Source organism: Lepidochelys olivacea (assembly GCF_965140295.1).
Source record: "Lepidochelys olivacea isolate rLepOli2 genome assembly, chromosome: 11".
Classification (NCBI taxonomy): Eukaryota; Metazoa; Chordata; order Testudines; family Cheloniidae; genus Lepidochelys; species Lepidochelys olivacea.
The window spans coordinates 2542279-2768486 of NC_140421.1; the positions used below are offsets into that span (position 1 = coordinate 2542279).

The 226208-nt window shown below is 57.5% G+C and overlaps 8 protein-coding genes across 16 annotated transcripts; 5 read left to right on the forward strand and 3 right to left on the reverse strand.

Moving 5' to 3' along the window:
* Nucleotides 1-18174: 18174 nt before the first annotated feature.
* Nucleotides 18175-23724, reverse strand: GPBAR1 (G protein-coupled bile acid receptor 1). Its single transcript, XM_084642961.1, has 2 exons — nt 21284-23724; nt 18175-18386 (listed from the first exon to the last, which is right to left on the reverse strand). The coding sequence occupies exon 1, from the start codon at nt 22942-22944 to the stop codon at nt 21910-21912; it is 1035 nt and encodes a 344-aa protein (XP_084499087.1). The 5' UTR covers nt 22945-23724; the 3' UTR covers nt 18175-18386; nt 21284-21909.
* A 9135-nt stretch (nt 23725-32859) lies between these two features.
* AAMP (angio associated migratory cell protein) lies at nt 32860-41726 on the reverse strand. Its single transcript, XM_084642960.1, has 11 exons — nt 41542-41726; nt 39544-39699; nt 38640-38759; nt 38146-38285; nt 36825-36969; nt 36400-36483; nt 35776-35891; nt 35039-35133; nt 34380-34470; nt 33677-33831; nt 32860-33217 (listed from the first exon to the last, which is right to left on the reverse strand). The coding sequence occupies exons 1-11, from the start codon at nt 41639-41641 to the stop codon at nt 33142-33144; spliced, it is 1278 nt and encodes a 425-aa protein (XP_084499086.1). The 5' UTR covers nt 41642-41726; the 3' UTR covers nt 32860-33141.
* Nucleotides 41727-41976: 250 nt separating this feature from the next.
* PNKD (PNKD metallo-beta-lactamase domain containing) lies at nt 41977-46552 on the forward strand. Its single transcript, XM_084644158.1, has 3 exons — nt 41977-42085; nt 44584-44794; nt 45448-46552. Exons 1-3 carry the CDS (start codon nt 42052-42054, stop codon nt 45629-45631), a joined length of 429 nt encoding a protein of 142 aa, XP_084500284.1. The 5' UTR covers nt 41977-42051; the 3' UTR covers nt 45632-46552.
* On the reverse strand, nt 46539-74254 carry TMBIM1 (transmembrane BAX inhibitor motif containing 1). Its single transcript, XM_084644155.1, has 12 exons — nt 74125-74254; nt 55100-55367; nt 53977-54071; nt 53264-53328; nt 52594-52647; nt 51860-51910; nt 51409-51448; nt 50983-51020; nt 50411-50498; nt 49919-50014; nt 48885-48938; nt 46539-48721 (listed from the first exon to the last, which is right to left on the reverse strand). The coding sequence occupies exons 2-12, from the start codon at nt 55329-55331 to the stop codon at nt 48578-48580; spliced, it is 957 nt and encodes a 318-aa protein (XP_084500281.1). The 5' UTR covers nt 55332-55367; nt 74125-74254; the 3' UTR covers nt 46539-48577.
* Nucleotides 74255-93229: 18975 nt separating this feature from the next.
* LOC311528755 (protein lifeguard 3-like) lies at nt 93230-109666 on the forward strand. Its single transcript, XM_084644156.1, has 12 exons — nt 93230-93465; nt 95386-95653; nt 97861-97952; nt 98616-98680; nt 99302-99355; nt 100039-100089; nt 100508-100547; nt 100938-100975; nt 103506-103593; nt 105204-105299; nt 106142-106195; nt 106359-109666. The coding sequence occupies exons 2-12, from the start codon at nt 95422-95424 to the stop codon at nt 106500-106502; spliced, it is 954 nt and encodes a 317-aa protein (XP_084500282.1). The 5' UTR covers nt 93230-93465; nt 95386-95421; the 3' UTR covers nt 106503-109666.
* A 9015-nt stretch (nt 109667-118681) lies between these two features.
* On the forward strand, nt 118682-153291 carry LOC311528753 (putative hydrolase PNKD). The gene is made up of 9 exons (XM_084644154.1): nt 118682-118860; nt 135165-135280; nt 135848-135960; nt 140599-140657; nt 144897-144989; nt 145414-145577; nt 146457-146543; nt 148198-148313; nt 149380-153291. Exons 1-9 carry the CDS (start codon nt 118691-118693, stop codon nt 149551-149553), a joined length of 1092 nt encoding a protein of 363 aa, XP_084500280.1. The 5' UTR covers nt 118682-118690; the 3' UTR covers nt 149554-153291.
* Nucleotides 153292-162364: 9073 nt separating this feature from the next.
* On the forward strand, nt 162365-173928 carry CATIP (ciliogenesis associated TTC17 interacting protein). Of its 6 annotated transcripts, none has more exons than XM_084642964.1 (10): nt 162365-162385; nt 162910-163062; nt 167179-167379; nt 168335-168390; nt 169240-169326; nt 170033-170200; nt 171192-171316; nt 172325-172401; nt 173111-173199; nt 173669-173928. In XM_084642964.1, exons 2-10 carry the CDS (start codon nt 162981-162983, stop codon nt 173879-173881), a joined length of 1098 nt encoding a protein of 365 aa, XP_084499090.1. In that variant the 5' UTR covers nt 162365-162385; nt 162910-162980; the 3' UTR covers nt 173882-173928. The 6 variants fall into 6 exon arrangements, with proteins under 6 accessions (XP_084499090.1, XP_084499088.1, XP_084499089.1 ...); XM_084642962.1 differs by lacking the exon at nt 162365-162385 and adding an exon at nt 162391-162515; XM_084642963.1 differs by lacking the exon at nt 162365-162385 and adding an exon at nt 162391-162455.
* A 1901-nt stretch (nt 173929-175829) lies between these two features.
* Nucleotides 175830-209855, forward strand: SLC11A1 (solute carrier family 11 member 1). 4 transcript variants are annotated; one of them, XM_084642652.1, is made up of 16 exons: nt 175830-176035; nt 180556-180779; nt 190363-190490; nt 196032-196154; nt 197328-197447; nt 198755-198861; nt 199770-199840; nt 201814-201881; nt 203031-203186; nt 203724-203882; nt 204514-204603; nt 205093-205212; nt 207451-207600; nt 207748-207821; nt 208327-208480; nt 209147-209855. In XM_084642652.1, exons 2-16 carry the CDS (start codon nt 180770-180772, stop codon nt 209258-209260), a joined length of 1644 nt encoding a protein of 547 aa, XP_084498778.1. In that variant the 5' UTR covers nt 175830-176035; nt 180556-180769; the 3' UTR covers nt 209261-209855. The 4 variants fall into 4 exon arrangements, 3 of the variants coding, with proteins under 3 accessions (XP_084498778.1, XP_084498779.1, XP_084498777.1); XM_084642653.1 differs by lacking the exon at nt 175830-176035 and adding an exon at nt 179532-179546; XR_014713502.1 differs by lacking the exons at nt 175830-176035; nt 180556-180779 and adding an exon at nt 183604-183730 and having other exon boundaries at nt 204534-204603.
* Nucleotides 209856-226208: the final 16353 nt, after the last annotated feature.

Genomic DNA, 226208 nt, shown 5'->3' on the forward strand with positions numbered 1-226208 from the left:
TGTTCCTTCCTAAGTGGAGTATTTTGCATTTGTCCTTATTGAATTTCATCCTATTTACTTCAGCCCATTTCTCCAGTTTGTCCAGATCATTTTGAATTGTAATCCTATCCTTCAAAGCACTTGCAACCCCTCCCTGCTTGGTATCATCCACAAACTTTATAAGTGTACTCTCTATGCCATTATCTAAATCGTTGATGACGATATTGAACAAAACCAGCCCCAGAACCGATTCATGCAGGACCCACTCATGATGCCCTTCCAGCATGACTGTGAACCACTGATAACTGCTCTCTGGGAACGATTTTTCCACCAGCTGTGCACCCACCTTACAGCAGTTCCATCTAGGTTGCATTTCCCTAGTTTGTTTATGAGAAGGTCATGCAAGACAGTATCAAAAGCCTTACTAAAGTCAAGATATACCACGTCTACCACTTCCCCTCATCCACAAGGCTTGTTACCCTGTCAAAGCAAGCTCTCAGGTTGGTTTGAGACCATTTGTTCTTGACAAATCCATGCTGACTGTTACTTATCACCTCATCTTCTAGATGTTTTCAAATTGATTGCTGAATTATTTGCTCCATTATCTTGCCGGGTACAGAAGTTAAGCTGACTGGTCTGTAATTCCCCTGGTTGTCCTTATTTTTCTTTTTATAGATGGGCACTAGATTTGCCCTTTTCCAGTATTCTGGAGTCTCTCCCGTCTTCCATTACTTTTCAAAGATAATTGCTAATGGCTCGGATATCTCCTTAGTCAGCTCCTTGAGTATTCTAGGATACATTTCGTCAGGCCCTGGTGATTTGAAGACATCTAAATTGGCTAAGTAATTTTTGACTTGTTCTTTCCCTATTTTAGACTCTGATCCTACATCATTTTCACTGGCATTCACTATGTTAGACATGCAATCGCCATCAACCTTCTTGGTGAAAACCGAAACACAGAAGTCATTAAGCACCTCTGCCATTTCCACATTTTCTGTTATTGTCTTTCCCCTCTCCTACCCTGACCTTGGTCTTCCTCTTGCTTCTAATGTATTTGTAGAATATTTTCTTGTTACCCTTTATGTCTCTAGCTAGTTTGATCTCGTTTTGTGCCTTGGCCTTTCTAATTTTGTCCCTACATACTTGTGTTATTTGTTTATATCCATCCTTTGTAATTTGACCGAGTTTCCACTTTTTGAAGGACTCTTGTTTGAGTTTTAGATCATTGAAGATCTTCTGGTGAAGCCAGGGTGGTCCCTGGCCAGACTTCCTGTCTTTCCTACGCAGTGGGATAGTTTGCTCTTGCACCCATAATAATGTCTTTTTGAAAAACTGCCAAGTGTCTTCAGTTGTTTTTCTCTTAGACTTGCTTCCCATAGGATCTTACCTACCAGCTCCCTGAGTTTGCTAGTCTGCCTGCTTGAAATCCATTGTCTGTGTTGTGCTGTTCTCCCTCCTACCACTCCTTAGAATCGTGAACGTGACCATTTCGTGATCACTTTCACCCAAGCTGCCTTCCACTTTCAAAATCTCAACCAGTTCCTCCCTATTTGTCAAAATCAAATCTAGACCAGCCTCCCCCCTTTCTCCACCTTTTTTACTCCTTCACAGAACACAAGAACCAGGAGTCACCCAATGAAATTAACAGGCACCAGGTTTAAAACAAACCAAAGGAAGTATTTCTTCACAAAACACATAGTCAACCTGTGGAACACATTGCCAGGGGATGTTGTGAAAGCCAAAACTATAACTAGATAACTTCCTGGAGGACAGGTCCATCAATGGCTATTAGCCAGGATGGTCAGGGATGCAACCCCATGCTCTGAGTGTCCCTAGTCTGTGCCTGCCAGATGCTGGGAGTGGACGACGGGAGGGATCACTCATTAATTGCCCTGTTCTGTTCATTCCCTCTGAAGCACTTGGCATTGGCCACTGTTGGAAGACAGGATACTGGGCTGGATGGACCTTTGGTCTGACCCAGTCTGGCTGTTCTTATGTTCTAAGATGGGGGCTGGGTACCAAATTGGGAAAGTTCTGGATGTTGGAGCTTGTTGGGTGTTGGAATAACGGGGAGAGAGGGAAGTTTGAAGTGGGGGCTTGGAAATGGTGTCCTAAGCGTGCCCCCCCCCCATCTCCTCTGTTGGAAAGACAAAGTGCTGTTATCTTCTCCAACCTTCACGCGTGAGGTTCTCCAGCCTCCTTAGCAGGACAACAAGGTCCATTATGGCTCGGGCCAGGTCCCAGCTGATGGATGCTAGAGGCAGGGGCTGCATGCTGGATGTTCTCTGATCCCCCCCCCCCCCCATGCGTCAGGGCTCGTTGCATGGCTGCTCTGCAGGAGAAAATGGCTGCTTTCACCACGTGAGAATGAAGCCTGAGCCCTGGACAGTGAGCTGGAACCACCGAATTAAGAATTTAAATATTAAGAGGCACAAATGTAGCTGAAGCAAAGGCGGTAAAGGATCAGTGACGGGGCGGGATAGATGGGCCTTGCGTGGGGGGCCGATCAGGAGCGGGCTGTGGCTGGGCTCTGGACGATGTCAAAGAGACAGGATTTACTCTGCTGTAATCAGCCTCATTTATTATAGGAAAGGGTTCGTCCGCCAGCCCCCGGCTCTGTCTGACAGCAGCTCCCCGCAGCGTCCCACCCACCCCTGGGCCATGCGGAGTCCTGGCGCAGCTGATGCTTTTCAGAAACAAACGGGACAATTCCTTGCCCTTTAAAGGCAGTTTGTTGCTTGTGGAGAGATACGGGTGATTCGTCCCCTGTGGGGTGGGGGCAGGATGTCATCAGGCCTACGGCCAAAATGCGGAAAAAGGAGACTATCCTTCACGCGCTGACGGGCAGGAGGAAGCCAAGCCGTGCTTGGTATCTAGTGCGTATCCTCAGCCCTGGCACATGCTAGGAGACCAGGCCCGGAATAGAACCCAGGTGTCCTGACCACAACGTCCCCTCCCGTAATGCCAGACGGAGCCGGGGAATCCGATCCTTCCGAACGCCCCCCCTCCCAAAAGCCCTCTGTTGGCCAAGAGCCCAAGCTGTGACTAGGTCCTGGAGAGCAACCCCCCTTGCCCCCCCATCCCCTCCCTCTTTCTGGTGGGAGACCCCCCCCCTCCCCTGCCACCAGCCACCCCAACCCCTGTGCTCAGCACGCGGGTAATGAGACGAGCGAGACAGCAGATCCTGGTTTGCAGCAGACCCCTGCATCTGGGTCTCAGCCCCTAGGCCCTCCCTTCTCTGACCCTTCCCCACCAGCCTCAGCGCCCGATAACCCCAGTGAGGTGACTCGCTCCCAGTTATTGGGCTCACGGTGGAGCGGCGTCAACCTGAGTTTGTCCATCTCCCCCACCCATCGGCTTCGGCTTGCAGCAGCCCTGAAAGCAGCGCACAGGGGCCACCCCGAACCTGTGTGCCCATAGACACTGCTCTCAGCAGCCGGGACAGACCCCCCGGGCTTCCAGAACTCACGCCTGGAGCTCCAGAGCTGAGAGCGAGCATCCCCTGGCTTGCCGAGGTAGTAGAGCTTTTATACGCCACGGGTCTTGGCCACAAGGTGGCGATGTCAGCGCATGCACACTTAGCCAGGCACTTTACAACCAGGAGCGGGTTTACCCCGCAACAGACCGTGCTGTGGCAGGGGGCCCCCAACGACAGGGCCCCCAAACAAAGGCGTGGGAACTGTGGGTGCAGGAGGTGCTGCAGCACCCCCCCACACGTTTTATGAGGGGCTCCGCTGCCCCCCCGCGCCCACAGCCCCGGCTGCCCCCCCGCGCCCAGAGTCCCAGGTGCCGCCCCGCGCCCAGAGCCCCGGCTGCCCCCCCGCGCCCAGAGTCCCGGCTGCCGCCCCGCGCCCACAGCCGCGGCTGCCCCCCCCGCGCCCAGAGCCCCGGCTGCCCCCCCGCGCCCAGAGTCCCGGCTGCCCCCCCGCGCCCAGAGCCCCGGCCGCCGCCCCGCGCCCAGAGCCCCGGCTGCCCCCCCGCGCCCACAGCCTCGGCTGCCCCCCCGCGCCCAGAGCCCCGGCTGCCCCCCCGCGCCCACAGTCCCGGGTGCCCCCCCGCGCCCACAGTCCCGGCTGCCGCCCCGCCCCCAGAGCCCCGGCTGCCCCCCCGCGCCCACAGTCCCGGCTGCCGCCCCGCGCCCACAGTCCCGGCTGCCGCCCAGAGCCCCGGCTGCCCCCCCCGCGCCCACAGTCCCGGCTGCCGCCCCGCGCCCACAGCCCCGGCTGCCCCCCCGGGCCCAGAGCCCCGGCTGCCGCCCCCCCGCGCCCACAGCCCCGGCTGCCGCCCCCCCGCGCCCACAGCCCCGGCTGCCCCCCCGCCCCCAGAGTCCCAGGTGCCGCCCCGCGACCAGAGCCCCGGCTGCCCCCCCGCGCCTAGAGTCCCGGCTGCCCCCCCGCGCCCAGAGTCCCGGCTGCCCCCCCGCGCCCAGAGCCCCGGCTGCCGCCCCACGCCCACAGTCCCGGCTGCCCCCCCGCGCCCAGAGCCCCGGCTGCCCCCCCGCGCCCAGAGCCCCGGCTGCCCCCCCGCGCCCACAGCCCCGGCTGCCGCCCCGCACCCAGAGTCCCGGGTGCCCCCCCGCGCCCACAGTCCCGGCTGCCGCCCCCCCGCGCCCACAGTCCCGGCTGCCGCCCCGCACCCAGAGTCCCGGGTGCCCCCCCCGCGCCCAGAGCCCCGGCTGCCCCCCCGCGCCCACAGCCCCGGCTGCCGCCCCCCCGCGCCCACAGCCCCGGCTGCCCCCCCGCGCCCAAAGACCCGGCTGCCTCCCCGCGCCCAGAGTCCCAGGTGCCGCCCCGCGACCAGAGCCCCGGCTGCCCCCCCGCGCCTAGAGTCCCGGGTGCCCCCCCGCGCCGAGAGTCCCGGCTGCCCCCCCGCGCCCAGAGCCCCGGCTGCCGCCCCGCGCCCACAGTCCCGGCTGCCCCCCCGCGCCCAGAGCCCCGGCTCCCCCCCCGCGCCCAGAGTCCCGGCTGCCCCCCCGCGCCCAGAGCCCCGGCTGCCGCCCCGCGCCCACAGCCCCGGCTGCCCCCCCGCGCCCAGAGCCCCGGCTGCCCCCCCGCGCCCACAGCCCCGGCTGCCGCCCCGCACCCAGAGTCCCGGGTGCCCCCCCCGCGCCCACAGTCCCGGCTGCCGCCCCGCACCCAGAGTCCCGGGTGCCCCCCCCGCGCCCAGAGCCCCGGCTGCCCCCCCGCGCCCACAGCCCCGGCTGCCCCCCCGCGCCCACAGTCCCGGCTGCCGCCCCGCGCCCACAGTCCCAGCTGCCGCCCCGCGCCCAGAGCCCCGGCTGCCCCCCCGCGCCCAGAGCCCCGGCTGCCCCCCCCGCGCCCAAAGACCCGGCTGCCCCCCCGCGCCCAGAGCCCCGGCTGCCGCCCCGCGCCCAGAGCCCCGGCTGCCCCCCCGCGCCCAGAGCCCCGGCTGCCCCCCCCGCGCCCACAGCCCCGGCTGCCCCCCCGCGCCCAGAGCTCCGCGCCCAGAGTCCCGGCTGCCCCCCCGCGCCCAGAGCCCCGGCTGCCCCCCCGCGCCCACAGTCCCGGCTGCCCCCCCACGCCCACAGACCCGGCTGCCCCCCCGCGCCCAGAGCCCCGGGTGCCCCCCCCGCGCCCACAGCCCTGGCTGCCCCCCCGCCCCCAGAGTCCCGGCTGCCGCCCCCCCGCCCCCAGAGTCCCGGCTGCCGCCCCCCCGCGCCCAGAGTCCCGGCTGCCCCCCCGCGCCCAGAGCCCCGGCTGCCCCCCCGCGCCCAGAACCCCGGCTGCCCCCCCGCGCCCAGAGCCCCGGCTGCCCCCCCCGCGCCCACAGCCCCGGCTGCCGCCCCGCGCCCACAGCCCCGGCTGCTGCCCCCCCGCGCCCACAGTCCCGGGTGCCGCCCCGCGCCCAGAGCCCCGGCTGCCGCCCCGCGCCCACAGTCCCGGCTGCCGCCCCGCGCCCACAGTCCCGGCTGCCGCCCCGCGCCCAGAGCCCCGGCTGCCCCCCCGCGCCCAGAGTCCCGGGTGCCGCCCCGCGCCCAGAGCCCCGGCTGCCGCCCCGCGCCCAGAGCCCCGGCTGCCCCCCCCGCGCCCAAAGACCCGGCTGCCCCCCCGCGCCCAGAGCCCCGGCTGCCGCCCCGCGCCCAGAGCCCCGGCTGCCCCCCCGCGCCCAGAGCCCCGGGTGCCGCCCCGCGCCCAGAGCCCCGGCTGCCCCCCCGCGCCCAGAGCCCCGGCTGCCCCCCCCCGCGCCCAAAGACCCGGCTGCCCCCCCGCGCCCAGAGCCCCGGCTGCCCCCCCGCGCCCAGAGCCCCGGCTGCCCCCCCGCGCCCACAGCCCCGGCTGCCCCCCCCGCGCCCACAGCCCCGGCTGCCCCCCCGCGCCCAGAGCTCCGCGCCCAGAGTCCCGGCTGCCCCCCCGCGCCCAGAGCCCCGGCTGCCCCCCCGCGCCCAGAGTCCCGGCTGCCCCCCCGCGCCCAGAGCCCCGGCTGCCCCCCCGCGCCCACAGACCCGGCTGCCCCCCCGCGCCCAGAGCCCCGGGTGCCCCCCCCGCGCCCACAGCCCTGGCTGCCCCCCCGCCCCCAGAGCCCCAGGTGCCGCCCCGCGCCCAGAGCCCCGGCTGCCCCCCCGCCCCCAGAGTCCCGGCTGCCGCCCCCCCGCGCCCAGAGTCCCGGCTGCCCCCCCGCGCCCAGAGCCCCGGCTGCCCCCCCGCGCCCAGAACCCCGGCTGCCCCCCCGCGCCCAGAGCCCCGGCTGCCCCCCCCGCGCCCACAGCCCCGGCTGCCGCCCCGCGCCCACAGCCCCGGCTGCTGCCCCCCCGCGCCCACAGTCCCGGGTGCCGCCCCGCGCCCAGAGCCCCGGCTGCCCCCCCGCGCCCAGAGTCCCGGGTGCCGCCCCGCGCCCAGAGCCCCGGCTGCCGCCCCGCGCCCAGAGCCCCGGCTGCCCCCCCCCGCGCCCAAAGACCCGGCTGCCCCCCCGCGCCCACAGTCCCGGCTGCCGCCCCGCGCCCACAGTCCCGGCTGCCGCCCCGCGCCCAGAGCCCCGGCTGCCCCCCCGCGCCCACAGTCCCGGCTGCTGCCCCCCCGCGCCCACAGCCCCGGCTGCCGCCCCCCCGCGCCCACAGCCCCGGCTGCCCCCCCCGCGCCCACAGCCCCGGCTGCCCCCCCGCGCCCAGAGCTCCGCGCCCAGAGTCCCGGCTGCCCCCCCGCGCCCAGAGCCCCGGCTGCCCCCCCGCGCCCAGAGTCCCGGCTGCCCCCCCGCGCCCAGAGCCCCGGCTGCCCCCCCGCGCCCACAGACCCGGCTGCCCCCCCGCGCCCAGAGCCCCGGGTGCCCCCCCCGCGCCCACAGCCCTGGCTGCCCCCCCGCCCCCAGAGCCCCAGGTGCCGCCCCGCGCCCAGAGCCCCGGCTGCCCCCCCGCCCCCAGAGTCCCGGCTGCCGCCCCCCCGCGCCCAGAGTCCCGGCTGCCCCCCCGCGCCCAGAGCCCCGGCTGCCCCCCCGCGCCCAGAACCCCGGCTGCCCCCCCGCGCCCAGAGCCCCGGCTGCCCCCCCCGCGCCCACAGCCCCGGCTGCCGCCCCGCGCCCACAGCCCCGGCTGCTGCCCCCCCGCGCCCACAGTCCCGGGTGCCGCCCCGCGCCCAGAGCCCCGGCTGCCCCCCCGCGCCCAGAGTCCCGGGTGCCGCCCCGCGCCCAGAGCCCCGGCTGCCGCCCCGCGCCCAGAGCCCCGGCTGCCCCCCCCCGCGCCCAAAGACCCGGCTGCCCCCCCGCGCCCAGAGCCCCGGCTGCCGCCCCGCGCCCAGAGCCCCGGCTGCCCCCCCGCGCCCACAGCCCCGGCTGCCCCCCCCGCGCCCACAGCCCCGGCTGCCCCCCCGCGCCCAGAGCCCCGGCTGCCCCCCCGCGCCCAGAGTCCCGGCTGCCCCCCCGCGCCCAGAGCCCCGGCTGCCCCCCCGCGCCCACAGACCCGGCTGCCCCCCCGCGCCCAGAGCCCCGGGTGCCCCCCCCGCGCCCACAGCCCTGGCTGCCCCCCCGCGCCCACAGTCCCGGGTGCCGCCCCCGCGCCCAGAGCCCCGGCTGCCGCCCCGCGCCCACAGTCCCGGCTGCCGCCCCGCGCCCACAGTCCCGGGTGCCGCCCCGCGCCCAGAGCCCCGGCTGCCCCCCCGCGCCCAGAGTCCCGGGTGCCGCCCCGCGCCCAGAGCCCCGGCTGCCGCCCCGCGCCCACAGTCCCGGCTGCCCCCCCGCGCCCAGAGTCCCGGGTGCCGCCCCGCGCCCAGAGCCCCGGCTGCCGCCCCGCGCCCAAAGCCCCGGCTGCCCCCCCCGCGCCCAAAGACCCGGCTGCCCCCCGCGCCCACAGCCCCGGCTGCCGCCCCGCGCCCACAGTCCCGGCTGCCGCCCCGCGCCCAGAGTCCTGGCTGCCGCCCCGCGCCTAGAGTCCCGGCTGCCCCCCCCGCGCCCAAAGACCCGGCTGCCCCCCCGCGCCCAAAGACCCGGCTGCCCCCCCGCGCCCACAGTCCCGGCTGCTGCCCCCCCGCGCCCACAGCCCCGGCTGCCGCCCCCCCGCGCCCACAGTCCCGGCTGCCGCCCCGCGCCCAGAGCCCTGGCTGCCGCCCCGCGCCCACAGTCCCGGCTGCCGCCCCGCGCCCAAAGCCCCGGCTGCCCCTCCGCGCCCACAGTCCCGGCTGCCGCCCCGCGCCCAGAGCCCTGGCTGCCGCCCCGCGCCCACAGTCCCGGCTGTCCCCCGCGCCCAGAGTCCCGGCTGCCCCCCCGCGCCCAGAGTCCCGGCTGCCGCCCCGCGCCTAGAGTCCCGGGTGCCCCCCCGCGCCCAGAGCCCCGGCTGCCCCCCCGCGCCCACAGTCTCGGCTGCCGCCCTGCGCCCAGAATCCCGGCTGCCCCCCCGCGCCCACAGTCCCGGCTGCCCCCCCACGCCCACAGCCCCGGCTGCCGCCCCCCCGCGCCCACAGTCCCGGCTGCCGCCCCGCGCCCAAAGCCCTGGCTGCCCCCCCACGCCCACAGCCCCGGCTGCCGCCCCGCACCATTGTGACGTTACTGACATAACCTGTGACCGTATAGATCATTGCAACCACTGTTATATTTTCACAGCAAATATCGTAGAAAGGTTGTTGTTGTGTGAGGTGTCTATAAAAAGGTTATGGTTTGCTGGTTGTGATTATGCTATTTGCATGTGTGTATCATTTTTGTAGTTGAAGTTATGAATATTGGCTGTGGACTTGTATCTCAATGTGTTTTGATTCTAAGTAGCCTCAGTGACGCCTTTGGTCAACTTCTCGAGAAAGGACGAGTCTCAGTAAGTGCCCAATCAAGATACACTTAACTGACAATGAACTTTGGGAGATGCCAGTCCACACCTGAGCTTTCCTGGGAACATTCAGACTAACATGTAAATACTGGCGTTGGCCTGTAAAGACCAGCGTCATGCATGGACATGTGACTTGCCCATGTGACTCCAGACTCCATCTTGCTGCTGTGATCTGCCACAGGGCAGAGGATATAAAAGGCCCTGGAAACCCCTCCATTTTGTCTTCAATCCTGCTTCATACCTCTGGAGAGACTTGGCTACAAACTGAAGCTCTGAACAAAGGACTGAAGGACCCATCCCAGCTGGGGATGTTCTCCAGAGACTTGACTTGAACCTGCCGTTTATTCCATCCCTGCTGCAAGCCTGAACCAAGAACTTTGCCAATTACTGGGTGTCATTGATTCCATTTCACCAATTCTAGCTCTCATCTGTATTTCTTTCTTTGAATGAATAAACCTTTAGATTTTAGATGCTAAAGGATTGGCAACAGCGTGATTTGTGGGTAAGAGCTGACTTGTACATTGACCTGGGTCTGGGGCTTGGTCCTTTGGGATCGAGGGAACCTTTGTTCTTTTACTGGGGTATCGGTTTTCACAACCATCTGTCACCATAACCAGTGGCGCTGGTGGGGATACTGGGAAACTGGAGTTGCTTGTGTGACTTGTGGTTAGCCAGTGGGGTAAAACCAAAGTCCTCTCTGTCTGGCTGGTTGGATGTGCCTTAGAAGTGGAGAAACCCCAGCCTTGGGCTGTAACTGCCCTGCTCTATGCAATTTGTCCTGAACTGATACTCTCAGAAGTGTCCCACCAAAGCCAGCATCGTTACAGCCACTTACGTGGCTGCCAGCCCACGGCCCACACCCAGGTCTGGACCCCTTCTGGGCTGGGAAAGGAACACCTCCAGAGGGTCCCACGGGGAGATCCTGAGGACGGCTGCATGGCAGTGGGGGGGTCGGGGTGCAGGAGACCCTTTGATGGACGGCTAAGAAAGGAACCACCACCCTGCCTGGACGAGGACGCAGACTCCAGCGGGTGGGTTCGAGGCGCCCATCACAGACAGCGAGTAACTCACACCGGCTAACTAACAGCCGCCTGGACTGCTGCGTCCTTTCTCCGCGGGGGCCCTTTGCGGCTGATCTCCCTCGGCCCTCGCAACACAGGGCATTTTCCATGGGAACGCGCCCTGTGAAAGGCCGCTCGCGCCTCATCGGCTTTGCCTCCGCTGTCAGGATCAGCTGGCAAGCGCAACTGGGACAAATGCCCAGTTTGCCAAAAAAGTGGGGTGCAGAGGAACAGCCGGGGGTGCGTGTGTGGAATCGGCGACGTCAGCCATGCCTGTGGATGGGGTCAGGGCTCAGGTCAGCCCCTGTGGGTGAGGCGAGGGAGGGCTCGGGCTAGCCCCACACGATGTCGCCCTATTCAAAAGCCACCTCTGACCCACAGCTGGCTGGCATCTGACCGGGCGTGTTTAATGGAAGGAGAGCCAGTCTTGCTGAGCTGACCCCCCCCCCCACGCCAGTGTAATGGCCTGGTCCATTGATACAACCCCAGCAGCGTGTTCAGCGCTGTCCGAATGTCCGGGGAGACCCGGAGCCTGGGCTGGACGATGCAGCCTGGACACACAGCCAGACAAAGTCTGGGTGGGCCTGCACTGGGGGGGCGGGCAGAGATGGGCTGCTGGTGTTACAACCTCCACCTTCTGTGGATCTCAGGGGGTCGAGTGCATCAGAGACTGGCCCCTCCACCACCACCCAGCAGCTGCTTTCCCAAAGCTCCCGCAGCAACCCCCTCTGCTCCGCGGGGAGCCTGGTGCTGGGCAGGCATGGGGAGAAAAGGCCGAGGGCACGGTAGCAGCCCCTGGGGGTTTATGGGAGTTCCCACCAGAACTATGGGGTTTTGCCAGGGGTTTATGGGAGTTTGATCTCTACTCCCCCAGTCCCACTGGGCTGTCGGAGGAACTGTGGCGAGGCTCCCAGAAGTGAGCACAGCTGCAGGTCGTGTGGACGCAGGGCAAAGCTGCGACTGACGCAGCCTGGCGTGCGCAGGGGGAGTTTATGCCAGTGCAGTCGCATCGGTTCAATTAGCGGCGGTCCAATCCCCTGGCCCAGACGCAGCTCCAGAGAGCAGCTGGGGGTCCCCCGCCCGGACAGGCACGCAAAGCACGTCTCTCAGCAGAGAGGACAAGGCCGTGCTGTGCAAGCTGCAGGGACCCACAAACCCAGGAACAGTCGGCATCCCTGGTGCTTGTAAAAGCTGAGGGGGGCTGTTAGGGGGCTTATTCCTTCACCCACTTACTTCCCTGGTCCTTCTCGCATGAACAGAGAGCAACAATCCCCCAAGTCCAAAGGTGCAAACAATTCGATGTTTTTTGGGGTGAACTTCCAGCAAACATGATTCCAGTTTCCTTCCTTAGTGTCCCCCTTCCCAGCTCTGACACCACAGAGCCTTACCTGTGTCCCTGTTCCCATTCCTACCCTTAGCCAAACATGATTCCAACTTCCTTACTCCCATTCCCTGTTCCCATCTCCCCCTTTAGCAAAACATGATTCCAATTTCCTTACTCCCATTCCCTGTTCCCATTTCCCCCTTTAGCAAAACATGATTCCAATTTCCTTACTCCCATTCCCTGTTCCCATCTCCCCCTTTAGCAAAACATGATTCCAATTTTCCCACCCCCATTCGCTGTTCCCATCTCCCCTCCCACTCCCCCTTCCTGATTGACTGCAGACTATATAGTAAAACTTGAGTTCTGCTTAGCTATACCTTAACCAACCATTTTCCTGAAATTTAACTAACCAATCCTAACATGATTATTTAACCAATTATATCCCACCACCTTAATTAGTTTACACCCAGCAAAATTAATTATACAGCAGACAGGAACAATCCCAGAACCAGACAGAGATTATACAGACAAACAATGGGGAAATGGGGACTACAATGACAGAACAACACAGAAATGAGGATTTCACATCCCAGCTATTGATAAGTGAGTTCTTGCCAGACAGGATGCTATCCATCCAAGTTTCCTTTTACATCTTCTAGGCACTTCCCTTTCTCTGGAGGTGATGGGCATTATCAGGACAGGATTGTATCCTAGCAGCCCAATAGCACCTTCTTTCAATGTGACTAGTTTGGAATGGGAGGAGGTGACCGGTCACTTCCCAGCTTAGGGCTGCCTCTGCTGCGTAGCCAAAGGCCTTAGCCTAAGCACAGGGCCTCAGACTGTCGCAGTGAGAGAAGGCCCTTACACCGGCAGACAGTGATTTTGATTCTTTCTTTTATACCTCTAGAACTAGCCAAGTGATAAGAATAGACCTAAATTCTTAAAGTACAGGCCTATCTATATCTATATCTATATCCTAACAGGTGCGAAGCGCTGGGCACACAGGATCTGAAGCCAAGTCGGGGAGAGAGCGCTTTACCGTTAATCTTTATACAGAGAGTCCAAAATTACTCTGCGTCCAGCAAAAGTATTTAAACAGCGCATTTCTGGAGCAAGTCAGAATGGATGATAGCGGGTCTGTGCTCCCCAGCACGGGACACAAGAGTGGCTTGGGGGGGGATGTCAAGCCCCAGGGCAGCCACTAGAAACACCGTTTAAACTGCAGCACGTTGTAATTGACCTTTGCTTTGACACGTGCTGGTGGCATTGCATTAGGGCAGTGCCTGAGATCCCAGCCGCCTGCGTGGGGCGCTGTACACACACGCGGTGAGAGACAGGCCCTTTCCCACAGTGACAATCTACACAGACAATATCACGGGCCCGACTGTTCCCTGCACCCCAGTTCAGGCCTGTCAAAGTCAGCTGGTCCCTGTCACCATTACGGTGTGTGTTGGGGGTTAGTAGCTGCTCAGCATTTTGTGAGCCAGGCTGTGGGAGACACTATTAAATAGCGTGACAGGCTTTGAATCTGAAGTGGAGTGACTCCAGATTTACACCAGTGGCTGAGAGCAGCATCTGGCCCACATTTAATATAAAATGGTCAGGTTAAACAAGACACAAGTGAGGCTAATCTGCCATGTGCACCCTTCCCCCTGCTGCACCAAGAGTTAGCCAAACACACATGGCCGCTTTGAACCCAAGCTGAGCGTCCCGTTTCGCTCCAGCTGGCTCTTCTCCATGCCATGTAAAAGGCGAATCCTTTTTCTAAGGGTCTTGCTCTCAAGAGCTTATACAGGGGTTCTATAGCAGGGAACGTGAACCCAGCCTCGTGGCTCAATGCTATGGTGATGGGCATCAGCATAAGAGGCGAGATCAACCCAGGAATGGCATTTTATTAAAACAGGCTTTAAATGCTTCAGGTTGGCTTTGAATGTGCAACTGGACCTTGCCCAGCCGAGCAAGGTCTCTCCCCACGTCGTGCCGGGAATACGAAAGTGGCCCAGTCTCCTCCAGGCGGTGCTGTGCTCTGCCGAAGAGAATAGGCCAAGAGCCTAGATGCCACCCAAGCGAGTGGCATTACGCCAGGGTGGATTTGGCCTGGTGTTTGGGACTATAGCTCCCTGCCCTTCTGTGGGACACACGCACAAGGAGGCTGAAGGGCAGAGCTAATCAGCTTGCAAGCTTGCTGCAGAGGTGGGCCCTTCCAGGCGTTCATTAAGATGCCCCTCACTGCTACGCTGGGGAGGTGGCTTCATGAGCCAGCAGTGTGCCCTTGTTGCCAAGAAGACCAATGGCATTTTGGGATGTATAAGTAGGGGCATAGCGAGCAGATCGAGGGACGTGATCGTTCCCCTCTATTCGACATTGGTGAGGCCTCATCTGGAGTACTGTGTCCAGTTTTGGGCCCCACACTTCAAGAAGGATGTGGATAAATTGGAGAGAGTCCAGCGAAGGGCAACAAAAATGATTAGGGGTCTGGAACACATGAGTTATGAGGAGAGGCTGAGGGAGCTGGGATTGTTTAGCCTGCAGAAGAGAAGAATGAGGGGGGATTTGATAGCTGCTTTCAACTACCTGAAAGGGGGTTCCAAAGAGGATGGCTCTAGACTGTTCTCAATGGTAGCAGATGACAGAACGAGGAGTAATGGTCTCAAGTTGCAGTGGGGGAGGTTTGGATTGGATATTAGGAAAAACTTTTTCACTAAGAGGGTGGTGAAACACTGGAATGCGTTACCTAGGGAGGTGGTAGAATCTCCTTCCTTAGAGGTTTTTAAGGTCAGGCTTGACAAAGCCCTGGCTGGGATGATTTAACTGGGAATTGGTCCTGCTTTGAGCAGGGGGTTGGACTAGATGACCTTCTGGGGTCCCTTCCAACCCTGAGATTCTATGATTCTATGATTCTATGCTAGGGGTCAACTTTAAAGCAACTCGGTGTGTGACTTGCAAGCACCTGGTGGCTAGGTTTTTTTCCGGTTGCTCCCTGGAGGGGATCACTTCCAGCCAATCTCAAAGGGACGAGTGCATCAGAAAAGCCAGTCAGGCTGCAAGCGAGAGAGAGAGAGGGATCCATGTGCTTAGAGACATGGTGAAAGGTACATTGCTTGAGTCAGTTAAAACTAGACTGGAGAACTCATTGCAGGATCACTCCTGTCCCAGCTCCTGCACAGGGGAGAGCTAGGACCTGGTAAGTCATTTCCATCTATGTCTGTGCCTCTCCGGGGAAGGCTAGAAATCCTGCGCTCTTAGGAGATGGAAGAGGCTCTCGTCATCAGATGCATGGTGCCACCAGCCAGAAACATTAGAAACTCATGAGACAGGCCCCAAAAAAATCGCCGGCATGTCATACAAATCATGAGATTTGAAGAGCTACACGTTGAGTTCCTTTCTTTGCCTCCTGGCTTTTGAGCCCTCAGGTCACACACTCAGGTTTTGCTCTGCAGCCAGGAGAGCTAGACCCGGTTTTTTTTTTACAGACAGCGGAGATTCTCCCCTAATCACATGACTCCAGATGCTGGGGCTTTAAGTAAAACATCCAGTACCGTGCGATTCTTGCTAAAATCACCAGAGTCGGAAACGTGGCATGTGATTGTCCAAGATCGCACCCAGGGTTTGGGCCTGTGTGACACCGACTGATTCACTGCGGGAAAATCATCCATTTCACCTGCCTGTTCGTCTGGCTAAGAGGGGTAGTGGCTTTATAACAATGTGTTTAGTGCTTAGACGTTATGAAATGCTTGTGAGCCGCTGCCTGCATTAATCTTACTTGTAATAGCATTAGCACGTGCTCTAAAGTAACATTTACATTTTTGCTTTCTAACTATAAAAAAAGTTCGCTGTGGCTCTGTCAGGAGGAAACATCTCCTGCCCATCAAGAAGGGCTCTCAGAGCTCAAAGGGGCTTTGCGTTAATTGGCTACATGGAAAAGGGCTTGGCCCATCAGCTCGAATTCTGGAAGAAGGAACAAAAAACAGGTTTCATCTGTTTGGTCTCTCACGGGGCTCCAGCTACGAAAGAAACGCAGAGATCCCCAGGCTCTACCTGGGTTAGCCCTAAAAGGCATTCAGAGCTGACAGATTACAACAACTCAGTCACCTTTTAAAACCATGGACTGTAACTCATTTGTGTATCTATGTTTACCTGCTTTAACCTTGGAATAACTCACTCATTTCTTTTCGTAGTTAATAAATCCTTCGTTAGCTTGCTATAGGATTGGCGACAAGTGCTGTCTTTGGTGTGAGATCTAAGGTGCAAACTGACCTGGGGTAAGTGACAGGTCTCTTGGGACTGGGTGTAACCTGAATATTTTGTGATCTTTGGTGTATAGCAACCAGCTATCACTCAGTCCAGCTTGCCTGGGTGGCTAGATAGACTGGAGTGCCCAGCGTGGCTGTCTGTGACTCCATCGTGAGACCGGTAGAGTGGTTTAACAGTTCACACTTGTGAGTGGGTTGGTGAAATCTAATGATAGAATGTACCACCAGGTCGGGGTCTCTGCCCTGCTTCTTGCCAGTCGGCCTGGAAGTTGGCACTCACAGCCGTGAGCCGCTCCATTTCCCTTCTGCCCAGTGGAAACCAGTCCAACACAAGCTCTTGGCCTTGTCAGTAACGCCTCGGGAATGAAAACTGACACAGGTCAGCCCAGCTTCCGGAAATAGTCTTAATCTCCAGTTCATTCTTCTCTTCTCAAAAGCAGTCATGAGCCCCTGGCCTTCGGGGCCCACCCATTCCTCCCCATCCAAACTGAGGTTAGCAGTCCCTCCTCCGGAGCGGTCTCTCCATTCCCCTGCACCTTCCCTAGGAACAAGCCTTTTAGTTCTCTCCTTTTTGGGTGCTTTCAAATTACCCACTCCCTCCCTGGGAGCTACCTTTTCATGACCTCTCCTCGCTCGCGGCCCTTCCCTGGCCCTTTCCCCTCCCTCTCCCTCCCTGGGGAGCCCCATCTGGACTGATCCTGCAGCCTTCTTATAGGGTTCAGATGCCCCACTACCAAATGGCAATAAGCCCCCGCCCACGGTACCCCAGGCGGAGTTGCTAGGGCCGTCATGGGGCCAGTGAGGGCTTGATTCTTGTGGCGGGTCACTGGCCCCATGACAGTGATGCTTCAGGAAGATTCCGCTCCCCGCCCCGGGAGTCCAGCAGAGGCCAGACCGGACGTCTCCAGGCACTGTCCTCCCCTCCTCACGCCCTTGCTGATTCACATGCTGCTGAGATTCTCCCGGAGCGCCCCCAGCAGGGAAGCAGAAGTGAGGTGCAGCTGCAGATCCTCTTTCTGGTTGCAAGATGAGACTCGAGGGACGGCCTGAGCTTTCCAGGTCAACTCAGTTTGTCACCAGCCAAAGCAAAAGGCCATCAGCTCAGGAAATGAAATCGGGGGCCTCTTTTCATTTCCCCTGTGAATGGGAGCAAGAACCCTGCTGTGCGTCTCTCTCTCTCTGCTGCCTTTCAGCCTGAGAGATCTCCAAGCACTTCCCAAGCTAGACACGCAGGGATTGCGTTATCACTGGAATTGGTACCGGGGTAATTACCCATTGGAACAACTCACCTGGATCCTTCATCTCTGGAAGTCACGACTGGATGCTCTAACCCAAACAGAAGTGATGGGGATGATGCAGGAATCACTGGCCTGGTCATATTAGATTATCAGAAAAGTCCCTTCGGGCCTTCAAACCCATGAATTTTTACCTGGAGCATCTCCCATCCAAGTGCCAGCCACTCGAGACGGCTTAGCTTGGGAGCTCACAGGTAGCAGGGCCAGGCTGCAGGTATATGACCAGGGACATCCTTCAAACCACATTAACACCTTCACCTGCCCAACAGCCACCCAGAGAGCAGATCGTTTGGGCTACGGCATGGGGACTGGGTCTACACCTGAGAGGAGGGGAAGGTGTCCGGCCTATATTAACTCTGTGGCAGCCAAATTTACAGCCAAATGAGAAGACAAGGAAATAGCTAGGTAGCAACACAAATGCAAAGCGGCTGAGTGGTTGTTTGGCTCCTGGACTTTGGTTCCGAGGTTTGGGTGTGTTCGGGTCCCGTTTGATTTGCCCTGGTTCTGTACTGTGGGCTCCTGGGCCGGAGGAAACAGCCAGTGTACAGATGTAACCAAGGGCAAACGGTGAAGGTGTCTGGCCACATTCTGCTCTCGCTGTCAATGCAGAAGATCCAGTGTAATGCCATTGAAACCGCGGTCCACCTTCCCCATAGCTGCCCCTCCCTGGGCCAGGGCTGCCCCATGAGAGTTGCTCCTATTCCCTATAGGTCCAGGACAGTCACCCGGGGGGGATCTAGTGTCTTGCCCATCTCCAGCAGCACTGGTTGCTCCCTTCTGGGTGCAGTCTCCTTCACGCTCGCCCTGGTGCCCTCGCTATTTATTTTAGCTCAGTTCAGGCCCAGGTTCAGTTGCATTCAGAGTGTTCGGGTCCGGTTCCAGTTCAAGCCACCAAAAGACAATAACGGCTCAGCTCAGATCTCAATCTTAGTGGACGCAAACTCCAAAAAGAGAGTTGAAACGTAAAACGGAAACTCTTCTGATTGTTTGACCACTAATTTATTTGTTAATTTTAATTTCACATGAGTTTTCCTAGGGTTTTTTTGGCCTGTCGAACAAACAGTCGATTTTTTATGAACACTTTGAGCGAAATCAAGTACCAGCTTCTGATACCTGCACTGGCGTATTGGACCCCAGTGGTGAAGAGACACTGCAGTTTGGGGCATGGGCGTGAGACGCTGCCCCAGGGGTTGGGGATGGGCAGAAGGAGACCTGTTGGAGGAGAAGAAGGATTTGCGAACCGTTACTTTTCCCCTGCGTTTGAAGAGTTATTGCTAAGGGACAATCCCACCTCTTCTTCCCCCAGGGTGGAGTCTCAGAAAGTGGGCCGCTAGCTCTGGGCCCCCGGCTGCATCCCTCTCCCTCCCTGCTCTTGGGGGTGGGCCTCCTTCTCATCTCAGCCCATGCTCATCAGCCTGGGCCAGGCCTTTCTGGCCGCACTCACAGGCCTCTTGCGTTGGCTCGTTTACTAACGAGCGTACGATCCCAGCCGCATTTTGAAAAGTGAGCTCAAAAAATGCTGGTCCTTTCTGTTAGCCGGTAACCCACCTTTCTGGGGCGTGCGGCCGGCAGGACAAAATTCTGGGTCTGGTTGGGTTCTGGTTCAAGTAGAAACACTGGTTCAAACTGGTTCTCCTGCTCTGGTTCAACTCCCTGCTAACAGGGAGGGGAGTGAAGCCCAGCAGCAGAGTTCGCGGGCTGCGGGCGAGCCAGGAAAGGCGCACCCAGGGCTATGCAAATCCCGAGGGGGCGCATGCGAACAGGCGTCATGCAAACAGACCCACCCGGGCTGGGGCGGTGACAATGATGGTGTCTTTTATTACTGCTTCAAGCCAGAGGGCGCGGCAGCAGCCCCAGGCCCAGAGCCACTGCAGCCGGGTGAAGCCGCTGACAGGGACAAGGCCCGGGGGCGAGGCCCGTTGCTGGTGCGAAGGCGTGTCTCTCCAACGGAGCCAGCTCCCTATGCAAATCCCTGGGCTGGCCGATTTGCTTAGCTAAGAGGTGGGTGATATGGAAAACAGGACACGGCCCCGAGATGGCATAGATAGGGGAAGGGATACCACAGGTACAAGGCCCAGGGGGGCGAGATATGAGCCCCAGCATGGAATGGGGGTATTGCAGGGACCAGGACCCAGGGAAGATTCAGGGCACCAGGAGCTGGAAGGAAATGAGAGCACTATGGGCATCGGGGCCCCGTGGGGGAAAGGGGACCCCACCATCGGGGGAGAATAGGGGTGCTGCAGGCTGGCACCTGGTCACAGGCAGGGGGGCATGCAGGCAGGCAACAGAACCCCCAGGAAATGTATAAAGGAGCATCCCCTGTCCATCCCTCGCACACGCACAGAAGGGGGCAGCCTGTCTCAGACAGTCTTCGCCCTGGCCAGCTTCGGGGGGGCTCCACAGGGGAACCCTCCCCCCGCCTCTTGTGCAATGTGCTGGTTTCTAATGACGCGCTGAGACTCGGCGATCAAACCAGCGGCTGCTATGGAGCAGGTCCCCAGAGACCTGCCTGGGATGGATCCGTCAGGGCCGGTCTCGCTCCGCCCCGGCATCTAGAGGGGCCTTCCCTGGCTGGTCTCCATCCCACGCCAGCCTGGCCTGGGTGGTGGGGGCACCGTGGGGCGGCCGCAGAGTGGGGTGGGGGCCTGGAGTGGAATATCTGCGGGGGGAGGCTGGGGATCAGGATTGGGGGACGTTGGTGGAGCCGTTTGGAGAGACCTGTTCCTGGATGCCCCTGCCCTGGTCCTCGCTCTGGTTCCCTTCCCTCAGCACTAACTGCCCCTGGCCATAAAAGGGGACGGGCTGGTCTCCCCGTGGCGTGTCCCAGCCCCCTCAAGGTCCTTCCCCCAGCTCCTGGCCAGGGCTGGATCCGGGCCCGGAGGGTGGTGGGACACAGCAGGACAGAGCAGGTCCTTCCGGCCCTCAGCCCTGGCTCGCCCCCCACACTGCCATCCCCAGGAATCGCCCGCTAAACAGGGAGGGAGCCCAGGGACAAGGCCCAGGAGCCGGCTGGTGGGGCAGGCCCAGCCGGGATGGAAATTCCCCATGAGGCCTGGAAAAAGGCTCACGGATAAAAATAAACAGTCGCAAAGCAGAAGGCCCTGGGAAGCAGCTGGGCTGTGGGATAAACCGTGGGTGGGAGCGCGCTGCAGAGAGGGACCCAGCGGCCAAGGAGGCGGGAACCTGACTCTCCCTTCCAGGAGAGCCGGGATCCCGGGCTCAGCCGACTCCCTCCCCCGTTCAGCGGGGCTCCCACCGCTGCCAACCAGTGACGCACAAGCCGTATGAGGAACCGGGCCGCAGGCCCTGGATGAACAGGGCCCAGCAGCAAATGCATTAGCCCGAGGCGGGAGGCTCGGAGGTCTGGTGGCAGACTGGGCTTTACGAGCCAGGGCCGAGGTTAAAATGGGGAATCTCCTTTCAACACCAGGGGCTGCGGCAGAGATGGTGCCAGGGCCTGGGCGAAGGCACTGGGCTGAGTCCAGGACCCGGGTTGGGCGGCTTAGTGTGCCCGGAACCGAACATCCCAGGCGCAGGGACCCCGCCGCGCGGGATACCCCTTCCCTGCTCCGTGGCCTGACGCTTGTGCCTCTCAGCGGGAGAGGCGGTCCGAGGAGCGGGGCGTGGACCGTGCGTGGAGTGGCTTGGCGCTCTCAGAGCCAGGCTGAAGGGCACCCAGACCTGAGACGGCCCTGGGCACTGCCGTACAGGGGGCGAAGGTGCCTGAATCCCATAGGCTCCTCTCCCCACCAATGAACCTCTCCAGCCAGTCACTTTTGGTCTCCGCCAACACGGCTCGCTGCCTGGGGGCTGCGGTTTTTACCCACATGGAGACCCAGCAGCAGCTCGGCCTAGCAGGGGACAGGAAGGAAAAGTGACTGCTAACAGAGCTCTGCCTTGAAGTGATATAAGCCCTTGAAGCTCCTGTCTCTGAGCCCACGGGGGTGCCGGGCCCTAGTCCCATTTGGGACCCAAGCAGCAGTAACCCCACTGTTTCAGGGGTGCTATCGTCTAATTGCACTTGGGGGGCAGGGAGTTGTGCCAGGGAGGGTACTGGGGCCCCAGGAATTCCTAGCCCCACTGGCCTAACTCCGAGCGTTAATACAAACCTCGCCCTGTAGCCTGTCCCGACGGGGCGCAGCGACTCACATATTCACTGCGGGGTTAACGTCAACAAAGGAGCTGAGAATTCAGGTGGGTCCGATCCGGAGAGGTCAGGGCACCTGCTAGACCCTGGCAGGATCGGGGCCCACATCAGCCCAGAAACTCAGGTCTTACCCCCAGGGAACAAATATAATTGATGAGTATCGTCGTGGGATGGAAGCACACCAGATGGAAGCCACCCCAGCCAGTGAGGTTGCAGGAGGGAGGATCGTTTAGCGAGGAACCAGCCACTCAGAAGCCGAGATCATTCTCGGAATCGACGAGATGCTTTGAAAAACTAACGTACCAAAATCTGACTGGCCGGGGCATGAGACCCAAGCTTATTCTTTAGGCCAACCAAAGTGCAGAAAACAGCAATGACCAGCCCAGCATCCGTGTGTGGGCCGGGGAGGATGAGGTTACCTGCCTGCCTCGGTCATTAAAATATAACGGCCCAGTAAATCATTGGATCCCTCTGAAAGGTCCACGCTGACCCTTTAGCTGCTGCATCCCCAGCAAGTCCCAGACGTGCCTTGTTGTGGCAAGAGGCCACGATCGCAGGTTTGGTGTCTCCATCGCAGGGGCCAGGGCATCAGCTGGGAGCTGGAGCCCCGCCTTCTGCCTGAAGGCAAGAGGCCCCGCTCTGTGACGTCCCACCCTGCTGGCGCCCGGCCTCCCCTCGCTCGCAGCACCGCGCCCTGCAGCCAGCGCAGCCCTTGGCCACCACCTCCCTCCAGAACTGGGTGTACTGGCGGTTGCAGAAGCCCAGAGTGATGGGTACCGCGGCGGCGCTGCTGCTCCCCACGCAGGTGAGGATGAGGAGCGTGTACTTGCCGATGAAGCTGCGGTTCTGGATGGCCAGCGCCGAGACGTGCAGGCCGGCCACGTAGGGCACCCAGCACACCAGGAAGATCAGGGAGAGGCTGGCGATGCACTTGGCATGCCTCACCTCCAGATGCTGCTCCAGCTCCGAGGGGCCCTGGCCTTGGTTCACGGAGCGCAGCACCTTCTTGATCTCCTGCAGCTGGTGCCTGGCCGCCCGCAGCACCTGGATGGACATGAAGGCCATGGCCAGGATGGAGGGGATGAGGAAGCCGTAGATCTCCAGGTAGAGGTAGGCAGTGGGGAAGACCTGGTGGTAGGAGCAGTTGGAGCTGGGTCCCCAGTGGTTCCACCCCAGCACTGGCAGGCAGGCAAAGAGTAGAGGCAGCACCCAGGTCAGCAGCAGGCAGAGGGGCACCCAGCGGTGCACCCAAAAGCAATGGAAGTGCAGCGGGTAGCTGATGCATAAGTACTTCTCGTAGTGCACCACCAGCAGGTTGGCCAGCAAGGCGAGGAAGAGGAAGTTGGGGGCCACGTGGACGAAGAAGCAGATGTGGTATCCCCGGCTATCCTCGAACTGCATCTGAGGGATGAAGGGCAGGGCCGCCCCGGCCAGGAGATCAGCCGACAGCAGGCTGAGAAAGAACCAGCTGGCGGGGCCGTGCAGCTTCCGGTTGCAGAGGATCCCGAGGATGATGAAGAGGTTGGCCAGGATGATGAAGAGCGAGAGTGGGCCCGAGAGCCAGAAGATGAAGCGCATCGGGGAGCTCCCCTGCGCCCCGGCGTGCCCGGAGGAGTTCTCCATCCTCTCGCTCAGCGCTGGCGGCAGGTCGGAACGGGGTCAGCCAGTGCAGCGTGACACGAGCCGGGCGACACTGCAGACGGGGGCGCGGGGCTCATCCTCCTCTCTCCCCCGGGACAGGCCACAGCCTCCTGCCGGGAAAGAGACCATATTGCAGCGTTATTCTCTGCCTAGACCGCTGGGACAGTGACACGCCCTAGACTGCTCGAGAAGCTAACCGGCTCATGAATAAGCAAGACCATTTCCTGTCTAAGCAGCACGAGCCTGCAGCGATGATGACATCGGGCCCAGATGGCGTAAGATCTCCCCAGCCTCCCTGTCCTTTGGAGACCGCCCCCCCGGATACACAAACAGGAGACCATCACCTCGCTGCCTCCAAGGAACTTACAAAGGTCAGGCCCGATCAAAATTTGGCCAGAGCCCCCAAGGACAACCCAGGATGCTGGGTGGGGGGGAGTCTGGAGGGTACTCAGCAGGGGCATTCGCTCTTCAGAGTCAGTGCTGAGCCCCACATCACAGGATAGGGCTAGGGGGCTGCACTGGAGGGAGCGGGGTGGCCCACCCAGCGGGGGGGGGGCCCTGCACTGGAGGGAGCGGGGTGGCCCACCCAGCCGGGGGGGCGCTGCGCTGGAGGGAGTTGGGTGGCCCACCCAGCCGGAGGCGTTGTGCCAAGTTTTTTTTTTAAACTCAGGCCTAAAACCAAGTGACTGATATGCTCGCTCATGGCTGTGAAAGATCCCTTGACACTTTGAGCAAGAGTCTAAGCTACTGCACAGGGTGCCCCCTTCAAAGAGAAGACAAAGCAGCAACATATACAAAAAAGGCCTTTAACCCCCCCCCCCCCGATTTAAATTAATTGCCGAGCAAAAAGGCTGCGTATGTGAGAAAATGAATAACGAGCTGTCGATAGCTCTAAATAGCTAGAGATGTAATTCTTGGGTTTTTTTATTTATTTAAAGAGCAACGTCTACAAAAATCACCTGTCCACAGAGCCGGGCAATTCTGACACAGCAAACAAAAACGAATAATCCATAATATCATCGCAAGAGATTCAGTCACAGTTCCATGACTGCGGCCCAAGAGAGATTTGATTTAATTCCTGCCCATATTCAGCTATTGGTCAATAAATAAATTGATCGTTGCGAACGTCCAACTCTTCAGAACCACAAAGTCAAACAGGCAGGAGGAAGGACTCTTTGTTCTAAATCTCTGTTGAAATCATGTGTCTGCACCGCAGGGAGGTCACTCTTGGCAGCAGATCTCTACCTAACCGACCAGCATGGTTAGATTGTGAAAGTCTCTCTCTGCTGTGTTATGAAAAGCAACACGTTAAAAATGGTTTGGGATTAGGGATTAGGTATTTGGCTGGCTAATAAAGCCACCAGAGCTCCTGTTCTCGTGAACGATCGTCTCAAAATACAGTGCTACGATCTAACGCCTCCCCTTCCATATGTGTTGTCTGCTAGTGCCAGTGGCTCTGGGACATTTTTAGTAGTGGGGGTACTGAAAGCCAGCCCCGTTACCCCCCCCCCCCCGCCCAGAGGTGGGGCGCAGGGCTGTGTCTCCAGGAGGGGGGCACCCAGAAAGGGGTAAGGGAGCTGAGACCACAGCTGGGGGTGGATGTGGGGCCAGGAGCGGAGTCCCAGGCGGGGGCCGGCAACCGGGACCCCACGTGCGGGGCCAAGAGCAGAGCCCCGTCCATGGGGCCAGGTGCGGAGCCCCAGGCGTGGAGCCCTGGGAACAGGGCCCCCACTGAGCAGGGGGCCGGGCATGGGGCCCTGGGCACAGGGCCAGCAGCCAGGGCCCCAGGAGCAGAGGCCCGGGAGCGGAGTTGGGGCAGGCGCGGGGCCCTAGGCCAGCAGCTGGGACCGGAGCCCCAGGTGAGGTGAGGGGTTGGGGAGCAGAGTGCGGGTGGAGGGCCGGGAGCAGGGCATAGGCACAGGAATCACCCCCAAGTTTTATGCACAGAGCTAGCAGCTGGGGAGTGGGACCCCTGGGGGTGCTGAAGCACCCCCTGCACCCCTACTTCCCACGTCTCTGGCTAGTGCTTTATTGCAATTCAGTCCTCTTCAGATCGATTGCTCCTTGGGCCTCGCTGTAGTTACGCTTCAGGTTGGTAGAAGCGATGAGAATCTGAGTGTGTTGATGTTCCAGGTCGCTACCCTCACTTGCACAGAATGTCTGGGGTGAGGAGGAGACAATTGGTAGGTCACCTTGGACTAGGGACTGGCTTGCCATGCCTCAGTTTCCCCACCTGTAATAATCTGGGCAAGAGGCTTTCCGATGTGGGGGCAAAAGGTGCTATCTGCAGGGTCATGATGTGCAGCAGGGCAGAGGTTAACAGTGTTAGGATATAGATATTCAGGCCTGTCTGTAAAGGCCTATACTCTAAGAATTTAGATGTATTCTTATCACTTAGCTAGTTCTAGAAGTACAAAAGAGAGACTCAAAATCACTGTCTGACTGTATAAGGCCTTTTCTCCCTGTGACAGGCTGAGGCCCTGTTCTTAGGCTGAGATCTTTGGCTAAGCAGCGGGGGCAGCCATTAGCTGGGAAGCGACCGGTCACCTCCTCCCATTCCAAACTAGTCACATTGAAATAAGGCAACCTGGGGCTGTTCGAAAGGTGATCTGATCTATCACCTCCAGAGAACAGGAAGAGCCTAGAGGATGTAAAAGGAAGTTTAGTTTGATAGTTTTCTGTTCAGTAAGAACTCACTTATCAATAGACACAGCTGGGAAACCCTTATGTCTTTATAGACGTAGTTGTGAAATCCTCATTTCTGTATTGTTTCGTCATTATAGTTCCCATTTTGCTTCCCCCAGGAGATCCACCAGAGCGCAGGGACTCCTTGCTGAGACTGCCAGAATGGGGACCAATCCCTGCCCAAGGCAATGCCCCTTCCCGCACCCGCCCTGCTGGGAAAGGTAGGGGGACTGCCTGGGGACCAGCGCAGTTAAACTGATGGGAAGCCCCAGATGGAGGACACTTCGAGCACCCAGCAACGGAGGCATCAAGGCCCGAGTTCCATTCACAGCCCATTGAGTTAACCCACCGGCAGCTGCCACCCGGCTCATTTACAAAGAGCCAGAGAATCATAAAACGCTTTCCGCCGGGGAAACATGCTTTGCCTTCGGGGCAAGCGCGGCAGGCGGTTGCCGGAGCAATAACAGCCACGGGGATGCGCCTTTAATGGACCCATAAAGAGCCCCTGGGAAGGAGCAGGCTTGTTAGGGAGTCAGCAGATTGCCCACGCCGGGAGCCAATTACATCATTACAGCTAGATAATGACCGGCAGGAGCCTTTGATCAAGCCAGACCGCCCCAGCTCAGAGCAGGACACAGCGGAACAAGCTGATCAGCTTTTATTTCATTAAAATGTTGTTTTCTGTTTTGAAGAGGATTCATCTCAGGGGAAATGCGTGGCCAGCAGGGCAATGGCTTCTGCTCAGCCAGGCTAAAGCATGGAACCGGAACTCAGGAGATCTTGCATCCCTGCTTGGCTCTGGATGGGAGAGCTGAGTTTTATTCCAAGTTCTGCCAGTGACCCTCCCAAGTCATTGTGCCTCAGTTTCCCCATCTGCAAAATGGAGTTAATGCCAGTGGCCCACTTGGGTGGAAAGTGCTTGAAAATCAAATGTGCAGGAGGTAAGGGCGGCGTGTGACAAGGCACTGATAGGTTTTAGTACATGAACAAATTGGTTACTACAAACTGGGCTGAGACCTGCTAACTCGTTTCATATGATCCAGGCAGCAGGGAGTAACCAGTTCTGTTAGCACCCCGGGGTTACGATTTAAACCAGCGATGATGAAAGGGTCAGAGTGTCTCTCTTCTTGTAGCATGCAACTCCTAACTCAGGGCCTGCTTCCAACCTGTGCTGTAGAGGTGAAATGTTTTTATATCCCCTTCCTAGCCCCTATGAGCTTGACCCACAGAAACCTGAGAGCAGGAGTAGGACCTTCCAGATGGCAGAATCTTGGCTCAGAGGCAGTGACAGGGAACCATCTCCTCTCTCCCCCAAAAGAAATATTTCGGATGTTCTGGGAGCTGCTTCTTCTAGGGCAGTGGTTTTCAAGCTGTGGTCCAGGGACGCCTGGGGGGGGGGGGGCTGCAGACTATGTCTAAGATTTCCAAAGGGGTCTGGCATCTCTATTCCAAAAATTTTAAGGTTGAAAGCCACTGTTCTAGGGCCCCTTTCTACCAATCACCAGAAAATTCTTACAGTTCTTTTTACACCCACGAACCCTCCAAATGGGACCTTGAGGGACAGTAATTTTGGTTGTACAGAAGAACCTCATGGTGGGAAGTGGAGGTAAGGCCCAGAGTATAATAAAACACACGTTTTATTGTCTCAGAAAACATCCAGTCAATGTACAGCGACAGTCAAAAAAGGGAACAGAATGCTGGAAATCATTAAGAAAGGGACAGAAAATATCATGTTGCCTCTATATAAATCCATGGTACGCCCACATCTTGAGTACTGTGTACAAATGTGGTCGCCCCATCTCAAAAAAAAAAAAATATTGGAATTGGAAAAGGTTCAGAAAAGGGCAACAAAAATTATTAGGGGTATGGAACAGCTTCCATATGAGGAGAGATTAATAAGACTGGGACTTTTCAGCTTGGAAAAGAGATGACTAAGGGGGGATATGATTGAGGTCTATAAAAGTAGGACTGGTGCAGAGAAAGTAGATTTGAGAAGTAGTTAACAACACTTCCTTAACACAAGAACTAGAGGTCACCAGATAGGCAGCAGGTTTAAAACAAATAAAAGGAAGTATTTCTCCACACAACGCACAGTCAGTCTGTGGAATCAGAAAATATCAGGGTTGGAAGGGACCTCAGAAGGTATCTAGTCCAACCCCCTGCTCAAAGCAGGACCAACCCCAACTAAATCATCCGAGCCAGGGCTTTGTCAAGCCTGACCTTGAAAACTTCTAAGGAAGGAGATTCCACCATCTCCCTAGGTAACCCATTCCAGTGTTTCACCTCCCTCCTAGTGAAAAAGTTTTTCCTAATATCCAACCTAAACCTCCCCCACTGCAACTTGAGACCATTGCTCCTCGTTCTGTCATCTGCCACCACTGAGAACAGTCTAGAGCCATCCTCTTTGGAACCCCCTTTCAGGTAGTTGAAAGCAGCTATCAAATCCTCCCTTATTCTTCTCTTCCGAAGACTAAACATCCCCAGTTCCCTCAGCCTCTCCTCATAAGTCATGTGCTCCAGCCCCCCAATCATTTTTGTTGCCCTCCGCTGGATGTTTTCCAATTTTTCCACATCCTTCTTGTAGCGTGGGGCCCAAAACTGGACACAGTACTCCAGATGAGGCCTCACCAATGTCGAATAGAGGGGAACGATCACGTCCCTCGATCTGCTGGCAATGCCCCTACTTATATACCTCCAAATGCCATTGTTCTTCTTGGCAACAAGGGCACACTCTTGACTCCTTGCCAGAGGATGTTGTGAAGGCCAAGACCATAACAGGGTTCAAAAAAGAACTAGATAAATTCATGGAGGATAGATCCAACTATGGCTATTAGCCAGGATGGGCAGGGATGGTGTAACAGAATCATAGACTCTCAGGGTTGGAAGGGACCTCAGGAGGTATCTAGTCCAACCCCCTGCTCAAAGCAGGACCAATCCCCAACTAAATCATCCCAGCCAGGGCTTTGTCAAGCCTGACCTTAAAAACCTCTAAGGGAGGAGATTCCACCGCCTCCCTAGATAACCCATTCCAGTGCTTCACCACCCTCCTACTGTCCCTAGCCTCTGTTTGCCCGAAGCTGGGAATGGGCGACAGAGGATGGATCACTGGATGATTCCCTGTTCTGTTCACTCCCTCTGGGGCACCTGGCCCTGGCCACTGTTGGAAGCCAGGATCCTGGGCTAGACGGACTTTTGGTCGGAGCCAGTAGGGCCATTCTTATATACCACCAGTCATCCAACATCCTTCACAGCCTTTATTGGTATGGTGGTTGCTTCACCTAGCCCCGAGATCCAGGCACCTCTGGGGTGGAATGCAGCAGCTATTTCACAGCACCCAGCAACGCTGTAAGCCAGTTTGGGCAGGAAGCGATAAAGCATTCAGTATCTAAATTCAACAGGAAAAGAGGGAGAAGCAGCAAGTGAATTCCTTCCTGGTGGGAATGTGGCCAGAGCAGTGGGAGAACTCTTCTGAAAAGTGCCAGCCAATCTTTGTCAAGCACAGCTGCTTAGGAGAGTGGGGTTTTCACCTCACTGCTCAAATCAGCAGCCCTGGGGTTAGCTGAAACCATTTTAAACAGACTGAAACTGATGCTCTCCAGAGGAGTAAAAGTTTTAACGTTATCGGTTTTAAATCTAGTTCATTCCGCTAAACAGGTCGTTTCCTGGCCCCACTCCTGTGGTATCTGACCCCCTCGCACTCCTTCCTGCGGTGACTCTCAACCTTTCCGGACAACTGGTCCCCTTTCAGGAGGCTGATTTGTCTTGCGTCCCCTAAGTTTCACCTCACTTAAAAACTACTTGCTTACAAAATCAGACATAAAAATACAGAAGTGTCATGGCACACCATGACTGAAAGACTACCGACTTGCTCATTTTTACCATATAATTATAAAATAAATCCATTGGAATATAAACATTGTACTGACATGTCAGAGTCCGGTGTATAGAGCAGTGTAAACAAGTCATTGTCTGTATGACATTTTAGTTTGTCCCGACTTCGCTAGTGCTTTTTATGTAGCCTGTTGTAAAACTAGGCAACTACCTAGTAAGTGGACGTACCCCCGGAAGCCCTCCGCGTACCCCCATGGGTCCACATACCCCTGGTTTAGGACCACTGCTTTAATGAACTTACCCTCCCAACAGCCATAGGAAACAGAAGTGCCATTTTCCCCATTCTGCAGCTGAGGTGTAGAAACACTAAGAGACTGGCCCAAGGCCACCCAGGAAGGCTGTAGCGGAGCAGGAAACTGACCTCGGGTTTCCAAGTCCCAGTCTCGCACCCAAGAAATACAAACATGGATCCGTCTAAAGAGAAACCTTCACCACTGAGACTTGAAACTGAAAATGCATTATCTAGTGAATTACAGAGCTGTCTCTTGTTGCGTCTCGGCAGCGCCAGGCACAACGGGGCCCTGATCTCAGCTACAAGTCATCTCCTCTTGCCATAAACAGCCAACCCCACGTAACAGCTGCCCTGAATAAAGACCCAGAGCAAGGGTCTTTCCTTATGGGCCAAAGCAGCTCCATTCCTCCCATATCACTCTAGCTAGAAGAAAAACAAGCAAACTCACACCTGGCCGTGCTCGCTGCAGACCAACGCGGGATCCCGGACTCGCAAGGAGAGTAACTGCTCTGCTGCCAATGCAATCACCTCCTCTGGCATTTGGCAGGTTGTGCCCTTTCCCTCCTGCAGCCCACGCACTGTGGAAAGGGCAGCCCTGCTGGCCACAGCATGAGTGCAGAGAAGGCACTGGAGTGTGATGGCAACAGACAGTCTTCAGCCACTCCCCTACTGGGGAAGGGCCAGGGGAGCCAATAGGTCTTTCCCATCTTTAGCTGGGCTGGTTCTTCTCCTTCTCCCAGGTTGAGCAGCCCCCCCATCTCCAAATCCCTGGCAGCAGGCCTGGGAAAAAAAAGGGGGGGCACGATTCCACTAGTAAATGCACACACAGGGAAGCATTGCCAAGTTCTCTGCTGAGCTCTGGCTTTCCCCAGGACTCTTTCCTTGGGGAGTCTGGTGTCTTAACGGGGCGAGACCAGCCAGGAGGGCATCCCGCTGCATTCTGCAGGTGTCCACGGCTGTGCCAGGGGATCCAGAGATTGCAAGCTGCCCTGGAGCACAGCCTGCCCTTCCCCACCACACTCCTTCCTTCCTGCCTGGGCTGAGATAAGTTTGCCTCAGCGTACAACGGAAATGTGCACAAGCGCATTAACAGAACCGGGCTTCGTCCACCCCACCCCCTGGCACCGTGGCCCCCCTCCAGAGACCGGAGCTGCATAAAGGAGAGAGGGTAGGTTAAAAGCATGTAGGATAAATTAAGAAAATGCAACGGGCCAGGGGCAACAAGGCAGCATCAGCTTGTGTTTTGATAACATCTCTCTTCAGGAGATCCCAAAGCGCTTTAGACAGCAGTTAGTTAAGCCCCACCACCCTGTGTATTATCCCCCTTTTATATATGGGGAAACTGAGCCACGGGGAGGTGGGGGGGAGTGAGTCACTCCAGAAGTCATTGGCAGAGCTGGGAACAGAACCCAGGGATCTAGGTGTCTCGGCCGCCCCAACTGGCAGGTCTCTGAAGGGGAGGCGGCAGACATAGGACAGAAGGAAACTGCAAAGAACCTGGCCAGATCAGGGGCCCAGGGGCTGCAGGAAGCGAGGGGGAACAGAGCCCTCATGAGCGTAAAGCCCTGATGCCAAGACCCTCCCAATTCCCCAGAACCAGCTTCTCGGGCTGGGCCACGGTCGCAAGGAGCCTGCTATCCACCCCTCCCCACACAGCCTCCAGGGGAACAGGCACCATCTGCCCTCTCTGACTCCTGCATGGAGCGGGCTAGCAAGGACATTGGCGATGCTTGCCCTCCTTCTGGGACAATGGGGGGGAATCATGTCCCTTCCAGGGTGGGGAGGAAAAGCCACCACAATGGCTGGGCCATGCGGCCCCTTCTCCATCATCTCCCCCTCTCCCCAGCAGATCAGCCACCCTCCAGGCACAACCCCCAGCCCTGGCTGGGACAAGGGATCCTCCCTCCCCGTGTTTGGTTTGGGTTCGTGAGTCCCTGCTGCCCCCGAGAGAAGCAGTGGCCAAAAGACAACTCCCTCCCGCCCCCCGCCATGCTGGGTGTGACCCTCAGCCAGCTCCATCTGTGCCCCCTTGGACCTGGCCCTGCCATCCCTCTGGCCACACAGTAGGAAGAACGGACTAGCGGCCAAGGAGCCTGCCTGGAACTCCAGACAGCTGGATTCAATTCCCCTCTGCTCAGGTGACACTGGCCATGTGACTTGATCGCCATGCATCAGTTCCCCTCTGTCCAGTGGGGACAGCCCTGCCCTGTCTCACGGGAGAAGGGGGATAAATACGTTAGCAATTGTGCAGCGGGCAGGGTAGGCGGTCACGGGACCCCAGAGACGCACCTTGGACCCAGATACAGCAGGAGGGTTTCGGGGAGCCCTTTGGGGGCTGGCGCAGCTCTCCGGAGGCCCACAAAGGTTTCTCTTTGCTACCTTAGGGGCTTTATTCTGATGCTCCCCTGCAGCAGGCCTGAGATTTGAACGCTGGGGCTGGGATCGCTCGGAGGGGGCACCTGAGACTCTGGAACCCCCTTCCTCCATGAGGCAGGGAGATCCCCAATCGGCTGCCTTTCAGCGCATGGCCAGCAGCATGGCCGAGATCCCAGGGCAGCCTCATCTGCACCCAGGTGAGCAGAGCCTGGCATTACAGCCTGCCCAGAGAAGCTGGCTGCCTGCCCTGACACATGCTACCATCTGACGGGCCCAAACCGGGTCCAGCATGGCAGCGGTCAGGAAGACACGGCAGGGAGACAGCGGTTGGCACACAAGAGAGGCAGCCCTATGGGGCCCCAGAGAGAACTGCTGGGACACAGAGCCTTTGGAGGGGAGAGAAGGCAGAAGAGTCCCACAGTGAAGACAATTTAGGGGAATCAGTTCCCCATGGGGCACCCCCATAACCCCTCACTCCCGCATCTCATCAGCACTTCCCAGGAGCATCCACATGCAAGGAGAAGGCGGGCAGATCAGTTTCTCATTTCACCCCAGCTGCCCGCTCCCTGCAACCCCCTAGGATCTGCCAGTATCAGCACCCAACACCCCCCCCCGTCCCACCCCGGGGCTAGATCCCAAAAAAGGATCTGGTGCAACAGGCAGGAGCTGCTCTGATGCCCTGGCCGACGTGGGAGACGTCGGAACAGACAGGATCCAGTACGTGAAATAATTTATATAATTAAAACATTTCATAGAAAACCCTGGGATTAGCCCTAAAACTAAACAAGGGGGGAGATGGCCAAGCGATAGCTATGAATCACTTTATGCGAAAAGGATCAGGGGTCCCCTGTGCAGTACAAGCCAACCTCCCACCCCCCTCGAGTTCCAGCCGTGGATTGCTCTGCCTCACTTTGCTGGTGGGTTTAGTCCCCCCCCATCCCACAATGCACTGCTCTCGGCTCCCACAGTGCTCCGCTCCCTTCCAGGCGCCGACGCTAACGATCCGGGCGCTGCACGCAGAACACTTTGGCTTGGTGATCCCCGGACGTTGTCACCACTATGGACGCGTCCCTGGGAAAGAGACGGGAGATCGGATTAGAGAGGCTCGGGGGACAAAGGGCAGAGCCCCCCAGCCGCCGCCCACACTCCTTGGGTCTGGAAAGAGAAGGGGACAGAGAGACAGGCTAGTCCAGTCTAGCCTTTGCTTCCCTCGGCTCCGCCAGTGCCCCTCAAGAGGCAGAGACCTGCTCTCAGCCCGGCCTAACAAAGCACCCTTCTTAATGCAACACAGACCCCGAGTCTGATCACATCCGGCGCCACCATTCTCGAGCCGGCTGGGGCAGGACAGCTCACGATTTCTGAGCGCAAAGCTCGCAGGCTTTAACGTATGTAGGAGCCAATCCCCGCCCTCCCCCAGCACACGCCAGCCCTGTGTCCACAGCCAGCCTAACGGGCAGACTGAGTGGGGGCCGTGCCCGCTGCAGCACGAAGGCAGACATACCACAGGCAGAGCCCGCCACAGCCACTCACTTGTTGACGGCGAAGTCCAGGATTTCAGCCGAATGGCCCCGATACTCGCTGATCAACTTCCCGGAGCGAGCATCCCACAAGCGCACGGCACCATCCAGGCTGCAGGTGTAGACCACAGCCGCGCCGTCCTCCCACAGCAGCTGCACGATCCCCGACTGCGGGCACGGAAGTCAGCGAGGGCACCAGCAGGCCGCACTCCAACCCCACCGGACAAGGGCACAGGGGCTGGCTCGCCCAGTCTGGCGGCAGACGTGGGAGCTCCACCCCACAAGGGATGTGGTGCCTGGCACTGCCTTAGGGGCGGGCAAGGGCTGCTGTCTTGACATGCTACAGGGACGTTAGGATCACTGGTCAGAGCCCACAAACCCTGCTTTTCTGGCTGGGGGCTGGGACCCAACCCAAGGCTAGGCCCAAGCCAAGGGGGCTCAGTGATGGTCCCTGGACAGAGACGGCAGCAGTGTCTAGAGGTTAGTGACAGCCGTGAGAGAATGAAGATTTATAGGGGATCAGCCAGGAGCCATGCTAGGAGCTGCCAGCCCCTGCCCTGGGCCACGGGGCAGCCCCAGGCCTGCTAACTGGGAGGAGAGCATGCCCCCCCAGCAGTTCTGAGTGATCCCAGAGCCCTCTGGGGCAGCCCGAGGTCTCCAGGGGCCACAGCTCAGGGCATCACCCCCAGAGCGCCAACTAGTGCCCGGTCCCTTACCTCGTGCTGACACCTCTGCCTCAGGCTTTGCGTGGAGATGTCGTAAATGGCCAAGGTCCCGTCCAGGTAGCCCACGGCTGCCAGCGGCATCCTGCCCCGGGGAAAGAGGGAGAGCGTGAGAGGCGGGGCATGGTGGCCTGCCGACCTCCCAAGCAGCACCTCTTCGCCAGCGGGAGACAGAAGGAAGTGAAAGGAGGGAGGGAGGGACGGACTGGTTTACCTGCCAGACCCCCTCTTAGGAGCAAAGGGGGGGTGGATTTCGAAGGAAACGCCCCCCATGCCTTGCTGGCCGAGCAGCCTGGGTGGAGGAACGAGGCTTGTTCAGTCAGTCCCCGGCAAAACAGATAAATGGGACTCCTTGGATTTGTTACCAATAGGGATGATGGGGTGGGGGAGGGGGAACCCAGGTTAGGGTCCTCTAAAGAGAGGGGAGGAGAACGGCATCCTGGCCTCCCCAGGACGTGAATGCCAAGCAACATGGCAGCACCGGGACCACCCCCATGCCAAATCAGCACCCCCCCCACACACCCACCCTCCCTCCCTCTCTTGATGCAGCTTCTGGGGTCGCCTCTGCCCATGGCCCTTCCCCAGCGTCCAGGCCCAGCCCCGGAAGGATGAGCCGGGAGGGTCAGCCTTTCGCCCACCCAGCCCGTACTCACACATTGCAGAAGCCCAGGGACTCGACCGAGTTGGATTCGGCCTCCCCCGCCGGGGACTTTGAGGCTGCACTTTCCATCTTAAACACACAGACCACCTGGGCAGAGAGGAGACACTCCCCCATCAGAGCCAGTGGGGAGTGGGGCCTGGGAGCCAATCCAGCGTCCCGTCTCTCCCCACACCTGGAGATTGCTGAGCCTGCTACAGCCTCAGCCAAGCCCATTACTCTGCAGACACCACCCCTGCCCCAGAGTGGGGGCCCTGCAAATACAGACCAGGCCACTCCCCTTCCCCAATAAGCAAGGGGGGTACCCATCGGCACCCAGAGACAAGAACCCAACTGGGCCAGGAGGGCAAGTGATCCCACCCTGCCACCTCCAGCCACCGGCATCCCTGAACTCCAGTAACCCAACTCTGGACAGCGAGGGCAGTGCGGTGCCTTGGCCTAGAGCCCTCTCTGCTGGCAGATCAACACCACTGCAGGTCCTCCCCAGAGCAGGCGGCCACAGAGATCAATGAGCGACAAGCCTGAGCGAGGCCAGGCTGGGCCAGAGCAGCTCACTCTCCCAGAGCTGCAGGGCCGCCAGGAGAGGAGACTCGATTGGGGCAGGGAAGTCAAAGGAGGTTGTTAACCCAGCCCCTTCCCTAGCTTCAGCCTTCGAGCAGCAAACCTCCCAGGCTTGCCCGCTCAGGGCCCCGGGTGCCGCCACCCAGCCCCAGGGCAGTGCGAGGGCCTCACCTTGCCGGTGGCTGAGTTCACCAGCTTGGCGTGACAATCCACGGACCCAGTCATGACCAGGCTGCCATCTTTATTGCTGGTCACGCACGTCAAGGGGCCCTGATGCCCGTCCTGACCTGAGGAAAGTTCACAGCCAACGGGAGGTCAGACGCTTTGACCGTGTTCCAGTCCTGCCTGGGAGACCTCAGAGCCCAACCCAGAGCAGCTGCCCCACCAGTTCATGCCAGTTCTGCTGATGCCCCTCAATCCTGACCAACGGCCTCCCCGCGCCCTGCTGCAAGGAGCCGTGCCCCCTCCTGCCAGCATGCAGGTCTGCCAACTCCCCTCAGCTGAGGTAGCCAACGCGCCAGGTTCTGCAGAGACCAGCCACAGACTAGACTCTGGTGCATCGGAACCGCTCTCCCTGTATGGACGGACTCCCCCAGTCTCTGAGGAGAGAGCCCCACGGCCCTCTGACGGGCATAACGAGAGTCCACGGAAAGGGGCTGGTGGACCCAGCCACCCCCCTACCCCGCCCCGTGTTCCTTTGGTGCAGACCCTTGTAAAACAGAGGAAATCCAGTGCAACGCCAGCACCCTGCCCTTCCTAGCTACCAACGGACACGGGGAATGAACCCTTCCATACCTTTAAGAACGTGGAGGGAACTTCCCTGCTTCAGGTCCCAGATCCGCACAGTCCCATCCTCATAGCCAACCACCGCTCTCTTCCCTGGACGGAGAGATGGACAACAGCCGCTTGTTAGACCCTCTCCCTCTCCCCCGACCCTGTCCCCACCCTATCCTTCCCCCTCCCAGGCTGCCCCCTGCATGCCAAGGGACAGAGGCCTGGGGGAAAAATCCTTGCAGGGCTCGGTGACTCCTGCCCTGACAGGGCGCCTCCTGCCTGCTGGCTGAGGGACCGACGGAGAAGACACATGGCTCCCAATCGGATTAGTTGGGGGAGTGCCCACAGAGAGTCAGTGGCTATGTCGTAACGACTGGCAGGGCTGCACCACGGCCTAGTTTCCATGCCCAGCTTCCCCAAATCCCTTCCCTGCCCTCTCCTCTCACCGTCAGGAAGGACCCTGCCGCAAGTGGCCGGGCAGCTCGGCCCCTGGAAGGTCTTGCACTCGCCGCTGGGGATCTTCCACATCCAGGAGTTCCCATCAGCTGTGCCCGCCAGCAGGACATGGGCCTGAGGGTGCCACTCCATCCACTGGGGAAAGAGGGAGACAGAGGGGGGAGGATGCTGAAGAGCAGAGAACAGTCGGGCCTGGGGGGAGCCAGACGTTACAGGCCTGGCTCAGCCCAAGAGGATCCACAAGCGGGGCCCACAGAAGGGAATCCAGGCTGGGCACTTGGCTCCCTCTAGAGCTGGCTCCATACCACCTCCTCTGCTGGCGGGCACACGATCAGGGAGATGTGTGCAGTCACCCCCAGGTACGCTGCCCCAGCATCCATAGACGCAAGCGGTTCAAAGCCAAACTTTGAAAAGCACAGGACTTCTCTCCAGGCTCTCTCTGACTGGGTGACCTTACACAAGTCACTGCCCCTCCGTGACTCAGTTTCCCCCGTTGTACACGCACTTTCAGCTTTTTGGAGGAACTACACAATACACAGCGAGTTGAAAGCATCCAGCTCCCTACCTAAAGGGACATGATCAAATCAGAAGCGGCATTCAGGATACAACCGTCCTCACCAGCATCAGTTACGCCAGGTAACTAGAAATGGTTTCAAAATCCAGTTCGCTTCTCCCCACTGAACTGGGCCTGGTCTACGCTACAGAATTTTCCTGGTAAAATCTGCCTAATTTCAGCACATCTTCACAAGTCCACACAATGCTTTGATTCCTGTTGGTAACACCCAGACTTCCCCTTGGTGCAATGAAGAAGAGGGAGAAGAAACAAACAAGGGAGGACGTGTTCTCTGATCTTTTCATCGAAGGTTCACATACGGGAGGAAAGGCAGAGGGACCAGGAGCTACACAGAGAAATCCCCCATCATGCAGCTCCTGAGACAGCCAACAGATGCTACAAAACTTTCTGAAGCAAAACTCCCTGAAGCTTCCAACCCGTCAGCCACTGCACCACCCGGACCATTCTACGCTCCCAGGATCTGCCCCATACACCCCACTCCCCCGCCCCGGCCAAGAAGCCACCATCACATGCTGCATCATCCTTTCCAGTGGAAATCAGGAGATCTCTTCAGCCTAGGAGATAGGAACTAGACCTGTCAGCTTCACTTCCTGGAGAAAGTTCCCAGGCACCAGCCCGTGGCTCCTGACAATCCAGGCTGAGGTTCTAGGTGGTCTCTTAAAAAAAGAAACCTCGCCCCCTCGAGTGGGGTCTGGGCTCCAGATTCCATGAGTGACACCCCTTTCATTCCCTCTCACCTCCAAGTCGCCCACGTCGAACGACCAGATCTCTTTCTTCGTGTCCACCTGCCACACTTTGATCAGTCCACTCATGTCCCCTGTGGCCACAAACATGGAGTCGTGGCTGAAACCTGCGCAGGTGACGGAGTCCTTGTGACCTGAAGAGACGGCAATGGGGAAGCAGGGGATAGTGATTTAGCCAGCCTTGGTTAGCTGCGGTGATTAAGGCAGATAACATCAAGCCAAGCACTGAAGATTATCCACAACAGAAGGTTGGCTCCAGGCTCCAGCAGTTGCAGGCCATTAGATTTACCTGTATGGCTCATCATCCCTAAAGATCCCAGCTTTCTGTCTTTTCCATCCACCATGACAATGCAGCTCTCTCTGGGGTGAAACACGGCAGCTGTTTAACACTGCACAGTAACACCCCCAAAGGGAGCACACCACAACCACCAGGAATTGAAGCAGAACCTGCCATAGGCCAGAGAATGGTCCAACTCAGTGCACCTCACCTGAGCATTCAAACAGGCGTTCACCATCACTCAGCCGCCACACGAATGCCTTGTCGTCCTCCCCGCCTGTCACCGCCAGGGTGTTGGTCGTGGGATCGAGGCTCACGCAGAAAACGGAGGCTTCACGGGACAGAACAGTGTCAATAAATATCACCTACCGAATGAACACGGAATGCCAGCCAACTTCCCAACTCCCGCTTCGTTAGGGCTCAACCCCAGACAGGCTCGGTTGCAGATCGGGATCATTTTAAGCCCATTAACCCCCAAGACCCAGGATAGGAGCTGGTCGCTTGGGGCGTAGACAATGTTAGACAAACGTGCCATGGCTACACCAGCATCGGCCATGGCGCAAGGCAAGGGAGGGGCTGATCTAGCAGGCCAGGAAGAAGGGATACCAGGCTAGATGGTGGCTGTCTCAGGTGCTGACTGGTCGGTTTGGCTTTTGGCGAGCAGAGTGGCAGCAACTTGGTCCAGGATTGCCCCGCCCTTCATCAAGCTCCCACTTATAAGTCAGCCGGTCCCCAGCCTTGATGGAGAAGCTCCTGCTACTATGATCGGCCAGCAGCTAGTCACTAGGGAGCAATTGAAGGCTCGGACACTCCAGGGGGAAAGTCCCAGGAACATCTTGTCTGAACACACGGGCCGGCACAACCCCACTAAGGAAAGCCAGGGGCAAAGCCAGCTCTTGGAGGGAACTCAACTGACCAAGTCCTATCCCATTTTCAGCGAGGGGGTGCAGAGATCACCGCTCACCCTGGCAGGGCCGACCCACCTGGCAAGATCCCCCTGAGCCCTCGTGTAGCTGGAGCAGCTGAGTTTGGAGAAAGCTACAGTGAACATCAGGACAGGAGACAACACACATGAGGTGTCAATACAGCAGTGCCCGCCCCTACCCCCAGCTTACCCGAGTGCTCAGAGAAAGTGACCTCACTGTCATCCTGGGCCTCCATGCCATCCTCCACCCCCTCGTCTTCCTCCTCCGTCTCCCAGGCCTGCTCCTCAGCCCCTTGGATGGCCTCCTCGTCAAAATCCACATCTTCCATCTCATTGGCCAGGTCGTCTGCAGGGGAAAAGCCGGGGAATGTAAGCACCGGAGGTGGGGGGGGGGTATTCTGCCCCCCTCAGCTCACGCACATTGCTTGCAGAAAGGGCCAGATGAGACATTTCCCTGGGAGGCGGGGGGTGATGTAGGCAGAGTCCGGCTCCACCGGGCAGAGGCCTCCCTCAGTGCGCTTGCAAGCCAGTTCCACTGCCTCCCTGTTGGACAGCAGGGTTTTCAGTACCAGGCCGCACTCATTCACTGAGGTCCTCTGAACAGATCGGACGCCCAGGAGGAGTCAGGGGACCGGGCCTCGTTAATGCAACTACCGGGGCTCTCTAGGCCCTAGTCCCCCCGCTCCCCACAGCAAGCCAGTGGCCTGCATGTCATGTGCTGGTTTCAGTCCACTCGATGCAGGACAAACATCCATGCCACAAAACCCAGCATCGTCGCGGCTGGCCCCGGTTTGGCAGCTTCAGCAAAGAGACCCAGGACAGAACAGGCCCCCGGAGCCGATTTCCCCTCTGGACCCTAGGGAGAGGGCTCTCCACAGGCCATTCTGCAGGGTGTCCTGCTGCAGCGCAGGCGAGGGACAGAGGCTTCAAGCTGCTCCCGTGGGACCCTCCAGCGGCAGGAGAAGGAGCCGCTCCAGGGACGGACAGGCAGGATCCACATGGGTGGGAGAGCTAGGGGAAGGGGCCGCAATGCAGACGGGCCAGAAGCGGGTCCAAACACACACACCCCCAAGATCCTACAGCAAGACTCCCCCCCCCGGCTCCCGACTCCCCTGGGGCAGGGACCCACCTGCAGAGCCGCGGTCGCCCCGGCTCCCGACTCCCCTCGGGCAGGGACCCACCTGCCGAGCCGCCGCCGCCCCCCCGGCTCCCGACTCCCCTCGGGCAGGGACCCACCTGCCGAGCCGCCGCCGCCCCCCCCGGCTCCCAACTCCCCTGGGGCAGGGACCCACCTGCAGAGCCGCCACCGCCCCCCCGGCTCCCGACTCCCCTGGGGCAGGGACCCACCTGCCGAGCCGCCGCCGCCCCCCGGCTCCCGACTCCCCTGGGGCAGGGACCCACCTGCCGAGCCGCCGCCGCCCCCCCTGGCTCCCGACTCCCCTGGGGCAGGGACCCACCTGCCGAGCCGCCGCCCCCCCCGGCTCCCGACTCCCCTGGGGCAGGGACCCACCTGCCGAGCCGCCGCCGCCCCCCCGGCTCCCGACTCCCCTGGGGCAGGGACCCACCTGCCGAGCCGCCGCCGCCCCCCCGGCTCCCGGCTCCCCTGGGGCAGGGACCCACCTGCCGAGCCGCCGCCGCCCCCCCCCGGCTCCCGGCTCCCCTGGGGCAGGGACCCACCTGCCGAGCCGCCGCCGCCCCCCCCCGGCTCCCGGCTCCCCTGGGGCAGGGACCCACCTGCCGAGCCGCCGCCGCCCCCCCCCGGCTCCCGGCTCCCCTGGGGCAGGGACCCACCTGCCGAGCCGCCGCCGCCCCCCCCCGGCTCCCGGCTCCCCTGGGGCAGGGACCCACCTGCCGAGCCGCCGCCGCCCCCCCCCGGCTCCCGGCTCCCCTGGGGCAGGGACCCACCTGCCGAGCCGCCGCCGCCCCCCCCCGGCTCCCCTGGGGCAGGGACCCACCTGCCGAGCCGCCGCCCCCCCCGGCTCCCCTGGGGCAGGGACCCACCTGCCGAGCCGCCCCCCCCCGGCTCCCGGCTCCCCTGGGGCAGGGACCCACCTGCCGAGCCGCCGCCCCACGGCTCCCGGCTCCCCTGGGGCAGGGACCCACCTGCCGAGCCACCGCCGCCCCCCCCCCGGCTCCCGGCTCCCCTCGGGCGGCGCCGCCCCCCAGGCCCGGCCCATCCCCCGCTCACCGGGGCCGGGCGGGCCCAGCTCCACCACCTCGATGATCTCCTCGTCCCCGTGGAAGTGCACCGCGCCCGCGGCGCCGCCCTCCCCGGGGCCGGGCTCCATGCCGGGCTGGCTGCGGGCTACGGGCTGCGCTCGGCCTCGGGGCGCCCCGTCCGCCCGCGCGCCGCCAGGCCTGGCCCAGGGAGAGGGGCGGTGCCCGGCTCCGCCAATCGCCGAGCGGGGCTGGGGCGCCCGAGCCAATCGCCGCTCCCGGCGCGGTAAGCCCCGCCCGTCGGCGGGCCCCCGCCGGGCATTCTGGGAGTTGTAGTCGGCCCGGGCCGCGGCTGGGGGCCGCTGGGAGTCCCGGCTCCGCCTCGCCCTGAGCATTCTGGGAGTGGTCGTCGTCGCGCCCCAGGGCATTCTGGGGGCTGTAGTTCCTGTCCCCCCTTTCCCTCCCGCCCACGCACCGCCGCTCCCAGCGTGCACCGCGGCAGGGCGCGCTGCCTGCCGGGAGCCGAGCGTCCGCTCCCGAGATGGCGATGGCGGCGGCGGTCCGCGGGTCGTTCGGTAACTGAGCGCCCGGAGCCAGGGCCCCTCCCCCCGCTTCCCCACCCCCTCCCCCCCCGGGGCCAGGGTCCCTCCCCCGCCAGCCTGGGCCCGGCCCCTCCCCCCCGGAGCCACGGCCCCTCCCCCCCTTCTTCACCCCCTCCCCCCACAGCCTGGGCCCCGCCCCTCCCCCCCTCCACCGCCAGTCTGGGCCCGGCCCCTCCCCCCCGGAGCCAGGGCCCCTCCCCCCAGCCTGGGCCCCGCCCCGCCCCTCCCCCCCCAGCCTGGGCCCGGCCCCTCCCCCCCGGAGCCACGGCCCCTCCCCCCCTTCTTCACCCCCTCCCCCCACAGCCTGGGCCCCGCCCCTCCCCCCCTCCCCCGCCAGCCTGGGCCCGGCCCCTCCCCCCCGGAGCCAGGGCCCCTCCCCCCCGGAGCCACGGCCCCTCCCCCCCTTCTTCACCCCCTCCCCCCACAGCCTGGGCCCCGCCCCTCCCCCGCCAGCCTGGGCCCGGCCCCTCCCCCCCGGAGCCAGGGCCCCTCCCCCCCAGCCTGGGCCCCGCCCCGCCCCTCCCCCCACAGCCTGGGCCCCGCCCCTCCCCCCCTCCCCCGCCAGCCTGGGCCCGGCCCCTCCCCCCCGGAGCCAGGGCCCCTCCCCCCTGGAGCCACGGCCCCTCCCCCCCTTCTTCACCCCCTCCCCCGCCAGCCTGGGCCCCGCCCCTCCCCCGCCAGCCTGGGCCCGGCCCCTCCCCCCCGGAGCCAGGGCCCCTCCCCCCCAGCCTGGGCCCCGCCCCGCCCCTCCCCCCCAGCCTGGGCCCCGCCCCTCCCCCCTCCCCCGCCAGCCTGGGCCCGGCCCCTCCCCCCCGGAGCCAGGGCCCCTCCCCCCAGCCTGGGCCCGGCCCCTCCCCCCCGGAGCCACGGCCCCTCCCCCCCTTCTTCACCCCCTCCCCCCACAGCCTGGGCCCCGCCCCTCCCCCGCCAGCCTGGGCCCGGCCCCTCCCCCCCGGAGCCAGGGCCCCTCCCCCCCCAGCCTGGGCCCGGCCCCTCCCCCCCCAGTCTGGGCCCGGCCCCTCCCCCCCTTCTTCACCCCCTCCCCCCACAGCCTGGTCCCGGCCCCTCCCCCAGCCTGGTCCCGGCCCCTCCCCCCCGGGGCCAGGGTCCCTCCCCCCCGGAGCCACGGCCCCTCCCCCCCTTCTTCACCCCCTCCCCCCACAGCCTGGGCCCTGCCCCTCCCCCGCCAGTCTGGGCCCGGCCCCTCCCCCCCGGAGCCAGGGCCCCTCCCCCCCAGCCGGGGCCCCGCCCCTCCCCCCCAGCCTGGGCCCCGCCCCTCCCCCCACAGCCTGGGCCCGGCCCTTCCCCCCCCCCGAGCCAGGGCCCCTCCCCCCCTTCTTCACCCCCTCCCCCCACAGCCTGGGCCCCGCCCCTCCCCTCCTCCACCGCCAGTCTGGGCCCGGCCCCTCCCCCCCGGAGCCAGGGCCCCTCCCCCCCAGCCTGAGCCCCGCCCCTCCCCCCCAGCCTGGGCCCGGCCCTTCCCCCCCGGAGCCAGGGCCCCTCCCCCCCTTCTTCACCCCCTCCCCCCCCAGCTTGGTCCCTGCCCCTCCCCCCCAGCTTGGTCCCGGCCATTCCCCCCCGGAGCCAGGGCCCCCTCCCCCCACCGGCCTGGGCCTGGCCGCTCCCCCCCGCTCCCCTCCTCTCCGGAGCCTGGGCCCGGCCCCTCCCACCCAGCCTACGCCCCTTCACCCCCTTCGCCACCCCCTCCCCCGCCAGCCTGGGCCCGGCCCCGCCCTCGGCCCAGCCCAGGCTCAGCCCCTCCCCCCCCGAGCCAGGGCCCCTCCCCCACCCTCCTAGCCTGGGCCCCTTCCCCGCCTAACCCCCCTGCTCCCCAGCCAGGGCCCGGCCCCTCCCCCTGCCCGGAGCCACGGCCTGGCACTTCCCCTCCCTCCAGAGGCCCAGCCCCTCCTTTCCTCTGCCTCCCCCTGCTCGGCCCCTCCCCCAGTGCCAGGGCCCAGAACCCCCCAGTCCCAGGGCCCCCAAGGCCCCCCCCCCCGAGCCGGGGCCCAGTGCCTGGCATCCCCAGAACCCGCCCGCCGTGCGGTGCAGCACCCAGGGCTGGCAAAGCCCCCGCTGCAGTAATTGCGGGGCCCCTGGGACGGGGCGTCAGGTGGGCTCCCCGTCTAAAGCCCTATTGTAGGGGCAGCATGGGCTCACGCACCCCCTGGTTCTCGCCTTACCGCACAAGGCGAGGGGAAATTAGCGGAGGTGTTGGGATCTGAAATACCAGCCAGGCCCCTTCGTGTGTGCGCGCCCCGCCCTGCACAATGGGCCCGGATCCCGAGCTGGGGTCTCTGAGTGCAGGTGTGAGACCAATGCAAAATCAGGGTAAAACACGTGTCTGCTCTGACTGCCACAGAGATTCCCCAGCCCACCCAGGAACCCAGCCTCACACCCTCCCCGGCCAGGGACCTTTGTGGCCGATCTGAGGTCTTTAGGTGCTCTGGGTAATCTGGCTTTGTCTTTGGCAGGATTTTTCTCTGCTGCTGTGAGCCGGGCAGCATGCTTAGCTGGGACCCATAGACCCCTGGCCCGGCTCAATGTCAGACTCATCCATGGCAGCTGCCGAGCCCCCTTGGACTTAGGAGCCAGGCCAGAACCTGGCAGGCGAGTCCATGAAATCCCAGAGTATATCCCTACACGGAAAGCCAAGAACCCCATGAAGATGGTTGGTGTGGCCTGGTGAGTCTTGCAAATTGCTGATCATCCTTGTCTCACTCCAGGGTCAGGAGTGTCATCAGCATCAGCGTCCCCTGCTTAGAAATGCCCTCAGACCCGTTCTGTTGGGTGAGCGCTCTAGTCTAAGAGTGAATGCCGAGTCCAGTGCGCGCGTTGTCTGCCTGCGACCCTCTGGAGGCAGCTTGTTCAGGCCCTGGCGTACCATGGGAGTGTGTGGCATCCTCTGTGTTAGTGTAAGGAGCAGCCTGGGTACATAGAACTGGAAGGGACCTCGAGAGGTCATCTAGTCCAGTTCCCTGCACTCAAGGCAGGACTAAGTATTATCTAGACCATCCCTGACAGGTGTGTGTCTAACCTGCTCTTAAAAATCGCCAGTGATGGAGATTCCACAACCTCCCTGGGCATCTCAAAGGGGATCTGCCCCAGCCTGGAGCATGGTGGTGGCAAGGGGAGTCCGCCGAGGCATTGGCAGAGCTGTGTGAAAGGAGCCCAGGACTAGAATAACAAGGGGGGCTGCGGGTTGGGATGGAGGCGCATCCGCAGAACTGGGAGAAGCCTGGACAGTTTCTGCCCTGAGGCCGTGCAAGCCTCTCACTTTGACTTGCCCTCGGATGTTGAACGTCCTGCAGTTTAACCATAGCTCTGGTTTCCCGTAGGGCCATCGGCTTCCCCTCCGGCATTATCCTCTTTCTCCTGACCAAGCGCGAAGTGGACAAAAATCGCCTGAAGCAGCTAAAGGCTCGCCAGAAGATGAAGGCGTCCAACGTGGGGGAGTACGAGGGAGCGCGGTACAAGAGGACCTCACTGGGACCGGAGGGTGTGGCCGACCCCAAGGCCTAGTCTTGGAACACAGAGCCAAGGCAACAGAGACTTCCTTCCCGCTCAGAGCTCGGGAACTTGGAGACAAATCTGTTTGATGTTGCCGAATGAGAAACACTGTCCCAGTGATTAGTCTCAGGTGCCAACAGCCCTTCTGTTTGAGAGTCAGTCCCCTGGGGGGGTCAGGCTGTTTGCCCAAATCACTTGACCCTACTCTAATTTCTCACGTTGCCTCTGTACCTTGCACACAGCTGGTGTGGGACAGAAGTGAGATCCTAAATAAACCCTTCACCTCAGAGCAATCTGCCCCTGTGCAGCTGTAACCCCGAGGGGCACCACAGAAAGGGGAGGTTACACCAAATGTCCTTAGCCATCAGCAGTGCTGCATGGAGATCTGGCCCAGAGCTTTTCCTCACCAAGTCCGGGGAGGAGCCAGTTACCACTTCTGAAAGGCTGGTGGTGGGGGATGGTTAGAGCTGGCTCAAAGCCCTGAAGTATCCCCACAGGGGGGTGGGTAACGCTGCTGCACTGAGAATCTGGCTTGGATGGGGCGGGGAATTCAGGAGCTGCTTTAAACAGGGTCCAGCTCCATGGTTCCTGAATATTACTGCTGGGGCTGTGGGAAGTGAGACGGTGAGGCTCAGTCCTGTCCAGTTTGGGAGGTAGCTACGTTCCCTCTCCCCCAGTCCTTGACGACAGCCTCGGCTGAGATGTGGGGACTGCTTGGGCCACAGGGACTGAGCTTCCGTCTCATTTCCAGAGATGGTCTCTGCAGGGTGGGGGACATGGCAGTGGTTTTGGGGGGGTGGGGTATGCTTACTCTACCTCCAACATCCCTGGCCTGGGAGATTCAGGTCCCAGGGGTCACCTCTTTCCCCTGCACCACTGTCACTTTCACAATTGTGAATAAAAATCAAAAGATGCTGGATGCTTGAAAAAGTACACAGTGTTTCGCTTTATTGAGTGCAACTTGTCTGTGTCCTTTGGTGCGGGGAGCCACTGTTCCCACTGGCTGCAGCATTAGAATATAATACAGCTTATGCTATACGGCCATCCCCTCACGGCCCCTGCTGCATGGACTGGGGACCACTCTGACCCTGGCTAGCGGAGCGCTCCCAGGGAAGGGGTCTCCGTCTGTCCTGCACGGGGGGCCGTTGAGCCAATCCACTAACCTCTGCAGCACACCCAGCAGCCCTTTGCATAGCAAAGCTAACCCCAGCTGGCCAACGCCCCCGCCCTCAGCCAGGACAGAGCCGGGCTCTGCTCATCAGCAGCTCTGCCTCCAGGCCAGCACCCAGAACGGGCAGGTCTCCCTTCCTAGACGGGCGTAGCACAGATCTGAGGAGGGCTGCCCGTGAAAGGGGCGACTCCCGGCCATGTGCTGTGCTGACCTCAAATCATCTGCCAGGGACATCGGGATTTAAGGCACTGAGTGAACAAGGCTGGCCTAAGCCGCTAGCGTCGTGGGAGGAGCACAAAGGGTTGACGCTGGCTGCACCCCCACTTCCCCTGCCCACACCCTGCCCTTTTGGCCATTCGCCTGGGGATTCTGATCAGCTGCCCTGCTCTGAGCCTGCTCTTCCCAGGAGGCGCTGGGAGCCGGCTCTGGGTTCAGCTGCTGCCCCCCGCTTCACCAGCACTGCCCTGGGGGAGCCAGAGTGCTCCAATGCAGCGTTCTGCCCCATCCCGCCCCCCCTTACAGCACCTGTTCCAGCCTCTAGAATTAGGGGTGGTGATTTACAATGCTGCCTGCGGCCCCTTCCTGCAGCCCCAGTTCTGTTTCCTTCTGCAATAAGCGACTCTCTTACTAGAGAGTATGAGCAACATACACAGCACGGTTCTTTGCAATTCCCCTTGTGCCATTCGCCTCCCCCCGTCAAACGGTGTTATTTCAAGGCCCTTTGGCTTTCCGGCCTAGTCAAATATACAATACGGCAGCTTGATACAAAAACCTTTGCGTACCAAGGATAAAATACATTGAATTAGAAACAACAAAAATCTGGGGGCTAGCATGGGTCATGCCTCTGTACGTTTCTCCTCCCCAGCCTGGGGCTAAGTAGATTTTTCTTCTTTTTTACTTACCATAAGGCTAGCCTAAGACATGTAACTGCCCCCAAAGCACTAGTGTTAGCCCTGAAGTCTGGGCTGATCTGTATTCTGTGAAACAGACACAGGGAGGGTGAAAACCCTGCTGGAATTGAAAAGCACTGATTTATAGACGACAAGTCCCCCCTCCCCTTTAAAATCATCTCAGTGCATTGATTGCATCCCCCGCTGCTCCTCCCCACCGAAGGGCGCTCTGCAGGGCGGCGGGAACGTACACACCTTGGTTCAGAGCGGAGCGAGGACTAAGCCCCTGTCTTTCTGCTCTCCTTTGAGTGGATTCGGATTTGATGACGTGAAGGAATGTTCCTCCCGTAGGCACGTGGCAAGAGAAAGGGAGGGAGCCGAAATGGAGGGAGCCCATTGGCAAAGAACGCGGTCATGGGCCTGGGGATCCGCGCAGCCAGGCAGGGGCTGCCCTTGGATTTCTCACTTCCCAGGAAGCTATGACTAGAGGATCTGGGATCAGAACACACCTCTGCAAGAGAGGATACTACGGGGATGAACTCGGTGCATTGACACATCCCTGGGGGCAGCGTGGGGAGAGAAGAAAGACAGGAGGTCACGGGGGAGCACAGAGGGCAGTGGAACAATTAACAGGGCAGGCAGAAATCGGCTGACACTGGCTTCATTTCTGGGCACAGCCTTGTTATTCTGCAGGGCAGACGGGCCAGTCTTGCCTGCTACCCCTCTATGAGCAGCCACGCTGGGCTCCCCAGGTGAGAAGGGAAACCAGAGGCCAATGGCCTGGGAGAGACACGCAGAGGCGGGGAGCGTGAAAGGACGAGGGAAAGGAAGGTGGCAAGGTGTTCCCGGAGCACTCCTGGGCCCGGGGCAATTCCCGCCGGGAGCTCCGTGGAGGCTCTAGCTCCGGCCCACAATCTGCAGTAGGAAGATGAAGATCTGGACGATGTTCATGTAGATCTCCAGGGCTCCGTAGACGTACTCCTCGGGGCTGATCGAGTTCTTCCTGTTCCCCAGCACCAGCTGGGTGTTGTAAGCTAGGAACTGGGGAGACCGGAGACAGAGCGTTGGGTCAGCCATGCTGCTAGAGATTGTCAGCCCCATGTGTTGGAGCCAGGAGCTGCCTCCATCCTCCCCCTGCCACCTGCCCCAGGACCTTGGGAGGCTCCCAGCTCAGCAGGGACAGAGAGCGAGCAAGGTTACTCACCAGGGTAAAGACGATCGCGCCGATGGCCGCGTACAACATGTGGAGCCATACAACCTGCAAAGACAGGGGCAGCCCGGGGCGGTCAGAGGACAGAGGGCTGCAGCGGCTGCCCCGGGGCACAGACCAGAAATGCAACCCACCAGCCCAGGGCTGGAGAAAACCGATTCGGATCCCCACTGTGTATGTGTCAGGGATTGCTTTACCCGACTCGAAGATGCAGCCACCTCTGGGGAGGAGCATGACGCTCGTTGGCTGACGCCCTCACTTGGGAAGGATCTCGGTACTCTTGGGTTTGCTTTTCTTCTGAAAGAGCAGCTCCTGCAGCCCAGCTCATCCCCAACTCACGGGGAGGGGAGCGTGCCCCCAACTGCATCCCCCACACCTCACCCAGCTGCATCTGGGCTCCCCTTCGAGGTCTCCCGTCCAAGCAACCAGGCCTGATCCTGCTCGGTCAATGCCGTTTGGCACGTTGCTAGGTATATTCACACTCAAGGCAGTATATGGCTGCAGGATGGAGTGAAGGGAGATGGTCTGGTTTCAGCCACCCCCCAACGTACCATAGCTGCCTTTTAAAGTGAACCCAGGAGACCAACTTTCCCTTCTGTCAACAAAACACGCTTGGACATCCCCGGCCAAGTGCGAGCTGTTGCCAAGTGCAGTTGGCTCAGGAACAGAGGTTTGCTTTCGTGCAAGATACTGAAGTGGGGTCAGTTTGGAGGATCAAGTTACGGGAACTCCATTCCCCTCCTGCCCACCGTCCCAGGGCAGCGGCTTGCATCCGCCGAAACGATCAGGGATGAAATCACCCTGCTGCTGACATTCTGATTTGCCATAATTAGGTTTCAGAGTCAACCTCTCCGCTGTGTAAATGGGGCAGTTCACCCATGGGGGCTACTGCTTCAGGCTCTTGGCAGACTCCGGCAGGTCAGGCTTGCCGTGCTGGCAACTGCAGATACGGATGGGGCCAGCAGAGGGCAGCGCTGGTGTCACGCCCCTGCCTGTCCTCGAACCGGCCTCCCCCAGCCACTACTCACATATTTGAAGGAGAGGACGATGGCGGTGATTATTCCGGTCACCATGACGACAATCCCCAGCACACAGAACAGCCCGGTGCACGAGGTGAAATCCACCTGCCAGCAGGATGGTGACAAGTTAGAGAGGGACCCACGGACCACAGTGGGAACGCAGCCATCCCGCAGCACTGGGCTTCCCCCGCAGGAGGCAGCCTGGGTAGCGAGGGTCAGCAGCAATGGCCACTCGGCGGGAAGGGCCACCCCGAAGCGCTGGCCCTGGAGGGTCACTGACCCAGCTCCCTCCGGGCGGCCGCACGAGATCCAGGTTCGATTCCTGCTCTGTCACTCCCAGCGCTGGGTGCAGGCAGCATGGATCCCCAGGGGAAGGGGCACGATGCAGCGTCTGCCTTGTGCCCTGTCCCAGCCTATGCCGCAGGGGCCCTCAGGAGGGGAAATCCCCTGACTCCTGCCCTCCCCGCTGCCCCGGACGGCAGGGAGCCCATCGAGCCTTACCTTGGTCTGGAAGCAGAAGACGGTGACAATTATGGCCACTATAGCAGTGATTACCATGGTGATCAGGACAGCCCGGGTGCTATACACACTGCACACAAAGGGTTAAAAGCGGGGGGGGGGGCGCGTTTAAAAGCCATTCAATTATTTCCCACTTCACCCTCCGCATGCAACGGGGAGCTAAGAACCGGGGCTCGCTCCCCAGCAGTGCGATCCCGTGGGCTCGGTGTTCGGTGTGTGATCCAACCCGGCACCCATGGGCCCTATAGAAAAGCCATCACAGGCAGCCTGCAGTTCTGTGACTCGCCCCCAGGAGGCGCCTGTTTCAGTCCAGGCTCCAGGGCGACTCCTTCAACCTGAGCTAAGCCAGGAGGATCCCTGAAGTTGGAACCATGGTGGGGCTGGCTTTCCTCTCCGTCCGAGCCCACTTCCCCCGCAGGGCTAGTGACCCCGACACGGAGGCACGTGGCCCAGGGGACACGTTCTTTACCGCCTCCCCCTGCTGACGACAGGCGAACTCGGGGAAGGCAGAGGAGGGAAGGGGCTCAGAGGGGCTTTCCCCAGCTCCGCGGTACCTGGCGATGGTTCCCGTCATGAAGGCCATGGCCAGCGTCTGCAGCAAACGAAAGGAAAGGGGGCGATTAGCCGTGGAGCCAGCCGCAGCGCGGGATCAAAGCATCGTGTCGGCTTCCCAGGTCCCCGCCGAGACGTGGGGATTCACAGCAGGAGGCATGGAGGGGCACGTGGCCTGAGGGGGGTGTTTCAGGCATAGGTGTGACCCTGAGGTAGGAGGGGGCCCATGGCATCACACCCCCCCCCCATTTCTACCCCCATGCACGTGACCCCAGGCCCAATCGTAACCAGTGTTCAGCCATCAAAGCCTTCCCTTCGTTCCATCCCACTCCCCCCCAGGGCCCCCCCCACCCTGGGGCTGGGCCCCCTCCCAGGATCACTGCTCCCCCCATCCCCGCTATACAACCCAGTCCCACAGCCCCACTTACAAAGATGGCGAGCAGGATGAGGTTACAGGGGAAGCGTCTCCTGGGGGAAGTCAGGGAACACACAGGTCAGGGTGCAGGCAGTCAGAGCCCAGGGCGCTGCAGGCTGGGGTCACGCAGTGGGGGTCGGGGTTTCTGGGGTGAGCGCAGCGTGATGTCACCTGGGGCGAGGGCACCGCTTTGGCCCAATGAGACTGCAGGCCACAGGGTGTCCCCGTGAAAACCAGCCCCCGCGTCAGGGCAGGCCGCGGCCCGGATGGACGGGAATCGACCCTGGGGGGCAGCCTCGTCTCATCGCCCCTTGGGGATGGAGACAGAGCCCTTTCTGGCCTCGGCCCCCTGGCTCAGTCACTCCCCCGCGACCTGCTTCCTAGTGCCCAGGGGACTCGGAGCTGGGGCGCGGGCTCGGAGGGAGGGGCCGCCCTCTCTGATCCCCAGTGAAGGAGACACTCACCTGGGGCCCGGGCAGCAGGCCAGCACCAGGTAGCTGACCAGGAACACAGCGCTGGGGAGGGAGAGAGACAGAAGTTGGAACTCTTCCCAGCCCTGCTGCCCACCCGGAGCCGGGGCCGGTCGGAGCCGCGTGCAGGGCAGCAGAAGGGCCAAGGTTCATTTCTTATGTTTCACATCGCGCCTTGGCAGTAGGGAAGCATTACTCCCATTGCACAGAGGGGAAACTGAGGCACAGAGCTGGGAAACAGCTCCTCTGAGGTCAGATGATGGGGTAGAGCCAGTATGAGCAGACAGCTCCAACAGGCTCATGCTCCAACCATTAGACAATGCTCCCTCTGTAAACCCTAACCTTTGTGCTTTAACTGATACAGTGACATGACCAGTCATTATTGCTCGAAGAACCAGAGTTCCCACCCGAGACCAGATCTCAGCTGGAACGGGGCTGTCACAGAGTTTTATGCATGTAGTTTCCTTGTATTTTGTCTTAAAGAAAGCAAGCTGTGATTAACTGCCCCTCTCCCTCCCCGTGCCACCAGGGGCTGGAGGCGGTGCCCACACAGCGCCCTCTGCCTCTGGCGTGGGGCACCAGCGCCTCGTGGCACTCAGCAGGGAGCGCACTGACCGAGCGGTGGCGACTCTGCCAGCTCTCGCAGGGCGGCACAGGAACCCAGCCAAAGGGCAGCTGGGCCCGGGATGAGCAGGGAGGGGAGTTGGCAAGGGCAGAGTGATACTTACTAAGAGGCGTAGTACACAGCAATGTTCCTCTTCACAAAGGTGCGGACGGGGGAGCTGCGAAGAGGGAGAAGAGCGTGAGATCGGTTCCTGGCTCCACCCGTCACCACGTGGCCCCTTCCCTGCTCCCCCGGGGTCTCCACCCCCCCCCAGTGTTCACAGCGCGGGCCCCAGCGAGCAGCAGACTGACCCAAGGGAAAGCTTGGAAGTGAGATGCTCCCTGCTCGTCATCACCCCCAAGCCGTTGCCTGCCCCCCACATAGCACAGACCCGCTGTGGGGTCCCCAGCCCAGGAGCAAGGACAGGGCTTTAACCCTGCCCTGCTCTGTGCTCAGCTCCCCAGACAGACCCGCCAGGATCCATCCGGACTCCTGCCAGGGCAGGGCAGGGTCACCCCACACAGCCCATCCCACAGGGCTGTACCCAGCCTGGCTTTTAACAGCCCCAGGGTGGGGCTCCCCATCCCTTGTGAGACAGTGCTCATCTCCTCCATCCCGGAGGCAAGGCTCCTCCCTTCAGTGGGGGGACGGGGCATTGGGGGCAGTCATCTTCGTTCCTCCGGAGAGTCCTTCGTCCCAGCTCCTGGGGCCCCGTGGAGCAGGGACCAGCCCCTGGGACAGCAGCAGCTGGGGGCTGGCGGCAAGGGCAGGGCTCAGGACAAGGTGAGACTCACACGAAGGTGAACACGGCGATGATGCCCACGGTCACCAGCAGCTGGACTGAGATGATGGTGTAGACCTGAAAGAGGCAGGCACAGAGGGGTCACCCGCGGGGCACCGGCCCGGCTCCCTGCACAGACACGCCAAGGCGGCCCCGAGGCATCATTGCCCCCAGCTGCCCAGCACCCCAGGTGGGATGGAGCCGCTGGCTCTCAGTCCCGCTCCTGATGGACTCGGCGACAGGCAGGGCACCAGGGACCGGGTGGGCTGTGGAGATCGAGCCCCTCATAGCCCTAGAACTGGTCCCCCCGGGGCAGGCAGCGGGGGGAAGCTGGCCCAGCCGCTGACCCTGCTGGGGGCTCCCACCGAGGCACAGGCTCCGGGCGTCCTGTTAGCCCAGAGAGCGTGGAGGGGAGGGGCTCTGTAGCCGAGGCCACTCCAGTCCCAGCCCCCTACCCAGCCCAGGGCCGTGCCCCCAGCCCCCGCCAGCACTGGGGGGACCCTGCAGCCATGGAAGCATGACGCTGCCCCCGGCCACTGGCCTCGCCACGCGGACACACCAGCCCCTGATCCCCGGCCCCGCACTGGTACCCAGGCTCGCTCCGCCGGCCGCAGCCTGTTCCTGGGGGCCAGAATCTGGAGGGGGACACCCCCTCCCCACCCATCCCCCCGGCTCCCCCACCCTGCAGCTCCGGGGGCTGGGCAGCCCAGCTCCCTCCGGAGTTACCTTGCGGATGAAGGCGTGTCGCACTGTCTTGTCATCCATGGTGCCTGCTCTCAGCCCGTCCTCCTCCCCCGAGCCACCACTGCCATAGCTGTCTCCTGGGGGGCGGGGGGCACAACAGGGGGAGAGTCAGCACCCAAACGCTGGCACGGCTTGGGGGGCATCAGCTGACCTGGCACGTCTCCGGGGTCTGCCCTGCCCGAGTGTCCGATCTCTTCCTGGCTGCCTCTCCCCACGAGCTCGGAGGGGGCTGCCCCGTGGGATGTCCCAGCCCAACGGCCCCTCGGCACCAGCTGGGGTCTCGCTGGCAGCATGGCTGAGAGGGCCGGGCCCAGACAGGAGACGCCGGCCTGGTACCCGGCAGGGTGAGGCCGGGGGTGCATCTGGCTCGAGGCGCAGGGAAGTAACTGTCCCCCCTCTCTAGCGGCGCCGTCTCCTCCCCCCGCCCCAGGCTCGGCCCGTTGGTCAAGTGTTTCAGGGTGTCCTCCCCACCCCCATCAGACCCCACCTCCTTCTGGGTGGGACCACCAGGCCAGGCTGCCCCTGTCACAACCGGGCACTGCCCAATGGGACCGACTCTCGGGTTCTGGGGACAGAACAGACCAGCCAAGCTCAGCCCAGCTTTGACCTGATGGGACTGGGGACTGGAATATTTTGCCTCTTACCGGGACATCTCCTGTCTGTCAGGTCTGGGTGAGTGACAAATTGGAGCCGATCCATCCCAAGGGTTCGAGGAACGCCCCCGCCCCGCTCATACCAGGTCTTGCAGAGCCCGAGTCACCGTATCCATTACCCTGCCCTTCCAGAGACCCCTTCCCCTCACCCCACCATCTCCTCTGCCTTGCACTCCTCAAGTCCCACATGGGCACTGCTACCCTGATGGCACGTCTGGCCCCATCCCCGAGAGCAGAATCCAGCCCGTTGTTACTCTCTTTGCCGCGGTCCCTGGGGTGACCTGCTTCTGTGCAGAACGGGACCAAGAACAACTGGAACCAGGGGTGGACCCTTCTCGCTTTCAGCACGTTGATGGCCCAGTGGGTTTACTCTGATCTCAGGTGGTGATGGGGCCAGATGGGCCATCAGTGGGTTTCTGCACCGTGCCCCCTATTGTGAATGCTCAGCTTACCTTGGTTCATCGGGAGTGTTGACATGGGGGGTACCGGGACACCTGGGTGGGGATATCCTCCTGGCTGTGGGTAGCCCCCAGGATACCCTCCGGGCTGCGGGTAGCTCCCGGGATAGGGTGCAGGTTGCGGGTAGCCCCCGGGATAGGCTCCGGGCTGTGGGTGACCCCCAGGCTGTGGGGGGTAGAGGGGATTCTTGTCATCATAGGGCGGGGGAGCACTGGGGTACGACATGGGGACTCCCAAAGGCTCAGGCTGGCTTTCAAGCACCTGGAGACAGAGGGAGAGAAAAATCTGCCATTATTGTCTGCGCAGTTCATGGACCCTTAGCCAAAACTCACGACGCTGGGCCACAGCGGCTCTGTGCACCAGAGTCCAGCTCGGGGCAGACCCACCGGCCAGAGCCCTCGTCCCAAGATGGCCAGCGTGATATTTCTGGCTGGTCAATAAAGATTATTACTGACCTCAAAAGAGACCCAGCGCAAGGCAGATCCTGGTAACCAAAGAGTCAGTACAGTGGGTGGGTCTTAAATGCCAACAATCATCTAAGTAATTTTGGCCCCGGGGCCTCAGGCAGCGAATCGCTCTCCCCAAGTCCTTCCGGGGTCCAGATCAAGTGATCTCTCCATGCAGCACCGGGGCAGCAATTCTGTGACATCCCAGCCAGCGAGCCAGGGTTGGGAGAGACAGGGCCATGGAGCCAGCTCACAGGAACCCTGGCACCAATGGCCCCAAATCCCTTCCACTGGCTTCGTGTCACAAGAGGCCAGGAGCCCTTTAAACCCTCCTCACTGCAGCCGGACACAGACAGGAGCCTGACAACAGAGGTGGCATTTTTGACAGGGGCCCAATCCTGCTGCCATTAAAATCCAGGGGAGTCGGGCCAGAGATCAAACAGGAGCCGGATCGGGCTATGCCCTAAGCTGGAACCCCAGCTGGTACATTTCAGCACCCTCAGACAACTGCGGTGTCATTTGACTGCATTCAAGGGGAATTTCACCTGCCCAGAGATCACGCTACGGTTCTTCCTATATTTCGTCGCACTTTGTTGCAAAGGGGGTCACACCCTGACAAGAGTCAGGTCAGGCCAGAAAGAGGCAACAGCCCCTGATCAGTCACGGAGTAGCCAAATGGTTGGCCAGTGACAGAGGCTTTTGGGTCACAGATTCTGGTCACATTTGAGAGGCGGGTTCTACGTATACAGGGCTGGTAGATGATCGGTCAATTGTTACAGACTCCAGCGGGTCAATAGGTTGCTTATCTCCCATCTGCAGCACCTTCTACCGCGGGGCTTGAAACATCTGCAGCCGATGCCACTCACCATGGCAGCCTCTGTTCCTTATATACTAACCCGTTATAAGTGGAACCTGAACGGGAAGCAGGACCCAGATTCCACCCTGTGACAGTCCAGGCTTCGGACACCCCCCAGTCATCCAGTGCACAGACGCTCTAGGGACTGTCGGACAATCCGGGTGTTGGATTGTCCAGGGAGTTTGCAGTGTGAAGCCTGGACGCTGGCAGACAGGGCCCCGTGTGCGACGTCAGGGGGTCTGGGACAATCCAGCCGGTGGCTCTACAGTCATTAATTGCCCAACAAGGATCCTTGATCTGACACCATGGCACCGATCTGTGGCCGTTATGCAGGCAGCACCCCCACTGACCTCCCAACTGCAGGGTGTGTCCACGGGACGGGGACAGTCACTCTCCTCATTATTACTGATCCAGCCACTCGCGATTTGGGGGGATGTTACTTCTCCACTGTGCCCTTGTGCAAACTGCAGCCAAAGCAGCACCAGCTAGCGGGAGGTGAGTGGGATGAGTCATGGTGCCTCCAAGGAGCTGGCCTCTCTCCGGAAACTGGGAGCTCACCGAGTGGAGCAATGCAGCGCAGGGATCCCAGACTCATTTGAGGCCAGGAGTGAAAGTCTAGCCTCGACGTCAATTGCAAAACTCCCACTGACTTCAATGGAGCCAGGATGGCTCCCGGCGCACTTAGCACCATAGAAGTATGTGGCATGGTCCCTGCCCTTGAGAGCTCGGAGTCCAGGACAGGAGCTCAGTGAAGGAAGGAAGGGAGACCAAGCGAGGGAGGACACAGGGTTTAAAGGAGGCATCGTGAATAGGCAGGAACCAGCCATCCCAAGGGCACGGCCTGAGAGAAGGCACGGAGCAGGAGAAAGACACAAGGAAGCAGAAAGGGAGAGAGGCCTGTGTGTGTAACGCACAAGCTGTATCATGTGTGATCATGTGGTGCAATAGGGGCAGGGCCTGCAGAGAGGACAATGGATCTACTTCTTATGCCAACTATGAGAGCTCGCTTTTACCCCAAGTGGCAGAGAGAAAGCTTTCCAAGCAAAGGAGCAGGGTTCTAGTCCCAGCCCTGGGCGCGTGAGACTTATCTAGTCGCTGTGCCCAGACTGGTTACAAGCAGGAGGCAAGGAGAGCCCGGAGGCACAAGGGCAGGAGCAGGAATCTAATGCAGTAACAGGCTTGCGATGCATGTCCCAGTCTCGCTCTCACAAATGTAACAGATTAATTATCCCCCTGTTACCATACTCTCAGTTATACTAAGGGGAAGAGACCTGGTGCAGGCCATCGGGACTGCACCATGCTTCGTGCACAGCTTGTCATTAGAGACGGCCACCTTAGCTTCTTCCTTTGCATTCGGGGCCACGCGACACACCCAGAGCCCTCTCCCAGCAGTTGTCACACACGAGAAGCATAGAATCACAGAACTGGAAGGGATCTCGAGAGGCCGTCTAGTCCAGTCCCCTGCACTCATGGCAGGACTAAATATTATCTAGACCATCCCTGCCAGGTGTGTGTCCAACCTGCTCTTAAAAATCTCCAATGATGGAGATTCCACAACCTCCCTGGGCAATTTATTCCAGGGCTTCACCCCCCTGACAGCTAGGACGTTTTTCCTCATGTCCAACCTAAACCTCCCTGGTTGCAGTTTAAGCCCATTGCGTCTTGTCCTGTCCTCACAGGTTAAGAAGAACAATTTTTCTTCCTCCTCCTTGTAACAACCTTTTATGTACTTGAAAATTGTTCTCATGTCCCCTCTCAGTCTTCTCTTCTCCAGACTAAACAAACCCAATTTTTTCAGTCTTCCCTCCTAGGCCATGTTTTCTAGACCTTTCATCACTTTTGTTGCTCTTCTCTGGACTTTCTCCAATTTGCCCACGTCTTTCCTGAAATGTGGTGCCCAGAACTGGACACAACACTCCAGTTGGGGCCTAATCGGGGTAGAGTAGGGCAGAAGAATTACTTCTCGTGTCTTGCTTACAACACTCCTGCTAAATACAGCCCAGACTGATGTTTGCTTTTTTTGCAACAGTGTTACACAGTTGACTCATATTTAGCTCCTGATCCACTATGACCCCCAGATCCCTTTCCACAGTGCTCCTTCCTAGGCAGTCATTGCCCAGTTTGTTTGTGTGCAACGGATTGTTCCTTCCTAAGTGGAGTACTTTGCATTTGTCCTTATTGAATTTCATCCTATTGACTTCAGCCCATTTCTCCAGTTTGTCCAGATCATTCTGAATTTTAATCCTATCCTTCAAAGCATTTGCAACCCCTCCCAGCTTGGTATTGTCTGCAAACTTTATAAGTGTACTCTCCATGCCATTATCTAAATCATTGATGAAGATATTGAACAGAACTGGTCCTTGCAGGACCCCACTCATTATGCCCTTCCAGCATGACTGTGAACCACCGATAACTACTCTCTGGGCACCTAAAGACAGACCCGTCCCTCAGCAAGGAGAGCAGGTTGCCTGGTGGCCCCGAGGACTTGGAAGCCCAGGGCCTGATCCGGAGTTTCCTTTCCCCCCTTTTTACTCTGGCCCAAGCCCACCAACTTCACTGCCCTCTCTCCTGACTCAGCTGGTGCGAGAGGAGACACAGGCCCCAGGTCACGGATGAACCTGATCCAGCCTGCAGTTTAATTTTCAGGTCTGTCACAGCAGATAGTAGGGCTTTGGGGAGGCACCCAGAGTATTTAACATCTGCAAACATCTTAGGCCTCAAGGGGTCCCCTTGAAGTCCCACAGCTGCACCGGGATGGCTTGATTTTTTCCTATGTCTTACAAATCCTCCTTTGGATCCTCCACCTAATCCCATGTGCATAGAGCCTAGGACACCTGGGTTCTATTCCCAGCTCCCTCACTGGCCTGCTGGGGGATCTTGGGCCAGTCAATCCCCCTCTCTGTGCCTCAGTTCCCCCACCTGTGCAGTGGGGAGGATGACCCTTTGTAAAGCACTCTGAGGTCTACGAAGGAAAAGCGCTGTACCAGAGCTAGAGATCGTCGTCACCATCTCCAGAGGGTCCTTGGCACAAAGGGGAAGGTTTTTTGCGTGGACGGTTTCCTTGTAACACATTCCACATAAGTCTCACCTTTTTAGTTTTAAGGAGGTTAACAGTGCCCCTCCCGAAGGGCCAAGATCCTCTCCCATCCCTCCCACAATCCCATGTCTTGAATGTTCCTACCTGATGAGCTAAAAATTAGAACGCTGGTAGGAAATGGGGTGACAATTTAGCGGTTGAAGGACTGGGACTCCATCCTGGACCGGGAGCTTCCTGTGTGGCTCCTGGAGGGAGGTCAGTCTAGTGGTTAGAGCAGGAGAGTGGGTGTGAACACCCCCAGATTCTATTTGCCACTCAGTGACAGACTCGCTGCCTGATCTTGCACAAGTCACTTCCACTTCAGTTTCCCCATCTAAAGAGTGGGGATAATAATACCTCCCTGCCACGCGGTTGGGGTTAAGTAATGTTTGAGACCCGCTCCCAACCCTCAGCTGTGCAGCACGTGAGGCGAGGAAAATACCATAGCCAATTCTGGACCATCTAAGAGCGTCCACTCATATTCCCAGCAGCAGTGGCGGGGCCAGAGCTAGGGCCTTCCAGGTAGAGAAGCAGAAGTCCCTCCAACAGGAGCACAGGAGAATCCCCCTTTGCCTCGAGCAGTATAGGGTCTATGAAACAGTCTGGCAGTTCTGATTCCAGCCAGCAGAGGGTAATGCTGACTGATACCCACCGCTGGGGTGTCGTTAAGCCCATGTAAATTATCACAGTAACTCAGTTCTACTCCCACGCTTCCAGGAGGAAAGAGTGGCTCAGATTAGCTGCCTCTGACATGGAGGCAAGGGGGAGCCGGCTGCCCCAGCAGGGTGTGAGCAAACGGCAGTCTGACCTGCTCCTGTCAATGACCACATCAAACCACCACCGGTCAGAGTGAATCTGAGCCAAAGGCAGAGGCTGGGGTGAAGCTGCAGGGTAGAACCATGTGGGGTGGGGGGCTGATCATACAGGAAAGGAAGGCAGCAATCCTTCTCAGGGAGATCCTGCCAGATGTCTTGGCTTTGTTTTAGGGTCCCTGAAAGGGGCACACGCAGCAGCTAGAGAGACCTACAAACCGCTAGGCCAAGCTTTCCAGCACTAGGGCTGGTGGATTGTAGGACTGCTTGAAAGCCGCTGGGGTGATGGTGAAGGGATCAGAAGCTCATTCCAAGGGGCACAATCACCCTCCTTAGCAGGTATCAGCTGAGGCTCCCCGCTGGGGACCAGGCCCCATTAGTCACTAACCCCACCCCGTGCCTAGGGAGCAAAGAGGCTCCATAGGGTAGAATTCCCTGCAGAGTCCCAGCTCACCTCATCTGATTTGTCCCAATCAAACTCACCCACCTAGATCTAGTAGAAGCAAACGCAGGATATCCTCTTCTGGGGAGCGCTCAGCTGCAAGCATCCGGGTGATAACAGGGCAGGCTCCACCCAGCTGCTGCCGCTCTGCTCCCTGAGAGGCACAAGGTTCAGCCTGTGGTTCTCTCATTAGCCAGCCCATGATTTCTTCATATAGAGAAGCACCCGCAATCCACAGAGAAAACTGCCAGGGATTCAATAGGTGCCAAGATGTTGCAGCGATTGGGCCATATAAGTACCTAGCTAGATCCTACGCAGGAAGCTCTTCAGACCTATTCTAGGCACTTGCATTGCTTGTTTGAGCTTTTGCTCAGGTGCTGATCCTGCAAACGCTGACATGGACACTTACTTCACGCCGCTGGACTCAATGGCAGGGCAGAGAGGAGCTCTTTGCCCAGATGATCTGGCTGGGAATTGAAAAACACTCTGGAAAGGTATCAGCGGGCCTTGGCTTTTAGAAACCTAAATGCAGGGCCCAGAGGTAAAGAGAGTGTCTCTTTCAAGCTGAATCAGGCCTGCTCTCTAAAGTGGGGTGGGGTATATGTGTGTGTGGTGGGGGTGTTTGCTATGTAGGCCTGCCCTCTGTATCGTTTTGTTAATTTTATGACTGTGCAGCCAAAAATAAACTGCCCGGCTGGTGACCTGGAAACCCTGGCGTCTCGAGTCCCCGGAGGGCAGGGATGACCTACCACCACTTGCCACCCTCCTGCCTGGGACAAACTAATTGCCCCGATGCTGCCGTCAGCACGTGGTGCCCTCTCTTTACAGCACGGCGTTGGGATAACCGGGGGGCTCCGCACCCAGGGTGCAGGGCAGACCCAGGAACTTGGAGCTGGCTTGGGTGAGTTGCTGCGGAAAGGAAATAAACAGCATCCCAGCAGACAAAGGAGAGGACAGGTGGGTATGTAGGCAGCTCAGGACCTGACCCCTTCCTGGCTTTGCTCTCCAGGAAGGAGCATCGGTCACAGGGCAGGAGCTGGGATTGCTCTTTGTCCCAGGTCACCGTGACAGAGCCTGAGCACAGGTGAGGGGGTGGGGTGACAACCCAGAATGGGCAGGTTGGTTCAGCCCTTCAGGAATTAAAACACAACAAGACCTGGCGTGGTGCACGAACACAGTCAGATAATCTCATGGCCTTTTGCCTACGTCTCCACTTCCCCCTCCGCCTGGCCGGATGGCAGGCCAGCCAAAGGCCACAAGTTCCTTGTGGCAGTCCCCACCGCTTGCCTTTTGTCTCCCCTCTGTTCGGTTGGGTAAAAAGGGGAATTTGCTCTGTAACCAGAGGCCGCGCACCATGGAGCTAGGGCCATGGCCCTTACGAGGTGTGGCTTGGCTGGGCTGTGACAGGGCAGATGTGACCGCAGCCCGTCAGTGTCTGAAAGGAGCCGGTGTGCGGCAAAGGGACTAGCGCGAGCAGAACGAAATCAGGATGGAAAATCAGACTCGGGAAGAGCCAGATCCCAGGGGAAGGGCTGGGAGCCCCATGGCCTGGGACTTCTACAATGAGTCTAAAGAAAACCCTAGGAAATGTACAATCAGGAACAATCCTGTGCTGGGTGGGACCAGTCTGCGTGAGAGACCCTGTAGCAGAGGCAGATCTGATGCCTGCTCTGGGGTGTAGCCACTCAGCCGGGCTGCTTCCTCCCTAATGACTTAATAGGCCTGTTTTGCTCTTTATCATCTTTTATGCAACACGAGACCCAGGTGAAAAGGGAAAGAAACCCAGCGGTGGCCTTGGCAGACCGAACAACTCCAGAGCCGAAAGGGAAGCAAAAGATGCACAGACTTTGCCAGGCTCCACTGCTTGGGGGCTGTTGATCAGATTGTGAGAAACATCCAGGGCTCCCGGGCCATGAGACAGTTTGTGACAGAGACCCTGGGGAGCGGGGGCTGGGTTAACACACCATGCTCTGGCCTGGGAGACCTAGCAGTGGGGAGTGAAAACGGGGGAGCTGCTGGCCCACAGGCTGCAGAGAGTTGAGTCACTGGTGACCTGGGTTTGCCTTTGTCCCCCGCAAACCTGCAGCCCCCCCGTCTTTCCAATCTTAGAACCACCGTGTCATGAACTGGGGTGCTCTGGGCGAGGATCACAAAGGGACAGAGGCGTCTACGTCTGAGTTTAGGTGCTTAAGTCCCAGTTTTAGGCTCTGCTGCCATCCACAAAACTCCTGTCTAAAGCCACATGGTGCCTAAGTTTTTAGGGTAAAAGTTCCCAAGGCGTTTGAGTTTCTGCCTCCGGGCATGGGCCCTGCTGCCCCCCTCTAGGCATCTAGCCACCAGTGTCTGGCCTACACCCAGGAGCAAATCACAGGCTGGAGGAAGAGAGGTGTTTGCCCTCCTCTCTTGCATGCCGGCACAAGGGGGTGCTTGGCCCCACGTGTTCCCAGTGATGCTCACTGCTCTGGGGTTGCTCAGAAAGCTGGGTGGGGGGAGCCGGAGAATAACCTAGGCAGGGCCTGACGCTGTCTCTGGGAGGATCCACGTCCCACGTTACCAAGCACGGGTGCAACTAAACCAGCCTGACTGGTCTGGTGCCGGGGACGCCCTCTCCCCACTGCCAGCGGGCCGCACGCCTCACATGTCTGTGGCCCAATTGCCTGGCACTCCCGGGGAAACCCAGGCCCCGACCCAGCTCTCCGTGCTCCACGGCTGGAGGACTCCAGCCACGCCTCCCTCCCGGCAACTGGCCGGCCCGGGGCGCAGGTCCGGCCCTCTCTCTTGCCCGGCTAGTTCTATTCCTGGCTCCCCTTCCCTGTCAAAGGCTTCCAGGAATGTAGCTCCCAATGCGCCTCCTGGTCCTTCCCCGCCCCCTCTCCGCAACACGCACTCCGCAGGGGCAGATGCCCCGTGCAGCTGCTCCCCGCCCATCACGCCCAGCCAGCGCCCTCCCCACCAGTCCCCCGGCGGCTCTAGGGACCAGGCGTGAGCAGGCGCTGATAGAGAGGAGAGGGCTGCAGGGTGAATGTGGCAAGGCACCAAGGGCTCGGCATTCAGTGGGGCAGCCGGCAGAGACAGATTCCCCCAGCCCAGTCTTTAACTGACTCTCCCCAGGCTTTCCCCCATCCCCAGCCTCAGTGCAGGCTCCCTCCTCCCTCCCTCCCGGGCCACAGCCCCTGCAGCTCATCCCCGGCCCGGCACCCGCCTTAGGACAGTCTTAGCCACCATGGCCGGGTGGCCCTCGTTCCTGGCCTTTATCGGCGTGCTCCTTACCCCTCTCAGGCCACCCATACACTCCCCTGCCTGCCCCCCGAGTGCCCCAGACTTGCTCTGGTCCCCTGCTCTCTCTGCCCCTTCTCATTCTCCTCCTTACGGATCCTCCGGGCACCTCTGCCACCTCGGTCTCCACGTGCCCTGGCAGACTTTGCTCTTCTCCCCGGGGTCTCTGGTTTCCCCAGCCTCTTCCTGCCTTTCTCCCTCCTCCGCTCTCCCCGGCTCACCAGACTGCCCCATTCCTTTCTGACAAGAGACGATCCCATCCCCATCAGCTTCTTGTGACCTCTTCCATCACCTCATGACCAATACAGGGGCCGCACGCGGAAGAGCCCCCCGATCATGCCAGTCTAGCCAGTGCTGTCTCCTATGCCAGCTCCATGAGCGTCCAGAATAATGATCTCAGCCCCACCCTAACCTTCCAGCGGGTGCCTCCCTCTAATCCTGCCTAGGAACCTCCTATGCCTGGTGGAATAGCGCCGTGCAATCGGACTGGGCAGAGGTGCCAGCCCTGACTGCCCAGCAGGGCCTGCCTGGCACAGGAGCTGGGGGATTTGATCTCGCAACCCGCTGGCCCGGAGGAGGCTGTACCCCTACCAGGGGCAGCGACAGCCAGAGAGACAAGCCCTGAGAGCTCAGACGACTTCTTTGCCCACAGCTGGAACACATCTGTCCACCGGCAGCTCGTCGGGGGAGGACATGGATTCAGTACCTGAGCTCTCGGGTCTCTGGGCAACAGCCAGGCGTGGTGGGGCCTTCGGGAACACAAGCCGGGATCCCCCTATAACCCAGCTCTCTTCTGCCCCATCCCATCCCCCTCCCTCCCTGGCGGTCCCTAGGCGATCGCATACCGTTCCCCAGCACACGAGCCCACCCTGCCAGCCTCTGCCACCCCAGCGACCAGGATGCCTTCCCCTCCGACTGGGCTTTCCTTCTTTCACTGCCTCCCTCATCGCGCCTGCCCAGCGGCGGAGTCTCGCTCCTCAGGAGCCCGTTGCTCGGCGCGGGTTCTGCTAGGCAAGAATTGCGCCCACAGGCAAGCAGCCTCTCCTGCTCTTTACACAGCCACAAACCCCAGGGAGCACCCAGACCCGGCTGCCCCAGACCAGCACCTCCGCCCAAACCCACCAGAGCCAGCTGCACCCGCTGCAGCTTCTGTGACACAGAACACGGTGAGCACCGCTAGTGGGCTCACCAACCATTTAAAGGGGCGCTGCCCTCCGCCCCACACAACCCCGTCACAGCCCTCTGTGCCGCCCAGCTTGCCCTGCCCGCTGCTCTTGCTGAAGATTTCCCTCCTCGGCTCGCCCTCTGGCTGTGACGCAAGCTGTTGGGACGACTGTCGCTGGGCCGCATGGTCCCACCGTTACCGGGCAGCGCGGCTAACACAAGGCAGGAGTAGACAAGGAACCGGAGAGCCCCCAGCTTGAGACCGAACCTCGGGGCCACCTTCCCCCAAGCAGTCGCTGAGTGCGGGGAGCTGAAGTTAACCCCCGGCCCACCAAGGCGCAGGCAGATCTCCGCTCCCTGTCACAGCTGGGTCTGTCAGCCAGTAAAGCACCAGCCCGGGTGCCCGGTCCGGTTAATTTCCCTGGCCACGTTGCTGGGTTTCTTTGTAGCTGATTTGCACACACTGTCATGCAGTGGGCCATCAGGAAGATGCCAGCACCCTATGGGTTAATAGTTACATCCCACCCCATGGCAACCTGGAGTAATGACTTTTCTCCCTGACCAAGGGGGCTCCCCGGGGGGCCCATCTCCCACTGAGGCCATCAGCCTGCTGGGGAATGCCTCCCACGCTCAGGAGCTGGGACACTGCCAGAGCCAGGCCTGGGAGCCGTTGGGCAGGGTCAGGATCTGCCTGTGGAGGGACGGCACTTGGGTCACAGCTCAAGGCTTCCTCTTCACGCTGGCTCTTACCAGCAGCTCCTGCCCCCAGCTGCCCTTTGCCTCTACGCTGATGCCCCACTTCCTTGGTCTGATCTAGCCAGTGAAGGGCCGATCCCTGGATAACTCACCCTACTGCTTCCCCACCTCAGACCCACCTCCGCCCCTTGGGTGCTGGGCATCCCGTCCGCTGAGAACGGGAGAGTCAGGTACCGAGATGCCTTCGAGGCTCTGGTTTTGTGAGCAGCTGTGGGTCCCACCACCGTCCTCTGGAGAGTCCCTGGGTGATCTCAGGTAGAGCTGGGTGCCCCTGCATGACATGAGTTTGGTGGGTCTCAGCCCAGTGCTCAGCAGATGGGCGTCCCCACCACAAAACCCCCTGGGTCAATTGGCCTTTGCCCGGCTGCCGCAGGCCAAGGGGTGAGCGGTCATGGGGATAGAATTAGTGTCCCAAAGGGGGGGCGGGGAGGGTGTCACGGAGTCCCTGGGCGATGCTCTGGAACTGCTCCCCGTGAAGCCAGGCAGGACTCTGGGGCAGTCGCCTTTCTGTGAGCAGCCTGTCTTCAGGACACACAGCTCAAACGGCTTCCATCTTCCTGGGTCTGACCTCGGAGCATTCAGCATCCTCTGCCCCTCCGTGCACTTCCCACAGCGAGTCCGCTCAGGCGGGGCTCCTGGGGAAGCCAGAGGGTCTTGCCCCCCAACTCCGCAGTCAGACGGGACTCTCAGCCAGCCAGTAAAACAGAAGGTTTATTGGATGACAGGAACATGGTCTAAACCAGAGCTTGTAGGTGCAGAGAACAGGACCCCTCAGCTGGGTCCATTTTGGGGGGCAGTGAGCCAGACAACCATGTCTGCACTTCACTCCATGTCCCAGCCAGCCCCAAACAGAAACTCTCTCCAGCCCCTCCTCCTCTAGGCTTTGTCCCTTTCCTGGGCCAGAAGGGCACCTGATTCCTTTGTTCTCCAACCCTTTAGCTCTCACCTTGCAGGGGGGAAGGGCCCAGGCCATCGGTGGCCAGGAAACAGGGTGTTGGCCATTCTCTGTGTCCAGACCCCTGCACACACCTGCCCTCTAGGGCTCTGCAACAATCATACGCCCTTATCCCACCACCAAGATACTTAAGAACTGCATAGGGGAAACTAAGGCACCCCCACACTATTCAGAGGAAACATTAAGAACAGTCCCACTTCGTCACAGAGGGTCATTCCACATTTCCGGCGCCCCCTACACAATCTCTCAGGGCCACCTGCCTGGAAGAACAGAGCCATTCAAATAGCCCCATCCTGGCTGGCTCCGATTGCTGCCCAGATGCCAACGGTCCCAGAAAGCAGAACCCCTCCCCCTCAGCCCCCCAGGGACTCAGCCCCATCACCGCCCTGTCATGCACCTGAAGCAACAGCCTGCAATTCCGGCAGAACAGGCCCGGGGACGGGTCACGGCCCCGCTCGGTCATACGCAGCCAATGCAGGGATCCCGAGAGAACTCAGGGCAGTGCCCAGACCCAGCCCGGCCTTGGGTGCCCCCCACCCCTCTGCTCTTTGCTGCCCAGGACGGCCCACGCGGCAGTCACAAAGGGTTTATCCAGTGGCTGTCGGGTTTGGCTATTGACAGGGGCTGTAATGTTTGGGGCAGCTTGGCGGCTGACAGCAAACGGGACCGTAGCCTCAGGATGCCTTGGGCCTCCTCCGCTCCACGGGACACCCAAAGAGCCATGAGACGGCAATGGGCCCACTTCCACTTGCTGCTCTTCCTGTCTGGGGGCAGGCGGGGAGGGGAAGGGGAGTGTAAACAGCAGCAAGCCCCAGGGAGGAAGGACCCCAGCGTTCCCCCTGGGAGGGCAGCCCGCCAGCCAGGAGGAGCAAGAGCAGGTGGGCACAGGTGGCAGGAGAAGCCACAAAAGGGCCCGGCTGGGGGCAGCTCACAGCGCTGCTGCTACGGGTCCCAGTGCTGTGGGCCGTGCTCCCCGCTGTACGTTAATTCGTTGCATGGGTGGGCAGCCAGAGCACGTGACAGCCTGGGGATCCTCCTGCCTGGGCGGAGGGGGAACAAAAACCAGCCACGGCTCCGGAAAGGGGAGTGTCGGCTCCCAAGCAGAAGATCAACCAAGCCCTGCTACAACCTCGATCTCCGAGAGTCACCAGCACAGTCACGCCCCCATGCCAGGGCATCCCTGCCCCCGCCCACCCTCTCTCTGTATGCTAATCCTCTCCATGCTTCCAACGTAAGATCCCCCTTGGACAAGCCCCCTCTGTGCCTCATTTTCCCTGTCACGGCAGGGAGACAATGATCCTGCTCCCACTCGAAGGATGTTTAATTAATTAGAGGGGCCTCATCAGGTAAATGATGGAGGGGCTTGATTCTGGCAGCAATGTCATCGCTGATTCACCCCAGAGTCAAGAGATCAGAGTAGAAACAAGCGAAGGCCCCAACCTCTGTCCCTGAGAACGCCACCAGCTACGTGCAATGAACGGGCCAGAGCCTCAGCTGGCATCAATCAGCTCAGTGCCACACGGGCCCCATCCCCCCGGGACGTCCGCCACAGAGCGGGGCTGATTCCCGCCGGCTGAGCATCTGCTCCCCTGCCATCAGCCTGCCTCCTCTCCAGGGCAGCTGCATGGCTCGCTCCCTGCAGCTCCCGCTGCTTGAGTGCCCCAGTCCGCTCCTAGCGCCCGGCGGTACCGGGCCCAATCCGGCCCTGCCCCGTTATTCACCCCCTGTGCAAAGCCGCTGTCAAGCAGAGCCCTGCCCCTCCAGACTTAGCACCGGTGTCACCCGAGTTGCCAGGCAGCGGCGGGAGATTGTCGCTGGGGCATGCGTCAATCCAAACGCTTCACTGGTTCAATGGGGGAAACGCGCCTGTTAACTGGGACGAGATCAGCTGGGCCATAGCTCACACACCCCGAGGCCTAAAGTTAGTGCCTGATCCTGACAATACTTGGGCTTGGGAGTCACTTAAGAAGAGCCAGATTGGATGAGAGCCAAGGTCCCTCTCACCTGGCTCAATGACTGGTCCCAGATGCTGCACAGAAAGGTGCAAGAACCCCGCACCAGCAGATGTGGGATAATCTGCCCCTCACATTAGGCCTGTCCTGATCTCTAATGGTTGGAGGTCGGCTCAAGCCCTGAAGCAGAAGGTTTAATATCCTGCCACAATCTACGTTGGCGTTAGTTATTATAAAAGTGTCCATATAAAGGTCCAATCCCTTTTGAAAGCTTGCGAAGCATATGGCCTTAACAGCTTCCTGTGGCGGAGAGTTCCACCGGCTAATTCCACGCCGTGTGTAAAACTGTTGCCTTTTATCGGTTTTCAATTCCCTGCCTTTTAATTTCATTGCATGTCCCTGGTTCCTGTGTTATGAGACAAGGGGAACAGAAGTCGTCCCCCCCCCGCCTTTCTCAGTCACTATTGGATCGGGATTCTCCTTTCTAAGGCAACAGTCCTGGGCTTTTCAATCACTCTTCACACCCAAGTTTTTCCAGGCCGGGATCATTCTTTTCGCCATCCCCTGAGCCCCTCTCATTCTGCAGAAGCCAGTGCTGCCCACACGACCCAGGTGAGACTACAGCCTCGATTTATTCGGCATTAGAATATTCTCCATATGAGTCACCAGGCCAGTCCCTATGCAGCCTAGCAATGGGCCCTCCCGTGGAGTTCAAATGAATAACAACAATAACTATTAATAATCTACGCTCTCCATTGTAGTCTGCAGTGGGGTTGGAGCCATGTCGGTCCCAGGACCTTAGAGAGAGAGAATAAAAAATATCGCCCCACCCATCTCGCCTCTCTAATAAACTCTCCGACAGTGTCCATTTAACAGCTGGGCAGTGCTTTTAAATCCTGGCATGGCACTATCGAGAAGTGATTTTTTATTATTATTAATTTACAAACATGCAAATGGCCAGCCCAGGACAGAGCAATGGTCCAGCTAGTCCAGGATCCTGTCTCTCACAGCGGCCGGTGCCAGGTGCTTCAGAGGGAATGAACGGAACAGGGCAATTATTGAGTGATCCATCCCCTGTCATGCAGTTCCAGCTTCAGGCAGTCAGAGGTTTAGGGACACCCAGAGCATGGGGTTGTATCCCTGACCATCTTCTCTCATAGCCATTGATGGGCCTATACTCCATGAACTTATCTCATTCTTTTTCGAACCCAGTTATAGCCTTGGCCTTCACAACATCCCCTGGCAGTGAGTTCCACAGATTGACAGTGCATTGTGTGAAATACTTCCTTATGTTTGTTTTAAACCTGCTGCCCATTAATTTCATGGCATGACTCCTGGTGCTTGTGTTACGTGAAGAGGTGAATAACCTTGCCCCAGTCACGTTCTCCGCACCCGTCACGATTGTATAGACCTCCGTCACGTCCCCCCTTCGTCGTCTCTTTTCTAGGGTGAACCGTCCCAATCTCTCCTCCTAAAGAAGCTGTCACAGGGTTCTGGCCCTTAAAGTGGAGAACTCTCCCCCCACACACACACACAACCTCCCAGCTGAGACTGATCAGCTGGGGATCAGGTGAGTATAAAAGCCAGCCAGGGGGCCAGGTGTGGGGGGAGTTGCCAGGAGCAGGGGGTTTTTGTGAGGAGAAGGCTGGGAAGCAGGTGAGAACAGACTAACAGTCTCAGGCAAGTGGCTGGTAAAGTGGGAACCTGTGGGGAACGGATGGGCCCCTGCAGACACCCTGGCTTAGCTGGCGAAGGGATGATCATGCTGAACTGGTTACAAGTTGGAAGAAATAAAGCTGAAGCCCTGAAAAAAAGGGGCCTGAAACAGATGTGGGTGTGACCAGACACTGGGGCTGTAATTTCCAGCTCAGACAGACGTACCCAGGCTAGCTCTGATGGAGCTAGTGCACTAAAAACAACTGCGTAGCCATGGCAGGACGGGCTGTCTGCCCGAACACACGCCGAGGGTTTCAGCTGGGATCCGACTCGGGGCCGCTAGCTCGTCCTGCTAGCCCCAGCAGAGCTAGCGTGGGTATGTCTCCTGGAGCTGGTACTTACCCTTCCCTGGCCGGGGGAGCAGGACATAAAAGCAGCAGGAACAGCGTGCTGTAAACGTCACGTCAGTTACACAGGGTTTTCCTGCTGATGTTTAAAATTAATCCCCACTAGTAGCCCTGATAATTATTGCCGATTACTACTGACTTCCAGGTTTTACAGAGCAGAAGCCGCCCTGGATTGCGGGGTGAGTTGGAAGCGTGCAGAAATCCCATCGCTGGGCCCCTGGATCCACTCGCCCCAGGGCGGTTACACACCCAGGCTAAAAAAATAAAAACAGGGAAGGAGTGAGTCATGCCTTAGGTGGGTCTGTTCCAGCGGGGCCAAGGGCCTGCAGGAGTGCCTAATACCGCAGCGAGCGGCCTGTGATCAAGGCGCAACCCAGCTAACCTCCACATGAGCTGACCCCCCGCCCCCCACCGCCTTTCACTCACAGCAGAGTGACTCCAGAGTGACTCCATTGCACTCAGTGTTTACACACCGGCATAAGAGACAGGAGAAACAGACCCAGGAAGTAGGAGCAGCTGAAGCTAGGAGCCTACGGTCAACCGACTGCCACTCCTAACGCCTGTGTCCGGCTCTAGGGGCAATGGGTGCCCTCCCTGGGAATGCCTTGGATGAGAGGAGAGCTCACCAGGGGCACGTGCAGGAGATGGGAGACTGGGAACAAGTGCTGGGAACAGAGGAGGACATGAGTACAGGGGTGGTTGGCCTGGCCCCTTCCCCATGTGGCTGATGCTGCACCTGGGAGCAGGGAAACTTCTCTCATGGGGAAAGGAGCTGGAGCTTCCTCCAGACCAGAGGCGCCCCACCCTTCTCCCAGGCCTCTTATTCCTCTGCGCACATGCTGTGATAAGCACCCCTCAGCACCGGCGTGGGCTAAGTAATTCTCATTTAGCTATCCAGGGGAGCAGGAGAGCCCAGTGTTGGCTGCCAGGGGGCTGTGGGTCGGGAGCGAGGGGCGCTGGCAGAGCTAGGGGTGATGATGGGAGCCCAGGGCTGGGCTAGCGGGGGGCTGCGGGTCGGGAGCGAGGGGCACCGGCAGAGCTGTGGGGGGAGCCCAGGGCTGGGCTAGCGGGGGGCTGTGGGTCGGGAGCGAGGGGCGCTGGCAGAGCTAGGGGTGATGATGGGAGCCCAGGGCTGGGCTAGCAGGGGGCTGTGGGTCGGGAGCGAGGGGCGCTGGCAGAGCTAGGGGTGATGATGGGAGCCCAGGGCTGGGCTAGCGGGGGGCTGCGGGTCGGGAGCGAGGGGCACCGGCAGAGCTGTGGGGGGAGCCCAGGGCTGGGCTAGCGGGGGGCTGTGGGTCGGGAGCGAGGGGCACCGGCAGAGCTGTGGGGGGAGCCCAGGGCTGGGCTAGCGGGGGGCTGCGGGTCGGGAGCGAGGGGCACAGGCAGAGCTAGGGGTGGTGATGGGAGCCCAGGGCTGGGCTAGCGGGGGGCTGCGGGTCGGGAGCGAGGGGCACCGGCAGAGCTGTGGGGGGAGCCCAGGGCTGGGCTAGCAGGGGGCTGTGGGTCGGGAGCGAGGGGCGCTGGCAGAGCTAGGGGTGATGATGGGAGCCCAGGGCTGGGCTAGCGGGGGGCTGCGGGTCGGGAGCGAGGGGCACCGGCAGAGCTGTGGGGGGAGCCCAGGGCTGGGCTAGCGGGGGGCTGTGGGTCGGGAGCGAGGGGCGCTGGCAGAGCTAGGGGTGATGATGGGAGCCCAGGGCTGGGCTAGCAGGGGGCTGTGGGTCGGGAGCGAGGGGCGCTGGCAGAGCTAGGGGTGATGATGGGAGCCCAGGGCTGGGCTAGCGGGGGGCTGCGGGTCGGGAGCGAGGGGCACCGGCAGAGCTGTGGGGGGAGCCCAGGGCTGGGCTAGCGGGGGGCTGTGGGTCGGGAGCGAGGGGCGCTGGCAGAGCTAGGGGTGATGATGGGAGCCCAGGGCTGGGCTAGCAGGGGGCTGTGGGTCGGGAGCGAGGGGCGCTGGCAGAGCTAGGGGTGATGATGGGAGCCCAGGGCTGGGCTAGCGGGGGGCTGCGGGTCGGGAGCGAGGGGCACCGGCAGAGCTGTGGGGGGAGCCCAGGGCTGGGCTAGCAGGGGGCTGTGGGTCGGGAGCGAGGGGCGCTGGCAGAGCTAGGGGTGATGATGGGAGCCCAGGGCTGGGCTAGCGGGGGGCTGCGGGTCGGGAGCGAGGGGCACCGGCAGAGCTGTGGGGGGAGCCCAGGGCTGGGCTAGCGGGGGGCTGTGGGTCGGGAGCGAGGGGCGCTGGCAGAGCTAGGGGTGATGATGGGAGCCCAGGGCTGGGCTAGCGGGGGGCTGCGGGTCGGGAGCGAGGGGCACCGGCAGAGCTGTGGGGGGAGCCCAGGGCTGGGCTAGCGGGGGGCTGTGGGTCGGGAGCGAGGGGCGCTGGCAGAGCTAGGGGTGATGATGGGAGCCCAGGGCTGGGCTAGCAGGGGGCTGTGGGTCGGGAGCGAGGGGCGCTGGCAGAGCTAGGGGTGATGATGGGAGCCCAGGGCTGGGCTAGCGGGGGGCTGCGGGTCGGGAGCGAGGGGCACCGGCAGAGCTGTGGGGGGAGCCCAGGGCTGGGCTAGCGGGGGGCTGTGGGTCGGGAGCGAGGGGCGCTGGCAGAGCTGTATGGGGGGGCTTGCCCAGCACTTGCCTGCTCTCTGCCAGGCCGTTACATCTCACGAGCCCTAGGTCCCCCCGGCAGCACAAACGGATCCGAGCCCCTGGTGCCCACGGCCAGGGCTTTCTGGGCCCTCCCTGCTCGGCTCCCGCTGCCTGAGCCTCTGTGTCCAGGAGCCCGACCCCACCCAAAGCGAAGCACCCAGGGGCCCTGCCAGGAAGGACACCCAGCCCTTGAGTCACAGCCCCGGCCCAGGCGGGGTCTTACCCGGGCCCCGGTTCCAGCACATGGCCCGCGGGGAGCTTCCCCCACCCGAGGCACTGTCCCACCCAGCAGCGGCCCCGGGACTCCCGGGTCGCCCCCGCGGCAGGCTCCGCAGCCGCGAAAGGGAGCGAGGCGGAGCCGATCCCGAGGCCCGTGCGCCGGGGCGGATCCGGAGCGTATCCGGAGCAGGACTTGGCGAGCCCCCGTCCCGGGCGAGCCGAGCGCAGGAGGCTCCGGGCTCCCGGCTGCGCCCTGCCTCGGCCAGCGGCTGCCTCCGGACCAGCCCCCGGCTCGCCGCAAGGGGCCGGACAAGTTTCCAGCCCTCGGCCCCTGGGGCACAGCGGGGAAGCGCCAGGTCCTTACCTGGGGTCGGGGCCTCTCCGGCTGGCCTCTCTCCGCCGCCTTCCCAGCAGCGAGTTTGTTTGTCGGCTGGGCCCCGCCCTGGGCGTTCAGCCGCTCTGGGCCTCGGGTGCAACCCGAGAAGGGAGGGTCCTGGCAGGCAACTCCTCCCCCAGCCGGCCAGGAGCCCGCCGCTCTCCGGGGGGGGCGAGTGCCCAGCCCGGAGCGGGGCAGCCGGCATTGCACCTCTTCCTTCGCCCAGGGCAGGGCCAGGGAGGGCAGCAGGGCTCCGGACAAGACCCTGGCAGAAGGTGTGTCACGGAGTCCCCGGGCGATGCTCTGGAACTGCTCCCTACGAAGCCACGCAGGACTCTGGGGAAGTCTCCTCTCGGGGAGCAGCCTGTCTGCAGGACACACAGCTCCCCCGGCTTCCCCCTTCCTGGCTCTGACCTCGGAGCCTTCAGCCTCCTCTGCCCCTCCGTGCGCTTCCCACAGCCAGTCCGCCCAGGCGGGGTCCTGGGGGGCCAGAGGGTCCTGCCCCCGACTCCGCAGTCAGACGGGACTCAGCTAAACAGTAAAACAGAAGGTTTATTAGACGACAGGAACATGGTCTAACACAGAGCTTGTAGGTGCAAAGAACCGGACTCCTCAGCCGGGTCCATTTTGGGGGGCAGTGAGCCAGACAACCACGTCTGCCCTTCACTCCATATCCCCAGCCAGCCCCAAGCTGCAACTCCCTCCAGGCCCCCCCCTCCTCTGGGCTTTGTCCCTTTCCCGGGCCAGGAGGGCACCTGATTCCGTTGTTCTCCCACCCTTTAGCTCTCACCTTGCAGGGGGGGAAGGGCCCAGGCCATCAGTGGCCAGGAAACAGGGTGTCGGCCATTCTCTGTGTCCAGACCCCTGCACACACCTGCCCTCTAGGGCTCTGCAAGGATCATACACCCTTATCCCACCCCCTAGATACTTAAGAACTGCCTAGGGGAAACTGAGGCACCCCCACACTATTCAGAGGAAACATTAAGAACAGTCCCACTTTGTCACAAGGTGTCCTTGGGAGGTGGCGCTGTCTGGTGAATGCCGTACGGAGCCTCGGCTGCACGAGCCCCACGCTTCCCCAGCCCCACGCAGTCCAACCCGCCCTTTGCCCCCAGAGAAGGTAGTGCCCTGAATCGCCCTGGGTCGGTCTGACATCCGGAGCCAGGGTTGGATCCCTGCTGCATAACGGGCCCCTCCAGGGGGTGACGGGAGAAAACCCCAGCAGGGCCGAGCATGGGGGGGGCTCCAAAGCAGTCAGGGTCTGCTGCTCGAGAGGGGGCCGGCTGGGGTTGGAGGGGGGGCGGATGCTCTTCAGGACGCCTCCCCCCACCTGCACCGTCATGAGGATTCCCTGCCTTAGCTTGTGTGGCCTCTGTTACTGTAACCCACCTGCCCTCTGCCCCCAGGACTGGGCCACAAGCAGAGGCCGATGAGCCAGCGGAGGTGGGTCTCTGCGCCCCAGCAGCCAGGCTCATGCCATGCCATCCAGAGGCAGCAGGTTCAGTCCCTGCTGCTGACACCTTGGCCGGGGGCATAGCGTTGGGTTAGCAGGGCTCATTCCCACTCCATGGTAGGGCACCACCTTTGCCCCAAGGTGACAGGGAGGCCAGTGGCCCTCAAGATCAGTGTGTTTTGGGGGTTCTCCCCATGACAGGAGTAAACCTACCTCCCCCCTGTTCCTTCAGAACAATCAGGTGACATTCTGCCAGGGGACCCTGGCGAGGATTTGACACCTACCTGGGTTTCTCCGCCCACAGGATCTGGCCCTTCCTTGCTGCCCAGACAGAGGCCTGTTCTAACCCTGACGGTGCTGGCGATTGTTTTTTCCTCCTGCTGTGCCCTCCAGCTCAGGGCCGAGTGCGCAGGGGCAGAGGATGGATCTGTGGATGTTGCTCAGGTGTCTGGAGCGGACGATGCCAGAGCACGGGGCATAAGAAGGCGAAGAATCACTTTGGGCTCGCCTTCCTCTAGGGGCCCAGGCTGGCCTGGAAACTAGGTGGGGCTCAGGGGACCCTCGGAGCTGAAGCTTTGGAGGAGGCAATTTCTCTGGGGTCTGGGTGGCGGCACAGATTTACAGCCCGATCTGACTGGAGACGCCCTGCCCCTCTTTTAGGCAGGGTCAGCTGAAGACGCCAGCAAAGTGACACCGGCTGCTGCGGAATCAGCTGGCCCAGCCCAACGGAGCCAGGTCGGTCAGAGCTGGGACGGACAGCAGGGTGAAACGGAAACGGTGTGTGCGCGAAAAGCATCACCCACTCGTGGTTTGGCTCGTGGGATAAGAAACCTACTACTGCTGCTATCGGGTAGGACAGTCCCTTCCACTCAAGTGCCAGATGCCAGTGGTTTTCATAGATTCCAAGGGCAGAAGGGACCATCAGATCACAGAATCATAGACCATTGGAAGGGACCTCAGGAGGTCATCTAGTCCAACCCCCTGCTCAAAGCAGGACCGATCCCCAGTTTTTGCCCCAGATCCCTAAATGGCCCCCTCGAGGATTGACCTCACAACCCTGGGTTTAGCAGGCCAATGCTCAAACCGCTGAGCTATCCCTCCCACCCCAGATCATCTGGTCTGACTCCTGTTTATCACAGGCTGTTACATTTCACCCCGTTAGCCCTGTGCAGAGCCCAGTAACTCCTGTGTGGCTAAAGCAGGGATCTCCAACTCAAATCACCACGAGGGCCACATGAGGACTAGTGCAGTGGCCCGAGGGTCGCATCACTGACACCTTTTCATACAAAGATACAAAAGCCCCTGCATCTGCCCCTGGCCCCGCCCACACTCTACCCCTTCCGTGAGGCCCCGCCCCTGCCCTGCTGCTTCTTAAACTAGTTTTAAACACACACCGACACACCGTTTAAAAGCAGGATTTCACAAACTTACTTTCCACCACCTGATAAAGACAGGCTGGTACCTGTTTCTTCTGTTTTCCTGCCACTATTGTTGCAGACTTGGGCTAAATGAGTAAGACACATTTTAGTTAGCAACCCCTTAACTGCTTCCTTGACTATGTTTACACAAATACAAATAGGGAATGTTTAAAGACAGGGTTTTTCAAACCAGTATTAAACCCAGGCTGAGTTAAAATGGAAATTTACTTTGCCGTGGTGAATTACAGCTTGAAGTTGCTGTTTTGAAATGCCTTAAGTCTACATTTCCCAATTTCAGACGTTTGTTTTATTGAACTTGGGGTCCTGGAAAGGCATGACATACCACCGGGCAACCTTAAGTCTGTGCTAACAAAGTTCTTTGTCAGGGAATTTCCTCGTCTTTTGAACAGAAAGAGAAACCTTGTGGTAGGAGTTAGTGGTCATTTAAGCAGTTATAATTATCCTGTGTCTTGACATATGTCGTGACACAAAAAGAATCTGCTTAGCCACTACTGTATTTGGAAAACTCTGCAAGATCTGGAAGGATAAAGATTGGTAGATTACAATGGAAATCAGCCTATATGAGACAACGGTCGGGCCGCTACTGCTGTATGGGTTGGAGTGTGGCGGAGCAGCTGGGGCGAGAAATGACCCTGTTGCGAAAGATTCAAGAAAGACAACTGCAGTGGTTTGGGCATGCGCTCAGGATGGACCCAGAAAGGGTACCTTACCTGGCGATACGTACCAGAGTGCAAGGAACTAGAGGAAGGCCAAGGACGTGTTGGAGAATGACACAGAACAAAACGGTTTAAAGATGAATGATGCTGGTACAAGACAGGAGGCGATGGAAAGACCTCAGTCCACCCCCTTGTAGCTGCTGGGAGCCGAAGATGACTTATCGCATAGGTGTGCAGTTCACGTGCTTCAATGGGCAGGTGGTGATAATACCTAGCTCAGCAGATCTCAAGGAAGGAAGCATGATTATCCCCCTTGTACAGATGGGGAACCTTTTGGAATGGAGATGCCATCACTTGGCCAAGGTTAGCCGGCCTGCTGGCAGCAAACTAGGGGATAGAGCCCAAGGTTTCCGAGTTTCAGGCTATTGGTCTTTCCGCTAGGCCACATGGTTGCTATGTGATGCTGAAGTGCCCCCTCCCGCCCGCCCTGGTGATGTGTCGGGATAATGGTCGTGCTGGGAAACGGTCGCACTAGTTGCTAACAGGGCTGGTGAGAGAAATCTCAGGCATGGGCCGTGTCCCAGGAAATTGCCCGTTTTCTGACGTGGTGATCACACAGCAACTTCACGCAGGTGAGAGGAGACTGGTGCATCTCTCTCCTCCCCCACTTCCTGGCCACTAGTTTTAGCTCCTGTCAAGGTTCCTCCCCCACTCTGAACTCTAGGGTACAGATGTGGGGACCTGCATGAAAAACCTCCTAAGCTTATCTTTACCAGCTTAGGTCAAAACTTCCCCAAGGTACAAAATATTACACCCGTTATCCTTGGACTGGCCGCTACCACCACCAAACGAATACTGGTTACTGGGGAAGAGCTGTTTGGACGCGTCCTTCCCCCCAAAATACTTCCCAAAACCTTGCACCCCACTTCCTGGACAAGGTTTGGTAAAAAGCCTCACCAATTTGCCTAGGTGACTACAGACCCAGACCCTTGGATCTTAAGAACAATGAACAATCCTCCCAACACTTGCACCCCCCCTTTCCTGGGAAATGTTGGATAAAAAGCCTCACCAATTTGCATAGGTGACCACAGACCCAAACCCTTGGATCTGAGAACAATGAAAAAGCATTCAGTGTTTTACAAGAAGACTTTTAATAAAAAATAGAAGTAAATAGAAATAAAGAAATCCCCCCTGTAAAATCAGGATGGTCGATATCTTACAGGGTAATTAGATTCAAAAACATAGAGAACCCCTCTAGGCAAAACCTTAAGTTACAAAAAAGATACACAGACAGAAATAGTTATTCTATTCAGCACAATTCTTTTCTCAGCCATTTAAAGAAATCATAATCTAAACACATACCTAGCTAGATTACTTACTAAAAGTTCTAAGACTCCATTCCTGGTCTATCCCGGGTCAAGACGACTACAGACAGACCCAGACCCTTTGTTTCTCTCCCTCCTCCCAGCTTTTGAAAGTATCTTGTCTCCTCATTGGTCATTTTGGTCAGGTGCTAGCGAGGTTACCTTTAGCTTCTTAACCCTTTACAGGTGAGAGGAGCTTTCCCCTGGCCAGGAGGGATTTCAAAGGGGTTTACCCTTCCCTTTATATTTATGACACGCCCCCCAAATCTCAGCTAGGGTGAAACACTGGCTGGGATTTCTTCCTGGAGCTCTAGGAAAAACAGAGTTAATAAGACATATGCATCTCTAAATATACTACCAAGTACATAAAGACTAACAATATTTTCCACATCTCAAGGACGATTTTAACCAGTTGATTCTGGGAAACTTTCACGGGAGAGTGCATCAGCCACTTTGTTAGAAGCTCCTGAGATGTGTTGGATGTCGAAATCAAAATCTTGGAGAGCTAAACTCCACCGAAGAAGTTTTTTGTTAGTTTCTTTGACGGTGTGAAGCCACTTTAGTGCAGCATGGTCGGTTTGCAGGTGGAAACGCCGTCCCCAAACATATGGGCGTAGGTTTTCCAGAGCGTAGACAATGGTGTAACATTCTTTTTCAGTGACTGACCAGTTGCTTTCCCTCTCAGACAGTTTTTTGCTGAGAAACACTACAGGGTGGAATTCTTGATCAGGTCCTTTCTGCATTAAAACTGCTCCCACACCACGCTCGGATGCATCTGTGGTTACTAGGAACGGTTTGTCAAAGTCTGGGGCCCTTAGTACAGGGTCAGACATGAGTGTCGCTTTAAGCTTGTTAAAGGCCTTCTGACACTTTCCGGTCCACTGAACAGCATTTGGCTGTTTCTTTTTGGTTAGGTCTGTCAGTGGGGCAGCGATTTGGCTGTAGTGCGGTACAAATCATCTGTAATAACCAGCCAAGCCTAAGAAGGATTGAACCTGTTTCTTTGACTTTGGGACAGGCCACTTTTGGATAGCATCCACTTTGGCCTGTAGGGGGCTGATAGTTCCTTGACCCACCTGGTGTCCAAAGTAAGTCACTCTGTTTAGGCCTATTTGACACTTCTTAGCCTTAACAGTTAGTCCTGCCTCCCTTATGCGCTCAAGGACTTTTTGTAGATGTTCCAGGTGGTCTGCCCAGGAATCCGAAAATATGGCCACGTCGTCAAGGTAGGTGACTGCATATTCTCCTAATCCCGCTAGGAGACCATCTACAAGTCTTTGGAAAGTGGCGGGTGCATTTCGCAGCCCGAAAGGGAGCACATTAAATTCATACAGCCCGAGATGTGTGATGAAGGCTGACCTTTCCTTGGCAGATTCATCTAGCGGTACCTGCCAGTACCCCTTGGTTAAGTCCAAGGTAGAGATGAACTGGGCCCGTCCCAGTTTCTCTAATAGTTCATCTGTGCGTGGCATTGGATAGTTGTCTGGGCGAGTTACAGCATTTAGCTTACGGTAGTCCACGCAAAAACGTATTTCCCCATCTGGTTTGGGAACTAGAACCACTGGAGATGCCCGTGCACTGCCAGAGGGGCGGATTACACCCATCTGTAACATATCCTGGATCTCCCGTTCTATAGCAGTTTTAGCTTGAGGAGACACCCGGTAAGGTTGGACCCTAATTGGGTGAGCATTACCTGTGTCAATGGAGTGGTATGCCCGTTCAGTCAGTCCTGGGGTGGCTGAGAACGTTGGCGCGTAGCTAGTGCACAGCTCCTGGATCTGCTGTCGCTGCATACGCCCAAGGGTCATGGAGAGGTTCACCTCTTCCACACCACCAGCACATTTCCCTTCGTAATAGACACCTTCAGGCCACTCAGCGTCGTCTCCTCCCTGGGCTGTAAACTGACAAACCTTTAATTCTCTGGAATAAAAGGGCTTTAGAGAATTAATATGGTACACCTTAGGCTTTCGGTTGGAGGTGGGGAATGCTATGAGATAATTAACAGCTCCCAGGCGCTCCTGGACCGTGAATGGCCCTTCCCACGATGCTTCCATTTTATGGGCCTGGAGCGCCTTTAAGACCATGACCTGGTCTCCTACTTTGAAGGAATGCTCTCTGGCATGTTTATCATACCAGGCTTTTTGCTCTTTTTGAGCATCCTGTAAGTTCTCTAGCAAGGGCTAAAGAGGTTCGGAGGGTGTTTTGTAGGTTGGTTACAAAGTCCAGAATGTTAGTTCCTGGAGAAGGTGTAAATCCCTCCCATTGCTGCTTCACCAACTGCAATGGCCCCTTAACCTCACGGCCATATACAAGTTCAAATGGGGAAAACCCTAAACTGGGATGTGGTACAGCTCTGTAGGCAAAGAGCAACTGCTGCAATACTAGGTCCCAATCATTGGAGTGCTGATTTACGAATTTACGTATCATGGCCCCCAAAGTTCCATTAAACTTCTCCACCATGCCATTTGTTTGATGGTGGTAAGGAGTGGCAACCAAGTGATTTACCCCATGAGCTTCCCAAAGGTTTTTCCTAGTTCCTGCCAGGAAATTAGTCCCTGCATCTGTGAGGATGTCGGAGGGCCAACCTACCCTGGCAAAAATGTCTGCTAGTGCCTGACACACACTTTTAGCCCTGGTGTTGCTTAGAGCTACTGCTTCCGGCCATCGGGTGGCAAAATCCATGAAAGTCAGTATGTACTGCTTTCCTCTGGGTGTCTTTTTCGGAAAAGGACCCAGAATATCCACAGCTACTCGCTGAAATGGAACTTCAATGATGGGGAGTGGCTGGAGAGGGGCTTTGACCTGGTCTTGGGGTTTTCCCACTCTTTGGCACACCTCACAAAACTGGACATAGGTAGAAACATCCTTGCCCATTCCCTCCCAGTGGAATGACCCCCCCAAATGGTCTTTGGTCCTGTTCATCCCAGCATGGCCACTAGGGTGATCATGGGCTAAGCTCAAGAGCTTGGCCCGGTATTTAGTTGGAACTACCAACTGTCTCTGAGGATGCCAGTCTTCCTGGTGTCCCCCAGAAAGAGTTTCCTTGTATAAAAGTCCTCTTTCTACAACAAACCTGGATCGATTAGAAGAGCTGAGAGGCGGTGGGTTGCTCCGTGCCGCCGTCCAAGCTCTCTGGAGGCTTTCATCTGCTTCCTGTTCGGTCTGGAACTGTTCCCTTGATGCTGGGGACATCAGTTCCTCATGGGATTGTGGACCTAGGCTTGGTCCCTCTGGAAGCGATATAGGGGATGGAGCTGTTTCTGTTGACTGTGAACCGCTCTCCGCTGGTGCACTATGTTGGGATTCAGGCTCCGGCTGAGCCTCTTGTGTAGGGTTATCGGCTGCTGCCAGTTCAGGTTCAGTGGGGCCCTCTGGTGTTGAGGTTGCAAGTATTGGATTCAGTGCTGGCACGGGGTCTGGTGTTGGTTGTTTGGCTGGTTCCGGTTCTGGGACTGGTTCCTTCTGGCTCTCTGGGACTGGATCCACTACTGCTGTTGCAGACATTGGCCTGGGGTCCAGGTCCATCACCTCTGACTGGGTCCTGATAGAAGTTTCCGGAACAGAGCTAGGCCTCACGGCTTGTTTAGCCTGGCTGCGGGTGACCATTCCCACCCTCTTGGCCTGCTTCACATGATTGGCCAAGTCTTCCCCCAACAGCATGGGGATGGGATAATCATCATAGACTGCAAAGGTCCACATTCCTGACCAGCCCTTGTACTGGACAGGCAACTTGGCTGTAGGCAAATTGAAAGAGTTGGACTTGAAGGGTTGAATCGTCACTTGGATCTCTGGGTTGATTAAATTGGGGTCCACTAAGGAAGCATGGATAGCTGACACTTGTGCTCCGGTGTCCCTCCACGCGGTGACCTTCTTCCCGCCCACACTCACAGTTTCCCTCCGCTCCAAGGGTATCTGGGAGGTATCTGGGCCTGTGGACCTCTGGTGTGATTCCGGTGCAATGAACTGTAATCTGTTGGGGTTCTTGGGCAGTTGGCCTTTACATGCCCCAGCTCGTTACACTTAAAACATCGTCCAGCTAACGGGTCACTGGGGCGAGGAGGGTTGCTGGAGAACGGGGTGGTGGGACGATAAGGGGTCTGGAGGGTTCTTTGGGAGGTAGGTGGGGCTTTGGGCGGCCCCCGGTAATAGGGTGTGGTCTGGGGTGGTCCCTTCTGGTCTCCGCTCCAACTGCGACCAGTTTTCTTCTTCTCTGCCACCTCCACCCATCTGGCTCCAATCTCTCCTGCCTCAATTACAGTTTTGGGTTTCCCATCTAGGATGTATCTTTCTATTTCCTCAGGAACACCCTCTAAGAATTGTTCCATTTGCATTAGGAAGGGCAAATTTACTGGAGATTCAACACTTGCTCCTGATATCCAGGCATCCCAATGTTTCACAATGTGGTAGGCATGTCGGGTAAATGACATGTCTGGTTTCCACCTTAGGGCTCTGAACCTCCGACGAGACTGCTCGGGTGTTATCCCCATTCTGACTCTCGCCTTGGATTTAAACAGTTCATACTTGTTCATGTGTTCTTTAGGCATTTCAGCTGCCACCTCAGCTAAGGGTCCACTGAGCTGCGGCCTCAGCTCTACCATGTATGGGTCAGTAGAGATGTTGTACCCAAGGCAGGCCCTTTCGAAGTTTTCTAGGAAGGCCTCAGTATCATCGCCTGCCTTGTAGGTGGGGAACTTTCTGGGATGGGAAGTGGTACTTGGAGAAGGATTACTAGGGTTTGTTGGGATATTCTGCTGAGCCTTTATCTTCTCCATCTCCTCCACATACTTCCTCTCTTTTTCCTTCTCCTCCAGTTCTTTGTCCCTCGCTTCCATAGCTCTCCTGTGAGCAGCCGCTTGGTGTTGTTCTGCCTCCCTTTCTTGTTCCTTCTTCAGCCGCATGAGTTCTATCTGTCTTTCATGTTCCCTTTGTCTTTCCTCAGCCTGAAATTTGGCTAATTCGAGCTGTGGTCGAGCCGGGGATTTTGCCATTCTAACCTCTCTGTTTTTAACTAACTTTACACCCGAGGTTTAGAAATAAACAAACAAAACTTGGCTGTAAAATTTTGCTGTGCTGGAATAGAATACCTATTCTCTGATAGTGATTGTCAGCCTACAGAAAAAGACAATTCCCTTGTCTCTGCTCTGGGCCCAAATTAAAGCAAAAACCCTCCAACTACTTGGAAACCTGCTTACCCAGCCCAAAGAAAAAAAAAATTCCTTTTCAAACCTGTGCTCCTTGTAAAACAAAAAAATCAAAATCCTAAAAAAAAAACCCCTGCCACTTTTGTCTCCAGGCAAATGGGTAGAGCATACCCCCCCTATTTACTTTTAGGAAGAAAAGAAAAAAAAAAACTCTGGGTTGGAAGACTGTGAATTTCCCTGCAGGAGTTAAGTACCCTGCCTCCAGGCAAAGAAAACCTGCAATTCACAAAGATAATCCCCTTTTGTCTCTGCTTGGCCACAAAGCAGAGAAAAAACAATCTGCTTTCAGTTTCAACTGCTTTCTAGACTTCCTTTCCAAAGGGAAAAAAAAATTCTCTTTTTAAAATCTGTATTTCTAGTTCAAAAAATCTCAACTGGATCTCAAAATGATTTCAGGTTAATCCCACCACTGTGCCACAATGTCATGGTTCCTCCCCCACTCTGAACTCTAGGGTACAGATGTGGGGACCTGCATGAAAAACCTCCTAAGCTTATCTTTACCAGCTTAGGTCAAAACTTCCCCAAGGTACAAAATATTACACCCGTTATCCTTGGACTGGCCGCTACCACCACCAAACGAATACTGGTTACTGGGGAAGAGCTGTTTGGACGCGTCCTTCCCCCCAAAATACTTCCCAAAACCTTGCACCCCACTTCCTGGACAAGGTTTGGTAAAAAGCCTCACCAATTTGCCTAGGTGACTACAGACCCAGACCCTTGGATCTTAAGAACAATGAACAATCCTCCCAACACTTGCACCCCCCCTTTCCTGGGAAATGTTGGATAAAAAGCCTCACCAATTTGCATAGGTGACCACAGACCCAAACCCTTGGATCTGAGAACAATGAAAAAGCATTCAGTGTTTTACAAGAAGACTTTTAATAAAAAATAGAAGTAAATAGAAATAAAGAAATCCCCCCTGTAAAATCAGGATGGTCGATATCTTACAGGGTAATTAGATTCAAAAACATAGAGAACCCCTCTAGGCAAAACCTTAAGTTACAAAAAAGATACACAGACAGAAATAGTTATTCTATTCAGCACAATTCTTTTCTCAGCCATTTAAAGAAATCATAATCTAACACGTACCTAGCTAGATTACTTACTAAAAGTTCTAAGACTCCATTCCTGGTCTATCCCCGGTAAAGACGACTACAGACAGACCCAGACCCTTTGTTTCTCTCCCTCCTCCCAGCTTTTGAAAGTATCTTGTCTCCTCATTGGTCATTTTGGTCAGGTGCCAGCGGGGTTACCTTTAGCTTCTTAACCCTTTACAGGTGAGAGGAGCTTTCCCCTGGCCAGGAGGGATTTCAAAGGGGTTTACCCTTCCCTTTATATTTATGACAGCTCCCCCTCCCATGAAGCCATTGAAACGCTGAAAGCCGGGGGAGGGGAGGAAGGAAACTCCCACAGGCACAGTCTGTAAACTTTAAGAAAAGCTGTAGGCATGGGGGGCTGTATCTCAGGAACCTCTTGCCCAAATGACCCCAAATTTTGACCACGAAACTACCCCCCCCCCCATGAGGCTAAGCAAATGTCAGGGTAGTCCGGCGACACCTGCCGATTTTAGAGCACTGAGAAGAATCGTCCTTTAAACAGAAGAGCCGAAGTGGGGGTGTGGGCGGTTTGTTACTGGTCTCTTTGCAGGGGGAGCTGGGTGACATGTGGTGTGCGGCAGGTCAGATGAGACCACTTAATGGCCCCTTCTGCCTTAAACCCTGTGAATCTGAGACTCCTGCCAGACTGTGTGACCAGCTATTCACGGTGCTCCATCCCCCTGGCGTAGTGGCCCTGGGCTACCGGGGTGTCATGCCGCTCTGAGCAGCAGCTTTGGTGATCACACATGACTCTTGATAGAGCAAAATCGTCAGCCGAACAGCTATGCAAACCTGCCGCATGCCTGGGCTGGTTACTGGGCAGGCCGGCTACTCACGGCGGGGTCCCTAAGGAGAACGGGGACTTCCTCCATTTACTGATCATGACAGGCCACGTTGCAGCCCCCCAGGCAAGCGCTGGGCTGTCTTCTTTGTATCTTTCAGCCTGGGGGTAGCTTGACAGCTGAAGGCAGTGAAATTTGGGGCAAAACCTTGCAAAAATAGCTCATCTAATTGATGCAGAAAAGGGACGCTGAAGGCCGCGCTGTGTAATCCTGTTTTAGGTACTTGTACAGTCCCATTCTGAGGTGTCTGAGCACCCCACAATCTTTAATGCGTTTACACTCACAATTCCCTGTGCGGCAGGGTGATTATGCCCATTGTACAGATGGGAAAGTGAGGGATGGAGGCTGTGTCTAAGTGGCATCGTAAAGCCGGGTCTGGGGCATCCCGGCTTGTGGTCTGTGTTTCCAACGTTGCGCTTACTGGCCCTGGATCTCACAGCCGTGCTAACACGTCCGTACTGTGCTACGCAGACCTTCTGATTCGGGGCTGAGGCTTGAGCTCTGTCCACACTGCAACAGGACATGGCTTGGACCCAAGTCACAGTGAGACTCGGGCTCTGATCTTCCTCCCTAACAGGACCCTAGGATCCAGGCCCTGAGCGCTCGCTCATCCAAGTCAGGCTGACTTGTGTGTGGACAGAAGGAGGGAGAGGGTTTAAACCTGAATCAGAGCCGGGGATTAGTGTGCAGTTTAGACATACCCACCAGGGCTAAGTGACTTGAACAGGGACATAAGTGGTGGAGCATAAGAATAAGGCCTTTGTCTGTAGCCATATTGCAAGGTCTAAAGCAGGGGTGGGCAAACTTTTTGGCCTGAGGGCCACATCAGGTTTCAGAAATTGTATGGAGGACTGGTTAGGGGAGGGAGTCATGGCCCGGCCCGCACCTTCTATCTGCCCCCGCCCCAGGACTCCTGCCCGATCCACACCCCCCCGCTCCCTGTCCCCTGACTGTCCCCGGACCCCCGCCCCTAACTGCCCGCCGCTGCCCCATCCAACCCCCCCTCTCATTCCTGACTGCCCCCCCCGGGAACCTTGCCCCATCCAACCACCCTTCTCCCTGTCCCCTGACTGCCCCCAGAACCCCTGCCCCTGACTGCCCCGTGCCGCCCCATCCAACCCCCCCTCCTTCCTGACTGCCCCCCCAAGACCCCTGCCCCCATTCAACCCCCTGTTCCTGCCCCAACCCCTATCCACACCCTTGCCCCTTGACCACCACCCCAAACTCCCCTGCCCTCTATCCAACCCCCCCACTCCCTGCCCCCTTACCGCGCAGCCCAGAGCACCGGGTCAGGCAGCTGCGCCGGGCAGCCCAGAGCACCGGGTCAGGCAGCCTGGCCACACAGCCCAGAGCACCGGGTCAGGCAGCCGGGCAGCCCAGAGCACTGGGTCAGGCAGCCGCTCCGGGCAGCACTTAATTCAATATGGTGGTGGGGTGGGATTGGTTAGAGAATTTTGTTACATTATGTAAGGATCGGTTAGTAAAATTTTTGTATACTGATTGGTTATGGTATAGGTTCACCCCAGGACTCAAGTTTCACTGTATAAACTGGGGTCCAAAAGGAAGTTCTTTGGGAACCAGCTCCAGGACAAAGCCCCAAGAACAAAGGGGCCAGACCTCAACACCCTGCCAATGACACCGGGCAGAAACTGGAGTCCCCCAGATGGACCTGATCCTAACTGGCCATCAAGAAAAGTTCATCTGCCTTATTGGGAGTGGTGAGCCCCGTGTGTGTAGTGTGTGCGGTCTGGTTTTGGTGAGTGTTAATACACAGAGGATCAGGATATTACCGTGAAAGGCTCTTTCACTGGTAAAAGGTCCTGCAAACCCGTAGAAAATTACACGCTGAGCCCTAGGAATTGGGTATGGGTGGGGGGTATTTAAATTGACAGGGCTGGGTGAAGGTGGGTGCCCCTGGAGTGTGTGAGTGACAGAGAATTTTGTGCGGGTAACAGGTGGAAGAACTTGAAGTGAGCTCTCCCAAGTCCTAACCCAGTGCCCTGACCACTGAGCCATCCTTCCTCTTCCTCAGTCTTCACATTGCTATGAGGATTACAGTCTGGGGAAACACATTGGTTACTACTTGTTCTTTGGGATTTAAGCTGGAGCATGAGCTCTTAGTAGTCGGCACCCAGGGGGTTATTTGCTTCGCTAAACACGACCTATACCCCTGTCAAACAAAACCATCCCAGGGCAGCTATTTATTCTGCTAAGGAAACAACGAACCAGGACAAGTTATAGAACGTGGCAGATTAACTCATCCCTGCTCCAGTCACACTGTCATTCCCTCTGCAGAGAACGTTCAACAGTCATGAGACACATAAACCCCACGGCATCGAATCCAGCTCCTGGAGCTCCACTGAGACCCCTACAGGCTGGCAGTCCTGCCACTGAAGTGAGCATAGGGGATGAATGTGGGTGCGGGGGTGGGGGTGAGGTTCTGTGGCCTGCAATGTGCAGGAGGTCAGATTAGATGATCATGATGGTCCCTTCTGAGCTTGGACCCTATGAGTTTCACGACTACCTCTGTGAAGTCATGTTTCTGGTATATTCAGACAACAACCCATTGAGTGTTAACATCAGCCGAACTTCATGCCACATGACACTGCTTCTCTCTGTATTGTCCACCTATGACTTCAGTCTTCATTCCCAGCCTGGCCTGAAAAGCGCTGATGTCCTGTGTTGGGAATGTAAGGTGGGAAACTGAGTCATAAGTCCACCCAATTTAGGCTTAATCAATTTTCACCTTTATTTATAAGTGTTCGGGAGAATTATTATCACTTATTATGTCTGAACATATATTTATGCCAGACCATAAACAGATAAGATGGAACAGGCAGGGGCCCAAGTTACCGAATTTCAGAGTACCAGGAAGTTCTCGTGTACTTCATGATGGTCATTGCAGCTTTTGATCCCTGGTCTGGTCCTTCAGTCTCATTCCTTCAGTTCCTGGTCTGGTGTTTCTCCAATCTGAGCCTCTCCATAACTTAGACTCTTATACATTTCCACATCACATATTCATTAACTTTTTCTCCAATCAGCATTAAGCATTTGTCTTTATGTAACCCATGCAATATGCATGTGCAAGCTTCAATTTACACAACGTTTGCTGTTTGTACAATTTTCATGTCATCTTGCCCTTATTTCATAGAATCATAGAATCTCAGGGTTGGAAGGGACCTCAGGAGGTCATCTAGTCCAACCCCCTGCTCAAAGCAGGACCAATCCCAACTAAATCATCCCAGCCAGGGCTTTGTCAAGCCTGACCTTGAAAACCTCTAAGGAAGGAGATTCCACCACCTCCCTAGGGAACCCATTCCAGTGCTTCACCACCCTCCTAGTGAAATAGTTTTTCTAATATCCAACCTAAACCTCCCCCACTGCAACTTGAGACCATTGCTCCTTGTTCTGTCATCACCTACCACCGAGAACAGTCTAGATCCATCCTCTTTGGAACCCCCTTTCAGGTAGTTGAAAGCAACTATCAAATCCCCCCTCATTCTTCTCTTCCGCAGACTAAACAATCCTAGTTCCCTCAGCCTCTCCTCATAAGTCATGTGTTCCAGTCCCCGAATCATTTTTGTTGCCCTCCGCTGGACGTTTTCCAATTTTTCCACATCCTTCTTGTAGTGTGGGGCCAAAACTGGACACAGTACTCCAGATGAGGCCTCACCAATGTCGAATAGAGGGTAACCATCATGTCCCTCGATCTGCTGGCAATGCCCCGACATATACATCCCAAAATGCCATTGGCCTTCTTGACAACAAGGGCACACTGTTGACTCATATCCAGCTTCTCGTCCACTGTAACCCTTAGGTCCTTCTCTGCAGAACTGCTGTCGAGCCATTCGGTCCCTAGTCTGTAGCGGTGCATGGGATTCTTCCGTCCTAAGTGCAGGACTCTGCACTTGTCTTTGTTGAACCTCATCAGATTTCTTTTGGTCCAATCCTCTAATTTGTCTAGGGCCCTCTGTATCCTATCCCTACCCTCCAGTGTATCTACCTCTCCTCCCAGTTTAGTGTCATCTGCAAACTTGCTGAGGGTGCAGTCCACACCATCCTCCAGATCATTAATGAAGATATGGAAGATATGGTTTTTGACAGAGCAGTAACATTTCAGCAAACCAGTATAAGAGAGAAAAATTGGCAAAACAACACTCACGCCAGCCAAAGTTGGGCTAAGGCCCTGGCCTAAATGTCACCTCATCCAAACTCATTCACTATCCATAATGATCAATTATACAAGTGTAACTACCAAAGCCCTTAAGTTACCATTTAGCAATTCTTCATCTTTATATTTGTGTCACCATTCAGTATATCTGTATCATCAAAACCTTTAATCTTATGCGGGGGGCGGGGAGGAGGGGAATTAAAGAGCACCGTGACAGTAAAATGTCACTATTTCTTCATTTTCTTCAAAAATGGGTTTTCAAGAAACTTCCAAACTATTCAAAGTCCCCCATTGTGCTTGTGAATCATTTTTTTAAAAAGCGTCATCCGTAGTTTTGCGCATTGCATTTTGACAGATGCTCTATACTTCAGGATCTTAATGATTCTTGGTCTCCAACATCTGTCTTGATGCCCTCCACCAGGACAGGACCCATGTACCTGACTCCTGGAGGACTATTCCTGCACCTGGGGTAAAAGCTATGTGCCATCCATGGGATCCAACAAACAGCTGTCAACCCAGAGAGGGTGGAGGACCAGTTGGGAGCCCCTCCAGCAGCGATCTTCACCTCCCATACCTGCTTCACCAATTCGGATGTGACTTTTCTACCACAGCAGAACAAATTAGAATGTACAGACCCCAGTTTAAGGGATTTCATTTCTGCCCTGGAGAAGGGAAGGCCAGAGTTATCGGAGAAGTCTTCTCAGCTAGATGCACCTCTGTGCTTATGGGAATGGAGTAAACTTACCTAAAGAAGCAACTTGTTCCATCACGTAAGTCAGGGGTCCCTGGCCCTGAAGAAAGTTAGTGCTCCCTGATCAGTTTAGGAAGTTTCCTTTTTCCCATGAAGACATGGGACTCCTGGGAGAGGACAAGACACTTGACCTAGTGAACTCCAGATTCTATTGGCCTCATGTGGCACATGGTGTAGAGAAGCATTGCAAAGCTTGCTCATGGCGCATACAGAGGAAAACGTTGCCCAGAACATCTGCCCTTTGGTCAACATTATCAGCCGTGGAACCACTGGATCTTGTCTGTATGGACTTTCTGAGCTTGGCGAATGATGGTGACAATACTGGACATGTACTAATGGTGACAGATCTCAGACCTTTCCCACCAAGGACCAGAGAGTAACCACCATTGCAAAGGGATTGTGGGAAAAGGACTTTGTTCACTATGGCCTGCTCTGTAGCATCCACCCAGCTCCAGGGAGAGATTTCAACAGCCACCTTGTCAAGGAGCTACTGCTGATGGCCAGTGGAGAGGAAATCTCAAACCACTTCCTACTGCCCCCCAGGAGAATGTCAGCCAGAGTGGTTTAATCGGGCCTTGTTAAACAGGGCACTTCGCACCCGGATTAAAACATCCAAATGGAGCCAGCATGTCAGATTCGTAGTACATGCCTCCACTTGCACAAGGAACGAATCCACGGGACAGGCCCCTTGCGATGTGATGTTTGGGGGAGAGGCTAGGCAGGCTGTGGATGCGAGCTTTGGAGCATCTGCTGATGGCGCTTGCCCTGAAACCGACCTCCAGCGTGTCACCCGGCTGAGAGCATGATTGAGCAAAGCAACAGAAGCCATAAGGAAAAGCAGAGTCTAACCAAGCCGAATACGACACCTGCCTAAGAGATCCAGCCCGGTGCCCGGAGACTGAACCTTGCTACAGAACATTGGACTCCAGGGACAGCGTAAGACTGCAGACCCTTGGAAAGCTAAACCCTGCGTCATAGATGTTGCCAGGCCTTCCTGCCTACACAGCTCAGCCTGGGGAGGGCCGAGCAAGGTTCTCCAGACACCAGCTATTGCCTGTTGGAGAGGTTGTCCCCGGCACTACGACTGTGGTAAGGACACCTCTCCCAAGACCTCCCACAGGTGCGAGAGCCGTCTCCTGGTACAGCTCACCCCAGTTACACCAGAGGAAGACCCTGGCACTGCGGGCAATGACTGCGAACACGGTTTCCCCATGCAGAGGATTAGTCTACGAATGCATTGCTCTTTTGGTGTTCCGGTGGGATGAGCCCCGAGGGGCGTCTGAAACCGCAGACCCAGAAGACCCGCCCCCCAATACCTGACCAGTCCGTCCTGGATGCCCTGGACGCTTCATTCCACCGAGGAATCCAGAGGCAACAGCAGTGGACAGAGAGAAGGGAGAAGTTGTGGACCAAGGCCTGGAGCCTGGGGTGGGGAGCACATGCCCTGCTGCTACAGAAAGGCCATCAGCCCCCGGGCTCTCTGGTCCAGAGGTGAAGCCCGTCATCTGTGTAACCCTCCACCCTGCGGGTGTCTTCTCAGCTGTGCCTCTTTGTGTGATCGACAGGTGGGCGCCCGGAGCAGGCTGCCCGGTGCAGGTTAGCCTCCCCTTGTCCTCAGGTTTGAGCAGGATGCTGCATTGTGTGTGTTCATTCCCTGTGTTGTTAGATTGCCTGTCTTACACCGCTCATAATCAGAGAGCGGTGTTTGTGATCAGCTAGCAGGCTCGGGGCGTAGCTTGGTTGTATTCTGCAGCACTCTGTGTTCACCCTGAAGTGTGCGATGGGGATACCAAGTTTCCTAGCCAGGAGCAGGGTGCAGCCCCCTTCCCCCCCCCAGCCCAGCTCCTTGGCGTCAGCTCTCAGGGGCGAGGGCAACCCAGCCGCAGCCGTGCTGGCCAGCCGGGCTCTGTGCCCTGCCCCCATCCCACCGTGCTCGCCAAGTCAGGGCTGCGGACACGAACTCGCAATCGCTGCTGGGGGCTAACAGGGCGACTGCAACACGGTTTGATCCGGACGAGCAGCGCCCCGGGCCAATGACAAACCGGAGCAGCGCATCCTCGGCCAGTGAAGGGGGCGGGGGCACCATCTGAAACGAAAGCGATTCGGTTTAGGAGTCCGGGGAGCGAGCGAGCGAGCGTACATAGCGCCCGGGACTCTCTGCTGCGTCCCCACCTTTCTCGGGAAGGGAGCTTGCCAAGTGCTCCAACACCCTGCTGCGTGGGTCAGGCAGCGAGCGGAATCCGGAGTGAGACCGGACCAGCACCGAATCTGCCGGGAGCCCCGGCGCTTTCCAGACCGGGGAGCCAGCCAGCCCCCTCGGAGTCAGGGCCCCTGCCGCCCCCAGTGGGAGAACAAGTAAGAGACTTAGACAGCGGGGTGGAATTGGCTTGGGGAGGGGTTACTGATTAACCCTTTCCTTCCTGCTCCCAATCAAGTCTCCCCCCCCACACACACACACACTTCTTTCTCCGTTAGTGTCTCGTCCCTTTTGCTTTTATGTCTCTGATTGTCCCCTCTGTGCTGGGCTGTGCGCTGCTATATGGCCTGGTCGGAGTAGGATGGATTTCTTAGGGATTGCCCCCCCCACCCGTGGACTGTCAGGAAAGGCACATGGGCAACCAACCCCCCCCCCCCCAAAAAAAAACAAGATACCTCCTGTGCAGGATGGAGGCCACTTCTGGTAGTGATGAGGGCAGGCACGGGTAGAGGTTTTGCCCGGTCCCGGGGATCCTGCCGGAGGGGTTAGATTGCCCGCATGGGGAGCTGGCAGGGGAGAGCCAGGCAGCACGAGCTATCCCTCCACGCGAGCTGTGCCCAGCTTCGTCATGCAAGTTCTCACCACAGGCCCCATCCTGCCCTCGGGCTGCCAGTGTGAGCGCTGCCCGAGTGACGGCTGCTGGAACAGTGCGCTTGGGTCTTTGGGGAAACAGGTCAGAGATCCCCGCTCGGCATTTCATGCCTGCAGAGCCCCTGGCTGGATTGTCCCAGACCCCCTGAGGTCCCACACGGGGCCATGTCTGCCAGCGTCCAGGCTTCACACTGCAAACTGCCTGGACGATCCAACACCTGGATTGTCCGACAGTCCCTAGAGCGTCTGTGCACTGGATGACTGGGGGGTGTCCAAAGCCTGGACTGTCACAGGGTGGAATCTGGGTCCTGCTTCCCGTTCAGGTTCCACTTATAACGGGTTAGTATATAAGGAACAGAGGCTGCCATGGTGAGTGGCATCGGCTGCAGATGTTTCAAGCCCCGCGGTAGAAGGTGCTGCAGATGGGGGATAAGCAACCTATTGACCCGCTGGAGTCTGTAACAATTGACCGATCATCTACCAGCCCTGTATACGTAGAACCCGCCTCTCAAACGTGACCAGAATCTGTGACCCAAAAGCCCGTGGCCTCTGTCACTGGCCAACCATTTGGCTACTCTGTGACTGATCAGGGGCTGTTGCCTCTTTCTGGCCTGACCTGACTCTTGTCAGGGTGTGACCCCCTTTGCAACAAAGTGCGACGAAATATAGGAAGAACCGTAGCGTGATCTCTGGGCAGGTGAAATTCCCCTTGAATGCAGTCAAATGACACCGCAGTTGTCTGAGGGTGCTGAAATGTACCAGCTGGGGTTCCAGCTTAGGGCATAGCCCGATCCGGCTCCTGTTTGATCTCTGGCCCGACTCCCCTGGATTTTAATGGCAGCAGGATTGGGCCCCTGTCAAAAATGCCACCTCTGTTGTCAGGCTCCTGTCTGTGTCCGGCTGCAGTGAGGAGGGTTTAAAGGGCTCCTGGCCTCTTGTGACACGAAGCCAGTGGAAGGGATTTGGGGCCATTGGTGCCAGGGTTCCTGTGAGCTGGCTCCATGGCCCTGTCTCTCCCAACCCTGGCTCGCTGGCTGGGATGTCACAGAATTGCTGCCCCGGTGCTGCATGGAGAGATCACTTGATCTGGACCCCGGAAGGACTTGGGGAGAGCGATTTGCTGCCTGGGGCCCCGGGGCCAAAATTACTTAGATGATTGTTGGCATTTAAGACCCACCCACCTAACTGACTCTTTGGTTACCAGGATCTGTCTTGCGCTGGGTCTCTTTTGAGGTCAATAATAGTCTTTATTGACCAGGCAGAAATATCACGCTGGCCATCTTGGGACGAGGGCTCTGGCCAGTGGGTCTGCCCCGAGCTGGACTCCAGTGCACAGAGCTGCCGTGGCCCAGCGTCGTGAGTTTTGGCTAAGGGTCCATGAATTGCGCAGACAATAATGGAAGATTTTTCTCTCCCTCTGTCTCCAGCTGCTTGAGAGCCAGCCTGAGCCTTTAAGAGTCCCCATGTCGTACCCCAGGGCTCCCCCGCCCTACGATGACAAGAATCCCCTCTACCCCCCGCAGCCTGGGGGCCATCCGCAGCCCGGAGCCTATCCCGGGGGCTACCCGCAACCTGCACCCTATCCCGGGAGCTACCCGCAGCCCGGAGGGTATCCTGGGGGCTACCCACAGCCAGGAGGATATCCCCACCCAGGTGTCCCAGTACCCCCCATGTCAACACTCCCGATGAACCAAGGTAAGCTGAGCATTCACAATAGGGGGCACGGTGCAGAAACCCACTGATGGCCCATCTGGCCCCATCCCCAGAGACCAGCTTACTGCTTCTGAGTTTAGAGTAAACCCACTGGGCCATCAACGTGCTGAAAGACAGAAGGGTCCACCCCTGGTTCCAGTTGCTCTTGGTCCCGTTCTGCACAGAAGCAGGTCACCCCAGGGACCGGGGCAAAGAGAGTAACAATGGGCTGGATTGTGCTCTCAGGGATGGGGCCAGACATGCCATCAGGGTAGCAGTGCCCATGTGGGACTTGAGGAGTGCAAGGCAGAGGAGATGGTGGGGTGAGGGGAAGGGGTCTCTGGAAGGGCAGGGTAATGGATACGGTGACTTGGGCTCTGCGGGGCCTGGTGTGAGTGGGGTGTTAAGAAGGGATTTCTTTGACCCCCTGGGACGGATGGGCTCCGATATGTCGCTCCCCCCAGATCTGATAGAGGGGAGATGTCCCAGTAAAAGGCAAAACATTCCAATCTTCAGTCCTGTCACATCAAAGCTTACTCCTGGGGGAATTCTGAGCCAAAATATTAAAAATTCTGTGCCCGGTATTTTAAAATTCTGTATATTTTATTTGTCAATATAACACAGTACAATTCATGCCAATTTCAATTATTTTGGTAATTTATTTCAAAATACCTGTCCACAAGTATGTGTGTAACAATACAGATGACAAAAAAGATTCAAGAAATATTTTTTGACAAATAGATTCCTTCCTAGGCTTATTAATACAGAATTCTGAGTAATAATTCATTTAAACTATAATACAGAACCATATTTCCTGCTCCCCTCAGAAGCAGTGCAAAGGCTTGGGGGAGTCAGGAGTAATGGAGGGGCTGAGGGAGAGGAAAGGAGCCTGGGAGTGAACTTGGAGGGTTGTTGGGTGTGGGTTGGAGAAGTATAGGCAGTTTTTTTTGGGGGGGTGGGGATTGTTAGGGAGTTGGGGAACCTCCCCCATGCAGACCCTGCCTGACCCCTAACCTCTCCCATTCAGTCAGGTGCATCTACCCAGTCCCCATGTGTCCCTGCACCCCTGCACCTCTGTCCCCATGTGTTCCTGCACCCTCACTTCCATTCAGCCCCTGCCCGAGTCTGTCCCCCTCGACTAGCCCTTCTGAACCCCAGTCTGTGTGATCCCCCAGCAGCCCTGTGTGCCCCGCTCTGTCTGTGTCCCACCCACATCCTGTGCCTATTCACCTGGCCCTACGGGCAGGGCGCTATAAGGAACGTGGCCTCTCCTCCCTATCGGCTGTTGACTGCTACAGCTGGTGAGCCAGATGCCCTTTGTTCTGCTGCCACAGCAGCCCCTAGTGGGCGAAAGGCATAACTGCAGGGCCTCTCTGGCAGTATTTTCTGGGGAGAAAAAAGAAATCTGCAGGGGACATGAATGCTGCGCACGAGCAGTGGCGCACAATTCCTCCAGGTGTAAAAGCTGGGCTGAGCTTGGCACCAGCCAGGCCTGACAGCCAGCTGCAGTGGGATCAGATCACCTCGACCCATGGATTTGGGAGCTGGCAAGACCGTGGGGCAGCCTCTGAAACTGCAGGGTTTGGGAGAGGGAATTGGGGAAACACCCCCAAGCTGCTGGGGGATAATCCAGGGGACAATGGCCGCTGTGCAGAGAACAATCTGTTCCATTCCTCTCCCCCACCCGAGGGCCCTGGCTGAGCCCTGCGGTGACAGGGGCAGCCACAGCCTGGCCCCGTATGTGGCTGCACAGAAATGGTCCCGGCCAGAAGGAGGTGGGGTCTGATGGAGGAGGGGAGGGCACTCGGAAACACTCAACTGATGGGCCGAGCCCGGGGGCGGGAGGGGGGAAGGAGACGGTGCCGCTAGAGAGCGGGGACGGTTACTTCCTTGTGCCGTGTGCACCCCTGGCCTCACCCTGCCGGGTACCAGGCCGGCGTCTCCTGTCTGGGCCCGGCCCTCTCGGCCATGCTGCCAGCGAGACACTTGCTGGTGCCGAGGGGCCGTTGGGCTAGGGCGTCCCACGGGGCAGCCCGCTCGTGGGGAGAGACGGTTGGGGAGGGACCTGACGCTCGGGCGGGGCAGCCCCCGACACATGACAAGTCAGCAGGGGCCCAGGAGAGCCGATGCCCCCAAGCAATGCCAGTGTTCAGGCACTGAAGGTTCTTGGTTCCCCTTCCGTTCTTCCGGGGACACCGGTCTTCCCACAGGGAACATCTGCATCCTCACCAGCTTGGGGGATGACGTCGTCAGGACTATTGACTGGGACGACAAGAGAGTGCGACACGCCTTCATCCGTAAGGTAACTCCAGAAGGAGCCAGGCTGCCCGGCCCCCAGGGGTGCAGGGTGCAGGAGCCGGGGGGATGGGTGGGAAGGGGGTGTCCCCCTCCAGACTCTGTCCCCCAGGAACAGGCTGCGGCCGGCAGGGCAAGCCTGGGTACCAGTGCGGGGCCGGGGGCCTGTGTCCGTGTGGCGAGGCCAGCGGCTACGGGCAGCGTCAGGCTCATGACACCTGGAGCCCGTTGGATGGGAGCCTTGGTAGGAGCTGCCCACCCTCGGGACGACAAGGGACTCGATCTCCATGGCCCACCCAGTCCCTGGCACCCTGCCCAGCTGCCATTTGGGGCATGGCAGGGGCTAGCTCCGAGTCCATCAGGAGCGGGACTGAGAGCCAGCGGCTCCATCGCACCTGGGGTGCTGGGCAGCTGGGGGCAATGACGCCTCGGGGCCGCCTTGGTGTGTCTGTGCAGGGAGCTGGGCTGGTGCCCCGTGAGTGACCCCTCTGTGCCTGCCTGTGCCCTGTGGGGGAGCTGGGCCGGTGCCCACGGGTGACCCCTCCTGACTGCTTTGTCCTGCAGGGGAGGAGGGCCTTTGCCCGTGGGTGACCCCTCTGGGCCTGCCTGTGCCCTGTGGGGGAGCAGGGCAGGTGCCCACGGGTGACCTTTCTGTGCCTGCCTCTTTCAGGTCTACACCATCATCTCAGTCCAGCTGCTGGTGACGGTGGGCATCATCGCCGTGTTCACCTTCGTGTGAGTCTCACCTTGTCCTGAGCCCTGCCCTTGTCGCCAGACCCCAGCTGCTGCTGTCCCAGGGGCTGGTCCCTGCTCCACGTGGTCCCAGGAGCTGGGACATCCCAGGGACTCTCCGGAGGAACAAAGACGTCTGCCCCCAGTGCCCCGTCCCCCCACTGAAGGGAGGAGCCAGAGCCTTGCCTCCGGGATGGAGATGAGCACTGTCTCACAAGGGATGGGGAGCCCCACTCTGGGGCTGTTTAAAGCCAGGCTGGGTGCAGCCCTGTGGGATGGGCTGTGTGGGGTGACCCTGCCCTGCCCTGGCAGGAGTCCGGATGGATCCTGGCGGGTCTGTCTGGGGAGCTGAGCACAGAGCAGGGCAGGGTTAAAGCCCTGTCCTTGCTCCTGGGCTGGGGACCCCACAGCGGGTCTGCGCTATGTGGGGGGCAGGCAACGGCTTGGGGGTGATGACGAGCAGGGAGCATCTCACTTCCAAGCTTTCCCTTGGGTCAGTCTGCTGCTCGCTGGGGCCCACGCTGTGAACACTGGGGGGGTGGAGACCCCGGGGGAGCAGGGAAGGGGCCACGTGGTGACGGGTGGAGCCAGGAACCGATCTCATGCTCTTCTCCCTCTTCGCAGCTCCCCCGTCCGCGCCTTTGTGCAGGGGAATGTTATTGTGTACTACTCCTCTTAGTAAGTATCACTCTGCCCTTGCCAACTCCCCTCCCTGCTCATCCCGGGCCCAGCTGCCCTTTGGCTGGGTTCCTGTGCCGCCCTGCGAGAGCTGGCAGAGTCGCCACCGCTCGGTCAGTGCGCTCCCTGCTGAGTGCCACGAGGCGCTGGTGCCCCACGCCAGAGGCAGAGGGCGCTGTGTGGGCACCGCCTCCAGCCCCTGGTGGCTCGGGGAGGGAGAGGGGCAGTTAATCACAGCTTGCTTTCTTTAAGACAAAATACAAGGAAACTACATGCATAAAACTCTGTGACAGCCCCGTTCCAGCTGAGATCTGGTCTTGGGTGGGAACTCTGGTTCTTCGAGCAATAATGACTGGTCATGTCACTGTATCAGTTAAAGCACAAAGGTTAGGGTTTACAGAGGGAGCATTGTCTAATGGTTGGAGCATGAGCCTGTTGGAGCTGTCTGCTCATACTGGCTCTACCCCATCATCTGACCTCAGAGGAGCTGTTTCCCAGCTCTGTGCCTCAGTTTCCCCTCTGTGCAATGGGAGTAATGCTTCCCTACTGCCAAGGCGCGATGTGAAACATAAGAAATGAACCTTGGCCCTTCTGCTGCCCTGCACGCGGCTCCGACCGGCCCCGGCTCCGGGGGGGCAGCAGGGCTGGGAAGAGTTCCAACTTCTGTCTCTCTCCCTCCCCAGCGCTGTGTTCCTGGTCAGCTACCTGGTGCTGGCCTGCTGCCCGGGCCCCAGGTGAGTGTCTCCTTCACTGGGGATCAGAGAGGGCGGCCCCTCCCTCCGAGCCCGCGCCCCAGCTCCGAGTCCCCTGGGCACTAGGAAGCGGGTCGCGGGGGAGTAACTGAGGCAGGGGGCCGAGGCCAGAATGGGCTCTGTCTCCAACCCCAAGGGGCGATGAGACGAGGCTGCCCCCCAGGGTCGATTCCCATCCATCCGGGCCGCGGCCTGCCCTGACGCGGGGGCTGGTTTTCACGGGGACGCCCTGTGGCCTGCAGTCTCATTGGGCCAAAGCGGTGCCCTCGCCCCAGGCGACATCACGCTGCGCTCACCCCAGAAACCCCGACCCCCCCTGCGTGACCCCTGCCCCCAGCCTGCAGCGCCCTGGGCTCTGACTGCCTGCACCCTGACCTGTGTGTTCCCTGACTTCCCCCAGGAGACGCTTCCCCTGTAACCTCATCCTGCTCACCATCTTTGTAAGTGGGGCTGTGGGACTGGGTTGTATAGCGGGGCGGGGGGGGGCAGTGATCCTGGGAGGGGGCCCAGCCCCAGGGTGGGGGGGGCCCTGGGGGGGAGTGGGATGGAATGAAGGGAAGGCTTTGATGGCTGAACACTGGTTACGATTGGGCCTGGGGTCACATGCATGGAGGTAGAAATAGGGGGTGTGTGTGTGATGCCATGGGCCCCCTCCTACCTCAGGGTCACACCTTTGCCTGAAACACCCCCCTCAGGCCACGTGCCCCTCCATGCCTCCTGCTGTGAATCCCCATGTCTCGGCGGGGACCTGGGAAGCCGACGCGATGCTTTGATCCCGCGCTGCGGCTGGCTCCACGGCTAATCGCCCCCTTTCCTTTCGTTTGCTGCAGACGCTGGCCATGGCCTTCATGACGGGAACCATCGCCAGGTACCGCGGAGCTGGGGAAAGCCCCTCTGAGCCCCTTCCCTCCTCTGCCTTCCCCGAGTTCGCCTGTTGTCAGCAGGGGGGAGGTGTGAAGCACACGCCCAGCAGGCTACTAACATCACTGTGAATAGAGACAACCCCCCTTGCTTAAAAATGAACAGAGACGTTTTTGGTAGTAAATGAGTCTCAGAAAGGCTCTTGGAAGCCAATCCCAGAACAGCCCCATCTGCAGACTTGCCATTGATCACAAAGATCCAGATCAAATCAGGTTTTTCCTCTGTTACCTGCCAAGACCCCAGCTCAGTGTCTCCCCTCGAAAACCCCTGATTTACCTTCCTACCGGGTGACCTGGACAAAAGGCTGGAATCTGGGGGTGGATATGGGAAGTTGCAAGAGGGCCATCGGAGAAGCAAGAGGGAAAACTGTGGGATAATCTGCCACACGTCTTAGCTGTCTGTACACTGATGCAAAAGGTATGGCGAATCAAGAGGCAGACCTGAAAGTCTGTGCACACGTACAGAATTATGACTGAATGGGTACCCCAGAGTCTTGGGGGGATAAATCATATGGTGGGAATATTGGTAGAAGGGACCTCTTGTTCAGGAAGGCCAGCAGGGAAAAAAGGGCAGAGGTGTTGCTTTGTATAGTAAGAATGTACACACTAGTTCTGAGGTCCAGAAGGAGGAGGTGAGAGGCATTCCCGTTGAAAGTCTCTGGGGGAAGCTGCCAGGGGGAAAAACAAGGGTGACGTCAAAGGAGGGGTCTACTACAGGCCCTTAAATCAGAAGGAGGAGGTAGATGATACATTTTTACAACAAAGACATATCCCAAGCCCAGGCCGTGGTGATAACAGGGGACTTTACCTATCCCGACATCTCTTGGAACAACAATACGGCAGGACATTGACTGTCCAGTCGGTTCTTAGAATTGGCCGGGAGCAACTCTTTGTTCCAGAAGGCGGGGAATAACGGCTAGACGGTCGTGCTGCTGAAAAGGATCTGAGGGCTCTAGTGGATCACAAATTGAAAGAGTCTTTATGACGTGAAAAAGGCAAAACTCGTTCTGGGGCGTATTAACAGGGGTGTCGTATGTAAGACACGGGCCTGACTCTGCTCAGCGCTTGGTAGGCCTCAGCTGGAATGCTGCGTTCAGGTCTGAGCACCGCACTTTAAGAAAGGTGTGAACAAACAGGAGACAGTCCAGAGAAGAGCAACAAAAACAAGAGGTTTAGAAAACCTGACCTGGGAGGAAAAGATGAAAGAATTGGGCATGTTTAGTCTAGAGATGAGAAGGCTGCGGCAGGGCATAATAGGTCTTCACCTATGTTAAGGGCTGTTATAAAGAGAACAGTGATCAATTCTTCATGTCCACTGAGAGTAGGACAAGAAGGAATCTATTTAATCTGCAGCAGGGGAGATTTAGGAAAAGCTTTCTAACTGGACGGCTAGTTAAGCCCTGTGACAGGTGGCCTAAGGAGACAGTGAGATCCCCATCATTGGAGGTTTTTAAAAACAGGTCGGACAAACGCCTGTCAGGGATGGTCTGGGTTTACTTGGCCCTGCCTCAGCGCAGGGATGGACTAGGTGACCTCTCACGGTCCCTTCCAGGCTGACGGTTCTCTAATGGAAGGAGCAGTGCTTCCTGCCTTCCCCGCCACCAGATGTCCCCCCGTCCTGTCATAGCTACATCGCTGACTCTCGGCAGCAGATCCCCTCGCGCAGGGCTTGGCAGATAACGGGGAAAGATTTTGTGTGAAGCTACCGATCACGTCTTTGTTGGCATGGGGAGCCGAGTTTGGATTTGGAATCGTTTTAAAGGAGGGGGAGGGGAAAGCTTTTTAATTCCCCTTTGACAATCAGCAACTCGCCCTGGTCATCTCGGATCTCGGGTGGGTCCCTAGAATAGCGGGAGGATCTGTCCCTGGAACGGGGTACAGCCGGGCTGAGCCATCACCACCAATCTGTTTGGCCATGTCATTGCCAACGCCTAGGGCTGCTGAAACTGGGGCAAACTGAATATGTCTCCTGGCCCTCTCCCCCTTCTGCTGACTCTATCTGGTAATTAGAGAGACAAAGTGGGTGTATTTGGTAATGTCTTTTGCAGTGCAGACAGGGAGAATAGAGATGTCCGGTGTCAGCTGCAGGTCTCCACGCACCGTCCCGGCCCTGTCGTGTCTGGGTCATTAGCCCTGCGGGGGAAGTGGGCTCAGACGGAGAGGAAAGCCAGCTCCACCATGGTTCCATCTTCAGGGATCCTCCTGGCTTAGCTCAGGTTGAAGGAGTCGCCCTAGAGCCTGGACTGAAACAGGCGCCTCCTGGGGGCGAGTCACAGAACTGCAGGCTGCCTGTGATGGCTTTTCTATAGGGCCCATGGGTGCCGGGTTGGATCACACACCGAACACCGAGCCCACGGGATCGCACTGCTGGGGAGCGAGCCCCGGTTCTTAGCTCCCCATTGCATGCAGAGGGTGAAGTGGGAAATAATTGACTGGCTTTTAAACCTCCCCCCCCCGCTTTTAACCCTTTGTGTGCAGCACGTATGACACCATGGCAGTCCTGATCGCCATGGTGCTCACTGCCAAAGTGGCCATAATTGTCACCATCTTCTGCTTCCAGACCAAGGTAAGGCTCGATGGGCTTTCTGCCCGTCCAGGGCAGCGGGGACAGTGGGAGTCCGGGGATTTCCCCTCCTGAGGGCCCCCACGGCATAGGCTGGGACTGGGCACAAAGCAGATGCTGCATCATGCAGCGTGGGGTGCTGGAGCAGAGAGCCCCTTCCCCTGGGGATCCGTGCTGCCTGCACCCAGCGCTGGGAGTGACAGAGCAGGAATCGAACCTGGATCTCGTGCGGCCGCCCGGAGAGAGCTGGGTCAGTGACCCTCCAGGGCCAGCGCTTTGGGGTGTCCCTTCCGGCCGGGTGGCCATTTCCCAGCGCGGCTCCCACTGGCTGCATCCCAGCTGGGCAGCACGTTGCCCTGCGTGCTGCTGACCCTTGCTACCCAGGCTGCCACACAACATCCGTCCCATGCCACCCACCCTCAGAAAAGAGCCGATGCAGCCGATCCGTGCTGACATGGGGAGCAGATGTGCCTCAGGCTGCTCCAGGTTATGGTGCCTTCTGCAGGGGAAGCAGAGTGCGGTGCAGGGAAGATAAAAAATCTATTGTGTGGGGGGTGGGGTGGGGGTTAATTTAAAAAAAATCTATTTTTTAAATTTTAAATTAAATACAGGTTTATTTTTTTTAAATAAAAATATATTTAAAATTAAATTTGAAATTGGCAATTTAAGACCTAACCTTATTCTAATCTATTAAAACCATTTAAATTAAATGCAAAAAAGTAATATTAAGCAGCCCCTGTTTCCTGCCAAGTTTTAAAGAACGTCACACCACTCAGCTGGTGGAAGTCACTGGCTAAGCACCTGGAACTAGAGTTTGTTGAAGGGCTAACCCAGCTTTTGACAGCAGTAGCCACCTCTGCAGGTGTAGACAGATCATTTTCTCCGTTTCAGTTTATTCAACTAGTTCGGTTCATTCAAAGTTAAGAAACCAATTGGGGGCAGTGAAAAAGCAGGAAAGTTCATTTTCCTCTTCCAATCTCTGAATAAAAACCATGTACGAGAGGACGAGATCTACTAGTTCTAAAATCTTGAAGGACACCGTGACTAGAAACAATAAATTCAGTTCACTAACTACAGATAGTACTTCCTTTGTTTAATAAAACAGTTAGTTTTGAATGCAAAACATGTTTTGATCAACTTTTTTTTACATATCTAGCACCTTGAAGGTAGTTTTATTTAATGACCAAAAAATCGCTGTTTTTCTATATTTTTATTGTTTGAATTTCCATCCAAACAGAGCTTGATGCAAATCACAACGTAATCATCATCTGGTAAAAAGTTAAGCTACGTAACTGTTTAAATAGATGTGTATAGATCTAGTGTCTCCTCCTGGTTAGCAAAGAGAAGCACCAAATTTAGTGTAAAAGCTCTATTTAGTTGCAAGTTTACCTGTTCTAATGGTTGCCAACCAATGTAACTACAACGTACAAATGCAAATCACGATTACAATCAATGATTTAAATCAAGGTTTCCCTCTTGCTGATTTAAATCATGGTTAAAATCGGTGATGGACATGGCTTTGATTTAAGTCAGTCCATCCTGGTGCAGCGGGATGGCTGTGTTCCGCTGTGCTCTGTGGGTCTCTCAGTGACTTATCTTCCTCCCGCTGGCAGGTGGATTTCACATCGTGTACCGGGCTGTTCTGTGTGCTGGGGATCGTCATCCTTCTGACCTCGATAGTCTCTGCCATCGTCCTCTACTACAAATATGTGAGTAGTGGCTGCTCCTTGTAACATGAGGACTTGGGGAGACCTATTCAGGGACAGACCAGAACATGATACCAATGCTGCCCTCTGCAGGCCCCATCCATATCTGCAGAACTTAAGCACAACGTTTCCAGCATGGCACATGTGACCTGCCTGAGTATGCAGAGAACCTGAAGCAGTAGCCCTGACAGATGGGTGACCTCTCTCATTTACACAGGGGATATGTTAACTCTGAAACCTAATTATGGCAAATCAGAATGTCAGCAGCAGGGAGATTTCATCCCTGATCACATCAAGTTCTGGGCAGGGGGTGAATGAAGTTACCAAAACTTTATCTCTCAAATGGATCCCACTTCAGCAACTTACCCCAAAGTAAATCTCTGTCCCTGAGCCAACTGCACTCAGCCACAGCTTGTGGTCAGCCAGGGATTTTGGCGGATGTTTTGCTGACAGCGGAAGTATTGCCTGGGAGACTTGGTCCACCTTAAAAGGCAGCTGTGGTGCAGACATGGTATTTGGGAGGGGTGGGTAGCTAAAATCAGATCATTGTTCTTCACTCCACCCTGAAGCTGTACCTCCTTGAGCTCAAACAAGAGAGAGCAACTTGCCACCTTTCATAGCTGAGCAGGATTACACCTGGTTGATGCTTGGATGGGAGACTTCTGAGAAAACCCCGAGTGCATCTGGTTGACGTGTGGGTGACTCAGTAGAGGGTGCTCTCCCCTCTGCGTTGGTGTTGACCCTAGAGCCCCGAGTTGTGCAAGGGGGCGCTGTGTTGCTGGAGTTGCTCTTTCAGACGATATGCAAACCCAAGAATCCTGACACCCTGTAGTCTCTTTCTGTAGATTCAGTGGGTCCACATGGTGTTTGCGGCCGTGGTTGCGATCGCCTTCACCCTGGTGAGTAATGTCGCTGAGCCGGGAGCCTCCTATGTGGGCTGCTGCGTCGGATGCATTCCTGGGGCGGGTGGGGGAGGATGGAGGCAGCTCCTGGCTCAGGTACGTGGGGCTGAGGATCTGTAGTGGCATGGCTGACCCATCGCCCTGTCTGTGGTCTCCCCAGTTCCTAGCCTACGACACCCAGGTGCTGGTAGGGACCAAGGAGTACAACCTCAGCCCCGAGGAGTACGTCTTCGGCGCCCTGGAGATCTACGTGGACATCGTCTACATCTTCTTGTTCCTGCTGCGGTTCCTGGGCTGTAAATAAAGCCTCTAGGGGGGCTCCCGGCTGGCATGGCCCAGGGCCGAGGAGTGCTCTGGGAACACCTTGCTTCCTTCCTGCTTCTGTTCCTTTCTCCCTCCTTGCCCCGGCGTGTGTCACCCAGCCAATGGCCTCTGGTTTCCCTCCTTCCCCGGGGAGCCCAGCGTGGGATTCCCACAGTCTGTGCCTAGAGGAGTAGTGGGCAAGACTGTGCCCTGGAGAAGCCCAGTAATGAGGCTTTGCCCAGCAATGAAGCCAACGTTGGCAGATTTCTGCCTGCCCTGTTAATTGCTCGGCTGCCCTCTGTGCTCCCACGTGGTCTCCCGTCTTTCTTTGCTCCCCACGCTGCCCCCAGGGATGTGTCAATGCACCAAGTTCATCCCCATAGCAGCCCTCAGAACTCGATGCCAGGCAAGGCACCTGCCCCCAGACCCACGCACACGGCCCCTCTGCCAGCACTACCTGCTAAGACAAGGGGGCACCTCATATTCCCCAAAAATAGCTGAGAGAGGGCATTTCTGGACATCACGCTCCACATGTTGAAGTGAATTCACTTCTCTTGTGGTAGAGAGCAGGCGGGTCAAGGCTTCCGTCTCTCACCTTAACGTAAGCCTGACCTATCCCGCCCCGTGCCTGGCAAGCAGCGTTACTCCGAAATAATTTGCTGGATGATTTGAGTTGCCTGGAGCTGCCTGAGATCAAGCTTGAGACATGTCAGCCCCAGCTGCTGTTTGGACCCAGGTGAGATGCCACAGGGGAGGGGAAAGCTCGGCAGAGGGGCAGCACCTTCATCAGATCCAAACCCACTCAAAGAAGAGCAGAAAGACAGGGGCTCGGTCCTCGCTCCGATCCAAGCCCCGGTGTGCAAGCTCCTTCTGTTCTGCAAAGCGCCCTCCAGTGGGGAGAAGCAGAGGGGGCTGCGATCAATGCAAGGGGAAATTTTTTTTACACGTCCTAGACATCAGTATTTTCCCAGCACAGTTGTTACCCTGTGTCTGAGAGTGGGTTTTTTTTAACAGTACAACAAAAATCTTTGGGGTTAACAATACTGCTTTGGTCTCTGGTTTGTTACGTGCCTTAAACTAGCCTTATGTTAAGTTGTTTTTTTTTTTTTTTAAATCTCCTTAGCTACAGCCTGTGAAGTGTACACAGGAGAGACCCAGGCTGGCTTTTGACAGGTTTCTGTTCTTCTTAATTCAATGTATTTTATCCTTGGTACGCAAAGGTTTTTGTATCAAGCTGCCGTATTGTATATTTGACTAGGCCGGAAAGCCAAAGGGCCTTGAAATAACACCGTTTGACGGGGGGAGGCGAATGGCACAAGGGGAATTGCAAAGAACCGTGCTGTGTATGTTGCTCATACTCTCTAGTAAGAGAGTCGCTTATTGCAGGAGGAAACAGAACTGGGGCTGCAGGAAGGGGCCGCAGGCAGCATTGTAAGTCACCACCCCTAATTCTAGAGGCTGGAACAGGTGCTGTAAGGGGGGGCGGGATGGGGCAGAACGCTGCGTTGGAGTACTCTGGCTCCCCCAGGGCAGTGCTGGTGAAGCGGGGGGCAGCAGCTGAACCCAGAGCTGGCTCCCAGCGCCTCCTGGGAAGAGCAGGCTCAGAGCAGGGCAGCTGATCAGAATCCCCAGGCGAATGGCCAAAAGGGCAGGGTGTGGGCAGGGGAAGTGGGGGTGCAGCCAGCGTCAACCCTTTGTGCTCCTCCCACGATGCTAGCGGCTTGGGCCAGCCTTGTTCACTCAGTGCCTTAAATCCCGATGTCCCTGGCAGATGATTTGAGGTCAGCACAGCACATGGCCGGGAGTCGCCCCTTTCACGGGCAGCCCTCCTCAGATCTGTGCTACACCCGTCTAGGAAGGGAGATCTGCCCGTTCTGGGTGCCGGCCTGGAGGCAGAGATGCTGATGAGCAGAGCCCGGCTCTGTCCTGGCTGAGGGCGGGGGCGTTGGCCAGCTGGGGTTAGCTTTGCTATGCAAAGGGCTGCTGGGTGCGCTGCAGAGGTTAGTGGATTGGCTCAACGGCCCCCCGTGCAGGACAGACCGAGAGACCCCTTCCCTGGGAGCGCTCCGCTAGCCAGGTTCGGAGTGGTCCCCAGTCCATGCAGCAGGGGCCATGAGGGGATGGCCGTATAGCATAAGCTGTATTATATTCTAATGCTGCAGCCAGTGGGAGCAGCATGGTCAGCTCCCGGCACCAAAGAACAGGGTGCGGTCAATAAAGCCACGCTATGGCATAAAGAGCTAATGTGATCCTGGGATGTACAGCGAGGGGAGTGGTGAATAGGATCAGAGAGGTGATTGTAGCAGATCTACATGCAGCCCTGGCGAGACAGATACTGGCATATTCCATACGGTTCTGGTGCCCACTATGGCCTTACGCCCCAAGTTCTTCACCATAATAATATTATATGCTTTTGGTATAACTATGGGGTATTTTGTGCAAGATAAGGCATGTGAGATCTCATTGCAAAGGTTGTGATTTACTAAATGGGATTATCCTATTTGTGTGCATGTATCATTTTGGTATCTGAAGTTAGGAATGTTGTTTATGAATCTATTACAAATGTGTTTACATCTGGGGAATGCCCACTAGGCAAAATGCAATCAGTCTAGATGGCTGGCTGGGAAGGGCCATTAGGGAAAACAATCGGTCTTAGAAGATGCTAATATCCCACTGGGGAGCCTTCCTGGGGACATTACAAACACCCTCTGTCTCATGGCTGCTATGGCCCTACAGAGGCATCATAGAATACCAGTGTTTTTCCACTGAAAGGTGTGGGAACTAAAGTTGGAGACAAAGGATTCCCGCCATATGCAAAAGCTATATAAGGCAGGGGAGTGACATCATCATGGTTCTTCACTGACTCCCCGCTCAAAGGAGACTCCTGGAAACATCTGAGAAACAAGGACTGAACGGGATGTGGGGGGAAGGGCTGAACCCAGGCTAGAGGGGTTTCTAGCCTGTGAAAGGAATATTTGGGGTTTTAAGCTGCAAGCAAGTGCAGCTGGCCCTCAAGAACCTCTGCAAACTGCCTAAACCAACAGTTAGGGTGAGAATTTGCAACTCATATCCAACTTCTTTAGTATATTAAGCTTAGATTGTGTTTTTGTTTATTTGCAAGGTAATCTGCTTTGATCTGTTTGCTACCCCTTAGAATCACTTAACATCTATCTTTTGTAGTTAATAAATTTATTTTTGCTTTCTCTAAAACCAGTATGTGCAGGAGTCATAATTTGGGGTAGAAAGCTGTGTATACTCCTCTCCACACTGAGGGAGGGGGGCACATTTCATGAACTTACAGTTCCAGGTGGCCCCCGGGGAGAACCAGTCACACCCACATTTTTAAAAGGATGTTGGAAAACGAGTGGGTATAGGAAAGAGCCAAAAAAAAAAAATATGGTTCAGTGGTTGGGAAAAATGCCTTACAGTTAAACTTCCGGAGCGGAATGGGTTTCGTTTAACACACAGATGACCGAGGGGTGACTTGACTACAGGTAAGCAGTGGAGGGTTATATTTTTATCATTATATCTTGCTAAATGTCAGTTTCACCAGACACACCAACTGACTCAAAAGATTCCCCTGGATAATAATTGAAATTTACAGATAGGCAAAGGAAGAAAAACGCTACTGGGGACTTTTGAATTAGGCTTGTTACAAATGGACTAGCGCAGTGGCTCTCAACCTTCCCAGACAACTGTCCCCCTTTGTGGACTCTCATAGGTCTTACATACCCCAAGTTTCACCTCATTTGAAAAACTACTTGCTTACAAAATCAGACATACTACTACAAAAGTGTCACCACCCACTATCACTCACAAGTTGCTGACTTTCTCATTTTTACCATATAACTATAAAATTTTGCCCAGGATTGATATCAGGCTAATGAGCCTATAAATACTTGGGTCATCCTGCTTGCCCTTTTTTAATATTGGCACAACATTAGCACTCATTCTAGTCCTCTGGACTTTCCCCAGGATTCCAAGATTTATTAAAAATTAACATCAACGGGCCAGAGTTCTCCTCAGCCAGCTCTTTTAAGACCTGGGTCTGCTCATTTAAAAATGCTTATCCTATTAGGGGCTGTTTAACATCCTCTTTAGTTACAAAAAGACTGCAAAATACTTTATCCTCCTCCTGATTCGAGCACAAAATCCTGCTTCTTTCCAAATACAGAGAGGAAATATTTATTGAACACTTCTGCCTTTTCTGCATCGTTAGTAATGGTTTTACCATCTCCATCGAGTAATGGGCCTGTGCCATTGCTAGGAAGTCTTTTGTTCAGACTCTAAAAAACTCCCTTTGATTGTCGTCAGCCCTGCCAGCCATGGATTTTTCCCTGATGTCTTGAGCTTTCCATAGACATTTTCTCCTGTCAACGCAACTGCCGAAACTCAGCCTGAGAGCCCAGGTAGCCGAGTAAGACCCCTGTGTCTATACTTTAAACAGAGGTGATGTCCTGCCACTGGGGTTGGAGAAGGAGAGTTGCCCAGTAAAAATGACAAAGGGAATGTCTCAGGCTGACTGGCCCTTGGAGGCAAGCTGGGTTCAACCCTACCCGTGACTTAGCAGCTATCCCTAAGCCTCATTGATAAGCTGGCAACATAAGGGCTAATTAGTGATCCCAGCTGGATGGAATGGAGTTTAATTAGAAAGACAGCCCCCAGCTGCGGTGGTGAAGCAGGGAGAGGGTTATGTAAGCAGAGCTGGGCCCTCAGGAGCGGAGGAAAGACTCCGGAGAGGAAAACAAGGGGAGTTATCCTATGGGACGAGCTCGAGGAAGCCCAATTGAGTCCTGCAGGGAGCTAGAGGATTTCCTCCCAGAGGTAAACTGCTGGAGTCCCTGGCAAAGGGAAGGCTGGGGAATCCTGCTGGGGAAGAAGCAAGATAAGAGGCACTCTGCATGGGCTAGAGGAAGGAGCCAAGAAGCAAAGGATTTCAGAGAAGCCCAGGAGGGGCTGGAAGACCAGCCTGTGCGGTATTTGGACTTCCAGCAGGGAAAAGCCGGGGGAATCAGCACTCTGAGCAGGATGAGGAAAGCAAAGAAGCCCAGGAGGGGTGAAAGACCTTTTGTGTATATCAGCTGGACTTTGCTACCCCGGAAGCAGGGGGTGAACTGTTACATGACTTGGCCAGAGGGCCAAGCCATAGAAAACTCAGAGCAGGGGTCAGGAGAAGACACCGGCTAGGACTGGTCATCGGGGCTGAGGAAGGGGCCAACGGGGGGCAGGGGTGTGTGTCGGGTAATGAAAAGTGAAGTCCTCTGCAATGCCCTCTCCCGGCATGAGGGGGCACCCTACAGGTGAGGGGTCCATGAATGGAGTGTTCCTAATCCTATGTTATTGGGATACTGCTAGTCTGTTTGTGTCCCAAAATGGACATGTCTGTCTGTCTGTCTGTCCCATGCCCATCACAATGGTATGTGAACCCTCTATATCGGGGTGGGCAAACTTTTTGGCCTGAGGGCTACATCAGGGTTCTGAAACTGTATGGAGGGTCGGGTAGGGAAGGCTGTGCCCCCCAAACAACCTGGCCCCCACCCCATCCATCCCCTCCCACTTCCCTCCCCTGACTGCCCCTCTCAGAACCCCCGACCCATCCAACCCCCCTTGCTCCTTATCCCCTGACAGCCCCCTCCCGGGACAACCGCCCCCGCCCCCGAGACCCCACCCCATATCCAACCCCCCCGTCCCCTGACAGCCCCCTCTTGGGACCCCACCCCCATCCAAACCCCCCTGACTCTCCGACCCCTAGCCACACCCCTGCCCCCTGACAGGCCCCCTGGGACTCCCACGCCTATCCAACCACCCCATGTCCCCTGACTGCCCCCTGGAACCCCCTGCCCCTTATCCAACTCCCCGCCCCCTTACCACGCCGCTCAGAGCACCAGGACTAGCAGCCGCGCCCCCCGGCCAGAGCCAGCCACGGCACCGCGCAGTCTGGCGCAGCGGGGCAGGCCGGCGGCTCTCGCAGCCGCGCTGCCCGGCAGGAGATCGCAGCCCCAGAGCGCTGGCGGCATGGGGAGCTGAGGCTGCAGGGGCGGGAGCGAGCCTCCCCGGCCGGGAGCTCAAGGGCCGGGCAGGACGGTCCCACGGGCCGGATGTGGCTTGCGGGCCGGAGTTTGGCCACCTCTGCTCTACGCCCCTGGGAAAACAGCAGAGAAACGTCAGCATTTCACAGACCCGCTCGGTTTCAACGCACCGCGTAAAGTGCGGGTTTATTTCTCTCCACCCCACGCGGAGTCGCCTCAACAGTCCCGTCCCTGTGACGTCATCGTTTCCATAGCAACGCATGGGGACCAGCCGAGGGAGACTTTCGTTTTCAACAAACGAATCGAAAGGGATCGAAACCAGCGAGGAAATGGTGACGGGGCCGAAGCGAACCGGGGTCACCCCCTGCGGTAAAGCCGCTGCTGCCCCACGGCTGGGGAGCTTGTGGGCTCCTCCCTCAAGGCCACCGATCTCCCCGGCTCCCCAGGCCACGGCATGGTCTCTGCGCCGCACAAAGGACCATGTCCCCAGGTGCGCTGGCCCTTCGAGGGGGTTGGGCCGCAGCCTCCCTACCCCGGGTGGAGACTGGGGCCAGGTGATGGGGGAGCACGTGGCGAAGAACTAGGCCTGCTGGGAGATCTACGGGCCACTGGGTCGATGTGTGGAGGCCCAAGCCAGGCTCGTGGGAGAGGCCCTGGGAAGATGAGAAGGCAGTCTGCATTCTGAGGCAGACAGTCCAATTGTTTGGCGTCCCAGGACGGGGGGCGTGGAGAGGGCCGATGCTGGTTCTCCCGATGCCACCGCCTTTGGTACAGCAACCCCGTCAATGCGAGGAAGAAAGGACGGGAAGCTGAGCCCACCTGCAGAGGAAGAGTGGGCCCAGCAGGAGTCTGGGCTAGAAGAATGGGTTTATGTTCCCGTTCGGACACTAACTCCACTGGCCAAGTCCAGTGGAGTTAAACTCACCTTGTGCCCAAATAAATCCGTTAGTCTTTAAGGTGCCACTGGACTCTTCGTTGTTTTTGTAAATCACCTTCTCTTCTGTAGCCCCGTTATTTCGACGGTAAGTTATTCAATTAAGGAATCTCTCCGTGTACGGCCAGAGGAAGACCTGTTACTTCTGGAATTCATCTTCCCAAGGGAACTCTGGTTTTTATACGATGTATTGATTTTTTTGGGCAGGAAGGTACAACTCGCTTCTCTTCCACTCCCCAGAGACGATTGCCCCCCGGTCTTGCTGCTTGTATTCTCTGTTGGAAACTCTCCCAGGGAGGAGAGAACACAGATTGTGTTGTGTGTTAGTTTGTGCACAGAACAAATGGCTAGTTACCAATAACTCCAGAGCATTTTGCTGCTGTCACTTCTTTTGATCCGAGTGGCTAGCCAAATTTGAGGTGTTGCAGGTTGTTCCAAAGGGGAGGTGCAACTGATGATACCCAGGTATTTCAGGGAGGCAATCTTGTTTATTTACACACTCGCCCCTGGCATTTGCTTTTTGGGGAGAGGGAGGGGTTGGAGACATGCCTGGGGTTTGGGTTTATTGTGGTTAGTTAAGTCACTACTTTACCCTCCTCCTGCCTAAAAGGTGATGGTCACACACAGCTCCTAGCAACGAGGTTTAACCCTGCGCGCCACATCGTGGTAGATCATCGTGGACTCATACGGCGGTAGAAACTGTGGCTGTCATCAACAGTGATTGAACGTGGGACCCAAGGCCTGTGACCTCATGGGCTCAGGCCTCTGCCATGTCCGCTAAGGCTGAAGTCTTTTACCAATGAGAGAGCAGCAGAGGCTGCAAGGAAGTGCCCCTGGGGCCTGCGTAATTCAATGGGGCTTCGTGGGCATGAGAAGCGACACCAGCGCTGCCAAGAGACAGACCCCTTGTCTCTCTACCCAAGCTCGGTGAGATCACCCAGGGTGGCGTCCCACACTGCGTTGGGGTCCATTTGTCAGCAGTGCCCATTCCTGACCTGGCGGCTCTGGGGTGCAATCCTGTCTCTCTCTTTTCCCCAAGGGTGAGGCATGGGTTTTTTCCTCATCGCTGTTTATCCATGACTCCTGAGCAGTGGAGGAAATATTTATCACATTCCCTTGTTCTTTAGACACAGTCTGTCCCACACCAGCTCTGTGTTTGTCTGTGATCACCACCGTCTCCAGTCACTGGTCTTTGACTACGGAGGTTTTTTTGGTTAATTATCTTGGGCGATAGTCCCTCAAGCATATTTTGTTTCAATCTCAATTTGCCAGAGTCCTCCTCCAGAAACTCCCTCGCTCTAACTCCTACCAATCGTACTGTTAGAGAAAAAGAAACACATTCCTCCCTAAAGAGAAACCTGTGCCAGTACGAAGGAGTGCCAACTGGTGACATTCCATTCTGCATTTGTACACCCCCAGCTCACTCCTCAATAAACACCCTTCCCCTTAACTCAGCCTGTCCCATCTTCAGGCTTCCACCTTTGTTGGACGGAAACAAGTGAAAACCACCTGAAAAATAAGGGACGAGGCTTTATGTGAAGGGATGTTTCAGGGAAACACCATTTCCCTGGGCATCTCATGGATTTTTCTCTCTCGTGTGCACTGCTACCGCTTTCAAATATACAGTGTGTGCCCAAGTGCCTGGATGGGCCATGCTGAAGCTGCTACACACAGGGCAGACTGCAAGGAATCGGGCAGACAGTCCCGCGAACGGCTGGTTTATTCTACAGATTCACCAAGCCAACAACAAAGCAGCTTCTGTAATACCGTACTGGTTACCAAGACCCCAAATCCAGTCCCCTTTAGGCATTCTGGCCCTTGGCTCCCATCTAGACAGCCAAGTCGAAGATAGTGAGAGGTTACTGAAAACCTGATTCACCATATGTGAGGTTCACCCATCCCAAAGGACCAAACACTTATCCCCAGGTTGTTGGTGACACTGGGCACCACTCTAGGTAACTCGGGCGGGTGGAAGACCACGAGTGTCGATGAAGCCCCCTTGCTCTAGGCCCAGGCAAACTGAAGCCCCTCCGCTCCTTGAACTTTTTGTGACCCTGCCCAACTATGAGGAAGCTAGTACCTAAACAGACAGGTTTGCACGCGGCTCGCCAGCCAAGGCCAGTATAGTAAGGCAGAAATGTTTAGCAAAAGCTAGTAACAAATAGAGCCTAATAAGGCAAGGCCCGGGAACTGCTAATGAAGAAAAACACAACTGGCTGCTTTAGCTGATTGGCTACGGTATTGTACGGGGCAACAGGTAATTGGTTGCATAAGCTTGTGTAGTGAAGTAGGAAAAGGTATAAAATGTATACTGGAATCTGCATGCGGGGCTGCAGGATTTGAGACAGCTCAGTCTCCCTGCATCCTATCTGAAGCTTCAGATAAATCTCTCTGCTTCTCCACCCCATTGTGGTCATTGGCATGACGCATACCGGGCAACAAACCCAGCTGTTGCTTGCCTCGGGCACTCTGTGCCAGCAACAAGGTCAATATGAGTCTTAGATCTTACCCAATAATCACACCGATGCCAATCCTTTAGTAACGAAAAATGAAAAGTTTAATAATAGAAGGAAAAAGAAAGAAGAGAGTCGCTGATGGTTAAAAGATCAGTAGGTCAGATTCATAGCAGAGATGGGGAGGCTGCTGATCTGCAAAAGTCTTTCTGGAATTGATTTAAAAGGGTCTAGGCAGATAGGCAGCCCAGGTGTAGATACTGTTCAGGTGTGTCTAGGGGAAATCCAGGGTAAACCTGGAGACCTCATTCTTCTATGGCTTCGTTAGACCTTCGCTGTTAAAGTTTAAGCAGACCTGAGATGAAAGGATCAGGCCCGGGGCTTTCCTTTAGAGCAGGCTGACCAACCTCCTCACAGAAATTGTCACAGCAGGACCTGCCCCGAGGAAGAATATTTCCTATGCATGCACAGGTAAACTAGTTGCTTTCATTCACATAAGGTCAAAACAACGAGGAGTCTTTGTGGCACCTTAGAGACTAACAAATTTATTTGGGTATAAGCTTTTGTGGGCAAAAACCCACTTCATCAGATGCATGGAGTGGAAAATACAGAGGCAGGTATTAATACACAGCACATGAAAAGATGGGAGTTGCCTTACCAAATTGGGGGGGGGGGGTCAGTGCTAACGAGCCAATTCAATTAAGGTGGAAGTGGGCTATTCACAACAGCTGACGAGAAGGGGTGAATAAGGTCATTAGGTGATATTCCATTATAGCATAGATAGTTAAGTTGAAGACAATGTAATCACTACTATTAGTCTCCTGCAGTATCTTCACATCTTTGATCTTAAGGTAAACTGAACCATACACGTGCATAATATAAGGCAATTAAGACATGAAAGGTAATTAGCATCTACAAGATAATCTGGTTACATCATTAAACTTCTGACAAGATATAGGTAAACACAGATAAATACACCTAGCATCTACCCTTGATTCTCTAACAATGCAGGCAAACAGGTTAAAGATTCTAGTCTACTAACATGGCTTTGATTTGATGAAGTGGGTTATAGCCCACGAAAGTTTATGTCCAAATAAATTTGTTAGTCTCTAAGGTGCCACAAGGACTCCTCATTGTTTTATCTACAGGGAATGGCCCTGGTTACCATTGCAATACCCTTTGGATCTGTCCTTCAGGATTGCTTACAGGTCACCTAACTTGCTGATTGTTAATCCTTTGCTGGCTCAGCGTTACACAGGGCAATTAGCGCAAGCTATATTGTGATGTTTAAAACAGTCAAGGGACATCCCCTAAAATAAGGGGCAGATGGTCACCCCAAGGGACAAATACATGAACTGAGGGATGGTCCCTTAAAATAAAATTGCTTTCCAAGTGCGCTGTTCTGACTTTGTGGACTGAAGCCCTCTTTCTAACACCTGGACATATCATTCACCCCGCCAGTGGAGGGTGGGGTTCTGGTTAGGTGAACAATTCCAATTAAGTACATGCCTTCCTTAAATGCTGATAGAGTAAAAGTAGGAACCGTTCGTTATAACAACACCCTGCTCTGGGATGTCAGTTTTGGCGAACAAGGGGTGAAATTCGCGCTGTGCAGCGAGCCAAGCCAAAGGGGTTGGCATGGTTTCATAAATTCTATTTTAATGCTTTGGTTAAGGATCTGCATTCTCCTGATGAAGCTCTCACACTCTGCAACCTCACTGTTTCTGCTCATGAGACTTACAAGGCCAATTTAGGAGGAGCGAATTACAGTCCTCAGTTAAAGATGCTTCTGTTAGAGTGACCAGGCCGGGCACGCAAGTCCATGTTCAAAGCTAGTTGAAAAGGCAAACTCCACAAGCGAAGGCCCCAGTCCTGGAATCAGATCCATGCAGGCAGGGCCTTGGTGCCCACATAGACTCCTACTGACTTTACTACTATGCCTAGGCGTTGCTCAGGTCCCAGGTAAGGAAGAAGGTCCATGCAGAGAGGGTGATGGAGAAGAAAGCACAGACAGCTGTGGGAGACAGGTGGAGATAGTCAGAGGGCTGGTGGCTGAGCTGAGTGGGCTGTACAGGGTGGCCACCCTGCCTGGGTTTGAAAGAGGCCGCTTTCCTGGCTGCATTAATCAATTCATTATGATGTGTGACAATGCTCATGCAAAATACACGGTCTGCATTCATTAACAACTGGCCCTGATATTGCTAATTAATAACTGACAATAGCTCAGCGGGTTGCTCCAGTTAAGGACAAGTCCCTGGAGGCTAGGCTGTGTTGATATGGGCTTATCCGGCAGGGACAGGGAAGCTAGAGTGGAAGGGCGGCTCTCGCAGTGACTGTGGGTTGAAGAAGGCCGAGGGGGATGACTCGAGCCCGTGGGCCCCTTATCAGCGGCTCCCAGCCGGCCCCCGCTCGCGGGTTTCGGAAGAAGGCTGTAAGAGGCCCTGACCCGGGAGGGGCCAGGAGGAAGGGGAACGAATCCGTTGCAAGGGCCACTTGTCCCGGATCCGCAGCTAATTCGGAGCAGGCCAAACCCCAGCCAAGGCTCAGCCCCGCAGCCCTCCCGAGCTGGGGGAGCCCGGGGCCCCCTTTCCCTCGGGCGGCGACAGCCAACGCCCACCAGGGGGCGCCGCAGCCCTCCCAGCGCGCCGGGGGTCGGGCGCTGGCTACAGGGCGTTCGAAGGGGGCGTGGCTCGAAGCCTGGGGCCGGCGGCGTTCGCCGGTCGCCCGGGCGCCGGGGGCGGGGCCGGCCCGGGGGGGCGGGGCCGGCCCCAGCATGGCGCGGCCGGGCTGCCTGTCCCGGCTCCCGCTGCTGGCGGCCGCCCTGGCCGCCTGCTGCGGGTTGGGGGCCGCCTCCCTCGCCCGCTGCCGGCCGGCGCGCCGCCTCCGCCGCTGCCTCGCCAAGGTGCTCATGGCCCTGGCCGGGCCCCTGGTCTTCCGCATCGGGTGAGTGCGGCCGGCGGGGGGGGGTCCCGCTCGGACCCGCTCCGGGCTCTCTCCCGCCGCCGGGGGCTTCGTGGGGCCGGGGGGAGGAGTCGGCTGCCGGTGGCGGACGGGCAGGGGCCTCCGGGGGGGCTGGAGCGGGCGGCTGGGGCTGCTGGGGGCAGGTTGGCTGGGGTTGGGGGGGGCCTCCGGGGGGGCTGGAGCGGGCGGCTGGGGCTGCTGGGGGCAGGTTGGCTGGGGTTGGGGGGGGCTGGAGGGGAGCTGGGGGGGTTGGCTGGGGCTGCTGGGGGCAGGTTGGCTGGGGTTGGGGGGGGCTGGAGGGGAGCTGGGGTTGGCTGGGGCTGCTGGGGGCAGGTTGGCTGGGGTTGGGGGGGGGCTGGAGGGGAGCTGGGGGGGTTGGCTGGGGCTGGAGGGGAGAGTTAGGCGGGGGGATGAGGCTGGGGCAAGGGGGCTGTGCAGGGCTTGGGGGGCTGCCGGGGAGCTGGGGGCTTTGGCTGGGGCTGGACTGTGCAGGGCTGGGGCGGGGGGGGGAAGCTGGGGGAGCTAGGCTGGGCCGGGAGGATGCAGGGGGGCTGTGTGGGTTATGGGGATCTGTGGCAAGAGGTCTGCGTGCATGCATCCAGGAAGGCTGGCCGGGTTGAGGGGGAGTCTCACTGGGGCGCTAAGGGGCGGGCTGGTGGCTGAGCTGAGGGGGCTGTGCAGGGTTTGAAGGAGGTCTCTTTCCTGGCTGCATTGGCAGTCCCACAAGCTGCCCCCCTCTCCCCCATGGGGTGCTCCTGGAGACCCCAAAGGGTTTGCACCGCACTGATTGGTGCCCAAACCACTTTGGGTGGGGGGATGCTTGTGCCACCCTCTGGGGTAGGTGCCGTGCACCGCCCCCCCCCCCCCCCCCCGCACAGCAGCCACAGAAGGGCTTGGCCGGCTCTCTGGGCGATGCGCTGGGGAGCCATGTGTCCTTTGCTGCCCTGGGCTTGGTGCAGCATTGTGCTAACACATACGCAGGCTTCTCTGGAAAGCTCCAGCTGCCTGGGTTAGACTGTGTTAGGGGTTAGAGGGAGAAAACGCTGCTTTCAGATCCCACACAAAGCTTGGCATTATCCATCCCTGCCAGGATTTGCCCACGTGACCCAGATCCCCAGACCCAGGGGTGCCGCAGCTTCCATTCAGCATCTGCTCCTTGGGCCCCAGCTGAACGCTCTGACTCTAGCTTGCGGAGCATCTGCCACGCACGCTGCATCCCGAAAGCCTTTAGAGCTCTGGGTAATAGGCGTCCGTTACCAGAAGCAGCGGTGCGGGGTTTGCACTATGGAGAATCGAGGAGAATCGGTCCATCGTGGAGGAGGGAGGAGAGCCAGAGTAACGGAGGAGAGGCAGTGGCCCAGTTTTGCGGGGTACTGATGTTGCAGAGAGGCAGGAAGGCGGCTCGGAGCGATGGAGAAGGCTCAGGCAGAGGGTAGATTCCCCTCCTTGTCCCCTCTCTCACAGTGGGATCCGCAGTGCGAAGGATCCTAGCATAGCCCAGCCGGTGTAGCTGGTGTGTGTGTGTGATACACTGTGTATTCGGGGCTTGGAACACTTGCTGGATGCCTTGTAGCTAGAGGGTCACTCGGTAGCAATGAAGGAAAGGGGCATCTGCCCGCAAGGACTAGGGCAGACCCCTGGAAACAGGCCCAGCTCCCTCTGCTCATATGCCTCTCCCGGGATGCCTGCTGCAATCCAGTCATCGAGAACTGTGACAGTCCCGTGAGCTGTCCAGGGGTGCACAAGCTTGAGCTGAGCAGCTGCCTGATCTTGTTTGTTGAGCCTTGATCATTCCTCGCCCCATCCCTCCCTTGTTGTCATGCCTGAAACTGCCTCGGGGCAGGCACTGGGGTGTACAACAGGTTCTGTGACATGCCCGATGTGTCATGGCTGCTGGGCTGTGAAGGGTTTCTTTCACGTCCGCCTCTGGCTGGTAGGCGTCAGGTAAATCCCAAGTTCCAGCCTCTCCCGGCTACTGTCATCTATGATCCCTCCTGAGACCTCAAGCTGCGATCAGGGAGCTGGGGACCGGGTTGTCTGCTTTTCTTCTCCCCTAGCTTCGGTCTCTGGGGGTCCTCCTGCCTGGTGAATTACTCCAGCATATGCTGCCAGGAGCTTTGCCTGGAAGTGTGAAACTGACATTATGCTCGGTTTCAGAGGAGCAGCTGGGTCAGTCTGTATTTGCAAAAAGAAAAGGAGGATTTGTGGCACCTTAGAGACTAACCAATTTATTTGAGCATAAGCTTTCGTGAGCTACAGCTCACTTCGTCAGATGCATTCAGTGGAAAATAGTGGTTTTTTTCAACAAAAAGACTTTGAAAACAGACTCCAAGGAGAGACTGCTGAATTGGAATTAATTTGCAAACTGGATACAATTAACTTAGGCTTGAATAGAGACTGGGAGTGGATGGGTCATTACACAAAGTAAAACTATTTCCCCATGTTTATCCCCCCCTCCCCTCACTGTTCCTCAGACGTTCTTGTCAACTGCTGGGAATGGCCCATCTTGATTATCACTACAAAAGGTTCCCCCCCCTCCCCCTTCCTGCTGGTAATAGCTCACCTTAAGTGATCACTCTGGTTACAGCATGTATGGTCACACCCATTATTTCATGTTCTCTGTGTATATAAATCTCCCCACTGTATTTTCCACTGAATGCATCTGAGGAAGTGAGCTGTAACTCACGAAAGCTCATGCTCAAATAAATTTGTTAGTCTCTAAGGTGCCACAAATTCCTCCTTTTCTTTTTGACATAATGCTCGACTGTTTCGCGACAACTCACAGCATTCTGAACAGCGTCTTTAAAACTGGCCACGCTCACTCGATGCAATCATTCTGCCGCGTGGGGAAGCTCTGAAGCAGCTGTGGAAGGGTAGGGCAGAGTGCTGTGGCTGGCTCAGCGAGGTGAGATTGTACCAGTTTACATTCAGGACAGTTCTTGGCACAGCTGTCAGGGCTAGGAGGTTGATTTACCAAATGGACAGCTTTGATTCCAGAGACGCTGATGGGATTCATTGCCAGGGCACTTGCGTTGTGGAAGCATCTGTCTCAGCTGGGGCCTCCCTGTGTTTGTGCAACGTGCGGGGCATATTAAGAGAGAGCCCTGTTAGCTGTGTGGATTGTCTAGCCCTGTGACCTTGGCTTCCTTAGAAAAAAGGTCGGGGTGCGTGTGTGTTACCTAAAGTGTGTAATCCTTGTGTAGACAGGGCAAGTTGTAGTTCTAACTCGTGATAACTGGTGAAGGAGAATGTGACGGGGAGTTGTGGGTTTGCCTCGTTTTGGCATGCATTAGCCAGTCTACAACTGTCCTGCCTGCGCTTGGATTCGAACACGTTAACTTGCACACTTCGTTACCTTTCATTAGTGTAGACATGGCCTGTGTGTATTAAACTGGATTTGCTTTCATCTTTGCAGAGCTCTAATGCTCTGGCAGACAGAACGTCAGCCATCAAAGGCTGAGGCACGTTGAAAAGGGAGTATGACCTGGTTGTGTCGTGTCTTGGGAGCCCACTTCTGGGAAAATGGGTCACCGAGGAGGTGGTGGTAGTTACTCAGCGATTTAAAGAGCTGTTGTCACCTAGGTTTAGAGTCAAGCCTTAACTTTTGCTCCCAAAGGCATTTTATAAAACCCACCAATCGGAAATGTTTGAGCAGATCTTTCTGTTAACCCCAAATCAGCAGCCGCACCAGTGCCTAGTGCAGGAAAGGTGGAAACCGGCTAGAAATAAATAGTGAAACTGTTTTCTTCAGCTGAGCTAAGAGAGGTGCAAATAGTAAAAGGAACAGCAAATCTTCCTCTGTCTTTTGTATAGATCTGTCTGCTAAGCTGGTCGTAGATTATTAAAAACAAAGAGGAATTTCAGAGTCTGCAGTCCCTTTACACAGCTTGAGGACAGCTTGAAGAAAGCGGTGGTTCTTTTAACTTAGTTATCGCCGCCTTAGTTATCGGAGTAGCGTCTACCTCAGTTGGGGCCCCATTCTGTGTGTACGCTGTGTAGCTCAGAGTAAGGCGCTTACCGTCTAAACATCCAAGATAAAGGGGAGGCATCATTGCCTGCATTTCTCAGAGAGGGACCTGTGGTGCAGAGAGATGAGGCGAGTTAACCATACACCGAAGGTATCCGTGGCACAGCGAGGAACTGATGGAGTTCTGGTTCAGTACGGCAGCCCCAAGACCAGCCATCCCCTGCAATGCAAGACGGAAAGAATCCAAGATATCACTGCAAATGATCAGGGCTCCATCGCCTAGCTGCTGGACAAATAACTAGCATGGCAGAATTCTGTGTCGCTTGCATCTTAATGGAGTCTGGGATTAACAGAGGGAATTGCTTTATTCCCTCTGATCCCGTCCCCGGAGAAGGAATCAAGTCCTCAATCGGCAGCTTGGTGTTTGGACAATGCTTTGGAGATGGGAATGACTGGGCGAATGCCAAGCGTTACGTTAACTTTTCCGAACTTGACGGGCTGGTTGTGGAAGTGTTTGGAAACTTTACCAGATCTGAATGGTAATGAGACTTTAAAATCTTCCCTTTCATTAAAGAACAATGTGGATTATTCCCTGGGTGTAATAATAAACCTGCAGTGCCCTGAGCCAATTCTCTTCCAACTGGAGTTTGTGAGCAGTGTTCTCGAAGGATGGGACAGGCTTTGTCACTTTGATCTCTTGCACTGCATTGTGTGTGTCACTCACCAGCAGTAAAGTGTTGGGCTTTGGCAGGCAGCACTGAGCCAAATATTCCCTTTTCAGGGTCACTGCACCTGCGTCCCCACCCCGTGGTCCCTCGGGGGCACCCATGTCAGGTCTCGGGCTTCCAGTCGTTACCTCTCTTGGGGGGAGATGCACGTCTCTCCCCATCCTGACTGGAGTTTGAAGGCTTCATAGTCCACTGTGATAACCCCTGCAAGCCAGCATGTCCACCCGCCCCGCCCCCCCCCCCCGCTTCTCCACTGTGATAACCCCTGCAAGCCAGCCTGTCCACCCGCCCCCCCCCCCGTGCTTCTCCACTGTGATAACCCCTGCAAGCCAGCCTGTCCACCCGCCCCCCCCCCCGTGCTTCTCCACTGTGATAACCCCTGCAAGCCAGCATGTCCACCTGCCCCCCCCCCCCCCCCGTGCTTCTCCACTGTGATAACCCCTGCAAGCCAGCCTGTCGGCCCGCCTGCCCTCGTGCTTCTCCACTGTGAGATCCCCTGCCTGCCCACCCCAGTGCTTTGCCTTCTCTCCGATGGCCGTGGCCAGCAGGTACAAGTCAGCGCACTGCTCTTGCTAAGCCACCACCTTTTACTCCTAGTGTAAAAGCGTCACCGCGACAATGTATAGAAACAAGGAAGAAGTTCCTCTATACATGCTAAAAGCTTAGTCAAGATCCACCTCAGTCCCATGGGCCCCTTCCATGAGATTTGGGGCCCTGGGACAGAAGGGCCCGTCCAGTCGCTGGGTCAGAAAGAAGGCCCTGAGGCAGTTTAAATGCAGCCGTTCTATGCCAGAAGCCCTTTCTTGGTTGATGGCTGGAAGATCCCTTTTGAACCAGCATGGGCAAACCTCCCTGGGGGGGCTGATGCCTCTCTGGAGTTGGTACAACCTGGTGCTTTCCCTTAATCTCTCTCTCGCACGTGCGCTCACACACGCCTGGTTCCTGGCGCAGCCGTGGCAGCCGCCTGCCCCCCAGAGTTATATACAATCCCTGTCCCACAGTGGACACCTTAAGGAAGAGGTGATCCTCAAAAGAAATGCCTTTAGTTCTTTCCCAGGCGACCAACCTCCGGAGTTAATGCTGCGTTTACCACGTGGAATTCACGCATGTTCTGAGCCACGGGGAATGGCTATGCAGTGTACGTCTCTCAGCATGAAATACTGTGAGGAGCTCAGGGAGGCATGGTTGAAAGGCAAAGCGCTTCCCCAGAAGCTCAGGGGGAAGGTACCTTAATATCCTTCCTGCTGTCTGTGTAAAGGATCATGCTGTAGGACAGTGTCAGCTGAACTCGCACGTCTGTCTGGAAAGACTTTACTGCTGTTCTGCAGTTGCTATAACTAAAGGGGCTGTGACAAAGCGGGACTGTTCTTAATTTTTCCTCTGAATAGTGTGGGGGTGCCTCAGTTTCCCCTATGCAGTTCTTAAGTATCTAGGGGGTGGGATAAGGATGTATGATCCTTGCAGAGCCCTAGAGGCAGGTGTGTGCAGGGGTCTGGACACAGAGAATGGCCGACACCCTGTTTCCTGGCAACGGATGGCCTGGGCCCTTCCCCCCTGCAAGGTGGGAGCTAAAGGGTTGGAGAACAAAGGAATCCGGTGACCTCCTGGCCCGGGAAAGGGACAAAGCCCAGAGGAGCAGGGACTGGAGGGAGAGTTTCAGTTTGAGGCTGGCTGGGACATGGAGTGAAGTGCAGACGTGGTTGTCTGGCTCACTGCCCCCCAAAATGGACCCAGCTGAGGGGTCCCGTTCTCTGCACCTACAAGCTCTGTGTTAGACCATGTTCCTGTCGTCTAATAAACCTTCTGTTTTACTGGCTGGCTTGAGAGTCCCGTCTGACTGCGGAGTTGCGGGGCAGGACCCCCTGGCTTCCCCAGGACCCCTCCTGGGTGGACTTGCTGTGGGAAGTGCACGGAGGGGCAGAGGAGGCTGAATGCTCCGAGGTCAGACCCAGGAAGGTGGAAGCCGTTTGAGCTGTGTGTCCTGCAGCCAGGCTGCTCCCAGAGAGGAGACTTCCCCAGAGTCCTGCCTGGCTTCGTGGGGAGCAGTTCCAGAGCATCGCCCGGGGGCTCCATGACAGGGGGCTGTGGAACTCTCTCCCACAAGGCACTGGAGTATAGAATCAGAGACTATCAGGGTTGGAAGGGACCTCAGGAGGTGTCTAGTCCAACCCCCTGCTCAAAGCAGGACCAATCCCCAACTAAATCATCCCAGCCAGGGCTTTGTCAAGCCTGACCTTAAAAACTTCTAAGGAAGGAGATTCCACCACCTCCCTAGGTAACGCATTCCAGTGCTTCACCACCCTCCTAGTGAAATAGTGTTTCCTAATATCCAACCTAGACTCCCCCACTGCAACTTGAGACCATTGCTCCTTGTTCTGTCATCACCTACCACTGAGAACAGTCTAGATCCATCCTCTTTGGAACCCCCATTTCAGGTAGTTGAAAGCAACTGTCAAATCCCCCCTCATTCTTCTCTTCCGTAGACTAAACATCCCCAGTTCCCTCATCCTCTCCTCATAAGTCACGTGCTCCAGCCCCCTAATCATTTTTGTTGCCCTCTGCTATACTCTTTCCAATTTTTCCACATCCTTTTTGTAGTGTGGGGCCCAAAACTGGACACAGTACTCCAGATGAGGCCTCACCAATGTCGAATAGAGGGGAACGATCACGTCCCTCGATCTGCTGGCTATGCCCCTACTTATACAGCCCAAAATGCCATTGGCCTTCTTGGCAACAAGGACACACTGTTGACTCATATCCAGCTTCTCGTCCACTGTAACCCCTAGGTCATTTTCTGCAGAACTGCTGCCTAGCCCCTCTGTCCCTAGTCTGTAGCGGTGCATTGGATTCTTCTGTCCTAAGTGCAGGACTCTGCACTTGTCCTTGTTGAACCTCATCAGATTTCTTTTGGCCCAATCCTCCAATTTGTCTAGGCCCCTCTGTATTCTATCCCTACCCTCCAGTGTATCTACCTCTCCTCCCAGTTTAGTGTCATCTGCAAACTTGCTGAGGATGCAATCCACACCATCCTCCAGTTCATTTATGAAGATATTGAACAAAACCGGCCCGAGGACCAACCCTTGGGGCACTCCACTTGATACCGGCTGCCAACTAGACACGGAGCCATTGATCACTGCCCATTGAGCCCGACAATCTAGCCAACTTTCTATCCACCTTATCGTCCATTCATCCAGCCCATACTTCTTTAACTTGCTGGCAAGAATACTGTGGGAGACCGTGTCAAAAGCTTTGCTAAAGTCAAGGAACAACACGTCCACTGCTTTCCCCTCATCCACAGAACCAGTTATCTCGTCATAGAAGGCAATTAGATTAGTTAGGCATGACTTGCCCTTGGTGAATCCATGCTGACTGTTCCTGATCACTTTCCTCTCCTCTAAGTGCTTCAGAATTGATTCCTTGAGGACCTGCTCCATGATTTTTCCAGGGACTGAGGTGAGGCTGACTGGCCTGTAGTTCCCAGGATCCTCCTTCTTCCCTTTTTTAAAGATGGGCACTACATTAGCCTTTTTCCAGTCGTCTGGGACCTCCCCTGATCGCCATGAGTTTTCATGAGAAGAATAGAATCGGTTTCAGAAAAGGATTCGTGTGCGGATGAGACCATCCTGAGTTCCATTAGATAGGCCGGAGCATTATTTCTAGGGGGATATTTACTCTTGTGCTGCAGCCCATAAGCCAACCACAAGTAGGCAGGATATAGGCAGAAATTTGGACGAAATTCACAGGTAAAGCCAGAAGGGACCACTGTGATTGTCCACCCTGACCTCCTGTAGACCACAGGCCGTGGGATGTCCCTGAATTAGCTCCTCTTTGAACTAGAGGAGATCTTGTAGAGAAACGCCCAGTCTTGATTAAAACTAGGGCTGTCAAGCGATTTTAAAAAAAAAAATTAATCTCAATTAATTGTGCTGTTAGACAAAATAATAGAATACCATTTATCTAAATATTTTGGGGTGTTTTCTACATTTTCAAATATATTGATTTCAATTAGAATACAGAATACAAAGTGTAGAGCGCTCACTTTATATTGATGTGTTTATTACAAATATTTGCACTGTAAAAAACAAAAGAAATCGTATTTTTCAATTCACCTCATACAAGTGCTCTCGTGCAACCTCTTTATCGTGAAAGCTGAACTTAGAGATGTAGAATTATGTACAAAAATAACTGCATTCAAAAATAAAACCGTGTCCAACTTTAGAGCCTGCAAGTGCACTCTGTCCTACTTCAGCCAATTGCTCAGACAAACAAGTTTGTTTCCACTTGCAGACAATAATGCTGCCCGCTTCTTGTTTACAGTATCGTCCGAAAGTGAGAACAGGTGTTCACATGGCACTGTTGTAGCCGGCATCACAAGATATTTGCATGCCAGATGCGCTAAAGATTCATATGTCCCTTCATGCTTCAAACACCGTTCCAGAGGATGTGCGTCCATGCTGATAACAGGTTCTGCTTGATAACGATCCAAAGCAGAGGGGACCAACGCATGTTCATTTTCATCATCTGAGGCTGATGCCACCAGCTGAAGGTTGATATTTTTTTTTTTTTTTCATTTTTGGTGGTTCGGGTTCTGTAGTTTCCACATCGGAGTGTTGCTCTTTTAAGACTTCTGAGAGCATGCCCCACACCTCGTCCCTCTCAGATTTTGGACTGCACTTCAGATTCTTAAACCTTGGGTTGAGTGCTGTAGCAATCTTTAGAAATCTCACATCGGTACCTTCTTTGCGTTTTGTCAGATCTGCAGTGAAAGTGTCCTTAAAACAAACATGTGCTGGGTCATCACCCGAGACCACTAGAATGTGAGATATATGGCAGAATGCGGGTAAAACAGAGCAGGAGACGTACAATTCTCCCCCAAGGAGTTCACACACAAATTTAATGTCTTACTTTTTTAATGAGCATCCTCACCATGGAAGCAAGTCCTCTGGAATGGTGGCTGAAGCATGAAGGGGCATACGAATGTTTAGCATGTCTGACATGTAAATACCTTGCAATGCTGGCCATAAAAGTGCCATGCGAATGCCTGTTCTCGCTTTCAGGTGACATGGTAAACAAGAAGCAGGCAGCATTATCTCCCATAAATGTAAACAAACTTATTTGCCAGAGCAATTGGCTGAACAAGAAGTAGGACTGAGTGAACTTATAGGCTCTGAAGTTTTATGTAACAAAAAAAAAATCTACATTTGTAAGTTACACTTTCATAATAGAGGTTGCACTACAGAGCCCGTGTGAGGTGCGTAGAAAAATACTATTTTATCATTTTTACAGTGCAAATTTGTAATAAAAATATTAAGTGATCCCTGTACACTTTGTATTCTGTGTTGCAATAGAAATGTAGAAAAATATCCAAAATATTTAAATTGGGATTCTATTGTTTAAGAGTGTGATTAATAGCGATTTAATTTTTTTGAGTTCATTGCGTGAGTTAACTGTGATTTAATCAACAGCCCTAATTGAAACATTTCCAGTGATGCTGGATGCGAATGCACCATGACCCTTGGTAAATTGTTCCAACGGTTAATGATCCTTCCTGCTAAAAATGTCTCATTTCTAGTCTGACTTGGCCTAGCAAATATTTCATAACTGTCAGTTACAGGGGTTTTGTCACCCTTCCTCCCACGCTTCTGTACTGGCTACGGGTGGAGGCTGGGCTGATAATCCTACGGTCAAGTTTTTACATTCCCCCTGTCCTGGCAGTTTGTTTGTTTTGTGTATGCGTATCTGGCTGTATAATCTGTTACTTTTCTTACCACTTTTCTGTGGGTCTTTCAGACAGCAATGGGGTGGGGGAAGGGAGGGAGAAACGTTTTTTAAAAAGACAGGAACATATTCTGCAACCGCTAACATTGCATGGGGATTCAGGTAAGAGTTTCATGCAGGCTCCACAATCTTTTAAGTAGTTAGTGACCGTCCCATTTACCCATAATCCAGCCATTCTCCATTTTGACGTTTTTCCCCACTCGGATCTCACAGTGAGGGGCTATTGGAGCGAAACACTGTGAATGTAACTGTATTGGAAACCAACCTCCTGACTTACCTGATAGACACCATACGTAATTAGAGCCAGAGGGTGGGTTGGTTTTTTTTTTAAAGCCAGTTTCTTGACCCCTGCTGGTTTTTGGCTGTCTTACTGATTTCTGGCTTGGCCAGTGGTAACCCATGGGGTCCGTTTCATTTCCTTGTTCTCAGGGCCGTGGTGTTTGGGTTGTTTATGGAAGCATCTTTGTTTGTTTGAGAAGCAGCTGTTCCTTCTAGTATCTGCCTCTAGCTGGCATGGGGAGGGGAAGAGGGTGGGGGGTTGTAAGCAAGTTTTAAACCTCAAAGTAAGCTTCTATTTGTTGTTCGGCAGCTTTTTTCCTGCTGTGGCAGCTGTTTGTTGTTGCTGGAAAAATACCTGTGTTGGGGAAAACTTCAACCTAACAAAAACCATGTTTTATTTTGTTAAAGGCTGCATAGCGAACCCTCATAACTGCTGCGGAGATTCAAGGGCTTAAGCCCAATCCTTCTTGGAATTGCCCTTTCTCCAGATCATCAGAACATCCGCTGTTAGGCAGGATAAAATCTTCTGTGCTTTGCTGCCAGGGCCAGCCCATAACTGCCCCAGGCCTCAGCAGATGCTTCCATTAAGGTTACTCCACGATTGTCCATGGCGGTGATTTTAGCTGCTTCCTATGGAATGTTTTGCACAGGCTGATCCTGGGGACAAGACACCGAGCTCACGGGACCCGGGCTCTGAGCTGATGGCTGCCGGCAGAGATGTTGTAACTGTCCACACACCCACACCCCACATGCTCGCCCCACTGCCCAGCAGTGTCCACGTGACAGCCATGTACGTGTCAGCTGGGGCTGTCTGGATCAGAGCCCGCCCTAGAGTCATGGGGTCAGCGGGGGAGAAAGGGCTCAGAGTTCACTCCACTCCAGTCTCGGCCACCACTGTTTCATTGTGGCCGTTTTCTCCCCCCCCCCCCCCCCCGCCAGAGGCGCTGTGTGCCCACATGCACCCCGTGGGGGGGTGGGAGCAGGGGGCCTGGCATGGGCCCAACTTTAATTGAAGGGCTCTGGGGGGGTTTCATTATCTCCTTTTGAAGGTGGGGTGTGTAGCCAGTGGGGTTCCCCACAGTCTGCTCCTCCCCAGGCCCAGCGTCTTCTGGGGTTTATCGGCTGTCCAGCCTCATATGATCCCACCCCGAGGCCCAGTAGGGTCCCATCTCTGGCGTGAGGCTCCCAGAAGCTGCCCGCCCACCCTGCTGGGGGTGGGGGGGGGCACAGGGAATCACCAAGAGGGATTTGCCCAAAGTCCAGTGGTAGAGCGGGGGATGGAACCCAGGAGTCCTGATTCTAGTCCCTGCTCTAAAGGCTCTCCTTCTCCCACCAAAGGGATGGAACCCAGGAGTCCTGCCACATCTGCAAGGTCTCTTTCCCTGTAGACCCAGCTCCTCAGTGGGGCAAAGGGGAGGGGCTTGTAGCTGCTTGGAGAATCCGGCTGGCCCTGAATACTCGCCTGCTGAGCTGGGAATCCCCTGGGGGTGTCGCCTGAGGGGCAGGGTGCTGGGGGGGGCGGGGTTCTGGTTTGTCACCTCCCCTTCTCCCCCAGATACCAACACTACTGTGGGGCTCCTTTGAGCTCCTTGCTAGGAGCTGATGTGGAGGCCACATGGCTCAGGGACGTGGAGGCAGGGAAGTTGCTGCCCTGGGTCTCCTTTAGGGGGAGTGGGGGTGACTAGTGGTTAGAGCAGAGGGGCCTGAGTCAGGACCCCCCAGCTTCCAGCCCCTGCACGTTCCATATGCAACCCTGAGTGTCGCTTCCCTGCCCTGTGCCTCAGTTTCCCCAAATGCCTCCAGAACCGCAGCTAGGGAAGGTACTAAAGAAATGTAAACTCTTGTTGTAATGTGTGCAAATTAGGTGCTGCCTCTGGGCTCCTGGCAGGTTGTCAAAGCACCCATCTGCATCACACAAATTGTTACCCTTCCCCACTGCCGCCCCCGCCCCCTCCCGCACACATACACACAGTATAGCAAGGCAAATATATAAGTTAAAGAAAAAAAAAAACCAAAAAAGCCACCAGCCCTTGCTTGTGTGCCTGAACGGGTTAATGCTACTCCAGCCAAGTTTCCTCTTTTAAAACCACAGGGCTGGGGGCCTGACAGAGGGAACAGGAGGTTTCATGATCACTAGGATGGCTGGTGCAATTGGTGGAGAGAAACCAGCACAGAAGCCTGACTGGGGGTGGGGAGCAGGCTGGAAAATTACCGGCAGCCCTGGTAAATGCTCTGACAGCTTCCTCCTCTTCCCCTCCCGCAGACAGCTCTGTGGGGGGCTGCTCTGCCGGCACTCATCTAGGAGCAGCTGAAAGCTCTCATGCTAAAGCCCTCAAAGCCCCTGGCCCGCTGATCTCCATCCCCTGCCCCGGTGCCCACCCACCGGCTGGCGGTTTTGCCACCCGGAAAGCCCGGTTTCAGCGGTTGCCACTGCCGGCAGCGTGGTGATGGGGCCTGGGCCTGCTTCCCCTACTCGCAGTCCTTGTCTCTCTGCCAGAGGTGTGCCGGGGTTCGGCTGAGCCCCGCTCAGTGCCATGGACCCGGCAGGTCGCTGCTCGAATGACTGAGACGCCAGCGCCCCCCGCTGGAGTGTCTCAAAGCGCTCTGCGGCCATGAGCGACCCGCGCCTGGCACATCCACCCTGTGATGCGACTTGGGGGGATCCCAGTTGTACAGACGGGACCCTGAAGCCGGATCTACCCCAGGGAGGCGGCGGCCCTGTCGGCCGTTGTACCGGCAGTGTGCTGTCCGCAACGCTGCGCTTCTACCAGCATAGCGGACTGCAGCCCCCCCGAGCGAAAGGAGTGATGGCGGGGACGGTGTGTGGCTTGCTTAAGGTCAACGATTAGGAGAGCTAGGGATAGAACCCAGGAGTCCTGGCTCCCAGACCCCACTCCCCTCCTGGACCTGGGAATAGAACCCAGGAGTCCTGGCTCCCAGACCCCCACACAACTCACTCACTAGCCCCCACTCCCCGCCCAGAACGGGGAATAGAACCAGTCCCTGCTGTGGCCCACTACACCCAACTCCTTCCCCCCACGCTGCCAGGATATTTGCTGGCTCTTGTATCTTTCGAGAGAAACCAATGGAAAGGCCTGGTTGGGTGAGTCCAAGAGCAGTGAAAGCAACCCCACTTCCCATACACACACCCCATTCCTTCTCCAGGCCCCTCCAGGGCCATTAACCAGCAGCTGCCCACTGAAGCTTCCTTGCAGGCCAGTTTTCCAGATGCTGAGGGCTTGCGTGCCGTGAAATCCGAGCCCGTGAGTTCACCCTGCTTGCTGGGGGCGCATGGTCTCCCCAACTTTAACCCCCCCCCCGGCGCTGAGCTCTCTTCCTGAGCCTGACCATGCACGCTGTGTCCTGGGCAGACCACATGTGCCAGCTCCCCACCCCTGCTTGGGAAGCCCGTTGACAGCAGCTGTCCGGGGTGCCCTGGGTGCGTAGCTCAGAACCCAGGGCACAGCTCCGCCCTTCCTCCGGGGCGGGGCAGGTCAGCGCTCCAGCCGCTGGGACTTTGATGCCCCGGGGGATCAGGGGAATTCCAGATCTCCCTGATAAGCTGGAGGCTTATTGTGGATGGTGCGGGAAGGGCAAAGCTCCTTTCTCAGAAACGTGGCCAGCGTGCCAAGGATTCCCGGCCTTGTCTCACATCTGGCGCGGTGCCTTCAGGGGTGGGGGGAGAGCCAGCTTGGGGCAGCTGGGCACTGTTCTGACTTCTCCACGCCTGGCTTTGCCAGTTCCCCTCACTCCTGCCCCCAGCCCGCTCTGCCACGTTGCAAGGGGTACCTGAAAGCCAGATTGGCATTCGTCATCCCAGGGCGTTCTCAGTAACGCAGATCAGCGCCCCCCCGTCCCGTCCCGTCAGCCCTGCCATGCGCCTCTCCAGCGACATGCAGGGAGATTCAGCTCCCCCCTCCTCCCCTGGCTCCTACCCAGCCTGTCCCCCTGAACTGTCCCCCAGTAACAGGACCATCTGCCCCCACTTGGGAGCACCCCCCTGTGCAGCCACCTGGAGGTGTCTTGGTTCTCTGTTTGCTCAGTTCATGCTGATCCATTGACTTGGAAATCCTTCTGTAAGTGGTGCCCCTGCCCCGAGTGCCTCTCTGGGGAAAGGTTTCAGAGGAGCAGCCGGGTCAGTCTGTATTCGCAAAAAGAAAAGGAGGACTCGTGGCACCTTAGAGACTAACCCATTGATTTGAGCATGAGCTTTCGTGAAAACTGAATGCATCCTAAGAAGTGAGCTGTAGCTCACGAAAGCGTATGCTCAAATCAATGGGCTAGTCTCTAAGGTGCCACAAGTCCCCCTTCTCTGGGGAAACTGGCCCCACGGGTGAGATCATCTCTGTGTGGAGCTTGGACGCTGAAAGGCACAGCCCATGGGTGTCTGGCCGTGCACCGGCTGAGTCGGGCGACGGGCTTTGGCTAGTTTGGCTTCAGGAAGGGGGTGGGAGGGGGGGCTTCTTGTTGATGCCCCTGCTGCAGCGGCTACCTTCCCCCCGACCAAGAGCTGGTGTGATCGTGGGAGCCAGGTGGACGGGCTGGGTCTGCGCCAATCCCAGGGCGCTGGCAGCGCTGGCGGTCAAAGCTGTGCTTAGCAGGCGTGGGCAGAGAGGCAAGGGTGGGTGAAGCTGCATTAGCCCCATTTTGCAGAGCGGGAAACTGAGGTTAACAGCCTGGGGCCAGGGTCCCCAGCCGGCGCAAATGGTCAGAGCTCCGTTGACGTCAAGGAGATTACGCTGATTTATGCCCTCCCAGGAGCTGACCCCCTGATTCTCAAGGCGTCTGCAGCTGCTATTGATGGTCTGGCTGTCGGGAGTTTGGCCCGGGGCTGCGGAGGAAATCTGCCCCGGTGTATGGCAGGAGAGGGTCGCCCTTGGGGGATGGACAGGGACAGCTATGCTGGCCTGCACTGTGACTGCAGGGATCACTGTAGCAGGGAACCCGCCGTGCGGAGACACGCCTCATGCTGGTTTTGCCGGCGTATTTTGCGCTGGTTCGGCGGACGAACTCTGCCGGCAGAAGCGTTGTCAGGCAGTATCACTGTCTCTGCGTTGGGGCTTTAGCTGGGCTAGAAAGGTCTTAAAAATCCCCTCCCTAAGTGACGTCTTGCTGCTGGCAGTAGTTTCTAGCGTCCGACCTGGCCTGCGTCAGAACAGTGATGTAACCCGCGTGTCCTGGCTTCCCGGTCCCTGGGCTCCCATCCCCATCTCTCGTCTGGCCACCACTCGGCAGACAAAGCCGGCAGTCTGGCCACCTCCCCACGGGCTACCTGTGACGGTAGGAAGAGTTTAGTCTAAACACTTTTGCTGCCCCTCTTGGAACAGGGGGAAATCCAGACCCAGATGCTTTCCTGTCTCTCTCCCCTTTCTCGGGGGGGATGCTACCTAATGGCACCCTAGGTTGCTCTGCAGCACGTCTGCCCCCGACCCAAAGAGGGCAGGGAGAGCAGCTGAGTTGCTGGGCCCCGGTGGGAGTGGGAGGGAGACCCGTCTCTGCGTCTCACTCTGTCCCTCTCCCTGTCCCCCCGCCAGGTACAGCCTGTACGCCCGCACCAGGCTGGGCTACCTGTTCTACAGGCGGCAGATGAAGAAAGCCCGGGAGCGGTATCCACATGGCCACTCGATTCCCCAGCCTGTGATGTTCAGCGGTGAGTCCTAGCTGCTTCTGGGGCTCCCTCCCTTTCCTCTCTTCTGGAGCCCGTTCTCACTCATCCCACAAGTCTGGGGCCCAGGCTGGGGTGCCAGGGTAGCACACCCTGTGAGAGGGTGGGTCTCTAACCCCCCTCTAGCAGCTGATGCACGAGAGGGTAACAGTCTACTACAGCCACCAGCCAGTGGATTTCCTCCTTTAGCTCAGGCGGCAGAGCCTCGTGATTTTAGTGCTGAAGGTGCCGGGTTCCCTTGCAGGGGGAACGAGGGGTAGTTACGCTAACATGTGGATCCAGGTTCGGGTTGGGCCGGGGTCTGGGGGTCTAACTGGGCACGAGGAGCTGACAGCCCCTGAATCCCGTGAGCCGCTCCAGCAGTAACTTGGGCCTCGTCTGATCAAAACTCTCCAATTCCGCTGCCCTTGGCCCGTGGGCCGGATCAGGACAAACGTTGCGGGGTCAGAGTCTGAGCTGGGTGGTCCCCGGACCCTTGGGGCTGCCTGGGGTTTGGGGCTGTGGCTCAGAGCCCCTTTCTCAGCTGCTTGTCTGTCTGCCCTGTTACCCCAGGGGTAAAGATCCTGCCGATCCCCGTGCTGTCCAACAACTATAGCTACCTGGTCATCGACACCCACTCCAACGCTGCTGCTGCCATCGACCCCTCAGACCCCCTGGCCGTGCAGGTGAGAACTCCTCCCCCGCCCTCCGGGCTGTGAAATTGACCAGGGGATCGATCCACTGAGACGCGCAGGGTGTCCCTGATGCTGAGGGGCGGGGAGAGGGGACCCGCCCCCTTTCACCATCCCGTGGCCACGGGGGAGGGAAGGGGGCTAGTGCCTGAGCCGCTCTTGGTGCCCCCTCTTCCTGCCCACTCCCCACTCTCGTCCCTGTATCCTGCGGATCTGCCGGATTTCTGCCAGCAGCACCGACCTTTCCCTGCTGGGCTGCCTGTCCCACCCTTCCTGGCATCGGGGGGCAGCAGTTGGGGGGTGGGCGTCGGACAAAGAAGATCAGGCACCCAGCCTCGCTGCAAGGGGCAAACCAGCCCTGACCCCCCTGCTGCCCTGCTCTTCAAAGGCCCCCGCGGCCAAGGGCCCAGCCCCCTCCTTCCTGCTGCCAGAAGCTGCCAGCCCTTTGTTGCCTGTTTGTTCCGCGGCTGGGGGGGCCAGAGACTCCAGGGAGCCCACTAGGCACTTGGCTGTTGCTATTGATTTTGCAGGGAAGGTGGTGCCAGATACCATGGTGATGCGTGAAAGGCTAAACCGCTGAGAGAGAGCAGGAGCTGCGTGTGTGTGGCTGGTAGAGGGGGGAGGAGAGGAAGAGAGAACGAACAGGGAGATATGCAGCATGGGGGGAGGCCACAGAAAGGAAATGCAGCAGTCCCTTGTTTGGTGGGCGGGGGGGGCGGGGAATCCCAGCTCCTAAAATACCCCTCCACCAATGGAACTGCCCTCCGTGACTGTGTGCAAATCCAGCCGCACCCTGTCACTCTCCTGTGCTCGGGCGTTGTGTGCCCCCCCCCCTCAAGTTGCAGTGGGGAGGCAGGGAGCATAGGACCACAGGGCTGGGGTAGGACCAAGGCTCCATGCCTGTCTCCAAGCCCCACGCTGTGGTCACGCAGAATTTCGCAAGTGGGGTGGAACGCTGCTCCCACAGCTGCACAGAGCGAAGGAGAATCCCCTTAAGATCATAGCGCTATAGGGCCCATGACACAGGTCTGAATCCAGTCAGCAGAGGGCAGCGGTGCGTGCACTGTCTCATTACGACCTGCTTTACGGAGAACTTGGCTTCCCCTTTTAACCTCATCATGGCCAGTCCTAGCGACAGGAGCTCGCAGCAGCTGGTGCGTCAGCCTCTCGGTGGCCCCGTCTCTGACATAGGGGACGCTTTGCCCGATGGGCATCGAGATGGCACCCAGGGTGGTCAATACAAACCAACTGCTGGCTCCACTCTGGTGTGCCTGGCCGGTTGGCTCTGCACCCACCAGTGGTGCCTGCCACGCCCTCCCTGAGAGCAGCTGCCCCCTCTGCACGCTGCCAGGACGTGCCAGGCTCCAAACCTGGGAGCAGGGCTGAGTCACTCGGGGGAACCTCCTGGGGGGGAGGGGGCTTCTCTGGAATCTTGTTCAAACTTGCAGAGCCTAAGCCGCTGCCTGCCCCCCCTTTCCCCCCCAGCATGTGGGAGGAGATCAGCCACCATGCATGCAGATAGCTGCTACATTGGCCTGGGTTCTTTTTAACCCCTCTTTGCCTGGAGCTCACTTAGCGGCAAGAGCAATGAATCCCAGGCCGGGGAATGAACTTGGAGGGGGGCCTGCCCTGGGGGCTGGCAGGAAGCAGCAGGGGGGAGGAGGGGAAACAAGGCAGAGACAGAGGAAGAGCAGCTGCTGCATGGAAATAACTGCTTCTCCCAGTGTGGGGCCTGTGCTGGGCATGGGGGAGCCTTCCCAGAATTCCCCAGCTGCGCATGGGCCACCAGCAGGACAGGACTGACTCTAGTGGAGCCCTCCCCACCTGCCCAGCTGGGGAAGCAGCCAGTGCATGAGCTGGCTCCGCTTCCCTGCAACACCCCCCCCCCCCCCCCCAACACACACACAGAGTAAAAAGCATGCCTGCCCCTCCCTGCTTGTGAAACTGTGTGCCTAGTAAAACCTCCTGGGGCAGGAAATGGCTCCGCTGAGCTAAAGATGAAAGCGGGGGCGGGGGGGGGCCAAATTTGCAGACAATACAAAACTATTCAAGATCGTGAAGCCCAGAGCAGCCTGCCAGGGCGGAGTTCCAAAGGGATCTCCCCAAACTGGGCGACGCTGTGGCAGATGAAATTCAGCGTTGCAAAAGGCAAAGTCGTGCACGTTGGAAAGCAGAATCCCAGCTAGCCGGACAAAATGATGGGTCTAAAGTAGCTGCTACCGCTCAAGAAAGAGATCGGGGGGGGAGGGGGGTCAGTGCGGAGAGCTCTCTGAGAACACCCACTCCATGTGCTGCGGCCGTCACAAAAGCAAGCAATGTTAGGAACCATTAGGAAAGGGGATAGATGAGACGACAGAAAATATCATGTTGCCTCTGTATAAATCCACGGGACGCCCACACCTTGAATGCTTTTCAGAGTAACAGCCGTGTTAGTCCGTATTCACAAAAAGAAAAAGGAGTTCTTGTGGCACCTTAGAGACTAACCAATTTATTTGAGCATGAGCTTTCGTGAGCTACAGCTCACTTCATCGGATGCATGCCGTGGAAAATATAGAAGATCTTTTTATACATACAAAGCATGAAAAAATGGGTGATCTAAAGTGATCACTCTCCTTACAATGTGTATGATAATCAAGGTGGGCCATTTCCAGCACAAATCCAGGGTTTAACAAGAACGTGTGCGGGGCGGGGGGAACAAGGGCTAAGTCATTATGCAAGGTAACCTATTTCCCCTTGTTTTTTCCTCCCCTCCCGCCCCCCCCCCCACGTTCTTGTTAAACTGTGGATTTGTGCTGGAAATGGCCCACCTTGATTATCATACACATTGTAAGGAGAGTGATCACTTTAGATAAGCTATTACCAGCAGGAGAGTGGGGTGGGGGGAGAGAAAACCTTTTATAGTGGTAAACCCCCATTTTGTCATTCTTTGTGTGTATAAAAAGATCTTCTGTACTTTCCATGGTGTGCATCCGATGAAGCGAGCTGTAGCTCACGAAAGCTCATGCTCACATAAATTGGTTAGTCTCTAAGGTGCCACAAGTCCTCCTTTTTCTTTTTACCTTGAATACTGCGTGCAGATCTGGTCGCCTGATCTCGAAAAGGATACACTGGAATTGGGAATAGGTCCGGGGGGGCCACAGAAACAAGTAGGGGGTAGAACGGCTTCCGTACCAGGAGGGAGTGCAAAGTCTGCCACTGTTCAGTTTAGGAAAAAGACAAGGAAGGGGGGAGATGAGGGAGGTCTATAAAATCATGGCGGGTGCGGAGAAAGTGACCAGGGCAGTGTTATTTACCCCTTCGCAGAACACGAGAACCAAGGGTCACCCAATGAAATTAGCTGGCAGCAGGTTTAAAACAAACGCAAGGAAGTGCTTTCGCACAACGCCCAGTCAGCCCGTGGAACTCCTTGCTGGGGGATGTTGTGAAGGCCGAGGCTATAACTGGGTTAAAAAAAGAACTAGATAAGTTCCTGGAGGACAGGTCCAGCAGTGGCTATTAGCCAAGATGGTCAAGGACGCAACCATAGGCCCCGACTTCGTCTGGCGCCAGTGGGTGCTCGACCCCCGCACCGCCTCGCCCCGCCATGACTCCACCCCGCCCCCTCCTGACCCCATTCCAACCCCTTCTCCAAAGTCTCCGCCCCCTCCCTGCCCCTATTCCGACTCCTTCCCCAAATCCCCACCCCGTCCTCGCATTCTCCCCTGAGCGCGCCGCGTTCCCGACTCCCTCCCGGAGGTGGCTACAGCTGTTTGGTGGCGGCAAGTGCTGGGAGGTAGGCGGAGGAGCGGGGATCCGGCGCGCTCAGGGGAGGGGGTGGGGCGGGGAGCTTGGCTGCCGGTGGGTGCAGAGCACTCACTAATTTTTCCCCATGGGTGCTCCAGCCCCGGAGCACCCACGGAGTCGACGCCCATGGACGCAACCCCCTGCTCTAGGTGTCCCTAAGCCTCTGACTGTCAAAGGCTGGGCGTGGAGGACGGGATGGCTCACTCGATGATTGCCTGGTCTGGTCACTCCCTCTGGAGCACCTGGCACCGGCAGTGGTCAGAGACGGGATCCTGGGTTAGATGGACCATTGCTCTGCCCCAGTACGGCCACGCTGATGTTGTTGAGCCAGCGCGTCCCTGGGGATTACTGGGGCAGGCCGTGTGTGCTGGAGAGTTGGGGTCCTGACCCCTGCCAGGGGCTGGGAGGGATCTGTGCTGCCGTGAGGAGCCCTGGCTTTGCATCCTGCCCCCTGCCTGCCCGGCTGGCCGGGCATGGGATACTTAGCCCTCGGGCGGTCCCGGGTTCGAGTCTCACCCATCATTGCGGGGGGGCAGCTGTGGGATCTGGGGGCAGTTCCTTTGCACCGTGGAGATAGGTCAGAGCGACTGGAGGGTGCAGCAGTGGGGAGCCCGGGCCCCCCAATATCAACAGCTTCCTCGCCAATTCTAGGCCTGAATCAAATCACATGGCTGCCAGATTGGGGGAGGTGCTGGCTGGCTGGTCACCTCCTCTCCCATGTCTGTCCCCCAGTTGATTGGTGCAGCCCACCCCACCAGACAGCTCCCTGTTTCTTTAGCCCCTGGGGTGGGCTGGGGGCAGAGCCTGTGGTCAGGCTGGGGCTGCTGCTCACGCTCTCTCTTCTTCCAGGCAGCCATCGAGAAGGAGGGGGTGACGCTGGAGGCCATCCTGTGCACCCACAAACACTGGTAAGGGGGCTGCTCCGGGGGACGGGGTACAGGACGGGGTTGGGGGCCAACTTCCTGCCTAGGGCAGGTCATTGCCCTTCGGGGGTGGGGCTGTGCTGGGAGGGAGGCAAAGGATGTGGGGAGCCCAGGGCTGTGGCTACGGGTGGGATTGAGAGGAAGGGCCCTGCCCTGCCGTGTCCGGCTGCCATGTGGAAGTGATGGGCAGTGCCGGAACAGGGGGAGGGGCTGGGGGGGGTCGGTGGAGCTGAGGGGAGCCCATCATCAAAGTCCCTTGTTAGCAGGGGGAGGAGGGAATCCTGGCCTTGCTCTGGCCTTTGGGCTCCCGTCTTCCCTGGCCCGGGCTCCCGGGGAGCCCCTTCCTTTCCCAGCCTTGGACTGCTGCCTGCAGCTGGGGAGGGGGCTCCCGGGGCCGGCGGTGCCCTTAAAATCTGCCCCCCAGTCCTGGCCGCTGTTGAGGGGCCTCCCTGGACCGTGGGTTTGGTAGGTCTCCGGCCAGTTCCCAGGGGACAATGGTCCGTCTCTGAACCCCACAGCCAGCCCCGTCGTTAACCACACTCAAGAGGCCAAGGCTGGGGCTCCCCGGTCAGTCTGTGGCCCGGGGGCGGGAGCTGGCAGGAGGGCTAAAGAGACGTGGTCCCCGAACCGTGTAGCTTGGCTGCAGTATCGGCTCTGGCCTGGCCGATCCTGCCCCCGTGCCAGCCCTGGGGGAAGACGGGTCTCTCACCAGTTGCTTCTTTCCTTCCTTTTGCCCCCTCCCAACACCGGCCCCTTTCCCTGCCCCCTTCCAGGCTCCCCCAGGTGGGTGAGCCGTGCAGCTGGGTTAACCCAGCCTAGGCCAGGGACCCTGGAACTCCCCTCCCTGCTTCCATCCTCGCTGGCCGGTTCATTTCAACCACCTGCTCCCCTTGTCCCCGCCACCACAAGGGCACCCCCCAGCCCCTCCTCTCACCCCCCTGCCACCTCCGTGAACTCGGCTCTGATCCGGGTTGGCCCCCAGTGCTGTCCCCAGGGACTGTGGTGGCTTTGATCTCAGAGGGGGGGCGGGGGGCTGTAGCAAAAGCCACGTTCGCTTCCTGAAAGGCAGCGGTTTAGCGTGGGCTGTGCCCTGCCTTATCTCTCCCCAGCACATGTGGCTGGGCCGGATAAGGGGTGGGGGCTGGGAATATGGGGGATGCGAGGGGATGGCCCCGAGCCAGAGCGGCTCGGAAAAAGCGGGTAAGTGTGTGCAGAGGAGAGCGTGATCGCCCAGGGGGACGGCCCCCTGAGTTTGGGGCGGTTGCAGATGGGCGCAGGGGAGCCTGGGAGGGGTGCCCTGCAGGGAATGATTGTGCCCTGGCAGAGGGGGCAGGATGGGCCCCAAGAGGCCTGCCGTTCTGCCCTCATGTCCCCCCACCCCACCCCCAGCGGCCCTCCACCCCACCCACCCACACGCCAGGGCGAGTCCCTGCTGGGGATGCCTGGAGTCTGGCCTCCGAATGAGAAGCCTCACAGAATGGAGCGAGCAGGGATTGTCTGGGGGTGGGGAGGTGTCCCCCCCCCCGTCCCCCCCAAAGCATGGAGCACCCTGTTCTCCTGGGAATTGGGGCGGCTGAACGGGGATGGGCTGTTAAAGGAGGGGGGCAGGGCCCTGTGCCTGGTGGAGGGGGGGCCTGAGTAGATGTCCTCACCCCAGGTAGCACGGATGGGGGGGTTGGTCAGCAGTGGGAGAAAGTTGGGGTGCCAGTGGAAGCCAGGGAGGGTTTTAGCATCTGGTGGGGGAGGGGAAGGGAAGGCACAAAAACTACCCCCCTTGCCCCGCCCCTCCTCTGAGGCCCCGCCCCCATTCACCCCATCCCTCCCCTTTCTCTGTTGCTCTTCCCACCGGGCTGGATGAGGGGGTGGGGGCGGGATGAGGGACTTGGAGTGCAGGAGGGGGCTCCGTGCTGGGGCTGAGGGGTTCAGAGTGTGGGAGGGGGCTCTGGGCTGGGGTGCGGGGGGTGGGAGGGCTCTGGCTGGCGGTGCAGCGTCCGGGGTGGGGCTGGGGATGAGGGGTTTGGCCTGCAGGAGGGGGCTCCAGGCTGGGGCAGGGGGTTGGGGTGCGAGAGGGGTGCGGGCTCTGGGGTGGGGCCAGGGATGAGGGGCTAGGGGTGCAGGAGGAAGCTCCGGGCTGGGGGGGGGGAGCCGAGAGATTTGGAGTATGGGAGGGGGCTCCAGGCTGGGGCAGGGGGTTGGGGTGCGAGAGGGGTGCGGGCTCTGGGGTGGGGCCAGGGATGAGGGGCTAGGGGTGCAGGAGGAAGCTCCGGGCTGGGGGGGGGGGGAGCCGAGAGATTTGGAGTATGGGAGGGGGCTCCAGGCTGGGGCAGGGGGTTGGGGTGCGAGAGGGGTGCGGGCTCTGGGGTGGGGCCAGGGATGAGGGGCTAGGGGTGCAGGAGGAAGCTCCGGGCTGGGGGGGGGGGAGCCGAGAGATTTGGAGTATGGGAGGGGGCTCCAGGCTGGGGCAGGGGGTTGGGGTGCGAGAGGGGTGCGGGCTCTGGGGTGGGGCCAGGGATGAGGGGCTAGGGGTGCAGGAGGAAGCTCCGGGCTGGGGTGGGGGGAGCCGAGAGATTTGGAGTATGGGAGGGGGCTCCAGGCTGGGGCAGGGGGTTGGGGTGCGAGAGGGGTGCGGGCTCTGGGGTGGGGCCAGAAATGAGGGGTTCAGGGTGTGTGAGGGGACTCCAGGCAGGGTGGTAGGGGGAGCTGACAGTCTCTCGTGTAGGGATCACAGCGGTGGGGGCGTGAGGGTGGGGGGCTCGGCTGGGGGTAGGAGCGCCTGGTGGGGGGAGTTGACAGTCTCTCGCACAGGGATCACGGGGGGACGGGGGGCTCGGCTGGCGGGGGGAGCTGACAGTCTCTCGTGCAGGGATCACGGAGGGAGCGGGGGGCTCGGCTGGTGGGGGGAGCTGACAGTCTCTCGTGCAGGGATCACGGGGGGAGCGGGGGGCTCAGCTGGCGGGGGGAGCTGACAGTCTCTCTCGTGCAGGGATCACGGGGGAGCTCGGCTGGTGGGGGGAGCTGACAGTCTCTCGTGCAGGGATCACGGGGGGAGCGGGGGGCTCGGCTGGCGGGGGGAGCTGACAGTCTCTCGTGCAGGGATCACGGGGGGAGCGGGGGGAGCTGACAGTCTCTCGTGCAGGGATCACGGAGGGAGCGGGGGGCTCGGCTGGCGGGGGGAGCTGACAGTCTCTCTCGTGCAGGGATCACGGGGGAGCTCGGCTGGCGGGGGGAGCTGACAGTCTCTCTCGTGCAGGGATCACGGGGGAGCTCGGCTGGCGGGGGGAGCTGACAGTCTCTCGTGCAGGGATCACGGGGGAGCTCGGCTGGCGGGGGGAGCTGACACTCTCTCGTGCAGGGATCACGGGGAGACGGGGGGCTCGGCTGGCGGGGGGAGCTGACACTCTCTCGTGCAGGGATCACGGGGAGACGGGGGGCTCGGCTGGCGGGGGGAGCTGACAGTCTCTCGTGCAGGGATCACGGGGAGACGGGGGCTCGGCTGGCGGGGGGAGCTGACAGTCTCTCGTGCAGGGATCACGGGGGGATGGGGGGCTCGGCTGGCGGGGGGAGCTGACAGTCTCTCTCGTGCAGGGATCACGGGGAAGCGGGGGGGCTCGGCTGGCGGGGGGAGCTGACAGTCTCTCTCTTGCAGGGATCACGGTGGGGGGGGCTTGGCTGGCGGGGGGAGCTGACAGTCTCTCGCGCAGGGATCACGGGGGGACGGGGGCTCGGCTGGCGGGGGGAGCTGACAGTCTCTCGCGCAGGGATCACGGGGGGACGGGGGGCTCGGCTGGTGGGGGGAACTGACAGTCTCTCCCGCAGGGATCACGGGGGGACGGGGGCTCGGCTGGCGGGGGGAACTGACAGTCTCTCGCGCAGGGATCACGGGGGGACGGGGGCTCGGCTGGCGGGGGGAGCTGACAGTCTCTTGCGCAGGGATCACGGGGGGACGGGGGGCTCGGCTGGCGGGGGGAACTGACAGTCTCTCCCGCAGGGATCACGGGGGGACGGGGGCTCGGCTGGCGGGGGGAGCTGACAGTCTCTCGCGCAGGGATCACGGGGGGACGGGGGGCTCGGCTGGCGGGGGGAGCTGACAGTCTCTCGCGCAGGGATCACGGGGGGACGGGGGGCTCGGCTGGCGGGGGGAGCTGACAGTCCCTCTCGTGCAGGGATCACGGGGAAGCGGGGGGGCTCGGCTGGCGGGGGGAGCTGACAGTCTCTCTCGTGCAGGGATCACAGCGGGGGGAACATGGTGCTGAGACGGCGTTACGGCTCCTGCAGGGTGTATGGCAGTGCCTGCGATGCCATCCCGGAGCTCACCAAGTAAGCGGTGCTGGGTCCCTGGCCGGGGACTGGAGGGGCGCATGCCCACAGGGTCTGGGACTCCACCCCAGGCCTCCCCTACCCTCCGGGGCGAGCGGGCAGCACGGTCTTCATAGCCCTGCTTCGTCACCGCCTTCTCTCCTGCGTCTGCCCCTCGGGATGGTGACGGGGCCATGCGTCCCCTGGGAGCTGGGCTGAGCCCTGCCAAACTCATGTCACGTGTGGGCCGATCAGCGGCCAGTGCACGGATGGTCACTGCTGGCCTAGCCTTCGCGGCTGAGGCCTGTCCGCAGGGCGGGCCGGGGGCATCCCCCGGTCAGGGGATCAGCCTGGCCCCAGAGTCCAGAGCAATCCATCTGGCTTCCACACCCTGCCAGAGCATCCTCCCAGGGCCCTAACAGCCTCCTGTCCTGCCCCCGTGCAGCCCCCTCTCGGATAAGGAGACCGTCACTGTGGGACAGCTGCGCTTCAAGGCTCTCTTCACCCCGGGGCACACCGTGGGGCACATGGTCTACGTGCTGGATGGGAAGCCCTTCGAGGGGCCGGCCTGCCTCTTCTCTGGAGACCTCCTCTTCCTCTCGGGCTGCGGTGAGCTGGGCTCCTTTGGTTCTGTCTATGGTATCTGCCCTGCGGGGGGAGGCACAGCTCATTGCGGGGGGTTGGGCCCACCTGCTTCCTCCCTTCACTCTTCAGGATGAACAAGATGTGGCTGGCACGAGGTCGGGCTTCCCTAAGCTTCCCTGTTCCTCCCCAGAGGGGGCTGCATTTTAGTGTTGGGGGAAAGGAGGGGCCGGGGCATTGTTTTTTGTCAGGGACTAACAGCCCCACTAACCAGCCCTCAGTTGCTCTTTGGTTCCTTCCCCCGACCTCCCTCTGCCCCACGCCACTCTGGGGACAGTGGGGTCTGCGCCCCGTTGGCAGCATCGGGGGCGAAACTTAGGTCCTCTGGCTCTAGAAGCTCCTGTCTCTGCCCCTGGATCTCGGGGGGGCGCTCCCCCTCCGCAGCAGCAGTAGAGAGTCCATTATCCTCTGGGGGCTGGGGCCGCTCACAGACGCTTTGCGGAGCAAGGTGTGAGAGGGGGTGGGGCGGCCTGTGGAGTTCGGGCACTGCTGGCATGGTGGTGGGTGGGGGCTGCAAGACCCTGCCGTGGGGCCTGGGTTGTAAACACCCCACGTGAGAGAGGGGGCAAGCGAAACAGCTCCTCATGGGGGGAGGGGGTTGGCCCTTGGCCTGCGACCCAGGTTGGGTCTGACCTAGACCTGCAAGGAGGGGAAGGAGTCCCCGCTTCTGGGCCTGGGCCCAGTTGGCGCCAAAGCACGGCCGGGGTCTCATCCGTGAGCCTGGTATCCGTCCACGGCCGAGGGGCAGGTTGGGGGCGAGGCTGGGGCAGAATAGGGAACGGAGCCCTGCGGTGTGTGGGGACCACCATCCCCTCCCCGGTAACATGTGGTCCCCCGGTCTTGCAGGGCGGATATTCGAGGGGACGCCGGAAACCATGCTGACCTCTCTGGACACAGCTGCGGACCTGGCAGAGGACACGCTGCTCTGGCCAGGTGAGCGCCCCCTGCCAGGCAGCAGGCTCGAGGGTGGGGTTTGTGGGGCAGGGAACGGGGGGGGAGCAGAGGCCGGGGGAATCCCCCGATCTCCGTGTCCCGCTGCACAGGGGCCGCGCTGCAGGGGCAGGAGTGCAGCCTGGCCGCTGTGGGAGACGAGGGTGAGGGGTCGCTGCACCAGGTGAGGGTCCCCGCTCGGCTGCATCGGCAAAGCGCCGGGGAGGGGGGCGCAGGGCAGCCTGCGGCGCTGACATAGGCCTGCAAGGAGGGGAAGGAGTCCCCGCTCCTGGGCCTGGGCCCACTTGGCGCCAAAGCACGGCCGGGGTCTCATCCGTGAGCCTGGTATCCATCCACGGCCGAGGGGCAGGTTGGGGGCGAGGCTGGGGCAGAACCAGGCGGGCTGCTGCTGGGTGGGATTGAGGGCAGCGTTCCCGCGCGTTTCTTACGTCCATGTGCGGAGTGAATGTGACACATCACCTCCATATCAGTGCACATAACAAAAGGCATAGGCTGGGGTAGGATGCGGGCTCTGGGGTGGGACTGGGGATGAGGGGTTTGGGGTGTGGGAGGGGGCTCAGGGCAGGGGCAGAGGGTTGGGGTATGGGGGGGATGCAGGCTCTGGGGTGGGACTGGGAATGAGGGGTTTGGGGTGTGGGAGGGGGCTCAGGGCAGGGGCAGAGGGTTGGGGTATGGGGGGGATGCAGGCTCTGGTGTGGGACTGGGAATGAGGGGTTTGGGGTGTGGGAGGGGGCTCAGGGCAGGGGCAGAGGGTTGGGGTATGGGGGGGATGCAGGCTCTGGGGTGGGACTGGGGATGAGGGGTTTGGGAGGGGGCTCAGGGCAGGGGCAGAGGGTTGGGCTGCGGGGGGGATGCGGGCTCTGGGGTGAGACTGGGGATGAAGGGTTTGGGGTGTGGGAGGGGGCTCAGGGCTGGGACAGAGGGTTGGGGTGCGCGGGGTGAGGGCTCCAGCTTGGGGTGAAGGCTCTGGGATGGGGGTTTGGGGTGCGGGTGGGGGCTCGAGGCTGGGGTGCAGGCTCTGGGGTGGGGCCAGGGATGACGGGTGTGGGGTGCAGGCTGCCCTGGGCTGTGGTGGGGAGAGAAGACTCCCCCCCAGCCCTCTCTTGCAGCTTGGGGCTGGGGGAGGGGTGCCTCCCCCTGGGCACACCAGCTCCAGCGGGCCTGGCCCGAGCCCAGGGTGGGGCTCCTCTCCCCTGGTCCTGGCAAGTCCGGGGCAGGACCATGGCGGGGCTGGTGGGGAGAGGCTCCTCTCCCTGTCGCTGACCCGAGCCCCTGCGCGGGGCTCAATAGGCAGCTGCCTGGCCACACAGCGTAGAGGGAACTTGGGTTGAGGGGCATCGTGGCTGCTTCTGACCTTCCTGCTCTGTCCAGAGCTCTGGTTTCCTTGGCTCCGTGCCCCTCACCCGTCTCTAGCCGATCTGCTGGCCCCTTGCCTGCCCCACCCAGCCACCCTGGAGGGCAGCAGGTGATGGTCCCATAAGGCAGAAGCCCGGCGAGGGGCCGGCACAGGCGGGAATAGAACCCAGGTCGCCTGGCTCCCTGCCGGGTGCTTGGCTCGCCAGTCCGTGCTCTTAACCGGAGCCCCAGCCCGGGCCAGCCCCCTCCCCCCCGTTCACTGCCCTCTCTGCTCCCCAAGGACACGAATATGCCCTGGACTGCCTGACGTTTGCCAGCCTGCTGGAGCTGGAGAACCCCGTGCTGGAGCAGAAGCTGCAGTGGGTGAATCAGCAGCGGCTGGAGAAGAGGAGCACGGTGAGTGCCGGTGGGGGAGTGCGCCCGGGCCTTGGCATCCGGTGCAGGTGCCCCTCGCACGGGGCCCGGTTCGCTTTCCTGGCTCTTCCCCCCCTCTCTCTCTCCCTGCGCCGGGGCTGGGAAACACCTGGCCGGAAGCTGGTGCCGCTTCCCCTGCTGCTCGGATCCAGCTGCTTCCTAGCCTGGCGGCAGGGGGCGGGGGGCACAGGCTGGTTTGAATTCACACCCGCCCCGCAGGAACCCAAAGGGAATCAGGTGCTGGGGCAAGGCCAGGAGAATGGCTGTCTGGGGTCGGCTGTATGTTGCACTATATTAATCTGTCACCATGCGGCCGGCAGCCTGCAAAATCCAGCATTCGAAGGGTTATGCTTGGCAAGCAGGGGCCAGGTCCCTTTGCCCCCATGGTCCCTGCCTCATTCACTGAAGGCCCCCCACCCCCAAGCTGCTCCCCATGCATCTGCAGCTCGCTGGATAGCCATAACCCATAGGGCACAGGCCACAGCAGTGTCCATTCCCTCTGCACCCCTAAACACCCTCCCTGTACCCCATTAATGTGTCTTGACCCTATTGGGGCCACTGTTAAGGGCAGATAGTCCGAGTAATTCCATTCCACCTTCCTAAATTCGCCTCGCAGGGTTTCATCTGCACTTGGGGTCTGTCTTGGCTTCCCATCCTAACCCCGCTGGAGCTTGCTGCTGTTGCTGTTATATACGGCTGCCACACCCCACCGCAGAGGCAGCCGCATTTGAGTAATCTCTTGTGTTTATACAGCCCCTGGCACAATGGAGTGCTGGGGTTACGACAATCCAAATAGTAAAGGGAAATAGCTTTGAAATTGGTTTATAGGAGCCGGTCTCTAGGTAAAAGGAGCTGGAGAAGTTACGGATTTTGGATGCAAACAGGCTGCAGGCTCGGTGCCCCTTCTGGGGATTATGCCATGCAGTGTGCGTTGCCTCTTTCATGCTGGGATCTGGAGTCTCAACGGGCTGCAGCTCTGCGCGGGGTGCGTCGGAGGCCGCGGTCCGCTGTACGCGTGCTGACCTGTCCCCGTCTCTCCCCGCCCCAGTGCCCCTCCACCATCGGCGAGGAGAAGGAATACAACCCGTTCCTGCGGACCCACTGCCGGGAGCTGCACCGGGCCCTGGGGCTGCAGCGGCTGAGTGGCGAGGACTGGGACAGCTTCCGGGCGCGGGTGCTGAAGGAGGTGCGGTGCCGCAAGGACGTCTACAAGGCCAACTAGCCCCCTGGCAGGGCGACGGGAGGGCTCTGCCCCATGAGCAGCCTCCCGAAGGCGCGTGACCTTCCCTGTTGGGGTGGGGAGTGTCTGGCTGGGAAAGGGTCTCACCCCCTCAGGGCGATGGGGCGGGTTCGTGAGCCGGGAACGCCTCCTCCCTGTGGATAAAGGCGGGTTCAGCTGGCATCCCCCCCCCGCCCTGCTTTCTCAAGAGGGCTCGTCTCCAGACAAAGTGGATCCTTGCTGGTGGACAGAAGAATGGGGGGCAGGTGGTAAAATCCAGGATGACACCCCCCCCCCCCAACCCACCCCCAGGAGGCGTCTGACTCCACATGGTGCCAGCATGCTGCTGACCTCTGATTGCCGCTGGCTGCTGGGGATGAATAGCTAGGGGGCGGGGGCGGGCCGTTGGCAAGGGTGCCCGGGAAAGCTTTTCCAGGGAGCAGGGCTGTGACTTTGTTTCTCTGGGGGACCGGACTGTGGCTGGTGGAAGTGCAGGCCCAGGGGTTAGCCCGTGAAGTGCACATGGTCTCTTCAGTACAGGCTCGCAGCCTGAGGAAATGCAGATCCCTCATGCAGTGCCCGGTCCCGAGCCAAGCTGGGCAGCCCAGCGTGTGGGGAGGGGCGCTGCCCGAGGCGGCATCGGGGACAGCACCGCGACTGGTCTGTCGGTTATCTCCTCTGCGTCCTGTCCCAGCCGGCCCCGCTTTTGGGGCCCCGCTGACTCCTCCGTGAGCACACGCCCGCCCCCGCCCGCTGGCTGGGAGAGACCAGGATGAACCACAACAAAAGCACCAGCCGGGGGCGCTGCTGCACGGACTCCAGCTCTGATATTGGACGGAAACCCCCCCCCCGGCGCTGAACGTTCCTGGCAGCCGCCTTCTCCCTGCAGCACGGGGACGGGCGCAGCCGTGCTGGCAGGGATCAAGGATGAAGCTGTGCCGTTGGCCTGCCCCCCCGGCCGGCTGGTGGCTTCCCTTCAGGTCTGTGTGTTAACTTTGGTGGTGGTGGTTCCCCGATTGAAGCAAGACCTGCTCCATGCAACTGGGGTGTGGGGAGTGTGTGTGTGTGGAGGGGGGTGGAGTGTGTCTGTGTTTTGGGGGTTACGTCCTAAAGGATTTTCTGGTCCCCAGTCCAAGCACAAGGATCCTGTGAGTATATAGCACAGCTCGCCAGCCTGGTGATGGTTCTACGCCTGCCCCCTTTGCTCTGGAGGTCGTTGGGGGCTGGGAGAAACACACCCCTCCCTTCAGAGCCCACGGGGGCCCCTTCGGAACCACGCCAAACCCCTGGGGCAGAGCAGCCTGCCTCCTTAGCAGCCCCAGCTGAGGGAGCAAGAAACCTGCCTTGCATTCGAACCCAGCCTGCAGGCCCCAGTGGCTTTAAACCAGGGCCGGGTGTGAAACGTTCCCTGGGAAACTTCAAACCCTCGCCCGTTGAGGGTTTTGCATTTTGATCGAACTTGTGATGGTGAATCCATTTAGGGCCATGAGACCCAGCCTGCTTCCTCCCCCTGACTGCGCCCATTTGCCCTTCTCGGAAGACGAGAATGCAGGGGTGTCCAGCCCCATTGCAAAGGCAGTGAATTTTAAAACCCCTGTAAGGAAACTAACCTGTGAAATTTGCTGCCAGGAGATCACCGTGAAACCAAGAGCTTAGCAGGGTGGATGGCCAAGGGTCAGCCATTCCTGGGGCTGAGAATAGCCACAATTACACGGGGTGGGGCACAATGCTGGGTCTCTCAGGCCATGAGCTAACCTCAAGCTGCCGGGGTTAGGGGAAACTTCCTCCAAGCACACATTGTCCCCAAATTTTCCACTGGGGGAGTTCTTCCTTTTTCTGAAGCAGCTGGTCCTGGTGACTGTTAGAGACAGGATACCGGGCTTGGGCAACCAGAGTGGAAACTAGTGTGGATGCTTGCTTCGGGTGAAATTGTGGGCCCATTGGAATCTGTTATCATTGGCTTCAGTGGGGCCAGGCCTCCATGGTCCCCTTGTTTACGATGGACCCCAAAAAGGGATCCATCTAGTAAACCAAACCTCTTCAGGGGGGAAGGGCCAGAAAAGAACCAAGGAAATCTAACCTGCAATGTTCTTATCCGTATAAATGTCTGACCCTGTATTGAATCCTGGAAAGCTCTAGGTCTCGATGCTGTCCTGTGGCAATGAGTTCCACTGGCTGCATAGATCAAAGGAAATACTTTTTCGCACAATGCACCGGGTTACATTTGCTGCCCTTCACTTTCAATGAACGCAATGTATAAGAGGATGCACAAGGATTTTGTATTAGGAGAGAACGGGCGGTGTTCAACAAGTGGGGGTGAATTCACCCGTCATCCAGGGAACAAAGAGCACCCCCCGCTTAGCATTTGGATAGACAGGCCCAGGGCCTAGTTATAAACAACTTTGTCCCCATGGAGGCTGCAGTGGGGGATAAATGTTTGCAGACACATGCTTTTAAGTGTGCAGCGCATGATGGAGGTTGGTGGATTGCAGGGGTGTTTCTCTGGAGAGGGGCTGGAAAAGGGGAGTTTAAGGTGGATTTAGTGCATTGAACTGACCTGGTTATTTGAAAAGCCACATCGTAGGGGCTGGAGGGGCAACGCCAGCGGGTGAGGGGACAGGACGTTTCGGGGCTTGGAGGTTCTCATTAATGTCAGATGTTACCAATAGCTCACTCTCCCTGTCTGCAAGTGGGGAGGTAGCTAAGTCAGGTGAGTGGAGGACAGAGAGCCAGGAGGGATAGCTCAGTGGTTTGAGCATTGGCCTGCTAAACCCAGGGTTGTGAGTTCAATCCTTGAGGGGGTCATTTAGGGATCTGGGGCAAAAATTGGGGACTGGTCCTGCTTTGAGCAGGGGGTTGGACTAGATGACCTCCTGAGGTCCCTTCCAACCCATTCTCTGGGTTCTATTCCTGGCTCTGGGGTCTAGTAGTTAGAGGAGGGGGTTGAGGGACTGGGAGTCAAGACTCCTGGGTTCTATTCCTGGCTTTACCATTGATTCCCTGTAGAGCTAGTCACTTCCCACTTCGGTACCTCAGTTTTCCCTACCGCTGAAATCATGATCCTACTTCCCAGTCTCCCAGGGAAGTCACGAGTTCATGACTCCGTGTGAAGGGTTTTGGAGACGTAAAAGCCCTACACTCTGTAAGCACTAAGCGGAGCTGGGTCAGGATGTGGGTTTCTCCATTGGGTTCTGGTGACTCTACCTTTGCTCTTGGGGTTTATATTGTTATCGACACTCCCTTGATAAAAATGCAGCCACATCGGGGAGGGAAACATGGTCTAGTGGCCAGAGGACAGGACAGTGGGGTTCCTTTCCCAGGTCTTGCTGGGTGACCTTGGACAGGTCGCAGCACTTTGTGCCTCAGTTTCCCCATCCGTGAAATAGGGCAGCTACCTCCTGACAGTGGTTGTGGGGCTCCCTGTGGGCTGGGCAGCGCCGCAGAAGCACAGTGTTAGAGATGATACACTAGGTCAGGATTTATTCAGTCTGTTTTTTTCCCCCCCTCCCTTTCTCTTACGCTTGGAAATAGATCGCCACTAACGATTCCAAACTGTGAGGCTTAGCTGAGCCAGGCAGCCCTGGAGACAGCGGGTGTGGAGTAGGTCAGGAGGCAGGTTTCAGCTGACCCCCTTTGCTCCCGGCGCTCGGAGATGGGCTGGGATTGTGACGCCTCTTGTATCCAGTGTTCAGTGTTCGCTGTGGATTGTAAAAATGCCAGTAAAGCAACCCTTCAGTTTTACTGTTGTTTCGTGCGATTGGCCTGTCAAGACACAGGGAACTTTGTGCTCATGACAGCAAGGGAGTAATAGCACCGGCGTAAGGCAGGCACGGACTGGGACACCCCCCAGCACCGCTGTGCCAATGCGTCTCCGTGCCAGCCCCCAGCCTGCGACTGCTGTTAGGGTCACAGCCTTGCTCCTGGGCCGCAGACCCACTCAGTCCTGGGGCATCCCCGTTACTCTCATCTGCCCCTCCCGACGTGAGGCTGCCAGTCATGCTGAAGTGGAGGGTGTGGGGGGGTGTCATATGGACAGACTCCCCGTTGGGATGATCCCATCAAGTTGAACAGAGGAAGAGCCACTTTCTAGGTTACTGAACCAACCTCAGAACTGAGCAGAGAATTCCAGCCCACGCTCTCGAATTCTGTAGAGTGGCTCAAGCCATGCTCTGGGCTAGGCTATGGGATGCAGAGTATCTTCTAGACCCCTCTGGGCTTCATCCCCATCGGATCCCATCTGGTTTTCCTGTGTGCCCAGTCTGAGGCCAGCAAATTCGCTTCACTGGTGACCTGCAGCAGGGGCCGATCCCTGGGCTCCACAGAGAAAAGGAGCTTAAGCCTTTACGCTCCACTCCCTGCTTCCCTCCCTCTGCCCCAGAAGCTGCATTCGTTGATGGAATAAGAAATAGGAGAAACACGGGCAAAGCCCATTCTCCAGGGTCCTTTAATGAGGCCCCTGCCCCTCCGATCCTGTAACCAACGGGTTGCTGCATCTTCCAGATTGGGGGGTCAGTAGTGCAATGTCCTACTCACTCTTCCCAACCTTCATGCAACTTCGCTAGCCTTGACTGGCCTCTGGCCTGTCCCTGGGGATAAGCCAGGCCCGTTTTCTGAGGCAGGTGTGTGTGTGTGAAATGGGCTGTCTCTCTACAGGGAGCCGATATCCAGGGGAAGGGAGTCCTTCACCCCCGCAGCCCCCTGCCAATGCCCGGTGGGAAAACTCCTTCCCGGTGCCTGTCATCGATGTTCTCAATGGACGGGCTCCTTCATGAGCTAACCAAGCCAGCTGGGCTGCAGGGCAGGGGTTAGCATGGGGTCTTCAGCATTCTCTCTCCCCCTGGTGTGGGGCAGGGCGGGATCTCAGTGTAAGGGGGGCAGACCCCCCAGGGACTGAGGGTGCAGGGTGGGAGGGGACCAGGAGAGGTGGGAGGGATCTCCAGCTGGCAGATCACAGCGGGCGGAGGGGCACAACGCCCAGAGGTGAGCTGCAGGCCAGGGCAGATTTGTGCAGGACGGTGAGGAGGCTACACAAGCCCTGGAGGCAGCCAGCGACAGGGTGGGGGCGGGGGGGGGGGGGGATGGTTGTGGTGGGCTGGTGATTCTTGGTGGCCTCCAGTGCCCCTTGGTCCCCCAGGCTGGAAGGGGGGGTGGGCTCCAGCTGGCCCCTTTGGCCTGTGTTCCGGCGGAGTGAGCACCTGCATTGCCCGTTAGCATCAATGGGACTTGGGGGGTGGGCGGCTAGTGCTCTGCTCAGGGGAGAGAGCCAGGGCCATGACTGAGCCAGGCAGACTGGCCTCCCCCGGGGGCTGAGGGAAACTGTCCCCACTGCCGGCCTCGCTGGATCTGTGCTGTGGACCCGCGACCTTCGCCTTCCAGCCCCTTTAACTGGCGTGAAATTCCATCAGCAGGGAAGCTTGGCCAGGTAAATGGCCCCTGGTTCCTGTCCAGACAACTCCCTGCCGGGAACCAGTGGGGCTAGAGATACGGGGTTAGCTGTTCCCGCCTCCACTCCCAGGGGTCCGTCTCTGGGCGTCTGCCCTTTGCCCTGTAGCCACCCGCACTGAGCTGCGGAGCGCGTATCGTCAATCCCAAGTGTGTCTGGGGGCCCCATCCCCACCAAACCGGCGGATCTGACCCCACAGAGCTGCCTCTCCCGGTTAACCCGGTGTGGGGGACCCAGCCCTTTGGCACAACCTTGGTTGTGGTGTTGTTTAAACGCCGGCAGGTAGAGACCTGCCCGAAGGCGAGCGTGTGCCCAGGCCTCGGTAGTGACTAGACAGCGGGGATGATGCAAAGGAGGAAATGGGATGGGACTAGGGGTGTGTAGACTGGACAGCGGAGATCACCTGCCTCGCCAGGACCAGCTGCCAAGGCTCTGGGGCTGTCGTGGCCGCCGTGAGGCTCGGGGGCTTTGGCGGAGAAGGCTGCGGCTGTCTGACTTGGGGGATGGAGTTCGTGCCGTGGACGAGGGGCCGCTTGGGAGAGCTCATGGGAGAAGAGGACAAGGGGGCACTCGAGGCTGGTATGGATGGCACAGCAGAAGCACCAGGGTAATGAAGCTGAGGGGTGTGGCAGGGGACCGTCAGGCAGGGCCTCGGAGAGGCAGCAAGTTGTCGCTGATGCGATGGAGAAGGGGGAGCAGCGAGAAAGGGGGTTTCGACAGCAGCGTCTCGCATGGATTTGGAGGTGAGGGTGGGGCCGAGGGGGCAGCAGCCGACCCACCTATTCCCCGGTGTCGGGGGTTCTCGGAAGTCGCAAGGCTGCTGTTCCTCAGCTCTGGGCGAGGTGGGGATCTCGGGGAAGAGCGGAGGCAGAGGCCTCCAAATTGGCTCTGCCAGGCATCACCCCAGCTGGGGTAAACTTTGAACCATCGACTTGGCCGCCTGCCGCGCCTTTGGGGGAGGAGGCGTTGGGCTTGTCTCCGCCGAAAGCGGCGCATGTCCATCAGCACAGCGCCCCCTAGCGCCCTGCTTGGGGTCCGCACACGCTCAGTGGGGAATGTGCCCCCTGTTCAGCCCCACACATCCCCCCCCCGGTACCAGGCTGGGGTATTAGAATCGGCACGGACGTGGGGAGGAGAGCGCCCTCTGCTGACTCACAGGTCTCATTCGCTGCCATGTACCGTGGGTTTTCCCCTGGGAGTCTCCCGTCCCAGTACTGATCAGCCCAGGCCTCTCTAGCGTCGCCCTCACGTCTCTGGTCAGCTGTTTACAGCGTAGCTGCGGCATCGTGGAAATGTGGTTTTGTTTTTAATGGTGCTGAAGAAGCAACTCCCCCCGTTAAGCTCCCCACCTGACTGGCTCTCTCTCTTGCAAAGGGGAGTCATTGCCCTGCGAGCTGGGGAAGGAGTCTAGGTCTCCCAGTGGATTCTCCCTAAGGGTAAGGCCCTTGCAGGGGCCTAGAGCATGCTTGGCGTAAGGGGGCTGAAAGGATCTAGAGCACTGTGCCGTGGAAGAAAGGTGGCTGGTGGGCGGGGTTGATGCAACGTATCCATTGAGGAACAAAGGATGCAGCCAGACGTACAGGATGGCGGCTCGATCCTGGGAAGCAGAGACTGAAGAGGACTTGGGGGGGTGGGGGTGTCATGGTGGATCATCAGCTGAACACGAGCTCCCAATGCAATGCTGTTGCCAAGGGGCCAAATGCGAGCCTGGGATGGATAACTGGGAAGCGCGAGTAGGAGAAAGGTGGATTTGGTACTGGTGCGACTGCTGTTGGAATCCTGTGTCCAATTCTGGGGTCCGCAGTTCCAGAAGGATGTAGATAAATATGAGAGGGGTCAGAGAAGAGCCACGAGAATCATTTAAAGGACTAGTTTCAGAGTAGCAGCCATGTTAGTCTGTATCCGCAAAAAGAACAGGAGGACCTGTGGTACGTTAGAGACTAACAAATTTATTAGAGCATAAGCTTTCGTGGGCTACAGCCCACTTCATTGGATGCATTGAATGGAACATACAGTAAGAAGATATATACATACAGAGAAGGTGGAAGTTGCCATACAAACTGTAAGAGGCTAATTAATTAAGATGAGCTATTATCAGCAGGAGAAAAAAAACTTTTGTAGTGATAATCAAGGTGGCCCATTTAGACAGTTGACAAGAAGGTGTGAGGATACTTACCATGGGGAAATAGATTTAAAGGACTGGAAAACCTGCCTTAGAGTGAGAGACTCCAAGGGACCAATCTGTGTAGCTGAACAAAGGGAAGGTTAAGCGGTGCCTTGATCACAGTCTAAAAGTACCTATAGGGGGAACAAATATTTGACAGTGGGCTCTCCCATTGAGCAGAGGAAGGTCTAACACTGGTTCTTAACCTGGGGTGCACGCACTCCCTGTGGGTGTGAGATGCCCTTTCTGGGGGTGTGAGACAGGCCAGATTTTTTTAGAAGGTAAATCATCGAAAACACAAATTAAGTAAAAAGAACAGGAGGACTTGTGGCACCTTAGAGACTAACCAATTTATTTGAGCATGAGCTTTCGTGAGCTACGGCTCACTTCATCGGATGCATACCCATCTGATGAAGTGAGCTGTAGCTCACGAAAGCTCATGCTCAAATCAATTGGTTAGTCTCTAAGGTGCTACAAGTCCTCCTGTTCTTTTTGCGAATACAGACTAACACGGCTGTTACTCTGAAACAAATTAAGTACAGGCACGTAAGTACAACTATTTTGGTTCATCAGACCTATGTCTTTATTAACATGATACATGATTCCTGAAATATACAAACAAAAAATATATCTAGGTTTAAAGAACTGACCTACTCCCAACGATTTTTGTTAAGGGGGGCAAGAACATATTTTGAGAACCAAAGGGGTGCAGGCTGCAGTAAAGGTTAAGAACCACTGGCTAACACGATCCAATGGCTGGAAGTTGAAGCTAGACAAATTCAGACTGAAAATAAGGTGTAAATTTTTAACAGTGAGGATAATTAACCATCGGAACAATTCACTAAGGGGCATGGCAGATTCTCCATCACTGGCAGTTTTAAAATCAAGATGGGATGTTTTTTCAAACATGTCCTAGTTCTGAAGGAATGATCTGGGGACAGGTCTCTGGCCTCTGCTATGCAGGAGATCAGATGAGAGGAACCCAACAGTTCCTGCTGGCCTGGAATCTCTGAATCTGTTGTGTGGGTCCCTCCTTACAATTCATGGGGAGCAGCTTCCCCCTTGTGACGCTTCCCTCTCCCTGCAGCCTCTTTAGCACCGGCTCTGCCAGGATGACTGAGGCCGCTCTCTGTCTCCCTGGTGTGTCCCACAGGCTGAAGCTGGTCCCAGTGCTTTATCCACAGGTCCCCATTCTTTATTCAAAGGCCAACAATCCTTTTTTATTTTTTCATGTCCTCCATGTAAGATTAAATTTGTAGTAATTTCACCAAAATGAACATGATTATTATAAAATTCAATCACATTAGTAATTATTTGTTAATTAACTAGCTGAATAAAGAGCTGGAGTATGTGACAAAATATTTTTCAGGTTCCCCCCCACCCCCGACACATCTCTGCCACCATTAGGCTGTTCTAAAGTAGCTGGGCCATGGCAAGGCAACACATTGGCTGCCTGGTGCTTTATCCCTGTCTATTGTAGGGTTACTAACAAAGAAAATGCCCAGTAGAAATGTGGGTATGAGACTCAGCGGAGTTTGGGCCAGAAATGAAAGCTTCAGTGTTGGGAGGGGCAGGTCCTTGTCTCTGGTTAATGGTGTCGTGGAGGCAGGGACGTGTCAGTCAGGAGCCCCTGGAAGTGCTTCGTCACACAGAGCCAGTCAAAGCCCAGGGCCTTATTGGAATTTTTTAAAAAGATTTTGGCCTTTGAATAAGGAATTGGGAACCACAACTAACTGGGCCTAAGAATATAAGAACGGCCAGACTGGGTCAGACCAATGGTCCATCTAGCCCCATATCCTGTCTTCCGACAGTGGCCAGTGCCAGGTGCCCCAGAGGGAGTGAACAGAACAGGGAATCATCAAGTGATCCATCCCTTGTCACCCATTCCCAGCTTCTGACAAACAGAGGCTCGGGACACCATCCCTGCCCATCCTGGCTAATAGCCATTGATGGATCTAGCCTCCAGGAACTTATCTAGTTATTTTTTGAAGCCTGTTATAGTCTTGGCCTTCACAACTGTGACGAAGTGGGACTGTTCTTAATGGTTCCTCTGAATAGTGGGGTGGTGCCTCAGTTTCCCCTAGGCAGTTCTTAAGTAGCTAGGGGATGGGATAAGGGCATATGATCATTGCAGAGCCCTAGAGGGCAGGTGTGTGCAGGGGTCTGGACACAGAGAATGGCCGACACCCTGTTTCCTGGCCACTGATGGCCTGGGCCCTTCCCCACTGCAAGGTGAGAGCTAAAGGTTGGAGAACAAAGGAATCCGGTGGCCTCCTGGCCCGGGAAAGGGGAAAGCCCAGAGGAGGAGGGGCTGGAGGGAGTTTCAGTTTGGGGCTGGCTGGAGACATGGAGTGAAGTGCAGACATGGTTGTTTGGCTCACTGGCCCCAAAATGGACCCAGCTGAGGGGTCCAGTTCTCTGCACCTACAAGCTCTGTGTTAGACCATGTTCCTGTCGTCTAATAAACCTCTTTTTTACTGGCTGGCTGAGAGTCCCGTCTGACTGCAAAGTTGGGATGCAGGACCCTCTGGTTTCCCCAGGAGCCCCGCCTGAGTGGACTCGCTGTGGGAAAGGCACGGAGGGGCAGAGGATGCTGAATGCTCCGAGGTCAGACCCAGGAAGGTGGAAGCTGTGTGAGCTGTGTGTCCTGCAGACAGGCTGCTTACAGAAAGGAGACTGCCCCAGAGTCCTGACTGGCTTCATGGGGAGCAGTTCCAGAGCATCGCCCAGGGACTCTGTGACAACAACATCCTCTGGCAAGGAGTTCCACAGGTTGACTGTGCGTTGTGTGAAGAAATACTTCCTTTTGTTTGTTTTAGACCTGCTGCCCATTAATGTCATTTGGTGACCCCTAGTTCTTGTGTTATGAGAAGGAGTGAATAACACTGCCTGATTTACTTTCTCTACCCCAGTCATGATTTTAGACCTATTTCATATCTCCCCTTAGTCGTCTCCATTCCAAGCTGAAAAGTCCCAGTCTTATTCATCTCTCCTCATACGGCAGTCGTTCTATACCCCTAATCATTTTTGTTGCCCTTTTTTTAACCTTTTCCAATTCCAATATCTCTTTTTTGAGATGGGGTGACCACACCTGCACGCAGTATTCAAGATGTGGGCGTACCATGGATTTATATAGAGGCAACATAATATTTTCGGTCTTATCTATCCCTTTAATGATTCCTAACGTTCGCTTTTTTGACGGCCGCTGCACATGGAGTGGATGTTTCCAGGGAACTATCCACAATGGCTCCAAGATCTCTCGAGTGGTAACAGCTCATTTAGACCCCATCATTTTATTGACATCAACTCCTGCTTCAGCATCAGCCCTGAGCAAAGTGAGGTCTCAGTTTTTGCGAATACACCCTGAGTCATCTCCTCCGATTCTGCCGACATCTGTGCTGGGAAGGAGTGGAGTACTCTGGGCCTGTGAAATAAATGCCACCAAACACAGTATAAAGGGAGGGAGAAATTTAACCTTCTGCATCTTAATCTCCCTTCTCACCCCCCCCCCCCCCCAGCCCAGCTGTTCTCCCACGTTCCTCATTTTAGGACTGGCTGCTAGTTTATGGGTCAGGGAAGCCGAGGGGCACGGGGTATTCACCAAGGAACTGTGGACTGATCTGGGGGGCTGGGGGGTGCTACGCATAGTTGGCATAAGAATGACCATAGTGGGGCAGACTAATGGTCCATCCAACCTATCCTGTCTTCCGACAGTGGTCGGGGCCCAGTGCGAATGAACAGAACAGGCCACCATGGAGTGGTTAATGAACCGTGGAGGCACTTAGAGGGGAGACCTCAACCTGTATGCATGACACCTCGTCTTCCTCCTCCTGGGATCCTATGTGGTAGTGATGGGAAAAGCCTCTTAGATCGCTCAGTCTGCAGCTGAGCTAGATCCAGTATCTGTTGCCGCAGATCCAGGGGAGTGAGGGGAACAGCCTGCTGGGAGTCGTAGGCTCCAGGGTCTCCCTGCTCAGAATTCGAAGGGAGGGTGGCTGTGACCTGTTCTGTTGGGGGGGCAGCCCCGAGGTTCCTAGGGGCCCGGCAAGGTGGAAGGTTGCCCCCCTCCCCGTCATGGAGAGCCCAGGTCCCATCCCTGGGGAGCTGAACTGGAGCTCGTGGCAGGGAGGGTGCAATAGCAGGGCGCCGGGGAATGCAGTGGGATTGCTGAGCAAGCACAAGGGGGCTCCGAACCCGAGGGACAAGGGAGGGAATGGCCAGGTGGTCTCCTACGATCGAGTAGCCCCTGGCTACTGGGGTGAGAGCTGGGCTGTCCCTGGGGCTAGCCACCCGCTCTGCCAGACGTAGCACCCGGATAGCAGGGGCTGAGCCTTGCTGAGCTACCTCAGTCTGTGAGTATCTGGGCCTGCCTGGTTTTCTTCTGAACAGCAGGGGCAGTCAGAGCTTCGTGGGTGTCTACGGGACAGAACTCCCACACTAAAAGCACAGGAGGCCCCTGCCAGCTGAGCTGAAAGAGAATCTCCCTTATCTACCAGCAATAGGGGGCATATGACACACAATTGACCAGTTCTGATACCCACTAGCACAGAGTAGGGAACACACCATGCACATGTCACACCCATTAGTTTATGGAAAGCGATCCCAGTCACTAACAGAGGACTGTGTCATGCACAAGCCAGGCCGGAGGTTGCAGGTGGGCTGGGAATCCGGCCAGATCCCCCCTGTGAACAGAAGAGGGGGGCTCCGTAAGCCATGGGAGCCCAGCGAAAACCAGGAGGCTGCGGAGGGGTGTTTTGTGCCTGTCTGACCTGGGTGACTCCCCTGAGGTGAGATGCCTGAGGGAGGGGGCAGCTGCTGCTGCTGGGGGCGGGGGTGGGGGGCCCGATCAACGGTGCACACCCTGCCCCACTGCACACCCCAGAGGGTCCCCAGCGAGGCACAGAGGGGGGCTGCCGGGGGAGCTGTGAATCCATCCCAGGGCTCTCTGCAGCGCCCCTCGCCGCAGCCTCAGCCCCTCTCCAGCTGCCCCCTGCCTTAGGCTCTGGGCCAGCCCCGCTCGCAGCCCCCAGGGGTGGGGCAGCCCATGCCCAGCCCCCCTGCCCTGCGAACCGCACCTCTCCCCACTACGGGGTCCCCTCCAAACCCCACCCCGCGAACACGAGTGGGGGGCCGCCTCCCCCACGGGACCTGACCCAGTCCTGGCTGTCCTGTCCCTTTAAGAGGCGGGGCGGGCCCGGTTGCTGCGGAGACCGTTGGATACATTGCAGGCGAGGGCCGCGTGTGGGTGGGAGAGGTTCCCCAAGCCACGTGGAGTTCCCCCTGGCCAGGGATTTCGGGGTCACTCCGGGCTCTGCGTGCGGTCTTTGGGGGGGGCTCCTTGCGAGCCCTGAATGGAGGGTTAGGGGCGCTCCCCTGGGGTGGGGCTGGGGGAAGGGCCCGATCTGGGGCTTGCATGAAAAAGGGGGTCCCCTGGGGTCATGCGCATGGGGCGGGGGGGTGCTCCCTCGGGGGGCTGGGTGGTTGGGAGGAGGGTTCCATCTGGGGCTTGCATGGAGGGCTCAGGGGGTGGAGGCCTGGGTGGGGGTGTTCCCCCTCAGGGGTGTGCACAGAGGGTGGGGGGTGCTCCATTGGGGGGGCTGGATAGTTGTGGGGCGGGCTCTATCTGGGGCTTGCATGGAGGGCTCAGGGGATGGAGGCCTGGATGGGGGTCCCTCCCCGGTGCCGTGCGCAGAGGGGTAGGGGTGATTCCCCTGCGGCCATGCACAGGGGTCTCACTGGTTCTCCCGTGCAGGGCCTCCAGCCGTGGGGGTTTTGAGCTGACTCCTCTGACTTTGAAAGCGTCGCCTGGCTCTTCGCCAAGGGATGGGTGATGCCGACTCGCCAGCGCGGGTGCAGAGGGTCCTAGCAGCCAGCGAGGGGGCCTCTGAATTCCTCTCGCTCATCGGTGGGTGCTGCTCGGGTCGCCGTTATCCGGCAGGGTGAGGGGTTCGCTGCTCAGCCGCGGTCGCCCCCCGTGATGGAGGGGAGCCTGTGAACACGTTTCCAGCCGCTCACCTGGCCCCCTGTGGCCCCGTGCAGAGCCATGTATGCTGCTGGCTGGGTGCGGAAGGTAATATCGTTTGCTGGACCAGCTGCTCTTGGTGAAAGAGACGCGCTTTCGAGCACCACGGCGCTCGTCCTCGGGGCTGGGTATGTGGACGTGTGACTTTGCCGGCAGAGCCGTGTCTGGCCGTGAACATCTGACGGCAGAACCTGCCTGCTCTCAGGCCCCGGCCTGTTTACTGGCACCCGTGTCAGTGATTCTGGGGTGGCGTGGGAGTCTGGCGCATGTGTGTGTGTGAGACCGTGTCGTTCTCTAGTGGCTGGGCCCAGGGGCTGGAGCAGCCTCTGATTTACAGCTAACGCAGCTACTCCATGGCACAAAGGATAGCGGCCTGTCTGTGGTGCGCACCGTCCCAGGCTGCACCAGGGTGTCACCGTCTGACAAGCAAAACTATCCCTGCGTTTCTTTTAAAGATCATTAGGTGACGCACTGAAGAGTCAGTCTCCTATCTGGCCTCCCATCCGTAAGGGGTCTTTATTGGGCTCCCCAGCCTGCCTTTACTCCCCCCCCCACCCCGCCCCAGTCCCCGCTGCTCCTCTCGCTGTGCTCTGCAGAATAATAACAGTACTTTGTACTTACGTGGGAGGATCGCAGAGCCCTTCCCAGCAATAATTAACCCTCAACAGCCCTATGAGTGAGGGGTTTGGAAGGCAGGAGACTTGGATTCTGTTCCCAGCCCCACAGACTCACTGGCTGATCTTGGGCAAATCACACCCCCCTGCTGTGCCTCGGTTTCCCCCATCTGTGAAATGGGAGTAATGAGGCTTCTCCCTGGCACCCAGGGATTGTGAGGAGGGTTGGTCACAAAATGTTTTTTCCCCCTCCCTATGGAAAATATCTGTCAAGTTTTTGGTGAAAAATTGGAATCCGAGCTGCTGCTGCAGTGTCTCTTGGGTATTGTAGTTCCGATGCGTCCCGCTCCTATTCTCCTCTATTGTCTGGACTCTCTGGTCAAACTACATCTCCCATGATGCACCATGGTCTCCCCTCTCAGGGAGGGGGTGCATCAAGGAGAATAGGAGCGTGAGTCTCCCAAACTACAACTCCCAGGAGGCACCTCAGGAAAGGAACTATTTCAGTTTTCAGGAATTCAGTTTTTTGATAAAGAATCAAAAGGTGGAAGGCAGGCACTTTCCGTGAAAAGCTGAATTTTCAGTTTCCATGAAAAATTTTCAACTTGCCCTAGTTGTGAAACTCAGCTATTTCCAGTTTGCTGTGTAAACTCAGATGATTATTATTTTATTACTATTCTGTTAGGGGAATGCTGCCATCTAATTTTATGGTGGGGTAAACTGAGGCAGAGAGAGAGGTCAGGTGGCAAGACAGTGATAGAACTAAGAACAGATCCCAGGACTCCTAGTTCTCTCAGCCCCCTCTCTCGCCTCAACATCACACTCCCCGGCAAGAGTCAGAAACAGAACCCAGGAGTTGTGACTCCCGACCCCTCCTCCAGTTGCCGCAGGTGCTGGAGTTGATCACATTGTCAGCATCCCACGGTGTATTCTTCTGGTTTCACTTCTGCCTGAGATGCTGCTGTGGCTGATACCCCATCTCTTGAGGTTGCTGTGGTTTTGATTACAATGGCGCATTTGTTGTGGCTTTCGCTAAATGCCAACTTCCCTCCGGTTGCAGCGAGGGATGCCCACTCGCACCTGTGTGTTTTGTAGATGTCAAAGATAGGGGAAGGCTGGGTTGGGACCATCCCCAGGGGTCAAGGCAGGGTTGTCCTTCACAGAAATCTGTGTTAGCAAATGTTTCTTGCTAGCCTACCTGTCCCTTTGCTCTGCCCCATCCCAATCGATTTACAATCACCGTGAAGATAATAAGGTGATAAGTAATAGCATGGATTTGTCAAGAACAAATCGCATCAAACCAACCTGATAGCTTTCATTGACAAGGTAACAAGCCTTGTGGATGGGGGGGGGGAAGCAGTACACATGGTATATCTCGACTTTAGTAAGGCTGACCTTCTCATAAACAAACTAGGGAAATACAACCTAGATGGAGCTACTTTAAGGTAGGTGCATAACTGGTTGGAAAACTGTTCCCAGAGAGTAGTTATCAGTGGTTCACAGTCAAGCTGGAAGGGCATAATGAGTGGGGTCCCGCAGGGATCAGTTCTGGGTCCAATTCTGTTCAACATCTTCATAAATGATTTAGCTAATGGCACAGAGAGTACACTTGGATAGTTTGCGGACCATACCAAGCAGGGCGGGGTTGCAAGTGCTTTGGAGGGTAGGATTAAAATTCAAAATGATCTGGACAAACTGGAGAAATGGTCTGAAGTCAATAGGATGATATTCAATAAGGAAAAATGCAAAGTCCTCCACTCAGGAAGGGACAAGGAGTTGCACGCATACAAAATGGGAAATGACTGCCTAGGGGATCTGGGCGTCCTGGTGGATCACAAGCTAAACATGAGTCAACAGTGTCAAACTGCTGCAAAAAAGGCAAACATCCTTCTGGGCTGTATTAGCAGGAGTGTTGTAAGCAAGACACGAGCACTAATTCTTCCGCTCTCCTCCACGCTGAGACCTCACTTTGCTGGAGCCTTGTGTCCAGTTCTGGGCGCCACATTCAGGAAAGATGTGGACAAACTGGAGAAAGTCCAGAGAAGAAGAAGGACAAAATGATTAAAGATCTAGAACAGTGGGCTCCAAACTGGGGTGCACGAGATGATCCCGGGGGGTGCATGGCAGCAGGAGCACCGACGGACGGCACTCCGCCGTTTTTCTCCCTTCGGCGGCAGCTCTGCACGTCCACGGCTGGGGTTCCCCTCCGGCGGCCCGCCTGCGGTAAGTCTCCATTCTTCACCCCGAGGATGCGTGAGCCAAAAAGTTTGGAGACCACGGGTCTAGAAAACATGAGCTATGAAGGAAGATTGAAAACATTGGGTTTGTTTAGTCTGGAGAAGAGAAGACTGAGAGGGGACAGAAGAGTTTTCAAGTACATAAAAGGTTGTTAGAATGAGAGAGAAAACTTGTTCTCCTTAACCTCTGAGGACAGGACAAGAAGCAATGGGCTTAAATTGCAGCCAGGGAGGTTTCGGTTGAAGGAAAAACTTCCCAACTGTCAGGGGAGTGCAGCACTGGACCAAATTGCCCAGGGAGGTTGTGGAATCTCTGTCGTTGGAGGATTTTAAGAACAGGTTAGACACACACCTGTCAGGGATAGTCCTGCCATGAGTGCCGTGGACTGGACTAGACCTCTTGAGGTCCCGTCCAGTCCAGTCCTACATTTCTATGATTCTGTGATCATTCTGACTGCGGTACTGCCTTCTCCTTGGAGTATGTCAGAGAATCCATCTCACCCCTTGGCATTTACATCCTTGAGATATTTGCCATCCCTTCCCCACAACCCCTTGACCAAGTGAGACACAGCTTGTTAAATCTCTCCCCCTGGCTTGATCCCTCCAGCCCGCTGATCAGCCCCTCTCACTCTTTTCTGAACTCCCTTTCATGTGTTTACTGAGGAACCCACAACAAACACACTGTTGTCAATGTGGGTGCACGGGAAAGACTTCCGTCTCCATGGCGTGCTTAGGAGATGGGTGGTCTTGTGACTAACAGACAGGACTGAGAATCAGGACTCCTGGGTTCTCTTCCTGGCTCTTGCAAGGAGCAGGGTCTAGTGGTCAGAGCAGGCACTGGGATTCAGACCCTCTGCTCTACCGCAGCCTTCCTGTGTGACTTTAGGGCAAGTCCCTGCCTCCTGCTGTGCCTCAGTTTCCCCATGTGTTACATAGCACCGTAACACCGACCCTGCCTTGTGGGTCTCTGAGGCTTTACTAATGGATGTTTGAGACCCTTGGTCAGGCAGAAGGAGGGAGGAGTAGGGTTGACTTTTTGGCGGGGGGGGGGCATCTAGCCATACTGGGGGCTTTGGGAGGAATGGATGGAGCCCCTGGAGGTCTGGGTGTGGCAGTGACCTGGGCTGTCGTCGTGTCCTGTCTCCCAGGCGCGGAGGAGTTGAGCCCCTGTCTCTTCGCGGAGTCGCTGGTCATGGTCTCGGAGAGCAGCCAGCCGCTTGGGCAGTTCTCAGTTTCGGTGCAGCCGGCCTGCTACGAGGAGCAGGGCGGGCAGGAACAGGACTGCTTTCTGGTCCGCGCCGCCAGCCAGAGCACCGTCAACGAAGTGCCTTGCGGCTCCTCCATCACGGGTAGGCCTAGGAGGCGCCGCTGAGCCAGTGTCTGCAAGGGGGAGCGGGCTGGGGCAGACACCCGCTTATGAGATGCCAGATGGGCCCCGATTTCTCTCCCTTCCTCCCCAGCCCCTCTTGCTCTGGTGAGTCCCCCATCCCAATCCTCTCAGCCCCACGTGCCGAGACGAGATGCAAGTGCTGCCCAGCCTTGGCCCATTGGTGCCTGCGATCTGGCTCCGGCAAGAGGCAGGAGTGGCCGTAAGCGCCCGCGGGGGGCAGGCCTGACCCTCGCCAGCTGGCCCACACCTCCTTCCAGCGCTGCGGCCTGGGGCCCTGCACCCGCAGCCGGTGCCCTGCAGATCACCAGGCGACGGGCGTCGCTCACGAGCGAGATGAGGTCTTGCACCTGCCAGCACTCCCAGCCCCTGCCCGCCTGTGGCCAGGGGGATGGGGGACCCCGCCCTTGCCCCCTCCAGCATGGCGCATGCAACCATTAGGACATCCCAGGAAACTCCCTCCATTGGCCGCCAAGAAGGAACAAGGATTTTCCCACTGTCCCCAGAAGTGAAAATGGGCCGGTCCGTGGCATGGAGATCCGGACACGCGGTTCTGGGCCTGAATGTAATTGGCTCCCACCAGTGCTGCTGAAGGTGCCGAGAGGCAACGACGCAAACAGGTCCACCGCCAGCTGGAGCACGTGGACAAATAGTCCCACCCTGGTGGTCCTGTTGTTCTAGCAGGGACAGCTCTCCGCTGGGATCCGCCCTGGGGCACCCATGGGCAGGGGCTGGGCAGTGGCAGGCAGACAGGGTGCCGGGACTCCCTGAAATACTGGGCAAGCCCTGGGCTCCCGGTACATTTCCAAGGCGCCTGCAGTCAAGGCCAGAGGGACCAGGCCAGGCCAGCAGGAGGGATGGCGGGGAACTCTGGCCATGATCTGGGCTGAGCGTAGTTTTTGTTTCCTCTCCATCAGCTTATATATCAAAGCGGCTGGAAACCCTGGAGCAGCATCAGCATGAATATGTGAAGGTAACTGCCTGGTCGCCGTCAGAGGGCAAGATAAACCCGCTGTTATCTGGCTCCTTCGCAGCCTTGCCTTCCCTGAGGTAGATCTCCGGAGAGGTCCCTGGCCCCCTCAGCTGTCCTCTCTGGGCTGGAAGCACTGTCTTGGGACTTACCCAGCGAGTCGGGGTTCAGCTGGAATTAGAACCTGGATCCTGCCTGCTCCTCGCCCCGGTGCTCCAACCACCGGCGGGGGGGTGTTTCTCTCTCCCACTTCTTTATGGGGTAGGTGGCTCCGTGCCCCTCCAGGAGTCACTGGGCCCTGCGGCAAGCGTCCTGACTCAGGGCAGAATCGCAGCGTTCACAGTGGTTCCTGCGCTGCGGATGATTGGCAGGAGAGACAGCTGGGCCGCTGCTGTTCTGGGTCAGATCGCCGGTCCATCCTGCCCCCAGACACCCTGGATTTGGCCATTGCCCCAGCTTCTCTGCCAGCACCCCTCCTGGATCAAACCATTGGTCTCCATGGCCTGGCACCATGCCTTGGGCAATGGCCAATACCTGTGTCTTCAGGTGGAACCTGCCATGATGCACCGGGCCAGTCATACAGTGCTGCCCATGGAAACATCCTTCCTGATCCCTGCAGCACTGAAGCATGAGGGTTGGTTCCCTTCTCGCTGGGTGTCTGAGTGGGGAACAAGCAGGTGAGCCACTCTGGATCCAGGCTTTATTGAAACAATGAGATGAGACCCCAGGAGGCCGGAGTGTCCCCAGGGGGGATATGCCCCCAACACCCCTGGCCATAGCAGCCTACACCCTGCCAGGTCCTGCACCCCTGCCCTGCATGCCTCGCTTTGCTGTATTTGCTCCCTCTTGCAGTTCAGAGCCCACCCCCTGGACAGAAAGACCCACGTAGTGAAGCGCGGAGGCAGGCTGGTCGTCACGAAAATCATTGAGGAAGGAGAGGTGAGGGGTGGGATTGTGTCTGCAGGGATTTGAAAGCCTGGCTGGCCCCCTGCAGCGCGCTGGGGTGGGGAGCTCCTTATAGGGCTTCCCTCCCCATCCCACACACCCGTTTGTCCTGAAAAATGCTCTCAGCCCTGCTAAGCCTGTTCCACGGGCTGCGGCTGTCCCGTGGCCAAACAGCAGGGGGCGCCGTCGCCTGCGCCCGTCTCTGGCTCCCACTGCTGGTGCTGGTGGAGATGGGGGGCAGAGGTGGGGGGCAGGTCGGCTGCACTAACAGGGCAGCCTCAGGGTCTTGCGGGGGGTGCTCTGAGTCAGCAGTCGGGGGCGGGTTCATGGCCCCCAGCCTCGGAGTGTGGGTGGCAAGTCTCACTAGGGGCGCAGGTTTCTGTGGGGAGAAATAGGGGGCAAACCCCAAAGCACAGGGCCCCGATCATCCTAGCGCTCCCTGCCTGGGGTTCCTTAGCAGGAGGGGGCCCCACCTCCCAGCAGCAGCTCAGCGTGTGTCACGAGCAGGGCCAGCCTGGGGTCTCGGGAGCTGAGCCACCCCCCCCACCCCCGGGGCCCTGTGGTTGCTAGTGAATTTCTTCCTCCCTCTTGTTCTGGGGGTGCAGGCCGGTTGCAGAGCCAGCCTGGGATGCTGGGTCCTGGGGATCCCACGTGCCAGGCTGGGTCCCCATCAGTCCCCTTCCCCCCCATCTCTCTGCAGCATGAGGCCCAGACCCAGAGCTTCTCCTACAATTGCGCCTCCCTGCATGGCCTCGTCTTGGAAGCTGCCAACTTGCTGGTGCTGCGGGTGCTGGCCAAGCGCAGGGCCGTGCCCCAGGATACCTTCCTGGCCTTCGACACCGAGGCCCACGTCTGCACCTCCGCCTACGTGAGTGCTGCTGAAGCTGCCCTCCGCCCGGGCACGGCTGCACCCGAAAGCGTCTGCCCCAGGCGGGCGGTCGCCCCACCCTGAGGGCAGGGACTAGGGGATCCTGTACCCTGATGGGGAAGGGGCTCCTAGACAGTGGGGTGCAGGGTGGATGGGAGGGTTTAGGGAGATCCACTGGGGAGGGGGCCTGGGTGTGGGAGGAGAATTGGGGGTCGTGGTGGGTAATCAGCAGAAGACAAGCTCCCAGTATGACCCTGTGGCCTAAAGGGCTAACGCGATCCTGGGCCGTAGAAACGGGAGTCCTGAGGAGCAGAGACGTTCTCTCACCTCTGGACTGGGCTCTGGTGCGGCCGCTGCTGGAATCCTGTGTCCAGCTCTGGTGGCCACCGTTCAGGCAGGCTGGGGATAAATTGGAGAGGGGGCAGAGAAGACCCACAAGAAGGATGAAAGGGTTAGAGAACCTGCCTTGTGGTGACGGACTGAAGGAGCCCCAGCCGTTTAGCTTAAGGAAGAGAAGGTTAAGGGGTGACATGAGCGCAGTCTGTAAGTATGTACGTGGGGAACCCGTATTTTATAATGGGCACTTCGGGCTGGCAGAGCCAGGTCAAGACGATCCAATGGCAGGAAGTTGACGCCAGATACGTTCAGACTGGCAATGAGGCCTCCGTTTGTAGCGGTGAGAGGAATTCACACTGGAGCAATTTCCCAGCCATCGTGGTGGATAATCCGTCACTGACAATTTCTGAATCAAGAGGGGCCTGCCCAGGAATAAAGATTTGGCCGCTTTTGGAGGGGCACTTTCTGCGTCCCCCGCAGCCAGAGGAGCTGGTCTTGGAATCTATGAATCTGTGACCTCCCTCCATGCCCTCCCCCATATCTCCTGGCCTGTAGCAGCTGAGGGGTGGGGCGGCTGGGGGGGCCACTATCCAGCCTGAAGGCTAAAAGGCCTTGTCCTGCTCCCTGCTTCTCTCACCCTTCTCTCCCTCTGCAGACTGCCATGGGCTTCCAGAAGCAGCTGGTGGGCATGACGGAGGTGGAGGTGTTTGGGATTGAGAGGGCCGTGTACCCGGACGAGGGCATCCCCATGACCTGGCAGTTCTACTTCCTCTCCGACGGGTAGGAGAACCCAGCGGCCCGTCACCCGCCCGAGCCCTGCTCGGCTCTCGCGCTCCCGGGGCCGCTCCTTAGCTCTCGCTCTGTGCGGGCAGTACCTGGCCCGTCCGCCTCTGCCCTCCCTGGGGCCTGGGAACAGCCTGCCTGTGTCCCTCGAATGCTGGGCCACCCTGGCACCTCCTTCCCAGGGGCTCAGCGGGGGGAGCCTTGCTCCAGGGGTTTCCAGAGGTTGGGATTGCTTCCTGCCACTTATCTCCCAGGGCAACGGGGTCAGATTTAGTCTATGGGGGCGGGTGGGGGGCTCCAGATCCTGTCCTCCAGCTCCTGAGCCAGTCACCCGCTTTGTTTCTAAAAGGACATTGGTTATTAAACATCCCTGGATCCACACTAGGGGCAGTGCAGTTCCCTGGGCCTCTCGCCCCACTCCCGCTGCCAGCTCCCCTGCAGCCTTTCCGGGCCTGTGCAGATGACAGCGGGAATCAAAGCCGGGGCCTTGTCACCCCACAGCAGGAGGGGAAGCTCCGTTCGCTATGGGGCTGCCAGCTGCCATCGGCCGTGGGAGCCTGCCCAGTAGAGGGCAGCGCAAGCCCATCCCTCCCTTGCCTGCTCTGATGGCCCAGGAAGGGTCACGCCAGGAGAGCGCCCCTGCCCTGCTGCCGAGCTGGAGGGCACCCCGTGCTGTGCAAGGCATCCTGGCGCTTCCTCCCCGTCCGTCGGCACGGAGGGCTGACAGCGGCACAGCGGGGAGCCAGCCACACTCGGCCCCTTGGCCGGGGAGGCGACCCCCCGGCAGAGAAACGTCTGGCCGCACAACCCCGGCTGCCCCCGGAGCGGTGGTGCCCGCCCGCGTCCAGGCACGTACGAGGGAATAACGAATCCACGGCACCCGTCTCTGCACCAGGCGCGGGGGCTCCCAGGTCCCCGCGGCGGGTGGCCCCACAGCCAGGCCTGGGGAGGTGGAAGGTAACAGTGTAGGGCCAGGTCCTTCACCCGCTCCTCTCCATCACCCAGACATTTGGCCCGTCGTGTCCAGGTTGGGTCCCCGGCCACCATGCTGCTCCAGCAGCTGCCCATTCTCATCGATGGAGGTAAGGAGCCTAGAGGGGGTCCGGAGGTGGGGGTAGCGTCGTGGGCTGGGGAAGGGGGTCTGATGGTATGAAGGGTACCCGGGTCTGTGCCGGAGCTCTCTGAAACGAGACTCCTTCTGATCTGGTTCCAGGAGCGGCTAGTCCCTCCCCAGGCTGCGGACGCGCTGTCAGAGTGGGCGTGCAGGGGGTCACGGAGGGTTGGACACAGGCGTGTCCCCACGGTGTTGGGAATTGCAGACGGTCACCCTCTTCTGCCGCCGCTGACCCAGGCACCAGTGGAACGGCCTAGTGGCAGCACTAAGAGAGCTGGCCAGCATGCGTCCCCGCTGCCCTCTGTGGCGTTGAATTGGAACCACCCTGCTGTGTGTCAGAGGCCCCATACTGCTGACAGCTAATGGGGACTCCTTGAGCTCACGTCTTGGAGCAGGAGGCTCTGGGGCCCAGACCCTCAAAGGTAGATAGGCTGCTTACGCCCACTGATTTCAATGGAGATCTGGGCCTGAGCTCTCTTCCTGCTGCTACCGTGAGAGGGCGCGGGATGTGCGGAATAACGGTGAAGCTGGGGTGGCCCATGGGATTGGTACAACGGACAGAGCCGGGTTAGCCCCTCCGGGTGCTGTTGGGCACAAGAGACATGCTGGGCTCCCGCCCTAAACCCGTTTTCTGAATCCCGTGTCATGAGACCTGCTCGCTCTCCCCACTCTCCCAGATGAAGCAGAGCCCCGGCCTGTCTTCGAGAAGAAGTCCCTGGACTGGGAGGAAGATGTGCAGCTTTATTCCCAGTTCCTGGACAGGAAGGTGAGTTGGGGGAGCGCGGGGCTGTTCTGAGGTCGGACCAGCCGCCCCCAGGCTGCAGCTCCCGGCATGTGGGGGGAGGCCGAGGGGATGTCACTGGTCCAGCCTGCAATGGAGATGTTTGAACGGCGGGACCTGAGAGCGCTGCAGCATGGGAGAGGGAAGAGCGGGGGACAGTGGGGGGAAGCAGGGGTCAAAGCAGAACCAGGCTGGGTGAGGGCGCCGCGGAGGGTTTGCCCCAGCACCGGGAGCTTTGGAGGGGCGGCCGGAGGCTGGATTGCACGTCTCGTCTCCCGGCCCTACCGTCGGCTCACTGTGTGGGCGGCTGCCTGCCAGTTCTGGAGCCGGGCGCAGGACGCCAGGCCTGCCTGAGCGCCGGTCTGCCTGGAGATTGTGGCTTCCCGCCCCCCGCGCGTTACCCCGAAGCCGCCGGCGCGAGGCTGATGGAGGCGGGGCCTCTTTCCCCTTGCAGGAGGAGCTGCAGGCCGGCCACGCCTCCTACGCCCGGCGCCACCCGGAGCTGCGCACCCTGCTGGCCGACTTCCTGCAGCTCCTGCTGCTGCGCAAGCCCGACGACGTCCTCGCCTTCGCCGCCGAGTTCTTCGCCCCGTTCGCCACCCAGCGCCCGCCGGGCAGCGCCTTCCAGGCCTCTGACAAGCCCAGCCCCTTCCGCGGCCGCGTGTGAAGGGCCGGCTGCCTCTGGGCATTAAACCGGCGGGTAGCAGCTTCCAAGCATTGAGCTCTGTTCATTAAACCCGGGGCGGAAAAGGAGTCAGGGTGGGGCTGGGGGCGTCACTGCCAGTGGGGCTGGGGAGTCCTCCGGTCGATTACGTGGGGGGGCGTAACCCCCAGACCCTCTGGCCTTGGACCACGGTGTCACGAGGCTGGTTCTGGCGGGACCCAACGGAGAGTGCCAAGTCAGGACAAATTGATTCAAGCAGGGCAGTCACAGCCCAGGGCTGGGGTTTCTGTGCCCACCAAGGCAAACCCAACCAGCCAGACAGAGAGGACTTTGCTTTTACCCCCCTGGCTAACCACAAGTCACACAAGCAATTCCCTCAGACACCCCAGTTTCCCAGTATCCCCACCAGTGCCACTCTGTATGGGGACAGATGGTTATGAAAACCAATACCCCAGTAAAAGAACACAGGTTCCCTCGATCCCAAAGGTCCAAGCCCCAGACCCAGGTCAATGTACAAGTCAGATCTTACCCACAAATCACGCTGTTGCCAATCCTTTAGCATCTAAAATCTAAAGGCTTATTCATAAAAGGAAAAGATACAGACGAGAGCTAGAATTGGTGAAATGGAATCAGTGACATCCAGTGATGGCCAAGTCCTTGGTTCAGGCTTGCAGCAGTGGTGGAATAAACGGCAGGTTCAAATCAAGTCTCTGGAGAACATCCCCAGCTGGGATGGGTCCTTCAGTCCTTGGTTCAAAGCTTCAGTGTAGCCAAGTCCCTCCAGAGGTCAGAAGCAGGACTGAAGACAAGATGGAGGATCTGCAGCAGCTTTGTATAGTCTCTTGCCGTGTGGTCTCTTTCTGTGTCCCAAGGACAAGCTCCCCATCCCATGGCCTGGAAACACCTCAGAGTCCTGTCCCTAGGCAGGTCCCTGCACACCTGGCTGAGTCCCCAGGCATGTCTACCTTCTCTCAGTGGGTCAGTTGTGTCACTGATGGTCCTTAATGGGCCACCCAGCAGGCTAGGCAGAGCTGACACCAGCTTGTCTGGGGTGTCCCCCAGAAGCAGAGCATAAGTTTGAAATACAGACAGTACAGAGCCAATATTCATAACTTCAACTACAAAAATGATACACACACACAGACAGCATCACCCTAACCAGCAAACCATAACCTCCTCTTAGACACCTCATTTGACCCCCTTTATACAAGATTTGGTGCCACTACAGAACCTTGGTTGCAACAATGATCTATACGGTCCCAGTTCAAGTCAGTAACGTGACACACGGTCTGCCACGTTCGGACTAAGCTGCTGTGATGGGGAGAACTTGCAACAGCGCTGCTACACCCCGGCCCTTGGCTAATGGGAGCCCGTTGGGCGTATCCACACCCAGCACTGCCTCTGGTCATTGAAGCACCGGTGCACGCGGGTAGCCGTCCGCCAGGCCCCCAAAGCAGGGGTTGGTGGGTGCAGTGCTCCCCAGCGGGGCCGCGCCCCAGGCTGGTTACAGAGGTGAGCTGGATACATGAGGGGAGTTTGGTAACATGTAAAAGAACAGATGAAATTAAACGCCCGGTATTCATCCATTGGAACGAGACAGGCCCTGAGATCAGCAGGCTGGCCTGTCCCCTCGCCCCTGGCTTTATGACACATGGCCAGGCTGGGCGGGAAACCACAGGTCAGCAGTGCTGTGCAATTTTAGGCAGGGGCAGCTGGGTCCTTTCTCTTGGCTGGCCACCAGCCTGCAGGAGTCAGGTGGAGATGGGAGCCAGAGGTCTCTGACTCCAGCTGCGTGGGCGGGTTCAGAGCCTGGTGTTGACTCAGCCCAGAAAGATCAGGAAATTGACCTTTCCTCTTGTAATGCAGGGACAGCTGATGCCTTTGACAAGAGCTTGGGCTGCCCAAACTTCTGCCCCTGCAGGGTTTTGCAGGACACAGAATTGCAGGTGCAGAAGTCTACCCAGGCCTGGCCCCTTTTGGTCCTCAATCCCCCTCCCCCTTCCCAGGGTCTGAGACAGGATGAGGATAAGGGGGCTGCGGGCCTGTAAGTGTTCCCCCTTCCCCTACCCGCACCGTCACCACCACCTGAGGAAGGCCAAGAGCCCATCTCATAATACCCGTCCCTTCCAGCCCAGCTCTCAAGCCACTGGAACAAAGGTAAGTTGTATTCTCCCCATGGAATGGGGGGAAACTGAGGCACAGAGCGATTCTGACCTGTCCTGCGTCACCCTGCAAGTCTGTGGCAGAGGGTGCAATAGAAGCCAGGCATCCTGACTCCCAGCCCAGACCCTGAATCACATCCCTCCCCCACAGAGCTAGAAACAGACCCCTGGAGCTGAGAGTCCCGCCTCCTCTGCTCTAACCTCTAGACCGTGCTGCTGTTGCAATGCCAGTGGGGCTCTCATGGGCTGGAGCAGAGGACAGACCTCCTATCTGTGTACAGGGAGGACAGAGCAATGGGCTGGGTCCAGCCCACTGTCCCTGTTTGGCCTTGGCTTTCCATGCCTGGAGGGTGATTCACCAGTGCCGGACAGGAACCCAGCCAGCTCCCCCGGGGCGAGCAGCTCCTGGTTACTACAAAATGTTGCAATCACAGACTTCCCCACAGAGCTCACGCAGCTGGGGGGAGGCTGGGCTGGTGATTCCCAGCAGAAGACACCCCCCCTGCCCTGTACAAGCTTGCTCAGGGCGCCTTTACAACACCCCAGCAGGATTAACGCAGCCCTGGTGTCCCTGATCCCTGCAAACCCTGGGGCTGTGGGAGATGCTGCCGGGTGGGGTGCGTGGAGGGGCGCTGCACCAGAAGCAGCCGCTGGAGCTGGCGGCTGCAGGGGGACAAGCATGCTCAGGAGCAGCTCGGCCTCTCCACACTGGCACTGGGCAGCCAGCCTGGGGGGCGCCCCTTTGGAGGGGTGTAGCACTGCACTCAGCAGGAAGGTGCCCCCTCCCCCCCTCCCCACAGCTGTGACCCTGCATGGAGGCAGCCCCCCCCACCCCCCCCAGCAGATCCTGAATGATCCCTCCTGCAGGCTGTGTAGTGGAGGGGGGGGAGAAATTCAGCACATTTCTCCTCCCCACACCTCCCGTTCCCCTCCCATCTCTGCAGCCCCCAAGCTCTCAAGCCGTTCAAGGCTGGGTGGGAGGGGGGTGTTTTTGGCTGAGGCCTGGCGCCGGGATTCCCTGCCCCAGCCCCGGCACAGGGCGATGGGTGAGGTGAGTCGGTGTGTGTGTCATACCCTCCATAAGCCCCCACGTCCCGCGAGTCAGCCAGAGGCAGCAGGTCACCGGGGCTGAAATCCTGCCTTGTTCTGACGAGGGTGCAATCCAGGGAAGGGTTGGGGGGAGGGGGGCACAGAGCCAGTGATTAGCAGCTCAGAGTCCTGACAAGGGGGACACAGTTAGGCAGGAAACTGGCCCTCGCCCCCATGTCATGCTGCCTCTTTCACTGCTGGGGGCAGGAGCGGGGGAACAGATGGGGGGCCCAGGCGGCTAGATCCAGTGAGTAATAGCAACAGCGGCTGTAAAGACCTGATCCGGAAGGGTGCCAAGTGCCCACCGGTGTCGGCACGTCTCAGGGCCAGGGCCAGGCCCCGGGTGAGGCCCCATAGCCGCTGACGGACTCTGCAGCGCCTTTCCTGACTGCTCACCCAGGCCAGGATACAGGGAGACACTTCGGCCTGGTCTGCACTACGAAGTTAGGGCGACGTAAGGCAGCCGACGTCACCCTCACCCTGTCAGTGTCTACACTGCAACGTCGCGCCTGCCAGCGTAAGTCACCCGCGACATCGACTTCAAAACTCCACCCCCGTGAGAGGCGCTGTGCTTAGGTCAATGTGGTTCGGGCGATGCGGTGTCGGTAGACACCGTGACTTACATCGCCTGTTGGTTGTCAGCCCAGTGTGGGGCTCACAGCTGGGGCGCCCCCACCCCCTGACAGCCTGAGCTGTCAGCCTGGTGCAGGGCTCACAGCTGATGACCCTGCCACGTGCCTCAGTTTCCCCACCTGTAGATCAGGGATAATCGCAATGCCCCACTTCAGTGGGTGGACACGCTCCTGGTGAGGACACGCCCTGCCAGCAGAAAGCAGAGTGTGCATGCGAACCCCTGCTTTAATGACAACATTGGCTGTACGTCGACTTAAGTTGACTCAGTTCAAGGCTTTACCGGTGAAGTGGGCAGTGCAGGCCGGGGAAGTAGAGCGCCTGAGGGCATCACAGGGTCGGGCTGAACCCAGCTGCTCCGGGAAAGGCTCCCCTTTCCAGTCATCACAGCTGCAGTCTGTCACCGCTCCAAGGCTCTGCACCGGCTGCTTGCACCTGCGGCTCAGCCCTCGGCGGCTCCTGCTCCTCAGCCTGTGTGGCGCGCTCCGAACGCCACCCCGGTCCCGGTGTCCTGCCGCTCCGCTCGCTGCAGCTTTCCCCCGTGCATCTGCTAGGCCTGAAACCCGCCGCCCCCAACCCAGTCCAGCCTCGGTCATGGCCTTGAAAGCCCTTCTTGAGCCTTGTGTCTTTCAGCACCTTCACATTTCTTCTGCTCGAGCAATCCTGACTGGCCAAACCCCCAACGCTGCCTCGCCCCCGTCACCGCCCGTCCCCACCCTGCCCTGCACCGGTGCAGCCCCTCCCTTCCGTCCTTTGGAGCTGGTCCTTGCCGGTTTGGGTTAGTCGGCAAAGCCTTGTGCACCCAGCCCAGGTGCCGTGTCTCGCGAAACGTGCGAGTTCCGTCACCAGACACCCCGGTGGGCCCCACAAAGCAGGGGACCCCGCCGGGGCCAGAGCCTCCCCTTCCGTTCCACTGCAATAATTCTGCGTCTTCACGCCGCAAATAGAGTGACCGGCACCGCACCTCCCTTTGCATCAAAGGCAGTGACCGCAGAAAGGCCCCGAGGCAGCTCTGAGAATAGGAGCTGGAGTGAGGGACTTGGCAAAAATTGCGATCGAGTCGGTACAAGCCTATGGTCCAACATGCAGGGGCAGGCTGTGGTCCCGAGCACTTACCCCAAATGTGGGGAGATCTTTAATACTGCAATCAACGGGGAAGTGAGCAGGGTCAGGTGGGAAATTTGACGCCGGGCCAGACCTCTGCCCTCCTGGACGGGGCTGCCCAGGGGTATCCCTGTGCAGGACTGGGGCCTCGTCCGTGCTGTTGGATCGAAGCGCTTGCCCTGATGTGTCTATGTCGTGCTTGTATTTCAGAATGAAAAAATGAGCAGAAGCCCTGCTCCCTGCCTGCTGTCACAGGTGACACTGAGAGGCCCCTTGTGCTTTGTTTGTCAGCAGCATCTACAATCGCCCACCATGGGGCAGCACCCCACTGGGCTGGGCGTTTTCAGGGCAGAAATCTTTCTCCGTAAACTCAGGCCTGGTCTATGTTTCAAATGTAAAAGCGGCAAAGACGCTTCTAGACTAACAGAGGTAGTGGAGCATGAGCTTTCGCGGGTGACTACACACGTCGCTGGATGCATGGAGTGGAAATTCCCAGAGGCAGGTATAAATATGCAGGAAAGAATCAGGCTCGGGATAACGAAGTTAGTGCGATATTGCCACTCCTAATATCTGATCTGTGTCCATTTATCCTCTTAGGTAGGGACTGTCCAGTTTGGCCGATGTACATGGCAGAGGGGCGTTGCTGGCACATGATGGCGTAGATCACATTGGTGGACGTGCAGGTGAATGAGCCGGTGACGGTGTGGCTGATCTGGTTAGGTCCTGGGATGGTGTCGCAGGTGTAGATATGTGGGCAGAGTTGGCATCGAGGTTTGTTGCATGGATTGGTTCCTGGGTTAGAGTTACTATGGTGCAGTGTGTTGTTGCTGGTGAGAATATGCTTCAGGTTGGCGGGTTGTCGTAGGCGAGGACTGGCCTGCCTCCCAAGGCCTGTGAAAGTGAGGGATCATTGTCCAGGATAGGTTGTAGATCACTGATGATGATGCGTTGGAGAGGTTTTAGCTGAGGTCTGTACGTGAGGGCCAGTGGAGTTCTGTTGGTTTCTTTCTTGGGCTTGTCTCACAGCAGGAGGCTTCTGGGTACACGTCTGGCTCTGTTGATCTGTTTCCTGTTCAAATGTAGGTTGACATAAACACAAGACCCAGGGGTGTTCAAAATCCACCCCCATTGCATGACGCAGCTCTGCTGACCTAACCCCAGGCATGCAGACAACTGGGTCGATGGCAGAATGCGCCTGTCAACCTCACTGCTGTCGCTCAGGGAGGTGCAGGCTGTGTCTACACTATGGGGTTATGCCGGCCTAGCCACGGCACTGTAGCTGTGCCATTGTAGTGTAGACGTGGCCTCATTTCAAAGCAGAAATCTTGATGTTTCTGAAGCGCCTGCAGCTTCCGCTGAAGGAGAGAATTTGTGGTGTGGAGTTCATAAGCTCACATTCAAGCAGTTTGCGAACTGGTCAAGTCTAAAAGCCCTGGGGGTTTCTTCCCCTTTTATATATTTATTTTGTGTGTATGTGGGGGAGGGCGAAAGTAAGCTACAAACATGTTCATGTAACATTACTGTTATGCATTAAACCAGACATAAATCAGGACATTAAAGACACATAAAGGACACATAACCTTAACTCTGCCCCCAGTCACATCTGCTTTACAAGACTGTACAGTCCTTGCTAAGGAAATCACACGCTATTTCTCAGATAATATAATTCTTTTTTTCCCCTTATAACTCTAGGGCAGAAACCTGTGATCGTGTGATTAAGGACTATTTGGTGATGTGTATGCACAAGGGGAGCAGAGTTCAGGTGATGTCTTCAACCTTTGCTGTCTCATCTCGTGATTTTTGGCACATTTAGAGCTGTAATTGAAACAGATGAAAATGGTCGTGTGTGTGTTTCTGTCTCCCTGCTGCCCCGGATGAGCCCTGTTCAGTGTGTGTCTTTTTCATAATGGAAATTGGTAAGTAGCATACGAACATATTCCTGTATGATCTGGAAAAGGGGGTTAACAGGTGACTGACGGGTTGGATCACAGAGACCCCCTTGGGACTGCCACCTGATGCGCTGAGATTACCTCTGAGCCTGTTTTCTCTGCCAGTTTGGGACTTCAGAACTCTGCCTTGGTGAGCCAGACATCCCAGCCTGCTGCAAACACAGACCCAGGTCTGAACCACGTCTGGGGGCTGCAGACTTAACTGAAAACAGTTTAAGAAGTGCTCCTGTCACTAGCACCCAGATACCCAGTTCCTAATGGGATCCAAACCCCAAATAAATCTGTTTTACTCTGTATAAAGCTTATACAGGGTAAACTCATAAATTGCTCACCCTGTATAACACTGATAGAGAGATATACACAGCTGTTTGATCCCCCAGGAATTAATTACTCACTCTCGGTTAATTAATAAGCAAAAGTGATTTTATTAAATGTAAAAAGTAGGATTTAAGTGGTTCCAAGTAATAACAGACAAAACAAAGTAAATTACCAAGCAACACACAAGTCTAAGCCTAATACAGTAGGAAACTAAATGCAGGTAAATCTCACCCTCAGTGATGTTCCAATAAGCTTTTTTCACAGACTAGACTCCTTTCTAGTCTGGGCCCAATTCTTTCCCCTGGTACAGTCCTTGTTCCAGCTCAGGTGGTAGCTAGGGGATTTCTCATGATGGCCTCCCCCTTTGTTCTGTTCCACCCACTTATATGGCTTTGGCACAAGGCAGGAATCTTTTGTCTCTCTGGGTCCCCACCCCTCCTTCTAAATGGAAAAGCACCAGGTTTAAGATGGATTCCAGTACCAGGTGACATGGTCACATGTCCTGTGGGACCCCCAGCCTTCATTCTTCCTGGCCTGACTCACAGGAAGGCTTGCAGGTAAACAGAGCCATTTACAGCCAATCGTCCTAGTTGATGGGAGCCATCAAGATTCTAAACCACCATTAATGGCCCACACTTTGCATAACTACAGTAGGACCTCAGAGTTATATTTTATATGCCTAGTTTCAGATACAAGAATGATACATTCATATAGATAGGATGACCACACTCAGTAGATGACAAGCTTTGTAATGATACCTCACAAGAGACCTTTTGCATGAAGCATATTCCAGTTACATTAGGTTCACACTCATTAGCATATTTTCATGAAATCATATGGAGTGCAAGGTCACAGTGACAAAGTTTGCAGATGATACAAAATTACTCAAGACAAGTTCAAAGCTGACTGAGACAAGTTACAAAGGGAAAACTAGGTGACTGGGCAAGAAAACGGCAGATGAAATTCTCTGTTGATAAATGCAAAGTAATGCACATTGGAAAGCATAATCCCAACTCTGCATATAAAATGATGGGTAATAAATTAGCTGTTCCCACTCAAGACAGAGATCTTGGAGTCATCGTGGCTAGATCTGTGAACACATCTGCTCAATGTGCAGTCAAAACAGCGAACAGGATGTTGGGAATCATTAGCAAATGGATAGAGAATAAAATAGAAAATATCATAATGCCACTCTCTAAATCCCTGGTACGCCCACACCTTGAATTCTGAATGCTGCATGCAGTTCTGGTCACCCCATCTCAAAAAAGATATACATCCAAACTGGGAAAGGTGCAGAGAAGGGCAACCAAAATGATTAGGGGGATGGAACAGCTGCTGTATGAGGAGCAATTAAAGTCTGGGACATTCAGCTTGGAAAAGAGATGACTAAGAGGGGATATGAGAGCTGTCTATACAATCATGACTGATATGGAGAAAGTAAATAAGGAAGTGTCACTTAATCCTTCTCATAACACAAGAACTAGGGGCCAGCAGATGAAATTAATAGGCAGCAGGTTTCAAAGGAACAAAAGGAAGTATTTCTTCACACAGCGCACAATCAACCTGTGGAACTCCTTGCCAGAGGACATTGTGGTGTGGAGTTCATAAGCTCACATACAGGACATTGTGAAGGCCAAGACCATAACAAGTATCAGGGGGTAGCCGTGTTAATCTCTATCCACAAAAACAACAAGGAGTCTGGTGGCACCTTAAAGACTAACAGATTGATCTGAGCATAAGCTTTTGTGGGTAAAAACCCCACTTCTTCAGGGGCATCTGAAGAAGTGGGGTTTTTACCCATGAAGGCTTGTGCTCAGATAAATCAGTTTGTCTTTAGGACCATAACAAGGTTCAAAAAAGAAGGAGATAAGTTCATGGAGGACAGGTCCATCAGTGGCTATTAGCCAAGATGGGCAGGGATGGTGTCCTGAGCCTCTGTTTGCCAGAAGCTGGGAATGGTGGCAGGGGATGGATCACTGGATGATTCCCGGTTCTGTTCACTCCCTCTGGGGCACCTGGCCCTGGCCACTGTCGGCAGACAGGACACTGGGCTGGACGGACCTTGGGTCTGACCCAGTCTGGCGGCTCGCCTGTGTGTGTATCTAATGCCGATGAAGGGCCCTGGGTTCAAGTCCTGACGTCTCCCACCCTCTTTCTCCACAGGCCAGCTGAGCTGCCCTCCTGCCGCCCCCTCCCCCCGGCTCAACCCCGAGCCTTAGGACCCATCCCGGCACCTGACCGGCTGGGGCGGCTGAGGCCCCCCCCCCGCGACTCACTGCCCGGGGGCCACTCGTCGGTAGCAAGGGCCAGTCCCCGCCGCGTTTGAGCCGGGGGCGGGGGGGGATGATCCCAAACCCGCCCCCAGGGAAAGGGAGGCACTTGCGGACTTCCCGATGCTGATGCGTCCCTGAGCTCAGCGCTGGCGGGGGGGGGGGGGGGGGGTGAGAGGTACAAAGCTCGTCTCCCTCCCAGCCTGGGGCACTTCCTCCTCGGCTCCTCCGGCCGGCCAGGGGCGCCGAGCTGCCGGGCGGGCGGCGGGGGGCTGCTTTCCCCGGATCGGGACCGTTGGACCCCAGCCCACATGGCGCCCCCGGAGCCAGGTGAGCGCCCCCTCCCGTCGGTTCTTCCTGCCGGACAGCTCCGGGCTCCCCCCCCCGCCCCCCATTCCCCGGGCCCCATCTGCCCCCCGGCCCGCTGGGGTCCCTTTCCCCCCAGCTCTCCAGGCTGGGCGCTGCGCTCCCCGGCTGCTTCCCCGTCTCCCCACAGCCCCCGGCAGACCAGAGCCAGCACAGCCGGGACTCCGGGGCTTCAGAGCCGGAGGGGAAATCCCCTGCAGCCCATCCCCTCGGGGCCAGGGCAGGGGCCTTCCCTGCAGTCTGGGCCCCGGGGTTTGGGGGCCGGACTCCCACCCATGGGCCCTGTCTGGGAAGAGGCTCTCCGCCTCCCCTGGCCCGGAGCATCACCCCCCAACCCCCCGCTAGGAGCCCCTGGCAGCCAGGAAACGTGGTGTCCAAGGGGGATGGGGCTCAGGGACCAGCCATGGGGCAAACAGGATCGGACATGGGGGTGAAGGGAAGCCCTGCCAAGGGCTCCCTTTGCTGGCATGACCCACTGGCTGCCAACCGGCCTGGGGGCCCCGGCGCGCTGCTCTCGGTTCCCCTTCGATCCCTCCTCCCCGTTCGGTGCCAGCTGCAGGGACAGGGATGCAGACAGTGTGGGCAGGGCATGCCACCAACCTCTCTCTTCAGTTCCCCTTCCAAGGGAAACACCAGTGAACTTTCTTCCCCTCTGCTGAGCAGCTGTTCGCACCCATCCCCTCCCTAGATCTTCACCTCAGCCTCTCTCCAGCTGCCCTCCAGGCCCTGCTTCCCACCCCCTCGCCTCCTTTGCCCCCTCCTCCTTCCTTTGACCCTCTGTTAACTGGGGCCTGGACCAAACCCCGCTGGAGTCTCTACGAGACTTTCCAGGATCCAAGCCTGATCCCCCACCAGCAACACCCCACCCAAAACTAGTACAAAACCTGAAGGAAATCAAACAAGCCCAACTGCTGGCTGCTCTAATATGCCATTTGCTGCCCACCGCTCTGATCAGTCCCTTCCCCGCTCCTACCCCCCGGGACAGACTGTCTATTTAGACTGTTAGCTCTTTGGGGCAGAGACTGGCTGTCACGCTGCATCTGTGCAGCACCCAATGCCACAGGGCCCTATTCTGGGTACTCATCGAGTGCCTTAAAGGATTAATGGGCTGATTAAAACATGCACAGATGAATTCTCAGACACAGGATTGCAAGCGTTGCCAGACTGTTGCCAGACTGTCCCACGTCCCACTAGCCCGGTATCCTGTCTCGGGCAGCGGCTGGCCCTGGCTGCTCCAGAGGAAAGCGTTAGAAGCCTGCAATAGCCGATGTTGGATAATAGGAAGAGACCAGGTCAGGACCTGGAGAGGGCAGTTTAATAACCCTCCCAGAGCTTTTCTTAGCATGATCACTCTGGATCTTCTTGTTAGCCACACATATATCCAGCCCCTTTACAAAATCTTGCTAAGTTCTTGACCTCAATTGCTTCTTGTGGCAATGAGTTCCGCAGTCTAATTCCCTTTGTTGGACAGAGTTGTTTCCTCTGACCGGTTTTGAACTTTTTTCAGAGTAACAGCCGTGTTAGTCTGTATTCGCAAAAAGAAAAGGAGGACTTGTGGCACCTTAGAGACTAACCAACTTATCTGAGCATAAGCTTTCGTGAGCTACATCCGATGAAGTGAGCTGTAGCTCACGAAAGCTTATGCTCAAATAAAATAGTTTTGAACTTGACACCTTTTGAAATACCAGACGCTGTCCTGGTATCCCCAAAGCGCTGAGTGGCACTTTCAATCTTGGTGGGGGCTGCCAGATAACCACCACTTCCTGGCAACAGGCCCAGTCCGATGGTGGGGAGAAGGGGATCCCGCTCCCATGGGAATGCAGCAGGGGAAAAGCCAGAACTTTGCAGATCCTTGTAAAGAAAATTCTACTCAGCCCATCTGTATATGTGTAATGGCAGCCAAATCACTTAACAGTGTGAGCCCCCGTTCCCCATCTGTGAAATGGGAGTAATGGTCCTTCCTTTGTCTTATCTCTTACTGTGAGCTCTTCAGCTGGGACTGTCTCTTGCCATGTGCATGTACAGCGCCTAGCATGGTGGGCTGTGATCCTGGCTGGGACCTCTTAATGCTATGGGAATATAAACAATAACAATTCCCCAAGTCCTATGCGGGCCGGCTGGGCCCTTCCTCTGGGATTAATGGATTCGGTCCTTTTAAAGCCGATTTTAACAAACTCCGTGTAGCCCCGAGAATCTCTCTGCTCCATTAAAGAGAAACCCAGAGCCAGGCAGCTCCTCCCCCTTCTGCACTATCGGGGTCCCCATAGGGCTGCCAGTCAGAGGAAGGGTGGGAGAAGGGCTAGCTGGGTGGGGAGGGGGGTGAAAGGGAGGAATACACAAGAGGAGCTGGGGGTGGGTTCTCAGCCCTATTCGTTCCCTGCCAGCCCCTGGGATAGGTGTCCCTGGTCTGGAGAGGTGGCAGGGAGTAACCCTGCTCCAAACCAGGTGCACATACGGGGACTAACTGTAAAAGGCATAAGAACATAAGAACGGCCAGACTGGGTCAGACCAAAGGGCCATCCAGCCCAGTATCTTGTCTGCCGACAGTGGCCAAGACCAGGTAATGATCTGGTAACAAGTAATGATCAAGTGATCTCTCTCCTGCCATCCATCTCCACCCTCTGACAAACAGAGGCTAGGGACACCATTCCTTACCCATCCTGGCTAATAGCCATTAATGGACTTAACCTCCATGAATTTATCCAGTTCTCTTTTAAACCCTGTTATAGTCCTAGCCTTCACAACCTCAGGCAAGGAGTTCCACAGGTTGATTGTGCGCTGAGTGAAGAAGAACTTCCTTTTATTTGTTTTAAGCCTGCTGCCCGTTAATTTCACTTGGTGGCCCCTAGTTCTTATATTATGGGAACAAGTAAATAACTTTTCCTTATTCCCTTTCTCCACACCACTCATGAGTTTATAGACCTCTATCACATCCCCCCTTAGTCTCCTCTTTTCCAAGCTGAAAAGTCCTAGCCTCTTTAATCTCTCCTCCTATGGGACCCGTTCCAAACCCCTAATCATTTTAGTTGCCCTTTTCAGAACCTTTTCTAATGCCAGCATATCTTCTTTGAGATGAGGGGACCACATCTGTATGCACTATTCAAGATATGGGCGTACCATGGATTTATATAAGGGGGAGGTCCTGGATGACTGGAAAAAGGCTAATGTAGTGCCCATCTTTAAAAAAGGGAAGAAGGAGGATCGGGGGAACTACAGGCCAGTCAGCCTCACCTCAGTCCCTGGAAAAATCATGAAGCAGGTCCTCAAGGAATCAATTCTGAAGCACTTAGAGGAGAGGAAAGTGATCAGGAACAGTCAGCATGGATTCACCAAGGGCAAGTCATGCCTGACCAACCTGATTGCCTTCTCTGATGAGATAACTGGCTCTGTGGATGAAGGGAAAGCAGTGGATGTGTTGTTCCTTGCCTTTAGCAAAGCTTTTGACACGGTCTCCCACAGTATTCTTGCCAGCAAGTTAAAGAAGTATGGGCTGGATGAATGGACTACAAGGTGGATAGAAAGCTGGCTAGATCATCGGGCTCAATGGGTAGTGATCAATGGCTCCATGTCTAGTTGGCAGCCGGTATCAAGCGGAGTGCCCCAAGGGTCGGTCCTGGGGCAATATCTTCATTAATGTTCAATATCTTCATAAATGATCTGGAGGATGGTTTGGATTGCACCCTCAGCAAGTTTGCAGATGACACTAAACTGGGAGGAGTGGTAGATACGCTGGAGGGTAGGGATAGGATACAGAGGGCCCTAGACAAATTGGAGGATTGGGCCAAAAGAAATCTGATGAGGTTCAACAAGGACAAGTGCAGAGTCCTGCACTTAGGACGGAAGAATCCCATGCACCGCTACAGACTAGGGACCAAATGGCTCGGCAGCAGTTCTGCAGAAAAGGGCCTAGGGGTTACAGTGGACGAGAAGCTGGATATGAGTCAACAGTGTGCCCTTGTTGCCAAGGAGGCTAACGGCATTTTGGGCTGTATAAGTAGGGGCACTGCCAGCAGATCGAGGGACGTGATCGTCCCCCTCTATTCGACATTGGTGAGGACTCATCTGGAGTACTGTGTCCAGTTTTGGGCCCCACACTACAAGAAGGATGTGGAAAAAATGGAAAGAGTCCAGCGGAGGGCGACAAAAATGATTAGGGGGCTGGAGCATGTGACTTATGAGGAGAGGCTGAGGGAACTGGGGATGTTTAGTCTTCAGAAGAGAAGAATGAGGGAGGATTTGATAGCTGCTTTCAACTACCTGAAAGGGGGTTCCAAAGAGGATGGCTCTAGACTGTTCTCAGTGGTGGCAGATGACAGAACAAGGAGCAATGGTCTCAAGTTGCAGTGGGGGAGGTTTAGGTTGGATATTAAGAAAAACTATTTCACTAGGAGGGTGGTGAAGCAGTGGAATGGGTTATCTGGGGAGGTGGTGGGATCTCCTTCCTTCAAAGTTTTTAAGGCCCGGCTTGACAAAGCCCTGGCTGGGATAATTTAGTTGGGGATCGGTCCTGCTTTGAGCAGGGGGTGGGACTAGATGACCTCCTGAGGTCCCTTCCAACCCTGATATTCTATGATTCTAAGGGCAATAAGATATTCTCCGTCTTATTCTCTATCCCTTTTGTAATGATTCCTAACATCCCGTTTGCTTTTTTGACTGCCGCTGCACACTGCGTGGACGTCTTCAGAGAACTATCCACGATGACTCCAAGATCTCTTTCCTGATTAGTTGTAGCTCAATTAGCCCCCATCATATTGTGTGTGTAGTTGGGGGTATTTTTTCCAATGTGCATTACTTGACATTTATCCACATTAAATTTCATTTGCCATTTTGTTGCCCAATCACTTAGTTTTGTGAGATCTTTTTGAAGTTCTTCACGGTCTGCTTTGGTCTTAACTATCTTGAGCAGTTTAGTATCGGCTGCAAACTTTGCCACCTCGCTGTTTACCCCTTTCTCCAGCTCATTTATGAATAGGTTGAATAGGACTGACCCTTCGGGAACACCACTAGTTACCCCTCTGCATTCTGAAAATTTACCATTTATTCCTACCCTTTGTTCCCTGTCTTTTAACCAGTTCTCAGTCCATGAAAGGACCTTCCCTCTTATCCCATGACAACTTAATTTACATAAGAGCCTTTGGTGAGGGGCCTTGTCAAAGGCTTTCTGGAAATCTAAGAACACTATGTCCACTGGATCCCCCTTGTCCACATGTTTGTTGACCCCCTCAAAGAACTCTAATCAATTAGTAAGACATGATCTCCCTTTGCAGAAACCATGTTGATTTTTGTGCAACAATTTATGCTCTTCTATGTGTCTGACAATTTTATTCTTTACTATTGTTTCAACTAATTTGCCCGATACTGACGTTAGACTTACCGGTCTGTAATTGCCAGGATCACCTCTAGAGCCCTTCTTAAATATTGGCATAACATTAGCTATCTTCCAGTCATTGGGTACAGTAGCTGATTTAAAGGACAGGTTACAAACCATAGTTAACAGTTCCGCAATCTCACATTGGAGTTCTTTCGGAACTCGTGGGCGAATGCCATCGGGTCCCGGTGACTTGGTACTGTTTAGTTTCTCAATTAATTCCAAAACCTCCTCTAGTGACACTTCAGTCTGTGACAATTCCTCAGATTTGTCACCTACAAAAGACGGCTCAGGTTTGGGAAACTCCCTCACATCCTCAGCCGTGAAGACTGAAGCAAAGAATTCATTTAGTTTCTCGGCGTTGCCTTTATCGTCTTTAAGTGCTCCTTTTGTATTGCGATCGTCCAGGGGCCCCACTGGTTGTTTAGCAGGCTTCCTGCTTCTGATGTACTTAAAAAACATTTTTTTAAGCCTTATGGCTTGTTCCTAGGGAGTTCCCTGAAGGAGCCCCCTGGTGCAAGCCCCTAGTTCCCTCTGGCACAGAGAGAGTCCCCAACCCCTGCTGTACCCCCGGGTTGATGCTAGTGGGCCCCACATGAGCCGACACCAGAGTGAGTCAGCCACAGTAGCTCTGCCTGCCTGGACCAGCCTTCTGCGGCTGGACATCAGGAGCCGGTTATTGGTTACCAAGGTGACGGAATAGCAATGTACTGATTTCTCCTTGCCCTGGCACCCCTGGGAAGCTGCTGGAAGTTGAGGCGCAAGATACAGGTAGGGGGACCCAGAGGTGCCTGCAGTCATATGCACGTTACCCCCAATGCGTTTGCATCCCATTGGCGGGGGTGCCATGGAGGGGGCAGGGCTGCTCAGAGTGGGGGGCGAAAGGAGCAGTTTGCCCCGGGCTGCCTATTTGAGAAGGACCCCAAACCGATGTGATCCAGCATGCGGGATCACATTGTGCTCCCCTGCCAGGCCAAACCTGAGGGCGCTGTGACCCCACGCACCAGGTCACGACGCCCAGCACGGGGAGCTGGGCCCAGCCCCACAGCGGAGGAGCCGAGCCACAGCTGCGGGGTGAGTGCAGTTGTCCATATCAGGTGAGAGGATTTCTGGGGGCACCCTCCAATATTTCAGGGTGGGGATGGGGGGGGCAAGTTATGCCTTCCCCGGAGGATGCTGGAGCGAAATGGACATGTTCGTTGATTTTCCTTTGGTTTGGCTTCCCCAGGCAGCAGGAGGTCCCAGCAGCGGAATCAGAGGGGCCAGAACTACAGCACAATGGGACCCCCAGAATCGCAGCCACGCCGGGATCAGACGTACCTGGATGAGAAGATCGCCATCCCGGATGTGGGAGGGGTAGGTCCCACCAATGTCTCGGCACGGAGGACTGATCTCCCCACTGCCACAAGCATAGCAGGCACTTGAAGTGGGGAGGCAGACTGGGCCAGTCCATAGGGCACCAGGCTGGTCATCAGGATGCCTGGGTTCTATTTTATTGTGGGCCAGTCACAGCCCGGCTCCAGGCCTCAGTTTCCCCTACTGTACACAGGGGCTCATGCTGTTGGCTTTCTTTGCTGCAGTGCTCTGAGATCTCTGGATGAACAGCTCCTCGTGGAAGTGCTGAGCTCTGTAACAGTGAGGTAGAGCTGGCCTGGTCACTAATAATAATCATCTGCACTTCTTCAATAGCGTTTTTTACCTCTCAACACTGCATGGCGAGTGGCATTATCCTCACTTTACAGATGGGGAAACTGAGGCACAGCGCTCTGCGGTCACCGGCCCAAGGTCACCCAGCAAGTCAAAAGCAGGACTAGCCCCTAGGTCTCCTGCTGCCTGCATTGACGCATTTGCCATTAGAACACACCGCCTCCCCTCGCTGGCTTTCCCATGGTCCCTCCGCTGTGTCCCCACTGACATCCACGGACCCCAAAGCCCCTCTGCAGTGGGTGAGTGGGGGTTTCCGGGCACAGGGGATACCAGGGCAGCCTATTGGCCTGTGATTCCCGTCTGAGCCGAGCCACCAGGGCTTTTCTCCAACACCAGAAAGGCGAAATAGAAGAAGTTTCATTCTGGTTCTTCCAAGTGGGATGCTAGTGAGAACAGACCCACGCAGTGTTTTTGCTACATACCCATGAGAGGCTGCACTGGGATGGTGACCTGCAGTGCTGAGAACTGGGGCAAGGGTGGCTCTTGTTCTGGGTTTTTAAAAGGAAGGGAGCTCTTGGCATTACAAATTCAGGCTTTGTGGCTTCACTGTATTTCCTGGGAGCCCGGCGCACCAGCGGGATTGGGACAGCGCACACCGTGCAGAAGTGAAACCCGCTTAGCTGGGAGGGGAAGTGAGTCTTGTTCAGACTGTTTAGTGCTCTGTTTTCTTTGAACTCAAATGCCTTGAGGATGGTTAGGAGAAAGGCTGTCCGTGTGAAAGGCTTAACAGCCCAGCCTCTTTCAGGTAAGGCCTCCTGCTGCATGTCTCTGGGTTTCCAAAGAATTTGCCGTCAAAATGCAGGGAAGACAGGAGCTGACATGCCTGGTATTTTCTGTGGTTAAAAAAATAAGCAGAAAAAACCATTTAAAAAAATCTCTTTCAAGCTTTTGTCATCCATCATCAGTGGGCCTGTCCCAATATTCTCCCTTTGCCGATCACCGTTACAAACCCCAGCCAGGGACTGGAGCTGGGCTCAACATGCAGAATGTGAATGGGGACTAAGATCCTGGTTTCAACCTCTGCAAAGCAAAGTGGGGGTTGAATCCTGGGTTTGCTGGCTTGGCCCATCTCTGGGGGAGCTTATGGCTCAGGGCCTGGAGGTGGGCTGACCTCTCAGGCAGGGGCTCCAATCCCGGCCAGGGTGGTGGTCAGGGAGAGTTCTCCCCGAGTCCTGGCACGGCACCCATCACCAGGTGCTGCTGTCCGGGGTGACATGAGCTGAGGGGCGAGGGGGGTTCACACCAGTTCCTAGTGGCTAAGTTTCCAAATCTCAGGGGGAATTAACCAGCCTCCTAATGGGCACCGACTTTCTTCTTTCCTCCGGGGGGGTGCTTTCACTCCTCCGCTTTGCCCCGAGGCCTTGTCCCCGCTCCGCACCAACCCCACGGCCCCACCCCCACTCCACCTCTTCCTGTCCCCCGCCCCGCCCCACCCCAGGCCCCACCCTCACTCCACCTCTTCCTGCCCCCACTCCGCACCACCCCCACGGCCCCACCCCCACTCCACCTCTTCCTGCCCCCCCGCTCCGCCCCACCCCACCCCAGGCCCCACCTTCACTCCACCTCTTCCTGCCCCCGCTCCGCACCACCCCCACGGCCCCACCCCCACTCCACCTCTTTCTGCCTCCAGGCCGCCCCGCCCCAGGCCCCACCCTCACTCCACCTCTTTCTGCCCCACTCCGCACCACCCCCACGGCCCCACCCCCACTCCACCTCTTTCAGCCTCCAGGCCGCCCCGCCCCAGGCCCTACCCTCACTCACCTCTTCCTACCCCCCACTCCGCCCCCCCAGACCCCACCCCCACTCCACCTCTTCCTGTCCCTGCTCCCCCCCCACAGGCTCCACCCCCCCTCCACCTCTTCCCACTCCCGCTCCGCCCCCTCCCCCCAGTGCCTGCTGCCTGCCGCTGAACAGCTGATCTGCGGATGCCTGGTGGGTGCTGAGCACCCACTATTCTTTCCCATGGGTGCTCCAGCCCCGGAGCACCCATGGAGTCAGCACCTATGAGCCTCCTGGCTGGCAGGCCCAGCAGAGAGGACCAGGACCAAATGGGCCCTGGGCAGTGATCTCCTGTCTCCCGCTAGACTGAGTTTGCCCCCGCAAGGTGGAGGGGAGCCTGCCCCATTGCCATGCTAGACGGCACTGACGTATCATAGAATCATAGAATCATAGAATATCAGGGTTGGAAGGGACCCCAGAAGGTCATCTAGTCCAACCCCCTGCTCAAAGCAGGACCAATTCCCAGTTAAATCATCCCAGCCAGGGCTTTGTCAAGCCTGACCTTAAAAACCTCTAAGGAAGGAGATTCTACCACCTCCCTAGGTAACGCATTCCAGTGTTTCACCACCCTCTTAGTGAAAAAGTTTTTCCTAATATCCAATCTAAACCTCCCCCACTGCAACTTGAGACCATTACTCCTCGTTCTGTCATCTGCTACCATTGAGAACAGTCTAGAGCCATCCTCTTTGGAACCCCCTTTCAGGTAGTTGAAAGCAGCTATCAAATCCCCCCTCATTCTTCTCTTCTGCAGGCTAAACAATCCCAGCTCCCTCAGCCTCTCCTCATAACTCATGTGTTCCAGGCCCCTAATCATTTTTGTTGCCCTTCGCTGGACTCTCTCCAATTTATCCACATCCTTCTTGAAGTGTGGGGCCCAAAACTGGACACAGTACTCCAGATGAGGCCTCACCAATGTCGAATAGAGGGGAACGATCACGTCCCTCGATCTGCTCGCAATGCCCTTACTTATACATCCCAAAATGCCATTGGCCTTCTTGGCAACAAGGGCACACTGCTGACTCATATCCAGCTTCTCGTCCACTATCACCCCTAGGTCCTTTTCTGCAGAACTGCTGCCTAGCCATTCGGTCCCTAGTCTGTAGCTGTGCATTGGGTTCTTCCGTCCTAAGTGCAGGACCCTGCACTTATCCTTATTGAACCTCATCAGATTCCTTTTGGCCCAATCTTCCAATTGGTCTAGGTCCTTCTGTATCCTATCCCTCCCCTCCAGCGTATCTACCACTCCTCCCAGTTTAGTATCATCCGCAAATTTGCTGAGAGTGCAATCCACACCATCCTCCAGATCATTTATGAAGATATTGAATAAAACCGGCCCCAGGACCGACCCTTGGGGCACTCCACTTGATACCGGCTGCCAACTAGACATGGAGCCATTGATCACTACCCATTGAGCCCGACAATTTAGCCAGCTTTCTACCCACCTTATAGTGCATTCATCCAGCCCATACTTCCTTAACTTGCTGACAAGAATACTATGGGAGACCGTGTCAAAAGCTTTGCTAAAGTCAAGAAACAATACATCCACTGCTTTCCCTTCATCCACAGAACCAGTAATCTCATCATAAAAGGCGATTAGATTAGTCAGGCATGACCTTCCCTTGGTGAATCCATGCTGGCTGTTCCTGATCACTTTCCTCTCATGCAAGTGCTTCAGGATTGATTCTTTGAGGACCTGCTCCATGATTTTTCCAGGGACTGAGGTGAGGCTGACTGGCCTGTAGTTCCCAGGATCTTCCTTCTTCCCTTTTTTAAAGATTGGCACTACATTAGCCTTTTTCCAGTCATCCGGGACTTCCCCGGTTCGCCACGAGTTTTCAAAGATAATGGCCAGTGGCTCTGCAATCACAGCCGCCAATTCCTTCAGCACTCTCGGATGCAACTCGTCCGGCCCCATGGACTTGTGCACGTCCAGCTTTTCTAAATAGTCCCTAACCGCCTCTATCTCCACAGATATCCTATCAGCCCAGTGTATCCTGTATCCTATCAGCCCAGTGGGGGCTGAGGCTGGGATGGGGAGTAACTCTCTGTGGGGGGGAGCTGGGGTTTTCCCATCAGACCCCTTAGTCTTGTCCCACTCCCTGCACCCCACAGCCCACTGAGCATGGCAGTAGGGTGGGCTCCTGTGTCTTTATGGGAGAGCCAGCCCCCATGGCCATCGCTCAGCTCCGCTTGAGTGCCCAGTGGGCACCAGAGGCAGGTACCAGGGGGTCGCTGGGGAGAGCTTTGCCGTGGCAGTTGACTCAGGGCAGCTGCCTCTCCTGCCCTCTGACGGGGGTGGGGGCATGTGTCCAGGGGCCGATCTCCCCTTGGTGCCAAGAGTTGGGGCTGCCTTTGCCTAGAGACCGTAGTGCTGATGGCCTGGACACGGCCAGGCTGGTCCAATCCCCACCCTCTGGTCGGGGATAGAGACCCTCCGGCCCGCACCATTTCGTAAATCAGAGAAAGTGAGAGACACGAGACCAGAGAGATGCTGACCTCAGCCAAGGACAGCGCTGCCAGGGTTAAGAAAGAGGAACTGGGAGCCAGGAGGTGAGGGGGCAGGCCCTTCCTGCGCTAGAAGGGACGGAAGGAACTCAAGGGTCGGGGAAAAGGAAGCAGGGGTTGATGTGACACATGGGGGCCACACACAGGCCTGGCCTCCACCCTGCTCAGGCTGTGAAAAATGTCACGCCCTGTGTGACGTCCTTAGTTCGCCCTAACCCCCCTTGCGGGCACAGCTTGGGCAATGGAAGAATTAATCCGTCAGCCAAGCTGCTGTAACACGGACCGCCCCACAGACACCACCGAGCGGCAGTGGGGATCGAACCCCCGGTCGCCAGTCCCCAAAGCAAAAGGCCCTGCCAGCTGAGTTAGAGGAGCGGCTACACGGCTGCGCGTATGATGGTGCATTGGGAACAGAACCTGTCTGATGCCGGGCGTGGGGCTCACACTGGTCACGGCAACCCCCACAGGCCAGCTCCGGCAGCGGGCTATTCAGGGACGGCTCTGAGGCCAATTCCCTTGGCCAAAGCCCCAGGTGCGGTGCAGGGAGGGTTGTGGGACCAGTGGCTGGGGTGGGGGATGTGGCAGGATGCTGCCCTCAGGTGTCACTCAACAGGCCTGCGTATCCCATCATTCCACGCCTGCCCCTCCCCAGCCCCGCCACCCCAGCCTGGTCTCTTCCTCTGCACTTCGAGCTGCGGAGATCTGGGCACATGCAGCTTTGCAAAGTGCCCGTCGCCCAGCGTGGCACATGCTGGCGCATTCCAACCCTGCCGTCGGGGCGCCTAGAGGGATTGGCCCTTCGGAGCCGTGCCTCCCCTATGCCGAGCAGTGGGGAAGCCAGGACAGGGGGCTCATGATGGCTGCTTCCCCTCTGCCCTAACCCCCGATGCAACTTTCCCTTCACAGCCCGGCTTCAGCTTCCGGAAGCTGTGGGCTTTCACCGGCCCTGGGTTCCTCATGAGCATTGCCTTTCTGGACCCGGGGAACATCGAGTCAGACCTGCAGTGTGGGGCCGTCGCTGGGTTCAAGGTGAGCGGGGGGGGGCGTTCCCCAGTGACACCCGTGCCGGCCTCAGCCAGGAAGAGCAGCCTTGTGTAATGCTCCTCCGAGATGGCTCCCAGCCACTAACAGCACCAGGCCGGGTCATGGCGGGCGACCGGGAGAGCATCCTCCATTGGCTGCCTGCAGGCACCGGGCTCCCAGCACGGCTCACGGGGTAGGGGATGTGCCAGGCTGGCGGATGGGCCAAGCTTGCCATACCATAGGCACCACGTGTCTGGCGTCCGTCAGTACCACCCTGGGGCTCCCAGCGCCTTGGGACAGGTCTGTACCGCGCCTTGCACTACGGGGCCATGATCCCAGGTCTGGGGTTTGCAGGCTGTACCACAATAGCCCCCCAGCAAGCACCGATCATTAAGGTAACGAGGTAGCAGGTGTATGCCGCACACCCAGCCGCCCCACACAACTGAGGCCACAGCCCCAGCTCCCCCCTCTCCGCTCACGCTGGCTCTGGTGTGGGTTCCCTGGGGTCTGGCTCTACTGCGGTGGGTTCAAAGTCCTGTCTGGGGTATGGAGGGGACCTTCCCGGACCCCTAGGCCAGAGGTTCTCAACATTTTTCTTTCTTAACCCCCTGCTCCCCCCCCCAGGCATGCTATAAAAACTCCACGGCCCCCCTGTGCCCCAATAACTAGTTTTCTGCATACACAAGCCGGGGCCGGTGTTAGAGGGTAGCAAGCAGGGCAGTTGCCTGGGGCCCCACGCTACAGGGGTCCCCACAAAGCCACATTGCTCAGGCTTCGGCTTCAGCCCCAGGCAGTGGGGCTGCGGCTTTCTGCCCTGGGCCCCAGCGAGTCTAACGCTGGCCCTGCTTGGCGGCCCCCCTGAAACCTGCTCGAGGCCCCCTAGGGGGGCCTGGACCCCTGGTTGAGAAGCACTGGGCCAGGCTATCCCTCGCTGACCCAGAGTCATTCAGCCTGCAGGCAGTGGGCCTGCCCCAGTGAAGTCAATGGGAGTTTTACCACCGACTCCCCTGGGGACAGGACCAGGGCTGGTGTGTTTAGGTGAAGCCTCCGGCGCTTTGCTGGGTCTGTAGCTTCTGTCTCCTGATCTCTCCTGGGCTGGGCTGGCTCCTGGAGCCCCTGCTGAGAGGCTCTGCGCGTGCCCGCTCTGCCCTCCAACAGCCTGCCCCTCCATTGCTCTAGCTGCTGTGGGTGCTGCTCTGGGCCACCATCCTGGGGCTGCTGTGCCAGCGGCTGGCTATCAGGCTGGGTGTCGTCACGGGAATGGACCTGGGCGAGGTCTGCTATCAGTACTACCCAAAGGTGAGTGCCGAGGCCCCGGGCGGGCGCCGCGGGTCGCAGCCGGAAGCCTCACCCCGCAGGGGCGGATGGCGGGGAGCTTTGGCCACCGAGGTCCGGAGAGCAGCGAGCCCGGGCTGGGCTGCAGGGAGAGCCCCCAGGCTGCTGACATTGGCCCGGGCACGCTGGCCGGCGAGACAGGAGTTCAGCGAGCCCAGGAGGAGGCTGCAGCCATTTGTCTGGGTTCCTCTGGCCTCGGTCGCCAGCCCCGCAGCTCAGATTCATGCCCGGCTTTGCAGCATCAAATGGCTGCGTTGGGTTTTTCAACCCTTGGGTGGATTTGGGGTCACTGGAAAGGGTGGGGCTGGTGGGATTGGACACAACCAGCTACAGTGCAGGACGGTGCTTTACAAACACACACACACTCTGTGTGGGCTCTGGTGATGCCCCTCAGTCCCGACCCGCAGCCCCCTGCTAGCCCAGCCCGTTCAATGAACGTGGGGATCATTCCCTAGAGAATTCTACAAACTTTAAGGTCACACTGAGCCCATAAGACATGTGGCTAGAGAGAATCCTAATTAACCCCAGGCAAACAGCCCTGGGGCTCTGAGACGCAGAGCGAGCCCACGCCAGGTTCTTCCCGAGGGGAGGGCTGACCAGAGTGTGGGGTTAGCGTCAAGTGGAGTATATGGTTACCTCGCTAAGCTCCCGGGTAGCTCAAATGAACGGCAGGAGCAGACAAGCCCTTTAGGAAGCGGGAGGCTGTTCCCCCATCAGAGCTCTCTGCAATCGGGGTGAGGAATCCAACCGTATATTATACCCCAGAGGAGAGGGAGGTTATCATGAGGCCTCACCAGTGACTTTTTAATGATCCCCAAACCCCCAGAAAATCAGACCTGACCCACCCCTCCTACTCTCACTACTTGTAGCAAAAGAGCAGCCAGCTGCAAGGAGAACTGTGGGCTTGTGGTTAGAGCAGCAGACTTGCAATCAGGACTCCTGGGTTCTGTTCACAGCTCTGGGCAGGGGTCTAGTAGGGGAGACTGGAACTGGGGACTTCTGGGTCTATTGTCACCTCGGAGGGGGCAGGTGTGTTGTTAGAACTGGGAGCCAGGACTCCTGGGTTCTATTCCCAGCTCTATGCATGGCACGGGGCATGTCTCTGTGCCTCAGTTTCCCAATCTGTAACATGGGGGTAGTAACATGGGTCACATGGGGGTTGCAAGGTTTGATAAAGTGCTCTGAGGTCCCTGGCTATGTGAAGCCCCAGCCTGGAGTCCGAGCCGGCCAGCTGGGGTTCCTGACTGTGCCATTGGCCCTGTTTGCTGCAGGTACCGCGCGTGCTGCTCTGGATCATGATCGAGATCGCCATCATTGGTTCCGACATGCAGGAGGTGATCGGGACGGCCATTGCTTTCAGCCTCCTCTCGGCCGGACGGTAACACCCACAATTACTCCTGGGTGCTAGGGAAGCCGGGCCTAGAACCCCAGGGACCTGAACTAAAAGAGCACTCCCTGAGCTTTCAGCAGTAGTGAGTCCCTTATCCTCTCTGTGGGTGACATCACAGGTACAAACCAAGCCAGCTTGTTACACGATCCCTGTAGCATGCCGGATCCTCATGTTAGCAGCGCTGATTCCTAACCCCAGGGACCAAATGCAGGACCAGCTGGTTCTAAGAGAGGCAGGATTAGCTAGATATCTCAGAGCTGGGCTTTGCCTGCTTTCCTCACCCGCATGCTTGCACGGGGAGACTCCAGCTCTAGGCTCAGGCAGTCCTGGGCCTTCTCCTGAGACTGCCTGTGGTTTTTAGGCTGGGTTTAGAAGCAGGACCCAGAGACAGATTTTAGTTGCTGTCAAACCAGGCTGCCTTCCAGCCAGATCCCTCCAAAGCTGCGTAGCCCTGTTACCCAAAGTCCTGAGCCCCCTGGGCTCCATCGCTGGCCAGGTTTGAATCAGGATGGGGTGTGCTTCTAAAGATCCACCCTAGCGCCAACGGGAGTGAATTCAGGAAAGTCCTGTGGCCTACAGGACGTCAGACTAGATGGTCACAACGGCCCCTTCTGGCCTGAGGCTCTACGAAGCCAGCGTCCCTCTGCAACCTGCTCTTAACGCCGGAGCTCCGGGGCTTGGATTTAGCCCAGCGCGTCGCGCTCCCTGAATGCTGGTGCACCGGAGACAGAGTCACTCAGCAAGCGAAAGCGCAGCTCAGCTTTTCCCAAGCAGAGACGAACCCTCCCCGCACCTTCCTCTAGCAACGGGGCTGCTTGTCCAGCACGAGACGGCGTCAGGAATGACCCTCCCCTGCCTTCGTCATAGCAGTAACCTCTGATTTCCCCCCCCCGCAGCATCCCCCTGTGGGGCGGAGTCCTCATCACCATCATCGACACCCTCGTTTTCCTCTTCCTGGATAAATACGGTAAGTTCTTGGTACCCCGGGCTGGGGGCCGGGGGCTGCGGGTGCCACCTACCCAGTTTAGATGGAGGGTGTTTGGTTAGGAAGCTGCAGAACAAGGAGGCTTTTCCCAGGCTGGTCCATTCCATGCTCCCTTTCCCAGTGCGAAGCTGCCTCCTCTCTTGGCTACCAATCTGCCCAGCTTGCTGCTCTCTGTAGCCCTGGCCTCTCCTGGGACTTCTTAAAAATCAACTCAACACTTAACAAAATACTCAGCTCCCCGCCGCGCTCCCTGCCAGGGGGGTGGCTTCGTCTCCTCCGTGGCGTCAACCCAGCCAGGACCCAAGTCAGAGGGCGGCAACTTCTCGGCAGGATGGAAGGGAGACACAGGTGGCCCGGTGAGATCTGCACCGTGGGGGCTGCCGGCAGTGAGGGAGCCAGGGGGCGGAGAGAGGTGGGTCTGACACAGTGTGGCCCATGTTGGGAACCACGGGCCTGCATCACACAGGCTATGATGGATCATGCTGCAAGGGGAACTGACAGGCTGGAGGGAGGTTACTAGAGGACAGTCTAGGGACCAATCTGATTTTAATTAATGACCTTGGCCCAAAAAGTGGGAGTGGGCTAATAACATTTGCAGATGACACAAAGTCGGGTGGTATTGTCAGTACGAAGGGGACCAGAATATCATACAGGAAGATCTGAACCAGCTTGAAAACTGGAGTAATAGAAATGAGATGAAATTTAACAGTGCAAAGTGCCAGGCTGTGCACTTAGGAACTAACAACAGTAATTTGTGCTATAAGCGGGGGAGGTATCAGTTGGACGTGACCGAAGCACAGAAAGACCTGGGTGTATTGGTCAGTCACAGCATGACTGTGAGCTGCCAATGTGATGAGGCTGTGAAAAGGCTAATGCCATCCTAGGCGAGGTATTTCCAGTAGACACAGGGAAGGGTTAGTACCATTATACAAGGCACTGGTGAGACTCATCTGGAATACTGTGTGCAGTTCTGGGCTCCCGTGTTTAAGAAAGATGACTTCAAACGGGAACAGGTACAGAGCAGGGTTTTTAGGGTGATCGGAGGAATGGAAAATCTGCTTTTTGAGAGGAGACTAAAAGAACTCAGCTTGTTTAGCCTGACCAAGCGAAGGCTGAGGGGAGAGATGATCTATCTCTATAAATAAGTCAGAGGGATAAATAACAGGGAGGGAGAGGAGTTATTTAACTTAAGTGTGAATGTGGACACAAGAACACCTGGATATAAACTGGCCATCAATAAGCTTTGGCTTGAAATTGGAGGAAGGTTTGTAACCAAGGTTTGTTCCAGGTTCTGGAACAGCCTCCCAAGGGGAGCAGTGGGGGCAAAAATACTAATTGGCTTCAAGACTGAGCGTGATAAGTGTACGGAGGGGCTGGGATGATGACACTGCCTACAATGGCAGGTAGCCGATCTTCGACTGCTACCAGCAAGTATCCCCAACAGCCGGGGATGGGACACCGGATGGGGAGGGCCCTGAGTCACTACAGAGAATTCTTTCCCAGGGGTCTGGCTGCTGGGTCTTGCCCACATGCTCAGGGTCTGACTGATCGCCAGATTTGGGGTTGGGAAGGAAATTCCCCCCAGGTCAGATTGGCAGAGACCCTGGGGGGGGTTCGCCTTCCCCTGCAGCATGGGGCCAGGGTCACTCGCTGGTGTGAACTAGAGCAAAGGGTGGATTCTCTGTCACTCGAAGTCTTTGGGCCATGCTCTAAGGACTCAGTAACTCAGCCAGAGCTCCGGGGTCTGTTACAGGGGTGGGTGGGCAAGGTTCTGCGGCCTGCGAGGTGCAGGTCAGACGAGATGCTCATGATGGTCCCTTCCAGCCTCAGACTCTCCGAGTTTGTGAGATTGTCCCCAAGCCAAACGTGCGGCCTGGTCCCAGGGGCTGGGTTTGAGCTGCCTGTCTGAGCCCGGCTGCAGTGTGGAGCTCCCCTGTTCTCCATTTCCCCTCCAGGTCTCCGGAAGCTGGAAGCCTTTTTCGGTCTCCTGATCACTATCATGGCAGTGACCTTTGGCTACGAGGTAAAGAGACATTTCCCCGCTCCTTTGTGCTTAGCGCTGCCTTACCCAGCCCTTGCGTACGGGCAGAGGAGGAACGGCACTGAGTTCTCACCACAGAACTGCCTCGGGCCACGACCACAGGCTGAGAATCCACAGAGGCCACCTGTGGCCGAGGGGGAACAGGAAGATCCGACTGGAAGGTGCCTCCTGAGTCCAGTCCCCTGCTATCACAGGCAACCCCATCAGCTAATCCCGCTCACAGGTTTCTCACGCTCCCTCTTAAACCTGGTTAGGCTACTTGCCCTTGTGCTCAGCGAGCGTGCCGCGGTGGGGATCCAAGCTGCCCGTGTTACGGAGGGGCCACTTGGGCAGCCCTTATCTGGTCTCACAGACCCGTCTGGCCAAAGAGAAATCTCAGTGCACTGGGCACGGCTGGAGCCTGCTCTGGGAAGCGCTGGGGTGGGGGGAGCAGACGGGCGCGTCTTTCCTCTTGCCCGGGCTCCTCCACAGGCCTGCTCCCAAACATAGCAGCTACCAGCCCCTCAGTGCAGGACTTAGCTATTTTTATAGGGGTGCATCAGCTGCAATCCCTTCCTTGGGCCGGGGTCCTTGCTTGTCTCACAAGCTAAGCAGGGGGATGCCTGATCACTATTTGGATGGGAAACATCCCCTCCAGGGAGAACGAACTGGCAGCCGGTGCTTTTCCTTGGGAGGGTGCTGGGAGGTGCTGCCTTTCGGCTGCTTGCGATCATTAGAGACCGTGGACTTTGGGGTGTCGGCCCTGGCTAGGGCGTGTCGAAGTGCTTTGCCCCCCACGGCGCGGGGTGGGGATTCTTGTGGTCGTGTGCTGTGACCTCGTCGGGCCCGGCGGGGACTCCATGGAGCTGGGGAGGGGGACTGCCCCAACGGGAGCTGTTCAGGGGATTGCTCGCTCACTGGCTCTTTGCCTGGCCGGCCAGCGTTAGCATTGCCGGCAAGGGCAGAGTGGGTCGTGGAGCCGGAGTTAGGCTCACTGGAGCTGTTCTGTGGGAGACCTGGCACGGGCAGCATCAGCAGTGCCCCCGTGGGAACCTCACCTCAGCCTGCCCGTGAGGTGCCACCGAGCGCAGCGGGTCCCTGGTGTCCGTGCAGGACCCGGCTGCAGCCCGCTCTCCCCTCCTCTGTCCCCAGTACGTGGTGGTACGGCCTGTCCAGACGGAGGTGCTGAAGGGCATATTCTTCCCCTACTGCCGCGGCTGCGGACGGGAGGAGCTGCTGCAGGCCGTGGGCATCGTGGGCGCGATCATCATGCCACACAACATCTATCTCCACTCCTCCCTGGTCAAGGTCAGGGCTCAGGGGTGGGCGCCTGTCCCTGCCATGGATGCCAATCAACAGTCCTCCCCCTTCGTCCTGGGGGGTGCTTCTGTGGCCCTCAGGGGGTCTGGTGTGCGCACCATGGAGTCACAGCCATCAGCGGCATTAGGAGGCCATGGGTGCAATACCTTGACCTGCCAGAGGGGGGCGCTGTTGCACTCCCTGCCCCTGCTACAGCTGGGGTGGGGATGCAGCGGGGCAGGAGAGCGAAGCGTGGGACTGGGAGGCCACAGGGTGGATACTCAGGAGGTGGGAGAGTGGGTGGGACTGGGGGCAGTGCCCTGGGAACAGGAGACAGATGCTTGGCTCCTCCGTCCCGTTGGGTGGGGGCATCAAGCCCCAGGCTGCGCCCCACACCATGTCCCATGATAGTCCCATGAGCCATCTGAGCATGCCCTCCCCGCCATGGGCTCAGAGCTCCCCAGGGGGCCCATAGCCCTGTCCCAGGCTGCTGAGCCCGGCTTCCCCCTGCCCCGGCCTAGCCCCCTGCTGTGTGCCCCTGCCCAGACCCGCGAGGTGACGCGCTCCGAGCGGCAGGCGGTGAGTGAGGCCAACAAGTACTTCCTGATCGAGTCCTGCATCGCCCTCTTCGTCTCCTTCCTCATCAACCTCTTCGTCATGGCCGTCTTCGGCCAGGCCTTCTACCACCGCACCAACCAGGACGTGGTGAGTACCCGTCACCAGGGGGCGGGGGGGGCCTTCTCCCCTACTCAAGGCCCCCGGTCCCACCACCATCTCTGCTGAGCCGCCGCCAACCCCGGGCTTCTGTCTCAATGCCCTGCCCTGCGAGAGGCTGTGTGATCATCCTCGGCTGAGTTTAAAGCTTATTGCCCCACCAGAGCCCCTAGCGACTACAAGCACCAGCTGCCTTGGGGACTAGAACTCTCGACCTTCCGCGCTAAAAAGCCAGGCCGCTACCCCAGGAGCCAACGGGGCAACTCCCCCCCCCATTTTCCAGCCACTAGGGGGAGCTGTTACCTGTCGGACTCATGGCGTGCACTAGAGGGCAGCAGGGAGCACACCCACCCTGCAGCGATGGGGGCCACCCGCCCCCGGGATCTGACAGGCACTCTTGCAGGTGGGGCTGGTCCTGCCGTGGGGGCATGGCCGTCACACGCTTGGCCCCGGGCAGCCTTAAGGGCAGGGATGCGGGGAGGCGTGGTCAGCTGATTGCTCAGCCCGCTGTAGGGCCGGCCTGCTCCTGCCCCCTGCCAGTGCCTCCCCCTTGCCCCCACCCCAGCGAGGTCATTTGCCAGGCAGCCTCCTGACCGGTGGCCCCGTGCCCCGTGTGTTTCAGTACAACGTTTGTGCCAACAGCAGCGTCAGCCAGTACGCCCCTATCTTCCCCAGGAACAACGAGACGGTCTCCGTGGACATCTACCAAGGGGTGAGTCGGGGGCACAGACACCCCCCTGCCCCGGGAGCTGGGGCTGGGCTGCTGGGGAGGGGGCACGTGGGGCTCAGTGGCACAGGAAAAGCCTTAGCCCCATGGGCGAGGGGGAGGGTTTGCCCATTCTGGTCTCCCAGGGCAGGCTCTTTGTCTGGCAGCACCCCCTGCACCGGCCTCAGCCTTCAGGTGCCCACAATCCTCTCCCGGGTCCCTGCTGGAGTCATCAGGGTCCTTTCTGTTTCCCCCACCCCTTACACACCCACACACTCAGACCCCACCCCGCCCATCACGCCCAGAGCCTGCCACCTCCCCTCCAGCTGAGAGCCGGACCAAGGGGTTACAGCTGAGCAGCCTCCCGCTCCCCCGACCTGCCAGCCTGGGGTAGGAGAGGCCGGGAGCAGATCCCGCCCCCCCAACCCCACAGGGGAGGGCTTGGGGTTCCTCTTTGGACCGTGCTAACACGGGCTCCACTCTGTCCCCCTTCAGGGCGTCATTCTGGGCTGTTACTTCGGCGCTGTTGCTCTCTATATCTGGGCCATCGGGATTCTGGCAGCGGGGCAGAGTTCCACCATGACCGGGACCTACGCCGGGCAGTTTGTCATGGAGGTGAGAGACGGGAGTTGATACTGGCTGGGGGGGAAACAGCGCTTCCCCAGAGGCCCATTGGCTTCTGCACAATTCACGCTTCGGTTTGTGTAATGGTGTTTCCAGCCCTTATTGCTGCAAAGAGAAACGTGCAGCTGTGACCCTGCTGCCTGCCTGAGTCTGCAGAGAGCCTGCGTCCAATCACGGCACCAAGCCAGGTGTGAACTGCCCCCTTCTCCCCAGTGGGGTGTTGACTCTGGAGTCTAATGACACCAACAACCTCACCGTTTAACTATTTCACTGCTGAGCCTCTTACCAGAAACATCTGGCTGCTCTGGGAGCTTGGGTGGAGCTAGAGTAAATGCCCCCATGCCTGCCGGCTCGCTGTCCCCGAAAGGAAGCAGATTGGAAGCACTGGCTGGAAGTGGGGTCTGTCTCTCTCCCCCTAATCCAGGCATTTATACCAGACTCCTCAGCTTGGTGCCGGGTGCCTGGCACAGCTCCACTGGGGAAAAACCACTGCGGGGTTATCGGGAGTTTGCTCCATTTCCCCTCAGCCCCTTCCCCAGGACAAGCAGCTGTAAGTGTCTGTAGACTGGCGGGAACGCTAAGGTGCAAAGGTGGGGTGCAAGGAAGACCCTGATCTCTTGCCATTCCCAGGAACTTTCTGCAAATTCCAGTCTGCAGAACTCAGGTTGCCTCCCTAAAACTCCCGCTGCGCTTTCACTTCGAGACATCAGCCCGTCACCCTCCCTCTTCACACCTGGTGGGCTGCGTTGTTGCTCGCTGCTGCAGCGCCCCACCCCAGAGGCAGCATGTTCCCTTCTCCCGGGCGTTGCTGTCCTACCACGAGACTGAAGCGCCCTCTGCGGAGCCCTTGCAAGCCACGATTCTACAGCTTTGCTTAGCTCAGCAGGTCTCACGGAAGGGAGTGGAGGAGGAAACTTTTAACAGCCTCTTTCTGCTGAGTAGCATAAAAATATGACAGCGCGGGGTTCAGCAGGGTTAGACACCCTCTTCTTTTTAATCCTGAGTTACAGGAAGAGGAACAGAATCTGCAGTGACAGCTGCTAGGGGGAGAGTAACAACAACTGGATATGGGGAGACAGCATAGACAACCCATGGAACTCATGGCCACATGCTATTAATAATATTAACCCGGGCAGAGGATTACTGAGGTTAATTTATGGAACTCACTCCCCACTGACATTAATTAGAGAACAGGAATTCCATTTTGTGGCAGATTTTGAGATTTCAGAACTTGATTTCATTCCAATTAGGAACAAACACCGAAAATTTCAAAATTCTCCACCCATCCCCAGGCTATGGAGCGTGCTTTGAAACACGGGTTGGCTCACCCGGTCACTAACCCAGTGTGGACGCGGGCGGCGAGTGGGTGCTTTAACCCACCTTCCCTGGGCGGGGTGACTCCTGCGGGTGGTGAGGAGCCTAGTTAACGTGTGTTTGAACCCCAGCTTTGCTCCTTCTGCAGCGCCGTCCCTCCCCACCAGGGGGCAGGAGCCTTTGGGAAGGGAAGCTCTTTATTTTGTGCTGAGCTCCTGGGGCTGGGGGGGCCAAAGGCAGGGGGTGTCTACTCAGCAGAGGACACTCCAGAGCCGGACGGCCCGATCCTGCAGGGCGGGGTGTGTCCTCCACTTCCGTTGCAGATTCTCGGGAATTAGAGTCTGCAACGGAAGTGGAGGACACGCCCTGCCCTGCAGGATCGGGCCGTCCGGCTCTGGAGTGTCCTCTGGGGGACAAGGGGGGGCGGGGGGCTGTATTGATGGTGGGTTCTTAGCACAGGAGTGAGTGCTGGGAGGGTGAACTGAGGTGGTGGGGGCTGAAGTGAGGGGGGCCTGAACTGCGCGGGGTTGAGGGGGGAGAGAACTGGTAGGGGACAGGATGATTGGCTGGGCAGGAGACAGGCAGAGGTGGGAAGTCAGAGCTCCTGCAGCCAGGGCCAGAAATCACGGTCTCCAGAGCAGGCAGGAGGTTGTCCCACGCCCACGCCCTGGGGAGGGCTCGGGGGAGCCCAAACGTCAAGACCCTGCTCGGAAAAACACAGTAGAATTGCTTTGAAAAATCTCATGAGTTTTGGAGCCAATCTCCTGGTTTTTGATCTCTGGACGTTGCCAGTCCGGCCATTGCAGGGGCAGATCAGGCTCCGGGGCCCTCCTCCCCGCCAGTGACCCTGCGGCGTCAGGCGCCCGGTGTCGTTCTCGCTCACTGACGGGGCGTCCCCGTTTGTCCCCTCCCCAGGGGTTCCTGCAGCTGCGCTGGTCCCGCTTCACCCGCGTGCTCTTCACCCGCTCCTTCGCCATCCTCCCCACCGTCTTCGTCGCTGCCTTCAAGGACGTCAGCCACCTGACGGGGATGAACGACCTGCTCAATGTGCTGCAGAGCATCCTGGTGAGAGCCGGGCCTGGACCTTGGGCACAGCGGATTCGGCGGGTGGGGAGGCAAGGGGGGGCCAGACGTGGTAGTGGGGGGTGGGGCGGGGGCAGGTACCTGGGAGCAGAGTCCCCTCCCCTCTCACCCTGACCCGCTGCCTTGCAGCTGCCCTTCGCCGTTCTCCCGGTTCTCACCTTCACCAGCATGCGGCCGCTCATGCAGGAGTTCACCAACGGCGTGTGAGTATCTGGGGTCCCACCTCCCCGCCGGGCTGATGGCTGGGGCGCAGGCAGCCTCCCCGGGGCGCCCAGCGTCCAGATCCCCCCCAAATGCTGAAATGAACAAGCAGCAGGACCCCAGAACTTTGGAGGCGTTTGGGGTTCCTCAGGCCCTGGGGGAGGGGCATCCTTCAGCCAGTTGCGTGGCTGGGTTGCGGGGGAGGGTCGCAGGTGGGTGCAGGTGGGCAGGCCGTGCTTGCCATGGGCTCGCCGCGGCCCCCTGGGCCTGGGCCTGCAAGGGCCGGGCTGGCAGCACAGGGCGTGGGAGCTGTGCCCTGGCGCACGGCCCCGCACGGGCAGGCTCAGCCGCGTGTCAGACCCTCCCGCGCCATTGCGCCCCCCTGCACGGGGCCGGAGGCAGGGCGGAGCGGGGCCGGCCCGTGCAGAGTCAGAGAGGTTGGACCCCCACCCAGGCAGCTGTCGGGAGGGGGCCGGGCCGGGCTCACCGGGGCTCTGGTCTCCGCAGCGTCGGGAAGGCGCTGATGATCCTCATCGCCGGGCTGATCTGCGCCATTAACCTCTACTTCGTGGTGATCTACATCCCTACGCTGGGCAGCATGGCCTACTACATCCCCCTGGCCTTCGTGCTGGCCGGCTACGTGGCCTTCACCGCCTACCTGGTAGGGCAGCTGGGAGCGCTTTGCCTGCCCCTGGGCAGCAGGGGGCGGGGCCTGTGCTCTGGGGCTGGGGGGGCCTGTGCTCTGGGGCTGGGGGACCCCGTCCTGGGCTGGGAGGGAGTACTTGGGCGGGGGGTGATTGTGAGCTCTTGGGGGGATCAGGCCCTGGGAGTTCTCTGCCAAGTCCTGCACCTCGTGTCCCTCCCCAGTGACTGACTCCAAAGGGGACCCCACTGCTGGTCAGATAGGGGAACAATGAGGGGGACCCCTCACAGCGCAGCCCCAGTGATCAGAGCGAGATTGGGCAGCCCCTACCCGCACCCACTGGGTTTTCAGCAGCACCTGCTGTCTGCAGAGGCGGGATAGGGGCTGGTCAGAGACGGGCAGACCCTAGCCTGGGGCGGATCAGAACCAGCTGCCGCATTATCCGACCCCCAGGCCCCAGTCGGTGGTGGGCTTGGTACCAGGCCCTGGTCTCTCTCTGGAGCGTGGCTCAGGGCAGGGGCTCTGATCCCACCGCGCAGGCTGGAATCTGGGGCAGAGAGCGAGTGGGGGTCACAAGGTCCTCTCCCCCCCCTTGCTTCAACACCCCCAGGCTGCTCTGTCCCCCCCAACCCAGCGCTCTGTCCCAATCAGCAGCTCAGTCGCTTTCTCTCTCGCCCCCCGTAGATCTGGACTTGCTGCATTGCACACGGAGCTGACTTTCTGGCCTGGGGACACCACAGCCAGTTCTCCTACGGGCTCCCCTCCACCGACCCGCCTGGCTGGGCAGGGCCCCGGTGACGCGTCGTGCCCCTACCCGCCGGGCATTCGCGCCACAGGCCTGGGCTGCCTCTGGATTTGTCGCCGTCCCAGGCGGGAACGAACCCATCGCCACACAGTCACCGTCACCGGCAGGGCCGGGGTTCAGGGCTGGGCTCCCTGCTACCCCCCCGGACTGACAGACATGCAGCATCCCAGGGCATCTCCCCTTCTCAGCAAGCTCAGGGCGTGGGGGGCAGCACTGACCAATCAGCACCTTCGCGGGCACCTGTGATCACCCCCCACTGCCACAGCCCCGCTGGTGCTCCCCAATCCTGATCCGCACCCCCTGCTATCCTAGCTCTGGTCCCCTCCTCCCGTCCAGTGCTGCCGGTGCCCCTCAATCCCGACCTGCCCGTGAAATAATGACCCTAAGTTCACACTGATCATGGAGGTAACTCAGCCCCCCGGGGATCCCACTGTGAGTAGCCCTTGCTGGCTGGGGTCCGGGGAATGGGCTGGGAGGGGCCGGAGCTGTGACTGGAGTAAAAGCTGCAGTATCCCGGAAGGAGACTCACGGAGAAGGAGTCCAAGTCCCGGGAAAGTGCCGCTCTGTGAATAAACTTGATTTCAAGGATTTCCTACAGGAGGGTCTGGTCATTGGCTGGTGCAGGCCCCGCAGAGGGAGCAGAAACGAGCCACCCCTGGAACCGAGCCAGCCCCACTGGCCAGCCTGGTCCTCGGTCTGAGCCTCCCTGCAAGAGTCCATTGTCACCCTTCAGGGTCAGCCACAGGTCATAGCCCAGAATAGGAAGATTTTCCGTGTGCCCATCGCCTCCTATCCCAAAGCGCGTCCCAGGGCACCCTGGGATGCAGCCACCTCTGGGGTGGAGGACAACGGGCATAGTGCAGCAATGCTAATCAACAGCAGGGGGGACTTTGGCAAATGCCCTGGGTTGACTGTGGCCAGGCAGAACAGACAAGGGCGTCAGGGTCTCGCCCCTGACAGGTCCCCTCCCCGGAGAGTGCACGGAGCTCAGCGTATCTGCTTGCAATGGAGGAAGGCTGGGTTGGGGCTGCAGGGCTGTGACGCTAGGAATTTCATCCCGGATGTTTGGAGCATGGGGCCGCCCCCTCCAGCCCTGGACTCCCAGGCCCAAAGGGACCCAGCCCTCTTCTCGCTGAGCTGCTGCCGCAGTCAATGGTTACAGTCGCCTGCTAGGGAGTGCACTGGTTAAATTGTGTTTGCTCCTGATTTTGCTGCTTCGTGCCGCGTGAAGGGGCCCTGAAAGGGTTAAAGAAAAGAGCAGGGGCAAGGGGATCGGCTCGGTTTTCCCCTCAGAAACGCCAGGAGCATCACGTCTGATTTTGCAGGGCGGCTTGGAGCGGCGTGACGCGCCGGACAGCGGGGTGTGGAATCTTTACCAGAGATCACCTGTGTCCCAAGTGTGTGTCAGGCATTGGAGTTAACTAGGGTTCACCGTCGCAAGCAAACCCCACCCGTTGGAAACAGTCTGGCAAAAAGATCCCCTTTCGATGGCTCCACTCTCCCGCTCTCGGGATGTCATAAAGTCGCCCGTTCCCTGCTCAGCCACAGGGCGGGCGACACTTGAGCATCTACTGTTAAAAACCATTGGCTGACGCAGGGCTGGATCCAGTCCCAAACCTGCCAGCCCTTCATAGACCCAAACAAGGGCCCAGCCCCGACCCGCCTTCGGCCCCCGTCTCTTTGGGTCTCGTGGAGTTCGTGGAGCTCTGTGACGCAGACGGCCTGAGTCCAGAGCGAAATCAACCAGAGACTTTCCAGCGAGGGGAGTGAGCCTGGCGCGTGGGAGCACCGCTATCCTTGTACAGCTGCGCCCGTCCCGGGAGCAGGCCGGGGTCTCGCCCAGTGGAATTAAACCAGTGCAACTCTGAGGGTCCCAGGGCCTTCCAGTGCAGCAACAGAGGGGTTAACCAAACCTGCGGCCCCAAAGGTGCGGCCGGTGGCTCCGACTGATCAGGGTGCTCCCTGGGCAACAGGGGGGGAACCCTAGGGTCCGGCCTCCTTTGGAGCAGATCAAGAGGTGAGGACTAAGGGGACTACAGGTCCCAGCATGCATTGCAGCCAGGTGTGTCCTGTGGAGGGGTGGGCTCAGACTGGGGAGCCCAGACCTGTGGATTTGTCTCCCTGAGGGTACCCCGGGAAGCAGCAGCTCTCCAGGCTGGCTGTGGAAGGGCAGCGGGGTGGGCTGGGAGGTCCCACCCAGGGTGGAGCTAGAGGCAGGGCAGGGATCCTGAGCAGATGCCCAGGGGCTCCTGTTCCCTTAGAATTACTGCACCCCCTGCTTGGAAGCGCAGTGCAGACACCAGGGGGCACCACCTGTCCAGTGGTGAGTGATGGGATCAGGTGCAATGGCAAAACCGGCTCCCTGGGCTTGGCAAGGAACCTGTGGCAGGAGGCTGGAGAAGGGGCTACCTGCAAGCAGCAGGGACAGAGTTAAACAGGGCTTGGCATTCCCCTTCTCTGCTCAGCACTCCCCAAGGCCCACAGCCCCCCACGATCCGGGCTACGGTATCCTGGCGTCCGTAGCTGTACGCAGCTTTCCGGAGCAGGCAGCCCCCCCACCCCCCGCACGGTTAATTGCTAACAGCTGCATCTGGGAGCTGGCAAAATCTCCTCAATCCCCAGTACAGCCGCTTGGCACTCAGGCCTAAGTGAATTAGCAGCCCCCAGAGATGCTCCTCTTCCAATTAGTGCTGAGAACAGAGACCTCCCCTGGGGTCCCGGAGTGCTAATAACCCGGCTGCACTCAGCGGCAGGGAAAAGCCCAAGCAGGTGCCCTCCAGCCCTGCCCAGTGTATTTCCCACAGCCTGTTCTCTGGGCCTTTGCCCAGTTTCAGATCACCTGGGATCTGCCAGCTCCAGGCAATTACTTATTATTACTTCATGTAAACCCTTTGTGTAATGCGCCATGCCTTGTGTTTGTCCTGCCTTGGCAGCGTTGCGTTTTCTTTGCTAGCTTGAGTATAAGGTAGGCAGCAGCTACACCTAAGAAAATCATTCCAGCCCAGAGAGCGCGAGATCAAGGCAGGACGGGCTGTGCTGGTGAAGAGAGGAGCCCCTAAAAGGAGCTGTGGTAGAAGAAGAGAACTGGCAGGCCCCACCGGTGAGCCCTCAAATACCCTAATGGCTTTGTGTCTGTGAGAATATGTGGCTGGTGAAACTGACAGCACCGTAGACTAAGGGAAGGCCCCCGCCGCAAGACACGGAGTAGGCAAATGGGTGGCAGAGCAGGGACTAGACCCCAGGAGTCCTGGTTCCCAGTCACCAGCGCCTGGCCTCAGATGCTGCTTCCTAGCAGAGCCATGGTAGCCTGCACCTCGCCTAGCTGAAGAGAGAGGGACTCCAGGTGCTGCGGACAAAGCCGCGAGGCAATTCCACATACGCCTGGTCCTTCAGCTAGCTAAAGGAGATCTGCAGTAGCTGCCTCCAGTCGTAGGGCTCTGGTCCTCTCCGTGGGGAGCCCTCTCGGCCACACCGCAGCATTCCCAGCAGGGGAGATGCAGTCCAACCAAGGAGCCCAGCCCAAACTACAACTCCCATGAGGCACTGCAGCAGCATTTGGCTGTCTAAACATTTCACTTCCCGGCTGAAATATTTTGGCTCAAGATTTTTCCACCCACATTTCCTAACCAGCTCCCCGGAGCGCAATGCAAAAAGTAAATCGCCAGGCAGACTTCTGCAGGGCAGGGTCTGTCTCTTGTGATGCGTCTGCACAGCACCTCGCACACCGTGGGGCCCGGAGCTCGGCAGCTGCCTCTTGGTGCTGTGGCCTCAGAAATAACAGAGCTGGATTATGCAAACGGAAATACTTTTTGAACCCTGGGTGCATCATTGTAGTGGCTAGAACCACAGGGCTGGAAGCACCAGGGGATGGATCACTGGATGATTCCCTGTCCTGTTCATTCCCTCTGGGGCAACCTGGCCCTGGCCACTGTCGGCAGACAGGACACTGGGCTGGATGGACCTTGGGTCTGACCCAGTCTGGCCGTTCCTATGTTCTTAACACAAACATTCAATCATCACAATTAATCCTTTCGTTCTGCAAGGTACAAAAAATAGTGGTTTTTTTAAGGCGATCTTTTAATTTGTTCGTTTCTTTCTTGATGTGCCCAGCGGGGGAAGGTTAAACTCAGAGTTAAGGAAAGTAGACTGAAGGGGGGCCTAATAAGCCTTCAAATCTGTGAAGGGCTGTTCTAAAAAGGCCAGTGAGCGATCAGTTGTTCTCCACATCCCCTGGGGACAGGAGAAGCAGTAATGGGCTTAATCTAACCAGGGCAATTTAGGTTGGATATTAGGACAAACGCACAGGACAGCAGGCTGCAGAATCGGCTTCCCAGGGAAGTGGTGGAAGCCCCGATGCTGGAGGGTTTTCAGACCAGGCTGGACAAACACCTGTCAGGGCTGGTCTAGGGTTACTTGGTCCTGCCTCAGCGCTGGGGGCTGGACTTGGTGACTTCTCGAGGTCCCCTCCAGCCGGAGTCTGTGAGAAAATTGCTAAGTCGGAGAACGGTTTGGAAGAAAGTGGGTCTGGTCTGCTCCTGCAGATCCATCTGCAGAACGAAGAGGAAAGGCCCGGCTGCTGGGGCTCGCTACCGTGACCGTAGAGCCCAGTGGTTACACGAGGTCACACTAACAAGCCAGGCGGTTCAGAAGAGAGACCAGGAAATGGCACAGGGTGTCATTAGCCCAGGGAACTCCCTGCCACAAGATGCTGTTGCGGCAAGTGGTTCAGTGAGCGACAAATAGGGCTCGGGGGTGTGGAGAATGGTGGCTGCGATGTTACAGCCAGAGTCAGTTAGGAGGCTGCTGTAACCGCTGGGGGGAGGGTGTGACCCTGCCCCAGCATGGCCCTGCGGTGCCCTAGGGCCAGGGGCAGCTCCCAGGGGGCTCCCCCAGAGAAGGGCCGTTTGGCAAGATGAGCACGTGGCAAATCTGCCCCCCCGCCTGGCAGGGGAGGGGGAAACCCCCGCCCTCCCGCTACCGAGTCCCTAGAGCCTGGGCTCCTAAAGGCAGGGCGAGGGGCTCGCCTCCCCGCGCGGCCCTGAGCTCGCTTGAGCCAAGGGGCTCGCTCTGCAGCAGGCGGCTTGTCCTGCGCCTTGCGCGCTTGGGAAGGGAAAGGAAATTTGCACCCGGCCCCTTGCCTCGGGCCCGACCCGCCAGGGAGCGGCCTCCATTGCACCCCCCCACCCCCCGCCGGAAGAGGCCGCGCAGAGCCCCGGGCTGCGCCGGGGTTTGCAAACGCGGGACGTCTCCAGGGACCGGGCTGCGGCCGCCGCCGCTCCCCGGGGGCCCTGCACGGGGGGGGCGGCGCGGTTTGCAAAAGCCGGGGTCGGTGGTCGCTGCGCCGATTCCTGCCCCGCGCAAAAAGCGACGCAGGGCGCAGTTTGCGGGGCCTTCGTGGGGGCGGCTGCTCTCGCCCTGCCGCCTCCCCGGGCCGGGCCCTGGCAGCTCCCCGGCCCGCTCCGTGCGCTTCCCTCGCGGCCTCTGGTGTCGCCTCTTCGCCCCGGGCCCGGAGCTGCTCTTGCTAGACGCTCCCTGAGCTGTTTCAAGGCTCCCCCCGCTCCGCCCTTCCCCTCCCCCTTGCCCCAGACCCCAAACTCCTCGCTGAACAACCGGGGCAACTTTTAGCGGCTCCCCAGCCCCCGCCCTTGGGTCCCACCCCTGAGCCCCTGTCCCTCCCTGCAGGCGGGTCGGGGGTATCCAGTGCGAGCCCCCCCAGCACCCTGGGGTGAGGGGCCCCCTGGAATCCCCGCTGCTGAGCCTCAGCTCCCAGGATCAAGCTCTTGTTTATGTGAAGAATTTCTGCGCCCTTAAAAGGGCGATGGCTGGGGAGGAGTGGGACGGCGACACCTCCTACCACCGTGGGCCTGGCAGGGGGATGCACACACGTCGGCTCCACCCCTTTTGCACCCCCCAAGGGGAGAGCACCCGGCCAGGGGCACCTGAGATTGCAATGGGCTGGGGCAGTATTAGGAAAATAAACCCATGGCCGTGCAGGCATGGTCCCCCCCTTTGCACAGCTTGGGGGGGGGCTGTCAGATCCTGGCTGCAGCTGTGGGCCCCTCTCGGAGACCCCATCTGGCGTATTGTGCTCAGAACCTGCCAGAGAGCGAGGGAGCGGGGTTCAGAGAAGAGCCAGGAGGCAAGGTTAAGAGAGTTTGAATTTGGCTAAGGGAGAGGGGCCCTGGGGGCAGCTGGTGAATAGCTGGAGGGTAAAGCTGGGCCCAGGGGGGAGGGTGTGTGGCTAGGCATGCGGGGGTGTGTGGGAGGAGTTAAGAAACCCAAACGTTGGGCAGTAGCGGCTTTGGGATGGTGTGAGGTTTGGGAATCCTGACCCCAAGGGAAGGACTTCTCCATCTCTCCAGGGCCGTACCCACAACCCAGCCCCGCAGTGCTGGGGGCTTCTTGTGCACTTACGTATTGATGTAACAGTCAGTCTTTCTTCCCTTCCCAGCGAGGAGGAGAAAGATGGCAAAGATGGGGGTATTCAGTGTGTCTTTGTGAGAAGAACTTATTGAGGGGAAACCAAGTCACCAAGGGGAGTTTGGCATTCCGTTCCCTGTATGGTGTGGTCCATGGTCCTTTCTCTCTAGTGGCAGTGAGTTCCACCGTCTGGGGCCGGCTCCCAGGATGGTTGTCTCCTGCGCTCACTAGCGCCCCCTACTGGGTGACGGTGTCACTGTCTGTGGGGCCCGGACTGTGGCAGAAGGTTGTGGAAGGGGGCGTCTCTCGGGCCAATCCCATGGCTGGGGGAGGGCAGATGGGAGTGTTGGGACAGAGACCTTGCACTGGGCTCCATCACTGAGAAGCCGGTGCTGGGGCGATGGGCTCATGGCACCTGGTGTTGCTGGGTGGGCAGGCTGCGGCGTCTGGACCTGCTGGAGCTTTCTCTGGGCAGATGGCTCTGTCCAGGGCGAGAACGGCCTGCACTGACCGTGCTGGGAGGTCCCATGTAGGCAGGGCAGCGTGGCCTGGTCTGGGTCAGACAGGGCAGGGCGCAGGCATCGGGCCAGGTACAGATGGGAGGGATGCTTGGCCGCCATGGCTACTTGGACATCAGTAGGAATCAGGATAGCGGATGTGAACCTCCCCCCCTCTGCCCCCATGGCTGATGTAGCAATGTGGGGGGGGGGGAAGGGGGCTGGACAGCCAGCAGGTGGGTAGAGAAGAGACAAGCTCTTCAAACCATTTCTCCTGTCCTGTCCAGGTTCCCCACTGCTCTGCCCAGGGGCTGAGCTCGGGAGATGGGGCTGTTTCCATGTGATGCGCTCACAGAGCTGGGGGCCACCTGTGTCCTGTTGGCCCCAAGCCCCCTGCTGCTTCCCCCTGGCTCCATAGAGATCCTAGACGAGAGAGGGGGAGCGCTGAGCCCTGGGGGGGGACTCTGGAGGTAGAGGACCCCACTGGGGTTGGTGTGAGAAGAAATGCCTGCACCATTGCAGGTCGTCTCCGTTCACCCGGCTGCCCCTTGGAGGAGGGATGGATGGACACGTTCGATGCCAGCAGGAGGAGGACAGACGGACGGCCCCTGTCCAGCCAACCCCTGCATTGTCTCTTGGCTTCAGCGTTGTGGGCCTGTTAATGATGAGCAATAACGATTCCCTGGGTTGCTCTCTAGTAGTGAATCCCTGACCCTCCTGATACAGCATCCGGTTTCGCTCCTTCTCCCACATTCCCACTGTGCCGCATGGGCCACCATGGCACCGTCACCTGCAGCCTGTTCTCCAGGCTGATTGTAAACCTCTCGAGCCCCAGGGCCCTGCAGCCGCCTCCCGCTTCTCCAGTGCCGCCCTCTTTGTGGGCTCTGCTCCTCGGGGCACCCTCCTAGCTCGGGTCTGACTGCTAGCTCCTCGGGGCAGGGGCCTTTGCGCTGCAGCCTTGGTCAGCCCATGTGGTTTGCAGGAAAGCTGCTCTCTGGCAAATCGTGGTGCTGCCCCATGGAGGGGAGATGGAGGGGGGAGGCATGTCGGTGGCTCCCAGAAGGGGGTGGGGGCCTGCGGCAGCCGGTGGAGGTTTCTGAGCATTGTCCCTGATCATCTTAAGGGGCTCACGGGGTCCCAGAGCTGGTGATTAATGCCAGATCCTGCTCTGGGGCCCTCGGGCAGATTTTGACCAAGCACCCGAAGGCCCAGGAATGGCCAAACCGCGGCCTGCTGCATTTTCCCACTGGATGACGCTCTTGGTGCTTTACTGCTGAGGTGTGACTTGCAGACACTACAAGCCCCAGCATGCAATGCTCCCCTTTGATGCTCCTGAGAGCTGCAATGCATGCTGGGAGCAGTGGTCCCTGCCAGTCGCAACTCCAGGTAATTGACGAGGGAGGCTGCCAGGCCGTCTCCCCATATCACGCCAGCGGGACTGGAACAGCGGCTGGGGGGCTGGCTGAACTGCTGCACAGGATGGGTTTGGGGGGCAGAGTGGGCCTGGTCCATCCACTGTCTATTCACCCACGGGGGGCAATGCAGGTGCAGTGGGCCCCCCGTAGTCTACCCGCACAGCCTAGACCCCCCTCAACTCCTCGGGGCAGATCCTCGGCTGGTGTGCACTGCTGTAACTCTGTTGATCCCAATGGAGCTACACTGATGTATAAAGGGTTGGACCATTGACCTGTTTCATTTCCCCTCCCTGCCCCCAATCCCTGCTGAAAAGAGCACGAGCCTATTGACGGTCAAACCCCGCACAGAGGGCAACGGCCGTCTGGAATCCCCCATGCGTCTGTACGTGCCAGGATGCCACCTGGCCTAGGTTTCAAGCAGAGGGGAGGAGAGGTGAACAGTAGATTCCCAGGACAGCAGGGTCCATGGTGATCATTTAGTTTGACCTCCTGGATAATCCCAGCCAGAGACCTGCCCCCCAATCGCTCCTAGAGCAGATCCCTTAGAATACTAGCCATTCTTGATCTAAAGATTGTCAGCGATGGAGAACCTGCCACAACTCTCGGCCAATTGTTCCAATGGTTAATTACCCTCAGTGTTACCAATCTACACCTTCTTTCCAGGCTGAATTTGTCTAGCTTCAGCTTCCAGCCACTGGGTTGTGTTATCCATGACTCTGCTAGATTGAGGAGCCCATTTCTAAATATTTGTTCCCCTGGTTGGTACTTATAGACTGCAATCGAGTCACCCTTTAAGCTTCTCCTTGTTAAGCTAAATAGATGGAGCTCCTTGGGTCTCTCACTCTAAGGCAGGTTTTCCAATCCTTTGATCATTCTCATGGCTCTTCTCTGACCCCTCTCCAATTTATCAGCCTCCTTCTTGAACTGTGGGCACCAGCACTGGACCCAGGATCCCAGCAGTGGTTGCACCAGGGCCAAATCCAGAGGTCAAATAACCTCCCTGCTCCTCCTCGGGATTCCCCTCTTTACTCCAGGATCGCATGAGCCCTTTTGGCCACAGCATCACACTGGAAGCTCCTGTTCCACTGATCAGCCCCCAGGGCCCCCAAATCTTTTTCAGTGTCAATGCTTTGCAGGAGGGAGTCCACCAATGGGCATATGGCTGGCGTTCGTTCTTCCTGGATGCATACCCTTACATTTTGCCATATTAAAATGCATACTGTTTGCTTGTTCCCAGCTTAAAGAAGAAAGATTTCTTTATCGGCAAGCTCCTCCAGCCATAATTCTGATGAGCTTTTTCACTCTCTGTTTTAGACTCTTGCAGTCACTTACGGCACTGAACCCAGCTGCCTGAAACCACTCCCCTCAAATCTGTCAGTCTGTCCCTCCTCAGCTTCTCCATGTCCCATGATGTTTATAATATCCTCGCCACTGGCCTCGGACTGTTGCTTTGCCCCCTGCTTGGTCCTGCAAACAATCTCTTTGATTCATTCTGTTCGGTTTGCACTGGAAGGGAGTGGTGTCTGTCTGTCTGTCTGACCCAGTGCTAGGGCTCCTGTCACCCTGGTGACTCAGTGGCAGCAGTTGTGTTTGATTTCATTGTGTTTGATTAAGGGGCCCCATCCTGCCGGCCCTGCACACTTGGGATTTAACCCAAAGGCCTTAGAAAGACTCCCGTTGATTTCAGGCAGTTTTGGAGCAGGCCCTTCGGCTTTACCACTGAAGCCAAGAGGATACACCTCTACCCCGATATAACGCTGTCCTCGGGAGTCAAAAAAACCTTGCCGCGTTATATCGAACTTGTTTTGATCCACCAGAGCGTGCAGCCCCCCCCCACCCCACCCCCCGCCCGGGAGTGCTGCTTAACCGCGTTACAGCCGAATTCGTGATTCGTGTTCTATCAGGTTAGAGTTGTATTTGTGTGAATGTAGCCACAGGATCAGGCCCGGCAGGTCGGCTAATTTGCCACCGACGCTCAGCAGGGGGCTCTGGAGGAAACAATCATTGCTGTTTTCTCCATTTATTGAGCATGGTCCTGCTTCATTTCAACTTCCAGGTAACTTTTCCTACGCGAGCACTGGTTAGTAATTACGTTTATTAAGGGAGCACTTAGGGCCAGCGAAGATCAACCCTCCACTGAGCTAGGCACTGTGCAAACACAGAAGTAGGTCTCATCTACACTACAGACCTATATTGCTGTAACTGCATCACTCAGGGGTGTGAAAAACCCACACCCCAGACTGAGGTAGTTACACTGACCTAAACCGCCCCCCTCCCCGTGCAGACAGTGCTGTGTGGGCGGGAGAACTTCTCCTACCAACATAGCTACCACCTCCTGGGTAGGTGGTTAACTGCCCCGATGGGAGAGCTCTCTCCTGGCGTCTCCGTTAAAGCACGGCAGCTGTGTCGCTAGGTAGACGTGCCCTCACATCCAGGCCTCACACCAGCGAACGTCCAGACTCAATGGACAATACAGAGACGGTGAAAAGGGGATGTAACATACAAGCAGAGTGCTGATTTGCAGACAGACCTCATGAGACAAGAGGGAAGGGTGGACTAGGGGGTTAAATGGAGCCTGTGAAGGATTGTAAAACACTGTCATGGTTTATTCCCCAAAGGTGGTGGTGGGAGTTCATTATTGTTATATATAATTTCCCCTCCTGCTTGTGTTTTTTTTTTTTAATGTGTAGGAATCTCACATGGACTCTCCCTGCTTTGCGCTAGATGGAGGTTTGCAGGGGTAGGGGTTGTGAGGTAGCATGCCTTAAATACACGGGTAGGAGGGGTAACTGTAACAAAGATGCCCTTTCTCCCACGCGTTCATTGGGCTTCAGGATGAAGCAGGTTTAAACAGTCTGATGAGAGCAATGTTGTGGTGGGAGCCACCAGGTGGCACCATTACATGTCATCTCACACCTTCGCTTTCTCAGCCCGTGAGCCATCTTGGAAGGAACGCTGCATTGGTGTGAGTTTGTGATTTCAACTCCTTTTGGAGGCACCGGTGGCAAGCAGCAAGGCAGTTGCCCCTTTGCCTGAAGCTGCTCCCTGGAAACTGGGCACCGGTGGAGGGGCTGAAATCCCTTCAAGAGAATTTGGCTGTGTATCCTTTGTGACCACCTCTGTTCCAGGACTGGTTCAGATAGTGTTTAAAACAAAAAAAACCCACATCTTGGTTTCACTGATTCCCTTTCCCATGAGAAGCCAGCCAGCAAGGCCTCAGCAGAGGGACGACAATAAAAAAGCTCTCATCCCATTGCAGTTGCTCAGAATCTAAACAGACAGAGGCCTGAGGAGGGGAAACTGAGGCAGAGAGCAGAGACGTGACAGGTCCAAGTCACCCAGTAGGTCAGTGGCAGAGATGGGGGTATTGTCCAGATCTCTTGAGCCCTAGGCTAGTGCCCAATTCACTGGACCATTCCCTATGCTTAAATACTGACTTCCTTTGTAAAGTGTTTTGAAATCTGCTGATAAAAGATATGAAATAAGAATTAGGTATTTATCATTAACTGACTCACGCTCTGGTCGTACATTATTATTATTTACTGCAAGGCTCCCAACTCAGTATGAAACTACCCGACCTATGTTCAGCATACTTAACGTTTTTAAAGTAATTTTAAATTTAATTTTAAAAGGCTTGTCCTTGCTTTTCAGAGATTCCCAGGCCACAAGGGGCCATTCTGATCATCAGCTGGTGTGCACTGCTGTACACAGGCCAGAGAACTTCCCCCACAAAGACTTCCTAGAGCAGATCTTTTAGAGAAACAGCCAGTCCTGAGTTAAAAATTGTCAGTGATGGAGAATCCACCACAACCCTTGGTAAATTGTTCCAGTGGTGAATTACTCTCACCATTCAGAATGTGCGCCTTATTTCCAGTCTGAATTTGTCTAGCTTCAACTTCCAGCCATCGGGTCGTGCTAGAGTTTTCTCTGCTAGGCTGAAGAGCCCTTTATTAAATATTTGTTTCCCATATAGACACTTACAGACTGCGGTCAAATCACCTCTTAACCTCCTCTTTGTTAAGCTAAATAGGTGGAGCTCCTTGAGTCTAGGGAAGGTTTTCTAACCCTTTCATCATTCTCGTGGCTCTTCTCTGCCCCCTCTCCAATGTATCAACCTCCTTCTTGAACTGTGGGCACCAGAGCTGGACACAGGATTCCAGCAGTGGTTGCACCAGGGCCAAATACAGAAGTAAAGTAACCTCCCTGCTCCTCCTCGAGATTCCCCTGTTTGTGCATCCCAGGATCACATTAGCCCTTTCGGCCACAGGGTCACGCTGGGGAGCTTGTGTTCAGCTGATTATGCACCATGACTCCCAAATCTATTTCTAAATCACTGCTTCCCCCATCCTGTAAGTACGACCTGCACTCTGTGTTCCTAGATGTTCATATTTACATTTACAGTATATAGTTGGCTTGTGCCCAGTTTACCAAGCGATCCAGATTTGGGTCAGTGATCTGTCCTCTTCCTTATTTACCCGTCCCCCATTTTTGTGTCCTCTGCAAACTTTATCAGGGATGATTTTATGTTTTCTTCCAGGTCACTAATAAAAATGTTAAATCGCACAGGGCCAAGAACCGATCCCTGCAGGACCCCCCTTAGAAACACACCCACTCAATGACGATTCCCTGTTTACAGTTACATTTTGAGACCTCTCAGTTAGCCAGTTTTTAATCCATTTAAAGTGTCTAAATTTTATATCATTCTAGTATTTTAATCAAAATGTCGTGCAGTACCAAGTCAAATGCCTTACAGAAGTCTAAGTCTATTATATCAACACTATTACCTGTATCAACCGGACTTATAATCTCATCACACACACACACACACACACAAAAATCGCCTGACAGGATCTATTTTCCGTACACCCACGCTGATTTGCATTAATTACATTACTCTCCTTTAATTCTTTATTAATCATGCTTGCACTGGCATGTTGACAATATCTTCTCTGGGAAATTTAAATTTAACCAGCGTTGCTTGCAGGGTCAATAAACATGATTTATTGTGGGGCCCACCAAAATTGTTAGCTATTTACTTAAAAAGAAATTGATTGCTGGGACTGGTGGATTTAAAATCTCATTACAAATCCTAAATGGTTTGGGGCAGTAGCTGTCTTTTTGCTCTGTGTTTGTACTGCACCTGGGGCAGTAGATTCTGTGTCCATGACTGGGGCCTAGGCCCTACAGTAAGTAGTAATACAAATAATATCAAGAACTAAAGAGGATACTAGCTTGGGAACAATGTTCCCTTTAATTTTTGACAGGCCGTGTGCGCAAAAAATTGCTTCTGTGCAAATGTTTGTGCGTGCGGTGTTTTGTTGTGTGCGCAGGGTTTAGGATCTATTGTGTGCCCGCACGCACGCACGGCTGAGAGGGACCAGTGCTTGGGAGGCCTTGCAAATATCTCTGAGGGCAGCGAAAGGGTGTGACAAAGATTTGAAATGCAGGAGGAAATAATGCAGGAGGAAAATAAAATGAGGAGAGCTGGTTGAAAAACGCAAGGGCGGGGAGGGCTCGGGGGACATTTCAGTGGAATTGTTTTTTAAAAGTTTTCCATGGAAACTTTTTTTAATTTTTCAGCATAAATTCAAAACCCAAAATATTTTTGCCAAAGAAGAAAATATTGCTATTTGGAAATGCTGCCATGGTACCTCATGGGAGCTGTAGTTTGCATGCCTCATGCTTCCATTCTCCTCCATGGGCTGGGCTCCTTGATTGGACTACATCTCCCATGGTGCACCATGTCTCGATCGCACCTCTTGGAGAGGGGAGTGCATCATGGAAGCCTATTGTCATGGTGCATCATGGGAAATGGAGTTTGGCCAGGGAGTTTGGCCTATAGAACAGAAAGGGGAGATGACATAACTGAACTACAACTCCCATGCGGCAGGTGGCAGCATTTTCAAGTCAAAACACGGAGGTTTTCAGCTGCAATGTTTTGTTCAGTTTTTTTTTTAACCAAGAAATACAATTTCCCACTGAAAGCAGACACTTTTACCAAAAAAAAAAGAGCAGTCAACCCCCCAATTTCCTGTTGAAAAACAATTTTGACCTCAAAAAATACAGAGGGGAGCTGGGAGAACAGTGCCTCACAAGAAATGGTTAAAAGAGAAAGACCTGTCCAGCGTGGTTAAAAGCTGGAGAACACAGTGAGCAGAGAGCTGCTGGAAGGATGGATGCTGGAGAAAGAGGAGTTAGTTAGGGCGGCTCTTGGGGATCTAAATAAGAGAAATGGGATGAAATGAAGTTGGGAAACGTAAGCTGAACATCAGGGGAAGCTTCTGATGGTGCTATCCACTGGGTTGTGGGAGCAGCTTGCCCGAGGAAGGGATGGGGTATCTAAAACCGGACTGGACATGCTCTAGGAAATATACCATAGGGCCCAGCATGAGGATTGGAGAGAGCCTGATGGTCCTTTTCCATGACTAATTTCCCCGATTCTCTTAACTGTCCAGGGGATGCTTTTTGTTTTCCGTGGGCAGATAAATCTGGCTCTCTGGTCTGTCCAAAACCAGATCCCCACTTGTAAAATTATCCCTCAGATACAAGCCAGCAAAATTGCCCAGCAATTAAAGTGACAGACACCCTGAATGAAGGCAAAGCAGTTGATAGCTTGGGTCCCGATCCTGCAAATACTTGTGCACCTGAGCAATTATATCCCCGAGAGTAACTTCGTGGGGCTCCAGGCAGGGGTAGGGATCCATTTCCGGGATCTGAGCCACACAGAGTTTCTGCTAGCTGTGTACGTCTGAAGCCTGAAATGAACACAAGTGCATTTATTACTGTGGGAAACGCCTACAGACATGGCAGGCTATTGAGTGCATTTGTGAGCACCTCTCAAATGTGTTTATTTCAACACACAGCCCCTTCAACTATCTGTTTAAAGAGCACGTTGAAGGGGGAAAAGCCCAAAGCAACAACTTACAAAACCCGTTGTTAGTGCAATGGTCAGGTTGAGGTTTTGCAACAATCCAGATTTTCCAACGGAGGGGGGGACACCCTGCTCTCAGTTGCAATCGCTTAAATCAGAAATGTCTTCCTTGAAGTCAGCGGAGTCACTCCAGATTTACACAGGCAGAATGTAAACCATGCTTCACAGTCATTGAATCTCAACCAGGTAGCATATACTCTGTCTTAAGGCATAAATGGAGCTATCCTATCAGATAATCCATACACCCACAGCTGCTGTGGGATCCATACAAGATGTGATGTGTTTCACCGCTCAGCATTCGCACAGGGTTGGCAGTGACTAGGATACACCCAGGGTATGTCTACAGTGAAGTGTAAGCCCGGGCTCAGACCCAGGCTCGAGCCAAACCTCTCTTCTGTCCACACACAGATCTGTCTGACGTGGGAAGTGGAAAGGTACGTTCAGGCTGCAGCGCGGAAGGAGAGCCGTGCAGCGCATTTCCTGGAGGAGGACTGGCGCTCGAGGCAGATAAGAGTGCAGAAGAAAGATTTGTTGGAGAGGCTGCCTGTGTGAATAGCCATGATAGTTCGGGCAACTGCTTCACCCTGACTGCGTCCTGCAGGCCAGGAACGCATTGGACAATAATCTAGGTGGGTGGCCTATGCAATGCTAGTGGGACAGAGCAAACATGCCCCCTGCAGCCCTCCACTCCCAAGTGCATGCTACTCGTGGTGGGAAAGGAGAACGGGGCCCAGGGGACACGCAGACGTAGGGGGTGTATTGGGTTTGCACGATTTTTGCATCGTTCAATGTTTGTTACATGGTTTATTTTATTACTGGTTTTGGTGTTTTTGTGGCAGCTGGCCACCAGTCAGTCCTTTGACATTGGTTTGTTGTCACACAGGCATGTTAACAGAGAGAGGCTTTAATTTCGTTGCAAGTGTCTTGCCATCACATCATATGATATGTGTACTTTTCAAGGGTTAAAGATAAAGCTATGAGAGGGCACAGCTGGGAAACTGTCCTGGCTCAATTTCTCACTACATCTTTCAGCGCAATTCATGAATACTGGAAATCCACAGTTCCTGTCCCACAATCCACGGCCCTGCCCAGTTGCCGAGCTGTCATTTCAGCCATAATTAAAAAATCATGACCATCAATCCCCCCTGCATTCATAGCATCCAGGGATAATGCTTCCTCTCCTGCTAGCATTGCTGTGCAAATACATTCATAAACTTACTGTTCTCCCTCTTCCAGGGGCCTGGGCAAGGCTATAATGGGGGTTCACACAGCACCCCTGATTTCTGTGGCACATTTTCATCCTGCTTCAGCTGCGCACTGTCTGGCTGAGTGTACCAGCTCCAGAGTGCATCACTATCCTAGGTCCGCTCAGGGGCCAGGGGCACACCTTGAGATTCACGCAGCTTGGTGACCCTGGAGTCCAAATGGGTCTATAGACAGCGCCAGCAGGATTTCAGTCAGCCAAGCGCATGTTCTCCAACATTCTGCACCTGCTGAGTGTGTCATCAAACCTTCCTTTGCCAGGGCCTCAGAGATCGGGAGACGGTTCCATAAGCCACGGCAAAAGAGGGTACGTGGGGTCCCCTAGAATAACCATGGTGGGAGTTTCTTCATTTATGACAATGTCACTTGGTGGGAATAGTGCCCCGGCCTGTCCATGAAGGTAGACGCTCGATGG

What these genes read in the sequence shown, in the direction of transcription:
- AAMP (XM_084642960.1), bottom strand. Translation starts at nt 41,641, where the DNA reads ATGGAGCCCGGCCCCGGGGAGGGCGGCGCCGCGGGCGCGGTGCACTTC. An exon ending in TCGACGTGGGCGACTTGGAG is followed by an intron (nt 36,970 to 38,145) that starts GTGAGAGGGAAT and finishes CTCTTTCCCCAG; the next exon opens with TGGATGGAGTGGCACCCTCA. An exon ending in GGCAGAGGTGTCAGCACGAG is followed by an intron (nt 33,832 to 34,379) that starts GTAAGGGACCGG and finishes CCGTGCCCGCAG; the next exon opens with TCGGGGATCGTGCAGCTGCT.
- TMBIM1 (XM_084644155.1), bottom strand. Translation starts at nt 55,331, where the DNA reads ATGTCGTACCCCAGTGCTCCCCCGCCCTATGATGACAAGAATCCCCTC. An exon ending in ATGACGGGAACCATCGCCAG is followed by an intron (nt 50,499 to 50,982) that starts GTACCGCGGAGC and finishes CTTTGTGTGCAG; the next exon opens with TGTGTATAGCACCCGGGCTG. An exon ending in GCGCGATCGTCTTTACCCTG is followed by an intron (nt 48,722 to 48,884) that starts GTGAGTAACCTT and finishes CGGTCTCCCCAG; the next exon opens with TTCCTAGCTTACAACACCCA.
- LOC311528753 (XM_084644154.1), top strand. Translation starts at nt 118,691, where the DNA reads ATGGCGCGGCCGGGCTGCCTGTCCCGGCTCCCGCTGCTGGCGGCCGCC. An exon ending in CTGTGCACCCACAAACACTG is followed by an intron (nt 140,658 to 144,896) that starts GTAAGGGGGCTG and finishes TCTCTCGTGCAG; the next exon opens with GGATCACAGCGGGGGGAACA. An exon ending in GCCATCCCGGAGCTCACCAA is followed by an intron (nt 144,990 to 145,413) that starts GTAAGCGGTGCT and finishes GCCCCCGTGCAG; the next exon opens with CCCCCTCTCGGATAAGGAGA.
- PNKD (XM_084644158.1), top strand. Translation starts at nt 42,052, where the DNA reads ATGGCGATGGCGGCGGCGGTCCGCGGGTCGTTCG. An exon ending in GGCGGTCCGCGGGTCGTTCG is followed by an intron (nt 42,086 to 44,583) that starts GTAACTGAGCGC and finishes TGTCTTTGGCAG; the next exon opens with GATTTTTCTCTGCTGCTGTG. An exon ending in AAGATGGTTGGTGTGGCCTG is followed by an intron (nt 44,795 to 45,447) that starts GTGAGTCTTGCA and finishes GGTTTCCCGTAG; the next exon opens with GGCCATCGGCTTCCCCTCCG.
- CATIP (XM_084642964.1), top strand. Translation starts at nt 162,981, where the DNA reads ATGGGTGATGCCGACTCGCCAGCGCGGGTGCAGAGGGTCCTAGCAGCC. An exon ending in TTGCGGCTCCTCCATCACGG is followed by an intron (nt 167,380 to 168,334) that starts GTAGGCCTAGGA and finishes CCTCTCCATCAG; the next exon opens with CTTATATATCAAAGCGGCTG. An exon ending in AAATCATTGAGGAAGGAGAG is followed by an intron (nt 169,327 to 170,032) that starts GTGAGGGGTGGG and finishes ATCTCTCTGCAG; the next exon opens with CATGAGGCCCAGACCCAGAG.
- SLC11A1 (XM_084642651.1), top strand. An exon ending in CAGTGACCTTTGGCTACGAG is followed by an intron (nt 201,882 to 203,030) that starts GTAAAGAGACAT and finishes CTCTGTCCCCAG; the next exon opens with TACGTGGTGGTACGGCCTGT. An exon ending in TGGCCTTCACCGCCTACCTG is followed by an intron (nt 208,481 to 209,146) that starts GTAGGGCAGCTG and finishes CGCCCCCCGTAG; the next exon opens with ATCTGGACTTGCTGCATTGC.
- GPBAR1 (XM_084642961.1), bottom strand. Translation starts at nt 22,944, where the DNA reads ATGGAGAACTCCTCCGGGCACGCCGGGGCGCAGGGGAGCTCCCCGATG.
- LOC311528755 (XM_084644156.1), top strand. Translation starts at nt 95,422, where the DNA reads ATGTCGTACCCCAGGGCTCCCCCGCCCTACGATGACAAGAATCCCCTC. An exon ending in AACACTCCCGATGAACCAAG is followed by an intron (nt 95,654 to 97,860) that starts GTAAGCTGAGCA and finishes GTCTTCCCACAG; the next exon opens with GGAACATCTGCATCCTCACC. An exon ending in TCGTCCTCTACTACAAATAT is followed by an intron (nt 105,300 to 106,141) that starts GTGAGTAGTGGC and finishes CTCTTTCTGTAG; the next exon opens with ATTCAGTGGGTCCACATGGT.